Source organism: Halichoeres trimaculatus, unplaced genomic scaffold, assembly GCF_033239565.1.
Source record: "Halichoeres trimaculatus isolate MK-OKI-2021-1 unplaced genomic scaffold, fHalTri1.1 fHalTri1_scaffold_1, whole genome shotgun sequence".
NCBI lineage: Eukaryota > Metazoa > Chordata > Actinopteri > Labriformes > Labridae > Halichoeres > Halichoeres trimaculatus.
This window is the reverse complement of record NW_027437179.1, coordinates 39,646,268-39,934,625: the sequence shown is the minus strand read 5'-3', so window position 1 is coordinate 39,934,625 and position 288,358 is coordinate 39,646,268. Positions and strand designations below refer to the sequence as shown.

Below are 288,358 nucleotides of genomic sequence, written 5' to 3'. Positions count from 1 at the left end.
TAATGTCAAAAATCATGCTTCCATTTACTTTCCTCCAGTCTAACCCCACTATTCCTTTTTTCCATTGGCCTTAATCCTCTTCTGTAAAGTTGTCTTAGCTAAAAACAGAAAAATGATCAGTGTCAGACTTTGTGATATTATGCAATGACCTTGAGACACATCCTTGTATCCCAGACAAGAGAGACCATAGTGTTTGTCTTAATGTGGTAACAGCTGTTCGTCATCTCAGCCAGCAAACACAGTGTGTACTCCATGCAAATATTAGTATAAAAGCGTGAACTGCATTGAATAAGCATAATTAAGCCCGACTCACTGCTTCACTGCCTCATACATTGATTTGCATATTTGGGGACATAACTGAGTTGACATGTTTGTCGTCTACATTTCCAACATGGCAGAGCTTCATTTGCCTTCAGTACCTCTATTTTCACTGTCATGGGCGACATGAGTGAGACTCCATCCAGCCTCTGTACTGTAGTGAGTTTTAGCCTCACAGGATCCTGATCAGCTCTGCCCCTTTGAGAGACCCAGTGAGGATGATTTTACTATGTTTCAGCACTTTACTTTGACATGTGGGCTACTAAACTGCAAGTAAACTAAACAATATGTGATGTTGACTGTGACCGTGACACCAGAGGAAACCTTTATAAACTGATTAACAGAGGAGGAAGAGACTCAGCGAATCAAAAGGAAAAAGGGGAGAAACTCTTGAGCTGACCAGAGAGCAGGATCCTAAGTCACCTGGTGGTGCAGGTGTGTTAACTGTGAGCTCATGAACCCAGAGATTAAACTCTGGGTAAAACATCTACCTCCTCAAAGCAAGAAAAGCGAACTGTTTCTTTAATACACAGACATAAGTTTATACTGTAAGTGTCATAAATATACAAGGACTTAGGACACTGTGTTTTCTGTGTTTAATGTTCCTCCGATCCTCTGCTGAAAGGAGAGCATACACACACACTCACACATACACACACACACTCACAGATCTAGATCATGTCCCCCTCACATTTTAATAAACCAGCCTCCAGGCTTCGATACGGCAGCCATGTTTTCATACAGCCGTCTGTGAGCGTTTGATCGGGCTCCTGCTGCTCCACTGACCTGAAAGCCTTCACTGCACAGACACAAACACACACACACAAACACACACACACACACACACACACACACACAGGAGCTCACTTCAAGAGAGGAGAGAGGAGGGAAGGCGGTGATATCCTCTCAGCAGAGTGGTGAATGTTTCACAGGACTGACAATCCCCCCTCAAGGCACACACACACGCACATGCTCACACTCACGCACGTACACGGATTCCTCTGGTTGTGTGTGATTAGCTTGGGTTGCCAGAGACTCAGCAGTAGATCATAAAATTTTAAAGAGACACCTACATTTTGGGGCTGCAGAGAAAATGCTGAAGTATCCCTTTGACGGATGCTTTGAAAGGCAAATTTAACGCGCAAAGAAAACAGTTTAGCAGGCACTGATTTCCTGATTTTACTTATGTAGCTCGTTGGCTAACAACTGAAACCTCAAATCTGACATTTAGCTAGCCGTTTACTACATTCTTCATTTTTCTTTTAATCCAGAGGACACCAATATTGAAAAATAAAAATACTGGATGTCAACTTGAAGTTGCAGGCTCCACTCTGAGACCCCCTCCACTGTCAGAAGGAAGTGACGCAAGGGTGTGACGCAAGGGTGTGAAGTTAAAAAAAAAAAAAAAAAAAAAAACAAGCGCAAAAACAAACATTATTTCATTAAGCTAACAAAGAGTTTACTAACAAATAAATCTGAAATTGGTCAAAGCATCTGGATAACTCTGTACATGATTGAATAAAGATAAGTAAAGATCGCACTTCACCTGACGTTGATTTATTGTTTTGTCATACGTTATTGCAGAAGTAGGCCATCTAGTGTCTTGAAGTGGTAATAGCAATAATTTGAGCCATAGCCTACATGTAAGATTCTATAAGTATTTTGACATTTACAGTTTTGAGTATTGTTTACAGAGACTAACTGTGATAATATTTAATATATGCTAACCACTAGCATATGAATGCAATTTCCCATATACTAAAGCATCAAGCTAGCGCTATTTTTTCCACGTAGCTTCTGGTGTTTTAGTAGATAACATCTTGAATGCATCAAATTTGAATCTTATGTGACAGAGTAATGTACATTTCTTTAAGTGTTTACTACTTCAGTAAAACTTTAAGCAAAAATTCATGAATCAGGGACGCTGTTATAATCCGCTAAGCTAAGATAGCTCGGGTGTAAAAACAAATGAGGAAACACAACTGAGATTATTACACTAAATAGAGGTGCTCACTATATCATGTTGTGTTATTGAAGACATGCATTTTCTACATTTTCTTTTCTTTATGTAACACCATCGAGGAATCAGGTTAACCAAGATAAACATAAAAAATTGGAAGTACTCAACGTAACTTTGAAGGCAACTTTTATTTTGAAGTAATTTGTATGACAAAAGTTGAAATTCTGGTTTAAAACAGTGATTATATCAATATATGCTAACCGCTAGCATACAAATGCAATTTCCCATATACTTTAGCATCAAGCTAGCACTATTTTTTCCATGGAGCTTCTGGTATTTTAGTAGATAACATCTTGAATGTATCGAATAGGAATCTCGTGTGACAGAGTAATGTACATTTATTTGAGTGTTGACTACTTCAGTAAAATCTTAAACAAAAAATCAGGGTTTTCTTGGGAAGCTGTTATCGTCTGCTAAACCAAGATAGCTTGGGCGTAAAAACAAATGAGGAAATGGAACTGAGATTTTTACACCAAATATTATGTTGTGTTATTGAAGACATGCATTTTATACATTTTCTTTTCTCAATGTAACACCATCGAGGAATCAGGTTAACCAAGGTAAACAAAATGTAGAAAAATTGGATGTGTCAACCAAACGTAACTTTAAAGGCAACTTTTATTTTGAAATTTAACTTCATATCCTGATGTCACCTCCTTCTGATGGTGGAGAGTCGGCTGATAGCAGAGGTCTGCAGCTGACCTGTCTTGAAGGTTTCAACAGTGCTCTATGGGGAAATTGAATTACTTTTGGGGCAGCCTCTAGTGGCCATTTTGGGAACTGCAGTTTTTCAGGCCTGGAAATCACTTGCTGACCTTATAAAACCTTTTTATGGGTAATTGGACAAAGGCTGTGTGTGTGTTTGTGTTTTTGTGTTGTTCAAAGGTGTTTAGTCAAACTTTAATCCAGACGCACAATAAAATAACTGTTATCTTCATTCTCTCAGTTATCTGTGCCAAGGAAAGGTCAAACTGCAAGGTGTTTTAGAGACTCTCAAGTGAAGAAAACTATAATCCTGTTGTGTTAAACAACATCAAATATCAAAGTATTTGTTGAAAAACTAAATAAATAAAGAGGTGAATGAATAAAGACAATTTATTTTAGTTCCTTAAATGGCCACTTGAGTCTAATTCATACTAATCCCGGATCCCTAATGGACATACCTGCAGTGACGTTAAGTGTTTATTTCACCTCTGTGTTAGCAAACAGTTAGCACCGCGTTGGTTTTCAGTAGCTGAACTCTGAGTTATCAAAAGTTGAACAGTCACCACTCACGGCTGAGTCATTAGCTGCTGAATAAGCTGGTTTACCCTCATGTTTCCACACAGTGAGCTTCTATTTATGGTGCTGGCTTAAGAGGGTTGTTTATTCACCTCTGAATAAGCCGAGAGGGTGAAAGAGAGAGTAATGTAACAGACTCAGCGCTCATTTACATTAATCTCTGAGTGCAAGAGGTGAACAACAAAGACCAGGTTACTTAAAATAATCACTTTTCTCATTGCTATAAATCCGCAGTGATATCTGAATGGAAAAATACAAACCTGCACAATCACATTAAAAAAGCATGATAAACACTAAAAATGGTCAACTGTTAACTCATAACTGTTTAATGTAACAACATCCAGATGACGAACAGGTAGCAGCCTAAAATGTGCAAATCTTGAGGCGTCAAATTATTCAGTCAAGAGCCTTAATTAAAATTCAGCCCCTGTGCTTTTGAGATGAAGAGGAAAATCAAACAAATAGGCCAAAACAGTTTTTATCTAGACTTTAAATGCTTCAAAAATAGTGTTTCAACATGGAAGTGATAGGATTTGACTCCCTTTTGGAGCCAGCCTCTGGTGGAGAATTGAGGAACTGCAGCTCATTGGAGCCGGACATTGCAAACCCTCCAATAAATCTGTAGTGAGTTTACATGAATTAAATCTCTTTTATTCTTAACTTTTCTTAGACCAGTATCTTAAAAAAAAAATTTAATTCCCTCTCTAAACCATTTCAGCTACTGTATTTTTAAGGAATATCAAAGAACTTATGAACCAAGCTTTCTGAAGACCTTCTTATCATTTTGTTTCAGCTACTGTCTCTTTAAGAAACTTTAAAGCCCCTCAGAATCAAGCATTCCAGAACCCAGCATTCCAGAACCCAGCATTCCAGAACCCAGCATTCTAGAACCCAGCTGTCCGGAGGCCTCTTAAACTCTTCATTCCACTTACTGTCACTTTAAGGAACATCAAGGAACTTTGGAACCAGCATTCTAGAACCAGCATCTGGAACCTCCTTCACTGTTTCCATGCAAACACATGGAAATGTTTCTCCTTCTTCTATGACAAATTTGCCCTTTTAAGGACTTCCACCAACTGGTGATGTCACAATTTGAGAAGATCTTGTGCTGATCTCATCAAATTCTTGTTCGACTTTTTGAACGAGCTGTTCACAGCCACCTGAAGTCTCACCATGTCCAAAATAGGGATGGGTACCTTTCACATTTGAAACGATACGGTACCAATGCCTGGCAATCTGTATCTGGACTCAATGGTACCAATTTCCAGTACTTTTAGTGTGTGTTTATGTGGTATTAAATGTTCATCTGTTCAACAAGAAAATCTCAGAGGTTTTCAATTTAACATATTTATTTCTCAACATCTAAACTCACAGTGCTGTTTAATCGCCAACTCTTCCACTCCCTCACAGTCACAAGAATGCATTAGGTACCTCATCATGGTACTGTTTGATTGGTACTCTGTATTACAGACAGAATTAGGTCTGTACCTATAAAAATACCTCATTCAGTACCCATCCCTAGTCCAAACCAGATCATATTTATTTTGACTACAACAAACTGACTTAATGAGCAGAGACAGACCAGGAGTCGACAGGGTTCAGGTTTTACAGCCCAACATGAACCAGGAGAGGATCATCTAGGGGGAAGGGGGGAGATCCAGGGAACTCCTCGGTCTGTGACTCCAGCTGTCCAGAGATCCTGATACGTGCCAGGCTGAACACACAGCCAGTGTGAGTTGATGAGAGAGCACACAGCCAACACACAATGACACAGAGTCAGAGCAGAGACGCGTCTGGTGAAATTCCTGGTGCAACAATTCAATCCAACGAAACCACAAAGATGTTTCTCAATCCACTTCAGTCACCCAGTTTGGTGACTCTGGAGATGTTGTTTTCACAGGTTTGGTGATAGAATAGAATAGAATAGAATATATAATATAGAATAGAATAGAATAGAATAGAATAGAATAGAATAGAAAATACTTTATTTATCCCCGAGGGGAAATTCAGGAGTCACAGCAGCATTTAAGAAAACAAAAGTAAGAAAGTGTATAGAAAGTGCAAAAAGGTTCATAAGAAAATAGATGACGACATCTCGTCCACCACTCGTCCACCACTCTCCAGCCCAGCCAGCCTCCACCTCCACAGGGTCCAGGACTGAGCTTCTTCAGCAGTCTGTTCAGTCTCTGTCTCCTGGATCCTGTCTGCTCACAGCAGGTGAAGCTCTTCCAATGTGGCGCCAATGCCAGCTCCGTCAGCCATGTCCGTGAACAGCACGATGCCACTTTGCCCTCCGGCAGCCCCTCTGCCACTGGGCTAGCACAGCTAGCTCGTCCATCCCACCGGAGATAGATCTTACGTTCCCAACAACGATGGATGGAAGGACAGGTCCATGTCGTCACTTCTTAGCTCACACCAAAGAACCAGCATGTTGTCCTCACCTCCTTCTCCTCACCTCGAGGGAAATCATCAGGCCTTGCACCAGTTAGCATTGACATGCTACAGGCTGCTAACAGCTAATTTCACATGTAAACAATGCAGCCATGATTACATGTAGGATCTCTAGACAAACACAGGAGAAAAGTAGTAAAAATATCACTGAAGACACAAAAAGTTTGGTGTCCATGACCAACAATGAACCATACAAAGTAATGATCCACGCCAAATACAAAGATGACGAAAAAGAGACGAAAAAAATGACAAGAAACGGACTAAGACGAGAAAGCTGCTGCAACAACCAGCCATAGCAATGAAGAACATGTAATAAAATATAATAAAATATAATAAAATATAATAAAATATAATATAATATAATATAATATAATATTATTTTATTGATCCCCCAAAGTGGATTTTTTTTGCCACAGCAGCTCACAGAAAAGCTCACATTGCAAAAGTGCAATGAATGCAATAAAAATAAAAATAGAATAGTAATAAAATAACATGAAATTAGAAATTTGAAGAAATATATAAAAGAAAAGTATCAGTTCAGTACTAGGATGACGTGCAAGTGTGTGTGTGTGTGTGTGATAAAAGAGCACAATGTTCACGATGGTCACAATGTTCCAAATCAGCCAGAAGAAAAAAATGAATTGCAGTAGCTTGGTTTCACCTGTAGAGGGCAGTTGTTGTCAGGGATGGGTACCTTTCACGTTTGAAACGACACGGTACCAATACCCAGTACGTGGCAGTTGTAATCAGTACTCAATGGTACCAATTTCCAGTACTTTTGTTGTGTGTTAATGTGGTAAAAATAATTTGTTTTATAGTGAATTCTCAGGGTTTTTCAGTATAACATATTCACTCTTTAATAGATAAACTTGCAATCTGAATCTGTACTCGGTAAAGTGCCCAATTGGTACCCATCTCTAGCTGTTGTGCATGTTTCTGACAACCAAATGGGAATTTTTATACTTTACAATCAACTCGTCAGGACTGAGAGCTAAATGATCAACAACGCTTCTGAATTCCCTCAGATAAGTTTTCAGCTAAGACAAGAAGTTTGGAGTTCAAGCTGAGCTTTAAATAGCATAGCACTACCTCTTTACAACCATTACTCATGTAAATTTACTTCCAGACCGTGAACCACTGGTGTTGACTAAATGCAAAATTCACATCCTCAACCACAAACCTAAGGATCATTTCATTGAGGCTTTTTATACTTCTGTTAGAAGACTCTTTGTTTCTATAAGATCCAGCAGAAAGCTTTGAAATGACATGCTCTATGATAGAGTCAGTGTTGCTGTCTGTCTGTGATGGTTAGAGAGCTGTTACTAGATAACAAAGTCAGTTGACGAGTTGTAAAATAAGATTAAATTTGCATCAAACGTCCCAAACGATGTTGAAGCGCTGAAGAGAAACGGAAGCAGAAACGGAACAACTGCTCTACGTCATCTCGCTGTTTCTTCATGACGCTGCGTCAGTTGTTCTTCTGACAACACAAACAACACAACTGCTGCCGAGGGGTACACGTTGGTCACGTCTTGCATTAGTGTGTGTGTGTGTGTGTGTGTGTGTGTGTGTGTGTGTGTGTGTGTGTGTGTTTGCTCCGAGGAAGCACTTGAGGAAGTGAAACAGGAAACCTCAGCGTGTGATTGGTTGGCTGGGACACACAAAAAAACCTGCCCAGCTCCTCCACTGCACAGTGACGCTGAAAACACACACTAGATCAACACACACACACACACTAACACACACACACACGTCTTCTGTCTTCTCCTTCCTGTATTCACCCTCCAATGAGCAAATATGCAGAGGAGGGTTCGGCCTCGACATGTACCCAGAGTCAGGAAGCCGCTCACCTGACACAGACTCCGCTCAGCAACAGCATAAATCACATTTTCCAGATTATTTCCTGCTCAGACGCTCAACAACCAAACCTGACTCCATTTTAAAACCACAGATAGTCAGCTCTTAATAAATCCACCTCCTTAAGACTCTCAGCAAACAGCGTCTGACGTGGACGGCTCCAGAGTTAATGTTTAACCGAGGAGGAGCTCAGCTTTTGTTTGTGTTTGTCTGTTTGAAGGAAAGTTTCTCACTGCTGTCGATAACTCTGACCTTTGAGAGACAAACTAACCCCGGCAGGGCTTCAGCTTCAGCTTTTTTCCCTCCTTTATGTAAGGAACTTGTTTCAGAGAGCATATTTGGACTGTTTGACCTTGTGTCGAGGTGGAAAAACTCACAGAGACGCTGATAAAGACACACCTGGTTTGCACACACTGTTCAAACTCTGAGAAAGGAGAGGAGGCAGAAAGAAAAATCTTCACACTGTGAATCTAAATCTCACTTTCTGCTCGTGTCTCTGCTTTAAAACGCTATAAAAACTCCTCCTGATTTACAAAATAAAGTCTTCACTGGTCTCTGAAGGAGGGGGTTAACCCAGGGTGGTCCTCACAAAGGCAGAACAACAAACACTCAAACACTCAAACAGAGCTCTGCTTCAGTTCCTGGTTTATCTTCATCCTCCTTTAAATGTTAAACTCAACAGCTGACTTCACCATCCTCGATTCCTGTTTTTTTCATATCAAACTTTTTTATTCAGAGATTTTTCAGCCGAATTAAACTTTAACTACAAAGATTTAAAGACGACATGGTTCGTGAGTTACGGATCTAAATCTAATCTGAGTTTTTTAAAAACACGTGTCTGAGCACAAACTGTCAGAAAGTCGTGAATTTGTGGATCGTCGTCACTTTTCTTCTGTTTATTTTGAAGTGGAGGGTGAACTCATGCAGAGAAGAGGAGTGAGGCAGTTATTGGACGCTCTGTGAGGAAATATCAGAGACTGAATGCTCTGACGCCCCCTTCTGGTCAAACTGTGCTATTAAAATAACAACAGTATCTTTCACTTCAGTTTTATCTTATAAATGTACAAAAAGCTTCATCAAACTTGGTCTCTCTATGATTTAATTATTGACTAATTGATATATTTAATCACATCTTTTTTAATAAGTATCATTTTTTCACCATTATTCATCTTATTTCCACCTATTGTATTATGTAAAGAGCAATTGTAGTCCAAATTTCCCCCTGGGATAAATGAAGTATTCTTGATTCCTGATTTAACTAACTTCCGACTACATATATTTAAAGTTTATTTTATTTATTTTTTATTAATATCTTCTCTAGAGATAGATCAGCGGTTTTGTTACACTTCTGTTGCCCATGACGTTGGAATATTTTTTATTATTTTATTTATAAATTTTATTTTTAATTAATTACTATTTTGGTTTTAGTTCCTGTGTTTCCTAGTTTTAATTCAATATGGCGTTTTCTCAGTCCTTAAATTCTAACTATGTTTATTCTGTCAGAATTTCCTTCTTATGTCTTTGTGAGTTTGTATGTTGAATGTGTTTTGGGGAGGGGGGATTGCAGTGTCTTATGCTTCCAATTATGCAATTTTCTGCTTTTTATTCCAGTTCTTGTTAATTCATTGTATTTTTATTGTTATTATTTTTTTGTGATTGAATAACACATTTTTTTAATCTCATCTCATGAAAAGGTGGAGACCACGTGATTTATTCTGCAGAGATAAAGTGAAAATCTTCTTAAGAATTATCGATTAATCTCTCCCAAACAGTATATACTGAAAGTTAAAGCACAGTCAACCTTTGCAAATCAAAATCACTTAATGAGAAGAGGGAGAAACTATTTTTTCAGTATGTAAATTTACATTGTTCTCCTTTTTGTTTTGCTTATTCTCTTGTCTTGTTTTGTTTTTATTTTTTCTGATTATCATGTATTTGTATTACCAACTGTTTAAGATATCATCTACATGAACGAAATAAAGTCATTCTTTTATTCTTTAATTAAATGTTAAAACATAAAAACTGTTTGAATATTCAACTTTTATTGTAAAGCTTTTGCATTTTGAAAATGAAAAACAATCTCTAAAGTTAATATATATATATATATATATATATATATATATATATATATATATATATATATATAGTAGTTGATACTTGTAATGGAGAAGTTGGCATAAAGGTAATTTTTTTTTATTTTTTTAAAAAGGCTGTAAAATTGGTTTATTAATAAAACAAACTTATTTTCTAAAATACTGTATTTAATTTTAACCATTTTTTTTGTTTTGCCGTCATTGTTGTTTTGTTTTACTTGACAGAATAAACCCATGCGTCTCTATTCAGCTCTTCTTCTGACAAACTCTACCCCTTCTTCTTCTTCTTAGAATTAAGCTATAGAAAACTTTTTTTTAATGACATGCATGTTTGTAATTAATTAAAAAAAAAAAAAAAAACTGATAAAAAATAACACTGCAGAGTTTTCTTTGGGTAAAGCTGAAACTTGACACCACAGCAAACAGAGGACAGTAGTTCAGTGAAGTTAAGGCAGGTTCCTCATTTCCTTAAGCCTTTATTTTAATGTCAGACACTCAAAAGGACGTTTGTTTGTTTATTTGTTTTTGTGAATGTTTTGGTCATGTGACTGTATCCAAATGTTAAGGAAGGAAGTTTATTCTGCTGATTCTCATCCAAAAACAAAACCTAATGTCTCCTTAGTTTTTCCTGTTGAATCCTTCCTCAAAGTTATTTTTAAAGGTGTAAAAACACATGCACACGTTTGTACACTTCTTCACACAGGTAGGTAAGGATCGCATGATATCCCATTTTCGACGATATCTAATCTGCAGATATTTATCAACTCATTTAGCTGATCCTGATATTTTTTCTGTGCACGTAATTGCAGAGATCATCAACTCTCTTCTTCAGTGAAAGTAGCATGTTGTGTCATGGTGCATACTCTTATCACATTTGCAAATTCAGAAAAATATAAACTAGAAACTGTATTTTTATTTATGATAAATGCTTTTAAACAAAAAAAAAATCCAAAAGAGAAATCCTACATGAAAGCTGGATGAAGCTCTTCCTGAGAAAATCATAACATTACCCACAACCAGAGAAACAGGAAACATGTAAGAAATGTAACTGTACAGCATTTAATTTGATAAAATGATTTTTGCTTTGGTTTAACTTAAAACAGGAGCCAAATATGGGACGACTTATTTTACACTGAGCAAAAAAAATCACAAAAAGTGCAAAAAGTATCTCCAGCTCATTAATTTATCAGTTTATCATATCGGCAGGATTTGGTGTGTTAGTTGATATCTGATATTTTATTTTTAAGCTAATATCGCAGATAACATGCCGATAATGTCGTGTTTGTGTTTATTTTGTTTACATTCAGCACTGTGTCTGTTTTCCCAAAATGTAAAACTCAATCATAAAACTACGACAGAAACTTTTGGCTTTTTTAATCTTTCTAACTAAAACAGAAAAATGAATTGAAAGAAAGAATCAGTCACTTTGATAATCGTTATATTTCCTGGTCATGCCGACTCGTCTCCTCTCAGAAATCCTAAAGGGTTTCCTCACAGTCTGGATCAGATAAGGAAAGAAACTCTCTGCGTTGACTTTTTCTCTCAAACGTTATGAAACCAGAGTCTGAGTTCAGACAGATGATGAAACTGTTCGATGCTCTCAGACATGTTTCAGGTTTAACCGGCTGGAGGAATCAGAAAACACTCCTCTGAAATATCGACGCTCACTTTGACTCCTGTGACCCCACCGTCTCTGAAAATCTGTCCCACACACGTCTGTGACTCCTTCATCTTAACAGCCCGGTCACCTGCTCTTCCTCTGTCCCCTCTGCAGCCTTCTCCTTCTCCTCCTCCTCCTCTTTTTTCCTCCTCTCCAGCTCCTCTTGCTCTTTGATGTCTGCCTCCTTCAGTTTCTCCTCCACGTCCTCTGGGATCGTCACCTCCATCAGGTTCTCCATCCCCTGCTCTGGCTCATCCCCAATCAGCACCTGTAACGGCAGACCAGAGTCAAGTTAAACATAAACACAGAGACCTTCAGACCTGTATAGAAATAAAACTTCATGAAGCAGAGGAAAAAGTTTTCAGGAGTCTCTTACCTGGACCAGCCTCTCGCACGCCGCTCCAACATGGACGTCCTTCTCCCAGCGGTGAAACTCTCTGATGATCGGATAAACGTTCTTTTCTTTCAGCATCGTCCGGCCCGGTTTGGTCGCTGTGAGCTTCACAAGAAAGAAACAGTCGAGAGCTCAAAGAGGAAACACAGCTCTGCAGGAGTGTGTGTGTGTGTGTGTGTGTGTGTGTGTGTGTGTGTGTGTGTGTGTGTGTGTGTGTGTGTGTGTGTGTGTGTGTGCTGTGGTGTTGTACCAGCAGGAGTGTTTCCAGCAGCATCTTCCGGATGTCTGGGTCTTCTTCTCTCTTCTTGTCCTCTGGGAGGTACTGCAGGTCCACAGGCAGACCTGGGAAAAAATTAAACTTTAAACTCCAGTTCCTTTAACTCAACTCAAAAAAGTGACGTGGCTTTTTTTGCTATGCACCGCCCTGTTGGCTATTTTTTCATCTCTTTTTCGTAATCTTTGTATTTGGAGTAGATCATTACTTTGTATGGTTCATTGTTGGTCATGGACACCAAACTTTTTGTGTCTTCAGTGATATTTTTACTACTTTTCTCCTGTGTTTGTCTGGAGATCCTACATGTAACCATGGCTGCATTGTTTACATTTGAAATCAGCCGTTAGCAGCCTGTAGCATGTCAATGCTAACTGGTGCTAGGCCGGATGTTTCCCCACAAGGTGAGGAGAAGGAGGTGAGGACGACGTGCTGGTTCTCAGGTGTGAGCTAAGAAGTGACGACATGGACCTGTCCTTCCATCCATCGTTGTTGGGAACGTAAGATCTATCTCCAATAAGATGGACGAGCTAGCTGTGCTAACCCAGCAACAGAGGGAATACCAGAAGGCAGAGTAGCATCATGCTATTCACAGACATGGCTAACAGAGCTAACACCAGACACCAACGCCACATTGGAAGAGCTTCACCTGCTGTGAGCAGACAGGATCCAGGAGACAGAGACTGAACAGACTGCTGAAGAAGCTCAGTCCTGGACCCTGTGGAGGTGGAGGCTGGCTGACTGGACAATGATGGACAAGCTGTCAGCATCTATTTTCTTAAGGAGCTTTTTACACTTTCTATACACTTTTTTACTTTGTTTTCTTGATTGCTGCTGTGACTTCAATTTTGTTGTACTTGAAACAATGACAATAAAGTTCTATTCTATTCTATTTTAAGATCCCTTAGAAAGTCCTCATAGGGACTTATCGATCCTGCTTATGGATCTGATTCTTTAGCGATTCCCTTATCAATTCCTGTTGTGGATTTTCTTGGTACAAAAAGTAGCTTTACAAGTTTTCTGTGTCAGCAACATTTAATTGAGTTTATACTGTAAGTGAATAAAATGTGATTGGTCCCTGAGTCTGGATATTTCTGGGTATAATTAAACAGAAACAGGTAAAAATTTCACACAATGTGACGTTGATGTACTGTGTTGTAATAAATTAATAATTCAAGGAGGCCATCTAGTGTCTCAAAGTGGTTATAGCAATAGTTTAAGTTGTTAGGAACCTTTTCGTAGTTATGAAGTCAGCCATGAGCCTTTCATTAGCCTGTTAGCATTTGACATTTGAAATTCTCAGTATTTTTTTACAAAGTATTGATGTGATATGTTTCTGTGATGAAAGATAAAATTCTGCTCTGAAGCTGAAGTTTGACTGATATATGCTAACTGCTAGCATACCAATGCAGTTTTCCATGTATGTTAGCATCAAGCTTGCGCTATCTTGTTGTTTTGCTAAATAAGGTGATTTATACCATTTCTAATGTACTGAATATGAATCCTGAGAGAGAGTGATGTACATTTCTTTATGAAGTCAGTTCTTCAGGAAAACTTCAAGCTCAAAATCCTGAACCAGGGTTTTCTTGGGAAACGTTAGCTAATTGCTAAGCTAAGATAGCTCCAGCACAATGTAAAGAATTGATAAGAGAATCGTTAAGCACAAAGGCTAACGATATCGATGGATTGAAACATTTCTAATCTGAAATCAGATTGTCTTTACGAAGAATGAGACGTACCTGTGTTAAAACCAAACACACACTCCCATGAATGCAAAGATGCTGGTTTAATGACAAATTTGAAGAAGTCTATTTATTTTTTGAATTTGTCTGTATAAGAGGAGACTTTCTAATAAGATTATTCATCTCAGCAGTTCCTCCTCTTTGGAAACACGAGCAGAACTTTGTTTTCAGAGGAATCTGAGTAAACCAGCCGTGTGTGTCTGTCTCAACACTCTCTAACCTCCCCGCCCTCTCAGCCCTGAGCTCCGGCATAAATCTTCATTAACTCTTCACAAATATGTTGTGTCAAATCTAAAAGATGAGCTACAGCTTTGTGGTTTAAAGCCTCCACCCATTGCTTCGAATCCATCTGTGTTTTTTTCCACAGAGTGACGAAAACTGTTGCTGCAACGGGAGATAAATTAAACATTAGTGTGAAAACAACGACAACACCACGGCGCTGAAGGTGGGCTGAATGTGACAGGAGAGGCTGAACCAGAACAAATTCATTTCTATCTTAGAGGAATGTCTCTGTTTGTCTGCAGGCCGTCCGGAGGTCAGGGGAAAAATCAGGCCATGGAGAAAAGCAAAGACATTCCTTCAAAGTAAGACTTCCTGTTCACTGTGAAGGTCAGAAACAGGCTCGTCCAGGATTTCCTGACCCCGACATCAACAGTGGAAAGTCTGATTACTGAAGTGCTTGGTCATGGATGAATAATTATTTAATTCTAGTGTTACTGGAGTTAAATGATGAGACTGGATCACAAACATCCTGAAGCAGCAAAAATGAACAACTGTGTGTGAGTGTGTGTGACTTTAATGAAGAAGCATCTCTCCCCGTGCTCCAGCGTGACTCATGGTGTATTTTTGGACGGCAGCAGAGCTCAGACGTAGAAGAATAAGTCACGGTCAGGCTCAGAGGAATCATAAATTCCTGCTTGGTCAGTCATTGGAGGGTTGTTTTTGTTTACGTCTCTTCATGGAGTTTGTTTACAAAAGTGAAAATCTTCTTACGGACGTAAGACTCACCTAAAAAAACAGTGTTTCCCACAGAATGACACTTTACCTTATCATGGTTTCCTGTGTCTATAGAGAAGTAAATGATGTTTTCAGCAGAGGGAGGCGGGGTCTGGTGGAGCTTGTCAATCAAAATCCTGCTCGTAAACTACTGTGAGTGAGAGCGGTGTGCTCTTTGGACGAGAGCTCAACATGGATATGAGGAGAAGATGTGAGATGACAGAGACATAGTGAGATGCTGCAAATCACAAAAGTTCAGACAGCCCAGGCTCCAACTGAGGATGTGTCGCGGTAGCTCAGAGAGAAAGAGCGGCAGGATTGTTAGAAAAGACGACGGAGATCAGGGAAAGGATCAAAGGATGGAGCTCCCGAGATGAACGCGATCAAAACAAAGTATGTTTTGTCTGAGAGACATAAAAGAAGAGAGTCCACTCTTCTTAGGTAGTTTTGGTGTTTACATAGTCAGAGAAAACAAGATTATTTGGGTCTTGAGGTATCCTTCAAGATGCTCTGAAAATGGTGGCAGCCAATGAGTAAATATCTGGGCTTGGGACCAGCAAAAATGACCCAAAAGAGACACGAGACAAGACAAAGACTGCAACTCTTTGGAATGCAGTCGTCTGCTCTGGCTGCAGCTGGGAGAGACTGCTGTAAGTAAAAGAGGAGTTGTCGTCTTCTTGTGAGTGTTTTGGATAGGGGAGGGGCTCAGCACCCTCTGCTGGTTGAGAAGCAGTGGGTGTTTCACGTCAGTCTCCAAACTCCAAAAAATTAGCAAGATATGTCACTACTTACTTTTTTGAAAAATGCCACTAGAGGGGTCTGAAAAGTCGCTAAATGTAGCGATAAAGCCGCAGACACCTCCCTCAGCATCTGTTCTGCTGTACTCCAAACTGAACAGATTGTTTCATAAATCTTTTCATTCCTAATTAAGACTAAGGTTTAATTCAAGTTAACTTATTAATTACTTTATTCTGACGCTTTTCTTTCTTTAATGAGAGAATTAGACAGTAAGTTGAGCAGGACTTTAATCTGGTATTATTCTTATTTCAAGAAACTAAAAGGGTATATTTCTCCTACCATGTTTGCAGATTTAATGTGCACAACCCCATTTTTCCTTTTTAATATCTTGACATTTTTATGAACTGATCAGGTGATTGTGGATTATAATAACTCTAGTTAGACAGTTGCTTGCTAGACATAAACTGTTCAATAAGAACAAGTTAAGATTTGTCACTTCTTTAATCACTGATGGAAATCTTACACACGTCAAAAAAAGGTCGGTGGACTAGGCAACAGAAAATATGCTCAGGTATCATCCACAGAGAAACTCTGAAACAGAGATTTTATTTGCAGTTAAAGGTCCCATATTATGCAAAAATCACTTTATTAAGTCTTTTAGTGAAATTTGTGGGTCTTTGTCTTTGCTCCCAGTCCACAAAATGTGATATTTAATGACAAAACCTGTACTTAGTAGAGCTTGTGAATGTAAGATCCTGACCTAAAATGAGCTGTTTGGATTTTGGGGTTTTGCCGACGTCAGCGATTCCCTTTTTTGACCAATCAGGAGCAAGTCTGACCTGATTGGTCCACCTCCAAACCCCCTCCCCGCCCACTCCTGAATCCAGGCGCATTACCAACCATCCTCCAACAAACCTGGGACCCTGGAAATGTGAGTATTTTAAATGCTGTGTGCTGTGGAGCAGATGGAAGAGCTTTTCCTCAGTGTCCCTCCTGTCTCTGTGTTAGCTTCAGGATGCTAACTTTAGCTGCAGTTAGCCTGTTGTTTTAGCCTGTAATGTTACGGTAAACGAGCTTCGCTGTTTTCTAAACATTGTGCACTCGGAGCTCGTGGCACCGCTCTCAGTGACGTGGAAGAGCGGGGCGGTATCAGTGGTGGCTCATTTACATATGAAGGCCACGCCCACTAAATCAGAGCGTTCTGAACAGAGGGGCTATGAGAGCCTGGAAACAATGCTGCTGTGCTTGATTTATTGGCTTTTTGGACCAAAACATGTTACTACCATTTCATGAAGACATCAATGATCCAGATTAAACTGCAGAAAAGGAGCAGGATATGGGACCTTTAATGATTTTACCTTCATTTTCTTCGTCCGTCAGCTCCTCTGGACCGGCCAGCGGCAGCAGGAGGAAGGGCAGGATGTCCACAGCGTCACTCAGTAACCAGTCGTGATGAGCTGGAGAAAAAATGACCAGATGTTTCAATCCAGAGAACGTGGAGTAGTATCTAGATCACGTCTAGACATTTCCATCAGATTATGGGAATTATGGCAACAATCGGAGGATATCAGATCCAATCATTCATCCATTTCTCACAGTTTATCCCAGATCAGGTCCCGGGGACAGGGGTCTAAGCAGGTTGATAGGTATGCAGTTAGATTTTGTCTGTTTGAAAAAAATGCAGCAAAAGTAGTCCTCTGAATGGGTGCTGATGGGATTTCTTTTGTTTTTGGGGGCAGCCTCTAGTGGACACTTGAGGAACTGCCTTTAAGTTCAGTTTTACATGCTTCATTTTTCAACTCTGGAAGTTGCTGCTTGATTAAACAACACATAAATGTAAAATGTTGGAGTGACTGGATCCCAGTGCATCTTGTAACAAGTTAATATTTTATTTTGCACGGTCTGTGTATCAGTAAACACAGTGTGTGTGTGTGTGTGTGTGTGTGTCCTACTGTGGTCAAAGCAGCAGTTGCGCAGGGTGCCAATGACTCCGCCTCTCCTCACCACTGACGCCTGGAACTGAGTGAAGGGCAGTAACCTCTGGACGACACATCTGAGACACAGAAACGATGAGGAGACCGTGGATTTATTTAGATATATTAATATCAACCTGATGTTTGGTTCAGTGTGTCACAGCAGCGTATCCTCAGTCACCTGTCTCTGTCCAGGATGTAGTTTCTGGCCTCAGGCAGCTGTGTCAGGTTGGACAGAAGAGGAGCGAGATAGTGGAGTTTGGCCTTTTTGTTGTAACCTTCAGTACAGAAGATCTCCACCAGCTGAGCCAGACCGAACTCCTCCTGAAGGACCTGAAGCAGCAGAGAAACACCTCTTCACATCTGATCCCCCAAAGGACCTGCCAGCTCTGTCTCTCTGACCCACCTTGAAAACCGTCTTGCAGGTCTTTTCATGGCGGCTCAGGTTGGATAAGATGGTGCAGATCTGATCAGAGAACGGGAACTCTGGATCCTGGAGGTTCTTCAGCAAAACTGGAAGAACGCTGACATCTGACACCAAAACCTGAGAGAGACCAAAACAAGAAAACTTACTCACTACTAAAGCTTTATTTGTTCATTTAGGTCTAACTTTTATGATCAAAGCCCACTGATCACCTGGTGCAGAGTCTCGTCAGCCGACAGGTTGATAAAGATGTGGTAACAGTCCTTCACGATAGCGATGGAGGGGTCAGAGATCAAAGCAAACAGGGCTTTGAGTAAGTCAGGTTTAGAGCGGAAGAACCGACAGCCGTCACTGAAAAGACACAAACATAGAGCATAGAGATCATGTGCCAACTGTAAAGAAATGAAACGGGACAAGATTTAGAAAAAAATGTATAAGGTGCCACCTCGCCAACTGGGTGTCGAAATCAACATAAAACAAAAATCCTTTACAGAAGTCTTTTAACAAACTCTTGTTAAGATTCCACATTACAAGTGTGACATTTCATTTGTCTAAATATGCGTTTGGTCTTGATACGGTAAAACTATGAACTGCATCCCGGTCATAGTTCAGATATAAAAACCTAAACTCAGAGAGAACGAAACAAAACCACAATCTGGTCGTGTTTAGTACAACTTTTCCCTTTTATCAGAGCTGAGATCAGAAACAAGGCAGATACATTATGACAAAAACACAGATTATTTACTGTCTCATCATCATCATTAACCGGTATTAACCAGCGAGCTCTTTTCCGCCTGCAGTTAGTCCAGAACGCCGCGGCACGACTTTTAACAGGGGCCAGAAAACATGAGCATATTGGTCCAGTTCTTGCGTCTTTGCACTGGCTCCCTGTTAATTTTAGGATTGATTTTAAAATTGTATTGTTTGTTTTTAAAGCTTTGAATGGACTGGCCCCTCAGTACATTATGGACCTTCTCCAAATCTACATTCCAGCGCTTTGAGGTCCGAGGACCAGTCCCAGCTTGTGGTGCCTAAGACGAGACTTAAAACAAAGGGGGACAGGGCCTTCTCTGTGGTTGGCCCTAAGTTGTGGAACGCTCTGCCCCCCCCACATCCGATCTGCCCCCACAGTGGACTGTTTTAAGTCTCGTCTTAAGGCCCACTTTTATTCTCTGGCTTTTAACACTGCGTGAGTTGTGTGGTCCTCTGTGTCTTTTATTTTTTTTAAGTTATATTATAGTTTTAAGTTTATAGTTGTTCTCCTGGTTTTATTGTTTTAATTGCTTTTATTTTATGGTATTTATTATTTTATGTACTATTTATTGTTTTAATGTATTCTTGTTTACTGTTACTTGTTTTTATTACCTTAATGAGAACAGGTGGAGGTGTTTTTATTGTTTTTATTATTATGTTTTTCACGTGCAGCACTTTGGTAACGCTCTGTAAAATGTGCTTTATAAATAAAGTGGATTGGATTGGATTGGATCAACCTGAGCTCTTACCTGTTTGCGGACACTCCCAGGAAGTACCCCGTGGCCTGACCTTTGACATCAGGACGCGTATGGGGGCTCAGGAAGGAGAGCAGCTCTGCAGCCTCAGAATCACTCAACATCATCAAACACGGTCTGAAAAAAACTAACAAGAAGACAACAACCATCAGCTGGGATAGAGGGGCAGGGTCCTACTGATAAACTACATCAATCTGCACTGAGTGATCTGAAACCTGTTTATCACACATTATCATCGCCATACAAAGGGCAAATAACATGATAAGTATGGAATGATAAGAAATAAAGTTGGTGGATCATTTGAAAACATTACAACTGTTTAAAAACAGAAAATCTTATTTTAGAGTGCTAAAAGGACAGAAAACCGCTTTTTTTCTGATAATATTAAGGAGCTCAACATGAATATGCAACATGAATAGTGCTGTAGTTGCAACTATGCTGAACAATTTTATTTACATTACATTATTTTTTATCATTTTTTTTACTTAAATCAAATCTTTATCCAAAAAAATAAAAGGAAAAATATTTAATTGTTTAATTTTAACAAATCAGTTCAAATTTTCAAAGCGTATCAGTCATTATAGCAATAAATTTCAATAGCTTGAAGAATGTTCTGGTAAACAAACTGGTTTGAGGCATTATTAAAGACAATCATAGGACAAATATTTTACGGTGTTTTGCTGCTGTGATATAACATTACATTTTTATTACTAAGTACTGAAGTGATTTTTCATAAATAATACCTTCATTTCCAGCCCATTTATGCCCATACAGCCTATGTTTTTACCATTATTGCGGTCGTTCTCTGTAATCTTATAGCATAAAAATGGCGTAAAAGTAGTTACCTACCGTGTTATAGCTGTATATCATATGAATTTATTTAAAATTGCTACAATTTTAGTTTTTATCAATGATCTCTGGTTGTGTTGAGTCTGTTGTTCGCTCAAAGGTTCAGTTTCATGCAGCTGAATAACAAACCGGATGCTATCGATGTCAGCTAAAGCAGATAAACAACAAATAAAATAAAAAATATTCACCTTCTTTTCAAACATGAAGTTGTCAGTTTGTTGAGGCTTGTCTTGTATCTTTAGTTGAGTTTTCCTCTGATATTTAACAACATGTGTCCAGCTTCAGTCACATGTGGACGCTTCGTGCTGCCACATCCAAGCTCCGCCCACTTCCGGGTTAGTGTGACGGTCTTCTTCTTCGTTTTCAGCAACTTCGAATGCAGCGCGTGAGTATTACTGCCACCAAGTGCCACATACGGAATAATCATAAAAAAAACATTTATTGAAGAGATTTGTTTTTTTTTTTTTAATTTATTTATGGTTGGACATAATTATCTGTTAGAGCTAAATTTAATTTAAATCAAATGTTAATTTTTTAATTTGATTTTAATTTTAATCTTTAGTTTTTTGATGCCAGAAGGAGAAAGGAGCTCTGAGTTCACTTTGACATGCACACATCATGTTTCGGTCTTTTTGCAGACATAAGGACATGTATGAACGTTCATAATACATCACCCACATATCCTGTTTATATCATATTTCCTTGATATTTCTATTCAAATTGTACTTACTCGCACTGATTTTTTTGTTTTGTTTCTATTTTATTTTATTTTGTTTTATTTTTTTTTTTAGAAAACTTTGACTTTGGTTTCTGTTTAAATTGTAACTTGTTTATAAATTTTGTACATGAATTATGTGAATTTTAAAACATGTTTATCCCCATTTTCTTCCTGCAAATGATAGCTTAATATCTATACAACTTTGACCTAATTTCCCAACTTTCTATTATTATTATTTTTTTACTTTCTTTACAGGAAAATCAATAGAAAGTAAATCAAAACTGTGGGCAACCTTCAATTCGACCCTTTGTAGCTCATAATATTTAGTTATCTGGCACATAAATATACAATTTTACCATAATCTATCTGTTTTAGACGTTTCTTTGACTACTGGTGCAATAGAAAATGTGTAAACAAATTCCAGGACAACAACAACAACAACAACAACAAATAATAATAATAATAATAATAATAATAATAATAATAATAATAATAATAATAAATAAATAACAGGATATGGGTATCTGATTTGTTTTATGTTGTTTACTCGAGTGTCTGTTTAAAATTCAGAAAGTATATATATTATTTCTAAATGGTGTTTGTTTCTTTTTTCACTTTGTTAATACAATTATGTTTGTTTTGCTATTTTTTTTCATCTTTTATACCATCTACTACTTTTTACTATTTCACAACTGACTCAAAAAGCAATGCTTAAAAAAATAGTGGGCCATGGTTAATCTACTCTATTCTCTAACTGTTGAGGTTTAATTTCTAGATTTTTCTTTAAATCTTCTGGATTTACTTGAGTGGTGGCAGTGGCCCAGTCTGTGGAGTCTTGGCTTGAGGGTTTGTACCACCTCTGACATTCCCTTCTGCAAGGCTTCAAACTCCCAGCTGCTCAGGTTGCCAGTCTGTGTACAGCTCCATTAAATGTGTGTGTGTATCTGGTCTGTATTAGTGTGTTGCATGTTCAATAACAGAGTGTAAAAACGGTTTCCCCCTCAGGGCTCCATGTTTTCCGACACGTCTTCTTCTTCTAAAGGCTCGATAATGAAAAGCTCTTCAGTATTCACTCTGCCTGTAAACCTGGGTGACATCAGCAGCAGAAACACAAAGTAGCATTCATGCACTAAGTTAGCTTACCATCTGCAGCTTATTTACGCTTCATGAGAGTGAAGTCTTCTCATCCAACTCCAGGAGAAAACACACCCAGGAATGCTGCGACGAGCAAAACAAGCAGAGAGAAGAGGACGGAAACTGTTGTGCATTGATTAAAAAGTTGATTCCAGCTCTTTAATGAGGAGAAAACTGACTTTAACTTTTCAAACTACTTTATTGATATACTGAAAATAATAAAACACAAACAAAACATTCACATAGTTTAGTCCAAACAGCAACAGCTCCCACTCTCCAAATGTTGCATTGAAATGCTGGTATTGCATCCAAACGTTGCCTCCTCCACAGCTCAGCGTTCACCTTTGATTTAAAGGCACACTCCGACATTTTCCTCAGGATCAGTTCAGACAACAACGGGCTCTTTTCTCTTTCTGAAACCTCGGTCAAATGCAGCATTTTAACATTTCACACACACTGAAAACTTGAGATTGAAACAACAGTTTCTGTCAAAGGCCTGAGCCCAGGGTTTGCTGAACTTGTGATTGCGTTTTCAGTCTTCAGTTTCAGAGAAGTGTTCGTACACGCAGCTCCGAGGCTGCGGGGTAGAAACTCCGCCTCGGGCTCTTCCCAGGGATGAAAGGAGGTCAGACGTAGACTGAAGTGTGTGTCTGATCCTCTGTTTCCAGCGCTGAAATCTTTGATTTTTTAACAACAAACACTTTTCTCGTTACATAGACTTTAACAGAACTTCAATACGAGATTAAAAACCAGCATCTTTATTCAGAAACGTTTCACCAACATGTAGTTTGTAAAGAGTGAGGAGGAAAACCAGGACTGGAGCGGCCTCAGTCTGGATTGTAAACAGATAAAATATTCATAAAGTGGTCCACAGAGTCCTGAAGTGGATTCCAGTCTGCGTAACGTGCCTGAAGCCAGAGATTCACTTCCAGGAACTCCAAGAACGACGAGGAACTTTGTAATGAAACGTGGAAGTGACTGAAAGTTTCTGTGAAGGATTTTCAGTGAGTGAAGCGTCGAAGCATCAACGTGCAGATCTCTGCATGAATCAGAAGGCACTGTGGAGGTTGATTGACAGCTGGCAGTCTCTTTCTGGTGGCTCAGGGCGGGGCAAGTCCATCATCATCATCATCATCATCATCATCCAAACCATCGTCTTTACCATCATCCTCCTCTTCGCCTTTACTCAGCCTTGTCTTTCCTCTTGGCTGTAAACGGGACTTTGCTGGCTACCGTTGACCCCACCGTGGAGACGCCGCCGGCCACGGCAGACACTCCTCCCTTCACGAGCCCCACCCCCATCGAGGGCACCGTGGTCACAGCAGATTTGGTGATCTCCAGGCTTTTGCCGCCAACCCAGGCCACTCCACCCACAGCGGCGCCCACGACCCCCTTGGTGACGTTGAAGAGGCCGCCGGTCACCCGCCACATCATGCCAGGAGGTGGCGCCTCGTGGTCTTTACCCGGCTCTGAAATACAGACGAAACAAACAGGAAGTGACACAATATTCGGTTTCTATTATGGACAAGTTGAGCACATAAAACTGCAGTACCACAAGCGTCCACTAGAGACTTGCTCAGAAATCGAGAAATCCCCATTAGGTCTCATGTTAAAGTTTACATTTTTGCACAATTTTTCTTAATACTTCAGTTGATGACGTCATATTTTTTTTAACCCATCCTTTTTTTAATTATTTGGGTAATTATGGGTAATAATTTTTGTGTCGTCAGGCATAATAACAGATGTGGATGATGCAGGGTTTCTCCGAAGCTATTTTTGAATAAGTACAATTAATTATCTGTGTTGTTTCTTTGCTTTCTAGAGGTTGGTAGTAGAGATTGACTGATATGGATTTTTTGGGGCTGATACTGATACCGATTATTAGTAGGCAAGGAGGCCGATAACCGATGTTTGGAGCCGATATTAATTTGAAGTCAAAGTGAAAATATTGGCGTAAAACTTTTGAACAATACAAACTTAACTTCACTCAAAAGACATATCAACAGGATAACACAAAAAAGCCCTGACAATACCAAACTGAAGCACAGAAAGGATCTCGGAGTAAGGTTGGCTGGTTGTAAAACACAAAATAATAACTTCCAAACTTAATTTTAAAGGTCCCATATTAAGCAAAAACCACTTTATTAAGTCTTTCAGTGAAATTTGTGGGTCTTTGTCTTTCCTCCCAGCCCAGAAAATGTGATATTTAATGACCAAACCTGTACTTAGTAGAGCTTGTGAATGTAAAATCCTGACCTAAAACGAGCTGTTTGGATTTTAGGGATTTGCCGACGTCAGTGATTCCTCTTTTTTGACCAATCAGGAGCAAGTCTGACCCGATTGGTCCACTGGAGCGGATACCCCCAAACCCCCTCCTCGCCCACCCCTCTCCCTGCTGCTGCTTCAGCAGCCATCACTGCTCTGTTTTTGGCTGTTAACAGCCACATAGTTCCATGCTCAAGCTTCCCATCTCTGAAGAAGACAGACTAAGTGTCTAGAGTTCATTTATCAGGAAATGTTCCAGCTACACTCAGTAAAACTGTGCATGTGTGTGCTAGTCACTTCACGGCCGACTGCTTTTCCAACTTTGGACAGTCCAACAGAGGGCTAGCCAATAGACTGGTCCTGAATCCAGGCGCATTACCAACCATCCTCCAACAAACCTGGGACCCTGGAAATGTGAGTATTTTAAATGCTGTGTGCTGTGGAGCAGATGGAAGAGCTTTTCCTCAGTGTCCCCCCTGTCTCTGTGTTAGCTTCAGGATGCTAGCTTTAGCTGCGGTTAGCCTGTTTTTTTTAGCCTGTAATGTTACGGTAAACGAGCTTCACTGTTTTCTAAACATTGTGCACTCGGAGCTCGTGGTGCCGCTCTCAGTGACGCTGAAGAGCGGGGCGGTATCAGCGGTGGCTCATTTACATATGAAGGCCACGCCCACTAAATCAGAGCGTTCTGAACAGAGGGGCTATGAGAGCCTGGGAACAATGCTGCTGTGCTTGATTTATTGGCTTTTTGGACCAAAACATGTTACTACCATTTCATGAAGACATTAATGATCCAGATTAAACTGCAGAAAAGGAGCAGGATATGGGATCTTTAGACGGCTCAAAGAAAAGTTGTATTTTTTCAAGAGAGGAGAAGAAATTTGGGATTATTTTGTACTTCTTTACTATTTTGGCCGTAACGCAACAGATCGACAGAAGAGAGACAGGAAACATGAATAAGAAAGTGGGGCACACTCCGACAGATGTCTACAAACTTTAAGGTAACACACTTAGCACTGGTATGTTGTGACTGTCAAATAGAGCTCCTAAAGTGATGAACAGAATCATTGAAACATTAAATTGAAGGAAAACTCTAGTTTTGTCGTACCTCTCACAGAGCTTAAAGGGTATCACTTTGGTTTCTGGTATTTCCTGTTCTCAAACTTCCCCTGAAATGACCCACTTTAGCAGAGGTTTGTTCATCTCCCTAAACTTTCTGACCCCTCTTTGTTTTTGTCTCTTCAGATCCTCCACGAGGATAGAAAATAAGAGGTGTGTTTGTTCTGTGTGCGTCTCCAGCGGGTGGTTAATACACTCTTTGGTACAGTGAGTGTTTCCTGCAGGAGGACAGACTGATTCAACATGAACTGCAGAGTGTTTGTCTGTGTGTGTGTGTGTGTGTGTGTGTGTGTGTGTGTTCACAGTAATGAAGGAAGTCCACAGCAAACACTAGCAGCTCTGTGAGGCTGTAAAGAGCTGCTTTGTGTTAAATGCTAACACTAACATGCTAAAAACCTAATGTTTACCATGTTGAGCTCTTTAACTTTGAAACTATCTTTCAAAAGCCCCGTTCCCACCAACCGTTTCAGTTTGGTTCATTTCAGTACGGCACGCATTTTTGGCGTTTCCTTTGACTAAAACCAGAATGGTCTCTGAATTACCGCCCCGTACCGTCCCACTTTTTGGTACTCTTCTGTTGGGGTGCCAGATATAAACCCCCGTTTTCACCAAGTGGTCCGGGACAGATCAGTACAGTTTGGTATGGGTTGGATCGGTTAAGCCTGATCCTTTTTGAGTTTCCACAGCCAACCGTATTCTTTCTTGGTAGGCGGTGTGTAAGCCAGGTGTCGATAGCTGCATCAGTTACATACTAGCGTGACTAGCATGAATAGCTTTGTTTCAGAGAAGACTGTGAATACAGCAGCCGCTGTCGCATGGGAAGTGACTATTCTTTCGACCAATCAATGGACTGCAGTGTTTCTAGCTCCACCTTCTGGGGTCGAATCGATTTAGTCTTCCACGCTAACGAAAGGGTCCCGAAAACTGGGACGGCTCGTCTCAGTTATTTGAGGATCTGTCCCTGGATTAGTCAGTGGAAACTAGGGGTGGGTGAAAAACATCCACGTATTGACATATTGCAATATTTTTTTGTTCAAAAACTTTTTATTTCCAAATTTAAATCCTTCATTTTAGTTTTTGTTAATGAGCTGGGTAGGAAAAAAAGTCGAGATGTTGGATCCCCAGAACAAATCCTAAAATCTGACTCACATGTGATGTGAGTTTTTCGGGAAAAACACAGCTCCAGGTATAATCTGTAGACACCATCATCTTTATCATTCACCTTTTTTCACATGGACTGGTGTTAAAAAAGCAAACTAAATATCGGAAAAATTGGAAATATTGAAGAATCACAATTTAAATTGGATCGGTAACCAAAAAAAATCGTAAAAGGAGAAAAGTGTATCGTCTCAGTCCTAGTGAAAACGCCACAAAATGTGTGCCAAACTGAGATGAACCAAACTGAACCGCTTTGTTGAAACAGGGCTGAACAGTTCTGACCCTAAAAGGTGGAGCTAGAAAACACAGCAGTCTGTTGATTGGTCGAAAAAATCGTTACGTCCTGTGTGACAGCGGTAATAAAGAACACACAACTCCACCATGTTTAAATTTCCAGCCAACTTCTTGGCGATAACTTCAGCCACATTTCCACCAAGCAGTCCGATTTGGTTCAGTACAGTTTGGCACTGTTTGGTACAGTTAAGCCTGATCTCGTTTGTGTTTCCACAGCAAACTGTGCCGTCTCGTGGTAGGCGGTGTGTAAGCTGAATGCCGAAAGCCAGCAATAGCGTGACGCCATAGCAGTGTGACACAGTTTACCCCGCTAATAAATCCAACGAAGAAGAAAAACACGACACAGTAAACAAAGAGTATAGATGAAGACATGCAGAATTTCGTCCTCTCTGTGATTGACATGTAGCTCTTTGATACAAAGAACAATCAAGCTTCGTTTCAGAGAAGTCTGTGTGCCGCCAGGAGAAATGCAGCCGCTGTCGGGGTACGTGACGATTCTTTTGACCAATCAACGGTTTGCAGTGTTGTAGCTCCACCTTCAGAGAGCGGATCGGTTCAGTCTGGCACCCATACGAAAGGGTCCCAAAAAGTGGGACGGCTCGTCTCGGTTTTTAGGGATCTGTCCCAAGATAAGTCAGTGGAAACGCCACAAAATGCGCGCCATACCGAGACAAACCAAACCGGTCTGATTGGTGGAAATGTGGCTTTTCTCTTTGTTTGGCAAATGGTGTCAAGTAACAGTGCTCCATGGTCGCATTTTTCTTCTTTTTTGGATTTATTAGCGGGGTCCACTGTGTCGCATTGCACCGTCACACTATCACGTAGCTCACGCAGCCATCGGCATCTGACTTACACACCATCTACCAAGAGGGACACGGTTGACAGTGGCAACACAAACTGGATCAGCCCTAACCAATCCAACCCGTACCAAACTGTACTGATCCGTACTGGACCACTTGGTAGAAACGGGGCTTAACAATGCTTGAAATGGTATCCCCTCAGTTCATGGTTTACTACATTTAATTTGACCAAATATTTCCAGCTGCGTCCTGGTTAGATTATAGCGCCCTCTTTTGGGTGAATTGGCATAACACAGTGAAATACTAGCTGAAAAAAAACAGCTTTCTACAATGGGTCTTTGACACTTGGTTTCACAGGGAAAGCTTTTTATTAGCTCATGTGCAAAAACACTTCATGCCACTCTTGCATAAGTCAACACCACTGGGCCATCCCACCCCAATAAAGTCCGGACACGCCTCTGATAGTGTTTACTAGTTGGCGTGACTTTTTTGTCAACTTATTTACTGATGTTTAAACATTTCACCAGATCACTCTCTTCTTTTCAGGTGATCCAGGTGATGTTTCAGGGTGTTATTGGTAAGATAACACAACAATGTGTGTATCTTTCAGCTTGAGCTTTAATAATGATCCTGATGGTGTGATCTCACCGCCTCACCAGGTGAGAAAACGCTCATCACAGCTGACAGGTTTGCTAAAAACAGATTCATGCTTCATCCAATAACATAAGTGATGTTTACAGTGAACAGCGGGGCGGGATTAAACGGCTGCGGAGCGTCTCCGTGCGAGGACACAAATAGCACGTTTGAGCTGTTGCACAAACACACATTCCCCCGACAAACCGACCGTTTCTGAAATAGCAGCAGGCAACATGTGAGCGCAGATTGCAGCATATTCCCCCGCTGATGTTTCAGTGTTTAGCCGCAGCCTGGGGAGCGCTCTGCTTACCCTCTGTGGGCTCCACGGGGGCCGGTTCAGCTTCGTCCGTGGCCAGGCTGGTCCCTGGCTGGGGCTCTGCGTTAACGCTGTTCACATTCTGGAGAAAGACAGAAAAACCCAAACTTTGAGTGAATATTTTCAACCTTAAACTTTGAGGTTTGTAGGATAACTTGATCAACTGTCAAATACAGAAACTTGGCTCTGCTTCTTTCATCAGCTCCAGATTAAAACTCATGATTTTGACAAGAATTATTTGGAAAAAGGTTAAATATCTGAGTCTCATTATGAGAAATTAAGGCTGGACTCAAAACTTTAAACTACACATCAGGCCTCAGCTGAACAGATTTTGTCCTTTTGGCATCTCTTCAGGTCGCTCTGCTGGTCCACGACGAGTATTTCTGAGGTCAAAGTTTCACCTCAGAAGCTCTAATCAGGTAAACGGGTCAGGTTTGTGTTTGTTTCAGCCAAAATTGCACGGCATTAGGAGCGGCCTATAATAAGAACAGGCTCAACTTCCCGACCTGTTGAAGTGCTAAATTTCTTAAAGGTATGCACAAACCGCCCAGACTTGTACCTGGATGAAAACAACCTCATCTCACCTGTGTGCTCTCATAACTCTCACCGAGACCTGATCTCCAGAGGAAAGTCTGCGCTCAGAGATAGAGCCACACTAAGGTGCACATGCAGTCAAACAAAACCCAAATCTCCAATAGTCAAGTCTGCGAAGTTCTGTATTTGTATATTTACCACTAAGATGGACAACATGCCAGCTCCACAAAAATGAGACCAAAACCTTCAGAGTGTCCCCAACTGACCTATTTTAATGCCCAACTCCCTCAAGCCAAAAGTTGGGACATCAGACAAAACCCAAGCTGCTGATAATAAAGCTAATATGGAAGTGCAAAAACATTGCAGTACCTCGAGTGACCACTTGGACTCCAAAAGCCAAGAAATTCCCATTAGGTGCCATGTTAAGTGTCTATTTCAGGGGTGGCCAACCTACGGCTTGCAAGCCACATGCGGCTCTTTGATCCATTCATTATTGTTATTATGAGTAGTGGCGTACCAATCAATCTTAATTATTGATATATCGATGTTGTGATCAGTATTGATCAATACTTGGGCGATGAGATTGATACTTAAGTTTCAGTTTCTTTTCTCAACATCGCACATGTGCTCATAGCTATCCAGCTAGATAGATGGATGAAACTTTGTCTCTTCTGCAGTAAAAACAGAAATTTGTCTTCGACACGGCTCCAAGTATGAATTGAAACACACTTACAAACGCAATAAATGCCGTTTCAAAATTTAGAAGTGTATTGATTTTCATCTTATGTCCTTTCATTTATGTGTATTGGCCACCGTAGCAACATTGAATAGGGGCGATATAATAGGTATAAGTGAGACATCAATTTAATATAAAGCCAAGCTGAGTTTATATACAAGTTGATATGTTACAACTGTTTGTCTGGAGGCTTATGATCTATCTAACTGACAAAAAGCTGCTCGTAAAAAGAAATCAAAATCAAATTTTCCACTTCCTACATGAGTATTTCAGCTAATCACAATGCATTTCATTAGTCATGGCTATGGAAAATTCCAGACTAAATTTGTTGATGCATCTCTCAGCTCTGTTTCTGCCTAAGTCTGGGTGGATTGGGCCTCCAGTGTCTCTGGAAACCATTGGGTAACATCCATAGACTGTATATTATTTTTACCCAGTGTCTATGATGTCACACATTTGTTTCTAATATAGAGTTTTGAAGCCTGTCGTCGGCTGCACCATTTTGGAAATGCTAGGTGGGCTTATAGTAGTCCTGCACTATTATCACAATCGCAATCGCAATCGCAATCGCAATCGCAATCGCAATCGCAATCGCAATCGCAATCGCAATCGCAATGTCAGCACATGCAATTACGTAATCGCAAAAGAGGTGCGATTGTGCAATTATTTAATTATTTCAAGTGAGGCGCTCAAGGCGAAAAGAAACTCTACCTCTGTTATTTGGTATTTTGGTTACCGGTTGAATGACACAGCAAAAAGATGTAATTTTCAAAACATGCAAAGCAAAAGTGGCATAAATGTGCTACTTTGAATAGAAACAAAACAGTACTGTTGTGCTGTACATTGTTGTTTGTATACAGTAAGTTTGGATATTTTGAGAATTATTACACAATTAAAATCCTCAGTAATCCATCTCTGCTTTTTTCTTGATTTTTCTCCATGATAACCAAGCAAGTCTGTAGACTCTTGACACAACTTTTTTTTTATTAAATTGCAAGCACAACTGCAATCGCAATATTGTCCACCTAATCGCCAATCGCACCTTTTCCCCAAATCGTGCAGCACTAGCTTATAGCCTCTTCTAGTCTGGGCTGGATCCCATTCACACGTGTGCCTGTTTCCTTAAACACTGTTTCACACTCTGAGATCCCAAGATAAGTTGATCCCTTTGGTTTATAGCTAGACATAGCAATCCCAAATCTTAGGAATGATAAATACTGAGCACACGGACTGGTCTGTTAGAATTGACTCTGCATTACACTGGGCTAATGTGTACTGTGCCATTTTCTCCTTAATCAAGAGATATAAACTATTTCAACTTAAGCCATCTGAGTCTCTTGAGTCTTCTTCATCAAGTGTCAAAATTCCTGTAATTTCCTTAACACCTTATATGGGAACAACTGTAATCATAATAAAAAATAAGCTTTCCTAGCTTGGTGTGTATGTGGTTTCTGGCTTTTAGCATCTCAACATATGCTTCATATTTTTAGATGGGGATTGCCATTTGGTGACATCACAGAAAGTAAGTAATATGTTATTTCATTGTTCTTGCCTTAAAGCTCCTCTGAGAAACTCTTAATTTGTATTGATTCTGGCGCCCCCTATGGACAAAGCTGCACCTCTAATCTCTTAGCTAGTAGCTTTTTTCAAACAAAAATTATCATCCATCCTCCTTTCTAAAGTCAAACATATTACTCATTACAAGTCTCTGTGGTAAAGAAATGTTAAAAAGGCAACTTCTCCTTGCACCTACCCCCACCAGTGGATTCAAACGTTTATAATAATGATACAGAAATAAACAGTCTTTTAGTTAAAGAGTTATTTTTTGTTTAAATAAGTCATAAAGAAAAATCAATTTTATTTTTAAGCTGTTTCACAACCATAAAAATTTCTCACAGGAGCTTTAAAATCAGACATTTCTTAAATTAAGGGTTTTCAACTTTAAACTTTCTTAAATACCTCTCTTTTTTTACCTGTTGCTCAGTTTTATTTGCCCTAAAAACAAACTAAATAAACCCATTTTTAAACCCTGTTATCTTACATAACTTACAGATATGAGTTGCTGTGTCATCAGCTTTGCCGACGCTGTGAAAACATGTAATTATCTGACACACTTGCCACGTAAAGATGACCTATATTCCTGAACTCAGGGCCCCTGTGTTTACTTTTAGAGGCAGGTTTGCTGTAACTTTACTGAAAAACATGGAGGCTGAGTTATCCCTCGTCTTTGTCTGTGTTAAATACCTGATGGTGAAAGAATAAGAGGTGTTAAACAGGTGGCGAGTATGCTGACAGATGTCTGTTGTCTCAACCTCTTTAACTTCTGACCTTTCAAATTAAAAGCCCCCTCCCCCTCACTTCAACCAATTAGCTGCAACTCCACCATGATTACATGCTTTTAGAATAACATGGGCTTTAATTTGGTGCAGTTTTCACATTCCTGCTGCAAAAATAGAAACGCAATTTCCTATAATATGAATCATCTTTGGAGAACAATCACTCCACCCCCTGCTTTTTTTTTTCTCGCTGTGACCCTCAAACAGGGCCTGTAACCCTGGGTAGAAGTCAGTCTTGCATGGTATTTAAAATTTTGTTACAAGTTGATGCAGTTAAAACCTAATAAGATGTGTAAACAATGAGGATTGTGCAATGCTGTGTGAGTTTGAGTTACATTTGCAGGAACATGTGAAGCCTCAGTTTGATGCAACAGGACAGAAAAATAACATTTTTTCTAAATAAGGAGAAGAAGAAGTTACATATTCAGGGATGAAAGTGCAAAAATTGAGTGTTATCAGATTAACATCCAGCATCATCCCTTTAAGTTGTTTATGCATCTAAATGACATGGAAACAGTTGGAAAATCACCACTTAGATGCAGTTTTTGATCCACATTTCTGTGTTAATAAGGATGCTGCTTGCTCCTTACCTTCACCATTGTTCCCAGTGTTTCTCCCACAAACACACCTGGCAGCAGAGAAACTTGAGACAGGAGCAGCTTCTTGTTTCAGCCTCAGGACTAAACTCAGCTTTCAAACTTCACCGTCTCTGTCTGTGAGTGTGTGTAAAACCTGCAGCAGTCTCCGTCTCTCCTCTCTCCGTGTCTTTATCGCTTTAATCTGCTGCTCTCCAACTTCTGCCCTCACACACTTACAGCCTCAGCTACGCACCTCTCTTTTCTGCCTGCTGCTTCTGCCGACGTGGCGCCCTGAACCGCCACACACACACACACGTACACGAACACGCACACACAGGCAGGCTTAATGCACACATAGGAACGCACTAAACTTCCGCTTGGGACCTTCAAAGTAAAACTCTTTAAAGTGCTGAGGTGGATTTCTTCTGGGATGATGAGTGCCAAAAGAAATAGATCAGTAGGAATAAAAAAATACTAAAAAGACATGATGAAAATAATTATAACAAGGTTATAAAATACTCTGTAATTTTAAACATTATTAAGAAAAAAGTTGCACATTTCATTGTTAAAGTTATAAGAAATATTGATTACACTTGCATTTTTCATTAGATAACTCTTTCAGCAGTGAGAATTCTAACTCTAATTACTGTTTTTATCCATTCATTTTTTTTTTGCTTATTACCTTTTTTTTAAAAAAAAAAATTCATTCAATTTCTTATTTTTTATTGTTTTGATTTTTTATTTAAGACACTGTAACATTACAATTTCCCACCAAATATGGTTGAATAAGAGTAAATTCTAATCTTTATTTTTGTAGGCTTGTCAGATGTTTCTACTATTTTATTTGTTATATACAAATACTTTTATTGCTTTATCGTATCTTTCTTCTGCATTATCGGACTATTTTGACTATTATCTACATTTCTGCCCCTTTAATCCTGTGTTTTACCCCAAGGTTTTGCTAATTAATTGTGTGACTGTGTTGAGATATTTGTCTTTTCCTTGACCAATTAGGTTTACTGTATGTATTTTGAGAGTGCTGAATTTTTTTTTAATTTTATTTTTATTTTTTTATATTGTCAAATTTTATCCAAAATATATTTACCACTTATGACTTTAACCTGTGATCTGTTGATGCATAGCACTGATGTGTCATTATTGGTGCTCTAACTTTGATTATTACGTTTTTTTTTTTAAGTTTTTATTTCCCTGTTTTGTCATTTATATTTATTTTTTTAAATGAAACACAATAGTTCTTTATATTAATTGCATATATGCATATTTGAACACCAGAAGCACACTTTTCTGAAGTTTTGGTTCTGATTTTGGAGATTCCTCTTGTAAAACCTTGTCATGCTTTTTTTTTCTGTGATAGCATGTTGATGCATCCATCTTTTATCTGGAACCACTTTTCTTAGATATTATTTGAAACAATTATGTTGGGGTGCCTTGTGAGGTAAAAAGTACATGAAAATAATGAACAATTCAATTTTTTTTATATCAAACAGTAAAATCAGTTCTGGCAGGATACTATTGATTTCATCCACAGGAGGAAGCCAAAGAGAGGAGATGATGAGCCTCCAACAGTGATTCTAACCTCTAATGAAGGAGGGAGATTTAAAAAAAAAAATAAACAAAAACAAAAAAGGCTAGTTCAATTTTTGAAGCCATTTTTTAAAAAGATTTTTATATTCACATAAAATCAAAATAACCTAAATTATTTCTTTGCAGATATATTCCGGGCTTTTATTTTGAAGAGAGGAAATTCGAAGGGGGCGGGTTTGATCTGTCTCGAGCTCCGGATCCAGCTCCGGATCTTGCTTCATGAGACATATGCAGTAAAAACACTGAAGGTGTTGAGGACTGAGCGTCCTGTGTTGTGACTGTAAACGCTCCTGATAAACCTTCATTGTTCAAAGGGAGACTCACACTCAGGTCTCTATAGAGCAACATATGGACTGAAGCCATAAAGACAAAGATAGTCTGTAGATAACAGTCAAGGGTCATGTGCTGCATGGTGATGTTGGCAGCAAGCTTCATTCATCTCAGAGGACCTCAAAGATCCATTCGGATCCCTCCAGATATCTCTAAACACCATGACCTGATGAACCTGACAGAGGGTTCTCCTGCTGACCCCCCATAGGGAGGCTGAACTACTCACAACAGCTTTTCTCATGCATCTTCTCTTTGTTATTGGCTTTAAAACGTTTTTAAACTTTTTGCCATATCTGGACAAATGATTCAAAGAAAAAATCCCTGACTTTATGAAATAATAAGACTTTAAGATATCCAATTTTAGGCAGGATAAATGCAATTTAAAGTTGCCAAACATTTACCAGCTGCAATTTGAAAGTGGTACAAACATTTACCTGTTAATATTTGCCTTTTGTGGTAATATTCAAAATCTTTAAGAATAGAATACTATGTTTAATTTGACTTTTACTGATGCTAATACTTATTTGATGTTGTAGGCCAGTGGCACTCCAGGGGGTACGCAAGATTCAAAAATGTCTTTTTGTCAAAAAGTAGCAACCAAGCAAAATCCCTTTAACACCATTTATTCAGTCAATGTTTGAATCCAATACAAGTTTAAGTTCATAAACTGAATATTAATCCAGTAGACACTAACAGTACAGCACTGTGTTTTAAGTCTTCTTTTCCAACCAAAATTTCTTTGCGCTTGTTCAGGGGTACCTGGCAGAAAAAAACCCATTTCATTTGGGTTACATCACTAAAGAAAGTTTGAGAACCAATGTTGTAGGCTGTACAGAGGCATCAGTATTCTCAGCTCAACTCAGCTCAGCTTAATTTATAAAGCACTTTAAAACAACCACAGATGAAACAGAGTGCTGTACATAAAAGTAGTATTGACTTCAATCTGCTCAGTAATACTGTACAGGAGCTTTGATAAGGTTATCTTCAAAGCTCAAGAGAGAAACTTTATGTTTGAGCAAATTCCAATGTGACCTGAGGACAAAGATTCAAAAGTTTTTTATTGTTAAATTACAAGATATTCAAGGACATGCAGAAAAATTGAAATGTTGTTCGTCGCTTCTGACAATATGAATAACATTAAAGTAAGAATATTGAAAATGTAAACATTTGAATGTGAAATTATTGTGAAATACTGTAAAAAAAGTGAACAATAAAACAACCTGTGTACACAGTGCAGGTAGTGCCATTACAGCCACAAGATGTCAATGTACATGAACAGAAGTGCTATGATGGTAAAAGTCAAACAGATAAAAGGGAATTATTTTTGTGCCAAAAATATTTAATCTGTTGCTGTTTTTAAACCGTTAATTACACTACTCACTGTGAGGATTTGGTCTGAAAGGTCTTTTTCATTAATATGCAGAAATTATATTGTAGTTATGATAGGAACTGTGCACAAATAAGTAGGTTATAGTAGGAAAAGTTTTTTTTTTTTTGATGTTGTGAAAGATGTATAAATGTTATTCTATATGGGGAAAATTATCAGAGTAAAACACAAAATAAAAAAACTACAGGGAGGTTCCTATCTGGACCAAAACAACAATAACAAAACGTTATGTTCAGGCGGTAAACAACTCTTTGGTTTGTATTGTCGGATTGCCATTACATTAAGAAATTAATTCAAGTAATACGTCATAAATATGAATTTACTTAAAAAAAAGATTGGTAAAATCGTCTATAAATTCATAATACGATCCTCCATGAATCGCTGGCTTTTCATTCTGTTCAGGCACATTCCGGGTCGCATTGTTTGGGGTCCTCGGCCTGAAGGCTCGGCGCCAGTCTCCCCGGTTGCTAACAGTTGGAGAGAAAACGAGTGAAGTTTAGAGAAATAATCATTGAAACCAATCCGTTAAGGACATCTGGGTCCTAATTCTTCCAGCAATGAATCTAGAGCTGCTCGGTGAGTTATAAAACTATTTTCTCCCGCAGTTTAAAACCTCGTTTTTCCTTGTTTTATGCGTTCTTGTTATGGTTAGCATTGTATTAGCCTAGCATGCTAACATCTAACGCTTACTATCGGAATGAATATCTCCAGTTTGGTTAAAGATTTCACTGAAAATGAAACACAGCAGCTTCAAAATTAACCTCTTATCAATATTCAAAGACTGTGTGTGAATAATTTTATTTAAAATATTTATATTTAACCTGTAGTGCCTGATATATCTTATTAGCCTCGATATATTGTCTCATTTTAACGTGAAATAACGGTTTCTATTTGGGAATTCGAAGATGTGTATATGTAAAAATCATAATCCGTTCCTTTTTAAACATACAAACTATCTTTGATCTTAATTTTAAGTACATTGGCGTAATTAACAAAATACACCTGTTATTAAGGAATGGGCTTTGTGAGATTATAGAGAGAAGACCCAAATAAATACAAAAGCATGTGTCATAATCTATGGTCATGATGGAGTAATACGGTCTGTATTATCAGGCTGGGAGTTTTTAGAAATTGAGAAAAGATGTACATGTTATTTCTGAGTCAGCTGCAATTTAAAGGTCCTGTGAGGAATTTTTAAGTGATCCTGTAAAAGTCTTGTTTTTGTTAATTTGAGTGCTGGTAGGATATAACCAGGATTCACTAACTTTTTCTATTTCTCTCCTAGAATCGTTCGGGCAGAACTATCCAGAGGTAAGTTCCTGCTCTCAACTTACACATGAGCTTTGGAAGAATTTTTGCTAAATGTTTCTTTGTTGAGATTCACAAAAAAACATTTGAACCACTATCTTTTGATTCAGGCCATGTTTGTGGAGCTACTCCTGGACTGCTTTAGTGCTGATACAGACTCCTCAGTGTTTTTGTGTTTTTTGTGTTTGTGGTGTTATCAGGAGGCAGATGGCACTCTGGATTGTATCAGCATGGCTCTCACCTGCACCTTCAACCGTTGGGGCACCCTGCTGGCTGTGGGCTGCAACGACGGCCGTATCGTCATCTGGGACTTTCTCACACGGGGCATCGCCAAAATCATCAGCGCACACATACACCCGGTCTGCTCGTTATGGTGAGACTCATCATGCACTGTGTGAAATCATGTTTCCAACAGTTGTCATCTTCATATGTTTTAGTACTTAGTGCTCCACCAGGACTGCAGTTTAATGATGTATAAAAACATGTAAGACACCTGTGTGTTTCTCCTCAGCTGGAGTCGAGATGGCCACAAACTGGTGAGTGCTTCCACAGACAACATCGTCTCACAGTGGGACGTCCTCACTGGAGACTGTGACCAGAGGTTTCGCTTCCCATCACCCATCCTGAAACTTCAGTGTCACCCCAGAGACATGTGAGTGACCTGAGTGTTTCTTGTGTTTTGATTTGTAACACACATTATTTTTGCATGTTTTGACCACTGTTGCAGAGAAATCAACAGACTTTCTATTCTGAGCTGACAACAAACTGTGCTATTTTTAGGGACAAGGTGCTGGTGTGTCCCATGAAGTCTGCTCCCGTCCTCTTGACTCTGTCAGACTCCAAACACGTCGTTTTACCCGTGGACGACGACTCAGACCTGAATGTGGTGGCAGCGTTTGACAGGCGAGGGGAGTACATCTACACCGGCAACGCCAAAGGAAAGGTCAGGCTCTCATGGTTTATCTTTCATTCATCACAGTGCACTTCTAGAAAGCAAATATGAACTTCAGAAACTTCAGAGCTTGAAGTGAAAGTAGAATTCAGTTACTTAAGTTTGAGAGTTTTTCTCTACTTATATTTTAAAGCTGTTTAGTAAATCTGCTGTTTAACTTTGTGTCTGCTTTTTGTTTCAGATCCTCGTGTTGAAGACGAACACTCAGGAACTGGTGGCTTCCTTCAGAGTAACAACTGGCACCAGCAACACCACAGCCATCAAATCCATCGAATTTGCACGCAAGGGCAGGTGAGAGGCGTCAAAAGCAAGGAGTTAACTTCAAAAAGATTAAGCTGAGGCATTTCCTCCTGTCTTTAACTCAACTCTTTCTTTCTCCTGTTTTCTGCAGCTGCTTCCTCATAAACACGGCGGACCGGATCATCAGGGTGTACGACGGTAGGGAGATACTAACCTGTGGCAGAGATGGTGAGCCTGAACCCATGCAGAAGCTCCAGGACTTGGTCAACAGGTAGAAGATGCATTAGTCTGTTTTATTTGAGTTGTTTTTTTCTGATAGGAATATTATAAGTGTTGGCTGAATTTTGGGTCAAACACACACTTGAAGATGTTTTGTTTAAGAGTGATGCGTCCCTTTCTTCCTCTGACCTCAGCTTCCTTTCATCCTTGTCTACTTCCTGCATTCAGGACTCCCTGGAAGCGCTGCTGTTTCTCCGGGGATGGAGAGTACATCGTGGCCGGCTCGGCTCGCCAACACGCTCTCTACATCTGGGAGAAGAGCATCGGGAACCTGGTGAAGATCCTTCATGGAACCAGAGGAGAGCTGCTGCTGGACGTCGCTGTAAGGATCCCAGTTCTTTCAGTCTTTGAACATTGTGATGATTTGAAAAGTGACAAACGTTTACCTGACTCCCCTTCATCTCTGTTTAGTGGCATCCTGTCCGTCCAATTATTGCCTCCATCTCCAGCGGAGTCGTGTCCATCTGGGCTCAGAATCAAGTGGTGAGTAGACGTGACAGTAAAGGCTGAGTCGCTGTAATCTTTGTTGACCGCGCGCTTTTTTTTAGGGCTGCAACTAACGATTATTTTTAAAGTCGACTAATCTATCAATTGTTTTTTTGATTAGTCGATTAATCACAGTTATTTTGTGTTTCAACCTAATTTGGCCTTTAAAATGTGCAGACCTTTATAATTCAACCTGTGTGTTTTATTTTCACTGCATTTACCCAGAGTTAGGTTCTCTCCTCTGATTGGTCAGCCCTGTGTCATGTTTGTTTGTTTGTCTTTATTTCATTCATGATCACATAAAAATAAAAGTACAATACAAATAAAAAAATAAATCTCATCCTGAATGAAACAGGTAACAGGGAAATGAAGTTGTTGTACGCAGTGTTGGACAGACCGCTTATTAGTGACTTTGGGCTTGTTTTCTAATGTTTATTGTTTATTGGGGCTTTGCTCTCTGTATGATCCCGCCTGACTCTCTCCCAGCTCTCCATGACAATGCGTTTAGTTTCGTTTTTATTACATGCGTCACTTCCACTTCGCTCATGCGCACTCCCCCTCCTCCTCCCGCTGAGTGTTAGCGGTGCAGTGTGAGCTTGAGAGCGAGAGCTCCATCAGATAAATGTCCTCTCTTTTCAAAAGTTAGAGGAGTTTTGACACTAGTTTGTGACTCAGATCCTGAAAAACTGTCTGTAACAGAGAGTGAAGGAGACTCTAAATCACGTTATCAGACGCTAAACTCCAGGAGCTGTCAGGCTGTCCAAGCCGGAGATGCAGAGCCTCCGTCAGCGCACAGCGCTCTCTGGGAGTGGAGATTTTTCCTCATCAATATTCCTCACGTATGAACTTGGTGATCTTTTCCCATAAAAGTATCCAATAACACAGCACCTCATGCTGTGAACTGAAGTTACAGATGAGTATTACCCCCTGGTATTTGATTTCACCATGTGACAACCACAATAAAAACAATAATACGACGATTGGTCTATTGAAAATGACGTTGATTAATTTTTTATAGTCGACGAGTTGATTATGTTGACTCATTGTTGCAGCCCTACTTTTGTTTGCTTTGAGTTACATTCGGCACAGGTGTACACAAAAAAAGTCATATGTGCAAGTTTTAAAGCACAGCTGAACCAGAAAAAATTAATGCAGCTTCTCTGAACTCTGGGTGCTTTTGTGGAAACAGCAGCTAGTCCCACAAATACAGGATCTGTCACTGCCTCCCGTGGCTTTTAAGGCACCGGAAAGCTGCAACAGTCACAATCAGAGTTTAATTCCTGCAAAAAAAACGTTTAATTATTGAGTGTAAAATAAAATCCACATTACAGGGATTTTTCCTGTTTTTAAAATGTGCATGATTGATGTGTGTCCGCAGGAAAACTGGAGCGCCTTTGCCCCGGACTTTAAAGAACTGGACGAAAATGTGGAGTATGAAGAGAGAGAATCAGAGTTTGACATCGAGGATGAAGACAAGAGTGAACCCGAGCAGACAGGTAGCAAAAAACACACACACACATCACACCACACTTTGGCTAACTGATGTTTTTAGATCACAAGACACAACTGTGTAAAAGTAACTTTCTGTTTCTGAAACATGCAAATTAAACTATGACCACAGATACTTAAACAAAATTTAAAGTTGATCTGAATGGGGGGAAAAAGGTTTGGAAAAAAGGAGTCACTGCTCTGTATCGGATCAGAAAAACCACATTGAGGATTTTATAAACTGTGCACTAAAAACTGTTAGTGGAAACAAAACTCTCAACGAAACGTCTCCATAAAACAAAAGGCTGAAAAACCCTCAGCAGAAGTCATCCTCTCTTCTTTTTATGCTCAGTTTTTCCTGTGACACTGGTACAGTGTAGACTCACACGGTCATCCTGGATTCACACTTTCTCACACATCAATCCCCACTCTTTGTTTCCTGCTCTGTTCACCGCCCTGTCCACTCTGAATAAAATCAGAAAAAGCCTGAAAAATTAACAATAACGAGGATAAACGACTTGATTTTTGTTGTTTCTTATATTTTGTGTTTGCTGTGACTCAGCATCCTCCATATCTCACAAACACTAGCTGCTGTTCTGCTGTTTTACACACTTGTACACCACGATCTCTCTGATTAAATCCTGCTCATGTTTCAGGAGCCGACGCTGCCGAGGATGAAGAGGTGGACGTCACTACTGTGGACCCCATCGTCGCTTTTTGCAGCAGGTGAGAAACAACAGCTTCATCTGTGCACAAACAGCTGATCTCTAAAAACCCCAGATATCGGTACCTCTTCATCCATCCTTTATCAAACCATTTGATCTCTGCTTGTGTCTCTTAGTGATGAGGAGCTTGAGGACTACAAGGCCCTGCTGTACCTGCCCATTGCCCCTGAGGTCGAGGATCCAGAAGAAAACCCCTTCGGCCCCCCTCCTGAAGCCTCGGTCCAGACCGCAGGGACCGAAGATGCTCCTGGTGGTGGAGACAAGAAGCAGAGACAGCCGTCGTCTGATGGAGGCCCAGCCAAGAAGAAGGCTCGCACCACGACTGTGGAGCTGCCGGGGGTGCCCAGTGACGGTAAACACATTCAGGATGACTCCTGGTTTATCCTCTGAGAGTTTGTTTAATTGTGTAGTGTTTTATTTTGAAAATCTGCCCTCTGATCCTGACTTCCTCCTCTCTCTGCTCAGAGGTGCACCCTCTGCTGGGCGTGAAAGGTGATGGGAAGTCCAAGAAGAAAGCAGCAGGCCGGCCCAAAGGCTCCAAAGGTAAAGACAAAGACTTCCCCTTCAGGCCCAAGCCCTACAGGGGCGAGCGGCCCTCCTTCCCCATGGAGGCCCTGGGCAGCTCGGGCCCAGGAGGAGGAGGAGGAGGAGGTGGAGGAGGGATGAAGGGGAGAGCAGAGGGGGGCCTGGCCACAGGTAAGCATGCCACAGCCACCTGCCCTGCTGCTGCTGGGGGCTCCTGCTAGTCTGACTGACACCTCACCAACCCGGCCGGTCTCAGAGGTTCTGTTTACACCTCGTGTTAACGTCTGCTGAGGGATCACATCACGTTTTGACTACAGGTGTTTGGGAAATGTAGTTTTCTATCCATTCTGGGTTGCAAATCTATCCTGGACCATGCAGCTGATCCACAGCTCGCTCCTTCTCAACCTAACACCGCTGCACCACCTCATTTAGTCTTTTAAAGGCGCTCAGGTTGCTCCAGACACCTGACAGCTGATCGTTCTCAGAGAGATGACGGGACAAAAATGACGAATCAAACCTCAAGTTGTCAGAGAAAGTCAGGGAGGAGTTAGGTGCAGAGATGAGAGATGTGACCTTTGAGCTTTAATCTTAGATGTAAGTAAAACAGCAAATAAAGCTTTAAAGTGTGCTGTGGAGGAGTTAATCACGTTTGACAGATTTGTGTTATGACTGACAAACCACAAGAGCTGAAAGATCCACGACTACAGGCGTTTGTACTGGTGATGAGAAGTTTAGCTCTTTTCAGAGAGACGGTTCTTTTAGCTCAACTCCCAAAGAGGAGCCTGCTCTTTAGACTCCTTATTTAGTATGACAAAAAATGATGATCTAGATCAGGGGTCTACAACCTTTACTTTGATAAAAGCCAGTTTGCCTCAGCTCACCTGGACTGAAGTCATTCTGGAGCCACAAAATCTACTTTACCTTCACAATAAAAACTATTAAGTGTATAGATCATATAAAAAGTTAAAATGTAGTGAATAATTAATAAACAGGAAGTTATTTTGGAATTCATGAAATTGATAATGTGATGTCTTGGATTTTTAGTTTTCAATGAATTTGCTAAAATTAAAAAAAAATTCCCAAAATTTGAAACAATCTTGAAGTTTTTAAAAAATTACAAAAAAAAAAAAGTTCTGGCAAAAATTCAGAGAAAAATCAAAAATGCAAAATTTTGAGAAATTTCAAAAATTAGCAAAACATTTGAAATTTAAATATATATATATATATATATATATATATATATATATATATATATATATATATATATATATATATATATATATATATATATATATATATATATCTGGGGTAGGGTTGCGGGGGCAGCAGCCTAAGCAGGGAAGCCCAGACTTCCCTCTCCCTAGCCACTTCATCCAGCTCTTCCCGGGGGATCCCAAGACGTTCCCAGGCCAGCCGAGAGATGTAGTCTCCCCAGCGTGTCCTGGGTCTGCCCCGGGGTCTCCTTCCAGTGGGACGTGCCCTGAACACCTCACCAGGGAGGCGTCTGGGAGGCATCCTTATCAGATGCCCAGGACACCTTATCTGGCTCCTCTCAACGCGGAGGAGCAGCGGCTCTACTCCGAGCTCTTCCCGGATAGCTGAGCTTCTCACCCTAATATTTAAATTTTTAAAATTTTGAGAGCTAAAAGCAGCCATTGCAAAGGAGTCAAAGAGCCGCATGAGACTCCAGATCCACAGGTTGAAGACCCTCGATTTAGATGCTGCTGCATTTGCAAGTGTCACTCATATTGACGAGTTTTCGCAACGCTCATCACTGCTGTCTGCTGACTTACTCACTGAGCAGGACAAGACACCTAACTGAACCCCCCCCCCCGCTATCACATAATTGTATGATCCTGTATTCTCACATGTGATTAGTTGCATGGCTGCCATGCTGTCAGTCAAACAAAAGTCTGCAGAGATGAGCAACAGAAGAAAAAAAAAAGTTAGGGGTCGACTCCTCTGATTCACTACAAAGTATCGGCTCTTGTCATGTACACAAAGCTGCAGCTTTGATCCTGACTCATCACTTATTGTTGCCCCTTCTTCACCAAACCAGGAAAGAGTAGCACCAAAACTACAGGAAAAAAGTGCTTACGGGGGCTGGAGACCAAAATTACACCTTTAAAACTTTATGACAAAGTTAAAGTAACACTGATTCTTGATGCATTCAAGATGTAAAAAAACAACTTGAGAGGGACAGGGGTATGTGAGGAGGTTCAAAGTGATCTTGAAATAGTATAACTCTTAAACAGGTGCCTCTTTAGGACCTACAGAGTAAAACGAGATCAGATGACTGAAGGTAAGTGGAGCGGCTGTTTTATTTCCAGGTGTGCTCAGCTACACGCTCAGGTGTCCGCCTGTGATCAGACAAACCAGGATGTGTTTTAATACGAGGTGTAAACACGACCAGAGACATCCCTCTCCCTGTACTGCTTCAACCCAACACCAACCCTCTCACCCCCTCTCAACCCCACCCAACTACACCCAACAACAGCTTCACACCCTGCTGCTGCTGGGAAGCCACAGTCTGGAGGAGAGGATCAAATCTGACCTCTGAGGAGAACGTAAAGACGGGGAACAAAATGTTGTTTTTACATTTCCTTTAGGAAATAAGAGGAGGAGAAGGAGGAGAGCATTCCTCTGAGATCCCTTTATAATAAACACAAACCCTGGTTTATATCGGTACGTAGAAGATTCTGTGGAGCAGTATATGCTGATATACGGTCTCCTCATGGCTCCCTAGCCTCAGAAGAAGCATTATGAAACATGTCTGCCTGACCTGCTGCAGTTTTTAGTCATTGTCTCCTTCAGCTTTGGATTGTTTTACTTATACCTCCTGAGTTGTAACAGGGGCCTCACAACAAACAAAAAAAACCTGCTCTGTCGTTTTGTAACCCAAGGATAAAACTCAGCTCCACTTGAAGCTGTCTGCAGCTCTTTCTGCTAAAACTGGGGCCAAAGAATCTGCTTCCTGTTAAGTGTTTTTAAAGTATGTGAAATATGTGGAGAACAAAACCTGCTGAAGTGGAAAATCTGAACTTTCTTGACCAAGGAGGCAAACGTTCGGTGAAACTAGAGAGTTTAGACGTGAGCCTGGATTCTGTCAGACATAATAAACTGATCCTGGAGTCGTAGATTCTCTACTTTAAAGACGGTTGTTGACCAAATCATATCCACAGGTTCATATTGATGTATTGACTTCCTGTGAGTCCAGAGCCTGGTAATCACGGGTCAGATATTTATTGAGCTCCATTGTTGGTTTAGAGTTGTGGCAATAAGTTGCATAAGCCAAATTGTGCTTTGTTTTTAAGCTGGCCAAAAATCTGAATCCTGCTGCTTTCAGCATCTAATATAGACGGAAATGGTCCCTTACAAATTCATTTTTAGTGAGTGAAATCCATCATGCTAGGAGCTGAAATAAAAGGGAAATCAAAAGGTATTTTAAGGTAGAATTAAGTCATACTATGTCAAAAATAAATAAATTTTAACACCAGGGAAAGCGTATGTTAAATCTGTTGGCACAGATTCAACAAATTTAGATAAGAAAAGTGACATTAAAGGCGACATATCATGCTGATCCCTGATTTAATACTTACATATAATATAATACATTTTAAAACAAGACCTTTCACCCCCTGAATTTTCAAAAAGTGTGATATTGTATTTTTTCTGATATCCTAGAACGAGATTTGATGCCTCTGAAAATAGGTCATTGACATCTGGCCGCGAGATTTCGACCTTCATGATGACACGAGGATCCTTTCTTTTTATTGGAGTAATCTGATAAAGCAGCTCCTCCTCTGTGATGTCAGTTAGTCACACAACCGCCACCGAGGGATACACCCACCAAGAGCCGACTGACTGAGTGCTGGATGCAGGGACTCTGCTCTGCTGAGCAGCTCGGCTTTACATGGTGAATTAGCAGTTAAAACCCTGTAGTTTTAGCAGACGTGGTAATACTTGTGAGACTGTGATATTTGCATGCTTGTTCTGACATGCACTGTGAACCTGGACCACAATAACGCTGCGGTAATAACATAGTGAGGAACTGACGGTAGAGGCGATCTTTAGACGACACTTTCAGCATGATGGATAAAACAGACAGAGAAAAGTGAAGGAGCAGGATGGAGCCCTGTTATAGAAATAGTTTATTGGTGAAGTCTGCCTATATTTCCACGTATAAACTATACATGTTACAGTACCGCTTTGACTCACCACACTGAAGCGTCCTGAGATGATCTGTGTCCAGGTGGATTTTCTTCCTCCTGAGCTGCAGAACCGTCCGCGTCTGACTCGGGGTCCAATACAAAAGGACGTATCCTACACTCTGCCATTTTATTAGTGCTATCAATGCCTTACGGTGAAGTTTTGGCAAACAGCAAACTCGCTCAGTCTGCTCCATTCAATATGGCGATTTTGTAAATACTGCCATGCAGCAAAAACTGCCCCCTGGCTCTACCCCCTCCGCCCCTCTGATAGAACTGACCAATCAGAGCACAAAGGGCTGTGACGTTGCGAGGTTACTGGAGGTCATTCTCCAAACGGAGCATTTCAACGAGATCTTCAGAATGGCCTAAAATGAGGATATTGAGAACGCTATTGTGGGGCAATGAAGGAACTAAATGACTTGTACTGAGGGCAGAAATGCTTTACAGGCATCCTAGTCTGGCATAGTGAAAAGGAGAAACAAGCAAGATATGTCCCCTTTAAATCAAAAACAGTGAGTTCCCCTTCAGACTGTGTCTTCCTGACTAACTTCATCCTCCCTCTGACTAATTTGCTGTCGTTTTGAACCCCGGTGAAGTTGGTTTGTAGTTGGCAGATGGGTGTTGACGTGGCTGAACGGTGGGACGGTGCGGCTTGTTTCCCTGCAGGCTAGCTGGCTAGTCTACGTCTACTTCCTGCTTGGCCTCTGACCCTCCTGCTCCCGCTCCCACCTCGCTCCTTTTGGGCTTTTCATGTGACATGAACGTGTGTCTGTCGCCGCGCTGCTCAGGTCCTGTCTTCTCTGTTTTTCTATGTGTCTGAGAGATGGTTGAAGTCTGCTTTTGTTTCTGTTTTATGTCTTTATTTGTCTCACTGTGAACATCCAATCAGAGGAATTAAAGTCTTCATGCAGATTCCACCTTAAACTTTTACTTTTCCACTATTATCAACAAACATTTCCTGATTTATTAATTTATATAGCTACATATAAAACCTTTCTTTTTTGGGAAAAGATTTTGAAGTTATTTTGATGTTTTTATTTCTTTAAATATTGTTTTTCTTTCTTTGCTTTTTCTCATAATTTTATGGTTTCAATCAATTCAAAGTTTTATTTTAGTCTAAGGATATTGTAATCTAAGGCTTGTCTAGTCAGTGTGAATTTCTGTCGTCTGTGATGTGATGATGTGTGTGTTTCTCTGCAGGGAGTCTGGTCTCACAGTCGTACAAACAACACGACATCGGAGGGATGGACTGATGGCCGCTGCGTGCAGTCGTGGCGTAGAACCAGCGGGCTGAAGCAAACAGACACAGAGCCTGGTGTCATGTACAGACTGTGTGAGTGAGCGGTCTGTTTAACGTGCAGACTGTTTGTCCTCTTCAAACCAGAGCACAGAATCACGGGGAAACTCCTCTCCTCTGCTGAGGAAGAGCGAAGCAGCCGAGGCGTCCCAGTAGAGATCACGCCCTCCGTCTCTGTAGGATCCGACATGTATAGTTACATCTGTGTCCTGATAGTGTGTGCGTGTGTGTGCGTCTGTCGTCTTTCTTGTTGTTTTTATACGTATTAAAACATTTTGATTTATAAATTCAAGTGTCTGTGTGGTGCTAAACTCATCAGGATGAAAACAAATGGGCTGTTTTTAGGGTATGACAAAAAAAACATGATCCCTTATATTTTAGAATATGTGGTTACCCAGATGTTCACCTGAAAATAAAACCTGGGTTATTTCCTAATTTGCTGCTCTATCCATGACCATTTTTATTTTGTTAAAGGCATAAAAATGCCAACAGTGTAGTTTAAATAAATAAAAACATATTGTTAATTGCTCCGAATAAAACATGAATGTGCTACAGCAACTGAAAACAACAAAATTAAGAGTCATCCAGCACAAAACAAAGCTTTTTTACTCAAGTTGTACTATAGATTCATATGGACTCAGCTTAACTGCAGCAAATATTGGTTAAAACTATTTTTTTTTAACTTAACAGTATTTTCTTTAGCTGTACTTCCCCTCAGCTCTGTCTTTGCTCTTCATTCATCACCTGATCTACTGTAAATTTCCGCTTCTGATCTCCTGCCCTCTTTTGTCACATTGTCTAAACTTTATTTTCCCCCACCCAGCTTCCATCCATCCGTCCAACGGACTTTAGCTCGTTTCGACCAATCACAGAGGAGGAGGCGGGACTACTACCGGTAGTTGTCAGGGATTGGTTCGTGCCGTGCCAATCAAACTCGCTCGTCAAGGTGGAGAAAGTTAAGCAGCGGAAAACGGAAATAAATTCAAATTAACAGCAAAACGTTTATCGTGGGTAACGAAAAAAAAAAAAAAACTTGTGAGATTTTATTTAATGATTTCAAATATGGCTGTTTTTCTAAAAATAAATTTAGTTGCGAGTTATTTTGATTCTTGAATGTTTTTAGAGGGCAGCAAATACTTTTTATTACTCATTGCTTATAATTATCTTTTAATTTTCGATTTATTTAGGTACATTTGCAACTTCACATAATTTTTTCCATTGTTTATGAAATACTGTATATGACAGTGAAGAGGAACAAGTGAGTATTTATGTGTTGCCTTTTAATATTGTCTTGTTTGTAACAGATGTCTTTCATATGTATAGCCTAAGACATTTTCCACATTATGGACAAATAAAGTTTTTTCTATTCTTTTCTTTTCTATCAAAACTTTGCTCATAGTGTAGCATATTCTTTCTTTCTTTTTTTTTCAATTATTTTCATTTTTTATTTTTCAAATCGCTAAGATAGGATAGCATCTGCTCCTCCTAAATACAGTCATTCTCCCCTAAATGTTCTATGTTTTATCGTATTTTATTTTCCAAAATTATTATTATTATTATTATTATTATTTTTATTTATTGAAAAATAAAGAAAGTAGGTTGATAACTTCCTCTGTCCATCTCGTAGTTTAATGGTAAACAATTGTCATTGATGGGACATCTCCACTAACACCTGATGACTCCATTTTATGGGACAGTTTTTTTTTTTTTTTATAAGAACTTCTCATTTAAATATGGTCCATTAATGTGTCATTATTAAGAAATTGACATGAACACTGTTTTCTTTCTTTTTTCTTATAATTCTATTTTAAAGATAACATTATTGTTGTGTCATGGAGTCTCCTGGTCAAATATAACTATAGAGCAAGCACATTATTTTGTTTTTAAGCTACATTTTGAGTTAAAAAATAATTATAGCATATATCTCCAAAAAATTGAATAGAAAAAAAAGTCTGAATAAATAAAATTAATAGAAATTTGTGGGAGATGTGAGACAAAAAAACTGAATAATAATCAGAAAAATAGTAAAAGCTTAATGAGCTAATAACAATTCCTCGTGAATTAAAATAAAGTAATGATGAAACAATAATAATGCTCTTATTTTGAAGTGACCCGGATGTTGAGTAACGTTCGGCAGCTTGGCTCGCAGGGGCCGGGCAGCAGTCAGTCTGTCGGTCTGTAGTTCTTATAAATTAGTGCTAACAGTCAGTTACAGTCAGAGTTCTTGTATGTGGCAGTGCTGTCTGTGTGACTCTTAACGGGAGCTCGGTTTGAAGCCTTCGGTGTGATGGAACTGGACAAAATGGACGAGAACGAGTGGCGGTATCACGGAGAGGGAAACAAGAGCTTGGTGGTTTCACACGTTCAGGTGAGGAGGCTAGGCTAACACGGAGCTAATTCAACTTAAATCAGGGTTTAAATTTAGCTTTGGGAGGACACTTACCTCCTGTTTAACTCTTCATTACCGTTAATTAAGGTGTCCGCTTGTGTTAATGCCGGTGGAAGATTCTAGAGTCTCTTTAGAAAGTATGTTAACGACTTTAAAGGTGAAATGTCAAAGATTTTATTTATCACCTCTACACTTAGCCTGTGTGGGCTAGCATTGCTAACCAGCAGCTCAGAGTTAAGCCATGTCTTATCAATAATCAAAGTGTCACAAAGAGACAACAACACTTCAGATAATTAGATATTTATTATACGTTTATGTCCAGATAAAATGACGAGCTGACTCTGGTTTTAAAATGCTTCATCCTAACCGGCTGTTTGTGACATAGCCTAGCCGTTAGCTCCTCATCCAGCTGCTGGTTGGATGGGGAGCATATTGAAAAAAAAAGGAAGAAGGAATGAAATGTTGTTTTGAGTCTTTTTTTAAACAAATGGACTGACAAAAGCAACATGCCCAAAAGGGAGAAACTGTGTGTTCTTTAAAATGTGAATATCAGCATCAATATGAGTTTAACATCAGAAACAGGAATACTTTAATCACCACAGAGGGGAGTTAGGTGACATTACCTGCTTTTATAAACAATACAGTCAGAATGTTGAAATATTCTTACTTACTAATATAATCAGAATACACAAATAAGAAAAGAATTAGAAGTATGACAGAATTTGGTGACAGAGATGACAGTTGCAAAATATGCGACACCTTTTGCAATAATCTCAATCAGGATCAAACAACACACATTTTAAAATTATTAGAACTTTGCAGACATTTAAAGTGCCAGCATATTAAAAAGGCTTTAAAACTTGTTCGTATTGTGCAATAATCTGTGAGAAACCCTCAGTATTCTTCCAGCTGGGGCTTATAATATGCCAGGGGCGTAGCTACAATTAGGCAAACACAGGCAGTTGCCTGGGGCCCCAAGATTCCCAGGGGCCCCCAAAGCATCTCTTAAAAACTGATATATGAAGTTCTCTTCAATTGAAAGCATTTCTTTTTTTCTAAATCTTACTTCACATGCGTCAAAATACATCAAAAGGCTTAATCTTTAATGATGGTTTTGGGTACAATGTTGCTCTGAGATCTGAGATAAACATTTAAGACTTTTAGAATTTTAAGGACTTTATCTAGCCCAGAAAATAGGATAATTTTCTCAAAATGAAACTTTTTGAGTTGGTGATAAACATTATTGTACAAAATCTCTTTTTTGGATACATAACTCACTGGACAGGGGGTTAAATAAAAACACATTAACTTTAAAATAATAGTACCAAAAAGTATGGTAACTGTAAATATCACCTCTTTCAGTAGATTTTTTTCCAGTTTCATGTTGTGCTTGATATTTACATATTTTTTCTTTACTAAATTATTTTTTCAATATTTACCTATTGTAATGTTTTTCACTTCATACTTTCTTGTTTGTTACTGTTACTCTGTAAATTCCCCACTGTGGGACAAATAAGTTGTCAATTGACCATAAAAGATTTCAAATCCAGGACAAAGTGGACTAAATTATGTATTCACTCTTTTCTAAATCAAACTAAAGTACAGAACTTGAGGAAATGCATTTAGTTGCGTTAAGTTACCATGTACAAGATTAGCACTGTCTCATGCCTTGATTCTGGGAAAGAGACAGTGGACCCAGGGAAGGCCAGTCTAGCTCTGAGGAAGATGAGTTACAAGGACACGGAGGGCCCCATTGACTGGGTTTGCCTTGGGCCCCCAAACCACTAAATACGCCCCTGATAATATGTATTAGTTGCAGTTTACAGGACTTCTGTCCACTAATTCTTAACTAGACTGCACTTTTGTACTTGTTTATTGGTTTTAATCTTATTTATATGCTTTATTTATGTCTTGTTTTCTTGAATTTTAGAGCAGAAAAGACTCTGTGCTTTTTAAAATGAAACCAGAAAACATGTCCTGGAAAAGCGTGTTGATAAAAGTGTTTTTAAAAGATGATACAAAGAGTTCGTTCCTCTTCTGACAGAGGTGGTTATTATTATTACTTGATTTTATTTTGATATTAAAACTTTAAGAACTTAAGCTGATGTTTTTGTGAAGGAGTTAATGTTGAAGCGACACGGGTCAGAAACACTTCACCGCCTCTTATCTGAACACGAGACAGACGGTTCGGCTTGTGATGTTCTTTCCATGCAGGTTAATCCCTGCTGACAGACGCTGGACTGACCTGAGCGACGTGATGCGTTCACTGACCGGCTGTGGGAAAGCCTTGCTCACTGTACCGTTCTTATTATGTTGTTATTACACAATTATTGACATGTTATGTGGGCTTCACATCACATCATCAGGGTTTTAATCAAGTTAGAAGCTGTCAACAAACTTTTGACAGACCAAAGCAGCTCACAGAGGTGTTTTGGTAAAGCTGAGTAAAAGTGGCTTTTAGTCGTATGATGATAAATCTAGCTTTTTTTTAAAAAAATTGACAAGATTTAGTCTCGGAGTGAAAGATGTGCACTAACTTCTTTACATTAAATTTGAGGCAAACTGTGATTTAGGTCTTGTGTTGTAGTTTTTCTTTACAAAGCTAAGTTTTGAGTTGATTTTGAAATGAGTAAAGTAAATCAAAGCTCAGAGTTAGGTTGATATTATCAAAGCTCTGTTGTACTTCTGTGCAGCATCCTGTAACTTCTGTTTTAATCTCAGAAGTCTGACCAGGGAATGCAAATGAGCCACACCTAGACGCCTGCATGCATGTCACCTGCTTTGTTTATCTAAGGAAGCAGTGCTTCACGCATTTGTCTCTGTCGAAAAACAAGTAGATTAAAAAAAAGTTTTGATTCGATTTCAATTCAGCGTGGCACGACAATTACGTCATCAACGCTGGCTAGGAAACGTAATCGAGCCCAGATTCACAAAAACTCTCTTCAGTAATCAGATTTTCTTGAAACATAAGGTCATTTGTATGAATATCTTTATGTTCAAGAAATAAACAAATATGAAGGGAGGTGTGTTGTCATGACAACGTGGCATGCTTTTGCAAAAAAGGTGTTTCCACTGCACTTTTTCATAAACGTCATTATCGTAACTTCTCAAAAACCACCTCATGAGAGTTAAAAAAAAAATCATCAAATTTTGAGTTTTTTTTTTAATTTTGTTTTTTCTCCATAGTGTTATTTTTAATTGTGAGACTTCGTTTTTGTGTAATTTTAGATGTAATTGAAATGCAGCTTATGTTGGAAATACATAAAAACAATTAATTTGATATTTTTTTTTTTATATAATGCAAATACATTAAACCAGCATCTACTCATTATCTATAAACAGGGTGTCCGTGGGCTCTTAAAAAGTATTAAAAAGTCTTAATTGTGGTTTTATGAGGTATTAACTTTCATAGGTATTCAAACTTTGACTCCAAAAAATATCCATGAATATTTATTTTCCTCCTTGCAACTGTCCCCTGATTGGGACGTTAAACATTCAGCCGATAAAGTTCTAAAATAGAATAGAATAGAAAAGAATAGAGTTACTTTATTGATCCCAAACTGGAAAATTGTTGTGTTAACAGCAGAAATCGATGGAGTCAATAGAAAAATACAAAAAGAAAAAAGAATAGAATAAAAAAAATACACAAAGACTCTAGTTACAGTAAAATACAACAATAAGGATTGTGAGTGGTATAAACACCATCTATAAATTAACGTCATTTCTAGTTTCATAAAGAGAAATTAAAAACAACATTAAAGCAAATCACACAGTCTCCGGCACATGTCCTAAATTTTAAAAATGATTAAATAATTTCTCATTTTCTTCAGCAAGTTGGCCTCGAATAACTGCTGTTTCTTGTTGTGGGAATGTTGATAAACCTGCCTTTAGTTTCATTTGTTTTTTTTCAAGCTTTATTCCTCCTTAGCTTACATCAATTCTGAAAAAATGTAAACTACAACTGTTAAAAAGTGGATGCCAACAACAACTGAAAGTTGCGATAAAGTCTCAAAACTTTTTCAAAGGTTTTTGGAAAAGTCTTAAAAAGGTATTGAAATCAACCTCAGGATTTTAGCATTTACCCTGATATATTATTCTGTACTATTTATATATTGTTATTCTTTTTTATTGTATTTATGTCTCAATTTATTCCTACTTTCTAATAATATTCCCATTTTCTCACTTTTATTATAAGAGCAGTTATAGTCTTCAAACTCCTTCCTGGAAAAATAAAATATGTGAAACTCTTACAGAAGCTGAAAACACATTTTTTGTTTTTAAAGAACACATTTGCCTCCAAGTCTTACTGTGACAGTCCATTTGTTAAAAAAAGAAATGAAGAAATGTACATATCTGTCGAAACTGGTGATCAACTCCTAAGGGTAATACTGATACTATGCCGGTGGTGATGACTTTAATTGATCCTGAAAGCACTGAGGTAACTCCAGAAGGAGGTGCAGACACCAGAAAACACACAGACACATGTTATGATCGAGTGAAATATCAATATCTGTTTAAAAAAATCAATTTTATATCCGCCTGCAGCTTGGAAACCCAAACAGAATTGTCCTCCTCAATGAAATATCAAACACCTCAATAATTTCTGCTGAAGTGAATTATTATATAAATGCTTCAGCTATTTTCTGTACGCAGCATTTGTCATGTGCTCTAACCTCATGAGCCGGTGAACAGGCGTCAAACAATCGTTTGTTTGTATGTGTTGTTCTTATTACTCAACCCCGACTCAACAGGTGTGGTTACGTAAGCGGGGAATGTGACAGAGTGTAAAACCTGTGAAAGATGAACGATGGGGGTATGACGAAGAGATTTGCATGTTCAAAGAAGCAGACGGCCATCTGTGCCGCTGCTTTGTGCAGAAATTAAACGTGTTTGTAGATATTTCCTGTCAGCGTCTCTCCTGGAAACTGATTTACAACAAAGACGACCGTCAATCTGCAGCTTCCTGAACCCTGCAGAGCGTTTACTCCCCCCTAAACTTCTGCTGTCTGCTTTAAAATGAGAGAAAAAAAACAAGAGTTTGATTTTCTGTCATTTTCGGAGTCGCAGGGTGTTTGCAGAGATAATTTCATGAACTGACAGTGATTTAATTAAAAGGCCGACTATAAGTGACACTAAGAATAGAAGGTGGGTTTTTAATCCTGTCCTGTTCAAATCCTGAATGAATTAATCCAGATCAATCCTGTTATCGTGTCAGCCAGCTGCCGGAGCAAACAGCGAAGAATAAAAACAGACGACACTCCAACAAGCACTCAGAGCGAATGAAGAAAAACAGCATCTCTGTGCAGAAAAAGTAAAGTTTTATCACTTTTTCCACCTTAAAGCGTCTGATAATCTCCTTCAACACATGGTGACGTGTGTGGATTTCTGCTCTCACACCCACACACACCGACTGGGAGCTGGTTGGTGTGTTGTCACAGTTAATATCCAGTGATTTGTGTTGGAATGTGCTTCAGACAATCACACACTCTTGTCCGAACTCGCACCGTGACGCAAGCGCTGGGAGGCTAACGGTGCTAGCGAGAGAGGATAACCCATAAATTCTTTCCCCTGATCCACCCTAACGGACTCTCTGCTCCTGATGGATGATGGGAAAGCTGTGTCAGTGCACACAGACACCTCAGGAATCTCTTAGAGATGCTTTGGAGTTGAGGGTTGGGGTTGGAGTGTTTTTATTGCTTTTCCTTTAGCTCTGGTGGATTTACACTGTGAGGCAAGTCCTTTATTGTTTCTGTTGACATCAAAAGAAGAATCTGAGACAAGAGATCAACATTCAAGCTTTTATTTCCACCTGTTTACGTCTGACTTTACTCTAAGTTTTAGAGCTTGGAGAAGATTGAAGTGAAAAAGACTTAATTTTCACTTTTTAAATCCTTTGTTTGCGATGACTGCATCCATCCTGAGACCCATAGAGGTCATCAAACCAGGATATATCGGTATCAATATTAGTATCAGCCGATATTAGCTGCCAGCCATTTCCAGATCTTGAACGATCTTTCAAGACCCAAATAATCTTGTTTTCTCTGACTGTATAAACACCAAAACTACCTAAGAAGAGTGGACACTCTTCTTTTATGCTCTTTCTCTCTGAAAAACCTCGACACATCATCTCAGATTGTTTTTTTTTTTTAAACCAATGTTGATACCGGGAAATATCGGTTATCGCACATATCATCAATATTAATATTGGATATTGGTATCGGCCGTTTTCATACTGGTGCATCCCTACTCTTGAGCAGCGAAAATGCACAAACTACAGGGTCTATGTTTGGAGGTTTGGGGTTTTTATCTCGCTGCATGATGAAGGATCTCTCTGAACTGGCAGAAAAAATGTTTCTGTAGTCTTCTGAGCTCAGATCATCAGGTTGTAACATCGTCACTGAAGACAAGTGAGCATTTCCGACAAGAAATTATGCACGGCCATAAAACTCATTCCTCTTGCTAACGAGTGGTTTCAGCTCCTGGTGTAGCCTCTTTACTTCTGTTCATGAAGTCTTCTGTAAACAGTAGTAGAAAAAGTACATAATAAACAGGAGGGGACCAAGCAGTGAACCCTGGGGGACACCATGAGCTAGAGAAACAGTGTTAAGTCCTCTGCACACTTGTGTGTTTTTCGTCAGAATATTTCGCACATTGAGGAAGGGCTGGACAATTAATTGGATTTTAATCAGGATTTCAATTTTGCCATCTGACAATCATAAAAACAATATAATCGAAGAAAAACAATTAATATGCCACACAGTGTAGATGTATGCAAGTTCCTGTGCTTCATAGCTCTTCTGTGTTCCATGTGCAGCCACAGCGAGTGTGTGTGACTTATGTGTATCAATAATACTGTATGTGCCACTTGCTGGTTCTTTAAAGTTGTGTTTAAATCAGTACTGAAGTTTTTGAATAAATGAATAATTGTGTGTATTAATTGTGATTTCAATATCACTTAAAATAATCGGGATTCTTATTTTTACCATAATTGCCCAGCGCTACGTTGAGGCGGTTCTCGAGTTACGAACAAGTTCTGTTTCTATGACATCTCGAAACCTGAAAATTTCGGGCAAGTTGGATTTTTATCGTAGACTGTATAAAACATGGACGTAGTCTCGCTGACGTCACCCGACTGTTTCTGAAATGGAAAATGAAGCACATTGGCTATAGCGGCCATATTGGTAGTGGCAAGGGCTTCGCCTACAGCCATAGGGGGCCTGTCGGTCACATGACCCTCAGCTGTGCCTCTTATTGGGGGAGCTCACGATCTTAATATCCTCCGAACGGCTGAGTTAGAAAAAAATTCACCCCCGTACAGTGGGAGCTGGTAGTAAAATTAGCGACTCAGACAGGAGACGTTTTTTGAACCAGGCTGTAAATAGGTTAATTTCTGCTTTGAAAACTGCTTTTTTTTGCTTGGTGTGTTTGTGACTTCCTGTACTTTAGGAGCCAGCCTCAAGCAAACACTCGAGAAACAGCAGATTTTAGCGCTTCAGCATTGTCTCATATTCTCAGACCGGAGGTTGCCGCTTGTTTTTTTTACCCTAAATACTCCCTAAATCTCTAAATAACTATCCAAATACATGTATTATACTTCATATTCTTGGGAAAGCAGTACAGACAATTAAAACAGACATTTAATTAAAATAAAATAAATATATAATGTAATAAAATACATAAAAATTCCAGACAAAGTGGATGATGCTGATGACCGCGTAGCACTACGTAGCTGTGTATTCACACGCACTCTGAATAGCAGCTTACGGACAGAGCGGTATAACTTTGAAACATTCTCTTACAAAACCTTTTCCTACATACATATATTTATTGGCGTCCTAAAGTCAAGAACCATGTAAGTCAAGGTCCTCCTTTATTTATTTATTTTTTTTCAAACCCACTGTTTTTTCACACCAGAAACGTTTTTTCTGCTGAGTGAAATTGCAGCTTTTATTTTTCAAAACAGAGGTCGATTTTTCCAAAGTTTTGCTTGTGACGAGTTCACATCTGACGAATTAAAACGCTCATTGTTGACAAGTCACACACCAAAGCATTCAACATTGATTGTGTTGGTGTCCCAGCACTCGCTTCTTTACAACAAAATAAATAAAAAATACAAAGACAGCGTTTATAGAGATTGGAGGAGAATAGTTGCAGAGATTGAAAAGGGCGCCTCCATTTTTTTGCATTTTCGTGCCGTTTATTTGCGTCGCTTTTGGTGTGCAAAAGCTTTAAAAGGTCCAGTTATTTTTTCAAATAAAGCAGTTAAATTCAGGAGGAGGAGGAGGTTAAGGTGGCCACGAGAGAAGACCATTAGACATTTTGTGGAGCGCTGTTCCTGTGCTGTGTTAAGCAACGTAGGATGTTGTATGATTCCATATCATCCCCAGTCTTTGCAACAGCTGGGTATGCAACACATCAGTCTGACTCCAGACTTTGTGAAAACGAGTCATAAGCTGTTTCCATTACACCTGGAATTGCGCAAAACATAGATAGAGTGATAAAAAAATGGAGATTGAAACACCCAAATTTTGAGAAACCTCAAACTTTGATAAAACATTTTTACGCTCTCATGAGGTGGTTTTTTTCAGAAGTTTGGATATTAAAGTTTATTGTAAAAGTGCAATGAAAACACACTTTTTTTCTTTGAAAACACCAGCAAAGCGAAATTGTTCTTTATTGAAATAAAAAAAAAAACACTTTTATTTTGTGAAACGCTAATTTCAGCACTGAGCTCCACTGATTTTAACTGAGCTTCTCCTTCTTTGTTTCTGCAGCTTTCCAGAGTGTTACGCCTGCTGAAGTACCCTGCAGAGGACTCTGAAAACCCCCCTCAGGTAAATATGTGTTTGCATGTGGCACAGGTATGTCAGCAGCTGAAGTTTGGGCTGAAAACCTTCTCAGAGGAATGTGCACGCCTGTTCCCCCTCCTCAAAGAATCCTCAAAACCAGCTCAAAGCGGCGGCTCAGGAACCTCAGAGTCAGTGCTTTAGTCGGGCAGATAACGCCCCGATGCTGCAGCAGCCCAGCTGCTTTTATTCTTCTGCTCAGGAAGAAAGTGCACCATCATATCAGAGTCCTGCTGTGATTTCTGCTGCAGCGTGGAGCCGCAGAGGCAAGCACGCTGTAATTACACACAGTTACACACAGCGCTGTTCCAGCCTGGCTTTCGCTGCTGTCACACCTCCGTTTGAGTCCTTCTGTCACCTGAGAGACGTTCACTTTCACCTCACCTGACGCGTTTTTAACAGGCTGAGTTCAAGACTCACAGATTCAACAAACACTTAAAGGCTCCTTCATGATGTTTCTGGAGGAGACTACAGTCAAACATAAACAAACCATTAAATATTTAGAGATGAGGAAATAATTCTCTCTTGCTCAGAGCTGCAGCTCTTTAAGGGTTGAGTCTAAACTGACAGACGCACAAATCATCTTCAAGTTTGAGAGTTCAGACTCAAAGTGTGTCAGGAAACTGATGCAGGATGACGTCTCTGTACAAGCCACACATTGAGGAGTGTGAGCTGTTTAAAGAGACTTAAACTAAAGTCACTGTGAAGACTGTATCAGTGATCCTGAAAAAGACACTTTTATATATTTGCCTGCTCATAATCCAAGATTAAATGAGGTTAACTGCATTAAAATCTGTTATTTAGAGTTGAAAAGATGCAAAACACCAAAATTTGATTTTCGCAAATAGTGTTAATTTCGTCGAAAAACCTTTTTCACTAGGGCTGGGACGATATACTATTCTCACAATTCATTTCTGTTACCATTTTTGGGGGACCGATTCCATTGAAATCGTGATTCTTCGATATTTACAATTTTTATTTTTAGTTTGCTTTTCAACACCAGACCAAATAAAAAAGTTAAATGATGTTGATTATGTCTACAGACTTTGGGAGCCATATTTTCCCATAAAATGCACATCACGTGAGTCAGAGAGAAACATTTCGCCCCCTGCTGGAGAAAAGTGGTAATGTTCTTCCAATCCAGTTTATAAACAAAGACTGAAATGAAAAATTTGAATTTGAAAAAAAACAAACAATTTTTTGACTAAAAATCCCAATTTTAATATCATCAAACAAAAAATCCCAATATATCGATTTTCAATTTTTTCTCCCAACCCTACTTTTTATAGACAAAAAAATAAAGATGAAACAAAAAGTCAGGGATGATGACAAAGACTGTGATGAAATATAACTGTAATTTTTCTGAAAAAAAAAGACAAGACAAAGTGTTTGCAAGGGACGAAGGCCTGAAGTGGCACCGGGTTGAAATGTATCACAGAAGATGATAACATATTTCCTCATAAAAAGGCGCCTGTTACCTTGACAACACGTCCGAGCACGTGCAGCAGCGCTTGTCAGAGGACCATGAGACTGAGTACAAATCTTTATTATAACACAGTCTATGGCACAAACTAGGGATGTTTGATACCACTTTTTTTTTAGACCAATACCAGTATGAGTACTCCCTCTTGGGTACTCACCGATCCCAAATACAAATACATAAAATTTGAATTAAGAGTGACAGATCATTATGATCGAAGACAACACAGTCACTCTGACATTAAGTCCAAAATAAAACACAGACAACTCTCTCTCAGTTTAGCACTTTTTTAATAAATATTAAAAAAATATATTAAAAGTGCACAATAAAACTAACAACTGTCAGAGTTTGAATTTATTTTAAAGTAAACTAAAGTGCAAAATAAAAAAGTTTAACTGTTAACTCTTCTTGGTTCATTCATATCGTCTGAACAGGACCTAGCGCACATTTGCTGTGGTGTTAAACCGCAGCAACTAGCAGCAACTAGTGGTGAGGAGGACTTGCTTGACGTTAGCTTTTCTTGCCTCTGGTATCTGCTGCTGGTTTCCGAAGTCTTCACGAGTTTTGATACCTTGGAAAAGGCTGGTATCGGGCCGATACCACTACCTGGTATACCAATACTTGTACAACCCTAATGCAAACACAAGAATATAGACAGTAAGAAGAGCAAGGGTGGAGATGAAAAGGCGAGAAATAACAGAAGAAAAGCATCAGGCGTCTGATGGCTACATGGGCCAAACTTAGGAACTTTTTCATCAAGACGAGCAGCAAGGCAACAACAAGATGTTAGAGAAAATATAACACTGGCTGCAAACCACAGTCTAAGTTTATGTATCGTTAAAACATAACGCTAAATTATCCAAAAATGGTATCATAACGTCCGTCCTGATGCTGAAAGGATGACACCATTTGTGAAACAACCCTTTGTATAACTGGTCTCTGTCGGCCGTGACCACATTAACTAACATATTGGAGAAAAAGAGAAGAAATGAAAATGAATAGCAGAGCTGTTACAGTACAATGTGGCGCCACATACCTGAAGAGGTAAACGTCTTCGTCTAAAGCCCCTCAGCAGCAGCAGTTACACAGGAGGAGAACTGGGACCAGTTTGCAGAACTTTACACAGTTTTCAAACGTTTTCGCAACAGTTGGCTTGTTCACATCTGACTAAAATCTTAATATTTGGACGACTAAAACTAGACTAAGAGTAAAAGGTTTTAGATGACTAAAATAAGACTGAAACTTGAAACTGTGTGATTCAAAAGACTGAATCAGAAATTGCTGTAAAGATTAACACTGTCACAAACCCAGAAAAAACACTTTAAAAACAAACAGGCTGAAGTAAAAAAACTGTCTTCACAGGAAGATCTCACACACACAGGTTTGGTTTATCGTAACTGGGTCGTCTGCGTGGTTCTGAGGTTGGAGCGTTCACACCGGGGGTTGGGGGTGGTGGTGGTGGGAGTGGGGGATTCACTGTGAACGGTTTGTGGCTGCGAACAGGTCACACAGCGAACTCCTCTAGGTGCAGAAACAGTCACAAAGTTTGCAGCTCTGCACAGTTTGCTCCACTTTTGCTCCTGATACTGACTCAGATAAGCCGCCACAGCTCCACACAGCAACAACAGCAACGCCAGAGAGGTGTTAGCAGACTTTATGTGCAGATATGCTCAATTTTAGGTCAACCAGAGGTGAAACTGATGTTTCCATGCTCCTCTCGAGCGCGTGATCCTGTTCACAGTTTGTTAACATTAAAATAAACACACGGGGCTTGAATTTCCTGTATTTAACCTGAGCCTCTTTATTAATTTATTTTGACATAAAACTTCCATCATGGCGTCCTCTTAAAAATGCATGTGTTAATTGATTATGTTCACATTTTACTAAAAGAAAAATAATCTTCAAGACATAAATTTATCTTAAAACATCATCAGCACCATGAACTCAGCTCAGTCTGTGTTAAACAGGAGCTGAAGCACAGCGGTAAGAGCGCTCACTCTGTCGCTACTTCTGAAAACCAAACAAGAACACAGAGCGCTCACTCTGACCCTGTTTTTAAAAACCGAAACAAACTAAATTTCCTTTTAATCCCTTTTTAACTGATTTATTCAAAGTGTTTGCTTAATTTAAAAGACGACACAGTTTCAATCACTGAATTTGAGCGTTGAATATTTCACACTGCAGTCTGAGTCAGCTGATGTTTGTAAAGAGGCTCATTTGAATAGAAAAAGGTCTGTTTTGCTCCGTGCTAATGAATAATAAACCATTTAAATGTATGCAAACGACACTGAAGCACAGAGACGCTGTTTGCTCTGCAGCGCCAGGAGACTTAACCCTTTGTGCGCCCTTTGAAAACCAGAGTTTAGTGTTTTTAGGTCTTCAGACTGATGCTGAGGAGAAACCAGAGTCACAAACAGAAGGTGTCAGCTGTTTAAAGACACTCTAAAGACTGAATACACCCTTCAGGTGCAGCTCACCTGGAGGCACCAACATCAGTTTTTAGCTTTATTTAACAAAGAACTGGACTTCCTGTGGCCGTGTGTTCAGGAGATGCAGGATTCATGGCCTCTGAGGAAAGGTCAGGTGTTAGTTTTGATACCTCACTCAGTTTTTTGCGTTATTTATTTTTTCAATTTATTTATTTTTTTCTATTTTGTTTTTTTTTAAATTAATTCATCAATTATTTTTTCTATTTTGTTATTTAATTTTTAATTAATTAATTATTTATTTTTTGCATTTTTTTAATTGATTAATTATATAGTTTCCATTTTGTTTATTTATTTATTTATTTTCAATTTTATTTATTTTTTAATTAATTCATTAATTCATTATTTTTTCTATTTTGTAAATTATTTTTTAAATTAATTTAATTTTTTTTTCTATTTATTTATTTATTTTTTGATTATTTCATTCATTAATTTCTTCTATTTTTTATTTTTTTAATTAATTTATTAATTTAGTTTTTCTGTTTGGTTATTTATTCCATTTATTAATTCATTAGTTAATTAATTTTTTTCTATTTTGTTAATTTTTTTTAATTACTATTTTTTTTCTATTTTGTTATTTATCTTTGTAATTAATTATTTATTTTTTTCTATTTTGTTACCATTTCTCACTCCTGTTTTTAAACGCAGCACGGAGCAGCTGATCGCACATCCTGGTCAGACTAAACACCCGCAGCCTCTGTCTCTGATCCATATGTAAACACAATATGTAAAACTTCCCACAGCCCCATCCCTGAATTCAAATTTACCGAAGCGCCTGATTCGACGCAGACTCCAGGATGTGTGGAGGGTTGTTTACAGAGGTGTTGTTTGCAGACGCAGCAGGATTAACAGAGAAGTCTAAACACAAACGTGTGAAGGAATGAAAAACAGGTTTGGTGTTTGGATAGTTTAAGCTTCAGAACAAAAACTCTTAGTCCAGACACAGACTTTTAGATCCTCAGCGACTTACAGATCTCACTGAATCGATCAAACGAGGGGATGAGAGTCATTAAGCCGCAACAACAACAAAAACAACACCACACGCTGCTCCTTAAGTAAAGTTTAGTTTATGATTCCTGAGGCCCACCAATCAGGAATCATAAATATTAGGTAGCGGGACTAAAAATAGAGCCCTAAATCTGATTTTAGTGCTATTTAAAATATCATAACTCCTCAACTATTAGGGCCTTTGAGAAACTTTAAATGGCTTTTTGAAGAAGAAAAAACAGGCTTTACTGTGATTTAGTACTGGTATTTAGATTTGGACGCCAGATATTATGTTGCCAGATTTTAAAAGCTGAGGATATTCTCAAGAAAAAGCAAAAGTAAACTCTGAGAGCAGGATTTCTGACTCTTTAAAGGCAAAAAGACAGAAAAAAGAAGTCCAGGTGGACTGTGTAATACTCGGGTGATAAAGTGTTAAACCATTGTTACACCACAACTTCCTCTGTCTGAGATCATCTGTAAAGTCTGTGTCAGAGTGGCTTTACAAGTCCAACAACAGATTAACTAATCCAAAAACATTCGTAAGTCTGAGACGAGAAAGTAGAAACAAAACAACTCCTCTTGAACACTGAAGCAGCGTTTAGCTCCGTTCATTCAGACAAGTTAGCGTTTTTTAAACACTGAATTCAACCTGTTATCAGCATAAAAATGTTCGATTGTTCTGTGGTCAGTTTTTAGAAATGATTTTATACAACAGAGACAATGTCTATCAAGTTTTTGCGTCACAGAGCAACCGGTGTTTTGGAGTTAATAGCGACCATGCTAACTGGTGACTCTCAGCCGACAGTATCGGTGATTAACCATAGACTGTAAAAAAAATGGACGTCATCTTGCTCGGCCTGAAATGAGGTCTCCACAAAAACTGCTCCCCCTGGTGGCTGGCTGCAGTATAGGTCAAAAAATCCATCTCCCCAATCATTCCAGATGAGCTGTGGTCAAACTTTAAAAAATTATTACACCTTGTAGAAATGTTCCTTACGTCTGATTGTTGTGATGATTTGAAAATATCATTTGGCTGTCTTGTATTCAAGTCCTCTTTTTTCTGAAAAGTTTCGTTTTCATTAATTATAAGAGGTTAAAAATGAGGCTTTATGTAACGTGATTGACAACTGCCATTCTCATGTATTTTTTCGGGGATGGTAAAATATGTCAAGAGGCGGAGTCAAGAAGTGATTAGACTCTACAAAGAAAGAAATATATGTTATATTTTGTATATTTTTTTTACAACGGCTGCACCCGTGACGGGGAATTTTGGCTTCAAAACCGTACAATGGTCAATGGCGGAGCCACGCTGTTCACTCTATATACAGGCTATGCGATTAACGGCCGAGAGTCACCAGTTAACAGGGTCACACTTTACTCTGAAACACCAGCGACGTCTGCAGGTAAATAATTAACTCTGGATGTAGTTTTCTGGTTCTTTTATTTGAGCTCAGTCATAGTGATGATATTCATTTACAAAATGTGTTTTTTGGTGGTTAACTCCTCCACGTTGTTGACAAACCATTATACTCCGCAGTGCTTCTGCACCCAAGTTGCACACGCTTCCACCGTTGTTAATAAACAAATAATCTCTTGACTCGTCAGCTCAGACAGAAATGAAATAACTTCAGTTAATTACAAAGAGACTTGTAGGTGTCTCTTTGGGCTCTGTTACCACGGTAACCAGGTTTACCTGTGTGGTCTCCCTGCAGAGCCGTGTCTTTAACCGTCTGTGTCTCTGTCCCTCAGACCGTGGAGCAGGCCTTCAGGCAGATCCAGAACATCGTCGACTTCAGCTCCAACGTGATGAGCAGCCTGCTGGGAGAAAACTTCATCCACAGCGGGGTGAGTTCACCTTTTTCACGTCTTAGAGAAATCCACGATAACACACCCTCAAATAACATCAACAAGAGCACAGTGGATGTTTTCTTTTTTCCTTCCTTCCGTCAAAGCCATGAAAAGATGAAATGTGAGATTTTTTTCTGATCTTTTTCTGAATGAGGAGTGTTTTGGATTTTACAGAAGATTCAGAGTGAAGACGTCAGTGAGTTATGGCTTCTTTTAGACTTCCAAACAGTTTAAAGCTTATTGAAAGTAAAAAAAAATCTGCAAATAGCCATAAAAATCAAACCTCTCTTTGATTTCTCCCCCTGGTTGAACGATGGTGAAGCTGCAGGAACTGAGTGAAATCTGAGCACAGGAAACAGTAAAGAGGAAACCCTCTCATGTTTAATCCCACACCATCTGAACCGACCCGTAATCTGTCACTTCATCTGTTCCTCCTTCGGCGAGCAGGGGAGGAGGACCTCATTCAGAAAACACAGAAGTTGCGACACGCGAACATATGACACAGAAATGATCTGGGAGTCTGTTTTAGGCGTGTCACCTTATGAAGAAACACAGCAACACACACTGTTGTCTGTTTCACAACACGTATGGGAAAATAACATTCAGTCTGAGTCACACGTGATGTCAGAGACCTGCACGGTGACATGGCCTAAACTTTCAGCCCATGACTCCCAGAATAATTGTGCAGGAGACCAGTGACCCCCTGCAGTGTGAGTTCACCAACAGGCCAGTCCAGAAACAGACCAGAAGGCCTGAGATACTTCATTTATTTGCCACTATGGTCTCTTTTTTCTGTTTCCTAAAGGAGTCCTCCTCCTTTCTGTTTACATGGGTTCATCCTAAGTTTAACCTCTAATTTTGCTTTCGTTGTATGGTTTTGAAGCCAAAATACCCCATCACAGGCGTCGCCATTGGCAGCCACAGAATCTGAGTGAAGCCGGTGACAAAAATAAGTTTTATTTTTCTCTAAAGTCTAATCTCTTCCTGGCTCTCCGTCCTGACTCGGGCCAAGACGATACGCTGTTCTCCCGATTCGATTCTATTGCGATTTTTGGTTTGCCGATTCAATTTTAAGAGCAAGTCTTTGATATTTCTGATTTTTGTGGTTTTCAGTTTGATTTTTTTACATCACGTCGATCCATGTGGAAAAAGTTGAATGATAACCAGGGTTGCACCGATCACAATTTTCTGGCCTTTTTTGATCTTTAAAAAGCCTGACCTGCTAATACCAGTTTTTATTTTTTATTTTTTATAACTGACAGCATAAACCTTCAATGTTCCAATCTTAATATATTAAAAATCATTGAACAACACCTGTGAAAAAAATAAATCTTCATGTTTTAACCTAAACAAAGTGTCATGAGTTTTAGGTCTCAGAGCAAAAAGCAACAATGGCTGGCAATGGCCAGTCACTGATCACCCACAATTAAGGAAATCGAACGATTGGTGTATGTCTAATGATTTCTACAGACTAAATCAGGAGCCATATATTCCCATAAAATGCACATCACACTTGCGTCAGAGAAAAATATTTCGCCCTCTGCTGGAGAAAAGTGGTCACTTTTTCCCCAATCCAGTTTACAAACAAAGACTGAAATAAAGGAATTGATATTAGAGGGAAAAAATAGATTTTTTAAACAAAGAATCCCAACTTTAATATTGTAAAACAAAAAAAATTAGGTACATATGTTAATCGATTTTTTTCTCCCACCTTTAATTCTGACGTATCTCTCTTTTCCTGAATAAACAGGAAGCAAAACCTCATTTAACTTCTAATAACCAGAGCTGTTAGAAGTATTCACATTCATTATTTAAGTAGAAGTATAGATACCAGGGTTTAAAAAGACTTTTATAGAAGTTGAAGTTTCAACTCAAGCTTTTTACTTCAGTAGAAGTGTAAAAGTACCGGTTTCAAAACTACTTCAAGTATAAAAGTAAAAGTAACTTTAAGGGGGAAAAATGCCATTAAGGTCAAAAGCTTCGGCAGTGCCACAGGGGCCTGAGTCTCTGCCACAGACATCTTCATACTTTGCTACATACGTGAAGCTGAAGTGTGGCTAAAAAATAATTACTCAAGTAAAGTATGGATACCTAAAATTTTTAGTTAAGTAAGGTAACAAAGTATTTTTACTTAATTACTTGACACCTCTGCTAATAACCAATGTTTTTATCAGGTGAATTTATTTTTTAACTGGCTGGCTGAGTGACTGGGCAGACAGAGTTTTTGACCTATACTGCAGCCAGCCACTAGGGGGAGCAGCTTTTGTGGCAACATCACTTCAAGCCGAGCAACATGACATCCTTTTTTTTCTTTCTTTTTTTTTTTTTAACAGTTTATGCTCTGGACAATAAGAGCAAAAAAATATTAGAAAAGTATTTCCAGTTTCTTTGAAGTAATATTTATGTCTAACTGTGACTGTGTGAATAAACCCTGCAAAAACAGCAATGTCAGCGAGTGTCGGTGTCTAATTTTTAGTAAAAAGTATCTTTGGATGAAATACGAACCAGATTGAGCTGACAGATCCAGAAAAACATCTTTTTTCAAGACATTCAAAGACAAAAACGACGCCTGAATTAGCTTGTCAAGTTTCCAGAAATGTGAAAAGTACATTTTTCTTCCTCCATCAGCAGATTTTTAACTCTTTTCAAGCAACTCAGGCGTCTTTCTTTGTTTTTGGATATCTTATACACTTGCTTTGATTTTTCTGCAGTGAATATTTATGATAAATGTTTTTTTAGTGCCACATTGAAGCTTTGAGTCAAGAAAGATCGTTCACTGTTAATGATTTCTGGAAGGTTGAAAAATTATACTTAAAGCTTTGACTTTCACTTTCTCTTTAAGGCAGTGAAACGTTGGATGAGTCTGGATGATCCGGTGTAAGATAAGATAAGATATGACTCCGTTAATTACAGATGAGGTGTAAATACTTCACACCTTGAAGTTTCAGTGTGTAACCACCTCCAGATCTCACAGTATCATTGCTAACTCTGGACCACAGTGAGCCCGAGGGAAAAATAATCTGTTTAGTAATTTAGAAACTGTTTCCCAATGTTTGATTGTTGGATCAAAGCTCAGATCAGAGCCGGGCGTTGAAACAAACGTTTTCCTGCAGCAGACTTTCCCTGAAACAAAGAGCTGCTGTGTTTGGAGTCTGGAGGGTGTGAGCACATGAACGGCAAACCTCTGATCAGATGGTTCCTAAATTTAGATCCAAGCTGCAGGTCATAAACCGGATCCTCACATTAAAGTTGATTTATGATTGGTGTTAAAAGATGGATGACTGTCAGCTTTGTCGCAGAGCTTCACATACAGGAGGTCACGCTCCGATCAGCAGGAAAAAGTCACCGCGGCTTGTTCTGTTTTTAAAACACGCTCAATGATCGTTTTGATTCTCTCTGCAGGAAGTGGTCAAACTGCCGCTGGAGTTCGTCCGACAGCTGTCCATCAGGGTTCAGCATCAGAGACCCGGTGAGTTTTCACACAGCTTCACAGGCTCATGTTTACATTTCTGAATAGTTAAATCACTTTCATGTGAAGATGGTTAAATAAAACGAGTTATGGGTGAATGAAGAGAGCGGCCTGTAGCTGGACATGTGAGGGTGGTATCACTTGGTCCTCCAACACGACGCCCGCCGCGCTTCCTCCTCCTCTTTTTCTGCTCAGTTTCATTTTGAGAAAGCAGCTGAACTTTACACTGTGGGGAAGGTCACAGGAAGACAGAGATTTAAGACTTTGGAAACTCTCAGCTTCAGCTTTTCAACAACATGCAGCTATGGTTTATTTTCCCCTGATACCATTAAAAATCCAATGTTCACTGATTTTTGTCTTTTAATGTTGAAAGTCACATGGACACTAAGGGTTTACACTGTTTAAAACCACAAGTGTTTTTGTCTTATTTTAAGTAAAATTGTCTTTTTGTACTTAATATGAGGGACATTCACTTGACCAGTCCAGAAAAATGTCTTATTTTAAGTTGTTTAAAGAGTGCCCCAAATTTTCCCAAAGCTAGAATAATGTCTAAATACAAGTAACTTTTGTCTTGTTCTACTGGCAGATTTTTTTTCTTGTTACAAGAAATTCAGACCTCATTTTCATCTTTAAATAACTTGAAACAAGACATTTTTCTGGACTGGTCAAGTGAATGTGGCTCAGATTAAGTCTAAAAAGACATTTAGAAAGAAAGAAAATAAGAGAAAAACACCTGATAAGGTTTCAGTTTTTTGCAGTGAAAATTAAAAGAAAAAACTCTTAAAGAACAAATTCTGTCTAAAAAATTTAGACTTAAGCTCTGCCATTAAGTTGATTATCTAGAACAGTGGTATTCAAAGTGTGAGGCACGCCTCCCCTGGGGGGCACCAAAGTAAAAATTTTAATGATTAAAAAATATCTGAATTAACACTGAGTGCAAAAAAGTATGGAAACAAGCGCGCTGTGGTTTCATGATTATTTTCCTTGATGCTGTCCGCCATACGGAGCGCTCGTCTCTGTGTTTGTGCGCAAACGTGTGTGTGTCTGTGTGTGCATCGGGGTGGAGCTTTGACATACACTATGTAGAGAGCGGAGGAGATTTGCGAGCGCAACTATGCGCACAGCTACAGGAAAACGACACAACAACACGCAACAACTGCTCTGCAACCAAACAGGACGCTCATGGATCCCTCAGGGGCATGTGCCCTCAAACACACATGTATGTGAACACATGAACTTAGCTAAACGATGTATGGCAAAATGTACTTCTTAAGAGACCTCTGGAAACGTTCCCATTGACCCCTTTAGCGGGTCTCACATATCAATTTATGGGTCTCAGACCCCGCTAGACCACACACATTTTGCACAGTGATAACGACTAGAGCCTGACCGATATGGGATTTTTGGGGCCAATGCCGATACCGATACTGGGGGCAAAAAATGCTGATATCCGCTTTAGATAATGGTGGACGGAGGGGGCGGGCACTCGGGCAGCGTGCAGCCCAACACACAGACACAGGAACAGGAGCGACAGAATCTCCACGGAGCAAAATTTTTTATAATCGGCTACATTTGGCCAATGTTGATTAATTGGTGACAGGCATAATCAGCACGATTAATCGGTCGGCTCTAATAACGACGGACATTTAAAGTTGGGTCTTTCTTAGACCAGGTTCTCCAAGGCCACAGTGTGTTCCTTGTTTAATGTGAATTTGTAAGCTATTTGCGTTTGAAAAGCTGCTCTAAACGGTCTCCTTAAACAAGAGTTTTGTAGATGCTAAAAGCAGCTCTGTGTATCATTGATCTGTGATTAAACGACATTTTAATTACTGCATTTTGATTGATCTTTTATTCTTTGCTGCCACAGTGGCCATGCTTTCTCTCTTGGCTCGAGAGCTGTCATCTCATTTCATTTTGATGTTTGAAGTTCATGTAGTCATTATAAATAATAATAATAATAATAATGAATTCATCCAATTCTTTCCCATTTCAACTTAAATTTGGGAGACCGTATTAAGACAGAATGTTTAAAATAAAAATTCATTTGTTTTATGGTTAAAACCAGAGTGGACTATTAAGTTATTAGAAGTAGTATTTGTTTTATTAAAATAGGGGAGGCCCCGATGACTTCATGTTCTCTGAAGGGAGGCTCACTGTCTTACACTTTGAAAACTCCTGATCTAAAGCTTTTCCAAAAATAAACGTTGGTCCAAAGATCTGAGAGGATGAAGATTTTCTTGTTTCCACATGATCCAAGATTTTATAGTTTTTTCCCCTGCACAGAAAAAAAAATTAGGGATGCACCGGTATGAAAATTTTGGCCAATGCCTATATTTGATATTGATATTCCTGTTATGGACCATAACCGATATTTAATGTTATTGATATTGGTTTAAAAAAAACAACAACAACCTGAAATGATGTGTCAAGGTAGTTTAGAGAGAAAGAGCGGTGCAACTGTGAGAAAAGTGATCAAAAAAAGTTTGTTTTTGTCTGTTTTTTGGATCTAAAACAGGAAGAGACATAAAAGAAGAGAGTCCATTCTTCTTAGGTAGTTTTGGTGTTTACATAGGCATAGAAAATAAGGTTATTTGGGTCTTGAAAGATCGTTCAAAATGCTCTGAAAATAGGCGGCAGCTAATAAAATATTGGCTGATACCAATATTGGTACTGATTTATTGTGCGACTAGAAAAAATTAAATTCATTGAAATCTAGAAAAACAAAAAGAGATTTTAGGGCACAGAGTTTTTACACAGCGCCCCCTGGAGGTTAGCCTTTGGTCTCTGAATAAAGTCAGAAAAAAGGAGTTTGAAAAAGCTTTTTGAGATTTTAACCGACCTGTTTTCCTGTTTTACAAACATCATCATGAAATCCCCCCAAAAATATCTAAAAACAAACAAGTTAAAGAGAAAAAAGTGTTCACCAGAGATTATATGACACTTATCTATGAATGTAGACATGTTATGGTATTTAAACACACACACACTCACACACACACACTCTGACTGAAGCTGTGTGTGTTTCCAGCGTGGCGCTGTGATAAGGTGATGGACATCTACAGCGGCTGTGCTCTCTGTCTGCCCAACCTGACGTCTCCAGTCCTCCACCAGCCCACACACACTCCTCCACTCTGCATTGAGATCAAGGTACACACACTCACAGTCACACACTCACACGTCTGACTCTTCCCGTCTGTTTTAATAACTGTTTTTGGATATTTTCCTTTTTTAGTTTCACTTTGTTCAGTCATGAGAATCAACGTCAGCTCAGAAATGTTTCCCTCTGAGTCACTCTCATCCAAACTGAGCCCAGCAGCCAATCACATGAGTGTGACTGAGTGTGTGTGTGTGTGTGTGTGTCTGAATGACTGTGAGTGTGTGTTTTACCCAGCTGTTGTTTCTGTTTGTGTTTCAGCCTAAATGTGGTTTCCTGCCGTCCTCTAAACATGTCAGTAAAGACATCAAGACCAAAGTGTGTCGCTTCTGCATGCACCAACACTACAAGGTGAATACACCAGCCACACACACACACACACACACACACACACACACACACTCACACACTCACACACCTACAAAACGACTACAAAAACACATCAGTAAGCTAACCTGTCCCCCTCACACTCTCAACACAGATTTATTGGGAAAGTTTGTAGATGTGATGTTTTCCCTCTGTATAAATAAAAACGTGAGCTCTTCTCCTTCTACGACTTTAATGAGCTGAAGACCTGAAAGAAATCTGTCGCTGTTAGGAACTGAAAAGTGAAACTGAGATGCATGTGCCTCATTGAATCCACAAATCTCAGAAATCAGTTCTCACCTCCCCGAGTTTATAACGAACAGCTACAACAGCTGCTAAAAAACTAACGACAGTAAAACACCAACTACAGCAAAGTTCTCCTGGAAACACAGACAGAAAATTTCTCAGTATGCAACAGACCAGTCTATCTGGCATACTGTTTCCCACAATGCACAGCACTAACACTATTTGTCTATGTGGGTAGCAGGTTTCTGTGAATTACTGCCATCTAGTGGAATGAGTCAGCATTACAACTACAATACAACAACACTAATGTTAGATGGTCTGTAAGATAGAAGTGAAGTGATTAGAAAGAAACACTAGTAAAACTTGTCACTTCCAGTCGTACAAGAGGAGTTTACTTTTACAAATTCATTAAAGCCCATATAAACCAATATTTCACTTTTTAAACCATATGTGGATTATATAGAAGTGTTTTTTTCATCAGTTGTAAAAATAAAAATCCCTTTCAGTTTTAGCTTCAGTAAATGATATAACTTTGGTGTAATATTAGAAATCAAGAATGATGATTCTGTGTGATATGATTAACAAAATAACAAAAAAGCCGAGATCTGCCCATAGATTGTTTTATATATTAATAATAAATGGAAAAAAAACATAATCTGTAGCTTTGCTTCTGAAACCAGAAACCAGAGTAGTATACTACAAAACAGACCCAACAGAACAGTCATACTACATACTACATGCAATAGCAGTAGGTAGTATGTAGTGCCTGCTACATACTACATTCACATTAGGTATGTAGTATGACATGTATATTTTAAGTTTTGGAAGGCGGAGCTTTTTTTACCTTTATTAAAAAAATGTACAAAACAAACCCTGGGTAGATTCTGACATTTTAGTTATTTTATTAATCATAACACAGCAGAAACATCATATTTGATTTTTAATCTTAAACCAGAAGTTATATCCTTTATTTAAATAAATCAGGAAGGGACTGACTTTTTATTTTTACAGCTGATGGAAAAACCACTTCTATATTATCCAAATATAATTAAAAAGTGAATTAGTGGTTTATATGGGCTGATGAATTTGTAGAAATGAACAACTCTTTTATAACTGGAAGTGACAAGATTTACTGATGTTTCTTTCTCATCACTTCACTTCTATCTCACAGACTAATATTAGTGTTGTTGTATTGTAGTTGTAATGCTGTCTCATTCCAGTGGGTAGCAGTAATTCACCAAAACCTTCCACCAGCACAGACACACAGTGTTAGTGCCGTGCATTGTGGGAAACAGTATGCCAGGTAGTCTGGTCTGTTGCACACTGAGAAATTTTCCTGAATCAGGACATCCGAGGATTTTAGTAAACTGCAGATTTTGCAAGTTTTCACATAATACCTACTACAGACTGAATTTCGGCCAAAATAGTAGGAACTGCTAGTGTTGTAGGCGGTTTGGAAAACAGCCTCAGAGAGGCGCTGATTGTCTGGAGCAAAGTGGACCAAAAGTGCAAGCTAACAGAAACTGAGGTGGAGTTATGATGCTGATGTTCAGATATACGGCAGCAGAGACATTAAACAACTGTCAGGCAGATTAAAATATGGAGTTATGGGGCGTAATGTCTGAAGATTACTCATTCAAAAAGAGAGTGATAAATGTGAACTTTAAAAGAAAAGTTTATCGTCTGTCCTCAAATCAGCTGTTTCCAAGAGACTGAGAGGAGTGTGTGTAAGTTTTTTTTTTATTGAGAAACGTAAAAAAGGCTTGTTAACAGAGCTGTAATCAGGATTACGTTTGAAACACAGATATTAGTGACTGGATTAAGAGACAAAAATAAAAACAGTCTGCAATTATTATTTCAGTGATTCTCTTAGCATGTCCAGAAAATATTTGTTTCTTCAAACAAAGTCGATTTTGTTATCAGAGCCTTTTTCTAGAAATTGGTCTCGAAAAGAGGGGGGTCATCTTATACTCGATATTCAATAAGAGTGGGAAAAAAAGTTTTGTTTTTTATTTTCTTATTTTTTTCTCAGATGTAAATCTTTCATCTTAGTCTTTGTTTTTAAGCTGGGTTGGAAAAAAGTTGAGATGACAGGAATAAATCCTAAAAACTGACTCATGTGACGGGCATTTTTGGGGAAAATACGTCCTCTGATTTAATCTGTAGACTAGAGCCCGACCGATACCAATACTGGGGGCAAAAAAAAAGCTGATATCCGATATATGGGCGGATATATATAATAAATTCATTGATATAGACGGGATATATACTGTATATAATCACAAATCATTATAATACCCATATGATTCAAGACAGAGACAGAACACTATGAAATAAAAAAAAAAAAGCAACTAACACAACGTTAAAACGCCGTTCTATAGTCTTCTATACAACATTACAACTGCAACACACAGACACACAGGAACAGGAGTGACAGAATCTCCGCGGAGCAAAATTTTTTATAACCGGCAACATTTTGGCCGGTGTTGATTAATCGGTGACAGGCATAATCCGCCCGAGTAATTGGTCGGGCCGATTAATCGGTCGGGCTCTACTGTAGACGTCACTATCATTCAACTTTTTATATGGTCTGGTGTTACAAAAATAAAACTGAAATTCACAACTACTTAACATTCAAGAATCATAATTTAAATCAAATTGGCACCGAAAATATTGAAAAAAAAAAAATCAAATCGTGAGAAAAAAACATCATCCCAGTCATTCTGTACAGTAACCTCTGCTGTGTAATTTAATAACTCAAACCTCTGTGTGTGTGTCTCTGTTCCTGTCTGCAGGTGGCCAACGGGAAGTGGAAGAGACGCAGTCTGTACTGTCCTCTGGACCTGTTCTCAGGGTGAGTTCAACCATCGCTGTTTCTGCTTTTATAAAATCAACGCTCTGCAGCAGAACTGTTTATACATGTAACACAGACCTAAGAGGACGTATAAACTTTAAATCACAGTTTATGTTTGATTTCTGTGCTCTTTTTTTTTTGCACGGTAGTGTGATTGCAGCAGGTTTATCCTGAATCTAAAAATAAAAATCTGATCACTGAGTTTGCACAGATTAATCTGAGGGTTTCTGATCATTTCAGCTCCATTAAACCATGTAAAGAGATTATACTCTGACCTCCATCCAGCAGATTAAATCATCACATATTTACTTTAACCTTTTTTTCGCTGTGCATTGTAAAACACTTTCCTGCTCAGCTTCAGTGATGATGTAACTGAACGTGAAGACACACAGTCAGAGCGCCGAAATGTTTCCTGTTGGTGTCTAAAGATCAGATCCTTTGTTGATTGACCAAACATCTTTCTGTCTTTGACACAATCACCTCTTTCCTCTGTGCTCGTCCTCGTCCTCGTCTCTGCGTCTTCAGGAACAGACAGAGGATGAACTTCGCCATCAGACACCTGATAGAGGAACCTCAGAACAACTTCAAAATCTTTAAGGTGAGAGGAAATTTGAGACATTTGACCTCTTATAATCAATTTTTGGAGGAGTTTAGGAAGGATGATGAGGTTTTTATTTTCACTCCACCAAACTCGGACCTCTCTCCAAGTTTCCGTTCTTCAGCAGAGATTTAAAGGTTTCCAAATCTTTGAGTGTGTTTGTAAACTCCTCCACAGAAATACTCTGAGTCTTATTTAAATCCAGGCCTCTCGGGATTGTGTGTGTGTGTGTTTCTTTCCTCTCTGGGGAGCTCTGAAAAACTAAACAGGATGCAGATTTACATTTAGGTAAAACCTTCGTTCCCCCATGAGAGAGCAGGAGTTTCAAAATAAAAGCCTTAGCTTCAGGTGATCTTCACAGAAACAAACTAAAGCTCTTCTCACGTCACCGTCACACGACTTCATCGCGTCGAGGAGGAACACAGGCTCCTCTGTGTGTGTGAAATGTTAAAGTTCAGCTGGAAGAAACTCAGAGATTTAATCTGAGGAGATCAAATCCATCAGATATCCTCCAAAGATAGGGTTATTTCAGCACAACCTCTCACTTTGTGTTTTTATTGAGGAATGCAGAACTTGACTAACTTTGCAGAAGCTGAATAAAACTTTTCTACATATTTAAGACAGGAATTAAGGGCCAATATGTTCTCTGCAAAATCTGTTAATCTTCATATTACGTCAGTGATTCAAGATTTTAAAGAAAGTTTCAGCCCAGTTTAACATCAGTCTCCCTCAGTCCTGAAACCGCTCCAGCTCAGCAGCCGGTCTGTTGGAGATCATGTTACGGGTATTTCTGCAGCTTTGAAGGTGGAGTTACGTAACGTGAAATAACTCTGCAGCTCAACACAGAGACACACACACACACACACACACACACACACACACACACACACACACACACACACACACACACACACACACACACACACACCTGCCCATGGACTCAGGGAAAATGAGTTCAGAGACTAAAATCAATCAGGATCTGAGCTTTTATGTTTTTGTCTTAAAACACTTTTATTATTAGTTTAGAAAAAAATGCACAGATGCTAAGATTTTATTCTAAAATCCATCAAGAAAAGTTTTAATAAGCATTTAGAAACTCACAGCGGTGAAAAATTAGGTCTCCCTTTTTCCCTTTGTAACTACTTATCGGTGTATTTATTTAAGTATTGATTTGTCTGGTATTTAAGTACTATTATTATTATTATTATTTATTATTTTTATTATTATTTACTATCATTATTATTTTTAATTGTTATTATTTTATCATTATTATAATTTTAAGATGTAATTATTATTATAATTATTTAAATGATTATTTTTTATTATAATTATAATAATTATTATGATTATAATAATAATAATTATTATTATTATTACTATTATTGATATTATTATTATTATTTTTTAATTAGAAACTCACAGCAGTGAAAAGTTAGGTCTCCTTTTTTCCCTTTGTATCTTCTTATCCATGTATTTATATATGTATTGGTTTGTTTGGTATTTAAGTACTATTATTATTTTTATTATTATTATTATTATTATTGTTTATTACTATTATTGTTATTATTATTATTATTATTTAAATTACAGTTATTTAAAAACTCACAGCAGTGATAATTAGGTCTCCTTTTTTCCTTTTGTATCTACTTATCTGTGTATTTATATATGTATTGATGTTTTTGGTATTTAAGTACTATTATTATTATTATTATTATAAATTATTTTTATTATTATTATTATTATTAAAAAAAATATTTGATTTTTAATTTTCACCATTTAACTATTTATTTGTTTTTGTTATTGCAAGTAGTGGGACCTTAAAATAACAATTTTTACATATATTTTTTCTTCAAGTGATTCTCTAGTTAGGGGTACATTTCAGGTTTACAAAAACATGAAAAAATTATGTGTGATATTTGTTTCATATTCTATTTGACAGCAAATGATACAGCTGGAATGTACTTAAATCATTAGTTGGCGAGCTTAAGCTCAAATGAATTTGTACAAAATTAATTGTTACAAAAAAATTTGGAGCATCATTTTGTCCACCATGTTGTGGACAAAAGTTTTGACTATTTTTTCAACATAAATCCATATTATACTGAATTTAGAGTTATCCAACATTTCCATGTCAGACTATGCTCCCTAGAAATGTCCCTCATCATTTATATCACAGTTTAGACAAAATATAAAAGGATTATGGCTCAAAAATCACAGTAACACAGCTACAACATTAAATTTTGTGATGCTAACACAGTCGACATTTTCTCAATTTTTTGTCCCTTGTGCTAACTGCAGTCCTTGAACATGGCACCACCTGACCTCCATCAGCTCATATTTCTGTTCATTTTCCTCACAGTTTAGTTTTTATAACATCTATAGTAAGAAGAGCAGAAAATGTTGGTAACACAGTTGATGAACAGTTAATGCGCCCCATGTACAGACAATCACTCTGATGAAATATTGATGAGGAGGAGCTGTAACATGACACACTTTCTTCAAGGTTCACACCAAAAAGGATGTGGCCTCAGCTGATTTAAGTCATGTGACTTTAGAGCAAACCATTGATGATTTATAGGGTTTTTTCAATGGGTAACACGGTTCACGCTGATTTCTCGGACACACATAAAGTGAATGATTTTATCCATATAAATTATTATTATTGTCATCTTTTAATGATTATTTTTAACAAAAACATTTATTTAGTAAAATTGATGAGTATATTCCATGGACATGAAATTTACCCCTTATTACAGAATCACTCCTTCCTCTGTGTTAAAACTGCTGCTGTCTGCTGGGAATTCACAGTTTGTGCATATATATATATATATATATATATATGTTTATGAATACATGTAAAAACATTTTTATAATTATATATCAGTTGACTGTAAATGCATATTTGTATATAAGTTTTAATTTTTCCTTTTGCTGAGGCTGCTGGGGATTAATTTTGGAGTGTGTGTGTGTGTGTGTGTGTGTGTGTGTGTGTTTCAGGGCGGTCAGTGTATCTACAGCAGTAAGGAGGGCAGCGACGACTCCATGGACCTGAACTCTCTGCTGCATCACCTCAGACCGTATTTCCAGTACGGGAACAACAGAATCAACTGTCACATGACCAGTAAAGCCGTCCTCAATGACTTCATCCAGGTGAGGACACACAACACACAACACACACAACACACACTACACACACAACACACACAACACACACCACAGGTGGTGTTTCTGAGAAAACTGAAGCTACATTTGGAGGCTTTCAGGGAAACAGACAGCAGCTTAGAAACAGAGTCCGTCTAACGCATTCAGGTGTTAAACTGTGTGTGTGTGTGTGTGTGTGTGTGTGTGTGTGTGTGTGTGTGTGTGTGTGTGTGTGTGTGTGTGTGTGTGTGTGTGTGTGTGTGTGTGTGTGTGTGTGTGTGTGTGTGTGCAGGTCCTGGTGAACGCCCTGCTGAGCGCTGGAGGAGGAGACGGAGGAGGAGTGGTGACAGACAGACGAGGAGAGGGGCGCAGCTTCTGTGAAGCAAGTCTGTTCAACAAGGAGAGGATTCGCCACGGTGAGAAGCTGCTCGTCCACCGGTCTCTTTCCCCGACCGTATCGCCTTTTTACTTTTTCTGTCAGGGCACAAAACAAACCAAAGTCCATCCACTAAAGTCAGACTGGACTCCACCTGGACCCTGCACTGGCTGCTAGTTTGAAGCTAAAGACCTGAAAATTCTGCAGAAACTCAACAACTCGCTCAGCTGACATCTTTGAATGAGTGTTTTTTTATGTGAGAGTTCAAAAAACACATCAGAGGACACAAAACCAGAGGAGAAGAAGGGACAAAAATCACGGCTTAAGAAAGAAGAAATCGAGTCAAATCAGTCTTAAAAATTAAATTCTGATCCCGATCCTGCCAAAAAACTTTAGGGCTGGGACGATCTGCTTTTCTCATGATTGAATTATTTTTTTATTTTTGGGGTGCTGAATTGGTTTAAATTGCGACTGTTCGATATTTACAATTTTTGTGAATTTTAGTTTTCTATTTTTAACACCAAACATAGTGAAAAGGCTGAGTGATGACAGTGATGTCTACAGACTATATCAGGAAAATATTTTCCCCAAAAAATGCTCATCACATGAGTCAGTTTTTAGTATAGTTCAATTTTTGTTTGACAGTATCAAAAACGGGATTCTTTGTCAAAACATCTTTTTTTTAACGTCTTCATTTCAGTCTTTGTTTATAAACTGGATTGTAAAAAAGTTTCCGCTTTTCTCCAGCAGAGGGCGAAATGTTACACTCTGACTTACATGATGTGCATCCAACATCTAAAATATGGCTCCTGATATAGTCTGTAGACTTTATTATCATTTAACTTTTTCACACAGTCTAGGGTTAAAAAAACAACTAAAAATTGTAAATATTGTAGAATCGCAATTTAAATTGATTCGTAATAGAATCAAATCACAAGAATAGCAAATTGTCCTGGCCCTATTTTTTAGGATTTATTCAGGGATCTGACATCTCAACGTACTTTTCAGCCCAGCTCATAAACAAAGTCTAAAATGAAGGATATAAATCTGAAAATAGATTTTTTTAACAAAGAAAAATTACCGATTTCAAATCGTTAAACAAAATATCTTTCTGCTACAATACATGGATTTTTCTCCCCACCCCTAAAAACATCCTGACATATTTTTAGATTTTTATTTCCAATAAAATGAAATACAAGACAACAGAAATTTCTATCCTGATACAATATCAATGATATGACTTGTACAGTTTTCCTTTTTAACCCACATCATGCCCCCCCCCCCCCCCCCCCCCATCCCTCCAAAAATAAAAAAAAAATGATATAAAAATAGAAATAAAAAAAGGGAAGAAAAAAAAGAGAAAAGATAGAATAGGAAAAGGAAAAAAAGGACAAAATGCAAACAAGAAATGCGAAAAAAAAAAAAAAAAAGAAAACCAAGAGGATTAAAAGGAATTAAAAGAAAAAAAAATTGAATCATAATAAAACTGTGTCACGAGAATCGCATATTGTCCCAGCCCTATTTTTCAGGATTTATTCAGGGGATCTGACATCTGGACTTTTTTTCAGCCCAGCTTATAAACAAAGACTAATATGAAGGACTTAAATTTGAAAAAAAAAAATATTTTTTTAACAATAAAAATCACAATTTAAAATCGTTAAACAAAAATCTTGAAACTAAAAAGATCCTGACATATTTTCTCCATATCGCCCCCTAATGGAGAACATGTTCCTTGGTCTGAAGCAGAGTTTGCTGATGTTTATACAGCACATAACGCTGCAGAAAACTGACCACTGATCATCTAGGATCAGAGACACCTGAGGGACAGGTGAGCTGTGATGTCATCAGTCTATGACGATAGAAGGAGGAGGGTTGAGCAACTGAGAGACGAGAAATCACTCAAAGAGATAAAAGAAAGTGTTTCTCTCACAGTTAATAAAGATGTCAGAGCTGCTGGTGCTTGGTCTTTTTCACTAAATGGGACGTGGCCTTCTTTGGTCTCTCTTTGAGGAGGTCTGACCCTGACCTGTCTCCTGACCCTGGTCCTGTCTCTGTCCCTGCTCAGGCTCTCAGGGTTTACCCAGCGACAGCGTCTTGTTCCGGATCCTTCAGACCCAGATGTTGGACACGCTGGACATCGAGGGTCTCCACCCTCTGTACCGCCGCGTGGAGCAGCACCTGCAGGAGTTCCCTAAGGAGAGGTAAAACGGCGTCTGAGCAGATCTCCATCTCGCTCATTGATCTCTTCTGTGTGACATCACTTCCTGTCTGTGTCTGTGTCTGTCAGAACCCGGCTGCAGATCGACGGGCCGTACAACGAGGCGTTCTTGGAGAAGCTGCAGAAGTGTCCGAACGAGGACGACGGCTCCGTGGAGTACGCCGTTGCTAAGGTACAAAGTTTTCCCGTTAAAAACAGGAACGTGGCGAGCTCTCAGCAGGCCGTGTGACGCCTCAGTGTCCCTTCAGGAACATTTCTCTCACAGTCAGCTGAGCGTCTGCTGGAAAAGTACAAAAGCATGAATCACTGAGCATGAGCACACGCCGCGGCGCCGTGAGAACAGAGCAGTTATGAAAGCTGACGAGTGATCAGAGCGTGAGGGGAAACGTCTCAGAGATCACAGCGAGGATAACCTCTGTTTCTCCTGACTGCAGGTCCATCAGTACCGCGTCTCCATGACAGCCAAGGACTGCTCCATCATGGTTGCCTTGGTGCCCAGCTGTGAGGAAGAGGAGGATGATGAAGGGTGAGTGTTGAGCTCTCAGGAGAGTGAAGGGAAGTCACAAAGCGAGAAGCTGAGGCTCAGTCTTTAGAAACATACAGAACATCAACGAATCCTCTCTGCCAATGCCAAACAGCTGGTTCAACAGTCAGAGACAGACGGTTACCATGGAGACCAGAGAGCCAGGGAAGATGATGGTGTCTACAGATTATACCTGGAGCCATATTTTCCCAAAAATGTTCATCAGTGAGTCAGATTTTAGATTTATTCAGGGGATCTGACATCTTGATTTTTTTCAAACCAGCCTCTAAACTAAGACTAAATGAAGGATTTAAATATATTTATGTATTAACATTATGATTCAAATCATTAAACAGAAAATTCAGATACTACCATACAATGATTTTTCTCCTACCCCTAAAACACTCAGTCACCGCTGTGCCATAAAAAATACACACCAACTTGTTTCAGGATACCCTGCAACAACAATTGTCCTTGTCTGGAACTGGTAGATCTAAAGTTCAGTTTAGGATATGGGTCAATTTTTTTTTTTTTTAAATTGAGATTTTCAAGATGAAAAATAGTAACAGAAATTGTGCTTGTGAATTTTTATATAGGAAAAATGATAAAAACAAATTTAAAAAAAAGATTAAAAAAAGGAAAAAAGACAAAAAAGGAAGAAATACAATAAAGTGAAATTAATACATAAATGATTAAAAAAAAATAAAAATAATAAAAAACTATACATATGGCTTTTTTTTAAATTGAGATTTTCATAATGACAGAAAACATAATGAAAACAACAACAAAAAAAGGAAAAAATACCATAAAGGTGCAATTAATAAATAAATGAATAAATAAATAAATTCAAAAAAAGCAATTATAAATAACTAAATAACTGAATACATATGGATCAATTATTTTTAATTGAGATTTTCAAGATGCAAAATAATAACAGTAATTGTGCTTGTGAATTTCCATAAAGAAAACATGACAAAAACAAAAAAAAAGAAAGAAAAAAAAAAAAGAAAAGAAAAAGATACAATAGAGAGAAATTAAATAAATTTTAAAAATAATTTATTTATTTTTTTAAAAAAATTTGTAAATAACTAATCTACTGACTACACATGGGTCAATTTTTTTTTCATTGAGATTTTCAAGATGCATAATAACAGTAATTGTGCTTGTGAATTTTCATATAGAAAACATAATAAGAAAAACTAAAAACAAAAAACAGAAAAAAAACAGAAAAAAAGACAAAAAAAGGAAAAAAATACAATAAAGTGAAACCAGGAAATAAATGAATAAATAAATAAATTAAAATTTTATACATCCGGGTATAATTAATATATATGGGTCTTTTTTTTAAGTGAGATTTTCAAAATGCATAATAACAGTAATTGTGCTTGTGAATTTTCATATAGAAAACTTGGTAAAAGCTCTAAATAAAACAATAAAAAAGACAAAAAAGGAAAAAAATACAACAGAGTTAAATAAATAAATAATTTAATAAATTAAAATAAATAACTAAATAACTGAATACATATGGTTCAAACCTCAAACTGTTGGTAATGGTTAATATAAAACCTTTAAAGCACATGAACACACAGCCCAAAGTGCTCCACATAGAACAAACAACTTGTTTTTTCTAAAACTGACGTTTTCTAGAAAAAAACCCCAAACCATAGAAAATAAAAGCTACTCTGTTAGCTGATACTGAAAATAATCTTCAGAAGACTTAGAGAGTTCAGACCTCCTCCTAGCATATTGTGATTGTCGCCAACACTTCAGTCCTACTTTAATGTTATACTCCCTTTCAGCAGACTGTCTGCTACAATTTGGTGTTAGCTGCAGGTTTGTACCATAATTTGTTTCCTGACAGTGTTGAAAATTATGAAGACCCAGTACATATTTCATATTCCAGATCTTAGTATCCAGAATATTGCCAGGATCTGGATCGTACTTTAACATCTGTCAGAAATTATGGTGACCTTGTCTTGTATTGTTTTGCAAAGCAACCTGCCCGTTTCTGGTGGAGTTATAAACACATATGGTGAAAACAGCCCTATCTCACAGTGGTTTAAAAAAATCCAAGATCCAGACGGTGATCCAGATCACCTCCAAGATTTAATCACTTCTTCCTTATCCCATTTTGAACATTTCCTGAAAATTTCATCAAGATCTGTTTGTTAGTTTTTGAGTGGTGTTTGTAATACCTGATTTAGTCCACAGGGAGGAGCCAGAGCTCCACTTAGCAGGTTTAAACTGAGCAGAGTCAGGTCTTTATTGAGAGAGCTGCGTTTACCATCCTCTTGTTTTTTTAACCCTCTTCATCTTCTTCTCTGTTTCCAGTCAGAGACGTCTCAGAGACTTCCTCTCCCCCAGACCTCCGGCCTTCTCCTACTCCGTCTCCATCCTGGATCTGGACCCCAAACCGTTCGACAGCATCCCTCGCCAGCTGCGCCTGGACCAGAAGATCGTCTCGTGCTACCTGAGGACTGGAGGCTCCTTACAGCGAGGCTCTCTGCCGCCGCTCCCCGCCATCTTCACGCCTGCAGAGAGGGAGGAGTGCACGCTGCTGTTCCATCCTGTGTGACGGAGAGACGCCGCGCCGCAGCCTCCAGCGTAGAGAGAAGAGGGACGCCATGTTTGACAGAGAGGTTTAAATCATGAGGAACTAGAGCTGTTAATCCAAAACTTTACCGCTGCACTTTGTCTTCACTCCACTCACGCCGACGGCTTCCAGCTCGGCCCGGTCGGCTCATTAAATATCTCCAGGAAGTCGCTCCAGACTTCCAGATTCTTCTGTTACTGATTCTTTAGTTTTCGTGTCAACATGGCGATCGACCTCTCGCTCCCGTCAGGACGTGAATCCCAACGCCGCCGCTCAGCTCTGACTCGTATTTATTAGAAATCTCTTCGTTCTCACCGGGTGGTGAGCGCAGGGATTCACCTCCTGACGGGACTCAGAGGTCGTTTCACAGCTGCTGATGGAGGCACAGGAAGAGGAGGGGTGTGATGTACGTATGATGTCATTTCCTGTAGGTCTGCGGGGCCTCAGGGACAGAAGGGTTGTCTGTGGTACCCAGAATCCTTTGCAGACACTTAGGAGCAAAGTAGGAAGTCTCTGAAGGTCACATGTCTGCAACTTCCTTTTTCTTTGAAATCAGGGAGGAGCTTAACGTCAGTAAAGGGTCAGTTCACTCAAATTTAAAGGGTTTTTGAACAAGTTACAGACCAGAAAACGAGGCTGGATTAAGAAAATCTGCATTTTTAGACTTTGAACTGCAACAATCCACATCTCGTGTTGGTTTAAAAGTTTATTGGTTTAAAGATTTTCACCAAAATTTGACGGGAGGATGCATGGGTTGAGAAATTCAGGCCCAAAAAAGTTTGAAAACTAAATTTTGTTGCAGATTGTTTTGTTTTTAAGCAGGAAATCAAGATTAATCTTCAAAAAAATAAAGACAGTGAGACCTTTGTTACTCTTTGACGCCAATAAATTCACAAAATATCAGTTAAAAAAAAATTTTTTATGCCAAAACAACAAATGCTGAATGTTTTGCTTCTGTTCAATCAAAGCACAGAATGTCAGAAAAGCAGTAAATGAAATAAATATTTTACAGATAATTCTAGCGTGTCTAAAGGTGTCATCGCTAAGCTAACGTGAAAGCTAATCCATCAATATTTCCGAACCTGATTTGAATAAACTGACCCTTCGCCATCCAGCCAGATTCTCTGACCGTTGCAGCTCGGAGACGTTTCCTCGTCGTTTCCTGACCTAAAAACCAGTTTTTAAGTTCTCGTCAGATCTAGATTCTCCGGGTTTTGCTGGAGGAAAGAAGTCGTTTTTAGGATTCGTCTAACCGTCTAACCCGGTAACTCAAAGCTTTGTGAACGTTCGGTGATGTTACACGTCTTTACTGCAATAACTCGTTCCCGATCAAACCACAGGTTCGTGTTTGTGAGCGCACAGAGCAGGAGGAAGTGAAATCTCGAGGAGATGATGATGATGATGATGATGATGGAGTAACAGGAAGCTCGCCCTGCTGGGTCTTTGTGCCAAAAGTGGCTTGGTGTGTGTAGGTGGTGTGTGTTTGTCCATGTGCCTAAATGTTCTGGTAGGACTGGAGGATGAAGTGTGTGTGTTTTGTTACAGGCTGCGTTTCACAGCACAGACGAACGTCGGAGCCGCTGTGGGCGCAGCCGTCGACTCTAACGTCCCTCAAACGTCAGACGACCTGACGCCGAGTCGTCCGGTGTTTGAGGAACGATGCGTTCAGGAGCGCTGGGAGTTTTTCAGAAGACGGTGAGACTGGAGGAAGACCGTCTCATCGTCGTCTGAACCCCGCAGCGCTCACACAAACTGGTTACACTTGACTTCTGTTTCTGTTCGCAGCGTCCGCTCTCCAACTTCACCGACCAATCACACGCCTGGAAAAAAACACACTACAAGACTGAAGCCTGAGGCGGCAGAAAACGCTCCGGACAGATCAGATTAAAGCGACCAAACCTAGCATAGTGGCTAACCCAAAAGGAAAAATACTGAAAGAAATAATTCAGGATTATTCTGATCACAGCAGAAACTTTGAATCAGAAAGAATATCTCATCAATTTTTCTTAAAAAATAAACTATAAAAAAAAATTTGAGCTGACAAAAGTTCAGAGCTTTAATTCCGAGTGGAATCTGGCGCCCCCTTCTGGAAAAAAGTGAAAATCCCATAACCTTAAAAATCTGTATTTGAATCGGGTCGATCCAGTTTTCGATCCTGGAGAAAAATCTGAACGAGAAACCTTTTTTTGTCCCGTCTGTGAGCCACCAGGCGATGGCGCTGTGGTCACTTCAAGGTCAAACACTAAAATAAAAAACTTTTCTTCAGTCGTATTTTTCTCAGAGACGGAGAAAGTGAAGAGTTGGAGAGTGGATGGCGGCGAACTGAACCAAACACTGTTTGTTTTGATGAATCAAGGATGAAACGGGCAGCAGAATGAGAGACGAGGCAGTCGACCCTTTTCTGAAACTTTCTGATAGACCGACTCCTTAAATATTATTCCAACACCAAAGCATCAGCTCCACATTTTCATCCTGGATTAAAACTTCACTCACAAAATATTTAATTTTCTCTTTAGACTTTACTAAGTCCAGGAAAAGAAAAAGGAGTTTAACTGTCATGTTTTAACTTCAGCTTAAAGTCGACTCTCGTTTTTGCAGAAATCTCCTAAAAAATTTGAGTTCAGTGACAGATTTCAGAGTGAATCACATGAAACAAACGTGTGGAGCTGATGAAACCTCAAACTCCATCCTGACCTCTCTGCCTCGACTGATAGAAGCCGGCCTCTGATTGGTCGACTGCCTCCTCCTCCTCCTCCTCCTGCTGCCCGAGCGTCGTCCTGCAGAAACATCACAGCACTGTGACCCCTTCAGAAAACTGCGTGTGTGTAAATATCTGGGAGAAGAAAATATTTGAGAATACAAAGGCGACACTGCTGTCTGGCATTTTGTATTTAAATTATTTATTTTTGTAGATTTTGACCAATGAGCTCTGCTGTCACAGACCGAGCAGTCAGGCTCTTTATATTGAATAAACATTTCTAAGCGACTAAATCACCCCAGTGTGTGTGTGTGTGTTTATTTTAACATCAGATTTAAGGTTTAAAAACAAAAACAAAGACTCATGGTTCTTCTGACAGGCAGATGGATCTGATCACAGACTCCAGGGCGGCTTCAGGTCCCAGAATCCTCAGCAGGCTCTGAAAGGCCTCAGGAGCGCCCTCTAGAGTGTTGGAGGGAAACAGCTGCAGGGCTGTAGAGACGGTGAGACACAAATGTGATCTTTAAAACCAATTAATTCTGAAAATAATCAACAGATTTATTCTCAGTTGGAACAATTGTTAATCCCCTTTTATAAGTTTTTATAAAGTGATTCATCAGAGGAAAAAAATCTTCTTTGTCTATTTAAAAAAAAAAAAACACTGATTTTTTTTTTTTTTTTGAGGAATAACATTTTCTTTCAGTAAAGCAGAAAACAAAAAATGAAAAATCAAACGGCCTCCAATTGCCAGTTAATCCACTACACAGGCTCAATAGTTTCTACTATCTCTGAAAAATGCACACTCTAGGTTTTCTGTTTCTTGACCACAGGGAAACCTTCAAGGTATTCAGTGAAGGCCTAATAAAAAATATTGAAAGAATTTTTGTACTTATAAATAATTATTTTATTTCCTTATTTTGTTTTATTTATTTATTTTACTCACTGAAATCATAGCAACGAGTTTTATATTATTTTTATAAACTTGTCCTGGCAAACAGTGGGTTGATATAACTAAATGGAAAATGGACCAATCACAATTTTCCTTTTGATGGTATCTGGGTAAATCAGCGACACCTTCTGGCAGGCAGGGCCTTCAGTAACTGCAACGGATGCCTGTGTAACTCAAGCGAATGTGGACACAATTTGACAATGACAGCTGTCTTAGCCAATCATATTTTGTTAAGTTGTGGGCGGGATCATTTCCTGTCATCTTCCGGGGATTCGCGAATACTTAATGGAAAGTTAACCTGACGGCAGCTGGAAGTTTGATGCACATCTTACAATTAAACAATAAACAGCCTTAACATCTGATACTGAGTATATATCTGGCTTCTCTCATTTCATTTAATTCAAAGAAAAAAAGTAGAGAAAAGACGAAGAAAAAAGAGACAAAATAAATGTTTGTCACTCAGGATTTACCTGTGATTTCTCATATTTCTCTGTTTTAGTTTTTATTTTTAAAGTGATCTAAAAAGATGGAGTACATTATTGTAAGGAGGATGAGGCGGAGACACCAGGAGAGTATACAGTATATCACTAAAGGTTTGCACGATTTAAACACAAATTTGTGCGTACGCGCTGTTCGTGAATGAGGCCCGTTGTGAGCATAGTGATTGATTTTAAGTTGATTTTTTTCAATTTTATATCTTAATTTTTTAATATTTTGAAGTTGTGTTAGGTGTTGCAGTGTTCAGGCACATGATAAATTTGTAATCTCGCAAAACTATCAACATACTGAACTTCCATGTCACATGATTCTGGCTATTGTTTTTATTTCTTGGTTTGATTGTTTATTGCCATGTGTGGTCCCATGGTCCTACTGACGGCCCAGTGGCTGGGGCCACGGTTCCCACTGAGTAGTGAGACATCTCACCTTCCTCTGGGATCTTTGTCAGCAGCTCGATCTTTGGAGTCACTTCTCCCTCGGTGGAAACGTTGACGGACCAGTGAACAAACAGGACTAATCTACAAACAAACAAACAGAAACACTCGGTCAGAGTCAGGGGGAGAGGAATGACGGTGACACTGATCTGACTCAGAATAAAAACGTGTTTATTTACCCAGGAAGCTCTGGGTGATTCAGGGCCATGACCTCTGAGCTGCTGCCCCCAGGGAAGGAGACCACTGCTGGGTACTTGTTCTGCAAACACACAAAGAAAGAGAAGAGTTAGTTATGTTTTCTCAGTCACTGAAGGCAGTGTCGGTCTGAGCCATAGACTGTAAATTTAAAAAAAAAAAAGGACGTCATCTTGCTCGCCTCATAGTGAGAGCCACTAAAACTGCTCCCCCTGGTGGCTGGCTGCAGTATAGGTAAAAAAAAATCCATCTCCTCAGTCATTCCAGATGGGCTGTGGTCAAACTTTAAAAAATTAATACACCTCATAGAAATGTTTCTCACGTCTGATTGTTGTGGTGAGTTTAAGATATCATTTGGCTGCTTTATATTCACGTCCCTTTTTTTTCTGAAGTTTAGCTTTCATTAGTTATGAGAGGTTAAAAACTAGGTTTTACGTAATGTTATGGGATTTTTGGCTTCAAAACAGTACAATGGTTAAAGGCGGAGCCATGTTGTCCACACTATATACAGTCTATGGTCTGAGCATGCTCAGTGTGGATCTGAGGCCATTGAGCCACGTTCATTGCTATAATACAGGGGTTCCCAAACTTTTCCCAAACTCAACCTTTCTCTGTACTTGACCAATCATGGTCCTCCAATCACGACTGTTATTCTCCTTGGACAAACTTCATCAGCTGTGATCAAATGATCAACAAATTTAGACAAGCTTTGTTAAGAGCTTTTTTGTTGAATGCTCATTCTTCAATATAGTTTTTAAAAGTTTCAGTTTTAATTTGAGCCTCTTTTTTTTTTTTTGCAATATTCAGTTTGAAATAATGTTGGTTTTACGTAACTATTGATCTTATTCTACTTTTTTTTACAGGTTGGTTTTTAATTCAAATTATTTGACAAATTCCTCGGCCTTGTTCAAGCTTTGTAGAAATGTTTTCCAGTTCATAATCTGAGAATTTAAAATTTATTTTACAGCGAAGGACAGAAGGAGACAGACCATCACATTTAACACACTGTGGTCTGTCACTCAAATAATTCGAGTAGTTTGTTTGACAGAAAATTATTAACATGACAAAAATCCTGAACATGATACTTCAAACTTCTTTAAATCATATTTCTCGGAGATTTAACTGAAATTAATTCACAGACACCTGGGGAAGAAATAAGGGACAAGTCAGACCTGAAAAGTAAATCTAAACTTGGTCTTTGTACGATACAGGAAGTTTGGTTATTTATGAGTTTACTATTATTTGTTATGAGTGTTTCTGTGTTTAATTTGATGTAGTGCTGAGATATAACCAAAAACTGACACAGAAACCCTAAATGAGGCTTAAAGTTTTAAATAATAAAGGTGCTCAAAGTACCAATCCCTTTTAATTTTGAAACCCTCTATCTAGGTCTACACCCAGACAACATCAAGGGCTCTTCCCAAAGATATATATTGGATATTCTGTTAATATCAAGTAAAAAAGCGGTCACTAGAAAATGGTTGTCAACACACACTCCCACAGTAGGAGACTGGATTGAGGTAATCCACAATATTTACACCATGGAGAAACTCACTTTTACTTTAAGGCTTGAGCAACAGAAGTTTAAACATTATTGGAAATCTTGGACTACTTGTGCATCTTCATTAAACTGTACTACATCCAAAATATGGACATGGTGACCCTCTCCCCCTTGAGAGTTTGCTAGTGTTTGTTTTTGTTGTTAACTTTTGAGCTACTCAATTGTAAATAGTTCATTCTTGTTAATCTAAGTTTTTCTGATCAAAGAACATATGCAAGCAGCTGGGCTTAAACACTGAACCCTCCATTCTTTTCTGTTAAGAACTTTCTAATTTCTTTATGGTCCAAAGTACAATGAGGTGTTTTTTTTTTTTTAATGTATTATTTATTATTTATTATTATTTTTTATTATTATTTTTTTTTTATTATTTATTTATTTATTTATTTATTTATTTATGTTGTGGTTGTTTTACTTATATCATTATCTTATTTCATTTAATTATATTTAATCTAATTCAATTTTATCTTATTTTATTTATTTATTTTTACTTTTTATTCATTTTCCCAACCAAAATTACACTTTAGTTTCTCAGTTTTCAGTATAATTGTTTATAACCACAAACTTGGATATATGTCTACACAGAAACATATTTGGTTTGGACTTGTTTGCACTCTTTCATTCTTTCATTTTGTGTGGGAAGGGCCTTAGACATGCCAGAAAGTGTAAATGCACATTTTTTTATTACGTTACTGCCCCTGACTTTTTAATTTTTGATACAAAATTTGCTTTATTTATCTTCTTTATTTCATTTTTCTTTTAAATTGCTTTAAAAAAAAGTTTTTTTTTCTTTTTTTTTTAAAATTTATTTATTTATATATATATATATATATATATATATATATATATATATATATATATATATATATATATATATATATATATATATATATTATTTCTACCACATTGTATAACAATGGTCTGAAAATAACAGTTTATATCTATTTTTTTTTTTTACTGTTTTTCCTTATTTCTGAAAAATGAATGTAACTTTGTCGAGCTGCGAAACATATTTTAATTTTGCATTGAATAAAAAATTAAATATTAAAAAGTTTTAAATAATGGAGTTTTCTGGGTCTGAGAGGCAGAAATATAATGTTCACATATGTGGACACAGTCTTTAGAGGATAAAAGATGTATCTTTTGGCCTCTGGGGGGCACTGTGATATCTGTTTCTGAACCAAACCACTGAGACTCACTCATCTGACGACAGGTTTGTACATGAAAGCAGCACGAGACGGTACTAACGAGCTGAGAGGAAACGAGAGGAGTGAGTATTTTGAGGGTGAAGTGAGTTTAAAGCTGAAGTGTTGATAAATGAAAGAAAGCTGCTTCAGAGTCCGGTGGAAACTCTCGTCTCAGGGACAAAACAGGAAACACACGTGAACTTTAAAGCTCCTGAGCGACGTGATCCATCTGTGCTCGGTGTCATTAAGTCTGAAGGTTTGATAAATGAGGAGGTTTATCTGATGGTTTATCTGATATGACGTCGTTTTCTAAACTGAAAACTTTATGCTGTGACCCAAAAATCATCTGTGAAGAAAGTCAGAAACACACACTCTGCTTTTTCTTTCTGGTGTGTTTTAGTCGTCGGGGGTGTGTCGACAGGTGAGGGGTGTCTCTCCAGCTGATTCAACTTGGAGGTATTTGCAGTTTTGGGTGTGTGTCTGTCGGTCGTCTGTAATCAAAAGTTTTTTTTCTTCTACAAAGTGAACTTCAAACAAACTGGAGGAGTTTCCTGTTTCCAGACTTTCTGGAAGGTTTTTTTTAACAGACGCACAAATCCTGAGATTTATATCGACCCAGCTCATTATTCTTCAGTTTCTATTGGTTCTTTATTTTTTGAAAATCATTGCTTCTTTCTTTTCTTTTTTGAGATTTTTTTAATTAAATCCTGATCCCACAACTTTTTTTAAAAATTTAATCTGAACTAAACTTGAAGCTCCTGGGAGAAACTCTCTGTTTGTGTAGATTTTGGCGCCTCCTGTGGACAAAGCAGTATCTCTTTAATGATTTTATCCAATGCATAACCGTTTGTTTTTGTTTGTTTCTGTAAATACAAACCTCATGCTGCTTTCTTTGGACAGTTAAATAGGTTGAAATGGTAAATGTCAAAGCAAAAAGCATGATCAGCAGTTTCACACATTGAAATAACTCAAAATACTGAAATAAGCCCTGTTTCCACCAAGCAGTTCGGTTTGGATCGGTACGGTTTGGTACGGGTTGGCTCGGTTAAGCCAGGTCCTGTTTGCGTTCATGTAGGGAAGTCTAAGCTACTACAAGCTGCTGCAGCGTCCAATCAGAGAGTGATATCTCATATGGGGGCGTGTCTGTCAGAGAAAAGACTTCCGCAAACCCAGCTCTCAGGTTTTCTCGATGAACTCCTCCGAGCACAATTATCACTTTAGGACATTCTTCAAAAGCCGCGTTTCCACCAAGCAGTCCGGTTCAGTTCAGTACGGTTTGGCACGATTTGGTACAGTTAAACCTGATCCCGTTTGCGTTTTTACAGCAAACTGTGCCCTCTTGTGGTAGGCGGCGTGTAAGCTGGATGCTGGAAGCCGCAGCTGTTAAACAATAGCGTGACGCTGTAGCAGCACGACACAGTGTACCCCACTATTAAATCCAACGAAGAAGAAAAACGCAACACAGTAAACAAAGAGCATAGATGAAGACGTGCAGCATTTCGTCCTCTCTGTGATTGACATGTAGCTCTTTGATACAAAGAACAATCAATTTTAGTGTCAGAGAAGACTGTGTGCCGCCAGGAGAAATGCAGCAGCTGTTACACAGGAAGTGATGATTCTTTTGACCAATCAACAGTCTGCAGTGTTGTAGCTCCACCTTCCGAGAGTGGATCGGTTCAGTCTGGCACCCTTACAAAAGGGTCTCAAAAAGTGGGACGGCTCGTCTCGATTATTTTGGGATCTGTCCTGGGATACGTTGGTGGAAACGCTGCAAAATGCACGCCATACCGAAATGAACCGAAACGAACTGAGGTTAACCGAACTGGTCTGCTTGGTGGAAACGCGGCTAAAAAATGTGACTCAGAAAATCTTTCCGGTGCCACAGAGGACAGAGGAGAGAGGAGGCCTGAAATTGTCGCTTTGAGACGCATTCACAGTTTACCCCGCTAATAAATCCAACGAAGAAGAAAAATGCGACACAGTAAACAAAGAGCAACAATGGAAGTCATACAGCAAGTCGTCTTCTTTGTGATTGGCATGTGGCCAATAAAACTTTGTTTCAGCAAAGGTTGTGCGTCACCAGGAGAACTACGGCAGCTGCTGTCACACAGGAAGTGACCATTCTTTCGACCAATCAGCAGTCTGCAGTGTTGTAGCTCCACCAGTCTAGCACCCCTATGGAGGGATGGTCTAGACCACCCGTAAATGTTAATAAAATTTTATAAGCAGAAACCCAACATCAAGACAAGATAAGGAGTCTTATCTTATCTTAATCCACCATGAGTACAGGACTTCGCAGCATTTGGACAGTTACAATGGAGAGGAAAAACTTCCCTTTAACGGGCAGAAACCTCGGACAGGACCAGACTCATGTTAGACAGACATCTGCCTCGCTTATCTCGGTTATTTGAGGGTCTGTCCTGGGATTTGTCAGTGGAAACGCCGTAAAATGTGTGCCGTACCGCTGAACTGCTTGGTGGAAACAGGGCTGTAGTCAACTTTGTCTTTGTGGTCGTTTTTGCTTTCTATGTTACAGAGAGACACCAGCACTGGAAAAAATCTGTTTTATAATCAGCCAAAAACTTCTCACAGGAGCTTTAAAGTTTTACAAATTAAGACAGCTAAAAAAAACAAGATAAGAACTTTATAGAAGCATTGAAACAAAACTCTACCACGTAAGAAACTAGTTAAAATCTCTCAAATTTCGGTTGTTTCAACATTTCTGCAAGTAAACAAACTTGAATACAGTCTCTTGTGTGTAGTGTTTCATCGTTTTCATCTATGTCTGACTGTAGCTGGAGTCAATTGTAAATTCACTGGAAATATGTTTTATAGTCAAACTATAAGTGTGTGACAGCCAGGTTTTCTCCATTTGAGTCTTTATGCCATCATGACTTCAACACGTTTGTGCAAAATGTTGAGAAACTCTTTATGAATCTGGGATAAAGTATCAGATTCATCAAACAAACCACAGATAAAGACAAGTCAGGACAGACTGAGCTGAAACATTAACTCTGTCAGTCTAATGAGCCTGCAGAGTCTTGCTCTGGTTGTTTTTCTTTCTCTAAGCCGGAGTCACAGTCGACATCTCTCCACATTAAAGAAAACGAAGCTCTTTCTGATTTCTACTGTAAACCCCAAAGAGACTCACAGCAACTTTATACACAACAGTTTTCATCCTGATTAAAATCATCACAGTGGAAGATTTCAGCTCCACTGTTTACATCAGACGGTTGTTTGTATGGTCTGATGTTTACATTCACTGACACAGCTGATCAGACTCAGTGAGCTCAGTGAAACTCAGAAAAGAGACTCCATGTGGATCGTTCTCTTTTAGCAGAGAAGGATCAGAGTCAGAGAAAACTTTTTAAGTTTCTAAGGTCGTAGAGTTTCCCTCCTGATCAGGTAATGAAAATGCACTCTGGGAAATGTTTGAGTTTAAATGTTTGGCTTCATTTGAACTTGAGCATTTTGTAAACTAAACATTGAACAGGCTTATCAGAAGTTTATCAGGGTCAAGGGTTTTTGTATCTGCCAGAAAACTGAAGCATGTTGATTTTCACATCCAGTGATGGGGAACAAAATGCTTTATGACTGGTGCCAGTTCCTTAAAGATGGTGAAACAGGAAGAAGCAACAGCTGGTCACCAGGTACCTCAATGTCAGAGGGTCAAATCACATTATTAATATAACCAGAGTGGATTGTTGCTGCTCTGTCTTTTTTCCCATCACTCATTTCTGAGTTAGTTTATGTTCCTCATGGTTATTGGGTACAATTACACAAAGGATGCCCTTCCTGACACAAACAAATCAAGTATATTTGTATATATACTTATATTTATATATGTATAGAAATCTATTTGTAAAAAGAAACTTATTATTGTACAGATGGGTCATTTTGTGTGTGGAGTAACAACTAGGAATGGACAGTACCGATATCAGATATCGGTATTGGGCCGATACCAGCCTTTTTCAGCAGATCCTCCTCACCACTAGTTGCTGCTGTTTAACACCACAGCAAATGTGCGTCAGGTCCTGTTCAGACAATATGAACTAACTAGGGAGAGTTAACAGTTAAACTGTTTTATTTTTCACTTTAGTTTACTTTAAAAAATACTATATATATATATATATATATATATATATATATATATATATATATATATATATATATATATATATATATATATATATATATATATATTCAAGATTTATACAAAAAATCATCGGTACTCGGTATCAGTGAGTACTCAAGAGGGAGTACTCCTTGTGGCATCAGTCTGCACAAAAAGTGGTATTGAACATCACTAATAAGAAGCTATATGTATGGAAATATATATGCAAAAAAAAAATATCTGAAACATAGGTGAATTTATGTAAACTGGCAACTGTGTATAAATGTATAAACATGTATGAATGCGAAAAAATATATACATGCAATATTAATATAAAATTTGTTTTAAATTTTATTTAATTTTTAAAACATAAATTTAGATTTTTATTGGCAATTTTGTTGCGCTTGTTGCAATGACAAATATAGTTCTACTATAAATATATATGTTTTTTAAGTTACTTTGTTTTGAATATGCAATATTACATAACTTCCCATTTATAAATAATAATAAGTAAATAAAAATTTAAGGAAACCAAATTTTAATGAAACAAAGGAAAAAAACAAAAAAAGTTAATGTAATATTTGAAAAGGAGTCAGCAGAAGCACAGAAGCATAGCTTGTTAACCCTCACACTTTTATCTAAAAATGTTATCAATTATAACAGTCTTTACTTTTGTATATAAGCACACTATCACATTTTAGATTTTATCTGTTAAGAGCAGCACTGAAGAAGTAGGTTTAAATAAATAAGTTTCTACTTCTTCCTGCTCCTTTTCAAGCATTGAGCACGTTTTTTCTGTGGATACACTTTTGTCTGACAACTTTTCCTGTTTGTTCATTTCTTTTCTGGTCTTAAGAAATTAAGTTTTCAATTCAATTCAATTCAATTAAACCTCCTCTTTTATCTGAGCTAGGGACCAACACAAGTGACTAACGACTCTGAGAGGCTGAATCAATGCGGCTGAGCCTTCTGAGGTTCAGCGTCGAGCTTGGTTTGAATTCCCAACTTTTCGATTGCAAGATGACGACTCTACCACCAAGTCACAGCGCCCCCTGGAGTTATGATGCTGTGTGATAAAGTTAAAACAAAAAGGGAAAGTACGTATAATTCTTGTAAGCAGTTTGATCAGGGGTGGAGAGTTTTTGAATTTATCTTTAATAAATGTGACCTTAAAGATTTGTGACTTCAAGGTTCTGGGTTTGATACGGACAGTGTTCCCAGACACCAAAGTGGGATGTTTGGTTTTTCTGTGACCTCTGACCTCTCCTCCCCTGAGCCTCCTCCTCCTCCCTCTGAAGCTCCTCTCTCAGTCTCACTCAGAAATCATCGTTCTTCATATTTTACTCTCATCTCATTAAACTGTCAGCTGTGCTTTCACTTCCCAGCGCTCATCTTGTGATTTCCCTTTGTCGGCGTGCTTTGACTGTCGTTCAGAGATATCCTGCAGCACATTGGCGTTGTCCTCGCTCAGACGGGGAGACAGATGTCAGACCTGTCTCACTCTCTGTCTCTGTGCTCTCGCGCTCTCTCAGTCCCAGTACAAATCCTGGCTTTCCTCATCGCTCCATGAGCCTGCTCTGCTCGCTCCACACTCCCAGACACACCGAGAACACGACACACACGCACACACACACATCACTGGATCATCACAAAGGGACACACACCTTTCCTGGAGCTCCAGCAGAACCAGAGGAGGAGGAAAGAGGGAGGAAGAAGTTGGCCTCGAGTCCTGCAAACGCCTCAAAGTGCTGGTAAAGTAGAGTTAATGTTTGTCCGTCTGTCTGTCTGTTAGCTCCGCCCCCTCTGTCTGTCTGTCTGTCTGTCTGTGTGCGCTGAAGGAATCTGTAAACAGCTGATTGAGTTTCCACAGACAGTCTTCTCCACAGGCCGAAACAGAGCATCAAAAACCAGAGATGGTTTCATCGTTACTTGAAACCCGATAAGGATCATTCTGGATCTGGAGTCCAGTCCGGACTTAAAGAAAACAAGATTCTAAAACCTCTCATATTCAAGGACATGACTTTTTACTGTAATGGTTTTTATTCAGCGTTCAACATCTGTTCCCTGATGATTTTCTGATGTGTTTAAGAAAATCTGAGGAAGAGATGACGATGCTTAAACTGGACCCAGACGAGTCTCCTTAAAGAGGGTTTAAGCTTTTTATATGACATGCCATGGGTTCTGGTTGTTTCTACGTAGTATTCAAACTATAAACAGAATATTTCAGGTTTAAGTTTTAATAATATGAAGAACAGACTGTGTCTCCAGTAGGATTTGATGGTGTGAACATGAAGCAAATCTGAGCTTTACTGAGTCAGCTGAGTTTGGTTTATGGATGTTCGACACCACTTTTTTCAAACTAATATAAGCTGTACTTTTGCTACATACAGTTTTGATAAGTGACAGATAATTTTGAACAAAGGCAGCACAAACACAAACAACTCTGAGTTTATGATTAAAAAAAAGATAGATAAACAAAAGTGCAAAAAAACTCTTAACAACTTGTCAAACTTTTAGTAATTTTTTAAAAATAAACTGAAGTTCAATATAAAATAGTTTAACTGTAAACTCTTCAAGGACCTGATGCACATTTGCTGGTGTCAAACTGCTGCAATGTAGTGCCAACTACTGGGGAGGAGGACTTAAGTATCGCCATCACGAGTACCGAAACCTTAAATTAAGGCCGTTCTTGGCCTGATACCGATCCCTGGGACTCGCCCGTTCCTAGTTTTGCCAGTTTTTTCAGTTTGTATCTTAAAGGGGCTGTGAGGAGTTTGAAAGTGATCTTGTAAAAAGTCTCCTTTCTAGATACATGCCTGACTGTAATCTCACACTTTTTATTAGCACCAATATTGCTGGTTACAGGTTACTTTAAATTGCTGCTTAGCTCCTCGATCGACCAGGGCCAGATTGATTTACGGCACGTCTAGCCGTGTTTCCACCAAGCAGACCAGTTCGGTTCGTCTCGGTACGGCGTGCATTTTGTGGCGTTTCCACTGACTTATCCTGCAACAGATCCCCAAATAACTGAGACGAGCCGTCACACTATTTGGGATCCTGTCGTATGGGTGCCAGCTTTCAGAAGGCGAATGGGTGCCAGACTGAACCGATCCGCTCTCAGAAGGTGGAGCTACAACACTGCAGACCGTTGATTGGTCAAAAGAATCGTCACTTCCTGTGCGACAGCGGCTGCATTTCTCCTGTTGCACACAGACTTCTCTGAAACAAAGTTTGATTGTTCTTTGTATCAAAGAGCTACATGCCAATCACAGAGAGGACGAAATGCTGCATGTCTTCATCTCTGCTCTTTGTTTGTCGGGCTGCTACGGTGTCACGCTATTGTTTAACAGCTGCGGCTTTCAGCATCCGGCTTACACGCCGCCTACCATGAGAGGGCACAGTTTGCTGTGGAAACACAAACGGGATCAGGCTTAACTGTACCAAACCGAGCCAAACCGTACTGTACCGAACTGAACTGGACTGCTTGGTGGAAACATGGCTTTAGATTAAGGCTGTTACCAATACCTGGAGCCAGTACTCACCCATTCCTAGTTTTGTTTTTCTGGTCTTTACCTCTTTGTACGACTGGCCAAAAGCCCCGTTTCTACCAAGCGGTCCAGTTTGGTTCGTTGAGATACATTTTACGGTGTTTCCACTGACCAATCGCAGGACAGATCCCCAAATACTGAGACGAGCTGTCCCACTTTTTGGGACCCTTTCGTAGGGGTGGAGACTAAACCGATGCGATAACAAAGAGCCACACCCCAATCACAAAGAAGACAAATTGCTGGATGTCTTCCGTGCCAGAGGGCATGGTTGGCTGTGGAAAGACTAAGCTTAACGGAGCCAACCTGAACCGAACCGTACTGATCTAAAGCGGGCTGCTTGGTGGAAATGGGGATTTAGATGCCAAACAAAGAGGAACGATGATCAATGATGAAAGACTACAAAACTTTCTGGACGGACTTCAAGGAAACAATATAAATTTGATATTCTGATGGGGACAAAGAGGTTAAACTGTGGGTTAGTGAAGGTGAAAAAGACACCTCCAAGTTATCACAGATGCCAGGATAGAGAGGATCTTGAAGATTTCTACATGAAACTCAAAGTTTTGAAGAAGATCACTGAAAAAAAAGGAAGCTAGCCTCAAAGGAGCGAGGGAAATGTATAAAAACTGATGATCTGAACTTTAAACTCTGTTGAAACTATTTCTGAATGTGCTCCAAAACTCACTCTAAGTGAAAGACGTTGATGTGGAAATTGCTGCCTTTGATCCTAAAGAAATTCTTTGAACTTTCAACAATCCTTGGAAACCCATCGTTGTGTTTGACACCCCAAAACCTGAAGTGAACTAGAATCTAACAGGAACCAGTTTTGGAGAGTCTTTACTGTGACTGTCACTGACTTCATACACACATGTAGAGTCAAACTCCAGTCGTGTTTTGTTGTGAGAAATCTAATTATTTAGTCTGATACTGACAGAAACAAACAGACATGAAGGCAGAGGAAGAGCTCAGTCTAAACACAGTCTTAGTTTCATTAAAGCACAGATAAACACAGCCTCCAGGTTATTTTTATCCTCTGCTGCTGCTGCTGGAAGTCTCTCCGTCTGAGCCTGCTCATCCAGAAACTAAGCTGCTGAATATTTTCCATTTCTCTCCCCTCCCTCCTGTTTTCTTTCCCCTGTCTCACACACATGGATCTCTCTCTCTCCCCGTTTTGTCTCATGGACAGCTCTGCTTGCAGCTGATTGGCTGGTTTGGGGTTTAGGTGGGCGGGTCTCTGGGCTGGCTGAGTGTTTTCAGACCTCCAGTCAGGGGAGCTGCAGACTTAAGTTTTGTTTTATCCCAATGAAAATGTGAAATCATCAGTGTGATTAATGTGAGGAGGAAGAAAATCCTTCAGACAGACTCGTAATCGATACAAACGCTGCCTCTGCTGCTGCTTCTGTAAAACTTTATGGGGCAGCAGCTTTTGAAACAAATCATTAATTTTAGTTGTAGACCTGTGTGAGATTTTATGGTGTCTATAAAATCTGGATTCTTAAAACTCCCCTTTACACCAAGGCTCAGTTACCCAGTTTATTACTGCTTTTAAATGTCTTAAAGATACAGTCACCTCTCTGCTGGGGCAGAGAAAAAACTGGAAACAAAACAATTTATCCAAATGTCAGATACTTAAATAATTTGTGCAAACATTTTAAGGAATGGTTGTTTTTTCATTAACATTACAGTAGAGTCGTTTTCAGCTGCGTTTTCTCCCAGAGGCCAAGGGAAGCCATGCTTCCTCTCTTTTTTCAGACTGTAGCTGTGATTTAATGAAAATACTCCTTTTAACAGTTTCGATACTTCTTCTGTGTTTCGTCTCTGTCATCTCTTCTTTATTTCTCTCCTCTAATTATTGAGCATTTTACGATGTGTAAAACAGCGCCCTCATAAAGGTTCTGTGGCGAATGAGTGGTGAAAATATGATATTGGACACTGTTGTCTGCAAGGAAGCCAAGCAGAGTTGGCATCTCTTGGTGAATAAAAACAAGAATGATGAACCAATCAGATGAGGCTGTGGTCATGACACTGCTCACCTGTGATTGGCCAAGACTGTGTCAAGGGAAGCCACCCCGTCTTTGGCCTCAAACCAATCAAATCACAGTATCATCATCATCATCAAGCCACTGAATGAAATCAGGGAGGTTAGCACATTAGCAGTGTGCACGAAGCGTCCAGTTGTGTGTTTGTGTGGGCGGTTGAGTAAATTAATAAGATGTTTAAGCTAAATCAAGAGGCCAATGTACGTGTGTGAGTGAGTGACTGAGGGTGGGAGAGTGAAAGGGTGTGTGTGGGTGTTCAAAGCGTTGGTCACATAACAAGTGTGTTTACGCAAAATGAGTGCTCTCTGGGCGCTCTAACAGGTCGTTACGTTAGCGATAGCGATATGCAAGCTGCAACATAGTCTTTTATGTACCACACTCCCTAAAAAACATACAGATTAGAGGCTTTGTCTCACTTGGTTTCCTGTGTCTAAATCACTTTTCTACCAGCTCTTATTTTGTCTCCGCCAAGTATAATTTTTTTTTCATTCATATTAAAAATGAAATGAAAATAACACAAAAGAGTCAATTACATGTCAATTAGCAGGAACTTTCCCTGGGAACATTTTGAGGAACTCTGTTTTTTGGTGCCAGGAACCAGAGTCTATATTTAATACCAGGGTAGTTGATGTATCCCTTGAAATAGCCTATGCTTGAGGGACGGTACTTTCTGGGAGTGAATCTCTTATTATTTAATAAAACCTTCCCCACCCTAAGAGGAAAACTGTAAGTCTTACATGACAATGCCAGCCAAGGCGTTGTTTTGATTGTCTTCAGTGATGGGTACCTTTCACATTTGAAACAATATGATACTGCTGCTTGGTACCTGGCAATCAGTATCAGTACTCAACAGTACTAATTTTCGGTACTTTGGTGTGTGTTAATGGGGTAATAAAAATTATTTTGTTCACGAACAAAATCTTAAAGTTTTCAATTTAACATATTTATTCTTGAGAATATAAACTTACAATGCTGTGTTCATGTCCAGCATGGAAAAACGCCTACTCTTCCACTCTCTCACAGTCATAAGGCTGCGTTTAGGTACCTAAACATGGTACCGTTTGATTTTACCTGAATTTGTACCTGGTACTACTGACAGAATTCAGTTGGTACCAATGAAAGTACCTAATGTAGCAGCCATTTACACAACAGGTTTGGGGTGAAACGCAAAAGTTTTATTGCATTTCAGCCTCCGTTTACAAGGTAACGGCCTTTTTAATTGATCTAAAATGCAAACTTTTGAAAACGGCCTCCAGAGTAGGATTTTCTGAAAATCTGCCAACACCCGTTTCTGTGTAAACGGCGTTTTCAGTGGAAACGCTGACGTCAGGGACGTCACACTCCACTTCACGCAAGCGCATACAACAGGACAACAAGTACCGTTGTTACGATCGTTGCAAACTACCGTGTTGAGCTTGTGCTGCTGAATCTGTGACTGTCTTTAACAAAATCTGCATCTGTTGCTCCACTTTTTAACTTAGCATTCACCAATACACCAGATGATCGGCTCAACTCTACTTCAGTGGAGATCTACCAAAAGTGGCGTCTGGACAAGACAGTTATAGCGCCGACTGCTTTATTTATTCATTTTTTTTTTTTTTATTTCGAACATGAGGTCAAAGTGAAATCTGTGTCAAAGACAGAAAAAAATACAAAACGAAACAAACAGACATTATCTAATCACATATTCGAAAAGAAGTGGGATGAAGTATAAACTCATCAATTGGTTCTGCCTACAACTGGGCAGTGCGAGCAATTACTGCCTCTCCAAACATCACTGGCCCGATTTAACCTTCATGGACTTCAGGCCATCCAAAAAATACAGAGGAAGTCCTCGGACTAAAAAGTTCCAGGTACTTCTGGTCAAAAAGTAACTTTATAACTTTTGTATCAACATCAAAACTTGTCCCAGGCACCATTCCAACAAATCTATTCTCCCTCACTCCCATAATGCACCAGGGCACAGCTACAGCTCCTATTATTACTGAGGCTGATACAGACAAAACTTGTTCTCCATCCAGAGGGAATCAGACAGAAGGAAAACAAACTATCAGGTGTGTGAAGGCGTGTGCTGGTTTCAGATCCCTGCTTTAATAATGACAGGACGACTGTGGATAGACTAGTCATTACACAGACACACACGCACAAAAGCAACCAGCCATTAAGACCCCACTACAGGGCTATATGAGGGCTAGCAGCACGCCTTGCTGCTCTTTATGTCCGGGAGTCTGCTGCAGGTAAAGACTTTTGTCTCTTTTATTCTGTTTTGGGCAGAGATTTGTGGATATTTGTGCCATTTTTGGGGGTAAGAAAGTCAGAGATGGAGAGGCAGGACATCAAAAGTCCTTGGTTGGACTCAAACTCTGGACAAAATACTTAAATCTGGTGTGTTGTGCTCTGTAGGGATGAGGTGGTGGCTGGTGGTGGCCAGTCTTTGGCTGCTCGTGGTGCTGACCACTGTTGATGCTCAGACCAGATCTCGGACCCAGAACGGAGGGACCCGTCGGATGAAGAAGAAGAGGGATGGACAAGGTAGGACTCAACTTTTTCAGAGAGAAAGTTGAAAGTTTGAAAGAAGAACTTTATCATGACGTTTCGGACCGAAACGTCGTAATAAAGTTCTTCTTTCTGGAAGTTGGCCAGTTAGTGGGAACTTTCCTCTATTAATTTGGACTTTATCGTCTATGTCCAACGCCCCTGCTCCAGGAATGGATGTACGAATCTACGTGTCACTTCCCACTCTGTCTCTCCCCCAGCTTCCTGCTCAACCTACTGTCCTTTCTACTCCAAATAAAGTCAAAGAAGCTAAAGATATCACCTGAGAAAAGTAAACGATTAAACTTGTGTCTTAGGTCATAGGCAGGCCAGAACAGGACGCTTAAGACCCATGAAGATCAGACTGATACCTGGTCCTGGGATCCCAGTGGAGCCTGAAGAAAACCAAGGAAACAATCTGTTCCTGAGTTCTTACAAAAACGTACAAGAACAGCACTCAACCTACAACGTTATCCCAGGTCAGTGAGACTTTTTATGAGATATCCTTCACCCCTTTCTCATCCCTGTTTGACCAGTATGTCAGCTTTACACAAGGTTGTTGAGAACAGGAACTAATCTTTAACCCAAGTGCTGCCCAAGTCATTTTCTACTAGCAATAACATATCTCAGCGTTACTAATGCAACTTTTTCCACTCATATTCTTGTAGACAACTTAAACAAAGATTTTGGTTTATAAAAAGTAGTTTTTAAGTGGTTCCTGTCACATGACAGCATCTGCTTCCTGTTCCTTCTGGTGGAAGACATGGTTGATGCAAATTAGGGCTGAACAATTTTGGAAAATAATCTTATTTTTTTGGGAGGACGTTAATCTTCTGCGTTGTTCACTTAACACAAGTTTTAAGTCATTTTATAGTATGACTAACCAACAAAATATACCGTTAGTATTTAAACAAGTCTTTTTTGCATTTCATAATTGAAAAAGAAAAAGGAACACTGAAATTTTACTGACCCCCAGTTGTCAGTAAGAGTAACAAACCATACAGAAAAAAGTGACCAAGGGGCTCTACGATCTACTGGATGGATCTTTGCAGCTCACAGGGTTTATTTTTCTAATTTCAGCCTTTGTGATTTGAAAATTGAATTCTATTACATTGCGATGTCGGTTTAAAATCGATTAATTGTTCAGCTCTAATGCAAATTGTCCTGGAAAGACTCAATTTTCATACTTTTCTTATGATTTTCCCCCCAAACATATTTATAATTATCTAATCATTCATGTCTCTTGTAGAGATAGACTGATATGGATTTTTCCTGGCTGATACCAATACTGATTATTTGTAGTCAAGGAGGTCGATAACCGATATTTGAAGCCAATATTAATTTGCAGTCAAAGTGAAAATATTGGTGTCAAAATTTTGAACAATACAAACTCCAACACTTAACTTCATTCAAATACCTTTAAGCATGAGTTTATTAAACAGCTCCTAGGCTCAGCAGCATGTTTCATAAAGTTAAGTGAAAACTGAAAAAAATAAATAGCAAAAGTTTTCTACAGTAAATAAAGTTTTCCAAAATATCTGTAATAACTGCACTGCTGATTGGCTGTTACCCAAGCCATGGCTCTGTTTGTAACCAATCAGATGGTATTGTGGATGGGACAGTGCTGGGGACTGAGTAGTGACTGCAGACAGTGAAGCGGCTGCATCAGAGCTGCAAGAACAAAGTTTTAAATTTGTTTCTTCACAGCCGTCGGATTAAAAAAAGGCTGATGCCAATCTGCTTCAAATGCCAAATATCGGCCCCGATATCTATCCCTAGTCTCTAGAGCAGGAATCACCAACCTTTTTCAGACCAAGGGCTACCTCATGGGAAATGAGTGGCACGAAGGGGGCTACTTGTCTGATAAAAAACTTTTTGAACAAAATTGCACCGACCACTTTTTGATAACATTAATCATAGAAGAGGTGGAAATACAATGTAAAGATACTGCTCACTGGGCAATTTTCATTATTTCACAATTATTATTAATGATGTACAGAACAATGATGTTAGGAAGGCGCTCCATTGTGGCCAGTGCTGTTTTTTTGGAACATGCCTCGCGGGGACCTTAAAGTGATACTCCGGGATGGAACAAGTTGGGTCCTATCACAAGGTTTAGGGCAGAAATTACCCCTACAGCAGTGATTTTGTGCAGCAGAAGCCCAGAGCGCTCACACCAAACACCCCCTCCCTGCCCGTCTGCCGGTTTCCTCTGCACTCAGACGGAGCCATATTTTACTTGACGAAAAACACAAATAAACGGACTCCCACCAAAGAAATCTGATATGGGTCTGCTTTCACGCTTTATTTAGAGAATTTTCAGCGCGTTGCTTTCACACAAAAACACCGCTAAATAAGGCTCTAGTTCTCATCGTAACTCTTGGTCCTGGCAGACTACCTGCATTTGTTTATATCTGGCATGCCGCGCGCGGACTGATACACTAAGCGGCAAGCGCCTCGTAGCCAGCTGTGGCTTTGCAGCGGAGGTAGCGCCGTTTTACGACACGATGAGAACTAGAGCCTTATTTAGCTGTGTTTTTGTGTGAAAGTAACGCGCTGAAAATTCTCTAAATAAAGCATGAATTCAGACCAATATCAGATTTTTTCAGTGGGAGTCCGTTTATTTGTGTTTTTGGTCAAGTAAAATATGGCCCCGTCTGAGTGCAGAGGAAACCAGCAGAGGAGCAGGGAGGGGGTGTTTGGTGCGTGCGCTCTGGGCTTCTGCTGCACAAAATCACTGCTGTAGGGGTAATTTCTGCCCTAAACCTTGAGATAGGACCCAACTTGTTCCATCCCAGAGTTTCACTTTAAGTGGGTCTTGCAGGCACCACGTTGGTGACCCCTGCTCTAGGGTAACCCTCCCCCAACAAATTGTATCTGGGATAAATATTTTTTGTTCATGGGCTTATTTCTGTAAGTGGCAACAAAAGTTGCCGGTGGGCACACAGTTAGTCAAAATCTACAGGAAAACACTGCCAGCAGGATTGCTCATTATTTACTTATTTGGGACAATTTTCTTGACACACAGGTACTTACTATAGCCAAAGCCTTCTAATATATGACTAACATATGAATATATTATTATTTTTTCATATCTTTATTAGTATTATAATCATTATTATTTCTATATACTTATTAGGTGACCTAGTGACAAGCTGTGTGACCACCGGCAACAAATGTTGCCAGTCATAAAAATCTTATTTCCTCAAAACAAAGTACAAAATGGAAAAAATAAATACACAACATGATTCAAAGGGACTCAACTGATAAAACTATATGCCTTACAACTCTGAAAAAAATGTGGGCATAAATGGGTTAAAGACATTATATTATTTATTTCCCCACCGCTGCCATATCTCAGAGGTAGATTATGTTAAATCAAAGGCATTAGAGGAAATAAAGACATGTAAGTGTAGTGACATACTCCAGGCTTTACTCTGCTGCATCCAAAACTTGTTCACTGCAGCCATGTTATGATTTACAACATAAACTATGGAGGTCTGGACTTAAACTTGAAAGTGTTTTTAGAGTGGTCCCAATGTTTGTGCCATAAGTTCGTCCAATTTCCAAAACAACTCAACTATCCCATCAGTCTCAGCGTAGGCAGTTTAATGTGTAAACCAACATGGAAAAAGTCAGAGTATCTCTGCATTTCAAACTTTTAAGCCTGACTTTATAACACTTTCCCAGTCAATAAAATTAAATAAAGTCTTAAACCAAGTGGAAACTAAACAATGAAACAGGGTGAAGAGCCGAATCTGAGAACAGCACCGAGGCTTCGTCTTCCTCTTGTAATGAAGCTGCTTATTATTACAGCTCAGTAATTTAATGACAAGTCATCAAATTCCATCATGAACAGAAGGAAAAAGCATCTGTGGGAGAGGAGCTTGTCAGAAAATAAGTCCAGAAAATCCCACATAGGGTTGAGGAAAGAGTCCACAGAGGAACCTCAAAGCCACGTGGAGCCCCGAAGCCTCAAACAATGAAGTCAGCGTTATGTAATTAGAAAGGATGGTAGAGTTGGTGGCAGGCGCTTGTTCTGTACGGAGAATCAAACTGCCAGGCTCTGTTTTTAATTGTTGTTTGGGATATAAGAGCTTGACAGATCAGTCGACAGTTTACAGAAACAGAAAGTCAGAGATGTCAGGCCAGCTCGTCTGTTGATTCACAGCTTGTTTCGGTCTGATGTACGCGTGGCTGCTTTTGGAGATAAAGTGAATCCATTTGGAGCTCGTTGGATCCTCCACTGCCTCAAAGCCTAAAGTAAGATATGCAAAGATTCAACAAAGATATGTAAAAGTACTTCAAATGGTCAAAAAACACTACTTTCATTTCATAAGACTTCTAAAGCTCTACGCAGCAGCTTTCAATCACCACTTAGGAAATGACAATCTTATACAACAGTCTTTCATCACTCTCCCTTACATCTCTGTTTCCCCTAAATCAATATTTACTAAAAGCCTCGTTTCCACCAAGTGGTTCAGTTCGATTCGTCTCAGTACCGCAAGCATTTTGTGGCGTTTCCACTGACTAATCCTGGGACAGATCCCCAAATAACCAAGACGAGCCGTCCCACTTTTTGGGACCCTTCTGTTAGACTAAGCCGATCTGACCTGAGAAGGTGGGGTTACAACCTTAGACTGTATATAGAGTGGACAGCGTGGCTCCGCCATTTACCATTGTATAATTTTGAAGCCAGCGTCTGCGCGGTATAGACAGTGAGGGACTCTGGGAGAATCGGAGTGGAGCTGGGAGACAAAAACAATATATATTTTTTTCTTTGGAGAGTCTAATCACTTCTTGACTCTACCTCCTGACGTATTTTAAAATCCCCCCAAAAAATACACAAGAACGTCAGCTGTCAATCATCGTTGAACGTGACGTAAAACCTTGTTTTTAACCTCATATAACTAATGAAAACAAAACTTTCCAGGAAAAAGAGGACTTAAATACAAGACAGCCAAATGATATCTTCAAATCACCACAACAATCAGACGTGAGAAACATTTCTACCAGGTGTATCAATTTTTGAAAGTTTGACCACAGCCCATCTGGAATGACTGGGGAGATGGATTTTTTGACCTATATTACAGCCAGCCACCAGGGGGAGCAGTTTTTGCGGCGACCTCACTTCAAGCCAAGCAAGATGACATCCATTTTTTTACAGTCTATGGTTGTGACACTGCAGTCCGTTGATTAGTCGTTGGTTTTAAACAACACTTTTTATCAGAGCAACGGTTTTAGCAATCGGACGCAGATTTTAATAGTTTTCCACCTTGTTTGCTGGACTGCTCCTCACCGGTAGCTATGCTACTTAGCTCACTCCGCTAAGCTAGGAGCTACACCCATGACTGCCTCCACTGCAACTCCACCTACTCCTCCACACAGTTGTTACTTCTCTGGAATAAAATCACAAAGAAGACTAATTGCTGGATGTCTTCCATAGTTGCTCTTTGTTTACTGTGTCCCGTTTTTCTTTGTTGGATTTACTAGTGGGGTACACTGTGTCACACTGCTATGACGTGGCTATTGACATCCGGCTTACACACCACCTACTACAAGAGGGCATGGTTGGCTGTGGAGACGCAAACAGGACCAGGCTTAACCCGTACCAAAAGCTTGGTTTGGCACGGTTTGGTTCAGTTGAGCCTGATCCTGTTTGCGTTTCCACAGCAAATTTTGCCCTCTTGTGTAAGCCAGATGCCGAAAGCTGCAGCTGTTAAATAATAGCGTGACGCCGCAGCAGCTCGACACAGTTTACCCCGCTAATAAATCCAACAAAGAAGAAAAACACGACACAGTAAACAAAGAGCACAGATGGAAGACATGCAGCATTTCGTCCTCTTTGTGATTGTCATGTAGCTCTTTGATACAAAGAACAATCAAGCTTCGTTTCAGAGAAGTCCGTGTGCAACAGGAGAAATGCAGCCGCTGTCGCACAGGAAGTGACGATTCTTTTGACCAATCAATGGTCTGCAGTGTTGTAGCTCCACCTTCCGAGAGCAGATCAGTTCAGTGTGGCACCCATACGAAAGGGTCCCAAAAAGTGGGACGGCTCGTCTCGGTTATTCTGGGATCTGTCCCGGGATAAGTCAATGGAAACGCCACAAAATGCGTGCCGTACCGAGACGAACCAAACCGGTCTGCTTGGTGGAAAAGGGACTTCACTGATTTTTGCAGTCTTTTGAACTACAACAAACTTGAAAACCTAAGCTAGCCACAAAATGTTATTTCCAAATTCTGGCGTTCATTTCTTAACTCAACTAAAGTTATGGACACTGAACTAGAGTTTGACATGATCCTGTCAACATTGATCTTTCCAGTCGTATTACTGGTTTACGTAGGAATGACACAAACATGTTTCTGCAATAAACAGTGCAGTTTGTCCTAGAACTAAAAGACTTGAACAACAGCAGATGAAGAGAAGATACTCTCTACATGACTAATATAAATATTTCCAAAAACTGCATCAATCAAACAAGGAAGTTTTAAAAATGAGCTGGAATAGCTGTGACTTTTAGGTAAAACAGGGCAGCTCTAGGCTGAGTAGGAAGCTACGTCAACTTTCTTTCCAAACAGTGGGAATAAAAATGAGTTGAAATAGCTCAAACTTTTCCAAAGTAAAGTCATCCCATCAAAATTCTGAGTAGGTCTTCGTGAAAAGTTGCTAAGACGTTCATCTAACATAAGCAGTCAACCGTACAGAAGGAAGACATTGGACCTTCAGGGAGTCCCAGGAAACAGAGTCTCTATTTTTGGTTCAACCAGAGTCCTCAACAAAGTGTTTTCTGCTTTAATGACACAAGAAAGAGAAAGGAAATCTTCAAATTAGAGAAGCTGCTAACAAAAAATAACCATGGACTAATTTTCAAAACTGTTGTCAGCTCATTGTTTATCAACCAAGGGAACTGTTCATTGTTTCACCACAAGCTGAAACAGATGAATCACCTCAGAGTAAAGGTGCCACAGCAGAGACCCATCGCTACTGTCTCATTTAGAAACAAAAAATTCACTGCAATTTACAAGACAATAAAGATATTGTTTGACAGCCAGAAAAAAAGAAAATCTCTAAAGTATGAGTGCTCGAGCAGAGATGACAGGGTGACAGTCTCTCTCAGACAGAGGAGAGACCATATTTAAGAGCAATAACCTGAGCCTCTTAACTACCTGTGCTTCTATGGACGTAACAAAGAGCATACCATTAGAAAGGATAGATGACAGACAGAAAAGACCTAAAATAGACACAAAGAGCCCCTTCCTGCCGTATCATAGTGGTTGACAGTGTTTTCTACTGAATCACTGCCAGTCAAAGCCTCGTCCTGCCCCATTTCTAATTTTTAAAGGTGGAGTAAGTGTCGAGGGAGGAGCTGAAATGCTACAAAACACTGCTTTGTGTGTTTCTGATAGTAAAGTACAGGCTTCAGATCTGACTACATACACAGCAATTACTGCAGCTGGGGGAATAACAATGCGTGTCAGCATCTTAGGCTGAAGGTGTGCCCGCCAGGATGTTGGTTTTGCTCAGGACCTCTGAATCACAACCCATTTATCCAGCTTGTTTTGTCAGCTGAGGTGCTCGCTGACAGCTGTTTCCTCAAACCGACAAAGTCAATCAGAGCTTTGCACGTCTCACACACCAAGAGGTGACATTGTGATGAGTTCTTCACCTCACCTGGAAGTAGTCATAATTACATGGCTAAACAGCGTCTGTACAACCAGGAACGACTGATCTGACTGTGATGTGTCTGTGTTGTTTCAGGTAAGCAGGGCCACTGTGTCTACCAGGGTCTGACCATGTTCGACCAGGCCGTCTGGTCTCCAAAGCCCTGCGTGACGTGTCAGTGTAGCGCAGGACGGGTGGTTTGTGACGAGATCACCTGTCCGATCGTACGCTGCCATTTCCCTTTCACTCCTGCCGGGCAGTGCTGCCCTGTCTGCACGGAGCCAGGTAGAAACACAACATGTGGCAAAGCCATGATGCAACATCCAGAGGCAACAGAGAGGAGCAATATGTTTCTAACAGTCAGGGCAAAAACACTTCCTGTTGTTGCAGTTTTTCTCCATTGGTTTGGCTCATTTCTTGAAACAGACTGAACATTCTCAACACTCCTGGTGCTTTTGCTCAAAATAACCTGAACTTGATTAGTATAACACCATGGATCATCTGCAAAAAGCTCATATCGCTCAAAAAACAGTGCAGTTAGGTGTCAAAACCAAATTCTGTCTCAATTAAATAGTCAGTGCTTCCAAAATGCATCGCCCCTTTGGCTTTGTGTGAGTGCTGCAAGTCAAAACATTTCAATGTTTTGTCAGTAAAATATCCCTAATGTTTACCTCTCAACCTGAGCCCAGTCCTTTATTGACAAAGGTTACTGTATTCATTTTTTGTCCAGCTAACACAATACGATATAAAAAGCTGGCCACAGTCCTTGCTCTTCTGACCGACCGATTCTTATTCACATCACAGCATATTTTCACAATCATAGACAAAACCTGTCATCTGGACTTCTGGGATAAATAAAACTTCTTTAAAGTGATACTCCGGGATGGAACAAGTTGGGTCCTATCACAAGGTTTAGGGCAGAAATTACCCCTACAGCAGTGATTTTGTGCAGCAGAAGCTCAGGGCGCACACACCAAACACCCCCTCCCTGCTCCTCTGCCAGTTTCCTCTGCACTCAGACGGGGCCACATTTTACTTGACCAAAATCACAAATAAACGGATTCCCACCGAAAAAATCTGATATCGGTCTGCATTCACGCTTTATTTAGAGAATTTTCAGCGTGTTACTTTCACACAAAAACACCGCTAAATAAGGCTCGAGTTCTCATCGTGTCTCTTCGTCCTGGCAGACTACCTGCGTTTATTAATATCTGGCACGCCCACGCACGGACTGATACACTAAGCGACGAGCGCCTCGTAGCCACCTGTGGCTCTGCAGAGGAGGTAGCGCCGTTTTATGACACAATGAGAACTAGAGCCTTATCTAGCGGTAAAATGTGGCCCAGTCTGAGTGCAGAGGAAACCGGCAGAGGAGCAGGGAGGGGGTGTTTGGTGCGAGCGCTCTGGGCTTCTGCTGCACAAAAACACTGCTGTAGGGGTAATTTCTGCCCTAAACCTTGTGATAGCACCCAACTTGCTCCATCCCGGAGTATCACTTTAAGTTGTAGTTTCACCTGACTTTTGACTTATCAATTTATTAAATGTTCCAAGAGATTTATGGCAGTGTTCCTCTTTTTTTTTCACACCAAGGACCACTTAGGCCCCCAGAAAAATCTTGCGGACCACCAGGCTAAATAGCCCCAGAACAACACCCCAGAGTAAACAGTGCTATGACAGTTGATACCATGAATTATTTCCTCTGCTGAGTCACATGACCAGCAGCACGGAACTCCCAATCAGTGTGTGACATCATCACGGAACTGATGCACCAGAGGGAGGATTCAAAGTCACAAATTCACACAAGTTTTAACAAATAACTCATCATAAAGGCTAAAATGTTGACCTAATCTGTGTAAAAATATGATATTTCTGTAGGAAACTTTGCCAGGAATCCATCCATGTAATTTTCAAAGCTGTACGACTTTTGCTTTTTTGTCTAGAGGCCCAAATCTACAGCCTTTGTGGTCAGGAATGAAAAATGCCATGTGTTTACATGGAGGGAGCTAAGAGCGTTCACTGACTTTGAGGGCTCGCCATTCAAAAACAGGGTCCAAAATAACAACTTCCTTCTGAATTTTTGTAAAAGTTTGGCAAATGCCGACGAAAGTATTTGCAATTTGATGAAGTTGATGAGAAATTCAATTATGTTGTGAACAATAGCCAAGTAGTTTGGAGGTTTGTCTGTGTTATTTTGAGAATGTAATTTCTGTTTCAAGAAATGAGCCAACCATATGATTTGGTCAACGCTTTGTTTACCAGTTTACCTACTGAGATAAAGTCTACTGAGGCGGTGCTATCTTCAGCTTCCCAGACTGGGTTAGTTCCTGAGTTACCAGAATGATTTGGGACTCATTTAAGAAATCACCCAAACCATTTGGCGTTACGGTTTAGCCGACATTTATATCATTATGGGTGTATTTCCATGAAGTTCCTGGCATAAACATAAAACTCTCAAAAACTGGCAATAAGCAATTACTCTTCAATCTTGCTCCACATCTCAGAAAATTAACTGGGGAGTGATTATGTGGCTTTGACTGGTTTGAAGGAGAAAAAGTTCACCCTGCAGTAAGACTTCACATGAGTTTTTAATCAAATATAAAAAGTTAAGCATCATCATGGTTACTCAAAATCCTCAGAGGCCTCTGTATGTTGATATCTGTCTCCATCATGGCTTTAAAAATGTGCTCTGAACATTTTGGTTGGTCCATCACACATGTTGGGGGATGTTTGATGTGTTTTTGTGTTGGGGGATGTCTCAGGTTGTTTTCGGCATGTTCATGATTGGTTTCAAATTACTGTCAATTTATTTACCCCAGGATAAGGATGAAGATATGTGTGCAGATGTTTACAACGATAAAAGTATGGGGTGAAAGTTGAAAAGTATCACAAGAAGGAAACAGTCAAACAATATTTAAGCATTTGATGATTAGGTCAGGATTTTGGACTCAAAAACAGCTGAGACGTGAGCGTTTAGTCAGACTCTGTCATCAATAGTTTGCTGATCAGTTTCTTCTAGGTTTAATGTTACAGTTTGAGACTTGGCGACGGCTAATAAAGGTTACAGATTAATATCTTTGAATGGGAATATACAGTTTGCTCTGCCAAACATTGTAACAGGTGTGCAAAGTTTTCTTCCATGACCTTAGTGTAGCCACAGCTCCAACTACAGCTTCAGGCAGCTGTTTTCCCTGGAGCTTCTTGCGTCATTGGTTTGTTTTGGCTAAAGCTAACAGATCTCTATCAAGATGAGGTGCTTTGTTGCAAAGTTGTTGAAATATCAGAAAAAGTTTCTTAGACAGGAACAATTTTGAAAGAAACTGAAGTGTTTTCATACAGAAACTTTCTTTTTAACCAAGAGTACCAGTGTTAAGACCAGGGCTATTCAGTAAAAAATTTGACCGGGCTGGATTTTCAGAGTTATGAGTTTTGCAAGTCTGCTTCATTGCAGAACAGCTCCGATTGTAAGGAGCAGTCAAACTCAGAGTTTTAGCCTCCCCCTCGTGAGGTCTCTCGAGAAAGTTTGTCCCAAATGTGACTTTTTTTAAGTGTAGTGTCCTCCGACAATGCACTGGTTGCAGAGCAAACACATTGGTTAGTTTTTAGACTTTGTGATAAAATAAATACTTTTCAGGCCTTGCAGGATTAAACAGACAATTTTCTTTGCTGATTTTTTATTTTAGGGTAGAGAGAGTCGTGCTATTTTCACCTGAGTAGGCTTGCTAATGTTTAAACGCACATGCTTAATGACACAATACACTGTGGGCTAGTTGCTAGGTTAAAATAAGTGCTGCAGTTAATATTTGTAATAATATTGAAATTTTTGTAAGAACTTGTCAGTGTGAGTAGAGATGTTTTTCCCAATCACTCAGCAGCTGCTTTAGAGCCACATGAGGCCTGTGGGCCACTAATTGAACAGAGCTGGTATAGACAGTAAATACATTAGACTACACTGTAAAAAAGTTTCTGGCTCTTCAGTAAGTACATCATAGGGGCATCAATCTGTGCAGGTATTAAGATGAGGTGACAGCAGTAAAGTAAAAGCATCTCTATAGCATTGAGTTTCATAAATGTAAAACGCATTGACTGCTATACGAGTGGTTGGGACAGTGTTATATAGAGTTGTTAATTATCCTTTGTCGGTTAAAGGGGCTGTGAGGTGCCAGATATTTGCCTGATCACATCCCACTCTTTAAAATGAGATTATCAGCGCCAGTGAAGGTTATTTTGAAATGCTACTTTGTAGCTTCTTCGTAACCTCCCGTTCAGAGCAAGACATGATTGCTTTGCTGCACATCTATGTCTCTATGATAACACCGGCTGAAGAAGTTTAGTAGTGAGAAGAGAGATCTGTGTTTTTCTCTGCTGAAAATTTCTGTGAGTAATTTTGTAGTGATGGAGGACACTGGAGCCTAACTGTCAGACAGAAAAAGGACAGAAGAGCAGAAGAAAGAAAAACAGGAGAGAGATAGAGCATGAGCTAAAGGCTAATACAGAGGCTAATCTGTTTGTGCTAATGTTCATTCCAACCCACAGTCAGCAGTTATTCTGCAGTGGTCTGTTCAAACTTGAGAGTCTATCAATAAAATGAAGAGTGAGGTTACGTTAGCTCTGATTGGTAGATGACTGGTAGGACATAACCAGGATTCACTAACGTTACACATTACGTACTTGTCTAAGAGCACTGGGCTGTTAGTAGAGCTAAATATAGACAGTTACTAAACTACGGTACAAACTAACAAGGTTGTTGTCATGTTAGCCTACAGATACGTCGGAGCACCAGGCTGATGATGTTGCTGACATATAGCCTGGGTGCAACAACATTTGCTCTATGTCACGTTTCAAAGCGTAGCGCTACATAACTGTACTGACAAATACCCTACCTCAGCGCATTGTATCAAGTAAAAAGTTGTCTTAAACAACAAAAATTTGTTTCGATTTGATCTGCATTTAATTCCAAAACAAACACATGCCTCTCTAAAAGTAATTTACGACAGTGTGTGGAGACTCCGGGCCACAAGGGGGCGAGGGAGTGCAATTAAAACAGATCCTCCTCATAGCACCTTTAATAAAGGATGTTGCTGCCTGAAAGCAAACCATTTTGCAAACAATCTTTAAAAAAGTCTGTCCAGGAAAAAGTCCATCAAACGAATTCTTTGTTTGTTCGAATTTACCGTCAGAAATGATGACATGAAACAACCAACTCTAACTCCTATTGAAGGACGCTTCAATAAGATCTGTGTGTGACTGGTCTACAGCAGCAGTCTGCTCTGTAGCTACAACAAGCTGGGCTTGTAACAGTCAGTCTGGAAAATGTGGGTGTCTGTTTGTCTACAGCACTAACACAAGGTCGTCTGTCTGTCTGTCTGTCTGTCTGTCTGTCTCTGTCCAACTATCCTCCTGTCACTTCATCTCTTTCCTTTATCCTTCCTTTTTAGTTTCCTTTATCTTTCCAACTTGTTTCTTCTTCTTTTCATACCATCTCTCTCCTGTCTTTCCTACTTTCCTCCTCTGTCTACCCTTTATTTCCTGCTTTCCGTTCCTTTCCACCGAATGGCTCCCCACACCACCCAACACCCGCCCCAGACCCTGATCTCAGCCTTGACCTCTCTGGTGACTCCCCAGTTCCCAACGACCCAGAAGATGACATGATCCCGCTGACCCAGCAGGAGATCCAGGAACTACTCCGCAGAGAGGAAGAGGAGCATCGTGAGGAGGAAGAACGCATAAGGAAAAAGGACGAGGCCAGGAAAAAGAAGAGGAAGCAGAGGAAGGAGCAGGAGGAGAGACAGAGGAAGATAGTGGAGGAGAAGAGGAGGGAAGAGGAGGAAGCTTTGAGGCTGCAGGTGGAGAAAGAAGAGGAGGAGTGGAGGAGGCAGGAGGAGAGAAGGAGGGAGGAGGAAGAGAGGAGGAGAGAGGAAGAGGAAGACAGGAGGAAGAGGGAGGAAGCGCAGAGAGAGGCGAGGGAGAAGGAAAGGAAGCTAGAGGAGGAAAGGAGGAGACAGGAGCAGATCCTGAGGGAAGAAATACAGGCCTTGCTGGAGGAGGAAGAGACAGGGAAAGGATGGAGGACGCAGGAGGAGGAAATAAGGGAGCGGGAGGAAGTAGAGAGGGAGCTTTGGGAGAAAGAAAGGAAGCTAGAAGACGACAGGAGGGAGGACGGGGCGAGGCTGAGGGAGGAGTTCATGGAGCTGCTGGAAAAAGAGGAAGAGAAGCGTCAGGAAGCAGGAGAGGAGGAGGAGGAGGTGTGGCTGAGGGGAGACGTGTTTCAGATGCCTCCAAAAGAACCTGAAGAACCCGAGGAACCAGATCTCCTCCCAACTCCCATCCCAAGGCCTGCTACGCCAGACGAGCTGGAGGGGCTGGAGGAGCTGGAGGAGCTGGAGGAGCTGGAGGAGCTAGAGGAGCTGGAGGAACTGGAGGAGATTGAATCAGAGGTGGAGGATGGAGAGAGGGAAGTCGTAGTGTTGAACCGAGGAAGCCTCCCTCCAGGCTGTGATTTCTCAGACGTGACAGTGACGTGTGATAACGCCAAACTCATCTACTTCCCTGCTCTGGCCATACCAGAGCTGAAATCTCTCAGTCTGGAGGGTAAGTCAACAACACAACCTCATATAATGTAAAGAAACCCTACATCCTTAGTGCACACTGCCCCCGTGAAGGTGGTCTTACTCTTCAGTGGATATAACAGACTTGCTCTAAGTCAAGGGTCTGCAACCTGCAGCTCTTTGACTCCTTTGCAGTGGCTCCTTGTAGCTTTAAAAATAATATTGAAATAATGAATTTTGATTTTTCTTACAGAGGGTGTTGATGATTAAAGACACTGACACTAAACAAAATCATGCGTTAACATTTTGTCAAACTAAATATACATCACATGTTGCAATAAAGCCTGCCACCGCTCTACTTCACCTCCTACAACATCAACAGCCCACCAACTTTCCATGCACCTAAGTCTAACCTCAAGTTTCACAGCTCTGGGAAGATAACTACATCTACAAAAAGACTAATCTGGAAGAAAATACAGATTTTAACTCTGTGTTGATGGATTCATCTAACAAAGAACATAATGGCTTCATATAAATACTTGATATTGGCAAAAGCATAAACAAAAAAAATTAAAGGTTGACATATATTATCAATTATTTCGAAAATTATTGAAATTTCCTTTTTTAATATTAATGTACATTTTTTAAAATTCATTTTTGTGAAATTTTAGCACATTTTGTGATTGTTTTTGCAAATTTTGGAAGATTTCTGAGAATCTCTAAAATTTCAAATTGTATGGTTTTTTTTGCAGTTTTTTAAATTAAAAGAAATGATTTTATTTACATTTTTTGATTTTTTTGCACTTAATTAATTATTTTTTAAATTATGCAATTTTCTAAAATTACGATTTTTTTATTTGAAACTTTTTTTTCAGTATTTTTGGCAAACTTCCAATATTTTTGCAAATCAAACAAATATCTTTTTTTTTTTGCAAATTTTGGGAACAATTTAAAAATAAAAAATATTTTCAAATTTAACTAAAGTTAAAAAAAAGTTATACATTACATTACACTTTACATGTACAATTTGTCAATTTTTAAAATTGAAATATTTGTGAAATTTTTGCAAATTATGTGATTTTTTTTTCCCAAATTTGTAAGTTTCCTGAAACTATCTAAAAATTCAAATTGTAATTTTAATGCCATATTTGAAAATTTGTAGAAATGAACTTTTTTTTTTAATTCTTGAAACCTTTTATTGCACTCATTACACTTATTTATTTTATTTTATTTTTTTGAAAAAATTTTAAATTCAATTTTTTTTCATTTAAAATTTATTTTTTCAGAATTTTTGTAAATTTAATAAAAATCTTTTTTGGCAAATTTTGGAAATTACTGTTTTTAAAAAATGTTTTCAATTTTATTAAAAGTTTAAAAAGTCATACATTACATGTATAATTTGTTAATTCAAAAAACTTGTTGTTTAGATAGTTATTTACTTGATTTTAACCAAGTTTTGAATTTTACACACTATATTGTCTTTATTGTGAAGATAATGTCGATTTTGTGGCTTCTGACTGACTTTAATCCAGGTGAGCTGAGGCAAAATGGCTCCTATTAAAGTAAAGGTTGCAAGTCAACAGAAATAAAACTACTTTTATACTACACACTTAGTCTGTTCTACAGCTACTTAATGCTGCCTTTAACTTAAAGTTTAAAGGTTAATAAATTTCCCTCCAGCAGCTGCTCACAGTAGTTCTCAGCAAACATCACTCAAAGAGAAGGATATCTAATTTGGAGGCTATCTTTAACGGCACATTAATCAACATTTGACATCTGCAGAGTGCTTCCAGCAGGAGGACAACACGTGATGTTGAGCCTAAATAAACTGCAGTGTGGTAATGAAGAAACGTGTCTCCCAGTGTAACAGAGTGACTCACTGATGGGTTTTTAATCGTTTTTGGACAACAACTGAGCTCCACAGCACGCCTCAGAGGAGGACGATATAATCAGGCTCTGGATACATGAGCGATATTTGTTGGTAGATCAATTAATTATTGGTTTGAGTTTGTATCTGGATTGTAAACCGTCACCTGTCAACATTATGTTCTGTCTTCATTACATCTGGTCATCATTACCAGATCTGTATGTTCACAGCTGAGTTAGTTTATTCCCAGTGCATTCAAATGATCTTTTTCCTCCTTTTTGTGTTGGCACTTCATAAACTGAAAGGTTTATAGTTTTTAAAAAATACTCTTTTCAGGGACAGTTTAATCTCCTTAATCACAGAGTGTGCTCTCTTTGCATTTGGCAAAACTTAGGTGAAGTAAAAAACGGGAAAATGTATCACCCAAATAACAAGTTGAGAAAAACTGTCCACATTTCTGACACATAAACAAGGTTTACAGAAAGTGTGCCAGGACAGAAAGCCAGCCAATTTTCTGCTCTCATTCTTCACTGACTGAAACTTTTCCAACCAACAGGCAACAACATAAACAGCATCCCAGCGGGAGCTTTTAATGGGATCCCAAACCTGGAGTGGATCAACCTGAAGAAAAACAAACTCACCTCTGATGGCATTGATGCTAAAGTCTTTAAAGTAAGACACAGTGACTAACTAACACAATATGGCATTGATAGACTCAAGAAAATAGATCTTTGAATCACTGAATGAGAGTAAACGGACATATTAAAACACCAGCCAGAAGGAGATATGTGAGATTTTCTACTGGTTTTGTGTTTGTATGTTTAACACTTGCACTATAAAAGGGAGCAACCTTATTGGCATGTTTCAATATCTGTGGGTGTTTTTGTGTTTGTGTCAGGGTCTAAAGAACTTAAAGCGCCTGTACTTGGATGGAAACCTTCTGGAAACTGTGCCCCTCGACCTTCCTCCCACTCTGCAGGAGCTGAAGATTAATGAAAACAAACTCAAAGCAATCAGTGAAAACAGCCTCAAAGGTACTGACACGTGATAACGCATCACAACACTCATGTGTGGTTTCTGACTTTCCAGGAGAGGCTTGTTGGCTGAGTTTAGTTCACACACCAGCATGGAAAGCTATTAACGCCACAACTCTGAGACACTGCGTTCTGTGTTTTGGCCAGATCACCAAGGTACCTTTAATTAGCTTAAGGGGGAATAAGGCAGAGACAGTCGTCATTTGTTCAGGGACAGCCACCAATTTAGACCTGTAGTGACACCTAATACATACATCCATTACAGGGAACTGTGAGGACTTTCCAAGTGATCTTGAAAAAGTCTCACTTCTAGATATATGCCAGATCGTAATTCACAACTCAAAACCAGATTCTCAGCACCAAAAGATCATTTATAAATGCTATTTCTCAGTCAACAAGAGAGTGATAGAGCATGGGCTAAAGTCTAAAACATGGGCTAAATGTGTCACGGCCAACACAACCCAGGGTTCATGATGTTAGTCCAGGGCAGAGGTTGCCAACCCAGTGATCGCGATCGACTGGTCAATCTTTAGAGCTTCCCAGGTAGATCTTAGAAATAATAGACAAATGAATCACTCCTCATCACGCATGATGGAGTTCTGCCCCGAAGCACACGTTATAGACAAATGTGGACAATGGCTGGAAAAATAGCTTGAGGAAGTCAAATACACACTGAGCTGTAATGATTCACGTCATATCCTGAGTAGCCCGTGAGTCACAGAGAAAACTTACATTTTACGCTATGCCCAGATTTATAAGATTTAGCAGCAGAAGTTCCCCCTGTCACTCTGTGTGGGCTATATTTAATTTAACCTTCATCTTAATCAGTCTTTGGGTACAGTAATGATGAGTGCTGTACTCATGCACTCACGTGTATTTCGCATCAGCTGATTGTTAATGCATCTTGCACTCATACAGGAGTAACCTTTCTGCTCCATGACGAACGAAACTTTCCAGAAAAAAGAGGACTTGAATACAAGGCAGCCAAATGATATCGTCAAATCACCACAGCAATCAGGCGTGAGAAACATTTCTACGAGGAGTAATAATTTTTTAAAGTTTGACCACAGCCCATCTGGAATGACTGGGGAGATGGATTTTTTTGACAGTCTATGGTCACGACCAACACAACCCTGGGTTTTTGATTCCAGTGATTCCAGGGCTTCAAGGCGTATGCTGCCTGTGGCATTATGGCTGTGGCTGCCAACTTAAGTGGAGGAGACGGACGGGTTGGCATTGCGTCAAACTCTTGACCAGCTGACTCTGCTCAGTTCCCGTGAATATGTTGCTCCGTTGGATGACAATTCATGATTTTTAACATGTAACGCGCAAAAATAACTTAACTAAGATAGAAACAGGAAGGCAAAACAGTCTCAGTCTTAACTAGCTAAACCGCCATGCCACACAACCCAACAGGGATTGTTTTGCTGTAACAAAAACTATAACACAGGCTAAAGGCTAAAACACCAGTTAAACTGTTTGTGATGATGTTGATTCCAACCCACAGTCAGCAGTAATTCTGCAGTGGGCTGTTCAAACTTGAGAGTCTATCAATAAAATGAAGAGTGAGGTTACATTAGCTCTGATTGGTAGATGACTGTCAAGACATAATGAGCATTCACTAACGTATGTTACGGATACATCTCAGAGCACCGGGCTGTGAGGAACACCAAATATATCCAACTACTAAACCACTGTACAAACTAACAAGGCACCAATTTACTTCAAACTGATAGCTTTCACAGTCCCTTTAAATATTGACTTCTAGCTATGAGTTTGGTCAGCGAAATTATGGTCAACAAGTGTCTTTACAGTATCTGAGGTTATTTGAAGCTGGTGAGATACTGAACAAACTTTCCGGGACTCTTATCCTATTGATACAGATTGTCAAGTTTAGTGTAAAGTAACTCACAGGGGCACTATTTTGTCCATCTCCCGGAACCTCAAATCTGTTTTTCACTGAAGAAAACAAGAATCTACTGTTTATTTCCTGCAGAATTACTTTGTGATATATATTTTTTTAACATTATAGTGTGTTGTTTCTTCTCTACACTGATCTAGAGGACACTTTCCAGTCACAGGACTTTTATCTGTTTCTATCCGAGCAGGTCTGAGCAGCCTGGTGATTCTGGAGTTGGAGGGAAATCTGCTGAGTGAGGGGAATGTTGCGCCTCTGGCATTTTCTCCCCTGAGCCAGCTCTCCTACCTCAGAATGGGCAAAAACCACTTCCGTACCATACCACAGGGCCTCCCCTCATCATTACTGGTATGAAGTAACATCTGGTCACATTGCTGCTGTATCTCTGTACCTTTGACTCTTGTGGTTATATCCCGTAACATATTTGTGTTGAAATTCAGTCATTAAGCCATATTAATAGTGAACTTTTGAGCAGCTGTTTGCAGTCACTACTTTATGTCTACTGATGCACCAACATTTTCATTTTTGCTCCAAAGCTTCAGACTCCTCCACAGAGTAAACTTTGCCTCTACCTGTGGGAAACCAATCCACCCAACCTGTAATTATGGGCTCTGGTTCGCCACAAACACTACAGTACACCAGCCACATGCTGCTGTTGATTATACACCTTTAGCCCAACTTCATGCTTTGATCCTGAAGAGTTTCTGTAAATTTTTGACAAATCCTAACCCGAACCCCCCTTTTCAACATTATTCCTTTGATTGAACTGGACCCGATGCAGTTTGCCTACAGGCCCAACAGAGGAGTGGAGAACGCCACACTGACTCTTTTAAACATGATTTTTACACATGGGGAAAGGGTCATCTGCAAGGATTTTATTTATAGACTTCTCCTCTGCTTTTAACACAATCCAGCCACATATTTAAACCAAAAGACTTTCAGAACAGTTTAAAGTCAGTAAAAACCTGACGGACTGGATCTTAGACTTCTTACGCAACAGGATAAATGGGGTTATGTCTGACCCAGTGTTCTCCTCCACTGGTTATCAACAAGGCTGTGTCCTGACGCCACTACTTTTCATTCTCTACACAAACATGTGTCAGAGCAAGTATGAAAATGGGGCCATCATTAAGTATGCAGATGATTCGGTTATCGTCAGCCTGCTTCAAGAGGGTGAGATCAGTCATGGCCCTGTCATTGATGACTTTGTTGAGTGGTGTAGAAGTCCTACCTTCACCTCAATGTATCCAAAACAACAGATATGGTAATCAATTTTAGGAAAAAACAGGACGGGCACGGAATCACTTTAATTTAAGGTCAGACAATAGAGCAAGTGCAATCATACAAACACCTTGGGACTGAAATAGATGAAAAATAGAGTTTTAATGAGAACTGCAGATCTGTCAGCAAAAAAGGGCCATCAGCGTCTTCACTGCCTTAGGAAACTGGCACACTTCCATATTTACCGAACCATTTCAACTTTGTTTTATCGTTCTTTTATTGAGTCTGTCTTATCCAAGCGACAACCTCCGGTCTGGAAATAAGAGACAATCCTGAAGTGCTAAAATCTGCTGTTTCTCGAGTGTTCGCTTGAGGCTGGCTCCGGAAGTACTGGAAGTCACAAACACACCAAGCCAAAAAAACGTTTTCAAATCAGAAATTAACCTATTTACAACCTGGTTCAAAAAACGTCTCCTGTCTGAGTCGCCTACCAGCACCCACTGTATGGGGGGTCAATTTTTTTCTAACACGGCTATTCAGAGGATATTAAGCTCCCCCAATAAGAGGCACAGCTGAGGGTCACGTGACTGACAGGCGCCCAATGGCTGTAGGCGAAGCCCTTGCCACTACCAATATAGCTGCTAGAGCTAATGTGCTTCATTTTCTGTTTCAGAAACAGACGGGTCGGCAAGACTACGTCCATGTTTTATACAGTCTATGGTCTTATCTTTTTGCCTGGTGGCATGGTTCGGTCAGACTTCTGTGGCAGAGAAAAACTTATTAAATTAAATAGTCAGATGGTCCAGTCGCCTGATAGGTGAACCCCAGTCTTGTCCCTCCTTCCTGTATACTAAACAGGTACAGATGATGGCTTTGGCAATCCTTAATAATGATTCCTGTTGCTATCACTGAGCTCTCTCTTTTATCATGACTTGTATTACTTTTATGCTTTTATAGTTATCTTCTTGAGGTTTTAACTGTGTTTTACTGTGTGTTGTTTTATTTATCTGATTTATTTTATTTTACTAACCCATGCTGATATATATATATACATGGTGAAACACTGAGCACTTTATGTGTCTTGTCACTCTGACCAATGTTTGATGCATTTGTTTGTGTCGTGAAATGTGATCACTCTGTCTGCAAGACAAATCTACCCTCGGGTGTAAATAAAGTAAAGTTGAGTTGAGTTCAGTTGAGTTTAAGCTTTTAACTTTCTGTATCTAAAGTTTTAAATCTCACACTTTCAGATTTGTACGGTCAATTGGGTGATTCTGAATGTGACTTAAGGATAATGTGAAATTATCATGCACACGTGGGATGGTTTTTGCGCCTATAGAGCAATCCTGGGAAAACACAAAACTTAACTGCCAACCTCAAATTACTCCACCAACATAACTGCTTATTGTCAAAAACCCCAATCTTGCTTCAATAAAAGCAAAAAATGCACAACTTTATGGGAACCTATTGTGACCCTGACAACAAACTGCCAAAGAGTTTCCACCAATTAAGACATTCTTGTGTCTAACCTTCATGATACCTAACATTTGGTTTATTTGACTCACTTCTATTGTTCAGGAGCTGTACTTGGAAAACAACCTGATTGAGGAAATCTCAGAGACGGTTTTTAATCAGACCCACAATCTGAATGTTATTTCTCTGAGACACAACAGGCTGGATGAGAGCCGGATTGCCCCGTTGGCTTGGATCAACCACAGGTCAGATTATAGACAGCTTTCCTCATCAACCACATTTTTCTAGGCTCACAATTATCTACTAACACTGTATGTCAAATCTGCATTTGATCAAATCTAGCATTTTTCCCCATCTTTTTGCTCCTCTTTAGGAATCTGGAGTCCATTGACCTGTCATATAACGACCTCTACCTGGTGCCTTCCTACCTTCCGAGATCTCTGATTCATTTAGTGCTGGTGGGAAACAACATTGAAAGGATACCAGGTACGCGAATGTTGATGCAACACCTGGATGACAATTATGACACCTTGAAGATTTGCAGATTCAACTGTTGACGGATTGCCATGCTACCTTGGTGGCTTATCCATCCCCCAGTTTTAAACAACTGCATTTTTTCTAAAGTAATACAGTGGGGGAAATAAGAATTGAACGCGTCAACTTTTTCGACATTACATTTATTTCCAAAGCTGCAATTCAGACAAAATTTCTACCAGACATTGGTATTAAGTGAAATAATCCACATATGAAAAGAAATCACAACGTTCAGGTCCATAAATAATGATTATGTGGAATTAAGTACGATAACACAGGAAAAAAGTATTGAACACACCGTGGAAAGGCTGTATACTTTGGCAAGGAAATGCACCATACCACCTGAAATCTGTCAGTAATTATTACTTGAACTTCCAATTAGTGCAAACCAACATCAGCTGGGCTAGAGCAAATTGATGGTCCTATAAAAAAGGTGTTTTTTCACCTAGCAGTTAAATACCACACACCTCATGATGGGTAAAGGCAAAGAGCTCTCTGAAGACATTCACAACCTGATTGTTGCTCAGCATCAGAATGGAACTGGTTACAGACTTATATCAAAGCACCTGAATATTCCAGTCAGCACCGTTGGGGCCATTATTCACAAGTGGAAGAAGCACCACCTTACCATCAACAGGCCACGCACAGGAGCTCCTTGAGGATTTCTGACCAGGGAGTCAGAAAGATAGTCAGAAGAGGACTCAACCAGCCAAGGACCACCCTGAAAGTGCTCCAGAAAGACTTGGAGGCAGCAGGTACAACTGTTACAGAGAAAACAATTGGCAATATTGGCCTTATGGACGCTCAGCCCGCAAGACTCCATTCCTCAAGAAAAGGCATGTTGAAGCTGGTTTAAAGTTTGCTAAACAGCATCTTGACAAGCCTGTAGAATACTGGGAGAATGTTGTCTGGTCAGATGAGACCAAAACTGAACTTTTGGGCTGTCATACTACAGACCATGTTTGGAGGAGAAATGGCACTGCACATCAGCCAAAAACACTACACCAACAGTGAAGTTTGGAGGTGGAAGCATCATGGCATGGGGTTGTTTCTCATCTCATGGTGTTGGCAAACTTCATATAACTGACGGAGCAATGAATGGAGCCATGTATGGGGAAATTCTTGATCTGAATCTGCTGCCATCCACCAGGATGATGAAGATGAGACGTGACTGGACCTTCCAGCAGGACAACCATCCAAAGCACACGGCAAAGTTGACTCTCAAATGGTTTCAAAAAAAGAAAATCAATCTGTTAGAACGGCCTAGTCAATCACCTGACTTCAATCCAGTTGAACATTTGTGGAAAGAAGTAAAGAAAAGGGTTCACCAGAGGACACCAAAGAATATTCCAGATTTAAAGACAATCTGTGCAGAGGAATGGGCCAAAATCACACCTGAGCAGTTGATGCATTCAATACTTATTTCCCCCACTGAAGAAGTCAAACATTCAGGCACTCTAAGGAAACTCACTGCAGTAATAGTGACAATATGAGTGTATAATAATAGAAATTGTAGAAAAAAGTTCACTGTGTGCACAGTAAAGGAAACCAAAGAGTGTTGCCATGGTGGATGTTATTTTTTTTTGAGAAACAACAGAGCTTCTACTTGACCACAGGTTTCCATTTGCCTTCACTCCTGTTATATATGTGAATGTAAAGAAAAACCAATACCACAATGAGGTTCATCGTCTTTCCAAAGATCTGGTAGTCTCATCACCTATGACAGAGACTATTTATTTGACATTTTATGGACTTTTTGATGAATTGAGTAATAAATAATATTTGCAGTCCTCATACATAGATGTAGGTTGTATTGGCTGCCATAGTAACTTTGTTTTTGCATATCCCTCTGCAGGTTATGTCTTCGCTCACATGGACCCAGGCATTGAGTACCTCTACCTCTCCTTCAACAAAATTGATGGGGAGGGAGTCGAACCAGAGTCTTTCTTTGGCTCGTACAACTCAATGGTCGAACTGTGTCTGGATCACAATCAGCTGGTCGGCGTGCCCTCTGGCATCAACGAGATGACAAATATACACTTCCTGAGGCTCAACAATAACAATATCAGGTATCGTACTAAAGTCCATGGATATCCAGTGCCGAAAATGAGAAGTTTTAAAGCATTTCCCTGAATTTTTTTGCCTTTTTCAGTATGAATCATGTTTGATTACAAAGCTGTACGACTGAGAATAAACCACTTCAGGTTTTTGTTACTCAGACACAAATTACATTTTGTAGTAGACTTCTTGTTCTTTCAAGACTTTAGTTTCAGTCCATCAGACAACAATAGAACCAGATGATCACAGAAAGAGAGGTCTAAATTTAGTACAAGTCTTTAAGACTAATGACAAAAGGTCCCACAAGAGACAAGAGTCTTACCAGACTCCTGACTCATTCTGCACATGAGACACTAACAGCAGAATGTCAAATGAATGGAGAGTTGTCATGACCACAAGGAACAACACAGGTCTCTTCATATTTCCACCTGAGAGTCACTCTGAATCACCTCATTACTCACTCACAGGTCCAAGCACAACTCACACACTCAAGGTATTTGCACAGGTTTATATAACATTTACATTGTTCTGCTGTTTTATGACGGCCAAGATGGCTGACCGTGCATGGGAGGAATTGCAACCAGCTTCCTGGCAAATCCTGAGGATTACCAAATTTAGAGGAGAAGAGAACAAAACAACAAAACAAGCTATGACCTGAAGTAAACTGAATCAGGAAATAAAATTGGTTTTGAGGAAAATTTTATGTTCTTGCAATCAAATAATTAATATTTTAAGGTCCCATATTCTGCTCCTTTTCTGCAGTTTAATATGGATCATTGATGTCTTCATGAAATGGTAGTAACATGTTTTGGTCCAAAAAGCCAATAAATCAAGCACAGCAGCATTGTTTCCAAGCTCTCATAGCCCCTGCGAGCGGCGCCATGAGCTCCGAGTGCACAATGTTTAGAAAACAGAAAAGCTCGTTTACCGTAACATTACAGGCTAAAACAACAGGCTAACCGCAGCTAAAGTTAGCATCCTGAAGCTAACACAGAGACAGGGGGGGACACTGAGGAAAAGCTCTTCCATCTGCTCCACAGCACACAGCATTTAAAATACTCACATTTCCAGGGTCCCAGGTTTGTTGGAGGATGGTTGGTAATGCTCCTGGATTCAGGACCAGTCTATTGGCTAGCCCTCTGTTGGACTGTCCAAAGTTGGAAAAGCAGTCGGCCGTGAAGTGACTAGCACACACATGCACACACTGAGTGTAGCTGGAACATTTCCTGATAAATGAACTCTAGACACTTAGTCTTGTCTTCTTCCGAGATGGGAAGATTGAGCATGGAACTATGTGGCTGTTTACAGCCAAAAACAGAGCAGTGATGGCTCTTCAACATTGGCATTCTCCTCCCCACTGCCGGAGAGATTTCTCATCAGCAGCAGGAAGGGGAGTAGGTGGGGAGGGGGTTCAGGGGTATTTGCTCCTGTGGGCCAATCAGGTCAGACTTGCTCCTGATTGGTCAAAAAAGGGAATTGCTGACGTCGGCAAATCCCCAAAATCCAAACAGCTCGTTTTAGGTCAGGATTTTACATTCACAAGCACAACTAAATACAAGTTTTGTCATTAAATATCACATTTTGTGGGCTGGGAGGAAAGACAAAGACCCACAAATTTCACTAAAAGATTTAATAAAGTGATTTTTGCATAATATGGGACCTTTAAGTCTTAGAGATTCCTTTTTGTTCTTTTCAAATGTAATGGTGCACTAACAATATTTAGAATAGAAGATTTGTAAAGTCGTAGGTTCAAAATCCAAAGACTTATAAACTGGCGTCATGATAATGATTGCAATCTGTGCCGACATGTTCAGAGCAAATGATTAACTGTGATTTGAGTAGATAATCACAGTATTTACCCATAATGACACTAATCATACATTATAGCCTAAGCCCTAGTTTTATGAGAAGTTTATTTAACTACGCTGTTATGCTTTGTCTTCCAGGAGTATCCCTGAAGATAGCATCTGCGACCCCGACCAAAGTGGAGAGTCAACTCTGGTGGCCTTAAGGCTGGAAAACAACTACATAGATCCCAAGAAGATCTCTCGATCAGCCTTTTCCTGTGTGCGCTCCTCCTCTAGCGTGGTCCTAAAACCCCAGAAAATCAAGTGACGAGACTTCACATGAATCAGAAAATCTGAAAGACACTTGCTGAAAGCCCAAAAAAGAAAAGAATGTTTTTTATTGTGCTCTTCACTGGTTCTCATGCTGTTTTTTTTACTGCTATTACACCCTCATGATTTAGAAAAATGATGTTCAGATGCCTGATGTGCAGGTTGAACATGGAAAAAAAGGAATTTAACTGTCAAAAGTTACTGCTGATATAATTCACTGTTTGGGAATCTACTGTCCTGTCACATCCTTGGACTGAACTCTTCAGTCTAAGTTGTTTTGCAGTGTTTCCTGGCCCACCTTGAACTTGTATGATGGAAAAAGAACACCTTCACACATCAAACCCAAACACACTGCCATTACGGTAAAACTCTCTACAATGGAAAGAATTTCTGCCCCATGCTCAGTAAAATCACAATAAAGAAATGGAAAGATTTGTGTGAAGTCAGACTTCAAACCCAACACATTACATTTAACAACCTCTCCACCTTCATGTTCCATTTCTCAGCCCTGTTTCCTCCGATTCCCCTCCTTCATAAAAAACATCTTACAAGGAGTGTTAAAGGTGAGATCCCATGTGTTACACAACTCTTTAAACACCTTCTGAAAGAGATCAAGCTGAAAAACGAATCCCTCTGACAGATCAAAAGTCAAAGGATGTGTGTTCATTTCTTAAACCACACACACACATCTCATTAACTAACCTGTTATGGGGCTTCCTACAAAATTATTTTCATAAGACTTTCATGTTAAGTAAAGCTGTTTTTACACTGAAGTTACAAATTACACTGAAGGTCTGTAATTATGCATCAACTATCAACCTGTGTAGCTGAGTAACATACGTCAACACCATCTCCAACTGTTCCTACCATCTGTGACAGACTCCTTTGGGTTAGCGTAGAGATGTTTATACACTTATAAACTGTTGTTTCACTAAATTGACCTTTCCAGAGAACTGTTGTTTTTTAATTAAAACATTTGTATTTTAATAAACTTGCTCTGTAGTTTGCTTTTGGCTGGCCAATATGCATAAATTATGTCAAAATGTTTGTTTGTTTCGCTTCACATAACATTGCAACACAAGTTTTAAATAAACTTCACCAACATTACCATTACTTCCTTGTAATGCAATTCACATCAACCACTACTTTAAATAGAAAAAATAATTTTTTTGAATTGAAATATTATTTTTAATACACAACTACTGAGATAAAACAGTGTAATTATAAGTCACAGAATACCAAAATGTAATGCAAAAAAAACTCCAATATAAAGCAACCGCACGTTGTCCGGCTGAGACTCTGATAGGATGGTCTCTGAATGCCTTCTAATATCAAAACTAGGGATGGGTACCTTTCACATTGGAGAATATATGGTACCGATGCCCAGTACCTGGCTATCTGGTACTCAACAGTACCAATTTTCAGTGATTACGCGGGAAAAAGTATCAATTTGTTTAATAATAAAATATGCTTTTTTCAATTTAACGTTTTTATTCCTCAGTATGTAACCCTGCAATGCTGTGTTCGTGTCCAGCATGGAAAATCGTCTACTCTTCCACTTTCTCACAGGCACAAAGACGCATTTAGGTACCTTAACATGGTACCTTTTGATTCCACAAGAATCAGAACCCAGTAGTTTGGAAAAATTTTTTGTGATATTTTTCATTTTATATATTTTTTTATTTTTATGTATTTTTTAATTGCATTTTTTCTGAAACTTGCAATATATATATATATATATATATATAAAAAATGCAACTTTTTTAAAAAAATTTCTTTTTCAAATATTTTTAATTTTGTAAAATTTTTGTTTTTAAACTTTTGCATTTTTTTATTTAATTTTTTTACAACTTGCAATATTTACATTTTAAAAATTTTTTTAACTTTTGCATTTTCTATGACATTTTCTGGAAACTTTTGTAATATTTTTATTTATTTATTTATTTATTTATTTTAATTTTGGTTATTTTTTGCAATTTTTTGCATATTTTTTTTAAATAAAACAAGCCGGGACATCACGTGTACTATTTTATATATTCAAAAAACTTTTTGTTTGGATAATTACTCACTGGATGTAACTATTTATAGAATTTTATGCACTGTACGGTCTTCCTTGTGAAGGTAAAGTAGAGTTTGTGGCGCTGGATTGACTTTAATCCAAGTTAGCTGAGGCAAAATGGCTCCTATGTAAGTAAAGGTTGGAGACCCCTGGTCGAGAATCAAGTGTTCCTCTTTACAACAAGTGTTACTGGAGTTTTGACCTTCAAAGACCTATTTTCCCTTTCTGTGCAACTTTGAAGTAGGTGCTTCTACTGGATTGTTTTTTCCTAGATATTTTTTTGCTTTTTATTCCTTGAATCAGAGGAGATGACAGTGGATAGAGCAGGAAACCAGGCGGGGAACATGCGGGGTAAGAATCTGGCTGGACTCAAACCCAGGTAACCCAGGAAGACATTGTTGGTGACTGCTTTGCAAGCCTAACTCCCTTTCAGCAAAATGTAGCTCTTTGTAAAAGTGTACTACGAATGTGAAGATGCAGGGATTTTTAAGCTTAACTATACAATGTCGGGAGCAACAGTAGCTCAGTGCATATTAGTGCATACATCTGTGCAAAGTGCAGAGAGTCCTGTTGGTGCATGTGTGTGTGTAGAACATAGCACGGTTCAGAGTGAAATAAAAGAATTTCCCCCAGGGGCTTAATAACGTAAATCTTCACCTTCTTTGTCAAAACTTCCACCAACTGGAAACAAGCAAGACCTGTTTGAATTGATGCAAAAATCATGGTTTCATGTTCAGATCTGGCTTCAGGTTTTCATCTGGAGTCCTGCTGAAAACTTTGAGGTTGAGTAGGATCCCTTCCATGTTGGTACTGAATGCAAATACTCAACCTGTGAGATGAACAGAGTGATTCATATATACAGAAAGAGGTAGATTTATACTCTCCATGATCCCTCAGTCTCCTTTGTTGTCGCTTCATTGGAAACCATATTAGTGATGAAGTTACCAAACTCTCGAGTAGATCGAGAATGAAACATGATAAATCAAAATGATCTTTGCATCACGTGTCTGTTAACCTCAAAAAAGTACGTATCTGAAGCTGTATTTTATGAGCTGCTGGCCAAGTTTATCATAATATTTTCCCCAGTAAGCTTGAGGTTTGGGATCATTTACTTTGGCAGCAGACTGATCAAAAGACAAATGGAAACCTCAGCTACTTTAGACTGATGAATTGGAAATATACGGGTTGTTTATAAGCACCCAAAAGCAAATCTGAAAGAAGAAAAGCAATAAAATCAACAACTAGTAAAGTCTTGTCAGTTTTAAAGAGCTAGAAGTCGTCATGTCAGGGATGGAAAAGGGTTTTCAATGAGCTGGAGGCTCAAAGATTAAAGGTTTTCCTGTAGAAAAGAGAAGTCTTTCTGACTGCCAACATGAACAGCTGCTGTGTTCATCAGGCTCCCAAATCAGCACATGGAGGAACAATCTAATGGTCATTATTCACATGACCCCTTCAATGTTTTCAGGATTAGAACATCCCGGTTCGCTGAAAAGTCACCCCTTTGTACTCAGCAGATATTTTATCATGGACAAATAATCAAGGATGAACTTTTATTCAGTGAGTCAGTCTCATGTTTCCAAAGTGAAGTCACGTGTTAGGGTGGCAGGTACAAGACAAAATGTAGTGCTACTAACTAATGATGAGTGAGCAGATCATAGGTGCTATCTTTACACATGTATGTTCAGGAACATGAAAGTAGAATGGTAAAATTGGTAACCTGCATTGGTGTTAGTATTATTTAATGCTATGCTAGCTGCACTGAAACACTAAGGACAAAGTTTTCGACTTTGTTGTGAGACAATAACTATTGATTTCATGAGGATTATTGAAGAGATACAAAAATACATTCTAAGGTAAAGTTTTGACAGTGATAATTCTTCTGATTAGCAGTTGGGCTGTGTTTGTAACATGTTGTTCATTGACTTCATAAAAAATGTGAATGTAAACATTTATTGAATACATAGAAGTTTTTATAGATGTATTTATTTATTGATATTTTAAATTAAATTAAAATAAAACAATATTGTATTCATTTATTTATACCAGAACCCAGATGAAAAATATTCATCAAATAATATAAACATGTTCTCAATATTGGAAATATTTTTTTGCAAGTTTTAGATGTTGGCCAGATCAGCTGTGAGCTGACTTAATAAGAAGATATAATTTAGACCCCCCCAAAAAAAAGAATTTAGCACAAAAGTTAAGGCAAATTTGCATTTTGGTAAGATATCTAAGGAAGAGGATTTGGGTCACTGGGAAAAATAAATGCAGCAATTTTCTTAATTATATTTTTTTTTTTCTGAGAAAAAAATAGAAATAATAATTATTTTAAAAATTATTTTTTCCCCAGTGCCCATAAACCTCTTCTTTAGATATTTTAGATATCTATCTTTAGATGCTGTTTATTGATTTCTTAAAAAACAATTGTTTTGGTAATACAAAGATTTTTTTAAAGACTTACTTATTTGTTTATTATTATTATTATCATTGTTATTATTATTATTATTATTATTATTATTATTATTCATTGCTTTAATAAAAAAAATATTATTTTTTATTTATTCATTTATTTATTAATTTATATTAAAAGCAATTACATTTTTACCCAGATTGAAAAATATTTATCAAATAAAATAAACATGTTCTCAATATTGGAAATGTTTTTTTTATATATAAGTTTTAGATGTTGGCAAAATTAGCTCTGAGCTGACATAATAGGAAAATATAATTTAGACAAAAAATTAATAAATTCTTAGATAGCACAAAATATTACGTCCAATTTGCTTTTTCAGTAAGAATTCTAAGGAAGAGGATAAGGGCCACTGGAAAAAAAAAATTCCTTTCTTTTTTTTAAATTACTATCTTTTTGTCTGAGAAAAAAAGTCAGAATTCTGATTTTGTAATTTTAAGAAATAAAAAAATTGGACGTCTTTTTTTTAGCTGTGAAAAAATACATTCTTTTCTGTAATACTATTTTTTTGAGAAAAAAGGCTGAATTTTGACCTTTTTTTTCTAAGAAAAAAATAGTAATTTAAAAAAATTAAACTTTTTTTTTTTTTTTCCAGTGACCCTAATCCTTTTCTGAAGATATCTTACACTACTGGAAGTAGTACTGCAGTTGTAGGATGAGCAGCAGAGCTGACTATTTGGGTTGCACCCGCAAAAAAAATGCCAAATCTTCTCACTGGCAATGCCAACCAGCTCATTCTGCCTTTGACTTTTGTTTGGTGATGTTTGGATGATTGAAGTCTGAAGAAACACGACATTGGCAGTTTAACAGCTGACTCATTCAACAAACAGGAGCCTCAATAGCGTGTGAAGGAACCATGCACAGCCACAACAGCCTGGCACCTCCTCCTCCTCATGCCAGTCACCAGCCTGATCACACACTGTTGTGGGATGGCATCCCATTCCCCAACCACGGGCTTTGAAGCATTGTTACAACAAAGATTTGATCCATCAGACACAAACTGTCTAATGTTTCAGGCTGAATTTATATCCATACAAAGGAATCAAGTTAAAAACTTTGCCAGTCCTCTTAATGACGACGTCAGATGTAATAATAATAATAATAAAAATACTTTGCTGGTGATGTTTGTAACAGCTTCAAAAGCGTCTGCAGCAGGTGAAGTCATGGGGAAGTCTGGAGCTGGTAAACAGTGGACTCTTGTGTCGTCTGGCTGGGTACCACTCCCAGCTGCAGGTAACATGCTGAGTTCTGACCCTGCCACGGTTTTATTACACTGTTTCCTGGCAATACGACACTCCTGTGGCACTACAGCAACATCGACACTGAGGCAACTCCCTGGCAAAATTGCCCAGCAAGTAGCCCCAGTGACTCATTGCTTTTAAGGCCCAGCTGGAGGAAATTCTTGACAACACGAGCACACAACAAGTTCCATCGCCGTCATAGACGTTTGATAGGTTGGAAAGTATGACATCCTGGAAGAGAAGAGACATCCTGACTGCCTCCCATCAGCAACGCAGACCGACTCCCATTAGGAAATAATCTCTAACATTTAATTTGCAGTTTGACTACTGTAATTCAAACAATTACGCCATAGATTTTTTAAAACCGCAAACCAGTTTCCCTCTTCTATGTATCAAATCCTTCTGTGGCAGACCAGTCAGCTGAGGAGTATCAAGTTTTCTTACACAAGCTCCCCCTTCAGAGAGGACGATGGCAGACATCCTGCTTTAAACACAACTTCAATACCAACAGACTACACTAATATTTTAACTCCAAGGCTTTTTGTCCTTGCAGTGTAAAAGTTACTTCCAACAGAAAAACTCTCAGGTTCACATCAGGGTCCAATCAGATCCTTGAGCTGTTTGGGATAATGGTATCCTTTAATCTGAAACTTGGCTCCTGTGGGAGTATTGTTTTAGAAAAGCTACGAAGCTGTGATTACGAGGCACTGGAAACTAAGCACGAGGTTTAACACAGGAACTGTAAATGTGGACTTGCTTACATATCAGATAATTGAAGCTTTCCCCAGACTTGGTCCTACAAGACTTTTTAAAGAGCAAGGTAGAGGGATCACGCTCATGTTTCCCCCACTCAGTTCACAACCCACAGACAGCAAAGAGGCTTGTCAGTCATACGGTTTGGGACTGGAAAGACGCCTGAATTCTTAGATAATCCACTGAAGTTATGCCTTTAACTTTTAATATGTCTACTGTCATGACCTCTGCTGAGTCAATAAAAGAAATTATTGTCTGGGATAAGTTTCTGTCTCAGGATGGCTGAGCTCAGTCTGAGAGATGGGGTGAGGAGCTGAGACATGCAAAGGAGGCCTGAAGCAGGGCTGCTGTTCCCTTGTACCAAAAGAGTTTGTAGAAGAGGTGAAGGCACCTGATCACAAGGTCTCTGAGAGTCCTCTTTTGATGTGTTTTGAGTATGTCCAGCTGCCTAACAGGTCCAGAAAGATGACTATCTTATTCAGCAAAGTAATGCCCTGAGATAGAAAAAGAGGAAGCTGAAAACCTGCTCAGGAGGCATCTGTATCAACTATGTTGGCCTATAGATAGATAGATAGATAGATAGATAGATAGATAGATAGATGGATAAATAGAAGATAGATAGATAGATAGATAGATAGATAGATAGATAGATAGATAGATAGATAGATAGATAGATAGATAGATAGATAGATAGAATTTATTTGTCATTGCAACAAGTACAACAAAATTGCACTTACATCCCTTCCAAGACAAATAAGAACAAACTTAGATAAGGGAAGACCAGAATGGGATAAACCTAGGAGCTAGCTGCCTAGCGCTCCTTTGACTAGATAAGAAATAACAAAATTGTTGCAAAATTAGTTCATAAGTTTAGGGTCCTTCTTGACATGAATAAAATAAGATATCGTTTTAAAGATGCTGTGAGGAGGCTCTGTTTTAATTGGACAGCCTCGCCACCTTCTGGCCCGGAGTCTCCGCACACTGTCGTATACGACTGTGAGTGAGGCATGTGTTTGTTTTGGAATTATATGGAGATCGGAAAAAAAATTTCTTTGTTCAAGACAACTTTTTACTGGATTCAACCCGCCGAGGTAAGGTAGGCGCAGCCATTGGCAGCAATTGCAGCCAGAGTCTGCGCAGTGGAGACGATGAGGGATTCTAGGAGAATCTCAGTGGAGCTGGGTGACAAAAATAATGATACTTTTTTTTCTTTCGAGAGTCTAATCACTTCTTGACTCTACCTCCCAACATATTTTGGGAGGTAGAGGTAAAAAATACACGAAAACGGCAGCTGTTAACCATTATTAAACGATACGTAAAGCCTTGTTTTTAACCTTGTATCACTAATGAAAACAAAACTTTTCAGAAAAAAAAGAAGACCTGAATACAAAACAGCCAAATGATATCTTCAAATCACCACAACAATCAGACGTGAGAAACATTTCTACAAGGAGTAATAATTTTTTAAAGTTTGACCAAAGCCCATCTGGAATGACTGGAGAGATGGATTTTTTAACCTATACTGCAGCCAGCCACCAGGGGGAGCAGTTTTTGTGGAGACCTCACTTCGAGCCGAGCAAGCAGATGTCCATTTTTTTTACAGTCTGGTACTTATCAGTACATTTACGTAGCACTACGGTTTGAAACGTGACATCAAGCAAATGTTGTAGTAGCCGGCTATATGTAGTGCTATCTGCAGCCCTGTGATCCGACGTACCAGTAGGCTAACAGGCTAACAGGCTAACTCTCCTGTTTGGCTATCTTCTGCTCTTCTGTCCTTTTTCTGTCTGACAGTTAGGCTCCAGTGTCCCAACCTTGCAGAGCAGTTGGACCTTCCATTGACCAACAAAGTCATCCGGCTTAATTCTTAACGGCCCAATCAGGGAAGAGAGGCGGGAGCTGCAGAAGTGACGAGCAGAAGTGATGTCAGCAGACTTTCGTACTTGTCAGCGTTCCTTTGATTCTTAAGTTAACTTTACAAAAAACGGCAGCAGTCGTCTAACACCATTATCACAGCTGGTTCTCGTGTTCCTGTAGTTGTTCGTCTATTGTTTCTTAGCAGCGACGCACTTAAGCTACGTCACGCCGTGGCTTGATGTGGATTGGTCTATGGTGAGTATGTCAATCAGAATGGTCGTCCAATCACCAGCTGCTGATTTTTCTGAAGGTCCAGCCTCTAAAACAAATCTGCTACAAAATATTTCCGTGGTGGTTACACGAAACTGTCCATCTGGGGTGTCAGGTTACCAGTGTCCGCCATCTCTAAAAATTAGTCATAGAAATCGTTTTTATTCCTCCAATTATCAATCTTAAGTGGGTCTTTTGGGTATTTTGTGTTGCGTTTTTTTACACGCTGCTGAAAGTATAGCCAATAAGAGACACAGACATCTAATACTTCCTGATAATGTGACTAAACATACACACTAGCTTTGCTGCAGTATGGAATAGTCAGTAGAAGACAGTGACAGATCTTAACATCATTATTTCTGTCACTTTATGAAGTAAATCAAAGTCTATGAATGTAATTATATTTGATATCTGGATTTTTCAAGACAAACTTGTTTATTAAAGTTTTATGGAAGATCTGGAAATGCCCTGAAATGATCATAATCACGTCTTAAGTGCTTCCTTCTCAAAAGCTTGTTGAACATGGAAAAGGCTCCGCAGGCTCCTCGCTGCTGAGATGATCACTTAACAAGATCATTAATGGTTTGGAAAATATGAAATCCCCATAGAATAAATGCAATGAAACCAGAACATAGACATCAGGCATCAGTTTGGTTGATGTCTCTGCCAAACCAGGGCATATTTGGACGGTCGATCTCTGCCATAAGTTGTCCCTCAGAGAGCTGTTCCAGCTCAGCTCAGCAGAAAATACCAGCGCTGAATGGAAAAAGACGTGGTGTAACACGTGAATTCACCAGGGAGCAGACTTCGCTTAGCTTTTCCATTCTTGGGAGGTATTTCTCATTTCTGCCTTAGGTGTAAAGCTATGGACTTTCCTGTTGTGCCTCATCAAGATGTGCCTCGTCAGGATACACATCATGTAAAAGGCGAGAGGGAAGAAAACTGGGAGGGGGGTGGGTAGACGCTGCAAAGCACTGATGTAGCCTCTCTTCTTACTACTTTTTTGTTTCTTTTTGTTTTGTTTTTGTTTTAACAATTAGAGGAAATCTCTCACAAAATAGACAACCTCCAGTTTTCAGTGACTCTGGTTTAACCCTGCAACTTTACAACACTCCCTTTGGAGTGAGATGATGATATTCATCTCATGTTGAAATGAAACAGGGAAGTTTTTGGTTTCCTTTTTTCCTCTGTTGCATGGGTTTTATTTTTCCTTTCAGAAATTGGTTCCTATTATGTAAAAGTACTTCATTCTGTATTCAAACCTGATAAGATTACAGATCAACAGTGTGAGTATTACTTTATTTGGTGACTGCAGAAGTAAATCAACATTGATGGAGTAAAAAATCAAAGGAGAAAGAGAAAAACATTTATTCTCTTATTATTTTGGTATTCTTTATTACATTTGGATTCCTCAAACAATTATTTAGGAACCCACATCAAATTCATATTCCTAAGTGACAATAAGCAAGATGTAATCAACACTTAAAACATCAATCATGCAGTTGCAATGACAAAATAGTGAAAATGAAAGGAAGATTAGATCACAAAGTTTTTTTTCAATATTATTATTATTGTTTTTTTGTTTTTTTTTGCAAATTAAGCTCTATTTTGTAATATTTTGTGTTTATTCACAATAATTTAAGGAGACAGTGCAGTTCTTGCAAATACTTGGCAAATAATGGCTATTCTGATAATTTAGCTAATCAACATAAGACCTCAGCAAGTGTGAAACTCCATTTAGAAATAACAGGATTTATGCTGTCAAAACCTTTTTAAGGCTTTTTTAAAAACCTTTCAAAAAGTCTCAAGACCTTATTGCGAGTTTGAGCTGTTCTCAGCAACCGATCTTTGACAGTTGTAGTTTGCATTTTAACATAAATTAGGTAAGCTGAGAAGAAAAACAGCTTGAGAGTTAAATGAAACTAAAGGCAGGTTAACCGACATTCCCATTACCACAACAAGTAACAGCTGTTATTTAAGGCCAACTTGAAGGAAAAAAACAAGAATTTATTTCATCATTGTCAAAATTTAGGACATGTGCTTAAGATTGTGTTATTTGCTTTCCATCAGCGCGAGCTACATACGGATGGTTACTAAACTCCTGTACGAACTGAGTTTGTTGTCACATTAGCCTACGAGTATGTTGGGCTGCTAACACTACGTATAAAATTACAACTTTGCTTGTTGTCACGTTTTCGAACAACACCGCTACTGAACTGTATTGATAAATACCTAATCTCATCGCGTTGTATCCAGTAAAAAGTTGATTTGATCAAAGAAAATTTGTTCCAAAACAAACACACGCTGGTCTGTGATGAGTGTGACGTGCAGAATGATCGTCCAATCACCAGGTGTGGTTATTTTTGAAGGTTCAGACCCTGAAAACATTTTCCAACCAGATGAACTATTTCTGAGGCAGATATGTGGAACTGCCCGTCTGGCGTGTCAGGTTAGTTTTTGAAAATTTAATACCTTATGACATTACGATTAAAACTTTTTAATACTTTTTAAAGTGATACTCCGGGATGGAACAAGTTGGGTCCTATCACAAGGTTTAGGGCAGAAATTACCCCTACAGCAGTGATTTTGTGCAGCAGAAGCCCAGAGTGCTCGCACCAAACACCCCCTCCCTGCTCCTCTGCTGGTTTCCTCTGCACTCAGACGGGGCCATATTTTACTTGACCAAAAACACAAATAAATGGACTCCCACTGAAAAAATCTGATATCGGTCTGCATTCATGCTTTATTTAGAGAATTTTCAGTGTGTTACTTTCGCACAAAAACACCGCTAAATAAGGCTCTAGTTCTCATTGTGTTCTAAAACGGCGCTACCTCCACTGCAGAGCCACAGCTGGCTACGAGGCGCTCGCCGCTTAGTGTATCAGTCCGCGTGCCAGATATAAACAAACGCAGGTAGTCTGCCAGGACGAAGAGACACAATGAGATCAGATTTTTTCGACGGGAGTCCGTTTATTTGTGTTTTTGGTCAAGTAAAATATGGCTCCGTCTGAGTGCAGAGGAAACCTGCAGAGGAGCAGGGAGGGGGTGTTTGGTGCGAGCGCTCTGGGCTTCTGCTGCACAAAAACACTGCTGTAGGGGTAATTTCTGCCCTAAACCTTGTGATAGGACCCAACTTGTTCCATCCCGGAGTATCACTTTAAGGGCCTTAATTTTCCCACAGCTGATTTATCAACTTTTAATACTTTTTAAGACCCCGGGAACACCCTGAGTAACCTACCACTTGTGACTTCGGACAATAAAATTGAGCATTATTTCAAATAAATAAGAAAAAACTTTGTCTAATTATTACCCAAGTGTGATGACCTCTAAAGTTGATTGTTACCAAATACTGGAAATGAAACAGCTCCTAACTGATGGAAAGACCTTCAGCATCTCTAATATCTTTTGTTTCACCAATTGCTTCAGTTTCTGTACATGTAATGTTTCAGTTTATGCAACAACTCCACAGTTGGCTTAGCTCCATCACTAACGGTGATGTTTTTACAGAAGATCCTGAACAGCCAAACAGCTGCACAGTACCATCATCATCCACGTGCAGCCAATGCCTACAGAGCTGAGTGTTAGGAGCCTTCACGCTGAAGTAAAATATTTAACATGGCACCCACTTGGTGAAGAAAGGGGAGGCGACAGACCCACCAGTTTGTTCTATTAAAAGACTTGAGCATCCAGGAGTCTGAAGCTAACGATCCTGGCGTTACCTCAAAGCTCCTGATGAAAAGCAGATGACTAAAGTCCACTGAGCGCTACAGATGGTGTGATGAGAGGGAGAGTCAAGAGCTCTTAACTGAAACTGAACCTCTCACCCTCGCAGCCGAGGTTTTCCGTCAGTGGGGGGGTTCAGGGGGCTGTTTTTTTTTTTTCCTAGAGAGAAAGAGGCTGATGCTGTTCTCCTTTCACTGGGAATGTATTGACTGAGGATCCAACTCTCAGCCTTCCAGCTGGACCCTGCTGTCGCACATCTCACTGCGTGGGGTTTAAACAAGGACACAAAACACACCTGACGGCTGAGGTAGGACACACCCTGGGTTTATTTACAAAACAGCGACCTCTTCTCTAGCTAGACAAGGTTACATGTTCTGTTCTGGAGAGTGAAACATCTCTAAGAGTTTACTAGACTTCTGCTGGATGCATTATAGGTGGAGGAGTTGTTTAAGGACAGACATTCACCAGCTGAGTTAGAGCGATGACTTTTCAGGAAGATTCTTTTATAATCAATCGTTTTTAGAGAGTAAGATTTTTGTGTCAGTTTTCTGAGCATTTAAAAATCATTTTTCTGTCGTGGTTTATGTTTTTGAGCTAAATTAATGAAAGAAATCAAAGGGGATATGATTGGTATTTCAGCTTTATATTGTGGTCTTTTGTGGTCGTTACTTTTCTGGAGTCTCAGCTGTTCTCATCTCAGAAAAATGCAAAGTAATTTTCCATCGGCATCGCAGAGTCGTAAATACAAACATATGAGGGAAAGTGTTTGAACCACCTCAAATTTCCATAATTACTTCAAGTAGAGTGTATACAGACTTTAAATCCCTGACTGCCAAATCCATTAAATACTTCTTAACTCAGAATTTGTCAGAAAATGTTGACACGAAAAAATAAAAATCAATTATGAAGCTCACACTGTGCTCCGATGTTTTGGTCTGCTAAGGACTTAATCCCCTGTGCTTTTAACATCTTAACGACTTATCCCACGGATCATGTCAGATATTTTTTAATGAGCAGCATAAACATTAATTGCTGTCATGAGTAGTGTTGACATACTGTGTGTGAGTCATCGTGGTTAGATGGAGATGAGAGCAGATGACATCCCTCTTGAGTGTATGTTGAATGAAATCTTCCAGTACGTCATGCTGTAACTTACTTGATCAACTCTGAACGCTTGTTTGATTAAATAACAGAAATATATTTATCTGCATCCTACTCAAAGTTGTAAAGCAATGCCTGCAAAGTTCCCAGATGCTCTTCAAGAAAACAGCCTCCTTTCCAGCCAAACGCGCCCATGTGGAACAAAGACAGCCTGGGTGCAGAAGGGGTCTTTGCTGAGCAGTATTTGCTGTCGCAGCAGGATGCTAGACCACCATCACATAGTTGTGGGTGGATTGAATCCATCAAGATTACCATAAGCACGCAACCAGACAATCTCACCCCCTTTCTACTGGCTGTGTGAGTGTGTAATGGAGGAAGATATATAAATCACTGAGTGAATCACCACAGATGCTGAATAGGTGAGAGAAGGAGAAACATTTATGTTGGCGACAGGAACTCATTTCCAGTCGAGGTTTTCTTAGCTTCATGGAAAAACTGGGAGAAAAAAGAGGAGCACTTACTGAAACCGATCACCCCAGGAACTCAGCGTGCCATTTCCCCTTGCTCTGTTTTAGCTAAACATTCCTAGATCTGGCTGTTTGGAGACTTTCGCATAATTTATTTTCCTGTTGCTATAGCACTACACTGCTTCAGGACATTAATTTTGTGCTGAAAATCAGCTACTATGATGTCACGATTTCCCAGTGTGGGAGTCCATCCATCCACCCATCCATCCATGGATGCGTGCATGTGCCATCCAGACATGCTTTCATCAATCATCCATCTTTCCTTCAAACCATCACGTTTCAGGAGGAGGGGGAAATTTTATGACATTTACAGTTGGAATACAACTCCTCATCTGAACACAGCAGAAATGAATTTGTTAGCATCAAATCCACCTCCAAGACTTTAATATTGGAATTAGGCTCAACTTCTGTATTTTTCTTTTAAATGTAACATATTTATTCTTCAATATATAACCTTGCAATGCTGCGTTCATGTCCAGCATGGAAAATCACCTACTCTTCCACTCCCTCACAGTCACAAGGATGCATTTAGGTACCTAAACATGGTACCTAAATGTAAGTACCTTTTGGTTTTTAGTGACTCGGTACTCTGAACTTTTGACAGAATTCGGCCAGTACCTATAAAAGTACCTATTTCCGTACCCATCCCTATCTGTATTACAAAAACATTAAACATTTTAGCATTTGTTGGATTAAGGTATTAAATTAAAAGGTTGAATGTAGTGGAAGCAAAGAAAGGTGTTCAGAACCAAACTTTTCAAGGCATCTTTTAAGTGTTGTAATTATTGTGATTTTAAAAGCCAGCCTTGTTAATTGTTTAAACTCATTTGCACGAATGTGTTTTATTCCTTTTAGGAGCTAACTACCTTGGCTGTCACTTATTTATTTGGTTTCATAGAAGTGGAAACTTCCAGTCCTAGAATATGAGACAATGCTGAAGTGCTGCTGTTTCTCGAGTGTCTGCTTGAGGCTGGCTCTGGAAGTACTCGAAGTTTCACACACTCGAAGCCAAAAAAGCCGTTTTTACACCAGATATTAACATATTTACAGCATGATTCAAGAAACGTTAATTTTTTTGTAGGACACCACTTTTTTGCAGACCAATACCAGTAAGAGTACTCCCTCTTGAGTACTCACCGATACTAAGTACCAGTGACACATCATTTTGATCAAAAACAGCACAATCACTCTAACGTTAAGTCCAAAATAAAACACAAATAAATCTCTTTGAGTTAATGATTTGTATTTTTTTAATATTAAAAAAATATTATTAAAAGTAGGGGTGTAATGGTACATGTATCTGTACCGAACCGCTCCATAAGGCCGTTCGGTTCAGTACAGTGCTGTATTCAAACGAGTACAGTAAGTTTACGTTAGCCGCTGCACATGGCTCTTTAATATTCACATGAGTATTCGTCTATGATTGGCTGAGCAGGGAAGGCGTTTTAATATTCATGAGGAAAGTGGTCTGTGACTCGTGCTTTGCGATTATGTGCATATCATGTGGACGTGACGTCTCACAGTGAGCCAATCAGAAGATGAATATCAAAGAGCTTCCGTAGCCACAGGAGCTTGTGTCTGAATTGTGCATCATGGCTGCTGCTAACGACCAACCGGAGCTTGAAGAGCCTCCCCCCTCGCTGTATAATGGAAAGTTTTTGGTTTAATAAACATGCTAAACAAGCAAATGGTTTTGCGTTGTTCCATACTGTACTGAAAATGTACCGAACCGTGACCCTAAAACCACGGTACGTACCGAACCGTGATTTCTGTGTACCATTACACCCCTAATTAAAAGTGTACAAAAAAACTAGCAACTGCCAGAGTTTAGTTATTTTTTTAAGTAAACTGAAGTGCAAAATAAAACAGTTTAACTGCTAACCCTCCCTTGTTCATTCACGTTGTCTGAACAGGACCTGTGGTGTTTAACTGTCGCAATAAGTGGCAACTAGTGGTGAGGAGGACTTGCTTCACGTAAGATTTTCTTGCCTTAACTATCTGCTGCTGGTATCTGCAGCCTTCACGAGTACTGATACCTTGAAAAAAGTCTGGTATCGGCCCGATACCGATACCTGGTATCAGTACTTGCCCATCCCTGATTCTTTTTGAACTCGGCAGTTCAGAGGATATTAAGATCATGAACTCGCCCAATCAGAGGCACAGCTCAGGTCCCGTGACTTACAGGTGCCCTATAGCTGTAAGCCCTAGCCATTTCCAATATGGCGGTGAGGGTGGATTTGCTTCATTTTCTATTTCAGAAACAGACGGATGATATTGGGCAGACTACGTCCCTTAATTATACAGTCTCTGGTTCCATAATTGACACTATAGCTTTCCCACTGAGCAAAGAGACGTTCAAAAGATGTCCTTGCACCGTCATTTTTGGATGTCTAATTTTAGTCTCCTTTCTCTGGCATTTGCTGAAGTCAATTTATGATGCCGCAAAACATGATCTGCACATCCATCAGACGTCTAACATTATGTGGATCCTATTCTATTAATTACTTCCTGTTTTTGTTTTCCACAGCTCTCCTCATTGCTGTTTTCACCACCAGCCCATCCTTCACATAAAACCATGAGGGTCTTCCTCCTGCTTTGCCTGCTGGTGTTAGGCAATGCCAAACCCTACCAGCCAATTAACGTCATGGACTTCATGAAAAACTATGACATCATGATGGCAGACTCAAGTGATGATGATGACGACGATGATGATGATGATGACGACGATGATGATTATGAAGATGAGAACTGTCCAGCTGGTTGTCACTGCACACCCAGAGTGGTGCAGTGCTCTGACCAGGGTTAGCACATACACGTGTTACTGTATTCAACAGGTCTACAGGGATGTACAACACAAGCAAGAATTTAGACAAAAGGAAAAACTTTAGATAGTGGGACAAAAGTAATATAAGTTATTTGGCTTAAATTAGAAAAGGACTCTGTGGATTGTATAGAGTTAGGTAATTTATTCCACCATTTGGGCACAACAGAGGAGAAGAGTCTGGCTAGAGATTCGGAGCCATGCTAGGCTGGTAGCTGTCTCAGACAGTTGGAAGATAGACAAAGCTACACTTGATGAAAACTCACTTTCATTGTACATTAGTTTGGGTCACTACAGACTTAGATAAATATACACAGCTGCTAACTAAAGCTGAGAGTTTGTTGCTTTTACTTGGCAGCCCTTTCTTCTACTACTTTCATGATTGCGTTGTTTTTCGTTGATAGCTTGAACGTTGATCTAATGCTGCCACCATGTGAAATGATATGCAAAATGTGGTGAGTCGCTTCAATTGTAGAGACATGGTTAGTTTAAGAACAACCAGATCAGCCCAGATTTGATGAGATAAGGACGTCTATTGTAATAAAAAATCTCTCTATCTGGTAATAACCTGGCGTTGTTTCTATCCTTAGGTCAGATCTCCGTTCCAGAGAAGATTCCTGAGGACACTGTGATGCTCGACCTGCAGAACAATGATATCACTGAGATCAAGGAAGATGACTTCAAAGGCCTCCACAACCTTTACGTAAGCTATATGTGCAAACCTCACACACATCAGTGAACATAAAACAGACATCTGGTGCATCTGTCGTTAAAAATGATGCAAAGATTGAAACAAAGCAGGAGGGTAAATGAATTCCATTCACATCATCAGGAGCGCCACTCTCTCCTCTCCTAATTAAAACTACCCGAAGGATAAACAGATGGCGTCCATATATCACTACAGTTCACTTCAGCTGCATTCGCTGGGGCTTGACTAGAAATTCCTATGAGTAACATCACAAAGCCTTACTCTGTCACATACAGTTTGACAGAAAGTGGCGAGTTGAAAGGGATCTTTGATGTTGTTGTCAACAAGACTCACACAGAGAGTATACAGCTTACGTAGTGAAGCAGAAACACAGCAGAGTGGTAGTGGCAGCTTTAGTCCTGTATCTGTCAGCAAAGGATGTTCTCTAACAGTACTGAGTGAAACACTTTCAAGCTTGTTCAAAATGGAAAATGAGATGTACTTTAGGTTGTTTTTACCTGATTCAGTGTAACAAAAGCAATTACAAAGCCTGTTTTGACATCTGGATTGTTTAAATAGCACATAGTGCTTTAAGACAAACATTGCTGAAATGGCCTCACGTTGCCTTGATATCTACCATTTTCTGTGATGCACGGGCCAATCAACCAAGGTATTTGTAAGCTCTTACAAACCAACCTAACCAACCCAAACTCTTCTCCAGTCAGTCCTGAAATATTTTTTCACTTTTACCAGTCTTTTATTGAGAGTTTCCTTTTTTTTTAATCTGTTGGTTTTACAAGCTCTGTGTTAAAGGGGCTGTGAGGAGCTTGATCTCCTCTAGATATGTGCCTGATTGTAATCCACACTTTAAAATGAGATTACCAGCACAAATATTGCTGGTTACATATTATAAATTGCTACTTCTTTGCTTTCCGATTGGGTCAGGACAGGACTGATTTAAGGCACATCTAGGTCTCTACGACAACACCACACCAGCTGACAAAGTTTAGTAGTGAGAAGCCTTGCACTTCATATATAAACGGCTGTTAAACTCCATACAAACTAGCGGTGTTTACTTCTTGTCACGTTAGCCTACAGATCTGTGGCGATTGCTCTAAGACTGCAAGGGAAGCTCAGCTCCCCCTAAAATGTCTGTCTGAGGTCGAATCCCTTTTTGATTGACAGTGAAATGAGCCAGTCAGAGATCTTGAAGTATAACCCTCCACTGGAGCATCTTCTCAGTTCTACATTTACTTGTTTTGGACTGATCAGGAGGCTTTATCGATCCCCAGCGAGTTTATTTTTCTTAAAAACGACGAGCGTTGTGTTTAAAGATTCTCTCTCTTTTCACCAATAAGCAGCTACAGCTACAGCTGTGGAGCTTCTCCCCCTGTCACTCACACTTACAGCCTGTCGTAGTCTCATGTAGCAGCTCCAGCTGCTAACAAGCTGACACAGAGGGTAGACTTTACGTTTAAATAAATAAACAAATTTATGATGTAGGCTGAAAAAAAATGAGCTTCCCCTCCTTGACTGACCAGCAACCGCCACTGCTACAGATATGTTGGAGCGCTGGGCTGCCGATAGCGCTACATATAACCAGCTACTACAACGTTTGCTTGATGTCACATTTTACATAACTGTACTTATTAATACCTTACCTCAGCGAGTTGTATCCACTAAAAAGTTAACTTGAACAAAGGAAATTTGTTCTGATCCAATCTCCATTTAATACCAAAACAAACACAAGCCTCGACAAAAGTAATTTACCACAGTGTGAGAGATTCCAGGCCACAAGGTGGCGAGGGAGTGCAATTAAAATACATCCTTCTCACAGCATCTTTAAAGACAGAAACATTCTGACAAGTATTGTTAAAATCTGTTCAAAAGTAACTGGTGGAAAACAGAAAGGCTTAAACTCACTTTGCAACCAGCAGACACTCAGAAAGGCTGAGAATATTTTAGCCTCTTTGGGTCATGAACTATTCGACGAATTCTGCTTGTTGCCTTCACAGCGCCAGTATGTTTTACCTGCTTGCGTCTTAAAGATCTTTTATCATGGCACTGCATATCTTTTATCTCTATCCTTTAACCGTGCCCAGTGTCATCATCTCCTTTAGTCTTATTTATGTTTTTAACTTTTAACTCCTTTTTACTTTCACATCTAGTTTTTATTGCTGCTTGCAAATCGTCTTGGTTTCTGTTTGTATTTGTCTTGTACGAGCTGCTCCACACAAAATGCCCCATATGGGATTGGTAAAGTTGTCTAAATCTGAATCTAAAGAAGACCTTAAATCCTGTGTTTCACTCCTACTACTCCAACATAAAGTCTTAATCTCATCCAAGAAATCTAAAGGACTCTCATTCGGAATCAAAATATACTTACATTATGATGATGTGTTAACTTTCATACAGATCATAGGAAGAGGAACAGCACACTAACTTTGTAGTTTTCAATCCAAGGACATCACTGCCTACGTATGAAACCCTTGGTTTTGGAGTAGGGGTTCGACAGCTGGTCTGTCTTTGATCTAGATTATGTTTTCACAGCAAAGAACAAACCACATCAACACTGGGTGATACAGCTTTTACTGTAGCAAGGCACACTGTGAAAACAATCAGCAAGCTCTACTTCGTTGGATGGTGCAGCTTTTATGACCTTGCACCTGTTGTTAGTAATGAGCCATGTTGTTTGTATCAATCAACTTTTATTTGGATTTCTCAATCCCATAACAGGGCCTGTTTCTGATCAACAACAAGATATCCAAGATTCACCCCAAGGCCTTCAAAAACATGGACAAACTCAGACTGCTGTACCTCTCCTACAACCTACTGACGCAAATCCCTGAAAACCTGCCTCCCAATGTGGTCGAGCTTCGTTTTCATGAAAACAAGATCACCAGAATCCAGAAGGATGCGTTTAAGGGCCTGAGGAAACTTCATGTGCTGGGTTCGATTTGCCATTGACCTCTATCCAGTTCATGTTTAATAGTAGTTATACAAAGTTATCTTTTTCAAATAATCTATTGTTGATTTTTTCTCTTTTCCAAACAGAGCTGGGTGCAAACCCTCTGGCCAACAGTGGGATTGAGCTTGGAGCGTTTAATGGTTTGTCGTCTCTGTATGTTGGTATAGCAGAGGCAAAACTAACCGCCGTACCAAAAGGTAAACCATCACCTCAAGTTATTCTGATTCAAAAAATTTGATGTTGCAAAGTAGAAACCCTAATTAAAGAGTCTGTTTAAAGCTATTGTTAAAAAACAACCCTATGATATTTAAGGTCCACTATCGTTTTTGTTCATTTCTTTCTTATTATTCCCTCCTCCAGTAAATTGCTTATTAGACCCCCTGAAAGTGCTCGAAAACTCACTAAAATTGGCACACACATTACAAGCGCCAACAATTTTAATTTGATACCAAACATGACCCCCCAACATCCCATAATATGCTCTTTAGCTCCACCTAGGCACTCTAAAACAACGCCAAAATGTTCATCTCATCAAGATGCACAAAAATGGTTGAGGTGTTTTCCGTGTGTCTCACAAAGGAAGCCGACAATTTGCCTTTCAAAATAAAATTTCAGTTTACAGCTTTGTGCAGGCTGACGCATTTGGGCATCTAGACAAAAAAGTAAAGGTAGTACAGCTTTAAAAATGTCATTGATGGAATCCTGACAGCATTTCCTACAAACATCTCATGTTTTTACACAGATTTGGGAAAATTTGCAGCCTCTGTGAGGAGTTGTTTCCAAAATTTTGGTGAATAAATTTTACCCCCACTCTGCTGCAGTTCCGTGATAATGTCACACTGATTAGGAGTTCCGTGCAGCTGGTCATGTGACTCAGCAGAGGAAATAATACATGGTATCAACTGTTATAGCACTAACTGTGCGTTCACACCAAAAGAGGCAAAAGAGGCAAAAGCAGCGAGCACGCCCAAGAAAGCGGACAGCGGACAAAGTGGCAATATATATTATAGCTGCTTTGGCCGCTCGTCACGTGACTGACATCAAAGTAAACTCTCGCTTGTCATTTAAAGAAGCCGCACAGCGGACTTCACAGCGGCAGCTGCTTGCAGTTGTTCAACTTCAGTTTAAAGTGTAGCATGAACATAATGTAAAATCACCATCTAATCAGTTACAGGCGGAGCAAGTGAAAACCAGGTCACCGGCGTCCAAACAGTCCGGTTCGAAGCCATCCACAGAAGGATCCAGAAGGTTCCAGTGGGACACTGTTTGATAATAAAAGTAACCTGCGCCCCCGGCGTAAACCTTAGATCGTTGCTGAAAAAAATTAGTCTGGAGCCCTGGTGTCATCTCTTTCAGATGAAGCAAGAAATGCTAGCATGCTAGGCTAGGCTACGTCTTTGCCACAGACTACACTTCACTTCGCTATTTTCTTTTATTACTGCATTTTTTTTTAACTCACTAGAACAACCTACCACCTCCACGACATGATCCCAATTTATGAGCTTTTTCTGTATCCAAGACGGAACTAGGAACCAAAGTTACATGTGTAGTTCTTTAGGGCCTGCTCAGTCGAAGGACATCTCTACTCTGATTGGCTGCCACTGTTTGCAGCTGAACTGTGTCATAGCTAATTACCATAAAGTTGACTGAGGCTCAACTTCTCATCTGGTGCCGCTCAAGACGCCGGGCTCTCATTGAAAATGGATTAACGTCTGGTGTGCTTGCCACTTTTGCCTCTTTTGGTGTGAACGCACAGTAAGAGGGCCAGAAAGGGATGAAAACCTGACATTGGAGGTGAAATCAGCAGAAGGGACCAACAGGAGCCCTGAGGACCCGTCTAACGCTTGCAGCTTTAATTCATGACTAGCATGAAATTGCGAAAAATTTGGAGGCATCATATTCAATCTCCGTAGCTTTTCTCCTCTCTGTCTTCATAATTGTAGTCTTTGCCGGACACAATCACAACCAATGGTCGGCCATGTTGAATGTTTTGGAATGTGACGTGTCATTAACGAGTGTTTTAATAGGTTGGATGTATACTTGTTGCAAGCGAAACTTAGGAAAAATCAACCTTGGTCTGAAAAAATAAAAGCCACAATTTTACTCGCCGAAAGAACATTGTTGATGTGAAAGCTTGCATTGAAAAACAGTAGGTTGGAAAAAAATAAATAACGTGTGAAATATTATGTCTGGAGTGCAAAGGGCTTGGTGCTAATATTTGGTTTGTTTTTTGTCTCCAAGACCTTCCAAAGTCCATCACACAGCTGAGCCTTGACTACAACAAGATCACCAAGGTGGAAGTAGAAGACTTCATCAGATACAAAAACCTTCAATGGTGATTACTTCAACATTTCCTCCAGAAGACTCCAAACATTTTGAAATTCACAGCAAGAGATGGTTAAGAAAGTGAATTTTCCAAACTGAGTTTATGTTTTATATTCGTTATGTATTTTGCCACAGAGGAGATTTAAACCACAGTCCACATCAACAAGTTTGTCTTATCTTCAGATTTGAATTAACTTGTGGCTTGACAAAATGATAAACTGCTGTTTTTTCGTCTTGTAGGCTTGGACTTGGTTTTAACCAAATAAAATTTGTAGAAAACGGCAGCTTAGCTAGCATCCCAACCATCCGTGAAATCCATCTGGACAACAACCGTTTGAGAAAGATCCCACCTGGCCTCAACTCCCTCCGCTACCTCCAGGTGAGCTACAGGATCCAACACTTAGGCCATGTTTACACAGAGACCCCCGCAAAGATTCTTCCTTTGCGTTTCCAAAAACCACCTGCGTTTACATGAGGACGGCGTGAAAACGATCCACGTTCATACGATCCACGTTCATACAACTCCAAGAGGACAGGTCACAATGATGTAGTGGCCATGCCAGGCCAGTAGTTGACGATGTGGATATATACTACTCAGAAATCAGCCATCATTGTTGTGGTTGTTCTTTCTTTTTCTGTCGTTTTATTGTGTGAGACAGTTGGCAATCCAATCTTGAGGCACATTACCGCCACCAACTCTGGAGAGAGTTTTCAAAAGTTTCTGTTTTTCGGACAAAATGCAATGCAGTCTCATCTAAACGCAAGGCCAAAACATATGAAATGTTATCAGATTTGACCGTTTTTGGCGTCGTCTAAACGCGGCCTTAAGCTGGTGACATCAGAGTAACTTCTATGAAAATTGAGGGTCAAGTCAGGTCAAAGCATCGACTGTATAAAACATGGACGTACAGCCATAGGGCGCCTGTCGGTCACGTTACCCTCAGCTGTGCCTATTATATGCCTAATATCTTCTGAACGGTCGAGTTAGAAAAAAATTCACCCCCCCGTACGGTGGGTGCTGATGGTAAAATTAGTGATTCAGACAGGAGACGTTTTTTGAACCAGGCTGTAAATTGGTTAATTTCTGCTTTAAAAAACAGCTTTTTTTGGCTTGGTGTGTTTGTGACTTCCAGTACTTCCTGGGCCAGCCTCAAGCAGACACTGGAGAAACAGCAGATTTTAGCACTTCAGCATTGTCTCATATTCTTAGACTGGAGGTCGCCGCTTGGGTCAAAGCTGATGAGCCCACTGTGAGATCAGGGCTCCTCAGAAACCACAAGCATTCAACAGAATCAGAAGTTACTTTGATTATTCTGTGGTTTCGTGTTATTCTACTTCAAACCTCAAGGGGCACCAGTGATTTCCCTTTGATTCAACTTCTTATGACTGCAAGTAGCTGTTTTATACTCCAAGACCAATCCAGATGTCTGGGCTTTCTCCCTTGTGTCTGTCTCAGCCCAGAAAAAGGAAACTCATTGTGACTAATTGTATCCATCAGTTAAGTCTTGTTGCCACTATACTTCACAACTCATTTGGTTTATTGCTGTTGATGGGTGTTGGAAGCTAAACTGATCCATCTGTCCACCCAGTGCTCCACATTACCCACACAGGACATCAAAACTTCAAAGTGAAGCTTTAAAGTTCAGATACTTTTCTTTTAAATCCATGGTGTGCAAATTATAACTGTGTTGCAATAACTTTAAACTTTATCATACATCTTTTCTTTTAGGTGATCTACCTCCATGGAAACAAAATCAGCAGCGTAGGAGTCAACGACTTCTGTCCTGTTATCGCCAGCGTCAAGAAAAACCTCTACACAGGCATCAGTCTGTTCGCCAACCCAGTTAAATACTGGGACATCCAGCCTGCGACCTTTCGCTGCGTGACTGGGAGGAGAGGGGTTCAGCTGGGAAACTTTAGAAAGTAGAAGTAGAGAGTTGAAATTAAGTTTTTCTAACAGCTTTGGAGATCCGCCAGTAGCTGTTGAGGTAGAGGAAGAAGCTGGAAACAATTCAGACTGATTAAACAAGATAAAACTGTCCTTAAAAAAATAAGCTGTTTCAGAAATGAATGAAAAGATTCCAGATTTTGATGCATATGGTTAAACGCTGGTATAATAAACAGAAAAGTTTTTAGCCATAAGAAAAAATAAATGCTTCAGGGGTGGAGGAAACGACATAAACAGCTGTACAAAAACCAACACTAGACCCCTGCCTACCTTTGTGAGGAACATGCTACTAAAGGAACCAGCAGTCAGTTTGCTATGTGAACATTCCCAGGAATGAAGCGCCCCCCTATGGCCTTTTTTGAGCAGTACCACCCTGACTCGCATAGCATTTAATGACACACAGAATATTTTAGGTTTAATCTTTTTCTAGGATTTTTGTTTAGGGGAGAATTGAAACTAAAAGAACACCATTCAGATAAATTAGCAGGGTTAAAATGTATTTATGCTGGCATTATTTAGTGCAATAAATCACTTTGAAGTTTGTCTTTAAGTAGCTGTATTACGTATTCTAACTGCATGTCTGTAATGTTGTTATTTAGAGGCTTAGAGCTTCATATAAGACTGGATTGTACATTGGCCTTGATTGAAACCCAAAGACTTTGCTCTATTTAAATGAACTGGGCGACATTTGTTATTGTTAAAACTGTAAGATAGGGTTGTAAATCTCAGTGTGGATTGTCGGAGAGTATCTTTCTAACATGTTTCCTCCAGAGATCTCTCCTCTGAATGGTGCTATATTTATTTAGTGTGTCTTAAATAAAAACTGGAACACCTCCCTGTGTGACTCGATGTCATGTCAAATTGAAATAAATGGAAATTCTTTTATTTTATTTTGCTTTTTGACTTACATGTAAAACTTTTTAAAAGTTTAATAGTTGACTTTAGGTATTGTGAAAAGTTGTTCCATTTCTGTCGCTAAGATAAAGCCGTTTCTGAAACATGAAAAAGGTAAGAGTCACCTTTTACAGGATGCAGAGTAATAATGTAATGTACTGACTTGTAGATACAAAAAAATATGAACATTACATTATGATTTTTATGCTGTTGAACTGACATTCTAGTTGAACAAATAAAAAAGTCCTCAAAGAGCAGGGGATCATGCACACACTGGCATAAACACCAGGTTTGTTTAGAGCCATTTTGCTCTTGAAGATATCAAATCCTGGCAGTATTATTTGACTATCAATACCTCAACAAAAAATGTACTTAATTTTTTTTTTTTGTTAATCTTTGTAAGAGACGAATGCTAACTTAGCTTCTTTTGCAGAAAACCTGCCTGAACACAGGCACATTAATTTGGCATTAAAATGTCTAATCTTGTTGCTCATAATCTTATTTTACTTGACAAAGGTCATTAGGAGGTGTCTTGCATAGTAGTGATAGCATTTCAAAATCAGTTTTGAAGTCTTCTCAGTGTCTTTAACATATCAAAGAAAGCCTGTCAAAGTATCTAAAAACATTAATTTGAATGGTTCCAGTTGGAGGGAATAACAACAAAAAGTTGAGAAGTGACAAAACAAAAGAGTATGATTGATTAAAAAGTATGGATTTGTAAGCCAAAGAGAAAGATGATTTAAGAAGAAAATACAATATATGTGAAGACTGTCATATATCAAACTATTTCTCCTTTCCCGTTAAAGATTATTATTGTTATTGGTGTTTGGTGGGAGTAGGGGTCTTAAACCTGCAGCTCTGGGGCCACAAGCGGCTCTTTAGCCTCCTTGTAATAGCTCCCTCTGGCCGTCACAAAAAAGTCATTAAGATAAATGAAAGTTATTTCTTAATGAAATAATTTCTTAATTTCTTACGATATGTGGAGAGAAATTAGCAAACAACAAAAAATGTAGCATTGAAAGACATACTGAAAAGTACAAAACTAGAGAGGAATTAAAAAGATCAATTTTGGAAATGCTACGGAACATTAAGATCAACAGATCTTACAACCCTTACATAGAGAAGATCACACATTTACTATTTTATTAACCCTATAATACCAAACATATATTGATACATGACTCTTTTAGTCCTCCACATAAGCAGTGTGGTATTTTTTATCCTGAAAAACCTGATGTGTACAATCAGATACATGCAGTGCACAGATAAACCAACACTGGGTGGTAAGTCACTCATGAGCCGCCGTTCCAGTGACACTCTAAGACTGCCATGACTCAGGAAGTGGACACAGGTGGTTTTTCAAGTAGAACTTTGCCAAGTTTAAAAAGGGTAAGGTAAGAAAAACATTACAATTTTTACTGCCACATCAATAGGAACAGTAATCGCGTTCATGCAAAGTGAAAAAATTAAAAAATTCATAATATATGTTTTTGTAAAATGTGTTGAAGATGGCGTATCAAATTTGATACAGCGGGTATATAAGGTCATGTAACTCTAAAACAGTCAATCGCCATTTACTTGTATTTCATGCATTATATCTAACATCAAGCATCAACAGGCTTTTTTATTTTTAAATTGCATAATTTGGTAAATTTAGAGTTAAAAACTAGGCATGAAACTTGCTGTACTGCTGTATGAAAGGATGGCCTGGATCATTTCCCAACATGGGAAACCTGACAGAGATGCAAGCAGTGCACAGGCCACAATTTCTGTCAATTACTTCAAGTTTGGGCTTTACAGGGTGAAGATTCTAAGCTGTGGCTGTATGTTTTTTATATATTACAGTGGGCTAGTTTTTATTTCATTAATTTTACACAAATATTAAAAGGACTTAAAAAGGCCTGTTAGAGCCCCAAACGTAACAACTACCCAAAATGTAATAAAAAAATAATGAAATGAAACCCTAATTGTAACAACTGGTTGATAATCTAACAAAGCGCTGATCTCATAGTGTAATAATCATTTTTTTAAATAAAACCCCAAATGTAATAACTGACCCAAAATGTAACAAGTTGTTCAATTTTGGAAAAAAAATCTTTTTGGGTTTTATAACATTTTCTTTTCATTATATTTAATGTCTTCACGTTTTGGGGCTCTAACAGGGCCTGCATATTTACTTCAATGTTGAATTCATTGCAAACTAGTCTTCTGCTTGGAGTTTCCTTTTGTTATAACAGGTAAAAACAAAGAATAAAACTTCTATAACTTTGCAAGCCGGACTACTTTGGTGGAAGAGGTGGCAAAATGTCTCTCTTGATAGTAAAAGTTGCAGATCCCTGAGTGGGAGGCTGGAAATGAACAGTTGGGATGTTGCACCAGCAGATGTCACTGCGGACCTTACAGCTGCAGGCAGTTATCTTTGTTTCAAAGGAAGTCTGAAAATCAATACAGAAAAGTGACAACACCCAGTGAGAGTCTGATTCAGATTTCAGGTCTATGGAGTTTGTCTCCTGACCTTTGTCCCACTTATCTGAAGCGACCTGGACGAGAGAAGAGATCCTTTTTCCCCTTGAGTTTGCCTTCAGTTGCATATTTTGTCAACTTCACCTCCCACTCCAAATAAAGGTTTTATAAATTAAGCAGACTGATTTCAAATTATTCAAACCATGAGAGATTCTGTAAATTAAAAAGATACAAGAAATAGTGGATAACTAGCAGACACAGTTTATAGACATAATCCAGCTCTAAAGATTTGGTAGCACAGGGTCTTTAGGGAAATTTCACTCATATATAAAAGATTATCTTGGATTAAACAAAATTTCTCCTAAAATATCAAGTTAATTAGACAAAAAATGGGCAAACCTAACAAATCAGTTCAGTAACTCAATCCTATAAGGCCTTACAGTAATATCACCATCTTCCCCAGAGAATGGTATTCACTCGACTTTTTCACAATCATATTTTCTGCACCTGGATCAAAGCTCAGGTTTATATGGAGAGCTTTTGTTATCTTTATTCAGTAGTGCAGCCTTTCTTCAATTTCAGAGCATGACTTTTTGATTTCATGCTCAGATTTTGTTATGCTTTCCCTAAAATATCTGCCCCGTTAGAGAAGCTGTACAAAAACTGGACATGAAATCAATATGCCATGCTCTTATATTGACAGACCGAACCTTCGAATGGAGATAAAGTCGATAAAAACACCCATAACTTTAAAATCGTGGCCGACAGATTTTTTTTATTTATTTTCTCTACCAGGACTTCACCATGACCCTGACTATGAAAAAAAAGAAAAAGGAAAAAATAACAGAAAAAAAAGAAAAAAGAGGAAAAAAAGATTAAAGAAATAAGGGAAAAATGGAAAAAAAGGAAAGGAAGGAAGGAAAGGAAGAAAGGAAGAAAAAGGGAACAAAAAAAACAAGAAAAAAGAAAAAGAGGTAAAAAGGAAGAAAAAGGGAAAAAAAGGAAAAAACAGAAAAAAGAAAAAAGAGGAAAAAAGAGGAAAAAAATCAGAAAAAAATGAAAAAAGAAAAAATAAGGGAAAGAGGAAAAAAGGAAGAAAAAAAACAAGAAAAAAGAAAAAAAAGGAAAAAAAGGAAAAAAGGGAGAAAAGGGAAAAAAAGGAGAAAAAGGAAAAAAAGGGAAAAAAGAAACAAGGAAAAAGAGGGAAAAAAGAGGAAAGAAAGGAAGAAAAAAAAATGATCCAACTCTGTTGCTCCCCAAGACAATCTCAGTTTGATAGCACAAATCAAAAGTGGTGCCCATCTCAGTGAAATGTAAGAAATAAAACTCCGGGTCATTACGGGAAACAGTCACCAGCTGCTCTTCATCCAACCAGGGAACATCTGTCAAAACTTTGCCTCCCCTAACATTTCAAACTGATTCTGTCACACAATAAAAGTGTAGACCAATTATTAAAAACAAACAAGCCATAACAGCCAGCTCAACAACATCCAAAACATCAATTAAAACAGAAAAACCTCAGTGTCATCAGCACGGCCTACAAAGGGTTTTAATTCAAAATGTTTTAGACTTAAATTCTTGCTTGTTTATAATGTGCTGATTAATGAGGCCATGTCTTCTGTACACCCATCCCTTTGGTTCCTGAGCATGCTGGTATTTAAAAAAGGTTTTAAGCTGTCAACACTCGGGCTGTAATGACTTATATGTTGGTGACAGAATCTGTTCATTAACAAAAACCAAAAACTCTAAATGCCATTTGTTTCGGTGATTAATCTCTATTGCAGCATTGAGTAATTCACTGTACACCCCCAGTCTAATTTGGTAGACCGTAATGCTGTCCTGTCCGTCCTAACCTGTGCTTCTAACATGACTCTGTCTGCCTGGCTTTAGCAGGGCTGTTACACAATCTCAAAGCATTTCAGAGTCCAGAGTTTGTTTGGAAAGCCCAGTAATTGATTTGATTTACAAGCAAAGTAAAAGTAAAATGATTCATGAGCTGGAGTATGTAGGATGAGTAAGCAAAACTGATTACGTTTATCAGTTTAAGGCGGCTAACGAGGCTGAGTAAGCAAGAAAATCTCACTTGTGAAATGAAATCTTAGATGTGTTGAGAGCTGATTTTGATGCAGGGTTAATGTATTTGATAAAACCAGGTAAACACAACAGTCTGTATGTTGTCTTGGCTCTCTCAGTCTCTTGGTGAGGCCCCTGTCAAACAGCAGTCATGACTCCAAGAAATCCTACACCTGCCAGCTGCATTCGTCAGATTGATCTCTGCCTGAAACTGATATCAACAATGTGCAGAAAACGAGACCGAGCTGCAGTAAAAACCACGCAGTGCAGCGAAAGGTTTGATTCTCAACTGTTTTGTCTTTTGAAATGAAGATTTGTTGTGCTGTGGGTAGGGTGGAAGGGAGCTGCCTCTTTCTCTTTCTCCAGGAAACATATGGAACAGATCTGCCGGTTGGCCAGGCCTCGTTCTGCCACGTCTCACAGCCTCACGCACACACAGGCACACACAGAAAGTGGTCCTAACTTCAGTGTTTTTTGCTCTTTTTGATACGCTTTTTCTGAACTCTTCTTACTCTCATTATGGTCTTCTCTACACTTGTCATCTCCTCTCCTGTCATTCACTTTCTCACAACCAGCCTTCTTTCCTGCACAGCTCAGTCTTTAAACACACAAAGTCACCTAAAAGACGACTGGTGTTGGAGTGAATGCAACATTTCTGATCCAGTTGCTGCCTTCTGTAGGTGTGGACAAGAAGATAGAAAAAGCTTGTCATGGCAAACCCTCAGTCCAAAAGTTTAGAGAAGTTCAGGCATGCTGCTTTCCTTAAAGTTTGGTCCAATCAGCCAATCACATGGTAGCAGCTCAATGCATTTCAAACTGAGCATCAGAATGGGGAAGAAAGGTGATTTAAGGGACTTTGAACGTGGCATGGTTGTTGGTCTGAGTATTTCAGAAACTGCTGATCTACTGGGATTTTAACCCACAACCATCTCTAGGGTTTACAGAGAATGGTCCCAAAAAGAGAAAATATCCAGTGAGCAGCAGTTCTGTGGGACAAAATGCCTTGTTGATGCCAGAGGTCAGAGGAGAATGGACAGACTGGTTGGAGCTGATAGAAAGGCAACAGTAACTCAAATAACCACTGGTTACAACCGAGGTCTGCAGAAGAGCATCTCTGAACACACAACACGTCCAACCTTGAGGCAGATGGGCTACAGCAGCAGAAGACCACACCGGGTGACCCTCCTGTCAGCTAAGAACAGGAAACTGAGGCTACAATTCACACAGCAACACCAAAACTGGACAATAGAAGATTGGGAAAACGTTGCCTGGTCTGATGAGTCTGGATTTCTGCTCCACATTCAGATGGTAGGGTCAGAATTTGGCCTCATCAACATGAAAGCATGGATCCATCCTGCCTTGTATCAACGGTTCAGGCTGCTGCTGCTGGTGTAATGGTGTGGGGGAGATTTTCTTGGCTCACTTTGGGCCCCTTAGTACCAACTGAGCATGGTTTAAAGTCCACAGCCTACCTGAGTATTGTTGCTGACCATGTCCATCCCTTTATGAGCACAGTGTACCCATCTTCTGATGCTACTTCCAGCAGGATAACGCTCCATGTCATAAAGCTGGAATAATCTCAGACTGCTTTCTTCAACATGACAATGAGTTCCCTGTACTCAAATGTCCTCCACAGTCCCCAGATCTCAATCCAATAGAGCACCTTTGGGATGTGGTGGAACGGGAGATTCTCATCATGGATGTTCAGCCGACAAATCTGCAGCAACTGTGTGATGCTATCATGTCAATATGGACCAAACTCTCTGAGGAATGTTTCCAGGACCTTGTTGAATCTATGCCACCAAAGATTAATGCAGTTCTGAAGGCTAAAGGGGGTTCAACCCGGTACGAGCAATAATATTCCCTGAAATTATTCATTATTTACCCTCTACATTTTTTTAAGCAGGCACTACAGCTCTTTCTCTGGCGTACTTATAGCTTTGCTTTTCTCCGCCATCGTCCATGGAGTTGGGAGGATGCAGTTCTGACAGAAAGCTTTAGATAATCTCATCTTTGAGTCTTTCTTTTTTTTGCGTTCAACTTCTCAACAGGACCTGAAATATTTTTGAGCTTTTTTCCAGCTGGACTCTGCTTTGCTTTTTGTCCTTTTTTGGTAAAAACTCAAAATCTATGATGTGTGCTGGATTTATTGTGCTAACCAAGGAACGTGTCCACTTTAAAGGTTGTTTAACTGCCTGGGAAGATAAATCAATGGTCGCTCCATGCAGTTCAAGTATTTCAAGACTAGAAAGTAGGCATTCAGATCCCATCTCAGAGCTTCAGCATTCCTCCTTCCTCCTCTTCAGCCTAAAATAACGATACAATGCTTTCTTAAAAGTTAATAAATTATTGTACAATCAAGAATCAACTTATCTCAAAACTTTTATAATTTCACAGCATATCATTTTTAAAGAGGAAATAAACTCTAGATGCCCACATAAGTTGCAGGTCTGCTCTTTAAACGAATTATCCAATCTGACATGTCACAATGAATCTACTTTAACTGTTAAACTGGACATTTTAAGGCGTGTAAAATGAGGCCCAATTTGTGAAACTTGGTATTAAATGCCACAGTGTCAGAAACATTTCACATCAAATAACTTCTTTGACATGTTTTTCATGAGTTCGCAGTGAGTTACATTGGTTATGTCTTGATCCTGGAAGAAGCTGGTTAGGGTCCAGTGAAAGAAGTAGACAAGGCGCAGAGGGAGCTCAGATTTCAGGAGTATAAACTAAGGACAGAGTGGTCAGTGGTAGAGCCATTAAGCTCTGCTGCTGCTTACAGACACTCTTATGACGAGAGATCTGAGAACCTCATCCATCACTTCACAACTAACTAATGAATTCAAGGCTACTAAAACATCATTCGTCCATAACACCTCCTTATCGCCGTTAACTTTCCAGTAAGTGTAATGTCAGCATTTGGTTTTCATATCTAGTACGTTCCGTCCTCCCCAAGCAAACATATGAAGAAAGTCACTTTGTTTCGGCTAATTCCTTTGGACATCTATGGATTAGTTTTAAATCGTCTCTTTTGTCTGAGTGCTTTTTCCTTGTGAAGTACTAAGATCCCTGGTTAGCTGTGCCATTGTGTGACATGGATAAGTGACAGAAAAAATTACTATTGATCTTTTAATGTGATGAGAAACTTGTGTGCACAAAATTTTGGTTGAGAAAGCAAGTTGAACATTAAACAGGAAGTGTGTATAACAGCTGCAAATCATTTGTCTTTTAAATGTTTGTCTAATGCTGATGTGTTATCTGACTGTTAATGTTTCCTGACCTGTCAGACCTCGATAATGACATCACTTGTCTTCTCATCACAGAAAAACTGATATATCCTCTATATATATGACAGAGAGATCAACAAAGTTATAACAATGAAAAGAAAACTGCTAAATTGAAGAGGAACAATGCACACGTCTTAGAATTTTGGCAGCCTGTTCGAGTTCACTTTCCAGCTGAGATTTTAGACCTATTGAAGCGGGGAGGCTTAACTTTTGGTGGATATCCTTGTCCCTAAATGTTTTCATTGAACAGAGAAAAAATGAAGCAAAATATGTGAACTTACCATTTAACTTTCCTATGTACTATTTTTATGTTTTCATTTTCTTTTTTCCTTTTCTGGCACACATTTGGTCAAACCTATTACTATTTACTCCTCTTAGAAAAAATTATGACAAAGCAGTACGTTTCAATTCGGCAGATTTTTTGGGGGGCAAAGTGGGTGTGTTATACTATTTAACAACATGTGATGCTCCATGGCTGAGTATCAACTTTGGTGCTGTCTACCTGTTATACTTTTTCATTTGTTTCATTGTTTTCTTTTTTTTGTATTTGTCATGTGTCATATTTTGAAAATCGTCTTAAAACCCATTTTTATTTTTTGGCTATTAACCTTGGCGAGACTTAGTTTCTTTGCTCGATCTATTCTCTTTTATTTTCCTTTATTCCCTTTGATTTGTTTTTATTTGCTTTTAGGTGTTTACTATGTTTTTCGTTAATGTGTCTGTTTTTCCCTTATCTGTTTTTATCCTTTCAATTCAATCTACCTGTACAGCACTTTGTTTACAGCTGTGGTTGTTTTTATAAGTGCTTTACAAATAAAGTTCATATGGTTTGGTTTATGTTGTGATTGTATTGATGTGTACTTGTCTTATGTTGTTTAGTTGTCTCCTGCTGCTGTTATTGTTTTTGAAAATTAATTGAAAAAAAAAACAATATTTCATTATTACCACTAAGATATGATATTAAAGATATTAGGTAGGTATTAAAAACTACCGTTTCTCCTTGCAATAATATCACTGAAGACCTGGATCACCAATAATAGTATTTAAAGTAATGAGAATTCCTTTCGGTACAATGTGATATCCATGGTAGAGCTGAATGATTTTTGGGGTGATGGGGGGTGTATGTCTTCTGCTTTATTCACCAAACACGAGCAATGAATTATTCTTAAGTATGACCAACACAACACAATAAAGGATACTGTCACCATGTAAACAGTTCTTTCCTGTAGGCCGGGTCTACATGTTAGGATGAAATGAGATAAATTGATGCATGAATTGGTACAAATAACATATCTTTATTTAACAATTAAAATCACAGTAGAATATTTACTGATTGATTTTACTTCAACTCTTGTAGACATGTAATATTTTTGCAAGAAAAATCAGCATATTGACTTTTGCTGGGTTTGAGGAAGAACGAGTAGAAGGTACTACATTCCCTCAAGGTCTTCATACATTAAACTTTTTAATTAACTAATTGATGTTTTTAATTGCAGCCTTCGGGATTTGAAAATGGCACTCTTATTACTTAGAGATGGATCCATTTGTTGAAAAATCTTTTAACAGGACTTTACCATTGGCTTGAATATCATCTAAATATTTAAATAGAAACTTGTTTTTGTTGCTCATTTTTTCAGGACAAGCATTGGTATAGTACCCTTGGCAATAACAAAAAAACGAGTTAAAATTGTAGCTGATTTTTAGCCATACAACAAAGACGAGAAATTAAATATGAGAGGAAACAGTCCAAGTGAAAATCCAGTGAAAATGGCTAAACCATGTCTTCCAACTTGAAGACTTTGGTCTTTCAGCCAGGCTTATTATCGGCGCCAATGTTTGGCATTTTGAAGCATATTGGCATTTGCATTTATTTTAACCCAACGGCTGATAAGAAACAAATTAAAACTGGGTTATTTCCGCTCTGACACAGCTGCGCCTCTCTGTCTGCAGTCACTACTCTGTCGCCAGCATTGCTGCACCCACAGTATCACCTGATTGGTTACACACAGCCAACCAGTAGTGAAAGCTGTGCATTCTTGTTCAAAAGTGAGTTTTGGAAGCAGACTCTCCTGAAGTTGAGATAAACATCCCAGACCCAGTTTTTAAAGTTTCATTAAACTTCATATGGGATTTAAACAAGTTCAGTGTTGGGGTTTGATTCAAAATTTTGATGCAAATATTTTCACTTTTGTAGCAAATGAACATCATCTCCAAATATCAGTTATTGGCCTCCTTGACTACTGATAATCTGTATCTGTATTGGCCCTGAAAAGACACATCATCTATCTCTTGTTCATACCCAAAAAAGGTCTGCTGATGTGCACCTGTGGCTGGGATTGCTACCATCAGTTTGTTGAAAGTGCTCTTTTTGCTAGCTGTGGTTTAACAGTTCTTGAGTTTTGCCATAGTAGTGATGAGAACTGCCAGTTGGTCATGAAATGATGTGATACAACCAGGAAGGTGAAACTTAGAAAAAAAAAACCAGTCAATTTTGCTCATCAAGACGTTAATAAATAGGCTATGGTAAAGAGAAAACTCACTCAGTGTTTTTCTCTTTGTTCTGCAAAGTCAAAAGCCACAAGCCAGTACATCAAAACACAATTATCAGAGCTCCTCAAAAGCCTTCTGCAGGATGCCCAACCCTAATCAGAGCCATTTACAACCAGCTCATCATCAGAATTTTTAGTGCTTGACAAATCATATGAGGCGACCGCCAACAAACCAAAACTAATGTGGCACAAAGTCTTCCCAGACTGTGGCATACACTCAGAGACGAATCAAACACTACAGGTTGCCAAATCGCAGTAAAAATAAGAAAAACTCTCAATGCTGGAGAAAATTGGACATTTAGTCTGTCAGCGCTCATTCAACACATAATCCACCGTCCAGGAACGCACACAGCCACATGCACACACACACACAAAGCTAAAACAAACACCACCAGCTCATCCAGCGCAGAGCCAAAGCTAAATGAAGCCAATTGAAATTAAAATGTTTAGAGGAAGAACTGAAAGGCCTGTTTGTTAATGTGAGAGAATCCCAGCAGTGATGCGTTCTGCAGGGAACAGACTGACATGAAAAATGAGCAAGACGGCCAACGAGCCAATTGCTGTCTGGCTCTGGGGTGGAAAACTCTGACATATGATGAATGTGTATGAAAGAGGTTGTGTAAATCTGTGTGAGCGAAAGAGAAAAAGTGTGTGAACAAGGTAGAAGGAGAAGAGCCGTAGATGCAACTAGGAGCATCAAAAAAAACTAAAAGAAGCTGAAAGTAGAAGCTGCTAAACTGATACTCATATACAGTGGGGAAAGTAAGTATTGAACGTGTCAACTTTTTTCTCATTACATTTATTTCCAAAGCTGCAATTCAAACAAAATTTCTACCAGACATTGGTATTAACTCAAATAATCCACACATGAAAAGAAATCACAACGTTCAGGTCCATAAATAATGATTATGTGGAATTAAGTACGATAACACAGGAAAAAAGTATTGAACACACCATGGAAAGGCTGAATACTTTGGACAGGAAATGCACCATACCACCTGAAATCTGTCAGTAATTATTACTTGAACTTCCAATTAGTGCAAACCAACATCAGCTGGGCTAGAGCAAATTGATGGTCCTATAAAAAAGGTGTTTTTTTCACCAAGCAGTTAAATATGACACACCTCATGATGGGTAAAGGCAAAGAGCTCTCTGAAGACATTCATAACCTGATTGTTGCTCAGCATCAGAATGGAACTGGTTACAGACTTATATCAAAGCACCTGAATATTCCAGTCAGCACCGTTGGGGCCATTATTCACAAGTGGAAGAAGCACCACCTTACCATCAACAGGCCACGCACAGGAGCTCCTTGAAGATTTCTGACCAGGGAGTCAGAAAGATACTCAGAGGAGTACTCAACAAGCCAAGGACCACCCTGAAAGTGCTCCAGAAAGACTTGGAGGCAGCAGGTACAATTGTTACAGAGAAAACAATAGGCAATGCACTCCACCGCCATGGCCTCTATGGACGCTCAACCCGCAAGACTCCATTCCTCAAGAAAAGGCATGTTGAAGCTGGGTTATAGTTTGCTAAACAGCATCTTGACAAGCCTGTAGAATACTGGGAGAATGTTGTCTGGTCAGATGAGACCAAAACTGAACTTTTGGGCTGTCATACTACAGACCATGTTTGGAGGAGAAATGGCACTGCACATCAGCCAAAAAACACTACACCAACAGTGAAGTTTGGAGGTGGAAGCATCACGGCATGGGGTTGTTTCTCATCTCATGGTGTTGGCAAACTTCATATAACTGACGGAGCAATGAATGGAGCCATGTATGGGGAAATTCTTGATCTGAATCTGCTGCCATCCACCAGGATGATGAAGATGAGACGTGGCTGGACCTTCCAGCAGGACAACCATCCAAAGCACACGGCAAAGTTGACTCTCAAATGGTTTCAAAAAAAGAAAATCAATCTGTTAGAATGGCCAAGTCAATCACCTGACTTCAATCCAGTTGAACATTTATGGAAAGACCTAAAGAAAAGGGTTCACCAGAGGGCACCAAAGAATATTCCAGATTTAAAGACAATATGTGCAGAGGAATGGGAAAAAATCACACCTGAGCAGTGTGGGCCATTAGTTCAAACATACAAGAAGCTTCTGGAAGCTGTCATTGCAAACAAAGGCTTCTCCACTAAGTATTAGACGAGTCTCAGCGTGTTCAATACTTTTTTCCTGTGTTATTGTACTTAATTCACCATAATCATTATTTATGGACCTGAATGTTGTGATTTCTTTTCATGTGTGGATTATTTGAATGTCTGGTAGAAATTTTGTTTGAATTGCATCTTTAGAAATAAATGTGATAAGAAAAAGTTGACACATTCAATACTTATTTCACCCACTGTAATACCTACATGATATTTGCCTTTCCTTACAATCTATTCAAAAATAATCTGAAGCTTCTGATGTAAAATCTATGATCTTACTGTAGTATAAATTCAGTTAAGAGTTGAATTTTTTGCTTTATTTATGGTACCAAAACAGATCCAAAAGGGAACTCAAGAGATATGCAATTACAGAGACAGACAGACAAAGCAGGAATCACAGACACTGTTATTCTAACCAATTGGGACCTTAAAGAACAAGCTATTGAACAGCAGTCCAATAAAAAAAGATTTTATCCAGATGGAGTCTACTGCTGAGCAGGCAGCCATGTTCTTCTCATCACAATTAGCGCAGAGGGAAACCTTCAAGACCGCAATGTCTTACTAAACACACATAATTACATTAACATGGGAACTCTCAAGAATTCCCCAGACTCCACAAACACATGAAGAAAGCATCGACTTCAGCCACAAACAAAAGTAGATGAACTGTAACTGTTGTTGGAAAAAGAGAGTGAGCTACTGTACCTCTGGAGAGGTATGATTCATCCACTGAAAAAAGGGTTACATATAATTTGAAAAAGCTGTAACTGATTGAATATCAATTTTCCTCAATCACTTAGAGTAGAAATAATTAGCAGAGTAGAAATATTGTCATAACAAAAAAAAAAGTTTGCCAATAACTCAGTAAGTTCATTTTAACTGCCTGTTCTTATATTAGGGAGTTATAAAAGTAACAACGGCCACAAACTCAACAACTGCTTCATTGTAGAAAACAGGTAGCATAGGAGCCAGCACATTGATAAGTGCCGTCACTTGTTCTGCTGTATGGTTATAACCATAGACTGTAAAAAAAAAAAAAATGGACGCCATCTTGCTCGGCTCTAAGTGAGGTCGCCACAAAAACTACTCCCCCTGGTGGCTGGCTGCAGTATGGGTCGAAAAATCCAGATAGGCTGTGGTCAAACTTGAAATGTTTCTCACATCCGATTGGTGTGGTGATTCGAAGATATTATTTGGCTGCCTTGTATTCAGGTCCAGTTCTTGTGTATTTTGTATTTTTTTCAGGGATTGTAAAATATATCAAGAGGTAGAGTCAAGTGATTAGACTCTCGAAAGAAAAAAAAATATTATTTTTGTCACCTGGCTCTACTCAGACTCTCCCAGAATCCCTCACAGTCTTTACTGCATAGATTCTGGCTGCACAACTACTTCAATGGCTGTGCCTGTGACGGGGGAGTTTTGGCTTCAAAACTGTACAATGGTTAACAGCGGAGCCACGCTGTCCACTCTATATACAGTCTATGGTTGTAACCCACTTCCGCTACTTCTTGTGGAGTAAATCCAATATACAAAAGAGATGATCACGGTTCAAATATGGATAACAGTATGCTGCACAGAATTCGTCAACAACAGTCACTCATCTGGCACCTACATCTAGTTGATAAGGTGTATCTTTCGACATCCAGAGGAGGACAGGCAAACATTGTGACATTTCGTGCAAAAGGTCTATATCATTTTGTCATATTGCATTATCTAAGCTCAAACCTTTTTGAGGATTTGCTTCTAATGGCCTCCTTTTTTGTAGGAATTACAAAATAAATAAATAAATAAAAAATTAATTGCATTTTCAACCAGAATCAAGCAGACTTACTTGAATCAAACTTGTACTGTGGTAATATTTCCCCATGGTGACTATACCATATTAGTATTAGCCCGCATGAGTAAAAAACAATTTCCTTATTTAAAAATCATTCTACCAGCTTGAGGATTTCGGCATCTAAGCCACGTTTCAACCAAGAGCTTCAGTTCAGTTTGTCTCTGCACATATTTTGTGGCGTTTCCACTGACTAATCCCAGGAAAGATCCCCAAATAACCATGACAAGCTAACACACCTTTTGGAACCCTTCCGTAGGGGTGCCGATCCTGGAAGGTGGAGCTACAACACTGCAGTCCGTTGATTGGTTGAATGAATTGCCACTTACCCCACAACAGCTGTAACAAAGAGTCACATTGAAATCACAAAGAAGACAAATTGCCGGATGTCTCCCATCATTGCTCTTTGTTTACTGTGTCACGTTTTTCTTCTTCGTTGGATTTATTAGCGTACACTGTGTTGTGCTGCTACGGCGTCACACTAATATTTAACTGATGCAGCTATCGGCACCTGGCTCACACGCCAACTACCACAAGGGGGCACGGTTGGCTGTGGAAACGCAAACAAGACTTGACCAAGCCGTACTGATCTAAACCGGACTGCTCAGTGGACTAGGACTATAGAGTGAATACCTGAACAACAAATTCAGCAGTTACTTAAGGGGAGAGGATGGTCCAATACCAAACTCTTGTCCTCAATCAGTAGTTAAAAAGTGAACATCTGTGCTCAGGAGTGGTTTAAGATAACAACTTGAAGAGGAAAGGTTGGCATTTTTCATCTGCACAAAAATGTCAAAGAAAGCTAACTGGATAAGCTAGAAATTGTATCTAATCAACATCAGCACTTGAGATAATTTCATGAACAATATCCTTTTCAGTATGTCCAGAAAAATGAAATTTGGTACCTTGGAAACACACAAACTCTCTAAGTTCCTAATGTTTTTTATCTCGCTGCAGGGTCCAAGTTATACAAAGGATTTAACTAGGTGTTAGTAAGCCTTTACTTTCAGATTGACAAATATGATACATGCATAGCTGTGGCAGATGACCTAAAGACTGAAGAATCACAGAGAGCGCTAAAAATGCCAAGAATAACAATAATAGATCATAACCGTGTAACACCGACATTAAGCATGAATCACCTTTGAGCCGATGCTTAACTGTACCTCAGTTTCTGTCTGGGAAAAGAAAAATCCTTGGAATGCTTGGATAACAAATCTAGTAGTAATCAGAGAACAGAGAAGAACTGTTCAACATAACTGCACACCAGAGCCCAGTCAGTAATACTCTCCATATGTCCTAAACTGGTTTACTCCAGGCCATCATGTCTCATTTGACAGTGTAATCAGAGTCCATCTCTAGTCTAGTATCAACAGGGGCCATCATCAATAAGAAATGCGGCACAACACAACAAGGCTCCAGGACAGTGCAATCAAAGCTTTGATAAGAAGAAACACAAGTTCTCAGTTTCTTTTTCTACACTGAGGCTTCAAAACGGGGTCTAAACTTGTGCATTACCATATTTTTAGCACCATGTCCTTCACATGAGTCATAGAAGTTAAGCAGGCTGTTCACCTTGGTGAGCCTGAAGTGAGAGTCCCGCGATATGCTTTAAAGGGAATGTACAATGACAGCATCCCTTGACCATGAATGCCAGACTATTCACAATCCACATCTATTGATTAGACGTCTGCTATGGAAGCGTATTGCTGCCAAAACTGAAATGACATTGCAATCATGAAAATGAAAATGCAATACACTAAATGCATTTTCAATTCAAGATTAAAGGTGCATTGTTTTAATCTCTAGTTTTGGCAGCAATACGCTTCCATAGTCTGCTACTTGTGCAATTTAATGAGCAAAAGGAGACGCAAAGTGCATATGAGTGATGCAGTATGAGGAAACGGCGGGCCATTATAATTAAACTGAGAGTATATTGCCTTTTTGGATTGGACACACCCATTGTCAAAGAGAGAAACTACCCAAACAGAGTAGATGGCCCAAATTTTAATTGAAGGGGTTGTGACATTGGGCGGTACCAGTGACAGTGATAGAATGGAACTATCACTACTTCAACTCCCACCTTAGAGAAAAACCCTTAGGCCCCACTTAGCCCAAACAACCTTGATTCCAACAAATCAGATGAAGAAAGCGATGCTAGACAGTTAACCAGTAAACAACACTGAGTTTGTCGGCAATGGCAACTCCCCTCGCAGTCCCTTATGGCAGCTAAAAGAAGGTTGGAGGACTTGGAAGTACAACTGCAAAGGGCTGCAGAATAACAGAGCTGTCAAAGGGATCTACCCCTGTCTGTACCAAAGCAAGAACTATTGGGGCGCAGTACCAATATCTTGCAAAAGTGTACCCTAATGTACGTCTGGGAAATGCCATATGTAAGCCTCAGAGCAAATGGTTGAATTAAACTGTCTCTCCTTACCCCTGGTCCAGAGAGTAGTGTGTTTTTACATCCTTTTGAAAGGTTTTTAAGGGTTGCTCCAGCCTTTTATATTAAAAAGTATCCCTGAGACTTAGGGTGTATTCACACCTGGATTGTTTGGGGCAGTTGTTCCGAAACAGTGAGCAGCGCCCCCTGAAACCCCGGTTCGTTCGGGCATATGTGAACACAGCAATCTCTTTCAGATGCGGGACAAAGCAAGTGGGTCAAGATTGATTAAAAAAAAGGTGGTCTCGGCTCGCCTCCATTTGCGGTGTCTTTGCAGTGAGAACACAAACGCCCCAGCAACCGGCACAACTTACTCACAACTGTGGCTCACACTGTAGTGATGGGGGCAGTAATGAGCCCGGTTGACAAATGTACAGTCAAAACAGTAGAAGAAGAATGAGTAGAAGAATCAACCACAGCAGCAGAAGAAGAGAAGACCGAAGAACTAAGGAAAATGAGTCATGGGCTCACGCAGCGCAGTAAAGAAATAAAGTGCCTTCATGCAGTCGGGGCTCTTAAAAACTTCATATGTTGACCATATAGCGCACACTGGTACATGAGCCATAAACGCTATAACGCTAATTAGCCACACATGTTGTTAATGCACCATGAAGATGGAAGGAGGAAACTCCCAGCCTTCCAGGTATGATTTCTGACCAATGAGAGAAAAAAATCGACCACACGTTGCATTTGTCTACAACTTTGGACAGCAACAGACTTTTGCCTTGTAAACACAAACGAACCAAGTGACAACCATTATAATTGTATCATTTTTGCCCCTGAATCGGAACACAGCAAACGAGCCACAGGTGTGAATACACCCTTACATTATCCAAGTTACTCAAGTAAACCGAGCCAATACCAAGCGCACAGATCAACAAGAGGAGAGGAGAACAGATGTAGCCGATACTAGTCATTAATACGTGGGCTTTTCTATCATTTGCCAGTATTCAACTGAATGAAGACAATTTGAAGCTGGCCATGTCTCCTCACCCCCAACTTAATCAACTTAATCTCCAACTTAATCTCCAACTTAATCAACTTAATAAATGAGATCCTTTAAATTGAGAGCTGGACCAGTTACTCCAGTACAGGCATAACTTGGGATCTTACAACCAATAAAGCCGAATTATTCAATATAATGAGCCAGATAACTCCCTGGTAAACAATAAAAAAATACCTCAACACAAGACAGTACATTTCTTTAATCATGGTTCCACGTTCCAGTCTGATTCCAGTCTTTAGGTTTGACTTGGGTTGGGCAAGACAGGCCACGATCACCATTCCTGGTCTATATTGATCTTAACTGTTTTTATCATGTGTATCCCACCTTTTTAACCTGTGTATCCCCCTTTTTGTGTTTTTAACTTGATTGTTTGTAAGAGCAATAATGGGATATCTTGAATTTCCCTTTGGGGATCAATAAAGTATCTGTCTATCTACCTATCTGGATCACTTGTACATAAATCTAATCAACAACTTGGTGACAAAACTGGCCATATGTTACTCAAAAGTTGCACAGATGGTCATTTATGTGTGGTCTCTGCTGTCTGTGTGCTTGTTGTTTTGTTGTATGGATAGTTAACTTCATGCAGCGATAAAAGCTTAGGGGCTTGAATGACGTGAGGGGCTCTGGACAGTTAACAGCAAGGACACAAAGCAGAACCTAAGATGTCTGCAACGAAATCTACAGTGGTGCCTAATGGAGGTAAGAGGCAAATTAAACAAGAATAAATCAAAGGTGAATAGAATCTCTGCTTTGCTAGACTGCTGGACCTCCCTGGCTTAGCTAAAGTACAAAACGTATCAAGGAATGGATAAATGTATAAATAACAGTAGATTGATTTTGAAGATATCTTGAAGAGTATTAAAGAGGAAAAAATAAACCAACTCAGCAAAATGAAAAATGGAAAATGTTATGGCATGAGATTGCTGGGATATCAGAATTACAGGGAGGTAATTGAAAACATGCTGCATTTAAGGCCTGACATCAATTTCTGCACCTGCGCTCATGTCAACCTTACAGCAATTTATCAGATGTCTTATGCAGAGAACTTGTGTTGCATGGCAAAGCCGTATGCACAACATTAAACTTTAAATCCTGGCCTTCCTCCCTGTGCATCCTCAACATCTGTTCTGCACGTGTTTCAGAAAAACAGGACGCATACATAGACAGTGCAGCTTGCAGCATCAGTTTTACAACACTCTTAAACAGACTCTGGAGTGGTGCAATATACATCAAACAAACCAACTGTTCAAAGCAATGAGGCACAACAGCCACCTGTGTTTTTTTAATTTAATATTCTAAATAATCTGATAAGAAAAACTGCTTTTACATTAACAAAGTCTTCTTTTTAAGTGGTTACAGTATGATAGGGTTCATGATTTTGATGATATTTAATAAACAGTATAACCAAGCTTCAGTGTAGAAGAGGCCACTCAAAACCCAAAGTCCTGGGAAAAAGAGTTTTAATGTTGTTGAAATTAGAAGCTAAAGTGGTGGTCCTCTTGTGAAGGCTGCAGTGTCTCTGGTTTAACTATTAGGTTGTTCTCAGATCCTCTGGGACTAAATTCCAAGGCTGAATGCCAGTAAATGAACCAAAACTCTGCATGAGGAAAAACACTCACTTCTACAGACAAATACTTCTTCTGCAAAGGGGTTACTTCCAAGAGATTAAAAGAAAAAAAAAGGTACAGACCTACAGTAAGAACTAATTCAATTTAACCTTGTAACTAAATTATTGGAACAGCTTGTACAAATGCTTCACTCCTGAAGTATTTGAGGGAATGGCTGTTACACTAATTAAAGAAACCAAACATTATAAACTTCAAAAGTTGAGACCAATAACTACTAAGCAAGACAGTTGAAAAGAGTAAAAAATGTGAAACAATCTCAACACTATGAGAGAATACGTCAAAGAGAAACTGCTCCATAGGCCTGTTAGTCCACACTCGAGTTCAAGAAGTCACTTGACCTCATCTAAGGGTTAATTTGAACCTTTGGGAAAGTAAACACCTGATTTACAAGTGTTTAATGTTAGCGGACATTTAGCAGTGGCTCAAATACTGTTATTGTATCAACCCAATACTGCCTGAATTTGCAGTTGTATAAAACATGTTTTTGTGTGTTTCTACAATCTTGCAGATGCTAAGTTGAGTAGAGATTGTACATTCAAAGATGCCCTGCCACCTTCTGGCGCCTTTTGGTACTTCTACCGAATACCAAATTCTATCTGTAGTATCGGTTCACATGAAATCTAATGGTACCATGTTTCAGTACCTTAACATATCCTTGTGACTGTTAGATGGTGGAAGAGTAGGCAGTTTTCCATACTGGACTTGAACACAGCATTGCAAGTTTATATCTTGAGAAATAGATATATGAAAATGCAGAGTACCAGTGCAGATTCCCTGGTACTGGGTATCGGTACTGTATCGTTTCAAATGTAAAAGGTACCCATCCCTATCTAAAACCGCATTTTCACCAAGCAGTCCGGTTTGGTCCAGTACAGTTTGACACATTTTGGTACAGTTAGGTCTGATTCTGTTTGCGTCTCCACAGCAAATGGTGCTCTCTAGTGGTAGGCGGCGTGTACGCCAGATGCCGAAAGCCGCAGCTGTTAAACAATAGAGTGACACCGTAGCAGCGCAACACAGTTTACCCCGCTAATAAATGCAACAAAGAAGAAAAACACGACACAGTAAACAAAGAGCATAGATAGAAGACATGCAGCATTTCGTCCTCTCTGTCATTGGCATGTAGCTCTTTGATACAAAGAACAATCAAGCTTTGTTTCAGAGAAGATTGTGTGCTGCCAGGAGAAATGCAGCCGCTGTCGGGGTAAGTGATGATTCTTTTGACCAATCAACGGTCTGCAGTGTTGTAGCTCCACCCTCCGAGAGCGGATCGGTTCAGTCTGACATCCATACGGAAGGGTCCCAAAAAGTGGGACAGACCGTCTCTGTTATTTGGGGATCTGTCCCGGGATAAGTCAGTGGAAACGCCACAAAATGCGCGCCGTACCGAGACAAACCGAACCAGTCTGCTTGGTGGAAAGGCGGCTTAAGACATGTCTGTAATGTGTAACGTTAGTAAATCCTGGTTATGTCCTGCCAGTCATCTACCAAGCAGAGCTAATGTAACCTCACTCTTCATTTTATTGATAGACTCTCAAGTTTGAACAGACCACTGCAGAATAACTGCTGACTGTGGGTTGGGATGAACATTAGCCAAACAATTTAGCCCCTGTGTTAGCTTTTAGCTTGTGCTCTATCTCTCTGCTGTTTCTCTTTCTTCTGCTCTTCTGTCCTTTTTCTGTCTGACAGTTAGGCTCCAGTGTCCACCACCACTACAAAATTAATCACAGAAATCTTTTCAGCAGAGAAAAACACAGATCTCTCTTCTTACTGCTAAACTTCGTCGGCCGGCGTGGTGTTGTCATAGAGACCTAGACGTGCCATAAATCCTTGTATAGGATATGAGTTAATAGGCAGTAGTGGGATAAGAAGGTCATCTCAGCTGCATCAAGACGTGACAGAGTATGTTGCAAATTCACAACAACAAGCATCAGGGGGTTGACATAAATTAGTACAGGTATTGTAGAAAACAGGTTGACATCCATCTTTCAAGTAAAAAAAGCAACTATCATTTTATCAACCTGATTCTTGGACAATGTCTCCTGTTTATTGGAGCATATTCAAAAAACTGCTGTATGCAGAGTGTATGAAACTCATAAAGGTAGAGTAAAGTTGTATCTACAGTATACAGTTAATTACTCACATCTACCCCCACATCAAATAGTTTCTAGTATTAAAATATATATATATGTATAAATTTATCAATATTTGTTGATGGCCATCTTTACTTTTTGGAGGGGTCGTAAAGAGGCATCAACACAGCATTTAGTCTGCTTTATAATCAGTTTGAAACTTCTCACAGGAGCTTTCAGGGTGTAGAGTAAGTTGGTAATTTTCTGTAATCAGTTTGATTTCTCTCCCCAGGTTTCACATGGAGCCTTACAAGGGGTATTGGTTTTGTGTCAACAGTTTAATTTGAAAAACATGTAACAATCATTGCATAACAAGTCTCTGAGCTAAAATAAAAAAACCCAACCGTCAGCTTAACAGCTGCTGGCGGCAGCAAGGAGCTAGTGGGCGGCTATGTCATGACCAAAACACACAGCTCTTCACGGTGGGTTAATACATCATGTCACTTGTCAGCCAGACCCATGCAGACCCAGCCTGTTTAATGCCTGGCCAGGTGGTCCTAAGTGTTGAAAGCTACTTTCCAGTCAAATGGATGTCTGTGTGAAGTTAAGTCGCTGACGTATGTTGTTTTGTCTGCACTAGCTGTGGTTTGTTACACCTGACTCTGTAAAACCAAACTCACTGTCAATTTGATCAAAGCTGTCAGGAAAAACAGTCAAATCTATGGATGTGTTTTTGAAGAAGACAACCTCATGAAACTTCCCTGGTTTAACCCGTATTCTGAAAAAAACAGCTGCCGAGTCAGACTCAAGAAATTGCTAAATGTGTAGTTTTCAGATAGTTTTTTTATGTGCAACCTGAGCGCAGTGTGGTCACTAACTTCTCAAGGAAGCAACAAATTTTCAACATACGCTGCTTAGACATTTTCACATCAAAACACAGACTAGCTGTTAAGAAGTAATGGTCAAGAAAACTGAAATTAAGATGTATTTATCTAAAGCCATTGAAACACTTCTGATTCAACCCTCAACAAATCTGGCATCTAGCATCTTTTCAAAATAAAAATAAGAGCCAATGATAAACTTTTCTTTTTCTTTTTGGCATAAAAGAAGGTGGTTGAGATCCAAATTTGAAAAAAGGGCACGTGTGCTCCCAAGAATACTGAGTCAGTCAACATGATGGGAAAAATATGCATTTAGTGGGTTGTTGTGGGTGGTTTTCCCATTGACTGGCTTATTGTGCACTGGAATGTCCCTGAAACCACCCTGACAGCTCAAACTCTGGTATAGAAAATTAGTGAGAGTAAAAACATTCTCCAGTTGCTGGCACTCTTCCCAGAGTCGTAAAAGTTTAAAGGTGTCCGTAATTGCTAACACACCTGTAACAGTCTGGGCTCATGTTCCTTGGATGTTTATATCTGGGCCCCATTCGTTTTCCTCTTCTTGAATGCTGAAGGAGTCACATGTTTTCTATTTAACTGTTTTGCTTTTAAACTTCGCCTTTGCCCTTCCACCATACTTGATTTTAGAGAAGCTCTGTCGTTTGTCATTTTCTTTTCTCTGTTTGGTATTTCAAGGGACATCACTTAAAGAACAGCAGATTCTTAAAAACTGCTCGGGGAAGCCCAATATCTCTCTGATTTGACAACCAAGGCTGAACTCGCTCCAAACGCAGCTGGGTTGAAACAGCTGTGGAGTACACTGAGTGAACAGAGACTCTTCAGTTTATTACTGAGAATCTCTTGGCCTTTCTAGTTTGGAAACTTCTTGCATGCCATTTCCCAGTAAGTCTGTTTTCTATCTATTACTGGCAGCTGTTGGATTTATCATATTAGCAGTTGGTTGTATGTGTTTTGGCCGCAACTCAGAACACTTTCAAGAAGTACACCTGAAGGTCTAATACTAGTGAAACTACACAGAGATGGATCGATTAAAAACATGTTAAGCTGATTATGATTCCTGCTGAATAACTCCAGACCACTGCACTTATATCAAACGGGAAGTCTTAAAGCAAAAAATAGTTTATGGTGTAAAGTCATCAAGAATTAGATATATAAGGAGGTTTCATCTGAGTATTCATCTTACCCCTGTCTTCAGAAACCTTTACTTACATAGGAACTAATTTTTCTTTCTAACCTGGACTGAAGTTATTCCAGAGCCACAAAATCTACTTTATCTTCGCAGAAAAGACTATAATTTCCTCCAAGTGACCACATTTCCCCCTAGGATTAATAAAGTATTCCTCATATAAATTGTATGAAATCCTATACATTTTGAAAATCTAGTGAAAAACTTAACAAGAAGGTTTTTAAATTCGTAAAACTGCACGTAATGTCTTGGTTTATTATTTTGAAAAAAACTTTCAAATTTTCAAATATTTGCAAAAAACTGAAACAAATTTTAAATCTTAAAAAATTTGCTAAAATTTGCCAGAAATTTCAAAAAAAAAAATTGAAATGCCACAGCTTTGCCCAAGTTTTGACAAAATTTCAAAAGTTTTTGTTGTTGAAAACTTTTTGAAAAACTTGAAAAAATGTTTTGATTCAAAGAGTTTGCCAAAATTTTACGAACTGTTTGAAATGTTAAAAAATTGCAAAAAATCTAAAAATGTGTACATTTCGAAAATCCCAAATTTTATTTTCATTTTATTAAAAAAATATTTAGATACCAAAATATTTGCAAAAAAAAAAAGAAAAAAAAGAAAAATTGAAAATATAAAATTTTTAAATTTCAAAATTCTGTAAAAAATTCCAAAATTAGTATCTATCAAAAGTTTGCAAAATATATATTTTTTTGTTTTAAGAATACTTGAATTTGATAACATATATCGATAATAATGCTTAAGTTATCATTATTTTTGTACGCTGCTGTCCTGCCACATATCAAACCTGTATGTTCAATGGGCATGTTGGAAGTTAAATGAGTCCATCCACACAAAATTAAAATCTTTTGCTTTTTTTTTCGGATTAGTCTTTTTGTAGATGTAGTTATCTTCCCAGGGCTGTAAAACTTGAGGTTAGCCACAGGTGCATGGAAAGTTGTTGGGCTGTTGATGTTGCAGGAAGTGAAACAGCGAGGCTGCAGGCTGTATTGACAGATGTAATGCATAGTTAGTTCAACAAAATGTTAGCGCATGATTTTCTTTAGGATCGATGTCAATACCTTGAAAGAAAAATAATAAAAATATTTATTTCAATGATATTTTTTGAAGCTACAAGGAGCCACTGGAAAGGGGTCAAAGAGTCGCAGGTTGCCGACCCTTGTTCTAGACATTATGTTTAAAGGCCAAAAAATGTCTTGTAAAGTCATCAAATCAGTGACATTCAAAGTGTAGAGAAATAAATAAAAATTTCAAATGGAGTAGTTAAAATTGTTATAAGATGAACAACAACACAAACTTCAGGAGAAATTCATTTGAATTGTTTACAGATTAACAGTTAGTGGGAAACCCTGCAGCAGAAAGCAGATGCTCTGTCATGTCATTTTAATGTGTTTGGCTTTCAGGCATCAGATAATGCATCCAACACAGATGTTCCCATAAACTTTAAAAGCCCGAAGACAATCAGATACAAACAAGGCTGAAAAAGGTGCAGGTGCAAGATATTAGCACAGCTAATGTACTTTTACATCTGGCATGGCAGGGGACTCTTGATTATTATATCATCTATACTTATAATGTTGCTACTGCTTCTTTTAAAACTTCTTTTGAAATGATAGATTAACTTTTGTAATATTATTGTCTCATCATTAACATATATCCAGATAGTGTTATCATCAAGGTTGCAGTGGATTTTTTTAAAAACAGAACTAAATGCAAAGACTGAAAAAGTTATGACTCCGTTTTAGGTTTGTTCACAAGTGTTCATTCTCATTCAAGACACCTCATCACCAGGAAGGAAGTAATAAGGAAATCAAAGGCTACGGCCAGAGGGACTGTCCTGGCAATAATCTCCAAAGAGTCCTCATTTGGTTTGGATAAAGCAACCAAAACGTACAGATTTAGGCTCTTTCTCAAGCAATTCTTTTATAAACAGGATGTACGGTCATATAAAGTGTTGGCCCACGGCGAAAATCCAAATCTGAAAAGTTTTCCTGGGTCTCAACAATGTTATTTTGCACCCAGATTGGGACAAACCAAAAAGAAAGAAGTAGCCATAAAGAAAAGCAGAATTAGCCATGAAAATAAGACATTTTAGCTCCTAATCAATGTATGTTTTATGGTTGCTAAACTGGCTGTCTAACCAGCCACTGACAGAAAGAAAAAAACAACCTTTGAGGCTAATGAAAGATAGGTTGGTTATTACAAGTCATTATTATGTGGTCAGGCAGAGACCACAGACATTCCTCCTAACTAAACAACTCACTCAGTGGGTTGTCAACTTTACCTTTTTCTGCTTTCTCTGCAGTTTCTGCTGTGCATTTTTCCACTACACATATGTGACATTCTTGAAAACGGGACACCTTAATCTCTCTTTGTCTACTTCCATATGTGCCTCATTTTTTACACCCTGTCTGTGTCTTTGTCTCTGCCTCCCTCTGTGATGGGTGGCCAGGGAAGGGTTAAGTGCTCTGCTCTATAAATTCTGCTTTAACAGTCTGCTGGAAGCTACTGGTTCAGCCTTTAAATACAGTCATTTGACACATCCCAACAGGGGCTCGTAGCAAGGCGCAGCTTCTGACCCAAACCCAAGCAGAGAGCAAACTGGTGTGTCGGCATCACACTGCTTCGAACAGCATGAAGGCTCTCTTGTTCACCTGTACGCTGGTGCTGTGGCTGATGGCAGCCTCGGTCAGGAGCTTTGACCAGGACTCACAGCTGATACCTGGATCTCTACCAGGCAGGGAGCTGAATGGATACTCAAGTGACTATTTGATATCAAGGAGAGCTAGGGTAAGACATTCAGCTCTTATATCATAAAGTTTCATTAATCTGCAAATGCATTTTAATAAAATATGCTGCAATTTTACTGCAATTTTACTGCAATTTGGTTCAGTCTAACAGAGACAATCCTTAAGAGAATTAGTTGATGAAAATCAGTAAATGAAATGAAATACTGTTTGACTTTTTAAATGTGAAACTTTTGGGGGTTTGTTGTTACAAAAATGTTCTTGATAAGAAAACAATCCTATTTTAAGGGAAATCTAAAGGATACAAATGGGAATAATTTTATTTGAGAGTTTTATTTTATTTTAACTCCTCACCATCTACCCATAATGCACACACAAACTCCTACACCAATCTCTTCTTCCTTCAGACAAACCAAACCCCAAATCCGCCACACCTCAGCCCTCTACAAACCACACTAACCTCCTAAAGAAATATTTGGACAAACTCAAACCAAAGTCTGGTGTAGTGGAAACCTTTGGGAAGCACTTGCGAGAAGTTAAAACCCACAAACAATCCTAAGAATAAGAGGAAAAGAAATAAATGTCAGTGAGTAGACAGCTATTAAATGTAACTTCAGTTTTATTGAGTAAAGACTTGAGTGTGGACCAGCTTTTTTTTAACAACAGCAGCAGATCCTTCAGACTCTTTAAAGACAGGCCTTTGACTTCATGCTGCTACAGTAAAACACAAGCTTTAATCAGGAAAACCAACCTTCAAAAGTCTAACAGTTTCTTGGGTCTAAAGCTCCAATCCAGGTAAATTGTTCACATAGAAAAAAAGAGCTTGGATATGATCTCCAGAGACACATCTGAAAGGTGTATTGCAAGAACAAGTTGAACCAAACTATTCTCTCATGAAATAGTTTCAGAAACATCATCCAAAAACAAAAAGCACTGACCCAACTGAACACATCAGCTGGGCCAGTGCTGGGTTTCATTCAAGCACAAACTTCTTGCAGATGACTGATTACCAAAATTCTGTGGAAATGTTTCATGATAATTACAATACTCACATACCAGAGTTGAGAAACTCTCGCCAAAAGCAAAATAAACAGAAAATGTTGAGCTGATGCACATTTTTTTCTGAATTGAATAATCTGTTCACTTGTACTTGAGCTTGAAACTCGAACATGCCAACAAAAGATCTTTTTTATTAATACCAAGAGGCGTTTTCACAAGTCCCCACTTGGTCTTTATTAACAGAGTCCAAGACACTAATCTTTCCCAAAATGACCATTTCATCGACTACTTTCAATGGATGATATCTTTGTCATCCTGACTAAACAGTACAAAGTTAATCTAGCATCATTTTCACATCTTGTTTTATGCTTCTATCTGTCTTAATCAGTTTACAGTTTACAGTTTCATTTAGCAGATGCTTTTGTTCAAAGCGATGTACAACACAAGCAAGAATTTAGACAGAAGGAAAACCTAGTTAGTGTGACAACAGTGCTATAAGTTATTCAGCTGCAGGTGCTGCCATTAAGCGCAAGTTTTTTTTTGTTTTTTTTGTTTTTTTGGGGGGGGTACAATAATCAACAAGCCAACAAACCACAATTAATTGCTGCAACAGTATACCTCAATCTTAAACAAAATTCAGTAGTAATGCTGAAAAATCATAAGAGCTGAGTCTTAGACCTTCAGATTTATTCTACCCCTGAGGACAAAGAGGAGAAGGCTCAGATTAAGTGCACAAGTGTTCCCTGAACAGATGAGTTTTCAGACATCTCTTAAAAGTAGAAAAGGACTCAGCGGATCGTATAGAGTTAGGTAATTCATTCCACCATTTCAGCACAACAGAGGAGAAGAGTCTGGCTAGTGATTTGGAGCCGCGTTGGACTGGGAGCACCAGGCGTCTTTCACAAGCAGAGCGGAGTGGATAATCGGTGCAGAACCAACAGTAACACAACTTTTTCGATCAACACAGCAGAAGCTTTTTAAGGACTGACATCTTATATCATTAATTAATTGGCAAAACTGAACGAGAGCCAATGTATCAGCTCAGATATACCACTGACATTATTATTATTCAACTGCTTATGAAGGGGCAAAAAGACAACATGCTAACCAAGAGACTAAGAGTGTTTACCTCATCTCAGAGTTGGCATTTTTCCATTGTTTCACCTTAGTATAATCATCTGATCTATAAATTTCAAAATCCTCATTGTTGAGCTTGTTGGTATATAAACATATTGTGTTTCCTCTCACAGAGAGCCCTGCCTCCTGCTGATGAACCCGACGACAGCCCTGTTACAACAGAAGGAGATGCCTCTGGTAAGAGAAAGACGTGTAAACTATGAGACTACCTGCCTGTGCATACATGAGAAATAATATCATGAGGTTTAAAACTGCTTTCCAATTGTTTAAGCTGATCACAGTTTAACGGCCTGGAAAAGCCATAGTCAGACAAACTCCATAATTCCTAAAATTGAATTAGAGCTGCTGCCAGATTGTCCTGGGAGCATGGAGTGGAAAACAGCTGGAATAATAGTTCAGATCATTTATTTTTATTTGCGTATCAAAGCTATCGCAGAAAGCATCTTTTTCAGGCTCTAGGATTTCATGCCCATCAGACAAGCACTGGTGGGTTGTGCAGGGTTACAGCATCAGATCTGAGGTGTCAGAGAAAGGAGTATTAAGTTAAGACAAACAAGAAAAGAACTAACGTGTTATCACTTCTATTGTCTCTGTTTAAATCTATTGAAATACAGCTGTTTTACTTGGGCTATGAAGGTCTGTTTGTTGGTCGCGCTTTTACCCAAATCCAGCTGGTCCGTGGTCAACAAAAAGTCACCTAAATACCTGTAAACATCTCCTTACAGTGTTTTTTTGTGACTACTCTGTTGCAGACCTGCCTACATGTCTGCTTTGTGTGTGTCTGACGGGCTCTGTGTACTGTGAGGAGGTCAGCCCAGACATGACCTCTGTCCCAACCCTGCCTAAAGAGACGGCCTACCTGTATGCACGCTTCAACAAGATCAACAAGATCAGCAACAAAGACTTTGCTGACACTGGTACGTTTGGGAAAAGAAAGTCTTCATTACAACCGTCTGTTATCTCTTCCAAGGGAAGTCATGACGGTATCAAACTATCTTTGCTGTTTTTTGGGGGGGTTATTGTTGAGTGTTTTGGAACTTCAACCATAATTTTAAACTAAAAACTAGGATTTTTCAAAATTTCATCCAGCCAACTTAATCCCACGAACATCAGAGGTCTCTTTTCCAAGGTAGATCTGGGCAAATGCAGCAACAACACAAAGTTTCACTAAAACAATGCAAGACTCATGTAACAGAACAACAAAGGAGTCTATAAAAGAAGTCAGCTAAATCCAGACTAGAGATAGACTGGTATGGATTTTTTAAGGCCGATAACAATGCTGATTATTGGTAATCAAGGAGGCCAATAACCAATATTAGAAGCCGATATTAATTTGCAGTCAAAGTGATAATATTGGCGTAAAAATTTTGTACAATACAAACTCAAACACTTAACTTCATTCAAATAACTTAAAGCATGAGTTTATTACACAGCTCTCAGGCTCAGCAGTATGTTTTATAAAGTTAAATGAAAACTTATTGGCTGTTTCCCAAGCCATGGCTCTGCTTGTAACTAATCAGATGGTACTGTGGGACTGAGTAGTGACAGCAGCGCGGCTGCATCAGAGCCACAACAACACAGTTTTAAATTGGTTTCACATCGGCCGTCGGGTTAAAAAAAAGCCGATGCCGATATGCCTCAAAATGCCAAATATTGGCCCCATAATCGGTCTATTACTAATCTAGGCAAGACAGCCCAGATTCAAGACTTTTCACAAAGGATTTCAACAGATTCAAAATAACTGATTGCATGTCACCCAACAAACCAAAGTTGTGAATTCTATCCTCCGAGATCAAATATAGACCTACATAGATCTGATTTTTTCAGCCTGTGAACCAAATGGTAAAAACAGGGTCATTATGACGCCTAAACCCTACAGAATATTCGATGTTAGCTTATAGCTGTTCATTTCATCATGTCTAATGTTCATTAGCACTTTTTGTCTTTAGCAAGGGGCAATATTTAGCCTGTCAAAAATCATACCCAGGTTGTGCAATTAACTGTAATTTAAACAATCTTTAAGGCAAAAATAACAGTATGAAGTCCAGCATTTTTCTGGAGGAATGATATCAGTGAAGATGCCACTCAAAACTTAGTCCAGTTCTTTAATCCACGGGGAGGGCAACCCACCAATGGCAAAAAAAGATGTGTTTCAATGCCTGGGGGGAAGGAGTCACTAAAGCTGTGTTTTATTGTGGAAATGGTATGGGATGTATAAAACAGTAAAGCTAAAAAAAAAGCACAGTATCTATTAATAAGGAACTGCTGTTAGCTTGTTGCACACACGATATGTGTTTTATCTCTTCTATCAACAGTCACTCTCAAGAGGATTGACCTGACGGGGAACGTGATCTCAGAGATTGATGATGGAGCATTCGCAAAACTATCCCTACTGGAGGAACTGTCCCTAGCCGAGAACAGACTGGTCAAACTCCCTATGCTGCCTGCCAAACTAACAGTATTCAACGCCAACCACAACCGCCTAAAAACAAAGGGCGTCAAGGCTAACGCTTTCAAGGTACACAACATCACCTCAACGAACCTTTGACAGTAGGGATTCTGTAAATGATGCCTGTTAGAAGTCTAGCTTGAAGGTATCGTAACTGTGTGAAGATTTTTGTTTTACAAAGGTTGTAAGATATGGTTTTTGCATTAGGTGCTAACAGTTTGGATCTGATTGGTCACCACATGTGAATTAATTTTCCTCCAACAGAAAATGACAAAGCTGCTCACTCTGTTCCTGGCTGACAATGAGCTAGAGGCTGTTCCTCACATACCCCACAGTGTCCGCACCTTACATCTACAGGTTTGTACCTCTTACTGCAGAAAAAAGGTAGATTTCTAATTCTGGATTTAACAATGTTACCATATTTTTCCTTTCCTCTAGAACAACAACATCACAGACGTCAATGTTGACACCTTCTGCCGTTCAAATGACACCTATTACCTGCGACCAAGCCTCAATGAGGTTCGTATGGACGGAAATCCTGTAATACTGTCAAAGTACCCTGATAGCTTTACCTGCATGAAGGTTCTGCCTATCGGGCGGTACCGCTGAGCGAGCCAAAACTCAACTGTATCCCTTTATGATGCTGATGGAGACGTTTTTCCACAAAAAGAGATCTGAGAGGTTCTGGATTTTTGGGCACTGGTCCCATCGAGGGTTTAAAGGTGTCAATGATTTAACTTCAGCAAACCTAAAAACAGATTGTAACTTTGTCAGGTCAAATTGAAATGGCTCACTGGACTGAGCAAAGGTATTTCTCCACTCTAGCAACATCCAGGCCAGCTGATGTTGGGAAGTACCAGAAACTCACTGATTGTACGAGTCCTGCGGGAGTCATAGTGCATCAAATTTAATCCAAAATATGAGTGGAGAGCATCAAGATCTCTACAATATCAGTCCAATCTATTGTTTCAGTTAGACCTGTCACTTGGCCGCCTACTACATTGACGGTATTGGGGTATTGGATCAGCCATAATCCATACCACTGGCTCCAATCTGATTTCATGTGTTCACCTTTTTGTGAATCATTTTGTTACTGTATGAAGCAGTCTGACCAGCAGACGTCAAAAATTACAATCTTTTACTCAGAGTTTCACTTTTATAAAACATAACAACTTAATTTTTGAACAAGACTCTGACTGATGTAGACCACAGTTTTCATTGTGCCAGGAATTAATTTTGAAGGACGCCCCTGCAAGAAAGCACGACTCGAGTGCAGTTTTTCATTTTGTGTATAACGTATAATTCTGTTGCATGCTTCATTTTAGAATCTCAACACCAAGGCCTATTATAAAAAAGAGTGTAAATTTAAGAATTTGAGGGTAACACATGGAAGAAATAATCAAAGATTGGGAAATAGTTTTGTCTGACAAATTTCCACCACTAAATAAAAAAAGAAACCAACATTTTTTAGATGTTTCCTGGTAAAAATTCCACCCAAGTAATTTTTGCAGCTGAGACTTTGTGTCCAAGAGTATATATCCTGGATATCCAACTTTCTAGTAATTGGAAGAGGCTGGAAACTGTACAGCAATTCATCTTCTGAACAAGAACCAGACTGAGTCACACAATAGGAGCAATTAATCTCAGTGTGTTGATTTAAATTTTCTCAAATTGGCAGTTAAGAAACGTTTTTGAAATTACACTGAAAGGGAAATATCCGGTTAAACATTTTTCATAACAATATTTGTGTTTTCTCTTGAGATTTAGTGCATGTCAGAAAATCAACCCCAGCTGACTCGGGCAGCTGATAACCATTAGATTGTCTCATAACGCCAGCAGGAAGAGTCTGTAAATACTTTCCTCATTGAATGTTCTTTCAAAAATGACAAGACGTGAACACAACACTGCGGGTTTTTGCCATTTTGTGAATTAATGTCTTCCCTTTAATTGTGCTGTTTAAGATGCCTTTCAAAGAAAACATCAACCCTTGAGCTGTGTCTAAATAAAGCTTCCTCCAGCATCACATTTTTTATTTATAATGTGTAGTTGAGGCTAAGTGGGGAGAGATGTATCTATGAAGTATAGTAATGTGAAAGTTACTCCTTGTTATTTTTCTTGCTTGTGTCCCTCATACTTCCCTTTAAGAACTACTTCAGAAATGATAACTGATGTGAATAAGAGTGGTACACAGGAAGATGTGTGACATGGCTGTTCTTTTTTTAAGGTATTTAAATAAAACTTCTTTTTTTTAATTACAATGTGTTTTGAATCATTGTTTTGGTCAGCTTTGTATGGTTTGGCAGCAGTGGCTTGTGACTGTAATAATGAGCAGAAATGTTTGTATTGGCAATAAAAATACAAAGATTAGTCTTCAAGAGGGAGTTTTAGCAGAAGTTACAACAGCTGCTCTTTTTATTTACATTCAGATATTGCACCATAACAAATGGAAGATGTTTCAAGTACAGGTCGACCAATATTGTTTTTTTGGGGGCCGATGCCGATGCCGATGCTTTCCAAATTTGGGCAGCCGATGCCGATATGCATAGCCGATTTTTCCAATTTGATATTCAGGCCGATTGTTAAATCAATATATATTTATCACATTTTTGTGAAACGCAGCAATTTCTGAGCAACTAAAAGAAATCTATTACAACAAGTCGTGTCCAGTCCTCTGAACATTTATTCAGCTTTCAAAACAATGAAATATTTTGTCTGAGTAAACACACAATGTAACAAGCAGTAGTAAACATTCACACTCTTCTTAAAATGTCAAAAAAGAAATTTAAACTTATTAATATAATTTGAACAAAAGTATGTAATGTATCCAAGTGGTTCCACAAGTTTGAGGTGCTCATCTTTTTTGTGCCTGATCAAAAATTGCGTCATTTTATACAACGGATCAAAAATCGGCTTTTTGAAAGAAAATACGGCCGATGGCCGATAGAGACAAATGTCCAAATATCGGCCCAATATATCACCCGGCCAATATATCGGTCTACCTCTAGTTTCAAGTGTAACTACAGCGTATTGTCATTTTTTTAAACATCCCCAAAGTTGATGTATGTCATCCCTTACTTGACTTCGATGTCCACCAAAAAGAAAAAAAAGACAGACTCCTAAATATCAGACTTGCCAGCCACAACCCTACCAGAGAATAATTTCTTTTGCTGTCAAAAACTTTAAATTTAGGGTAAATTTAACAGATCATCTTAGGGGTGGGTGGTATACCAGTTTCATCACCGTCACCTGTATCGTAAGTTGCCATGAAATCAATTTTGCTATACCATCATTACCGCGGTAAAACATTGTTACACATAATTTAATCTACGTAGTGGTTAATCTATGTGGGAGATTTATTTCTCCTGACGTGAGAAGACACTTTTCTGTAAAAATACACCTTTAGGCCAGTAGCACCAAGTCAGTGTCGTGACGAAGTAAACATTTACCGCGTGCAGAAAGCGAAACAGCTAGTGTGCATAATGACGGTTACCCTGTTTTGGACACAAGCCGTACATCACTATAGGTAAGAGTCTGTGGTCAAACCTTAAAACCTAAAATGTGATACAACCATTTTTTAACAAAGTAGTGGCATCAAAATAAACATTTTGAGGCAAACTGAAACAGTAGTCTGCGGACTGTGAGCCGCTACATTTTTTGTTGCACGGCTTTGGCGCGGCTAAATTATAGATTTTTACGGTCTAACGAGCTTCATAGCCTCGTAGCATTAAAACCAAGAAATTTCTTGATAATATTCGTTATTAATGAAATACAGGCCAATGAAAAACATGAATTTTGCTGAGCTTTGGCGTTGAGTCACAAATAGCCAGCCTGCTCCTGTGCGTCCGGACGGAGTGTCCGCTGTCATGTCAGCAGGTGTTTCTGCTGATGGGAAAGGGACAACAAGCGTTGTGCTGGTTTGCTAAAAGTTTGTTTTCACTTTTTTTGTCTAATAAACATGTAGCAACAAAGTGCCTTTGATAGACTCTTGTTCTGAGGATGAAGCCTGAGCGCTATCCAGGGCCATATCATGTTGTTCTGGGGGCAGGTTAATGTGAGTGATGATGATTAAAAACAGCAGATCATTCAGGAATCCTACCTTGGATTGATAAAGCTGTAGACTGAGCAACTGCCTCAAAAGCTTTTGTTTTTTTGGTCAAGTCAAGTCAAGTCAAAGTTTATTTATAGAGCACGTTTAAAAACAACCTCGGTTGACCAAAGTGCTGTACAGGGGTGCAAAACAATCTCTCATACACTTTATATCAAGGAGTCAAACATTTAAATATGCATAAAAAACAGAAATAAAATAAGATAAGGATAAAAACAATAAAAGTAGAGTAAAAGATAGAAAAGGGAATAAAATGTAAGGGATAAAAGATACAAAGATAAAAAGGTAATGGTTCAGGCTCTGAGTCTGAACTGTCGCCATCTGCTCTTCAGTCAAAACCACTGCTACCGATCTCAGTTTAAGTTTGTTTGTTGTCCGAAAAACACGATAGCGGTGAAAAAAAAACACGTCAACTAAATGTTCTGTTTCATGCCACAGCCGTCTGTTTTACAGCAACAGTGTTTAGAGAAATAAAAGCTCAGAAATCTTTAGCGCTTCATTAGACAACCTTACGGACTTCAGAAAACATACAGAAAGTACACTTAAGAAAACTCATGGAAGGAAAAACTAGTAATGTTAATTTTACAAATTTATTGGCATCCAAAATGTTATTAGTTAATTGCTCACCCTTTTTAAGTAAAATGCAAAAATGTTTTTTTTTTTCTGTAAGTATTCTTCATTCCTCAGACTCAGTTTGCTCACCAGTTCAGTCACTTCAAGCTTGAAATGGGACAAACTTCTCTTCTTAAAGCACATTGTGGGCAAAAGTCTTTTTCTATTACAGTATTAGACAATTTCCACGTGCGAGGTAGGATGTGTTCACTTATAACACAGAACAGAGTCAGAATCAGGTTTTGACAGGACGTCACTTTTTTACATGTTGGAAAACCGCGATATAATATGTTATCGCAATATGAAGGAAAAATACCCTGATATAAATTTAGGACCATATCGCCCACCCCTAGATCATCCATGTTAATAAATGTTCAAGATAGAAACACTAAAGGTTATCTGAGTACAAACCCAAACATAAATTGCAATCCTAAATTCTCCTTTTGATTTTCTGATCACCAAGCATTGAAAAAGTTAGGATTCCTGGCCTATATCTGAAGTCTTTGTATTTTTGTTTTTATTTATCTTTCCCTGTCAGCACGTGTTTATGTCTGTGTGTAATTCAAGTATGGGATCCAGCACACAAGGCTTTACCCACGTTACATCAGAGCTCTCACAAAGGAAATTATATTTTTTCCATGATGAACCCAGTAGAAAATTAAACGAAAGCTAAATAAGAGTTCAGAGCACACGGACTACTATGGAAAATGTGGGTTAAACCTTGTTTAGCTGAGCCAACTTGGCAGACCTTTAGACTCTCAGAGTAAACAGCAGAATAGGTTCCATATTGCTTCTCGGCTTGATTTACAATTTGACATTTAACTGCTACAACTTCAACCAAGTAACACCCTGACATTTTCCATTCCCACAGTGCTTCTCACCCACTGCAATAACTTCCATTTTCTACTCTTTATTAAGAGAGTTACAACTTTGTGGACCTTGATTTTGAGACATTAATGATTTGCTAAGCATAAACCAAAGTAAGATAGGTTTTCTAGCATCTCCTTGCATGTGCACAGGTAAAACCATGTGCATTTACTCATGTGTTCTTGGACTTACCTGCTACACAGCTGGAGAAATAAGGGACACTTACCTGCTGCACAACCTGAGAAAAACAGAAACTTACCTGAAGCATGCAGGAGTGAATTAATAACCTTATCTTCTTAAGTTCCTGAAAGCAATCTGAAACTTACCTGCCGCACAACCAGAGAGAGCTGTTTAATAAAACTCACACTAAGGCCTAAAATATGCTCAATATGAGCAAACTGTCATATTTTACAAAAATACCTCCAGATATAAGAATTAAAATGCCTTTTTTCAGCTCTACTGACTCATCTTTTAGGTAGGTGGTAAAGAGATGCAGAGCAAAGCTGCGAGACAATTTTCACCATCATGTGGAAACAAAAAACCAGAAGCTAGAGCCTTGGGACAAGGTAACAAGGCATCTCTGTTGGCTGATGATGGTGACACCCAGCAGAGGTTAAAAATTAATCCAACGAAGGCCCCAACAACATTTCACCCCAAAACGCAGAGAAAAATATCTTTAAGGGATTGAATACGCTGTAGTAAGCATGCCAGGCCTGTAGTTGGCGCTATAACTGTCTTGCCCAGAAGCAGCTTTTGGTAGATTTCCACCGAAGTAGAATTGAGCCGATCATCTGGTGTATTGGTGAATGCTCAGAGCAGAAGTGGAGCAACAGATGCTCATTTGTTGAAAAACAGTCACAGATTCAGCAGATAGAGCAGCACAAGCTCAACACGGTAGTTTCTGACGGTGGTCACAACTGTACTGTTTTATGTGCTTGTGTAAAGAGGAGTGTGACGTCAGCGTTTCCAATGAAAACGAAGGCTAACTGTTTAACAGCAACATTGGCTGCAGTGTTTTAGGTCAGCTAAAATGCTATTTCCATGTAAACAAGCGGCTTAAACACAACAATACTTGGTGTTTTATCCTAAAACCATTGTCGTGTAAACGGCCCCTACGTGGCAAGCTCTGGTATTGACAAATGAAGCGAATGTGGAAGTACATTTCAACTTAAGCCTGGCTTCAAACGTCAGAAACCCTGTTGGACCCTACATGACAAAAGTCAGTGAAGATATAACCTCAATCTTGTTTCATAATTCATAATTACTGTGCTTTTAACTCATCTGTTTTGTTTGGGAGTTAAACATGATACGTATTGAGTATGGATGGGCAAGTACTGGTATCGGTATCAGGCTGATACCAGCTTTATCTCAAGGTATCGGTAGTCCCGAAGGCTGCCGATACCAGCAGCTGATAGTCAAGGCAAAAGAATCCTGTGTTGAGTAAGTCCTCCTCGCCAGTAGTTGGCGCTATAATGCTGTGGTTTAACACCACGGCAAATATGCGTCAGGTTCTGTTCAGACAATATGAATGCACCAGGGAGAGTTAGACAGTTAAATGTTTTCTTTGTACTTAAAATACTTAAACTCTGACAGTTGTTAAGTTTTATTTTGCACTTTTGTTTATTTATTAAAAAATCATAAACTCAGAGAGTTGTTCGTGTTTCATTTTAGACTTAGTGGCAAAGTGACTGTGCTGTCTTTACTCAAAATGAATGAATGATCGGTGATTACTCAAAACGGAGTACTCGTACTGGTATCAGCCTGACAAAAAGTGGTGTCAAACATCCCTAATATCGAGTATAGATGATATGACAGAAAGGTGGACGTATTGTAGTTATTTGCCAGGCGACTTGACAATAAATTCATTAGATTTTAAAGAAGTTAAGAACCAACCTGTTCAAAGCACGAGTCAATACAACTGAAACTCCCATGTTGCAGCCACACACAAAGGTAGAAACCATGGATCTCCTCCACCTTGAATCTTGGTGGATGACGGAGAGTTCAGTTACAGGTATGTCCTCACTTACCTGGAAGTGCTCGAAGGTTCTGCTTCGGTCGTCACATCTGGCTGAGAAGCTCCTGAGGGTCCTGAAGAAGAGCTGAAGATCATTTCTTTCCTCCACCCTGAAACGACAGAGAAAAAAATCATTGGTAGGCTTTGAAATGAACTACGAACTCTCATATCACAAACTGTTCAAAGGTTTGTTCAAAGAGCAGAGTAAAGTTTCATTTCCTGCCCTAAGACTGAAAAATAAAGGGTAAAAATGTGCTTCCTTGTGTACCATAGATGTATATCACAATGTTGATATTAAAAAAAAAAGTCTGTGTCGTGGTCTGGTTCCCTCAGTCTGAGAGAGCCTGGGACATTCTTTGAAGGACTTTCCAGAGTTTTCCGTGGGGGCCCGGGGCTAGACGGCAGCCGGGTGAAGTTTCCAGACGACTGTTATTCCACACAGAGCTGATGGAAACATGGCAGCACCCGCTCATTTACTGGAGCACCACCAAAATTAAAAGAGCAAGAGAAGCGTGTCCCGGGTCTGATATTGGTTTATTGGACTGACTTGGTCACGACTGGATGAATGATGAAGTTAGATTATATCATCAGTGTCGAGCTATTCAAAACACACGGCTCGTAAATGCAGAAATCTGTCATGTAGTAACTCTAATGAAGATTGTTGGTGCGGAAAGTTTAGTGGCTTTCATTCATCGTCCCAAATAAGAGTGAAATTTGTTTATAGAAAACAGCGGAAAAAGATCGCCACTTTGTGAGGGATCCAAACCTAAAAGTCCTGTGAGAAGTTTTGAGCTGCTTATAAAAGAGACGGGAATTAAAACTGACTGTATAAACTACAGCAGCACAAATGACCATCAGCAGGAAGAATTTATCTATTTTTATATTGTTTGTTCTCGCTGCCATTGGGTTGGTGGTTTGTAGTCTGCTTGTGAAACTTCCTTTTTTCACGGCACAGATTCACAGTGAGAGAAACAGAGGGATACTTTCTCTGTCTAAAAATATAACTAATGCGTCAAGATTTCTAAGGTTTGCGAATGATCTAAACCAAAACAACAGCATGGCTCTATGTCTTTGCACTAGTATCAATTAATTATTGGATTTAAATTACTTCAAAACCATCAAATCTGAGCTATTGCTTCCCCAAGTTGATGATGGTTGTTTAAGACACTGTTTTAATTAGTTTGCCTTGACACCTATTGGCCTGGAGTCGTACGCCCATTGTCGTGATGGCGTCACATGACTCTTAACAAGGCGTATGTTTGTTTTGGAAAGGAACGTAGATCAGATCTTCTTATTAACTCTTCTCTAAGACAACTTTTTAGTTTTTAACAAATACAGCCACTGGAGGTAAGGTATCTAACAACTGCTACATGACAACCAGCTAGGGATGCACCGATCAAACTTTTCTGGTCCAATATTGACCAATACTGACACCTGGACTTTGGGTACCAACCAATACCGATAGTAATCCGATACCAGTGTTAAATAATGACCTGCATGCACTGGGATAAAACTGGTAACAAATAACTGGTAATAAAACTGTTTTGAGTAAAAGACAAAAATGAGTATATATGAAATGACTGAGATTGATGTTTATTTAAGCTATAAGTGATTGATATGTTTTAAAAGCAGTTTGATTAAAAAATGCTTCAGAACTTACAATTGACCATTGAATTATGAAATTTTATACCCTGTAGCCCTAGTGTCAAGTTCCAACAGGGCCTTTCCTACCAATCCAGCTTTAAGGGGCTTTATTGGAGCCGATACCTGATATCAAAATCGTATCGGTGTATTCCTACAACAAGCAAACTTTGTCGGTTTGTACCGTGGTTTAGTAGCCAGCTTTATGTAGCCTTTAGAACGTGTTTTTAGCTAGGGATGGGAATCCAAAACCGGTTCCTGTTGAGAATCGACAAGAAATGTTTCAATCCATCAACATCGTTAGCCTTTGTGCTTAACGATTCCCTTATCAATTCTTTACCTTGTGTCAGAGCCGCCGGGCCTTACGTCGACTAGCCTGCTGCAGCTATCTTAGCTTAGCAGTTAGATAACATTTACCAAGAAAACTCTGAGTCAGGATTTTCAGCTTGAAGTTTTACTGAAGAACTGACTCCATAAAGAAATGTACATTACTCTCTCTCAGGAGATTCATATTCAGTCCATTTGAAATGATAAAAATATCAAAATCGTGCAAGCTTGATGCTAACGTATATGGGAAACTGCATTATATGCTAGCAGTTAGCATACATCAGTCAAACTTCAGCTTCAGCGTAGAATTTTAACTTTAATCACAGAAACATATCACATCAACTCTTTGTAAAAAAATACTGAGAATTTCAAATGTCAAAAGCTAACAGGCTAATGAAAGGCTCATGGTTGACGGAAAGGTTCCAAACAACTTAAACAATTGCTATAACCACTTTGAGACACTAAATGGCCTACTTGAATTATTAATATATTACAACACAGCACATCAATGTCACATTGTGGTAATTTTTACCTGTTTCTGTTTAATTATGCCCAGAAATTTCCAGACTCAGGGACCAATTACATTTTATTCACTTACAGTATAAACTCAATTAAATGTTGTTGACACAGAAAACCTGTAAAGCTACTTTTTGTACCCAGAAAATTCACAACAGGAATTGATAAGGGAATCGATAAAGAATCAGATCAATCAGGGCATCCGTATTGACAAAATCTTACCAATTACCATCCCTTGTTTTAACCCTTGGCCCATGGTTTAGCTTTTAGCTTGTATTTTAGCCTCTAACTCGTGTTTTGGCCCTTAGCTCTTGCTCTATCTCTCGTCTATTCATCTTTCTTCTGCTCTTCTATTCTTTTTCTGTCTGACAGTTAGGCTCCAGTGTCCACCATCACTACAAAATTAATCACAGAAATCATTTTCAGCAGAGAAAAATACAGATCTCTCTTCATTCTACTGAACTTCATCAGCCGGCGAGCATTTAGGAATAACCTATATTTGATAATAATAATTTTTAAGTGTGGATTACGATCAGGCAGATATCTATAAGGGAGACTTTTTTAAGATCACTTGGAAACTCCTGACAGGGACTTTAAGTCTGGAGAAAAGTACAGCAGACTGGGTGACAAGAGGGATGGGAGGACTCTGGGGTCTGTGCTGGATTTGAAATGTGGATTGAAACAACAACGAAGACAAATGCTCATCATCATAACAACAAATAAAACATACAGTGAAATGCTTAGATGGCTCCAAAGCACTAATAAATGATTGTACCCTCAGAGGTCTCCATCTTCACCTTTTTCTTAGTGTAGGACGTTGGCACACACAGTGCATGTTCTCATTAATGACTAAATTAACAAATCTAAATAACTGGGTTGATGTTGGGGTGAGTGTTTTGGGTTTTAGTGCTGGTAAATGTGGGTTATTCAACATAAACTGCTCCTAGATTTGTCTGTTTCATCTGTAGGACATTAATACTGCCCACGTAATACCAAGCAGTCATTCTGGATGTAACACTGACAAATTCTTCTTTTTTAGATAAATATCCTTTAAAACATTAACCTTAATCTAGCCTCCCACAACAAGAACAAGGCCTCTGAATTCAAGTATGTGCTGCTAAGGGAAACTGTCTTTTCTCCTGTGAGTGCACACTCTTTAGGAAACACTGAGGACAGAAGCTGCTCTGCTGCTTTCACTTTGCAGCTCGGGTCGTCACAGTTTTACTCTGAATACTAACAAAGTTAAGAAAGCACTCGAGGGGAACAGGAGGACAGATGTGGAAAAAACATGATGTGTCTGCTGGATGAAAACAACCAATAAAAGTCACTGTGTCAGTTATTATCTTTAACAGTTACCACCAGCTTGATTTAACAAAGATTATCAGTCTGAATTTGGCTGTAAAAGCAGGGCTGTCTCTGTCTCTCTGTAAAACACACACTCACACACACACACACTCACACACACACACACACGCAGACTTGGAGAAGGCTGCAGTGTGTCAGAATCATTATCTTCAGTATTTTTCCATCTGTTGTTTGCCAGATCCTGCAGACTGGACCATACAATCCAGATGCGGTTGGGCCTCAGATATAGAGCAAATCAGACTCCTGCTTTATGGTGCTGATGTACAGACAGAACAAACGCCGTCTGGAGCACTGTGGATGGAAAAGCTTCAGAGCACACAAACACAACAACTGCAACACCTTCAAAAGATCATTGTGAAGGTTTTATGGTGTTTGTTGGCACAGTGGGAGTATAAAATTCACAACTATGTTGTTTTTTGTGGTATAATCAGCTAAAAATATGAACTCTTGTGTTTTCATTACTTTAGAAAGAGGCTTTTGTATCCACTGAGGCAGCCGATCCTTTTCCACTGATCCCGCCACGTTTTTACCGCTGCCAAGAGCTAACAAACCAACACTGGCTCCAGAGCCGGACTTTCATCAGAATCAGAGATTAAATAATACGCTCCATTGTACTTTTCTCCACTTCTCAGTAAGTCTGGTGTCTGGTTATTCACTGACTGGTTTTCAACACAAAGAAAAACAAAGTTTACAAAGAGGTCAACAGCTCACGCAGTGAACCGTAGAATCTTAAATCTTTTCTTTCTTTGGAATCGTCTTTCAAACAAAAATTGACCAAATGACAAAACTACACATAGTGGAAATCAAAGCTCCTGTGGGAAACTTTCATTTTGTGCTGATTTGGGCGCCACCTATGGGTAGATTAACCCTCATTTGGGGTGAGAGCAAAAGTTGATTTGCACGAGTACGCTTTTTTTTTTTTTTTAATCTTTTTTTCCTTATTTCAAGTTCTACTTTGTGATTTTAAAGTCATATTTTTTTGTTCAACAAACATTTTTTCTTTTAAATCCTTCATTTTAGTGTTTTATTTTTTTAATAGCTGAGCTGTCACAAGTGATGTGCATTTTTAGGGAAATTATGGCTTCTGCTGTAGTTTGTAGATATCATCATCTATAATCTTTTGTTTTTTCCCTGTGGTCTGATCGCAAAAATCAGAAACACTAAAGAATTGCTTTTCAAATCAAACCAGCACCCCAAATAGGGATGGGACTGGTTCCTGTTTTTTTTTTTAATATATATATATATATATATATATATATATATATATATATATATATATATATATATATATATATATATATATATATACATATATTAAAAAAAGTAAATTGGTTACTGCTGATAATAAGAACAATAAGAAATGTTTCATCTAGAGATAGACCAATATGGATTTTTCAGGGCTGATACCGATTATTTGTAGTCAAGGAGGCCAATATCCGATATTTGAAGCCAATATTATTCTTCAGTCAAAGTGAAAATATTGGTGTCAAAATTTTAAACAATACAAACTCGAACACTTAACTTCATTCAAATACCTTTAAGCATGAGTTTATTAAACAGCTCCCAGGCTCAGTAGCATGTTTTATAAAGTTATATAGAAACATTAAAAAACAAATAGCTAAAGTTTTCCAAAATTTCAATGCAACTGCAATAACTGTAATTACTGCACTGCTGATTGGCTGTTTCCCAAGCCATGGCTCTGCTTGTAACCAATCAGATGGTACTGTGGGTGGGACAGTGCTGGGGACTGAGTGGTGACTGCAGACAGCAGAGCAGCTGCATCAGAGACAACACAGTTTTAAATTTATTTCTCATTGACTGTTCGATTTAAAAAAAGGCAGATGCCGATATGCTTCGAAATGCCAAATATCAGCCCGGATGAAAATTGGTCTATCCTTAGTTTCAACCCATTGATATCGTTAGCCTTTATGCTTAACAATGCCCTTATTGATTCTTTACACTAAGCCAAAGCTGCCGGACCTTATGTTCACTATTCTGCTGCAGCTATCCTAGCTTAGCAGTTAGGATAACAGTTTCCCGAGAAAACTCTGATTCAGGATTTTCAGCTTGAAGATTTAGTGAAGAACTGAACACACAAATAAATGTACATTACTCTCTCACAGGAGATTCCTACTCAGTACATTCAGCATGGTATAAATCTCCTGATTTACCAGAAACTAAATAAAGAAAATAGCACTAGCTTGATGCTAGCGTATATGTGGGAAATTGCACTGATATGCTAGCGATTAGTAACGTCAGTATAGCTTTGGCTTCAGAATAGAACTTCTGCTTTTATCACAGAAACATATCACAGTTACTCTTTGTAAAAAAAAAACTTAGAACTCCAAATTTTTTCCAAAAACTCCAAAATACTCACAAGCAAATGATAGAAAAGTTACGTGCAGGCTCATGGCTGGCTTAATAACTAAGGCAAGGTTCCAAACAACTTAAACAACTGCTATAACCACTTCCAGACTCTAGATGACCTATTTCAGCTAATAGCATAAAACAAGATAATGCATTAACGTCACGTGACATGCTTTTTTTTTTTTTTTACATATTTCTATATATTTAGGTCCACAGATGTTGTGATCCAGTGACCAATTTCATGTTTATTCACTTACAAACTCAATAAAATATTGTTCACACAGAAAACCTTTAAAGCTACTTTTTGTACAGAAAAAATTCATAGGAAGACATGATAAGAAAATCAACAAAGAATCAGATCAATAAGCAGAATCTACAAGGGCATTAGTATCAATAAATTCTTATCAAAACCCATGCCTAGCCACAAAACAGCCGTAAAAGAATCAAATTAGAAGAAGAGCACATTATCCCTGCCCTACCTCTCATGTCTTTGCTTATTCTGTCCTGCACATGTCAAAGCTCAACCTGCTTTATTCTAAAACTCAAATTTCACAACTCGTCAGAAATATTTGCTGGAAAAATGTAAAAAATCAGGTTGTTTAGGTCGTGTGCAGTAGGATGATTTTGCTGACAGGTTTTTGACTTTCTTCTGAAGGTTACAGAGAGCGATGTCTATCAGGATTTTGATCTGTTTCGTAACTCCTCACAGGAGCTTTAACTTCAAACAGATGATTTCAGGCTGGATAATTATTTGCTTTTATTCAATTTCAGTTGAACTGGCGTAAGAAGTCAACTCTGCTTGAAGTGATACGGCGAGCTCAGGACAAAAGAAAAAGCCTGTTCTTTAACATTCACAGCTGTTCATTGAAACAGAAACTACTCTTTGTAAATAAAAGCAGAACCAATAAAACTTGTGGACACATGAGACTTAAAAGATTATGTGTTGAAAATGTCATTCACCAAACACTCACGTTGTTTTTCCTGGAGTGCGAGGAGACACAGGTAGGAACGAAGCAGCTCCAGACGTTACTGACCAGATTTAGAGCAGATATTTGAGCCCCGCAGGAAAAGAACAGGTGTATCTAATAAACGCCATGGCTGAGCTCCATATACAGGTAGGTCTTTCCAGTAAGCCAGCACACCTAAATGGCATGCAGACTCCATGAATGTAATGAGATACACCTGTGGTTGAAATGTCAAGGTCTTGTTCAGACTACCTGCCCAAATCCACTTCTGTTACACACATATGGTTTCCCAATCCGTTTAATAAAGTGTGGACAGCAATAAACCCAAAGTAATGCTGTCTTTAGTGGAACAAAGCCACATTTGGAGGTGATTTAAAATGCCATTCTTTAAAAAGTGAGTCACAGTCAGGATGCTAAAATTAAACTATCGCTTTCAGCTTCTTTGTCTCTAATTTGGCACCAAAACTTGACTTTGAGACCAGGGAGATGATGGATTGTGTTTTCCATGCATCTCTGTTGTAAAGCAGAATCACCAGCTGAACACGTACACTACAGCAAACCGTAAGGATAGATCGGTGATGTCTGGAGGACTTGCAAACAGCGCTGCAGACATGTTTTAATAAAGCTCTGATTTGAAAAACAAACCTGATTTGCCTGCAGTCTAAACAAGGCTGGGATGTTTGTCGTGAGAAAGGCTCGTTAAACCAGAGTAAAGAGCAGGCAGAGATGTGTGAGTGAGGACGTTCAGCTGGATGACAGCCGCTAACAGTTTGACATCTTCTTCTGCTTTAATAAACACTCCCGCTGAACTAAACAGACAGCTGACAGGAGTAATATCCAGAATCAAATATGGAGCAGGAACTGGACGGAGCAGACTGACAGAGTAAATAAATGACAAACTGATTAGCTACTGGGCTTCAGTCCAAACACACAGAGTCATCTGATGGACTTCTGTTTGACAAACCAACCCCCTGTCTGCAGACCAATGTAAATACACCACCATGTCTGAAGCATGTGGACAAATAAACATCAGAGCAACAGTTCATGTCATGGCTGAATATTTGGCTTCAGTAGATGATTCGATTAGCAGACCACAAACGAGAGCATCACAGCTCCATCTCAGGCAGCGGATTGACCAAACGCTCTGTTTTCGTTTATTAAAGGTCCCATATTATGCAGAAATCACTTTATTAAGTCTTTTAGTGAAATTTATGGGTCTTTGGCTTTCCTCCCAGCCCACAAAATGTGATATTTAATGACAAAACCTGCACTTAGTAGTGCTTGTTAATGTAAAATCCTGACCTAAAACGAGCTGTTTGGATTTCGGGGATTTTCTGACGTCAGCAATTCCCTTTTTTGACCAATCAGGAGCAAGTCTGACCTGATTGGTCCACCGGAGCAGATACCCCCAAACCCCTGCCCACTTCCCTCCCTGGAGAATGCCAAAGTTGAAGAGCCATCACTGCTCTGTTTTTGGCTGTAAACAGCCACATAGTTCCATGCACAAGCTTCCCATCTCAGAAGAAGACAGACTAAGTGTCTAGAGTTCATTTATCAAGGAAATGTTCCAGCTACACTCAGTAAAACTGTGCATGTGTGTGCTAGTCACTTCACTGCCGACTGCTTTTCCAACTTTGGACAGTCCAACAGAGGGCTAGCCAATAGACTGGTCCTGAATCCAGGCGCATTACCAACCATCTACCAACAAACCTGGGACCCTGGAAATGTGAGTATTTTAAATGCTGTGTGCTGTGGAGCAGATGGAAGAGCTTTTCCTCAGTGCCCCCCCTGTCTCTGTGTTAGCTTCAGGATGCTAACTTAAGCTGCGGTTAGCCTGTTGTTTTACCCTATAATGTTACGGTAAACGAGCTTCTCTGTTTTCTAAACATTGTGCACTCGGAGCTCGTGGCCCAGAGGAGCAGTATCAGCGGTGGCTCATTTACATATGAAGGCCACGCCCACTAAATCAGAGCGTTCTGAACAGAGGGGCTATGAGAGCCTGGAAACAATGCTGCTGTGCTTGATTTATTGGCTTTTTGGACAAAACATGTTACTACCATTTCATGAAGACATCAATGATCCATATTAAACTGCAGAAAAGGAGCAGGATATGGGACCTTTAACAGCACTGACTCATGACACTACATCAGCTTCAAAGACTTTCCTTTGATTGATTTATCTACAGAATTGACAAATAAACACTGAGGTTAATTCTGATAACTGTGACCCGGAGGTGGATCAGTGGGACATAAATCTGCAGAGTGCGTTCTTACCCAGACAGGAAGCTGCTGAATTCCTGCAGGTCATTGACGTCCATCACCACGTTGAGTTCTGTGATTGCTCGAGTCGACTTCTGATCCTCCTGCAGGATGAACACACAGTCAATGACCACTGATACACACAAAAGTTAAGGACAAAGTCACTTCATACGGGCAATGACAAATAATAATCGAACATATTTGTATGAATATATTCAAACAAAACAATGAAGATATATATCGCACAATAACTTTTCCTCGATACAAATATGAGACATGGTTGATAGAATTTTGATGGAATTCATTCATTCACATTTTGGAAGACGTATGATTAGCCAATCATATCTGGGAGGAGATGCAAATACAATCGTTTAGCGCTCGCAGAGTGATTTTTCAAACCTGAAACCGTCACTAGGGATGGTTACCTTTCCAAATTTGAAACGATGCGGTACAATAATCAACAAGCCAACAAACCACAATAAATTGCTGCAACAGTTTACTTCAAACTTCAACAACATTCAGTAGTAGTGCTAAAAAATCATGAGAGCTGAGTCTTAGATCTACTGACCCATTCAACCCCTGAGGACAAAGAGGAGAAGGGTCAGACTGAAGGTCTAAGTGTTCCCTGAACAGATGAGTCTTCAGACATCTCTTAAAGTAGAAAGAGACTCTGTGGATCGTATAGAGTTAGATAATTCATTCACCATTTGGTAACAACAGAGGAGAAGAGTCTGGCTAGAGATTTGGAGCCGCGCTGGGCTGGGAGCACCAGGCGTCTTTCACAAGCAGAGTGTAGAAGACCAGAAGGAGTGCAGACCTGGATGAGGGACCCCAGGTAGGAAGGAGCTGTTCTTGTTTCTGTTTTGTAAGCCAGAAGAAGAGCTTTGGGTTTGATTGGAGCAGCTACTGGAAGCCAGTGAAGAGAGATTAACAGCTGGGTGACGTGCTGTTTTGGGCTGGTTAAAGACCAGACGTGCTGTTGCATTCTGGGTAACCCACAGAGGTTTTAAATGTCCACACAGGGAGGCCTGCTAGGAGGGAATTGCAGTAGTCGATGTGTTGCATGTTATAGATGTTATATTTACAATCATACTAACGTGTTGAAACATTTTAAGACTTTTAAAGATTGATTTTAAGGCCACCTAAGCCCTTGTTTTTAGATTCATGAATTTAATGCTTTGAAAGACTTTTTAAGGATCCTTGGGAACCCTGAACACACACGGCTGAGGTCGTTGTGGCGTGGAGGTGTTGGACTGTCAGAAATAAAAAAATGGAGACATATCATCTATCCAACAACGCCATTCTTGAACTTTGATTTTTTAACTGGGGCTCTGTGTTTTCACCAGCTGTGCTGGTCTCCACCCGTGCGTAATGAGTGCTTATCTCCTGCAATCTCCAGAAAGCACAGGAGATGAACCTCCTTCCTCTTTCGTTGGTTCAGTTGAAGGACCACTACGTCTGATTCTCCATGGCTTCAAATTTCATTTTTTATTTACAGCCACTCTGCTCTCCCAAACTCACTATGGTGACAGCGGGTAGCATGTGCTAAATCATCATTTTAAGATGGTGGTTTGCTCACAGTCTTAGTAGATCACCTGCAACATGCCCACTAATAAAGTAAAGTAGATGTTCCTGTTTTATTTCTCTAAAGTAGTACTATAATGTTCTTCAGTACATCTGACATGCTCAACCTCTGGAAAAAAATATTCTAGGATTTTTTTTTCATATATTTCAGCCCTAGTATATAAATATTTATTAAGATATATGTGTGTGTGTGTGTGTGTGTGTTGCGACATGCGGTCAGTGCTTAACCCAGAGAAATGAGGCCACAACATGAGTCCATATGAATTTCTTTAGAGGGAAAGAAAATGAGCTTGTTTTACAAACTTTTCTTGGAGACATCCATCACACTCCAGAGGAAGACAGATTTCTGAATCACATCTGTGAACGGTTTCAAATGGGGAACATCTCTGACCAAACACTGCTGTAATAACTGCTCTCAACATGTCGCAATATTAAGGAAACATTATTCAACCTTGAATTAAAGGGTGATGTTTACAAAATGACTGCTTTCAAATGACACAGACAAATAATTAATGTTTTTAAAAACTGTATTTATACTAGAATTTTAATGAGACAGACCAGGCGAGGGGCGTTCAATGAAACCAGCTGCTCTCGTGGTTACTTCAGAATTAAAGCCAGAGGACCTACACGAAGCATGATTACAGATCACAGTTTTACTCAATCTCACTCATAAAATCACAAATACTGCTGACTTTATACATTCAGGCTTCAGTCAAGGGTCAGTCATTATTTTTGTTGAGCTCTTTTGGTTCATGTGGTCCCTCTGAAAGGCCTGGAGGTAGAGCTGAGCGCTGAACCTCAAAACAGACAAAAACACGCCAGAGAATTCAAAACTGACAAGTAATAAATACAAGCAACAGATATTCTGCCAAGCTCATCATCCTGGGAGGCCGATCGTTTGATCATGTTTTTCTGTTTTGTCTGATTCGAATCAGAAAGTTGCATGTTGGCTTAAAATGAACGTCCTTAAGAGGTTAATTACAGCTGCTTGAATCTATACATGTTTAACACAAAGGGTTTATACGAAAATTGTTTTTGTTTTTTTACTTTTTAATATGGCTGGTCACAAGTAATCACTGCTTTGATGCCACTTTGGATTTGTGAAAGATTTTTCTTAAACCCCTTACTGCCTAAATTAATAAACAACTATAAAAAATGGGTATTCCTTTACTTTAGAGGTCCGCTAATTTCATCACACTTAGATAGTAATAAGACAAAGTGTTTCTTATTTCTTTGAAATTAGCACATAAATATTTTTTAAATTAGCACTTGACTTCTTTAAAATAATTCCTTAATTTATTGTAACAACTGGTAGGTTACTGTTTTTGAAAAAAAATTTACTCCAAAATGCAAGGTAAGAAGGTGACGATTAGCAAATAATTAAATTTGAAATTAAATCACAACCTACCACAAAACGTTTTTAGAAGTATCCCAACGTTTCTGCTATTTCCAGAGAAGCAGGTGACAAACAGCTGCTTAGTTACTGAACACAGAGGTTAGCTTCATTGTTTCCTCTGATAATTACCTTTGAAATGTTCAGTAAATAATTCAGTTTCCCAACAAGCAGTTGATAGTTTGCTATTTGTTATCTGATGTCCCCAAGTTCTTTAATACCCAGTTTGTTGATATGCATAATTGAGAGGCCTATAATGTTTTATATGATACAACTGAAGGCTTCAGATGTGATATTCACCAAGAGTGGTGTTGGAAATTGGTCTTACCTGACTGTGATAGAGACAGTGAGTACAGACGCACTGCAAAACAGAATCTGTGCTACTTTTCACCAAATTTTCATGAAATTTCAGGTGTAATTTCAAAGAAATAAACAAAAAAATGTTGTCTAATTATTACCTAAGTGTGATGAAATTTGCGAACCTCCAAAGTAAAGTGTTATCCAAAAATGTTTTGTGTGTTTTTTCATTCTTACAGATGCTAAATTGGGTGGAGATTGTAAATGTAAGTATAGCACACTGGCACACACAATATATATGGTTGCTAGGCGCCGCCCTGTTGGTTGTGGCTGCCTTTTGCAGCAGCTCCCTCTTCTTTGTCCGTCTTGTAATTTTTTCGTCACTTTTTTGTAATCTTTGTATTTGGAGTGGATCATTACTTTGTTTGGTTCATTTGTTGGTCATGGACACCAAACTTTTTGTGGCTTCAGCGAATTTTTTACCACTTTTTCTCCTGTGTTTGTCTGGAGATCCTACATGTAACCATGGCTGCATTGCTTACATGTGAACTCAGCTGTTAGCAGCCTGTAGCATGTCAATGCTAACTGGTGTAAGGCCGGATGTCTTCCAACAAGGTGAGGAGAAGGAGGTGAGGACGACGTGCTGGTTCTCAGGTGTGAGCTCAGAAGTGACGACATGGACCTGTCCTTCCATCCATCGTTATTGGGAACGTAAGATCTATCTCCAATAAGATGGACGAGCTAGCTGTGCTAACCCAGCACCAGAGGGAAATACCAGAGGGCAGAGTAGCATCATGCTACACACAGACATGGCTAACAGAGCTAACATCAGACACCAACGCCACATTGGAGGAGCTTCACCTGCTGTGAGCAGACAGGATCCAGGAGACAGAGACTGAACAGACTGCTGACGAAGCTCAGTCCTGGACCCTGTGGAGGTGGAGGCTGGCTGACTGGACAATGATGGACAAGCTGTCACCATCTATTTTCTTATGGAGCTTTTTGCACTTTCTATACACTTTCTTACTTTTGTTTTCTGGATTGCTGCTGCGACTTCAAATTTGTTGTAACTGTTACAATGACAAAAAAGTTCTATTCTATTCTATTGTTCATATATATATATATATATATATATATATATATATATATATATATATATATATATAAAATGTAAAAAGGGACTTTGCACATTTTTTGTTCTAACATATTTTTAAGTCAGTATGACGAAGAAGTACTTAAGTTGTTGCGATAACACACAATTATAAGTTGGCATCATCTCAACTACAAAATATGCTTCAGCTTGAAAATCTGTGTCCACATTAATCAGACATGCATGTCAACCTGACAATGAAGGTATTTGGGTGGGGGTGGGAATTTAAACACGCCTTACTCATCACGTTTCTGTTTTGTTTAAATACAGCACTGTAAAAAATAAGACTGTAAAATAACAGTGAAATACTGGCAAACCTGCTGCCAGTACTTTGGCTTTTAACTCAGCATGAGAGTAGTGTGAACTCTGTCCTTTTATTAACTAAACCCCTGTGTTTTTATGGCTCTTAATTGTTTCTATCATTTATTTGAATTTATTTTGTTTTTTTTGATCGATTTTCTTATTTGATTTTTACTCTGCAGCACTTTGGTAAACTTTATTGTTTTTAAAATGTGCTATATAAATAAAGTGGATTGGATTGGATTAGATTCAAAACAGACAGCCTGTATCCTCTGTGCAACATCTAAATGCACTGCAGGGTCTAATATCTACTGTGTTCCCTCCTCACTCACGGTTACAAAATGCCACCACAACAAAAATTACCGAGCTGTAAAAACTTGTTGACTTAAGTTCAACCAACATCTTGTGTTCTCAGTCAAAGCAACAAGATGACTTAATAAAGTTGAATTAGTTAAATCATTTTTACAGTGGATAGATATTAGAAGTTTACCCTTTAACCATCATATTGTGACTAGTGCACTTGATGCAATCCTTGGTATGTTTAGGCATTAGTGGGATACAAAGGTCATTTCATTTGCATCAAGACCTCATGAGATATGTTGCAAAGTCATGACAACAGGCATCAAGGGTTTAATATTCTTTCTTTATGCTTGAAAGTTGCTGAAGATCTGCTTTAAACCTGTTGCCTCCTTAACAGACCGCTCAGAATGGCCCTGTGTCGCCCTCTGCTGGCTGAACACAGTTTCAGCATCCCCTCGCTCCATAACACAATCAACTAAGGTGGGTTTTTGTCTCTGATATTTTTTTTTTCATGTGAAGGGCTCTTCTACACAGCTGAACCCTTTAACAAACAGTATTTTAAGACAGATGAAGTCAGTGTTATATCTTTATTCAGGCTCTAGTGGGACCAGAGGTGGAGCAGGCCTTTAAACCCCTTCAAAAGCTACAGCCAAGTCAACCATGACCCTAATTATGCAAATGTGTGTGTCAAAAAGGCTGAAAGCTAAAACCCATCAGAGGGAGCGTGGGTCGTCATACGGAAAAGCAATTACTCACCTTCACCTCAGAGAGCAGGAACTCCACCTGGAAGGCCAGTTCAGAGCACTGACCCGAAACACAGAGCTTCTGAACCAACTTGTTGTCACCTAGAAGACACAGCACAAATCATTCTATGTTAGATAACACGATTCAGAAAGTTATAAAAGTTTGAAATAAGGCATCTCATGTTGAATGCATCTCTTCTCTCATCAAACGTTCCCAATCTATGATTGCTTAAAGCTATGGTGTACGATTTGGAAGCTTTGTACATTTTAATAACATGGTTAATAGGGCTGTTATGGTCCTATGGTCCAATCTACACCATATAATAACCAAAAAGAAAAAAAATCCATTCAGTATATCTGCTGCAAAGCTGCATACTAGTTGACCAATCCATGCATGGCATGCAATCCCCTGTCTCCCTCGCTTCACACCGTCATGCCCATGGCTCCACCTCGTCCTTCCCCACTACCCCTCTCACATCAGCTAGCTGCTCAGCTACCAAAGCGTCATGGAGCCAGAGAAGACCGAAACCAGGAAGCTGTTACTGTTACCCTCCACAGGGAAGGGAAGAAAAAGAAAAAGTTTCAAGGAAAAGGCTGAAGCAAGGAAGAATTATGAGCGATACAGGTGCTACAGAGACTGAATATTGGAGAAATGTACGACCAGTGGAAAAAGCTGCAGAGGGATTTGGGACTGTAGACTGACGCAGAGACAGCTGAGTTTCTTCTGAACAGGTAATGACTTTGTTTACCACAGTGGGAGATGTCAGCTGAATAACTCTGGTTAGTCTGAGCCTGTACTGGCTAATGACTGAACGCTGCTGGTCGGAACGGGTCGGCTCTGTCAATAGATTTTAGCATAAGTTAGCCACACATCTTTAGCATTGTAAACTGAGCTGGTGAAGACACGCAGAGAAAGGTAAAGCCCCGCCCACAGTCGGCTCTGCTCTGATCAGCTGGCAGTGGCAACGCCAGACCTGCTTCACCAGCTAACTCATGGTTTTTATCGCGCCGGTCTAATTGAAGAAGCTACCACTGTGTGTTACAAGGAGGATGACTGTCTTGTTTGTTATATTTCCGTCGCCCGGCTTCTTGCTCTTTCGAAGGGGGCGTGTTGTTAGGAGGTGAAGAAGGGCGATACAAGCTGGGGGGTGGGATCTTGGAACACGGAGGGACAGTTGCTTTAATAATGCTGTTTTGGGATGTCAACCAGTGAAAATTCTTATAGATAAATCATACACAAATTATCCAAAGATATTTATCTATCTATTTAAAAGAAGAAATGAAAATGAGTGCTTGGGAACGTGCTGTGCTCTTACCCCTCAGCAGAGTCTTTATGGTGCAGCTTGTCAGACAGATGCGATTTATCTGTGTCTGCAGCTTCAGGTCCTCCTTCATCTCCTCCACCTCCTCCTTTATCCTCAACGCCAACTTCTTTAGCTCTTCTCCTTGTGTTTGTCCACACAGAAATGACCTGTAAGACAGATTAAGTTATCTTCTTCTTATATTGCCCAAGTTTTTGTGCTTGCGTTCTCGATGTTTGAGCTCTTTTAGTGTTGGGTTCATTTGCTTTGTTTTTTTTTTTGTTTGCATTCAACTTACATGGCATCCTGTACTTTCCCACTGTACTGGAGTGCTAGTTCTTCCTGGTACTCTTCCTGGTTCTCGTCCTGCTGCTTGTGCAGCAATGCGTTCATTTCAGCCCTAAGACTCTTGACCTCAGCCTCCAGCATCTCCAACTCCTTAGTATAATCCCTGCTCATCTCCTCCATCCTGCCGGCTGGTTCAAATGGTTTTACTGTCAGACAAACAGAACAATGAAACAAATCACTACTGTTACATCAAAAGGTAAATACATGATACAAATGTTCTGAATTTATTCTTTTAATCTGGGATTGAACGCTCTTTGTGTTTGTATTAGACCCTGTAGAACAAATTGTGTGGCGAGCAGTAAAACTGTAAAGGATGTCACACTGTTTTTTTATTGGAGACTGTCATGTCCCAAAGTAAGAAATGAATGTTTGTCGCATTGTTGTTGTAGTTCCTTAATAAATGGACGCCTAAATAAAAAAAAATCTGTAAATTTGACTATTTATTTAGCGTTCAATGTGTGTTTTATTAATTTGGTAGACTGTCATTAAAAGAGGATGACGACGACGACTTTGGGTGAAGTATTGACGTACATTGCATACGTGAAGAAAGACGTGTTTAGACATAGCCTAACGACTTTTGCTCGACTTTCTCTGATTAAATTTGATCGGAAGTATTAAATATATGAAAATAAACGAGTGTTATTCGGTTATTTTACCAGAAAATCACTTGTATAGTCACCACGCTGGGCTGTCTGGTTCTCGTTTCTTCAACCTGAAAACCCAAACAATTCGGAGCCTCGCGCGCTCCGGACTGTACCATTTTACACCTTTTACACGGGGGGAGAACTAGTTCTTTCAAGAACGGTTAGATAATTTACATTGCTAAAGAAGTGAAAATCACAAATAATTTTATATTTATGTTAAAATATACATGCAATAGTTTTGGTTTTTGAGAAGAAAAGCCTTGTTGATCAAACCTTATCAGAGCTAAGAATCTCAAGACCCCCCTTGCAGTCCAGAAATCTGCATGTGCCGAGGAATAAATGAATGTAAAAAGATATTAAAGGATTACGTGTGCATTTTTGACAAAAATAAGAAGAAAAATAACATTCAGTCATACATACACGCCGGGTAAGAATTACAAGAGAAAAAAAATCTTATAAGATGGCTTTTAGATGTTTCCGACCCGCAGCGGAACCGTTTGGTCTCACGGAAACAATTTCCGGAAAGGAGTTGAGACGGTCACAGCCCCGGACGGAATTAAAGGTAACACCGGCTGGATACATGTGAGGTAAACATTTGTTGGTTCTTTGGGTTGTTTCAATCGGGATTAATAGCTCCTGTTATTCAAACGCGATTGTACCACCAGTACATTTTTAAAGTAATTACTCTGGATGAAGTGTTTGGTCTTTGTTTACCGCTGAATTGTTCATCAAAAGATAAATAGAGGATCTTCAGGCTGTGTGGCAGTGAACATGTACATCTCATACTGACTTCTTTCAAATCTATGAATTGATCCCTGCTATAAACTCTATTCTTGTGAGGTTACTGTTACTGCTCATTTTAGTCACACTGTCAAAGAGAGATAATGTCGTTTGGGGATTTTGCAGACATTGGGATGCTTTTGCACTTATTTACAGGAACTTTATACGTAATTAGGAAGCAGATTTCTTGTTGCTGAATCTCATGTGAAAGTCACATTAATATAAATCCAAACACTTCTGAAATTTGCTTTCAAGTGAAGATGCATTAATTTTGAGCCGGTGATTTTGTGCATCAAGAGCAAAGGGAAAACAAAAACACTGAGGAGGGAAGATTAATTCATCAAAAATCTGAATAATTATAAAAATGAAATAGTGGAAAAACAAAAGGGGAACTAACAGATGCTTATTCTGTTGTTTGCTCTCCCTGTAGTTACTGTGTTGTTTTGGAAACGGAGCAATGCGGCGGCTCTATGTAGGAGGGTTGAGCCACACAGTCACCCAGAAGGATCTGAAGGATCGATTTGGAAAATTTGGAGATGTGGGAGACGTGGAGGTCCGGACCAGGAGAGACGATGAAGGTAAGGAATCTGTCATTCATCTGTAAAATGTCAAATTTTATTGGTTTTGAGTTTTCCTTCATATACTGCAAATGTTCTGATCCTTATCATTCCTCCTTCAGGTGTTCCTTACAAAACCTTTGGCTACATTAACATCGAGATTTCTGATGCTGATCTAAAGAAATGTGAGTGAATCAAGCTTCTGCTTCAATTCAACTGCTTTATATGTTTACTTGTGATTTTTTGTTCAACACTGTGGTGTGTGTGTGTGTTTCCTCTATAGGTATGACAGTGCTGAACAAATCCAAATGGAAAGGAGGAACTCTGCAGATTGAAACAGCCAAGGAGAGTTTCCTTCACAGGTACAATATACAGCCTCATTCTCCTTGACAAAAAAAACAGCTCTTTGTGAGATATAAAAAAAACTGATCCCACTTTGTGGGTTTTGTGTCTCAGACTGGCTGAGGAGAGACAGGAGGCAGAGGAACAGCGGCAGCAGCCTCGTGAAGCTGAGGACAAGAGACAGAAGATGTTGGTCTCTTTGAGTAAAGCTGGTGTTGAAAACTTCACCATGAAGGCTGCCGTACCAGGGACTGAAATACCGGGACACAAGGTCCAGATTTCTGTGATTCAGTCCTTTGAAAATCAGTGTCAGTGTGTGAAAGAAAAACCATGATGATGGAGATGTTGACAGTCTTCTGGGCGTTTTTTTTTTTTCAGGACTGGGTCGTCAGTAAATTCGGTCGAGTCCTCCCCGTCCTGCAGCTCCGGTGCCAGAAAGGCAGCAAAGCCCGAACCCAGAAGTACGACCCCTCCAAGTACAGCCACAACATCCGCAGGCTGGACAAGACCGCCGAAGACCCGTGCACACCTGTCACTCAGCTCACCTGGGAGATACAGGGAGGGGACGATGACATCAGCAAGAAGAGGCGGGGAGAGTTCCCTCCATTTGAGCCTTCAAGACCCAAAAAGAGTCGGACTGATGCGGTCAACTCCCACAATGCAGTGGGCAGAACCAGGTAACAATGTGGTATTTTACTTTATTTCTTTGGGATTCTTTAAGGCTTTTTATGGTTTCTTTCATGGTCTTTTGGTTCTGGGTGAATAATTCTGAATCTTCTACATCTCAAGGGCTCAGTTCTTAAGTTTTACATGGATTTGATTCAGTGCACATCATTTCTCTGATCTTCTGCTCTCAGATTAAAGCCCGCTATTGACCCCAACAATCACACTGAGCCTCATCGATGCGCCAACAGTTATGAACCAACGAACTACAAACCAGCTCAGAGGAAAGAGGTTTATCTTCCTGACAGTGATGCTGATTCAGATGAGGAAATCCGCAGAATGGTGGCAGCTCAAAGCTCCTCCCATGTTGCACTGGGGCAGGAGGTGGATGAAGACAACCTGGAAGTGGTTGGACTTGACTACTTGGCAAAAACTGGACGATCCCATCAGCTACGAAGAGGTGAGACTTCTTTAGCCGCTTTTCCACCAAGCAGACCGGTTTGGTTCATCTTGGTATGGCGCAAATTTTGTGGTGTTTCCTTTGACTTATCCGGGGTCAGATCCCCAAAAACTGAGACGAGCCGTCCCACTTTTTGGGACCCTTTCGTATGGGTGCCAGACTGAACCAATCCACTCTCAGAAGGTGGAGCTTTAACAGACTGTTTAGCAGACCGTTGATTGGTCAAAAGAATCGTCACTTACCCTGACAGGGCTGCATTTCTCCTGTTGTACACAGACTTCTCTGAAACAAAGCTTGATTGTTCTTTGTGTCAAAGAGCTACATGCCAATCACAGAGAGGACGAAATGCTGCATGTCTTCATCTGTGCTCTTTGATTACTGTGTCGCGTTTTTCTTCTTTGTTGGATTTATTAGCGGGGTAAACTGTGTCACGCTGCTACAGCGTCGTGCTATTGTTTAACAGCTGCGGCTTTTGGCATCCAGCTTACACGCCTACCACAAGAGGGCACAGTTTGCTGGGGAAACGCATACGGGATCAGGCTTAACTGTACCAAACCGTACTGAACCGGACTGCTTGGTGGAAACGCAGCTTTTGATATGGGTTGGCTTGGTCAAACCTGGTCCTGTTTGTGCAGCTTTATGTCACTAAAACCACGTTTTCTGAAAACTCCGGCCAAAGTTAAGATTTTGGAAAACTCCAGTTTCATGGTTTCGTGTAGACGCCGGGAAGCAGAGTTTTTGCTTCTCAAACTTCACATTCTGAATGATGGAGGTCCATCCTGATTGGCTGGCACGGGTTTCACGTCTGAAAAACTCTGCCAAATGTAAGTTTTACATGCTTTGAGCCGCACTTGTCAGAGGATTTTTACATTGTGGACAAAAGTAATTTTAAAAATGAATGAAGGGGGATATTTATTGTTGAAAATACAGAGTACCCACAACTGCTGTCACATGAGATGTGACGATTCTTTCGACCAATCCATGTTCTAGTGCCACCTTCTGGGGTTGGATCAGTACGTCAAGCACCCCATCAGAAGGGTATCAAAAAGTGGAATGGTACGGGGCGTTAATTTTGGGACCTCTTCTGGTTTTAGTCAAAGAAAACAAAACAAAATGCATGCCATACAAAGTGGAACTGAACTGAACCGCCTGGTGGAAACGGGGTTTTTGTCTGAGGATACTTCTAGAGGATCATCTTTTTGTGCTTTTTGGTCAAAATTTCAGACGCAGGTTTGTAAAAACTGTTGACAAATAAAACCACAACTGTCTCAGATTAAGGGTTGGTACAAAACTAAAAACAAAGGATGTGTTTTTTTTCTGATTTTGGTGACTAAAGCCTTCAAATCATGATACCTTCTCTCCCTGAGGAAGCAAGATTCTTGTTTAACTATCTGTGGTTATGTCTTGGAGTTTTGTCCTTATTACAGGAGCTTTTAAAGTAAACAAAGAAACACTTCTTACAATCAAAATACTCTTAAACACTCCTTTCTTTTCCCAGATGATGAAGAGAACGACTACGACTCTGCAGACACAGACGAACTCCTCGCCTCCAAGAAACCTTTATCTACAAAGGAGACTCCGCTTTCTGAAAACCACCTCTCAGGAAACAACACAGGCAAGAAGAGAAAGACGAAGGAGAAGACGAAAAACGCAAACGAGGAAGAAGAGGCTTCATCAGATGATGAAGATCTTGTGAAGTCCAGGAAGCTACAAACAAAGTCGACACAGGAGAGGAAGAGTTCTCAGAGCCAGAGTACGAAGGTGTCAGCTGTGCCTGTTGTCGAGTCCTCCCAGTCTGAATCAGACAGTGATGAAGAGGAGGATGAGAGTGATGAAGATGAGGAAGAGTTGGAATCTGTAGATGACTCTGATTCTGATTATGAAGCCATGTTTTCCAACGTCACCCATCTGGAGATCTCTCTCGCTGATCTTCAGAGGATAGCTGAAGAATCTGAACAGACCTCCGAGACTACAACTCCCAGCATCCTCGGCTCCTCCTCAAAACAAGGAACTACACCCAAATCTGCTCCGAAGAAAGGTACGACACCTGACGAAATCCTGGCCTCCATCATGGCCGATGACAGCAGCGATGAGGAGCAGGAGAAGAGGAAAAAGAAGAAGAAGAGGAAAGCGCTCGTGTCAACGTCGCTGCTGCCGGCCTTTCAGGGGACGAGAGCGATGAAGGAGGGGTCAGAAACGGAGACAGAGGCCAAAAAACTGAAGCTGGACTCTGAAGCTCCTGAAGTGAACATCAAAGAAACGGAGAAAGAGACTTCAGAGAGCAGCGAGGAAGAAGAAGACAGTGAGGAAGAAGATGAAGAGGAGGAGGAGGTGATTACAAATAAGGCTGCTGAAGGAAACTCTGAGAAAACTGAGACGAGTTCTTCCTCCAGTGATGATGAAGAAGAAGAGGAGGAGGAGGAGGAGGAAACAAAATCTGGTCCCACTGTTCTTACAAAAGCAGCAGCAAAGGCCTCACCTTCATCCTCCAGCTCTTCCAGCGAAGAAGACGAGGATGAGCAAGAGATCGTTTCTGCCGTGAAAGCTGCTCCTGCTCATCAAAGTGAGCCCTCCTCTTCGTCCTCCAGCGAAGAGGAGGACGAGAAAGAAGAAGAAGAGAAGCCCGCTCCTCCTCAGAGGGTGCCGTTGGGATCGAAGGAGGAGGAGGAGCGGCAGAGGGAGGCGAACGTTCGGAGGCTGGCTGCCCTCCAGCAGAGACAGAAAGAGACTGAAGAACATAAGAAGCTGATTCAGGGAGCTCTGGCCAACCTGGTGAGTTCACGCCACACACAGCTGAGTTCAGAGCAATCGCTGAGTCAGAGCGTTTCTATTTAAAGACAGAACGTTTCTCAGGTCGTCTCCTCTAAAACGAGATGTTTGACCACGAGTTTCATGTCAAAGAAAAAACGCTGTGAGTTTTCTCATGCTGTGGATACAGTTTTCGTTGCTGTTTACCACCGTTGAAATACAGATAAATGAAGAAAAAGGAAACCGATTTTAAGATACTTTTTAAATTCTTCTCAGGCAAGTTTTAAACCCTTTTTGTGGCATTTACTTTTGACTAAAAGTGGGACAGGTCCCCTAATTACTTACCTATACTGTCCCACGTTTTGGTACCTTTCTGCTGGGGTGCCAGCCATACTGATCTGACCCTAGAAGGTGGAGTTAGAGACACTGCATTTGTTTGGTGAAAACAATCATCACGTCCTGTGTGACAGCAGTAACAAAGAACAACACATAACACTGCCATGTTTAAATCTCTAGCCGACCTTTCAACAAATTTCTAGATGTCTGCCATTGTTGCTCTTTGTTTACTGTGTTGCACCGCTATGGCATCACGCTCTTAGATTGCTGACGCGGCTAACCACATCCAGCTTACAATCCCCCTATACCTGACCTGCTTTGTGAAAATGAGGCTTTCGATTCCATTCTGACAAGATTTTTGGTTCCATTCTAATCTGCTTCGATTTTTGGTTCCATTCCATTCTGCCTATATTTTTCTGGTTCCATTCCATTCTGCCTAGATTTTGGTTCCATTCCATTCTGCCTAGATTTTGGTTCCATTCCATTCTGCCTAGATTTTGGTTCCATTCCATTCTGCCTAGATTTTTGGTTCCGTTCAATTCTGCCTAGATTTTTTTGTTCCATTCCATTCTGCCTAGATTTTTGGTTCCATTCAGTTTGGTGTAGATTTCTGGTTCCTTTCCATTCTACTTAGATTTTGCTTTCATTCTGTTCTACTTAAATTTTTGGTTTCTATTCCATTTTATATATAATTTTGGTTCCATTCCATTCTGCTTAGATTTTGCTTCCATTCCGTTCTGCTTAAATTTTTGGTTCCACTCCATTCTTCTTAGATTTTTTTGTACCATTCCAGTCTGCATAGATTGTTGGTTCCATTCCATCCTGCTTAGATTTTTGGTTCCATTCAATTTTGTGTAGATTCTGGTTTTATTCCATTTTGTTGAGAATTTTTGGTTCCATACTGCTTTAAGTTTTCTTTTTTGCTCTATCTTTTTGTTTTCTACTATTCTGCCTAGCTCCATTCCATTTCTTTTGGTTCTCTTCTGTTCTTTTGATTCTATCCAATTTTTTTTAACCTTTTTGGTACAGTTATGTTTTAATTCTAATCTATAAAGTCCTGACATAATGTGTATACTGCAGCCATCAGTCGTCCCTGGTCTTGTTTTTGCTGTTATAGCTTTTTTGGGGTGGGGTTTACCAACAGGAATTCCATATCTTAAAAACAGGAAATCAGTTATTCAAACATTATGTCGCTAAATTTTGAAGTTCCACTTCCCATATTGAAAAGTTTTACAAAAAAGCTTTTCCTGGCAAAGTGATTACTTAAGAAATATGGCTCTCTATACTGCCGTCATTTAACTATCCTTAACTGAAACAGATATTGGTCGTTTGAACAAAAATGATTTTACTTGTACCTTTTAAGAATCACCAGTGGTCTTTGAAGTTGTTTCTAACACACATCATTACTCACCGTCAGGATGGACCTGCCAAAGGAGGAGCAGGGAAACATATCGTCTTTGGCTCAGATGATGATGATGATGATGATGATGATGACGACAATGATGATGGTGGAAAAAAGGAGCAGGTGACCTCTGAGAACACAACGTCAAAGAAGACACTGTTCCAGGACAGCCAATCAGAGGATGAGGCCACAGATGATGAGGCAGCCAATAAGAAGGATGCAGTTAAAGAGAAGGTGAGTGAGAAATTAAAAACCTGCTTTGATAAGAGGAAGAATTAATTAACTACCTGTATGCTAATTTAAATGTCAACTTTATTCATTGTTATTCATGTGGCAGGAAATTAAACCCTTAATCAGCTGTTGTTTAACTCTGTGTGTGTGTCTACAGGTACATCTGAAGTCATCTGCTCCTCATCTGTTCAGCAGCAGTGAGGATGAGGAGGAAGGTGATGAAGAGGACAGCAGCAGGTTTGACATCCGGCCTCAGTTTGAAGGTGAAGCAGGACAGAAGGTGAGAGAACGATGTGTTGCTGCTCCTTTCATATCCTTACCTGTTCCTGTAAAATCATACTGTTTACAGGAGTCAGTTGCCCTCATGTTGTTTTTTGTTGTTGTTGTTGTTGTTGTCCAGCTGATGGAGCTGCAATCTCGCTTTGGGGCAGATGAGCGTTTCAGGATGGACTCACGTTTCTTAGAGGAGGAGAAGGACAAAGAGGAGGAGTCAGGTGAGATTAACAGGATGGGATCAATCTGACTTAAAGATTCACATCAGGGACATCACTCATTTTTTGATTTGTAGGAAAAATTGTTTTAAGTTTTATGTTCCAACTGTCTAAAGTTCGCGGGTGGCTGGAGCCTATCCCAGCAATCATTGGGCGAGAGGCAGGGTACACCCTGGACTGGCCGCCAGTCAATCGCAGGGCTGACACATAGACAGACAACCATGCACGCACACACGCACACCTAGGGACAATTTGGTGTGACCAATTAACCTAGTAAGCATGTTTTTGGACTGTGGGAGGAAGCCGGAGAGAACCCACGCATGCACGGGGAGAACATGCAAACTCCACACAGAAAGACCCACCGGTCGAGGTGGGGATTTGAACCGGTGACCTTCTTGCTGTGAGGCTGCAGCGCTAACCGTTGCACCACCGTGCAGCCCGCGACCCTAAACAGGATAAGCGGTATAGAAAATGGATGGATGGATGTCTAAAGTTCTTTTTTTTTTTTTTTTACTTTTTGCTAATTCTTTTCTTTTACATTTTTCAAAATAAACATTTACTTACAATCAATCAATCAAGCCAATGCAATAGCTTTAAAGGAAGGGGTGTTGTGTTTTTCTTTTTTTTAACCTTAACCTTTTTACTGGATTGAAAGCTGAAAAAAAATCTCTAATTTAGGTCTTTGTCTTTGAAAACCTTCATTTCAGTTACTGTTTCTTTAAGAAACTTCAAAGCACTCTAGAACTCAGCATTCTGGAACCTTACTCATCACATCAACTCAGCTTCTGTTCCTTTAAGGAACATTAAGAGATTCCGGAACCCAGCATTCCGGAACCCTCCTTTCATTAATGACACACTTGTTCTTTCTAAAAATAGACTTAAATTTGCCAAAAGGTCTAAAACATGCTAGCGGTTTTTTTAGTGCATCTCTTGCTTGATCCGGTTTTGAATTAATCACCTATTTGTGATTCAGAGATTAAGAGGAGTGTCACAGTAGACGACGAGGCTCTGGAGGAGGAGAGGAAGAAGAACTTGTCCATCCTGCAGAGCGTTCTCGGCAGCAGCCAACAAACCAGCAGCAGCAAAACAGCCGGCAAGGCCAAAACCTTCAGGTCAGCAGCAGCAAACAAACTTTACCAGTCTGCTTCAGACGTAACGAGGAATCTATGATATTTAATGAGTTTGAAATCCTGAAATTTGAGTATGTGTGTTTGCAGAGATGTCTCAGCGTTACATTACGACCCCAGCAAAGAGGAACACGCTGCGTTCGAGACCAAAACAGAGGAAACTAAAGAAAGGTAGGAACTCTGCAATCAATTACTACTACTCCTTCTTTTTATTATTTAATAATTATCGGGGAGATACAGATTCTTCTTTCAGTGACACTTGATTCAAGACTTCGTGTTTGGGGTACCATGTTTTTGACAACAAAAATCTGATCCAGCTATTCAAAAACATCACAATTTAGCAAAAATCAAAGGCGCCACAGGATGTGCTAATCAGTTAAATTACAAAAGCTTCTCACAGGAGCTTTAAATCATTAAATGCTCTCTTATAATCTGGTGATGTTTGACGCTTCCACGTCTTATGCACTACATACTCAGTGTTGTATATTCATAGTAGATAGAAAATATTAGGGGACCCAGGAATGAGCCATGTGGCACACCACAAAACAATAGCAGTGATATTTAAACCACTTTTTAGTGAAACTTCCTTGTGATCTGATGTTTTTACAGCAAAGCAGCCAGGAGGAAGAAAAGAGAGGAGGCACAGAAGCTTCCGGAGGTTTCAAAGGAGATTTATTTTGACGTGTCTGGTGACCTGAAGGCCGTGTTTGGTGCGTCAAAGCCTGAGGTCCCTGAAAAAGAAGAGAAGCCGAACTGGGACCAAGAGGAAGAAGAAGAGGAGGAAGAAAAGAAGGATGAACAGTTGACCCTGCTGTCATCTCTCCTCTCAGCTGATGGAAGCGCAGAGAAAGAGGAGTCGTCTGGGTTCAAGTTCTCTTTCTTTGGGGGCGACGCAGAGACAGAAAGTAAACAAACAGGTAGGTTCAATCTTTGTTTTTTCAGACCGTCAGAGGGAAGATTGGTTTTCACAAGCTATGAATTTCTCTTTTTCTTTCTCTTTCAGAGGAGTACAAAGTAGAGAGCATTCAGGGACCAAAGGTGTCCTGGCAACAAGACCCACGTTTCCATGACAGCAGCTCAGAGGAGGATGAAGACGAGCAGGAAGAAGATGAGGAGAAGACCAGCATCGCTGCTAAAACCACAGAGTGAGAAAAAGAGAATATGGCTTCAGATTCATTCAAAAACTGAAAGTAGATGTAGAAATGACAACACGTGTCACCTCTAAGTCACATGCTGCTGTTTCAGAGTGAACTGAGGCCTTCAAAGAGGATAAAGTTGGTTCAGAAACACATTTCAGTTCGAATAAAACTCATTGGATCGTGCTTTTTTCTGTGATTCTATCCCCAGAGAGGAGACTCCTTCAATCTTTGATCGATTCTTCTTCTTCCCTGAAGACAGCAGACTGACAGGTGAGATGAAAGCTGCAGAAAAGGATGTTTTATTGTCTCCTTGCTCCACTCTCATCCTCATCACCTGAATTTTTTTTCTGTCACTTTGTTGCACATTGGAGGCTGCAGGTTCAATATTTCATTAAAAAAGATTACAGGAAATATTTTCCTCAGAGTTAGTTCATCTGTCTCCTTCCTCCATCAGAGGGGCCCAGGTTGTTCTGTCGTCCCGCTCACCTGGAGGAGCAGAGGGAGCAGTGGGAGGAGACGAGGACTGCGCTCAGACAGGTACACGGGAACTGTACTAAAGATATTAATCACAATAAATCATTTTTTTCAAGCTTTCAACCAGACTTAAAGTCTTTTTAGGCTGTTTGTTTGCAAGTTATTGTTGCAAAAGGTACTTTTCAACCAGAAGTACCAGGAACTTTTATATCCAGGACTCCAATCAGGGGATATATGAGATATATAAGTAATTGCGCTATGCTGCCAGACCATTAGAGGGCAGCAAGAAGGAGACAAAGCTCACACAATACCGATTAGAAACATCCAGCATTTAGATACTGGTTCCTGCTGTCTTAACTTTAGTTGCTCAAACGGTTCCTGGTTCCTGGGAAATGCTTTTACTGTTGAAAAATGCTTTAATATGTTACTTTATGTCATCAAGTGAAATGGAAAGAACTTTTTTCTGAGACAGTTTTCTGTGCCATAGTTCGTTGATCCAGGTCCCAGTTTCATGGTTGCTACAGTTCAGTTTCTTCATTCAAAAAAATAGTGACTCTTAGTTCTTGGCCAGATTGAACAGTACCCCATAACAACTTTATACTACTTTACATGACTTGCAAACTCTAAAAATGTACACTCACACATCTTGCAATGCACTTCGAGCCAACATCAGGGGTTTTATTTTTGAAAAACAGTTCCTCACTTTGATGGAAACAAATAATTTAGCTACAATTTTGACCTCATTAGGCTTTTTTTTTTTTCGATTTCGTGCTACCAGAAGCCCACAATATTGTAGCAAAAAAATGGCATGTATGCATGAATATAATGAGCAAAATAATGAGGTTTAGTTCAGATTTTTGCAACGATACTGATATTTCTGTCCTGTCAACAGGAGTACCGCAAGAAGCACAAGGACGCCCGCAGGAAACTAAAGTCCTCTCAGAAAAGTTGAAGAGTGTGGGAGTTAAGAACTGGAAGATGGCATATTTTTTCCATCTTGGTGCCATGTTTTCTACCCCAGACTGAATCCACTCATCAGCAGGACGGACCCTTGATATCTGCCAAAGACAGACTTTCAGCAGAATTCAACATCATCAGTGTTTGATTTCTTTTCAGTTTAAATACAGACATATTTTGTGTTATGAGCTTCATATTGAAATAGAATATGGTTTCTGCCAGAATTGTTAAAAATAAAAGAATTAATTAATTGTTCAGGGTCACTTTCATTACACAGTGTGATGTTCATCAGTTTCTAGAAATATAACTTTAATTAACTTAAAATAATACAGACAGTTTTTTTGTTCTCTTATGTTTTGTACATTCATAAGTGGTTTCAAACCAGTTTTGGAAACAAAAAAACGAAAGTAGTCCAGATTTCTGGGATTTAAGTCCAACTATTCCGTGTTCCGCTTTCTATTTTATTTTGAAATTATGACCGGAAGTCACCCTCTATTGTATTCCCTCCATTGAAAGTGATGAATAGACTTTGGGTGAACAACAAGTGCGGACTCCAAACTTCTCCATCAGGACCAGACGGCGGTGGGACCTGCCGATGAAGTAGTTTATGGACGGTTTTGGATCAGGAGTCGGATGTTTGTGTCGGCACATGTCGGTGATAGAGACAGATAACACGGAACAGCTCGTTCAGCGGTAAAAATGAGTCCGGTTTTGTGTCTTTTGCTTCTCTTTCTGCGGACTGTGGAGCTCCGTCACCTCCAGGCAGCCTCGGAGCTATCAGGGTCTGATCGGGCGGGGGATGCTGGGTCACTGGGGACAAAGGAAAGGACTTCTCTGGACCGGGTCGAAAGTTTTAAAGTTCTTAACCTGAAGAGAGTGGCCCGGGGAGCCAAGGATGGAAGAGATCCACACCCACCGGGCAGCCACGGGCACCCGCGGCGGTTAGACGATCCGAGCGGGTACTTCACTACACCCCGGGTCGATCGGCACGCCTCCACCCGGCAGGGTAACTCCTCGTCGGGGCTTCTGAACCCACTGTTCCCGGTGACCGACGGGTCCTACTGGGCGTACGCAGTCATGCTCCTCGCGCTCGTGCTTTTCGCCGCAGGTATCGTTGGAAACCTCGCGCTCATGTGTATAGTGTGGCATAACTTCTACCTGAAGAGCGCGTGGAACTGCATCCTGGCCGGCCTGGCTTTCTGGGACTTCCTCGTGCTCTTCTTCTGCCTTCCCGTGGTCGTCTTCCACGAGCTCACCTTGAAGAGGTTGCTAGGAGACCTGTCATGTAGGCTCGTGCCTTATCTGGAGGTAAGGCGGGAAAGTTGAAATCCTGGGCAAAGTTTTTAAACGGTTATTTTTCTTTTGTTTCCTTTTTTTTGTATTTATTTATACTTTTATTTTTCTTTTTTTGTTTTCCTTTTCACCCTTATCGAAATAGCTTGTTTAAAAAAAGTTTAAAGGGTATGCAAATGTTTAAGTATTTGTTTTGAATGTATATTCATACTCTTGTTTCTTGAAAAATACCTTAGAAATCTACAACTTTAGTGTCAAAAAAAAGAAAAAGGCTGGTTAAGAACAGTAAATACCCAAAAAGGAGGTATAAAAGTCATATTAGATTATGTTAAATAAATCCAGACTTTAAATTTAGCTTTAATTTGATACTGGTTCAAGTTCTGGTCAACACCCAATACAACATTTAACATTTCGGTCAGTTCATTTTCATTTACCCAAGGACTTTTATTTAAGTTGGTGTAATTAATTATTTATTAACCTTTTTTCAGGTAATGTGGGGTCTCCTGGATTTTATTTTGACTACAAAGCTAAAACTTAGTATGAATCAAACTAAAACTACAAACAAACAAAAACAAAAAGATATTTCACTGTTTCCATCTAATAAATATCAAACATGATGTTTTTAAATGTCTTGTTTTGTTCAGTGGCGACTAATTTCTAGTAATAAAAGAGAAATAGACTTTAATTCCCTTTCACTCAAGATGCTTCAACCAAAGAATGATTTATTGATTGATATTGGTTAAATAACACTTAATCAGTTTAATTTGGTTAGTGTAATGCACTGTAGAAAAAAAGGAGGAGAAAAGAGGACCAACCACTGAGCTGAAACGCCTGAAGTGTTTCTATTTATCATCTCAAACATCTTGCAGACAGAGAAGTCAAACAGTTACAACAAACCACTTAATGTGTTGATGAATTATCGGTCACCAGAGTTTACGCTCATGTTAAACTCACTGTTGACGTTTTCCAGTTTGATACAGACACATTCAGCTCTGTGATGAATGGACTGCTTGTGTCTTGGTTTCTGTTCGGCTTCAGACTCAGAGCAGTCTTTACTCTCAACAAACGTGCTGTTATGGTCTGTTTGGCCTCTTCAGCTGTCTGTTCTGAACCACAGGGGAGGCTGGCTGGGCCCCACATGAAGGGACAGTTCTTCAGCCTTCAAGACTGAACAATGACGCACAGAGGGGACGATATGAGGGACTGAGATGTTGAGTTACAAATGCAGAGTGAAGAAAACTAAAGCTTAGTGTCAGCAATGAAAGATACATTAATTTCCTGAGAAAACTGGAGATAATTCTGGCATGGGGCGCATCTTAACAACAATAACATTGATAAGTTCCTCATTTCCTATCGGATACTTAAAAATGTGATTATGTTGTCCAAGTATTAAGTGATTATACTTTTCACAAGTTTAACATTAGTGTATTTTTAAGTCCTTTTTAAATTGATCTTGGGGAATATTCTAATAATATTGAGACACTGGATATCTGATCTTTACGAGCTGTTATACGTTAATATCACAACAAATATGGTCTAAATATTCCATGTCTTATGTAATAAATGTAGGAAATGCAATACTTTACCTTTTGTAAATGCTCAAGGTCCCTCTCCAGTCTTCAGAGGAAACTAATGTATTGGTTAAATTATCATCCCTGGATAGATCAGTTCAATATGCATGCACGGGAGTCAAGAAATTCACTTGCAGTGCTCAATTAATTGATGAAAAACTATTCAAACATTTAGCACCCATGCTAAACATCTATTTTCAAAACAAACTGATTAAGCACCAAAGGCAAGATTTTAGATTCCAACCTTGTTTTTTTCTTTCTTAAATTTTCTTTTTTAAAATTTCTATTAATGATTCAAAATGTCTCTATAAAATGACATTGTTGTACATCCTAAAAAAGTAGCAACACAAAATGAAGCAAATAAACAAACAGCTAAGAGCAATATATAAAAATGTTGAATATTAGGGAAGTATGAACATAATTCTGACTGTAGTACCCAGTACCGATTTATATAAAGTCAAAGGGTACCATGTTTTGGTACCTAAACACATCCTTGTGACTGCGAGAGTAGAAGAGTAGGCAATTTTCCATGCTGGACATGAACACATCATTTTAAGTTTATTCAATGCGAAAAAAATGTGTTCAAGTGAAAAACTCTGATATATATATAGGAATGGGTACTGAATTAGGTACTTTTATAGATACCGCCCGAATTCTATCAAAAGTACCGGGTACCGATTCATGAAAATTCAAAAGGTACCATGTTTAGGTACCTAAATACATCCTTGTGACTGTGAGGGAGTGGAAGAGTAGGCGATTTTCCATGCTGGACATGAACACAGCATTATAAGGTTATGTATTGAAGAATAAATATGTTAAATTGAAGAAAATATATATCATCAAACAAATGGATATTTTTTACCACAAAAACACAAAAAAATACAGAAATTTGGTACCGTTGAGTACCAGTACTGATTGCCAGGTACCGGGCATCGGTACTGTATCGTTTCAAATGTAAAAGGTACCAATCCCTACTTGAGGGGACAGTTATCATACGTTAAAATATTATCTCTGGATGGAAAGTTCAGTTCAATTGCAATTCTCAATTAATTAATAAATAAACAACTATTGAAATATTTACGACCCATGCTAAACAGCCATTTTCAAAACAAACTGATCAGCTTCAAATACAAGTTTTTCCATTCCAGCTTCCTTAAACTTTTTATCATCTGTTCCAATTTCCTCTTTGACAGCGAACAACTCGGTAGTGTTCAAAGCAAAACGTCCCTTCTTGGCTTCTGAGAACTGATTGGAAACAAACTGACGTTATTCACCATTTTCTGAAATTTTGACCAAATTGATAACGGATTCAGAAGACAATCCAGAAATTAGAATTTTTTATGTCAATTTTAATCCCCAAACCTTTGCTCTATAAAAAGTTAGTTAATGTGATATTTGCATGAAACTTAGCCTGAAGCCATTTATAACTCACTTTTTGTCTGTTTTTGTAAACACGTTGGCTTTTCAGTTAGAAGTAATACTGAATAAGGTTGTTGTGTTCTTGATTTGTCTCATAAATCTGACTAACTCACACAAAGATGCTCCAACCTGTCACCATGTTAGTTAAAGTCTTGTGCAGTCTTCAGCTTCATTTGAGGGTTAATTACCCTCACAGAGCGATGGTGTGGAGCTCTCTCAGCCTTTTGGTTTCTCATTGTTGTTTTCTCAGAGGCTCCATCAGTCTCTTCTTTCATTATGGACTCTGCTGGCCTGTTGAAACCTTGTTTTTTGTCTCTAAACCCGCTCAGTCCGCCCACAGAGCTTTTAGTCCCTGAAGTAGAGTTTGAGTCTTTGGTAATAACAGCTTGTATGAATCCGTCTTTAACAGGGTCAGCCCGCTGGCCTCCTTCTTTCTGCGCTGCTCACCTTTTTTCATGCTAATCAATGAATTAATTTCTTGCTAATTACTTAACGTTTTCTAAAGTGCTTTTTAGCAGATTCTGTGTGTGTGGTGTTGAAAGCAGGTCAGGCTGCCAGCTGCCCCTCTGCTCTGTTAGTTCAACTATTTTCATGCTAATCAGACCCCTCTGTTAATTATCTTGAGTTGTGTCTTTGCTTTTTGAGGTCATTAAGAGCCCTCAGAGGGAGGACACGTCTCTGTGATGATCGTCCGTGTTTCTGGCCCAAAATAAAGACGTTAATGTGCACGAGGCACCAATAACTGTCCCCGCTCTGCAGACTTAAAGCTGTTAAACAACATAATGGCTTTCTTTTTCCCTCTGGGGCTCCTTTTATTTCCCGTTTCTGTATTCTAAAGATGTTACAACCGTGGCCTTATTACTGTAGTTTTGGCTAATTTCCCTACAGGCCAGCGTAACAAGGCAAAGAAAAGCAGTAAATCTGTTCTTTAACAACAAAACACCTTCCTGTGCTCATTGGAGACCGTCTGCAGGAAGTCTGGGCCTGTCGGAGGTCTCACTTGTGCTAACAGGTCACGTCAGGAAAGAAACACCGGTGAGGAATAATAAAAGGAAGAAAGTACGAAGGACAAACTGCAGGGTAATCCTGGATGGAGATCTGTTATCTCAGTAAATAGTCATGTTTAATTAGATTAAGCTGTGTCGGAGGGTTTGAATTAAAGTCACTCAAGAGCAAACAGTGAGCGGGGTGTAAAGAAAATAAGCGATGAAGCGGGTAGCAAACATAGGAATAGATAAAGGTTTTGCAAACTGTATCCTGATTATTTTTCAGTCATTATAAATTTCAACGATGTTGTTAAAGGGACTAGATAGATAGATTTATGCCTGATTGTAATCCACAATTTGAAATGATATAGGTTATTTCTCAACACTATTTCTTAGTTGTAGTAATGCTGGACACTGGAGCAGGACTGTCAAAAATAAAAAGGATGTCAGAGCAGAAGAAAGTTAAACAGGAGCACGGGCTACAACACAAGTTAAGCTTTTTATGACAAAAGTCTTGGACAAAGAAAAGTAGTGAAAAAAAGAAGATCTGCTCTCCAAAACAAATGCACGCCTCTGCAAGAGTCACGTCTGTATGACAGTGGGTGATGGTGCTCATGGGAAAAGTCCTCACAGCATCTTTAAAGCAATGTTTTTACTTTTGTTGGCATCATGAATTGAGCCTGAATCAGGAGTCTGCAGCCTGAACTGAAAACGCTGTAGTAAGCATGCCAGGCCTGTAGTTGGCGCTTCATCTGTCTTGTCCAGAAGCAGCTTTTGGCAGATCTCCACTAGACATGCACCGATCGATCGGCCAGCCTTTGGTGCTTTTATTTTATTGTTTCAAAGGTAATGTTCCATGGTTTTCAATACAATAAGATTGGAACATGCTGTCAGTTATAATAAAATAAAAAATAAAAATCGATAACAGCCAAAATTGGATTTGGCAGGTCAGGCTTTTAAAACATTGGTGATCGGCCAGAAAATTGTGATCGGTGCACCCCTAATCTCCACTGAAGTAGAGTTGAGATAATAATCTGGTGTATTGGTGAATGCTAAGAGCAGAAGTAGAGTAAGAGATGCGCATTTTGTTCGAGACAGTCACAGATTGAGCAGCACAAGAACAACATGGTAGATCACGACGATCATAACAACAGTACTGTTGGACTGTTGTATGTGCAAAATGGAGCATGACGTCAGCGTTCCCACTGAAAACGTCAGCTTACTGTTTACATGGCAATGGTGTCGGCAGCGTTACAGAAAAATCCCACTCTGGAGGCTGTTTTCAAAAGTTTGCATTTTAGGTCGACTGAAATGCTGTTTCCATGTGGACACGAGGCTGAAACGCAACAACACTTTTGCATTTCACCCTAAAACCGTTGTCGTGTAAACTGCTTCTGAGGGTATAGGCTGTAAAAAAACGGACGTCATCTTGCTCGGCTCGAAGTGAGGTCGCCACAAAAACTGCTCCCCCTGGTGGCTGGCTGCAGTATAGGTTAAAAAATCCATCTCCCCAGTCATTCCAGATGGGCTGTGGTCAAACTTTAAAAAATTAACACACCTGGTAGAAATGTTTTTCACGTCTGACTGTTGTGGTGATTTGAAGATATCATTTGGCTGCCTTGTATTCAAGTCCTCTTTGTTCTGAAAAGTTTTGTTTTCATTAGTTATACAAGGTTAAAAACGAGGCTTTACGTCACGTTTAACGATGATTGACAGCTGCCGTTCTTGTGCATTTTTTTCGTGGATGGTGAAATATGCGGGTAGGTAGAGTCAAGAAGTGATTAGACTCTCAAAACTGAAGAAAAGAAGTGACGAAAAGAATAAAAATTAATTGATAAAACAAGCACTGTTTTCATTCATTCCTCCAATGATGGGACAAGATAAAGACATTTGTGGTAGTTTTTGCAACCAACAACAGCATCTAACCTTTGACGCCTTGACGCCAACACAGCAGGAGAATTCAGAAAAATGTCTTCATATTGCATTGTCAGATTTTTATCAACTCATAAGAAATTCAGACCTTATCTTTGGCTTGTAAAATCTTAAAATACAACATCTTTTTGGTGATTTTTCAGTTAAATGTGACTTGATCCTTGCTCTATTTCTGAGTTTTCCTTCCTGTTGTCTTCCTCCCAGGTGACCTCTCTCGGCGTGGCCACGTTCAGCCTCTGTGCTCTCAGTATCGATCGCTTCCACGCAGCCACCGGCCCCGCGCCCCTCCAGACGCCCAAAGTGGAGCCCTGCCAGTCCATCCTCTCCAAGCTCTCTGTGATCTGGGTGGGCTCCCTGGTGCTGGCGGCTCCTGAGCTCCTCCTGTGGCAGCTGGTTCAGGAGCCCGTCAATCTGAAGTCGCTCTCCTCCGGCCTGCACCAGAGTCAGCCGGCGGGATCTCTAATGGCCGCCTTAAGAGCACGGACTGAGTCATTTAAGGTGGACGTGTGTGTGCGGGAGCCGTCTGTGGAGCTCCCAGAGAGCATCTACTCCCTGGTGCTGACCTACCACGAGGCGCGCATGTGGTGGATCTTCGGCTGCTACCTGTGTCTGCCTCTGCTCTTCACTCTGGCCTGCGACCTGGTGACGCGGCAGGTGTTAGCCCAACGTGTGCCACAGAAACCTGCCGCTGAAAAAGTGACCAGCAGATGCTCCTCCTCCTCTTCTTCTTCTGCTTCCTCCACAAAGAAAAAGCAGCACGTGAGGGAGCAGCGTCTGCGCTCCACTGTCATGGCGCTCACCATCCTGTACGTCACGTGCAACCTCCCAGAGAGCATCTGCAACATCACGCTGGCGTACATCTCCGCCCACGTGTCCGCGGCGCTCCCGGCTCTGGTTCTGCCAGCGCTGAGTCTGATTGGTCAGTTCCTGCTGTTCATGCGGTGCTCGTTGACGCCGGTGTTGCTGCTGTTCCTGTGCCGCTCGCTGGGCCAGGCCTTCATGGACTGCTGCTGCTGCTGCTGTGAAGAGTGCCTCCCCGACGGAAACTCCTCCTCATCCTCGTCTGCGTCAACCACAGCCACCTCCAACCCTTCCTCACCCACATCCCCCACCCCGTCCTCCCTGACTCCCTCCAGCAAAGAGGAGGTGAAGAGCGTGTTGGCGACAGAACCAGCGGTTTGTCTGGAGAGAGCGAAAGACTCGACAGCAGCTCTCGGGACGCCGTGCTGAGGAGCAGAACTGCGTTTTTCACAATGACTGTTTCAGATTTTTACAACGTGGGTCTTGTTTTTGTAGTTTGATCATTTTTTCTGTCAGTTATAACAATGAAACTACGACAGGTTTGCTTCGACCAATCAGATCTCTTCTAGGACATGTGACCTCTTATTCCACTTGATGAAAACATTATAACTGATGAAATTATGAAAAACTACCAAAACAAAACCCAAGTTGTCACAAGTTAAAGTAATATCCTTTAAAGCTCCTGTGAGGAACTTGCCCCAGTTTGGCGCCCCCTGTGGACAAAGTTGTAACTCAGATTTCTTTGCTGATTTTTTTCTAAAAGTTTCTTTCTGTTAAGAAATATCAACCTGTGGTTTTAAATAGTAAAACATAGGGTTGATATATATATATATATTTTTTTAACAACCTAGTTATCACTGGGGGTGGGTATCGAAAACCAGTTCCTGTTAAGAATCAATAAGAAATGTTGCGATCCATCGATATCGTTAGCAGGGATGTCCCGATTCAATAAATGGATCAATATCGGTGCTATTTTTTACTATTTTTGGAGGATCATAGGATTTCTCTAGGTGAGCCAGTCCGATCCATTTTCACGTGTTTTCAGCACCGTCTCGCTTTACAGCTGCTGTAAATCAAGCCGTGCTGCGAACATGTCCGCTGTGTGGGACTACTTCTCTTTGGAAAGCAATGATAGTAAAATATCGGTATCAGCAAAACATATCATGAAAAAATCAGATCGGATCTGACGTCAAAAAATCTGTATCGGGACATCCCTAGTAGTTAGCCTTTGTGCTTAATGATTACCTTATGGATTCTTTGCATTACACCGGAGCTATTGGACCTTACATCGACTAACTATCTTAGCTTAGCAGTTAGTTAACATTTTCCAAGAAAAATGATTCAGGATTTTCTGCTTGAAGGTTTACTGAAGAACTGAGGAAACAAAGAAAAGTACATTACTATTTAACACCAGATTCCTATTCATTACATTCAACACGGTATAAATCTCCTCATTTACCAAAAACGATATATGCCAGCGGTTAGCATACATCGGTAAAACTTAAGTTTACAACAGAATATCAACTTTCATCACAGAAACATTTCACAATTAGTCTTTGTAGACCATACTGAGACTCTAAATCTCAAATGAAAGAAAAGGCTCATGGCTGGCTTCATAACTACAGCAAGGTTCCAAACAACTTAAACGATTGCTAGAACCACTCAAAGACACTAGATGGCCTTCTTCAGTCAATAACATACAACAAAACTGAGCACTAATGTCACATGACGTGCAACTTTTACTTATTTTTATATATTTACGTCCAGAGATATCCAAATCCAGTTACTAATTTAATATTAATTCACTCACAGTGTAACTTCAATCAAATGCTGTTGACATAGAAAACCTGTAAAGCTACTTTTTATACAGACAAAATTCACAGGAGGAAATTATGAGAGAATTGATAAAGAATTGGATCAATAAGCATAATCAATGATAGCATTTGGATGAATTGAGTCTTATCAATACTCTTCCCTCAGTTACCAGCCTGTTCTGATAACTAGCTAACAGGTTAGCCAATGACCGACATGTAATACAGATATTAATTTAACGTTGCTGACATTTCTAAACTGACTCGTAAGTAAAAATTCCAACAATCAGCTCAATTCATGAGCAAACCGGTGAATCGTCTGCATCGTGTTTGAGTTTTCAGACTTTAGAAATGACTGCCTGAGAATTCTGTTTCCTGTATGATGATCATTTTTTTTGTTTGTATGTCACAAAGCATAACCAACTTCAATATCCATCAGTTTCAGAACAAGCTAAAAACTCCTCACAGGAGCTTTAAATCCAGGACTTTACAAACCATCAGTAACAGAGTTACACCAGCGTTAGATGTTTGTAAAAAGTTTAGAGTTTGTCAGTTTGGTGGATTTAATCCTGATCTTGTAGAAGTTTTCTGTTTTTTTTAGAGAAACTTTTTACATTTTTATAGACATTAACATTTAAAATGTTCATTCAGGATATTTGTATTGCCTACTCTGAGTACTGTACTTGAGAGAAACACTGCATATCTGAGTTTAGGAGACGTTGAAGTGAATGTGTAGGTGTTATGAGACTTTTGTTGCAGCCTGCTGGGAACTCTGTGAGCTGTTTGTTTTTCTTTGTATGTTATCTCGTTTTGCTGTTCATACGTCTGACAGCAGGTTAAAAATAAGAGACACGATCATATCAGAAATCAGTCAATCCCAATTTGAAGCAGCCGACAATTCTCTGCAAGGTTTGGTTATTTTTTTACTTGTTTATGACTTTTTGTTTAGTAAAGTTTGGATTTCTTTAAATTTTTTTCTCATTGTGTTTATTCGATGCCTGGGTTTGAGTTCATTAAGGGCTTGTTTGTAGATGCACAACCTCATCTAAGTCAAAGTTTGGTTTATGTGAGTAAAACACAATTGGCGATAATTTTACACAGTTATTGACACTTTAGCCATATTTATGTTGATTTCCTTACCTCATTCAGCTCTCCTTTGTCTCAACTCATCTTTAAACATAAATCAGCCAAATGTCACAGCTTTGAACACTGTTGCTGTTCCCACATCCTCTTCAGGTGGAAGTGACTTTGCAGAGATCAGGAGCTTAGAAATGCTCTCTACAGCTCTGCTGGTGTGTCTGGATTGCAGGACAGGGATGTTGCTCCACTTCTCTGTCAGAGCTGGTTGGGGTCCAGCAGCCCCTCAGGCTAACTGTCATTATTTCCTGACTCTAAGGCCCTGTTTATACGACCACATTTAATCTGAAAACGCTAAAATGCAGCGAAAAATATCTGACTATATAACACCGAAACGTAGAGGGACTGAAAAAAGCTGTAGTAAGCATGCCAGGCCTGTAGGTGGTGCTATAACTGTCTTGTCTAGAAGCAGCTTCTGGTAGATCTCCACCGAAGTAGAGTTGAGCCGATCATCTGGTGTATTGGGGAATATTTAGTTAAAAGGTGGAGCAACAGATGCACATTTTGTGTTTCCACTGAAAACGCCGGCTTACTGTTTACACGTCAACGGTGTCGGGGCGTTTGCAGAAAAATCCCACTCTTGAGGCCGTTTCCAAAAGTTGCCGTTTTAGGTCGGCTGAAACGTCGTTTCCGTGTAAACATGAGGCTGAAATGCAAAAAACTAAAATCCCAAAAATCGTTGAGGTGTAAATGGCCTCTGAGACCAGCCTGAGATGGATATCAACCCTTATCTCACAGTGTCAACAGGCAGAGGGGAACATAAACTATAAAAACATGAAATTTTATCAAGTGTTTTTGTCTCATATTCAGTAGAAATTTCTTCTCAGACTTGATATGAGCCAGAGTCACCTGACCAGTGCAGAAAAATGTCTTATTTCAAGTTATGTGAAGACCAAAATGAGGTCTGAATCACTTTTACCAAGTGAAAAAAATCTGCCAATGAAACAATATAAAAGCTACTTAAGACAATTATACAAGTTTCAAGCAAAATTTCGGGCACATTTCTCTTGTTCCATTGGCAGATTTTTTGTTACAAGCAATTCAGACTCATTTTTGTCTTTAGGAAAACTGGAATCTCATCAAGTGTTTTTGTCTTATTTTCAGTAAAAATGTCTCTTTAGGCTTAATATGAGCCACATTCATCTGACCAATCCAGAAGAATGTCTTGTTTTAAGTTTTTTCAAGACAAAATGAGGTTTGAATTGCTTGTAACAAGTTAAAAAAATCTGCCAATGGACCAAGAGAAAATTGCTCAAAAATTGTTATTCCATTAGCAGATTTTTTTACTTGTTACAAACAATTCAGACCTCATTTTTGTCTTTAAGTAACTTGAAACGACATTTTTCTGGACTGGTCAGCTGAATGTAGCTCATATTAAGTCTAAAAAGACATTTTCTACTGAAAATAAGACAAAAACACTTGATAAGATTTCAGTTTTTTGCAGTGAAAAGGTAAAGAGGCTGGCCTTTTACCTCTTTGCAGACAGCTACAGGATGCCCACCTGTTGGTCAAGTCAGTCATGACCTTGTATGCGTAAAACTCATAAATGAAATAACTCTGAAAATGATGAGTTACGGCCAAATCCCACCAGATCCGTCTCTGCCCCGGCAGATCAGATACCAGAGCAGTGACGTGACGAATGCAGAGAGACAACAAGCCGTGCAGGGAAACCACCTAAAAACAACCAGTGACTTTCAAAACAGACCGTGTCAAAACCGACTCAGCGTAGAGTCCGTGTAAAGTCACTCATTAAACCCAGTGGCAGCATCATCTATCATCTCTTATACTGTCATAAAGAAATGGATTGCAGAGGTCTGTTTCAGGGTTTTATTAAATGTCAAGCTGTCACTCATGAGGCTGCAGAAAGTCAGACAAAAAGACGACACAATACGAGGGAAACAACAGAAACAAAGAGAGGAGGGGGGAAGGTTTTCGTCCACAGAAAAAGGAGGAATAATATTTTTTCCCAAATGATGTTTGTGAATGAACTCTGCAGACTCTCAGAGAGTCCTCGTCTGGGCTGATGTGATTGGTAGACGGGATGATGATGATGATGATGGACTCTGATCCTCTCTGGAAGGAATGTCTCTGCACAGCTCCTCACACCCACCGCTGGAGAAGCTGTTCATGCCTGACTGTGAGCTCCTCTCTGTCATTATTCAATTATTGAAGGTCACAGCCTCACAATCACAGTTGGCCTTTGAGTTTCTGCAGACATAATAACCACAGTCACTCTGGGACCAGTTGCTGAGGAGAGCAGACAGGAATTCCTCGCTTTGCTGAGTGTTTTCAAGTGTTTCTCAGCTTTCCTTTTTTTTTTTTATTGGAAAGAGAGAAAATGAAGAATTTCTGTCAGGGGAAAATGTCAACAACTTTGGGAAAACCCTCAGAGGCACAAAGAATTATGTCGCTCGGGTAAAGAGAAAAGAGGTTTTCTTCAACCTCCAAAATCCAAACGATAAGCAGCTTGAATATCAAATTCTGGTATATTTCATGTAAATCTTGAACAACAAATAATAAACAATCTACTTTTTCTGATTCAAGAATCCTGTAAGAACAAGATTTTGTCCATTACAGCTTCACGTTAAAACAGACTCTCAGGTCTTCACTGCTTCTAAATCTGACTTCTAAAATTGCTTTGTGACCATTTTGGAAGCACTCTTTTACACCAGCAACTTCTTGGTCTTAATAGTTATACTTCTTACTAAGCCTGGTGCTCCCAGCCCAGCGCGGCTCCAAATCTCTAGCCAGACTCTTCTCCTCTGTTGTTCCCAAATAGTGGAATGAATTACCGAACTCTATACGATCCACAAAGTCCCTTTCTACTTTAAGAGATGTCTGAAGTTCGGTTTGTCTTGGTACAGTACGCATTGTGTGGCGTTTCCCACTGACTAATCCCAGGACAGATCCCCAAATAACCAAGACGAGCCGTCCCACTTTTTGGTACCCTTCTGTTGAGGAGATTCCCAGACTAAGGGTGCGTTCGAAAACTCCTTCCCTTTCGACTTTACCTTAACCCCGATGGAAAACGTCACAGGGTCAAGGAAAGGAGGGAGTAAGAAGAAAGGAAAGAGGAATTCGACTGCACTTTCACTTTGATGTCACATTTATGCGACGACGGCTTCTTGTGACATTGTAAGCCATGACGAACTACAATGTTCCGAAAAAGAGATCTACAACAACGGCCCTTGAGATCTGCTTTACCTCACTGCGATGTTTTGTGACCTGTTAACATCAACAATAGGTGTTTTTTCTATGACCATGCATTGTCTTTTCTGCTCACAGCTGTAAGGTTCGGGTAAATTATGTAAAATGTTTACATATTAAAACCTTAAGCTTGCTAAAACATGTTTATCTTTTTTTATTTACACATTATCATTGAGAACGATTGTAAAATACCAAATATGTCTTTCTTTTATTGATTGTTTCATAGTAAACTTTACTGGTATTAAGACAGATAAAATATGGTAACTAGTATATAATATTAATAAAGGAAACAAAAGCACAATTGTTGGAATTTCATCAACATTATGGGTAATTATGGAGAAAAGTAAATGCTTGAAAGTAACTGCTTTATAAATAATAACATGCAATTATTTGTCAGTCCACCAATAAATTAAATGTTAAAGATATGAACAGAGGGTTATCTTTGAAGCATATATTTTTCTTTATGCCTTCCCAAATGTTTACTCTGTATTGTCTACATGTCTTCATTGTCCCTCAAAACTAAAACATAAACACACAAAGTAAAATGTTATGTCTTATCAAGCTGTTCTACACAGAGCTCAATGTTTCCGTAAATCTTCGGCAGGTGACGTTTTTATATACGTCAGCTGCCGCAATGCATCATGGGGCGTCCTTTCTCCTTTCCTATCATAAAGGATGGTCCAGTGTTTCCTAAGCTAAAGGAGCTAATAAAGGAAGCAACAACCTTCCTTTCCTTAACGTTTGGAGAATTCGAACAGCCTTTATCACGGCCGATGCTGAAATACTTCCGGGTCATCCCTTCAGTAAGGAGGGTTCCTTACCAAAAAGGAGTTTTCGAACGCACCCTAAACCAACCTGATCTCGGAGGGTGGCGCTACAACACTGCAGACCATTGATTGGTCGAAAGAATCGTCACTTTCTGTGTGACAGCAGCTGCTGTATTTCTCCTGGCGACGAACAGTTTTCTCTGAAACAAAACTTGATTGTTTGAAAAGCCACATGCCAATCACAAAAAAGACAAATTTCTGGATGTTTTCCATCATAACTCTTTGTTTACCGTGTCACTCAGTGGCGTTTTCTCCCGGAGGCCAAGGGAAGCCATGCTTCCTCTCTTTTTTCAGACTGCAGCTGTGTTTTAATGAAAATACTCCTTTTTAACAGTTTCGATAAGTCTTCTGTGTTTGGTCACTGTCATCTCTTCCTTATTCCTCTCCTCTACTTATTGAGCATTTTACGATGTGTAAAACAGCGCCCTCGTAAATGTTCTGTGGCGAATGCGTGGTGAAAATACGATATTGCACACTGTTGTCCGCAAGGAAGCCAAGCTGAGTTGGCGTCCCTTGGTTAAAAAAACCCAGAATGATTAACCAATCAGATGAAACTGGGGTCATGACACTGCTCACCTGTGATTGGCCAAGACTGTGTCAAGGGAAGCCACCCCGTCTTTGGCCTCAAACCAATCAAATCACAGTATCGTCATCATCATCAAGCCGCTGAATGAAATCAGGGAGGTTAGCACATTAGCAGTGCGCATGAAGCGGCCGGTTGTGTGTTTGAGCGGGCGGTTGAGTAAATTAAAACAATGTTTAAGCTAAGTCAAGAGGACAATGTACGTGTGTGAACGAGTGAGTGAGGGTGGGAGAGTGAAAGGGTGTGTGTCGGTGTCCAAAGTAAGTAAAACGAGCGCTCTCTGGGCGCTCTAACAGGTCGTACCGTTACATGAAATAGCGATACGAACTGCAACATAGCCTTTTATGTACCCCACTCCCTAAAAATCATACAGATTAGAGGCTTTGTCTCACTCGGCTTCCTCAAAAAAAATCCCTACGCCACTGGTGTCACTTTTGTTCTTCTTCGTTGGATTTATTAGCAGGGTCCACTGTGTCGCTTACACGCCACCTTAACCGAGCCAACCCGTATCAAACCGTACTGATCTAAACCAGACTGCTTGGAGGAAACGGGGCTTTAGGCCCTTAATCTGAGCCTTCTCCTCTTTGTCCTCAAGGGTAGAATGAGCCAGAAGGTCTCAGACCCAACTCTTATGGTGCGGCCACACCAAACGCGAATTTGCGGCGCGATTACATACAAAGTCAATGCAAAGACGCGTTTAGCCGCCGATTCGCCTCGGGCGGCGCGATTCGCGCGTTTGGCGCAGCGAGTTTGGAGCGTTCACGCGTTTGGGCGGTAGACGCGAATTCGCTCGAGTTCAAAATATTCCCCCACGACGTCATTGTTTTGACGACGTTTGGGGGCAACTGCCGCCTGCTCCGGCTCCAACTCCGCCGGAGGATGGAGGAGAAAACAATCTGTGTGGTGTGCCATCATCCAGAGTTATACAATACGACGTGTGTACTCTACAGAGACCGGAAAAACAGGAGCAGGCTTGGTTGAAAGTCTCTGAGGAGACAGGTTTTGAATGTAAGTTCTGAAAACATTCGTTCCCAGCTGGATCTGCCTGCACGGGCTATCACTGAGTCCGACTGTGTTTTCCTCAGTGGAGTTTTGAGCCTGATAGAGAGGAGGAAAGAGTGGAGCAGGGGCAGAGCCAGGGAAAAGATGGAAGTTCTCTGTGCTCCTCTCTTTCCTCCACCCCTTCATTATCCCCAGGGAGACCTCCGGGAACATGGGTCGGGGGTTCGGGGGGTCGGAGGTTCGGGGGATCGGGGATGAGATCGCAGGGAACAGCCAAGCAGGGCTGGTGGATTACCAGGGAGAGGCAGAGGCATTGATTGTGATCTCCAAAGCTTTCACACACTCTCCTGTCATGCTTTGGAAACCACAGCTCATTGTTTTTCAGCTGCTCTTTTGGACTTTCGGTCTTTAAATGAACAGGCTCTCTACTCCGCATGCGCAGTACCGCGCATTCGCGTGTTCGCGTGTTCGCGCCTCAGCTTGTCAAAAAAGTCCAGCGACGAGACTCGGGCGTTCACGCGGCGCGTGACAGGCCATTCGCACGAGTAAATTCGCGTGTTCGCGTTTGGTGTGGCCGCTGCATTAGTCAACATTTAGCATGGATCACTGAATGTTGTTTAAGGTTGAATAGATAGTTTCAGCAATAATTTGTGGTTGGAACAACAACAACAAAAAATCTTCTTGCACTTAATGGCAGCACCTGCAGCCAATAACTTGTTGCACTTTGTCGCACTAAGGTTTTCCATTTTGTCTGAACAAAGGACGTTTTTTTAGCTGCTGTCTCTTTAAGGCTCCCCACTCTACAAACCCCCTTCTCTCTGATTGGCCAGCCCTCTAGAGACCTTGGTGTTTGAGGCCTGCCCCTTAAAACATGTCATGAAACAGATTCTTGTGTGATGATGTTATCATTTCTGCAAGTCTCATGAAAATCTCTTGAAGAGGAATTTCTCTAACATATGAAGATGTAGAGGTTTGAGGATCTGCACACGTTTGGTGTAAACATCCAGCATCGTTAATTTAAACCCATGATTGAAATATTGTAAAGCAGAATACCCCCTTTTTAACTAAAGCCACAGCTCTGGATGTTTGATGTTCAGTCGACCAAACCCACACACTCTTTGTCACAATTTATGCTCCGTTCAGGACTCTTAACTTCCATGGACACTTTTAAGAGTGTCCACAAATCAAAGAGAGTTTCATTGGTCTCTGGCCTTTTATTCATTTTCTCTGACTCACATCGGTGTAAACACACAACAGACTGGATGTTTTTTATTACCTCTGTACAGCTGCACAGTATGAGAGTCCACTGTTGGTGACAACAATAAACAAAACTCAGAGATAAAAGGAACAAAACACTAAAAGAGGTCAGGCTGAGGCAAGATCCAAATACAGACATTATCTAATTCTCTTTGGAAACACACGGGGCTAATCTGGTGAAGAAGTGGTGAAAATGGCACATCAAAGGAAGCAAGAGGCAATAATTTCTATTTCTATTATTCTAATAAAACCACAATATACGCTTTCCTCTTCTTTCCTTAACCATTTAAAAAAAAAGAAAAATATTTTGATTTTTTTTTTGCATTTAAGAAGTAATTTAATTTGGTATGAGTACCTTCCACATTTAAAGCAATACGGTACCGATGCTGGTTCCTGTCAACTGGTATCGGTACTCAACGGTACCATCGGTACTTTTGTGTGTTTTACGTGGTAAAAAGATATTAATTTGTTTAATGATAAAATCTTACGTTTTTTTATTTTAACATATTTATTTCTCAATATATAACCTTGCAGTGCTGCGTTCATGTCCAGCATGGAAAATCTCCTACTCTTCCACTCCATCAGTCACAAGGCTGCGTTTAAGTAACGAAACATGGTACCGTTTGATTTGATGTGAATTGGTACTTGGTAATACAGACAGAATTAGGTCAGTACCTAGAAAAAAAAAACTCATCCCAAAGTTTGATATGTAAAATTTAAATCTATAGCAAAATAAAAGGAAAAAAGCAAATACAGCAAAAAAATAATTCATTTTATTTGGTTTTCACGCCATGCAAAGAGAAAAGTCCAAAATAAATTTACAAAGCAAGCCAAACAAAGTGACTGAAAAACTAAAGAAGACTCTTAAATTTGATTATTGCATCAACTTTTTATCATTGTACGTCTTTGAAGCCAAAATTCCCCATCACAGGCGCAGCCAGAGTCTGCGCAGTAGAGACTGTGAAGGATTCTGGGAGAATCTAAGTGGAGCTGGGTGACAAAAATAATATAAATTTTTTTTCTTTCCAGAGTCTAATCACTTCTAGACTCTACCTCCTGAAATATTTTACAATCAAAAAAAAAAATGCAAGAATTAGCTGTCAATCATCATTAAACATGATGTGAAACCTCGCTTTAACCCCCTTAACTAATGAAAATGAAACTTTTCAGAAAAAAGAGGACTTGGATACAAGACAGCCAAATGATATCTTCAAATCACCACAACAATCAGACGTGAGAAACATTTCTACCAGGTGTATTAATTTTTTAAAGTTTGACCACAGCCCATCTGGAATGACTGGAGAGATGGATTTTTTGACCTATACTGCAGCCAGCCACCAGGGGGAGCAGTTTTTGTGGCGACCTCACTTTGACCTGTGCAAGATGCCGTCCATTTTCAACCTCATTACTTCCATATGTACCCATTTTATACCCATTTCTGTCTTTTACTCAAAACATTTTAAGTCTTATCCCACAGTAGAGCATGCAGGTTATTCTTTAACACTTGTATCGAATCAGGATCGGTATCTACCCAAAGCCCAGGTATTGGTATCTGTATCAGGACCAGAAAAGTTGGATTGTTGTATCTCTACTTATAAACGTTCAAGTTAAACAACTATCCTTCTGGCTTTCATCAGTACACAAATATTTGATGGTTTAATGTGAGAAATGTCCTTGTTTTTAGATCCAATGCCATGGTCTTGTTAATAAAACAAACAGCAAACTTTGCTCAGGTTGAACTCTGACCTACAGATGTTTGGACACATTAACAGGAAGAGAAGAAAGGCAGGTTTCTACGCATCTTGAGTTTAAAATCTGGTTTAAGATGCTCCTTTTATTAGACAAAGCCCCATGATGTAACAAAGTGATTTGGTTCCTGGTCTGAGGTTGGAGTTTGTGCTACAATTCTCAATTTTTTTTATTGGGGGACACCTGCAGGCCCTCCTCAGAAGTTTGAGGCCCCTCAGTTCCACTTTGAGGACGGCTGTTTGGAGTCTGAGTCTCCTTCCTTTGAGCTGAAATATTTGTCCTCCCACGTCGCCGAGCCGGGGCACAGAGGAGGAGGAGGGGAAGCTTCAATAAGGCCGGCTTTGTTCAGGCGTCCCCTTCTCTGGCTCGCAGAGAGACACACTCGAACAAAGCTGCATATCAATCGGCCGAGCAGTGAGGGAGTTGCTAAGCTACAGGACACCCACCACCTCCCACCAGCTGCCCCGTCACCCAACACAGAGAAGGAGAAGAAGAAGAGAGGGATGCAGGGGAGGGGAGGCTGCTGCCGTCCTCTCAGATAAACCCAAAGCTGCTCGGTTGCCTGAACGACCAGCAGAGACACAGCAGCACGGAGGGATTCAGTCAGCGAAACGTCTTAAACCAACAAGGTCCTGAGTTTGAACCTGACCGAGGCCTGGGTTTGGTTCACGTCCAAGAGTTTCTGTGGCAGGAGGCCGGGCCAACCGAAGGGGAGCAGGCAGAGAGGGCAGGACGTCACAGGACGTTTGGAAAAAGATGAAACAAGTCGTCAAAAACTTAACATGCCTCTGAGAGACGTCATGGTGATTCAGTTAAATCAATAAGTAGATGTGTTAACCTCAGTGTCACTGAGTGTCACAGCTGGAGGGAAACTTACTTTCACTTCCTACACTTTCTGTTGCCATGAAAGAATCCATTATCAAACAAAAAGGTATGCTAGCTTGTATGCTAGCTGGTCGTCAGCATAAGTAAATGAAAAACTATAACAGCAATCACTTTCTGTACATAAAGATGGACAGGGAACCTCCATCTCCTTCTATTGTAAAACAAATGGTGTAAAAATACCACAGGGGGGTGCTTTATCATGGTGAGACTTCTGTGAGATCTCATAGTAGCTTCCAGATCAGGTCAAGCAGGACTGGATTGATTTATGGCAGTCTCTATGGCAACTGACAAAGTTTAGTAGTGACAGGAGAGATCTGTGTTTTTGTAGTGATGGTGGACACTGGAGTCTAACTGTCAGACAGAAAAAGGACAGAAGAGCAGAAGAAAGACAAACAGGAGAGAGATAGAGCACGAGCTAAAGGCTAACACAGGGGCTAAACTGTTTGTGCTAATGTTGATTCCAACCCACAGTCAGCAGTTATTCTGCAGTGGTCTGTTCAAACTTGAGAGTCTATCAATAAAATGAAGAGTGAGGTTACGTTAGCTCTGATTGGTAGATGACTGGCAGGACATAACCAGGATTTACTGACATTACACATCACAGACATGTCCGAAAGTATTCTTCTGTCTCCTTACTGGCTCTTTTACCCTGCATGAAGAAAAGAAAGTTTCCAAAGATATTTGTTTTTTTTTCCATTTTGCTAGCTTTAGGGGTTTGGTGTTAAGAATGAGTCATAGACGGGTAGGACAGAGAAAATCCAGTCATTTTTCAAAATAAAACATTGTTTAGAATCAGACAATAAATCAAAATGAAATAATGTAAGTTGAGTATTTTTTATGTGGGGCCTGGTATCAATTGACCCATGGACCAGAACCGGTCCACAGCCTGGGGGTTGGGGACCACTGTCTTATAGCACCTGGCTGCCAGCTGTGCTAAATACAGACAGATACTAAACTACTTACAAAATGACAGTGTTTACCTGTTGTTACATTAGCCTAGACAGAGCACTGAGCTAACGATAGCGCTACATATAGCCGGCTGCTACAACGTTTGCTTGTTGTCAGGTTTTAAACAGTAGAGCAATGTAACTGTACTGATAAATACCTTACCTCAGCGCGTTATATCCAGTAAAAAGTTGTTTTAAACAAAGAAAATTTGTTTTGATCCAATCTCTACGGTGGGCGAGACCCGACCCACCGATGCAAACAGAAGTACCTGCAAACAATAAAGAAACACTGCAAACAGAAAAAACGAAGTTACAAATAAAAAAGAAACGCTGTTACAAAAAAAAAAAAAAAACGAAGTTACAAATAAAAAAAAAACACAGTTACAAATAAAAAAGAAACGCTGTTACAAAAAAAAAAAACAAGTTACAAATAAAAAAAAAAAACACTGTTATAAATAAAAAAGAAACGTTGTTAAAAATAAAAAAAGAAACGCCACTGCAAATAAAAGAAACACCACAGCAAATTAAAAAGTTAATGCTGCAAATAAACAAGCACGCTGCAACTGAAGTGGATAACCAGGGACTATATTTGCTGATGCACCGGCATTTCCTGAAGAGACGAAGAAGAAGAAGTCAGAGAAGTTGGCGAAGAAAAAATGACAGTGGAGTGGAAATTGTTTAACGAAAGAGAAAGTAAGTGAGAATGCTAGGCCTAACCAAACAACACAGTAGAAAGTACACACAGTGACATTAAACACTAGCTTTCTCACTTACTTTCTCTTTGGTTAAACAATTTCCACTCCACTATTGTTGTTTCTTCGCCATCTTCTCTGTCTTCTTCTTCGTCTGTTCTCAGGAAACGCCGGTGCAAATATAGTCCCTGGTTATCCACTTCCGTTACAGCGTGCTTTTTTTATTTGCAGCGTTAACTTTTTAATTTGCTGCGGTGTTTCATTTATTTGCAGTTTTATTTGTTAGTGTTTTTTTTTTTTTGCAGCGGCGTTTTTTTTTTGTTTGTTTGCAGTGTTTCTTTATTGTCTGCAGGTACTTTTGTTTGCATCAGTGGCGGGCCTCAGCCACCGTTAATCTCCATTTAATTAAAAATCAAAGACACACCTTACTAAAAGTAATTTACAACAGTGTGAAGATACTCCAGGTCACTAGGTGGCGAGGCTGTCCGATTAAAACAGATCCTCCTCATAGCATCTTTAAAGAGGGGAGTATGGTGCTTTTTTTTTTTTTAATTAAGTCTTTTTATTGTCCTTCTGTGCCCTGTAAGGTCATAACAATTATTTCGATTATAACAAAAATCCCATTTTTATCTCACTAGTGTTTTAGAAAACGTGTCAGCTGCTGTCTATTAGCCCCTCTAGAGGTCTGTTGAGGGTGGAGGTATGGGCAGACCTTGGTGTTTGAGGCCCTGACTCTAACAGTTAAGAGATCCTTAAGTGATGACATTATCAATTTAGCAAGCCTTGTGCTATTTTTGTCCATCCATCCATTTTCTTAACCCCTCATCCTGTTCAGGGTTGCAGGTGGCTGGAGCCTATCCCAGCTGTCATTGGGCGAGAAGCGGGGTACACCCTGGACTGGTCAGCCAATCACAGGGCTTGATCAGTTTACAGATTCAGGGATTTCTGCAAAATACGAACACGCAGAGGTTTGAAAATGTGCACACGTCAAGTCTGAACATCCAGTATTGTTGCTTTATAGCAGTGTTTAAAATAAAGGGAAGCTAAATACCCCCTCTTTAATCCTGTGTCGTAGCAGCCTTTTGGAGTCGTTCAGTGTGTCGATTCAGAGGATTATCATGTCACAAATCTAAAATTCACTCAGTGTGTGTTGGGATTTATATTCATGTGTTTTTTAGCATATACTTCATGTAACAAATTTTAAAAAATAAAAACCTTAACCTTATAAAACCTCTAAAAGTTCCTCCCTTCCTTGTTCCAGGCCTCTTTGTATTGACGTCCTCCTCTGCGCTCTGACGGTTATATTTTTACACTCGTATTGTTCTGCCTCCAGCCTCAGCAGGATCAGGAAACGCACAGAGAAATATCTGTCAGCAGCAACCATTACCAAGACGACAGATCAGCGCCGAGCAGCAATCCTGACCGGGCTCAGAGTCGAGCTCTGTGTTGACTTGAAGTGGAGCCAGCACGAGGCATCGGCACACTCAGCGGTTGCTTGGGACCCTCTGATGGCCGAGGGCTTCAGTTCATTTACAGTCAGTGTTTAAAGAAGTGGAGGTGAACTCACTGATCACAGTCATTAAGATGTTTAATATACATTTAAGTCATTCAAAAAAGTCGATCATCACTTTCTTTAGACACACTGCCTCCTCTTCTTTCACTGTGTGGTCAGACTTCCTCTGCTTGTCACCAGCATCCTTCTCATCAGGTCAAGAGTTTCCGGATGTTTCTTTCCTCCTCGTCACTGGAGGACAGAGGAGCTCCAGTTTGCTCTGAGGTCACGTCACTGTGAGACGGCGAGCGGAGGAAGCAGCCTGAAGCGGGACCAGCAGGCCGAGGACGGACCGCCCGCATCACTTCCTCATTGAGCTCTGAGGGGGAACATGGGAAACGTCAGTTAATCCCACAAACAAACTCTGGGGGTCCTTTGAGTCCAGAGCAAACACAGCTTTCATTAAGTTGGCTCAGGAGGAAGGCGAAGTTTACTGGCGGTCCCTGAAGATCAACAACCAGTTTAACCCACATGAAATGTTTGCTCTGAAGTTTGTTCAGATTTATCCAATATCATCTCTACTCAGGCTGAAATCCTCAAAACAACACAGAATTTTTTATTTTCAAAAGCAACTTACAGAGTCTAAAGTTTTATAAGGTGAAAACATCTAAATGTGAAGATAACTACAAAGTATCAAAATATAAAGTCATCAAAATGCTCTGTTCGATTCTTTGCTTTGCTCTCAACTGGTCCATGACACGCTGATGGGTGGTCCCATAGACTTTTTAAAAAATGTGCAACATCTCAGGCCTCGTTTACACTACGTTTCATCCAAAAACGCAAAAATGTAGCGGAAAAAGTTTGTTTACACAGAAGGAACTGATAATGCTGTAGTAAGCATGCCAGGCCTGTAGGTGGTGCTATAACTGTCTTGTCCAGAAGCAGCTTTTGGGAGATCTCCACCAGAGTAGAGTCGAGCCGATCATCTGTTGTATTGGGGAATACTAAGTGCAAAAGATGCAGCAGATTGAGTAGCACAAGCACAACACGGTAGTTCATGACGATCGTAACAACGGTACTGTTGGACTGTTGGATGCACTCACGCAAGAGTGTGACGTCAGCGTTTCCACTGAAAATGCCGGCTTACTGTTTACACAGCAACAGTGTCAGCATGTCAGAAAAATTCCACTCTGGAGGCTGTTTTCAAAAGTTTGGGTATTAAGTCAGCTAAAACACTGTTTCCGTGTAAATGCAAAGCCTCAACGCAACAAAAACGTTTGCATTTTTCCCAAAAACCGTTGTCGTGTAAACGGCCCCTCACTCTGTTCAGAGAGATGTCTCCACTAAACCAACCAAAGACTGTTAAAAAAAAAAGGACATCCATTTGTGGGGTCACCACAAGAACTGCTCCCCCTGGTGGCTGGCTGCAGTATAGTTCAAAAAATCCATCTCCCCAGTCATTCCAGATGGGCTGTGGTCAAACTTTAAAAAATAAAAACACCTGGTAGAAATGTTTCTTACGTCCATAAACTGTGGTGATATAGATATAATCTTGGGCTGCGTTGTGTTGAAGTCCTCTTTTTTCTGAAAATTTTCTTTTTTGTTTGCTATTGGAGGTTAAAAATAAGGTTCGATGTCACGTTTAACAATGACTGATAGCTGCTGTTCTTGTTCAGTTTTTTGGGGGAATTGTAAGATAAGTCAGAAAGGAGAGCAAAGAAGAGATTACACTATTGAAAAAACAGGGGTATTTTGGCTTCAAAAGGCAGAGCCACAGTGTCTGTTCTATACACAGGCTGTTTTCCAAACCGCCTACTGCACACTACACGTGAATGTAGTATGTAATAGGTACTACATACTACCTACTGCTTTTGCTTGTAGTATGTAGTCTGACTGTTCTGTTGGGTCTGTTTTGTAATATACTACTCTGGTTTCCGGTTTCAGAAGTGGCGCTACAGTTTATTTGTTTTTTTTTGCCTTTATCATAAATGTACAAAACAATCTATGGGCAGATCTCATCATTTTAGTTATTTTGTTAATCATATCAAACAGAATCATCATTCTTGATTTCTAATCTTGCACCAAAAGTCACCTCAAAATTAAATCTAAAAGGGGTTTTTATTTATTTATTTATTTTCAGCTGATTGGAAAACACGTCTATATAATCCTTGTATGGTTTAAAAAGGTAATTATTGGTTAATCCGGGCTTTAATTAATTTGTAGAAGTGAACACCTCTTTTATGACTGGAAGTGACAAGATTTACGGGTGTTTCTTTTCCATCACTTCTGTCTCACTGACCGTCTAATGTTAGTGTTGTTGTATTGTAGTTGTAATGCCAACTCATTCCAGTAGATGGCGGTTATTCACCAAAACCTGCATAAACAAACAGAAATTTTCCTGGATCAGTGTGACATCCGGGGATTTTTAGCATACTGCAGATTTTGCAAGTTTTCGCATACTGTGTGGTCCTTAAACACTAAGGTTCCTCCATAGCTCCTCCTCCAACAGGCCTCTAGAGGGCTGGCCAATCAGAGGGAATGGAGTTTAAGGAGCAGTCGCTAAAATGAAGAAGAAATAAAAGTTTTCTAAAACACCACAATACTTTCAGTGCTCCTTCCATCCTCGGTAATACTGCTCCCTGTTTATAAACCTGGCAAAAAAACAAAAGCATTAACAAGATGAACGACCCAGTTTAGTTATTCTTCATGTCTGGAGCCACTGGAAGGCGTCAGGTGTCAGACACAAGGAGTAACAGACTCAGTTTACAAGCTCAATAAGGGAGTCTCTGTAAATAATGCTTCAGACTGTTTACAGAGAGGAGACATCACAAAACTCCAGGTACATGCATATAAATATATAAAAAAGACAATATCTAAGAAAGTCAACATTTTGATCTCATATTATAGTGACATTTTTCTGTTTTAGTTTTGAAGTTGTGACCTTCAGCCTGAAAACGGAGACAGATGATCTCAACGTATTCAAACATTTCATTCTGAGTTTGACGAAACTACTCTTCAAGTGAGATTAAACATCATATATCTCTCGTCAGAACATGCAGACACACATTTTATTCCTCCTTTATTTATCCACTCCTCACTTTACAGGCATGTGTTTGCTCATATCTGCTGCTGTCAGGGCTTTAAATGTGATGTGTTTACTGCTGTGGCCACAGGGGGGCAGTGTGGCTGCACGTCAGAGGACCTGACGCCTCTCTGGGACCTTTAATGTGTGTCATGAAGAAGTGAACAATTATCATTTCAGCTGAGGCAATTATAAAATCAGAATGATGTAAGAATTAAAATGTTTGAAGAGATTTTTTAATAATTTTTTACCAAATGTGTGAAAAATCTGAAAGAAGTTTCAATGTGTGAAACTTTGCAAACTGTGCTGCTGTCAGCGTCTGTCTGGAAGCGGGTTTTTGACCACGATGAGCTTTTTCTCCTGGTTAAAATAAGGTCATACAGCTCAAACAGGTCTCTGGTGTTTCTGAGCTGCAGCTCTGCACCTCCTCCCAGCATCCACCTGCTGCTCCAGCTCCTGATGGAAAAACCGTCCCCCTCCCTTTGGTGATCCAGATCATTTGGCTGAGCTCAGCAGTGACAGCCGGCTCGTTCAGCTCCCAGACGGCTCCTCATAGCACCATTTTGGTTTATCAAATCAGACAATTGTGGCAATGTTTTCACCAACAATCGAAATGTGTGCATGAATTTTACTTTATTTGGTAACTGTGATTATCAAAAAGCCCTAAAGCTCTTTGTTCACATCATGTCTGGAATAAAACTGTTCACATTAAACCATCGAGCACCAGTCAGTGAGTGGTGTCCTGTAATAACTCTACCTTCTGCTTTGGTAGAAACTGTCAGAGAAAGTTTACTTTACTTAAAAAAAAAAAAAAATCCTCCTATGAAGCGTGGTTGTTTGAGGTACCTGGCGTTAGTAAAAGTGTTAGTCATAGTCACACAAGTTCAATAAAAAATGCTGAATGTAAGTGTGTCTGAAGTAATATCTTCTTTTATTTATTTATTTATTTATTTATTCATTTACTTATTATTTTTTTTATTGCACATTGAAAAACAGTTTTATATAAAGCACAGGTACAGCATTTCTAAAAGTTGGCAACATAAAAATGAATGAATAAATAAATAAATAAATAAATAAATAAAAATGATATTGATAAATAAATAAATAAAATATTAAATAAATAAAACTAATAATAAAATAAATTGATAAAATCTTTAAATAAAAAAATGATATAAATAAATAAATAAATAAATAAATAAATAAATAAATAAATAAATAAATAAATAAATAAATTCAAATAAGAATAAAACAATAAATAAATAAATGTATTTCAGTCCATTCTTTATGAAAGTTTTTTCTGCATTAACTGTCTTCTTCAGGCTCTTTGAGAGAGAGATTTTTTTTAATTTTCATCAAAAAGTCTTTCTCCTGACTGTGATCTACACAACCCTACTACAGTGATGCTGATGGACCGCTTGACAGCAACACAAAAATGAAACCTGAAATTTTACTGCTGTCCCCTAGTGGCTAACTGCAGTACAGGTAACATGAGTCTGTTAACACCGACAAAAACTAAACAACAGCATCAACTTCTGCTTTATTGATGCGTCTGCTGCACTCTGTAGTACTCCTCCAGAACACATGGGGGCAGTGTGGTCTGTGTGATCACCAGATTACCTGTTTCCAGTCCTGCTGGTTTTCTGTGAGCAATTTTTGAGTGTTGATAGAAGCTGAAACATGTCATCATTTATCACATAGCAACTACCCAAAGAAAAGGAAGAGAGGAGACAATAAAGGAGACAATGGTTGGGATGAAGTGGATGTTAGAGGAGACAAAGGAAGACACATTAGAGGAGACAATGAAGGCGTCATTGGAGGGCGCATTAAGGGAGATCTTTATGGAGATCTTGAAGGAGACGTTGGAGAAGACATTGGGGGAGATCATAGAGGAGACGTTAAAGGAGATGTTGGAGTAGAAGTGGCAGGAGACATTGAAAAAATCACTAAAGGAGATCTTAGACAAGAAATTTGAGGATGCAATGGAGGAATCATCGAAGGAGATATTGGAGGAGACACTGAAGGAGATCTTCAAGGAGATGTTGGAGGAGACACTGAAGGAGATCTTCAAGGAGATGTTGGAGGAGACACTGAAGGAGATCTTCAAGGAGATGTTAGAGGAGACGTTAGTGGAGATGTTGGAGTAGACATAAGAGGAGACCTTGGAGGAGATCTTCGAGGGAATGTTGGTAGAGACACCGAAGTACATGTTGGAGGGGACATTGGTGGAGACATTGGAGGAGACATTAAAGGAAATCTTAGAGAAGATGTTGGGGGAGACATTTGAGGAGAGCTAAGAGGAGACATTGGAGGATACGTTGGTGGAGACATTGAAGGAGACCTTGGAGGTAATAATGGAAGAAACAGAGGAAATGCTGGAGGAGACACTTAAGGAGATCTTAGAGGAGACATTTGAGGATATGTCGGAGGAGACATTAGAGGAGACACTGCAGGAGATCTTGGAGGAGACATTGGAGGAGATGTTAGAGGAGACATTGAAGGAGATCTTTGAGGAGACATTGAAGGAGACGTTGGGGTAGACATTAGAGGAGATCTTAGAGGAGATCTTAGAGGGAATGTTGGAGAGACATTGATGGAGACATTGCACAAGACATTGAAGGAGACATTAAAGGAAATCTTAAAGAAGATGTTGGAAGAGACATTCAAGGAAAGCTAAGAGGAGACATTGGAGGATACGTTGGGGGAAATAATGGAAGAAACATTAGAGGAGATGCTGGAGGAGACACAGAAGGAGATCTTAGAGGAGACATTTGAGGGTATGTTGGAGGAGACATTAAAGGAGATGTTGGGGTAGACACTGAAGGAGACATCACAGGAGCTTTTAGAGGAGACATTGGAGGAGACACTGAAGAAGACTTCGAAGGAAACATTGAAGGAGATGTTAGAGGAGACTTTAGTGGAAATGCTGGGGTAGACATTAGAGGAGATCTTAGAGGGAATGTTGGAGAGACATTGATGGAGACATTGCGCGGGTCATTGGATGAGACTTTAAAGGAGATCTTAGAGAAGATGTTTGAAGGGACATTCGAGGAAAGCTAAGAGGAGACATTGGAGGATACGTTGGTGGAGACATTGAAGGAGACCTTGGAGGTAATAAATGGAAGAAACATTTGAGGATATGTTTGAGGAGACATTGAAGGAGATCTTTTAGGAGATGTTGGAGAAACTGACCAACGTGCACAAATTAACATGTCGTGAACACAAGAAGCATAATCATGCTCCGAGGACTCGACACGGCGCTAGCGTCATTTCTCTGCATAACTTTAAATTCTAGAGGAGGTGCACATCAGGCTTTGTGTGTCGGCTCCTGCATTGGAGGAAAACAAAGCTAACATAGCGCATAGGGTGTACCTATTGCTGTTGGTTTGCTAACCCTAAGCTAACAGTGAGGACATCGTTGAAGCTGACGGACTTCATGATATACCCAGGTCTTTTTTTATTCATTTTTATTTTTACCAACATTCATTTGCAGTAGAAGGGAAAAAATAGATACTTTCTGAAAGTTTTCTCCAAAAAAAAAAAAAAAAGTAAAAGACTGAACTGTCCCTTTAACGGTCACTCTGAGGCTGTTATACATGATGCTCTCGAGCTGTGTTGCTCTGTAGACGTTCACAGTGTTTTATCATCATTTTCTTCACTCCACTCAAACAGAGAAACTTCCTCTCAGTTTAACCAGATAAAAACAAACTGCCGCCTCCCTAACCGTGATGAAGTTCTGCCCCGGAGCCAAAGTATTCTTTCTGACACCAGAGTCGCTGTGTTTTCATTCCCGCCACATTCAGGCGTCTGAGCCGTAAATTCAGGAGACGTTTAAAGATGTTTTATTAAGACTCCCTTCACTCTGTGGGAGCAACAAACTGTAAGAAAGCTGCAGTTTGCTGTCAGGTTTCAGGAAGTGAGGATCCATTTATACCTCAGAACATGACTGCGGAGGATTTTCCATCTGCAGTGAAGTCTTGAAACTGAGCAGTACCTCTGTGTGTGTGTATGTGTGTGTGTGAGAGTGTGTGTGTTGGATCTGAAGGCTGGATGTTTGTACAGGAGGCCTGCAGCTTCATAACAGAGACCAGCAGCTCACGACGTCCTTATTTAGACTCTGAGCAGCTCCAACAGCTCGGCTTGTTTATGACAGAGAGACAGACACAAGCCAGCATTTCATACCCGCATATGGTGTGTGTTTTCATGTCTGTGTGAGCGTGTGTGTGTGTGTGTGTGTGTGTGTGTGCATTGACACAGTAAATTGTGGAGAACAAGCAGATCTTATCAAGGTGAAGTGTTTCTCTTTGGGTTTCAGATTACAGGATTTGTTTACAGGTTGAGATTAAACTCTTTTTCTCTGCGTCTTCAGAGCAGCTGGACGACTTCGTCTCTGTTTGTTGTCTTTAAACTTCAAGAACTCAGAGCTCGGCTTGTTTGGACATTAGACGGAGGAAATAAGGTTAAAGTTTGAAGTGGTTCTGGTCCCACATTTATCACAGTGACAGTAAAATAAGAGCAACAGAGCCGAGCTTCAAAAACAGGGGAAATATGGTGATAAATAGTAAAATCTAAGCAAGTGTTTATGTCGTATTTTTTTTTAACTTAATATGAGAAACATTCATCTACAAGTCCAGAAAAAAGTCACGATATTAAAAGACAAAAGAAATCTAACAATGGGAAAGAAACATGTGCTTGTTCAGTTTTAGTTTCCTGCCTTAATGATTGTGGCCAACGCCCTCATTGTTTCCAGCTGTGCATCAGTACCTTAAATATAAATATCGTCTCTTTTCCAGAGTTTTTCTGAAAGTCAGAGATTTTAATTTAAAGCCTTTTTTTTTCAGAGTTATTTTGCTTTGTGTTTCTGAAAGACGGTTTTCATTGAGACGTTTTGTTTTTACTTCGTTTGCCCAGTGTTTCCCAGCATCGCACAGATTTTGTTTTGTACTTTTACCTCAAATTAAGTTTAAAACAAATCTCACTAAGCAGTAAAAGCCCCATCCAGAATATATCATTGACCCAACAATGACCCAAAATTTAATGAAATCGTTAATGAAGCCTGAAACTTAACATGTTGTTACATTTTGGGCAAAATAAAAATTACATTTTGGGCTCAGCCCTGTTATGCTTTGGGGTTTTATTATGTTTATTTAAAAGTAGAGTCATCAGGATTTTACTTAAAAAATAAAATGTCTCTCTTATTTTTGCTTTATTTTTTATTGCATTATATTTTTATTAATTTATTAATTTATTTTATTATTATTATTATCAATTTTATTATTATTATTATCAATTTTATTATTATTATTATCAATTTTATTATTATCAATTTTATTATTATTATTATCATTATTATTATTATTATTATTATTATTTTATTATTATTATTATTATTATTATTATTATTATTAATTTTATTATTATCATTATTATTATTATTATTATTATTATTATTATTATTATTATTATTATTATTAATTTTTTTTTAATAATTATTATCATTATTTTTTAATCTTATCATTATTATTATATTCTTTATGTTCATGCATGTGTGTATGTACAGTTGTGTTGTGTGTGTACTGGTGTATCCATATGTAAATACATGTATATATGTGAGCAGATTTATGTGTGTATGTGGATGTGCATATATATCATAATATGAATGTGCGAGCAGATGCATATATTTCTTTTATTTATTTTTGTATTTGTATGCAACAAAGGAAAAAACCTCAATAAAAAGAAGTCCAAAAAAAAAATAAAATAATAAAATGTCAATTGGAATAATCCTCCACAATCATCCCCTAAATGTGTGTCAGTGTCTGTGTCTGTGTCTCCCCCCTTCTCTGCCTGGATGTTGATGTTTTGTTTGTTTTTTTAGGACGTTTCTGTGCAGTAGACATGGTTTAATCAGCCAATCACAGGGCGTCCAGTGTGAAAGTGACTTTGCGTGTTGATAATAGCGAGTGGAAGAAGCTAATCAGAGCAGCTACGATTGTAGCAAGGAGAAAGAAAAACAAGCAAATTGAAACAAAATGCCAAACACATTAAATTTTTCCTAAACTAGGGTGAAGTGTGTCTCCACTTTGTTTGGAAGCAGTGGGTGTGTGCTGCAGCTGGCACTGAGCCAAGGTGGAGCAGCCAAGTTTGAATGATGTGTTTACTAACAAGTAACAAAAATGCCAGCAGACCATATTTCAGGCTGAGCACTTTTGTATCAACCAGTTACAACATTTCAAGGTTTATTACATTTTAATTTTTTAAATACATTTTGTGTAGTTGTTGCATTTCAGGTCATTATTACTTATCGATCTCTAACAAACCTCATATACTTCAGTCTACACTCGCATGCCACGTCTTTAACAGTCACTTCTCAGTCAAACTGGTGTGTAAATTTTGTAGATTCAGCCTAACCCATTTTTTTTTAATCACATTTTATTTTTACTTTATTTTGTGAAGTTACTGTACTCTAATAGCGTTTCCCTTGCCCGGACGTGGGTCACCGGGGCCCCCTCCTGGAGCCAGGCCTGGGGGTGGGGCTCGATGGCGAGCGCCTGGTGGCCGGGCCTGTTCCCATGGGGCCCGGCCGGGCACAGCCCGAAGAGGCAACGTGGGACCCCCTTCCCGTGGACTCACCACCCGCAGGAGGGGCCATAGGGGTCGGGTGCAGTGTGAGTTGGGCGACAGCCGAAGGCAGGGACCTTGGCGGTCTGATCCTCGGCTGCAGAAGCTAGCTCTAGGGACGTGGAACGTCACCTCTCTGGCGGGGAAGGAGCCTGAGCTGGTGCGCGAGGTTGAGAAGTTCCGGCTAGACATAGTCGGCCTCACCTCAACGCACAGCAAGGGCTCTGGATCCAGCCTTCTCGAGAGGGGTTGGACTCTCTTCTACTCTGGAGTTGCCGATGGTGAGAGGCGGCGGGCTGGGGTGGCGATACTCGTTGCCCCCAGGCTCGGTGCCTGTACGTTGGAGTTCACCCCGGTGGACGAGAGGGTAGCCTCCCTCCGCCTTCGGGTGGGGGGACGGATCCTGACTGTTGTTTGTGGCTATGGTCCAAATAGCAGTTCAGAGTATCCACCCTTTCTGGAGTCCTTGGAGGGAGTGCTTGAGAGTGCTCCGTCTGGGGATTCCATCGTGCTGCTGGGGGACTTCAACGCTCACGTCGGCAATGACAGTGAGACCTGGAGGGGTGTGATTGGAAGGAACGGCCCCCCCGATCTGAACCCGAGTGGTGTTTTGTTGTTGGATTTCTGTGCTCGTCACAGGTTGTCCATAACGAACACCATGTTCAAGCATAAGGGTGTCCATATGTGCACCTGGCACCAGGACACCCTAGGTCGCAGTTCGATGATCGACTTTGTAGTCGTGTCATCGGACTTGCGGCCGCATGTCTTGGACACTCGGGTAAAGAGAGGGGCGGAGCTGTCAACCGATCACCACCTGGTGGTGAGTTGGCTCCGATGGTGGGGGAAGATGCCGGTCAGACCTGGTAGACCCAAACGTATCGTGAGGGTCTGCTGGGAACGTCTGGCGGAATCTCCCGTCAGAGAGAGCTTTAACTCCCACCTCCGGGAGAGCTTCAACTGTGTTCCGGGGGATGTAGGGGACATTGAGTCTGAATGGACTTTGTTCCGTGCATCCATTGTTGAGGCGGCTGATCGGAGCTGTGGCCGTAAGGTGGTTGGTGCCTGTCGGGGCGGCAACACCCGAACCCGCTGGTGGACACCAGTGGTGAGGGATGCCGTCCAGCTGAAGAAGGAGTCCTATCGCGCCTTTTTGGCGTGTGGGACTCCTGAGGCAGCAGACAGGTATCGACAGGCCAAGCGGAATGCAGCTTCGGCGGTCACTGAGGCAAAAACCCGGACATGGGAGGAGTTCGGTGAGGCCATGGAGAACGACTTCCGGACAGCTTCGAAGAGGTTCTGGACCACCATCCGGCATCACAGGAGGGGGAAGCAGTGCACTGTAAACACTGTGCTCAGTGGAGACGGTGCGCTGCTGACCTCGACTCGGGATGTTGTGGATCGGTGGAAGGAATACTTCGAAGACCTCCTCAATCCCACCGGCACGTCTTCCTTGGAGGAAGCAGGGTCTGGGAATGATGGGGTGGGCTCGTCCATCTCTGGGGTCGAAGTCGCCGAGGTGGTTAAAAAGCTCCTCGGTGGCAGGGCCCCGGGGGTGGATGAGATCCGCCCAGAGTTCCTTAAGGCCCTGGATGTTGTGGGTCTGTCGTGGCTGACACGACTTTGCAACATCGCGTGGACATCGGGGGTAGTGCCTCTGGATTGGCAGACTGGGGTGGTGGTCCCCCTTTTTAAGAAGGGGGACCGGAGGGTGTGTTCCAACTACAGGGGGATCACACTCCTCAGCCTCCCTGGTAAGGTCTATTCGGGGGTACTGGAGAGGAGGGTCCGTAAGATCGTAGAACCTCGGATTCAGGAGGAGCAATGTGGTTTTCGTCCTGGCCGTGGAACTGTGGACCAGCTCTATACCCTCAGCAGGGTTCTTGAGGGTGCATGGGAGTTTGCCCAACCTGTCCACATGTGTTTTGTGGACTTGGAGAAGGCATTCGACCGTGTCCCTCGGGGAGTCCTGTGGGGGGTTCTCCGGGAGTATGGGGTGTCGGGCTGCTTGTTACGAGCCGTCCGTTCCCTGTACGACCGGTGCCAGAGCTTGGTCCGCATTGCTGGCAGTAAGTCGGACTCGTTTCCAGTGAGGGTTGGACTCCGCCAGGGCTGCCCTTTGTCACCGATTCTGTTCATAACTTTTATGGACAGAATTTCTAGGCGCAGCCAGGGTGTCGAGGGGGTCCAGTTCGGTGACCTCAGGATTGGATCACTGCTTTTTGCAGATGATGTGGTCCTGTTGGCTTCATCAAGCTGTGACCTTCAACTCTCTCTGGAGCGGTTCGCAGCCCAGTGTGAAGCGGCTGGGATGAGAATCAGCACCTCCAAATCTGAGTCCATGGTCCTCAGCCGGAAAAGGGTGGACTGCCCTCTCCGGGTCGGGGATGAGATCCTGCCCCAAGTGGAGGAGTTTAAGTATCTCGGGGTCTTGTTCACGAGTGAGGGAAGGATGGAGCGAGAGATCGGCAGGCGGATCGGTGCGGCGTCCGCAGTAATGCGGACTCTGCACAGGTCTGTCGTGGTGAAGAGAGAGCTGAGCCGGAAGGCGAAGCTCTCTGTTTACCGGTCGATCTTCGTTCCCACCCTCACCTATGGTCATGAGCTTTGGGTAGTGACCGAAAGAACAAGATCGCGGGTACAAGCGGCCGAAATGAGCTTCCTCCGTAGGGTGGCCGGGCTCTCCCTTAGAGATAGGGTGAGAAGCTCGGCTATCCGGGAGGAGCTCGGAGTAGAGCCGCTACTCCTCCGCGTTGAGAGGAGCCAGATGAGGTGGCTCGGGCATCTGATGAGGATGCCTCCCGGACGCCTCCCTGGTGAGGTGTTCAGGGCACGTCCCACCGGGAGGAGACCCCGGGGCAGACCCAGGACACGCTGGAGAGACTACATCTCTCGGCTGGCCTGGGAACGTCTTGGGATCCCCCCGGAAGAGCTGGCCGAAGTGGCTAGGGAGAGGGAAGTCTGGGCTTCCCTGCTTAGGCTGCTGCCCCCGCGACCCGACCCCGGATAAGCGGAAGAAGATGGATGGATGGATGGACTGTACTCTAATTTAGTATATTATATTAAATTTAATTTATTTTTATTTTATTGCACTTATTTTTTTACTGTGTTCTTTCTGTAAATACCCAATGATGCTGCATCAAAATTAATCCCCCATGAGGATCTCTTTTTTTTTTTTTTTTTTTTTTTTTTAATTTTTTAATCTTTTTTAATCATATCTTATCTTACACATGTTATACAGGGTACATTTCACAAGGAATTAAATGTTGCAACAAGACAAAAAGCAGCCAATAATGTGAAATGTTACACAGGACATTATTAGACCCATAATATTTCAGGTTTTATTAATAATAAGGCATTTGACAGAAAATAAAACATTATTTTTTACATGTTTTTTTTGTAAGGTAAACATAATTTTGCATTAAATGAGAAATATTGCAAATGCCATGTGTAAGTTGCATATGACCAGAAAAAGGGAAACATATGATCTGGAACATTCTGTTTCTTAATACTGAAACTAATAATTCACATGATCTCAGACGTCTGCACGTGTTGGTGCTTCTGCTTTTCCTGCAGCAGAATGAGATGTTATAAAGATCAACGTGACAGAAACTAAAAACCTCCTCCAGTCGTCTCAGTTCAAGGCTAAAGGTGCTCTGACAGGAAGTTCCCTACTGCATCACTTCCTGTTGCTGAGGACACAAGTTCATGTGTGCCTTTTAAATGCGAATGTGTGAAATCTCTGTTCATGTTTTTGGTTTGCAGGAATCAAACCGAGCAGCTGCAGTAAATCAGAGTCCTCTACCTTTCTGTTTGAAGCCAAGCTGCATTTAATTCCCAGTTTCCCTCCCCCTCAGAGACGCAGCGCTCCATCCCAGCCTGTCCTTCCCTTTGTTACTCTCTCTTCCTCCCACACCTTCTCCCCCTCTTTCATTCCATCTCTCATCATCCGCCGCCTTCAGCCAACCAGCCTCCCAGCAGAGAATTATGAATAGAATTCAAATCAGTCGAGCTTCACCGTCTCCCACCGCCCTCCACCTGCCCCCCCACCGCCCGCCCGCCCGCCGCTCCGTGTCTGCCTCTACTTTCTAACTTTCTCCAACTGTTTGGTATTGATTATATCTGTGACCTCCCGCCCACTCCGTGCAGCCTCCTATGCATTAACCCTTCGCTTCTCGCTGCGTCCTCTCTGCAGCAGATCCTCTCGCAGCTCGGCGCTCAGCCAGTGATTCAGCCAGTGTGAGCAAAATAAATAAAACACATTTAAAACACCTCCAGGACGCAGAGCTGAGGCTGGTCGGAGTCTTCCTGAGACAGATCACAACTTTTCACTCAGGAGACCAGGATGCTGAATCCAGTGACCACCCAAAAACCACATCCTGGCCTGGGTCCCAGCTGGACTTGGATTCTCTCCAGTCCTTGTCAGCTTCATTTAAACATATTATGAGTTTTGACATCCTGCCTCCAAACTCTGTCGCCACAGGCCGACTGGAGTCCGCTCGCACACAAACTGTCGCCAGAATCAGCGTGTCAGCGTTTCAGTCTGCAGGGGTTTGTTTTGGATCCAGAGGGAGGACAGCTGAAGTCCAGCTCTGATCTGAGTGTGAGGTGAGGAGGAGGGAGAACTGGAGGGAGGCTCACCTGACAAGGTGTCCTTGTTAGAGGGACGCTGAACTTACAACCCCCTCGGGAGAGACGTGTCTGGGTTTGACAGCGGGTTAAAGAGCTTCCTGAAAAGTTGTAGGAAATGTCCCGACAGGGCTGCTGTTTCACACACGTCACTTACAGCGTGAAGTTTTTCAGGTCAGAGGAGGAGGATGGGGTCTAACGAGGCAGGAAGTGACCTAAAAAGGATGCTGTGGCGACGATGGCGTTGAAAGACTTTGGCACGGGCCCACTACAAATTTTTCAGACCGTGACCGATTTTTAAAAAAGTAGTGAGTAATGTACACAAAAAGTACATTTCAACATTTTATTTGGTGTATGATACATAAATTGTATAAAATATTGTTGATGTTGATTTTCAGTCGTGGTTAGTTCTGGCTACAAACACTTCTTCTGACACTAGATGGCAGCACTAACTTGAAGCACTAATTCAAGTTTTCCCTCTTGTCTAAATTATTGCTCTGCAAAAAAAAGCGTCTGCTAATTGTAAAATTGTAGGAATGAATAAAAATGCACAAAAACTCAACAATAGCAAAATTGAGAGATGATAACACTTGGTGGTTCAACCACAGAGTGTTAAAAAAAAATGGACATCAATTTGTGAGGTTACTACAAAAACTGCTCCCCCTGGTGGCTGGCTGCAGTAAAGGTAAAAAAAATCCATCTCCCCAGTCATTCCAGATGGGCTGTGGTCAAACCTTTAAAGAATAAAAACACCTGGTAGAAATGTTTCTCATCCTTCTGTGGTTATACAAAGATATTATTTGTTTGCCTTGTGCTCAAGTCTTCTTTTTCTGAAAAGTTTCTTTTTCATTTGTTTTTAGAGGTTAAAAACGGGCTTTTACATCACGTTAAATGATGATTGACAGCTGACATTCTTAGGCTTTTTTGGGGGATTTGTAAGCTATGTCAGAAAGGAGAGCCAAGAAAAGATCAGACTTTCAAAAGCCACAAAAAATCACTTGAATTTTTTTTAATAAAATAAAGATTTTTTAAATTTTTCTTAAAGAGGATATTGATGATTAAAACGCTGACTGTAAATAGAATAAACAGCTCACCAATTTCCATGGACCTGTTGCTAACCTGAAGTTTTATAGCCCAGGTAAAAAACTAAATCGACAACAACAAAGACAACATGCTGGCTTATTATACATAACTGATATGTGGCAAGATATTAGCAAACAACAAATGATGAGTTAGGCAGTTTTATTAATACATGTTATCAAATTCAAGTGCTTGTTGCTTGAAAATTTTTAAACATTAACATTTTTTTGTAATTTAAATGTTTTGTTTTTTAATTTTTTTTTTTAATTACTATTATTTAAAATCTTTTCATCTTAAAAATTGATTTAATTTTTTTTTGGTAATTTTAGATTTTTTTGTTTGGATTTTTTTTATTTTACTATTATTTTTTAATTTTTTAAATTTCTTTTATTTTTAATGTTGCAAACTTTGGGAATTTCAATTTTTTTTTACATTTATGCAGATATCTGAAAATCTTATTTTTTTTAAAAAGAAAATCTGCAAATTTAGCAAAAGTAAAAAAAACTAAGAGAACGCATCTACAATTTCATAAATTAAAAAACATTTATGTTTAGATAATTATTTACCAGATTTTAACAATGAATTGAATTATATACACTTTTTTAGTCTTTATTGGGAAGATGAGTGGATTTTGTGGCTCTGGATTGACTTTTATCCAGGTGAGCTGAGGTAAAGTCTAGATACTAGAGGGTATCCTGAATCAAACTCTTTGTAAACACCAAACCCTTAGATCAAGAGGGGTACATCCTGGTCTGGAGGGGGATGGTAAAATCTGGCCTTGTCTGTTTTATATTTTGGACCAAACCACTTTACACCCCAGGTTTAGTTGGGATGGGAGTATATTTTGGCCTGTTACGCTGGTTAAGTGCTTAAAACACATCATATCTAAGGTCTCTGCAGGTTGTGTGTCACAGGGGGACATTTTGCTGAGATATGATCCACACAGAGAGCTTATAAAACCTAAAGTTGTAAAACAGCAGCAGTAACCTGAAGAGAGCACGCTGAATGAGATGCATGAAACGCAGAGCGACGCACATAAAACTAAGTAAAATGGCGCTCGGCTGTCATGATGATTCCTGGTCCCGTGAACATCTCAGCGACGGAGGAGGCAGAGCATTATCATACATCACCATGAACAACAAGAAGAGCGTTAGCAGGAAGTTCACCTCAGGGACGCCACAGAGCGCTTCAAGCAAATTAAAATATGTTAAATGTTTCCTGAAGACGCCTGAAGCAGAAGTGTTTGAATATCCACAGGGATGGGCGGCCGAGGGGGGAGGGGTCATAAACGGTGTAAATTTATTAGATGGTTGATGCTAACAGAAAGAAACATGCAGGTGTTGTGATTAAAGAAACTACAGGAAAAGCTTTTGTCAGGATGAGTGAAGACAGAGACTATGAAGAGAGCTCACGTCTTCTGTTTGTCTTCCACCAGGTCTGTGTGCGGTACGTCTCCACTCTGTGTTTCTTTTTTCCCATCTGTTAATTCTCATGCTTTTATTCTGAAAAGAGTGACATTTGCATTCAGTGTTTCCCCTAAGGAGGGTGTCAGCGCTGGTGTGGGTGCAAGTGTTGCATCATCACAAAGATGGCGCTGAGAGCTGCTCTTTCTGCATTTCCTGTGGTTTTCAATTCCAGATCCTCCATCACTGGCAATCACCTCTTAGCTACCCATAGCCATCTCAGAAATTCATTTTTTCAAAGTTAGAATGAATCAAAATTTTTTGTAGATTTTGCAAATTTTTAAAAAATTTTGCAAATTTTAATTCGTTTTTTTTAATTCAGCAATTTTTTTTGCAATTATTTATATTTTGTTTAAAAGTATAACAATTTTTTAAAATGTTCACATTTTTTTAAATTCTGAAAATGTTAAAAATCACATTTTTTTAATTTTTGATATTTTTTATTTTATTTTTATTTTTTGCAAATTTCTGAAATTTCTGAAATTTTACAATTTTTGAAATATTTGCTAATTTAAATTCGTTTTTTAATTTCAGCAATTTTTTTGCAATTATTAACATTTTGTTTAAAAGTATAACATTTTTTTAAAATGTTCACATTTTTTTAAATTCTGAAAATGTTAAAAAATCACATTTTTTAAAATTTTTGATATCTTTATTTTATTTTTATTATTTGCAAATTTCTGAAAATTCAGAAATTTTAAATTTTTTGGAATATTTGCAAATTTTAGGTCTTTTTTAATTTCAGCAAATTTTTGCAAGTTATTTACATTTTTTTTAAATATAACACCTTTTTTAAAATGTTCACATTTTTTAAAACTTAGAAAATATTTGTAATCACAAGTTTTTATTTTTTGATATATTTTATTTTATTTTATTTTATTTTATTTTATTTTTTGCAAATTTCTGAAGTTTCAAAAATTTAAAATTTTTTGGACTTTTTGCAAATTTATTTAAAATAAAAAACTAAAACATCACTTGTGCAATATATAAAAAAATACAAAAAAACCCACTTCTAGTTAAGCTTATTATTCATTAGATATTTTAGTACATTTAGAATTTTTACACTATTTTTTCTTTATTGTGAAGATAAATTAGAATTTGTGGCTCCAGAACAACTTCAATCCAGGTGAGCTGAGGCAAAATGACTCTTATAAAAGTAAAGGTTGCAGACCCTGGTCTAGAGGAATTTTAACATCAGCATAGACCCTCCACCTTTTACTGTTAGATCTGCACAGGAAACATTTTGGAGCTTATAACTGGTGATGGAAATGAGCTGCAGATGAACTTTTAGAGGCCTTGAAGTTGATCTTCTTCTACGCCTCTCCTCACCTGGCGTTTATTTATTGACTGATGTCTTCGCGACAAGCTCAAAGGACACTTTGGCAAAATTGGGTTCTTTAACCTAATCAGAAAGTAAAGCTTTAAGTGGATGGAAAAATGATGAATTTCTGCATGTGGAGGCTGATCTGCTCGATTTAGAAGAACAGCCACCAGTTAATCAGTGTCACAGCTTGAGCACCATGACTGCAGCACAGAGCGGTTATATAATGGATGACTGTGGGATTCCCAGCAGCTCTGCCTCCTCCACGCAGCAGTCTAAGGAGAGGCAGGCAGGCAGGCGGGGGGGCTGCAGGATGGATGGCAGCAGAGGGAGGAGGCTATCGAGATTGTGATCATGAGTGTGAAAGGCTCAGGTTGGCCTCCAGCTCCTCAACCCTTCAATAATCCAATAATTACAGTCAGATCCTCGCCGAGGATCTCGGTGCTGCTGCAGCCTGAGAGAAACCACATCGGTGGAGTACGGCTATTAAAAAGGGGGAGGGAGTCTGGAGGGGGTTGGCTCAGGAACAGGGGGGATGCTGGTCCAAGTCCAGGATGGATCTCAGTTTGGAGACGTCCCGGTTTGTTGGGGACGTCCTTGACCACAGCACGAAACTCCTCACGGCTGCAGGGACGCGTTAATCAGCCCATCACTCAAACATCTCCTCCATGAATGCATCCTGAGTGTGCTCCCTGTGTGTGTGTGTGTGTGTGTGTGTGTGTGTGTGTGTGTGTGTGTGTGTGTGTGTGTAACTGTATAATGGAGTTGAAATATCGAGTTCCCCCCAAAGGGATTGCTAAGGTCATTCTTCTTCTTATATTGAGTCTGGATGCACAGCGCGAGGGGAGATTATGCTAACTGTATTAAACATGGACGCCTCTTTCTGTCCCTGTGACTCCAGATGATCCACAGAGCGTCTTCAAACGTGACTTTTTCCACCATAAACTACATGAAACGTGAGCGTAAAGAGTCTTAGACTTGCATTAATAAGACGCGTTTGATCGCCAACAGGGGGACGACTGCAGCGGTCAGAAAATTAATGAGAAGGTCCAGGATCAGACCAGAGGAAACAACCTGCTTCTCACTTGATTTACCTGCAGAGAGGAAAAAACATCCCCCTTGGTTTGTGGAAAGTGCTGCCAATTTAAAACCTACATTTATTTTCATACACACCTCTATGAATGTTGGACAGTTTTTCAGATATTTCCACACAGTCACCACTCACTATTTATGGTCCAATCAGCAGTTTGAGATGTGTTTTCTTCTTCTTATGGAGAGTCTCAGCTTCACTGTTAATATCAAGTCACACAGAGGCTTCACTGGCTTCATTTACGCCTCAACTACACCAGATCCCATTTCCTTTCTGTTGTATTTGATTGCGTTTGTCGACTTACACCAGTTACGTGTTCAGTCTGACCCCTGGTCTGGCTCCACTCATTATGTCAGTTTGTTGTTGTAGTCAAGCTAAAAACGAACTGATTTTGACACAGTTTGTTTTATTTTGAAAGTCACTGGGCGCTTTTAGGTTGTTTTCCAGCACTACTTCCTGTCCTGCTCCATCTCCCCTGTGATGAATTTAAAAGTCAAAGCTCTGGCATTCGGCAGAATACGATGGTTGTGTATTAGCTGCAATCTGACAGACTGCAATGAAGTGGATCCAGTGTGAGTTGACACGTTGACTTTTTTCTTTCTCCAACAATATATTTGTTGTTTTATATTAATAAGCAAATAGAAATACAATTTACATAAAGCTTATATTTAATCTGACAACAAAACTCCCCAAATAAAGTACAATAACATAAATAAAATGACCAATACAGTAGGCCTAATAAAATAAAATGAATAAATTCAAAACTAATAACTCAGCACTATTTTCAAATTGATTGGCTTTTGCAAAGTCAGAGGAACTCAATTAAAAGTGACCTTATTGTCATTAAATCCAGGGAAACAAAAGGAGGAGGACCCAAATGCAGATGAAACTGAAAATGTTTTATTTAACCAAACTTAAAAAACCAAAGTTCCAACTACTGGAAAACTCACAAGGAACCAAGAAGCACAGGAAGCAGCAATGAACTGACAGTGAGCACAAGGAGCACAGAGACTATATAGACAGGGGAGTGATCAACACAGGTGTAAAACAAGACACAGGTGAAAGACATGAGGAGCAATCAGCTAGCAGGGAACCACAAGGAGAACCCAGGAGTGTGTGTTAAACCGGCCTGTTCAGTATTCTCTTCATTTATTGTGTGCGTCCATGAGGATTGAGTGAGTACACATTATTCTGACAGTTGACTGTGTGTATATTGTGTGTGCCTTACGCTATTTAGAAGGTTCTGGTGCGTTTAAACTGATCAAACTGATCATTAGCGGTTAGCGCGCTAGCGATTAGCAATTAGCGCTAGCGGTTAGCGATTAGCGCTAACGATTAGCATGCTAGCTCTTGTTCTGTCTGTGGACTTCTTATCTGTTGTCTAAACCTTTTATGCTCACTGCTGATGTCTTTGTTTGCTTTTCCTGGTTTTATAAGCATCTGAGTGATGCTAATTTACTGGAAATGCTGCAGTGTGATAGATATGTATGTAGTAATGATTTATAGTGACACTGTGTTGATTGTGTCCTTATTCTTTGTTTCAGACCATACACACACACACACACACACACACACACACAAACACACACACACACACACACACACACACACACACAGTCTTGTATAAAGTACTTGAAAGCAGTACTTGAGTAAAAGTACAAGTGTGTTACCATAAAACTACTTTGGTTGAAGTTAAAGTCACCTTTTACCAGTGGTGTGCAGTCAGGGGAAGCTAACAAGAAAAAAAAAAATATATATTTTTATTAAAAAAAAAAAATTCAGTTGTTCGCATACATTTTTTCATAATTAAAAAATAAAAAAGGAAATTGCTGATTTGTCAATAAGAGGGAGGCTAACAGAGGGGACGGACAGCGTTTCACGCTGGCTTAACGCTTGTAACGTGCGTCGGAGGCAGAGACTCCGAGAGAGAGAGAGACAGTTTACCTGAAATCACAACGTTTTGCAGGTTCGCGCATGCGTACTAAGGTCTCACGCTGATTAACGTAGGCATCGATGAGGCACAGCGCTTCTCTGCCTCCGCAGGTTGTAATACCGCACCCTCTTTGAGGTCTCGCGATAGTTTGTTAGTGCAGATGTTTGATAGAGTATACTGGAGGTATCTGGCCTGTGATCTTGTGTTGTTGAGATACGGGTTATTTTTGTTTGTATTTTGCTCTTGCTCCTTTGATGTAAATCCTGTAGAAATGCAGGTGAACGTATGTTTCAGGTTTTAATTGGCATTTCGTCATGTTAACTCCGGGACTTCAGCCTGTCACCGAACCGTAGATGGGAAAGTTGATTAACATTTATTTACTTGGCTCGTTGCTGGTAACCGGTGTCTAGGAGCCAAAGTGAGGGAAAAGACTAAAGAGGAGGAAAAAAAGGTGCACCTTGTGCACAACCGCACATTTATTTAGGAAACAAAGACCAAAATAATGTACTCCCGCCCCACACACACACACTATGCATGCACTCAGACCGTCTCTCCTTCTGCTATGTCACACGCGCTAAAGGGGCAGGGCTGGCCACTAACAGTTTGTATTAGCAAATGTGAGCAGTGCACCGTGTATATAACACACACATATAGAAATTTCAACTTTAGCTGGCTGCCTGCCTCCCTCGTCATGGACCTCACCGCACGTTACTGCCTTTTACAATATTGCTTAAATAAAAGTCTTGAAGTAGGCTACCTGATTTTTATTGTACATAATTATCAAAAGTAATTTCCTGATATAAAATCTACTTAAGTATTAAAAGTATAAGTAAAAGTTTTTTTGTTTTTTTTTAAATTTACAGTTAGAATTTTGATCTTGAAATTTATTGTGGCTTTCTTACAGTAAAAGGACAATATCCAGGCACGGGAGAAAGAGGATTGAACTTCTTCAAGAAAGCTTGCACACCGCTGTTTCGGTGACTCTGGGCATTTCATCCGGTAGGAAGAATCTTTCACTCTAACATAAGAAACCATTTCATGCAAATACAGCCACAGTTGTGCAATGTTTTCTGCGGCAGCACCAGAGAGTTCACGTAGTTTGTCACTGTGGTCGACATGCCCAACAGACGCTACTTAAGTATCATTAGCATCAGTAGCCACATATACAAGGACCCAAATATTCCGCTTGCATTCGGTTAATTTGCTTAAACGGAAAGAATTTAACCTTTGTATACACCTCATTCTGAAAGAAAAGAGCCAATCCGAACGGACATTTAATCGGTGTCACAAGGGTGGAATATTCCTTTCCCCAAACCGATTGAGGTATCATGTATCCGCTCAAATGGAAAGTTGTCAGGGTGCGTTCTTTCAGCACATGCTCAGATATGACGTAAGACGCAACTAGAGACGTTCCTCAATTTGTTTGTTGACGTTTGTTTGCACATGCACTATTGACTATTCTGTTTGCTTATAGCTGTGCATGTAGACCAGAGATTGCAATATTCCTTTCCATGTATACTATTGTTTTCGGAAAAGTCATTCAGAAAGATTCCTTCGGAAAGACGAAAAACTCCTCATGTAACCGTGGCTAGTGCCTGCCGCAGGTGCTTCCATGATGGCTTCAATAATGTGACATGCCCAGACATGCTGAAGTTCTTCGTCCCACTTGGTAGTTCGGTTGACATGACAAACAAGCATTATGTCACTATCTCAAATTTCTTCTAATTTTATTTTGTAGTAAGAAGTAACGAAAATGACTAGAGGAAATGTATCAGAGTAAAAGTACACATTTTATCAAGGAAATTCAGTGGAGTGAAAGCAAAAGTTGTCAGACATAAAAGTAACAAAGTAAAGTACAGATATGTAAAATATTTACTTAAAGGGCAACTCCGGTTTTTTGACACCTGGACCTTATTTATAGGTGTGTGCATGCTCATATACTCACTCAGACAAACATCGTGCAGCTCGGAGTCCTTCAGAAGTTATTTAGATCCAGCTGATTTTAGCCGCACTTAGCGGGGGCCACGGCAAGGGAGCTTCAGCGCGGGACATAATCTCTGCAAAATCGCTCATTTCGGCTATATTTTTTCATCCATCGCTATCCATCGTTATCACAAACACACTCCTCTTCTGTTGCCATAGGCGAACACTGTCCACAAGCGCACCACCAGTTTGCATTGAGTCGTGCTCCTGTTTGTTGTTCTCGAGCCAGCTCTTCGTCTCTCTCCCTCTGCATCCTTCTTTCATGGAGCTCCTCGTCCGTGTACTCAGGCTCAAACCGGTAAGAACAACCGTCAAACTCGAAGTCGTAGTCTGAAGACGGTAGACGAGCTGACTTTATGATAACACCAGCGATGGATGAAAAAATATAGCTGAAATGAGTGATTTTGCAGAGATTATGTCCCGTGCTGAAGCTCCCTTGCCGTGGCCCCCGCTAAGTGCGGCAATCAGTTGGATCTAAATAACTTCTGAAGGACTCCGAGCTGCACGATGTTTGTCTCAGTGAGTATATGAGCATGCACACACCTATGAATAAGGTCCAGGTGTCAAAAAACCGGAGTTGCCCTTTAATGTACAGTAACAAAATATTTGTGCTTTGTTACATTACAACACTGCACACACCTTTATAAAGAAACTCTGTATTATCACTATGACTCGCCCAGTGAGGTTAAAATGAAGAAGTTAAAGATTACAAGACCGACTGCTTTGGTGTTCTGACGACACCCCTGAACATCACTTCTCATCCCTGTATAAGAGTAACGGGTTCCCAATAAAAAAAAACACAAATATTAATCTAAAGCCTCAAATCCAAAACCCAGAAAAACACAAAATCCAACTGAAAACTCAAACCATGACACATATTGCTTGAAGGTCTTCCCTCTTTCTCCTGACACATATCAGTAAGTCGTTCCAACACGATACATGATGCCATCTCCTTCGCCCCAATAAGTATTGAGGGGACATCTTTTTTCATTCAATACAAAGATATCAAACTCCTTGCCTGCAGAAGTCAAGGAGCTTCAGCTGTCTTGAGGTAAATGTACAGTTTTCTTGGTATATGACACATTGACTTTAATGGAAACCTTTCTGATCCGGTAGCAGGAGCAGAGACGGACGGACCGTGGATCTTGTGTAATTGAGCTCTTAGTTTCATGGACCTAAACCTGATGTCAGATTCAGATTCTTTAGTCAAAAACTTTAAAAAATTGAATTCAAAAACTTCTCCAAAGCTAAGAATTAGCATCTCCAGAACATGCTAACACTGCAGCTACATCAGGTCCAAACTTTACAGATGTGATCAGAGCTGAGTTGGTTTTAGTCTTCCAATATGACGTACTGAATAAAAACATCCTGTGGCGTAATAATGGGGTTAGAGTGACGCCGTAGGATGTAGTTTTGTTAAAAGTAGTACCAACATAAGCATGCGTGTGTATTTGGACATATATACTGCATGTTGAGTGCTGCGTGCTCTTTCCTCCTCTCAGAGAAAACAGCAGGTTTGGTCAAATATGCATCGCTATAAGAGCTTAACCATATATGACTTATACATTATTCACACCCTGACATTCAGTTCTCACAGCAGCCTGCAGAACTTTCTAGATGTCCCCTCCTCCTCCTCCTTTTTCTTCACACACACTGCAGCTCATCCTCACAGGGCACACACACACACTCAAACACACACACATATCTCTAAATTTAGTCACAAAGTTTTACTTTATTTTCTTCTGAAGTCAACACAAACTACTGTCTGGAAATGAAACAAACTACAGATGAACTCAGTTCCTCTTCAAACAAAAGTCTTTGTATTTTAAAGTCTTTTTTTTAAAAAGTGATTTTTTAAAGAAAAGTCTAAAATGCCAAACAGCTGTCAGTAATTATTACTAGCAAATTGATGGTCCTATAAAAAAGGTCGTTTTTTTCACCAAGCAGTTAAATACCACACACCTCATGATGGGTAAAGGCAAAGAGCTCTCTGAAGACATTCACAACCTGATTGTTGCTCAGCATCAGAATGGAACTGGTTACAGACTTATATCAAAGCACCTGAATATTCCAGTCAGCACCGTTGGGGCCATTATTCACAAGTGGAAGAAGCACCACCTTACCATCAACAGGCCACGCACAGGAGCTCCTTGAAGATTTCTGACCAGGGAGTCAGAAAGATAGTCAGAAGAGTACTCAACGAGCCAAGGACCACCCTGAAAGTGCTCCAGAAAGACTTGGAGGCAGCAGGTACAATTGTTACAGAGAAAACAATAGGCAATGCACTCCACTGCCACGGCCTCTATGGACGCTCAGCCCGCAAGACTCCATTCCTCAAGAAAAGGCATGTTGAAGCTGGTTTAAAGTTTGCTAAACAGCATCTTGCCAAGCCTGTAGAATACTGGGAGAATGTTGTCTGGTCAGATGAGACCAAAACTGAACTTTTGGGCTGTCATACTACAGACCATGTTTGGAGGAGAAATGGCTCTGCACATCAGCCAAAAAACACTACACCAACAGTGAAGTTTGGAGGTGGAAGCATCATGGCGTGGGGTTGTTTCTCATCTCATGGTGTTGGCAAACTTCATATAACTGACGGAGCAATGAATGGAGCCATGTATGGGGAAATTCTTGATCTGAATCTGCTGCCATCCACCAGGATGATGAAGATGAGACGTGGCTGGACCTTCCAGCAGGACAACGATCCAAAGCACACGGCAAAGTTGACTCTCAAATGGTTTCAGAAACAGAAAATAAATCTGTTAGAATGGCCTAGTCCATGACCTGACTTCAATCCAATTGAACATTTGTGGAAAGAGCTAAAGAAAAGGGTTCACCAGAGGGCACCAAAGAATATTCCAGATTTAGAGACAATCTGTGCAGAGGAATGGGCCAAAATCACACCTGAGCAGTGTGGGCCATTAGTTCAAACATACAAGAAACTTCTGGAAGCTGTCATTGCAAACAAAGGCTTCTCCACTAGTCTTGAAAGATGGGTCTTGAACATGTTTTACATTAAAACTGTGATTTAAACTGTTAAATGTCTGAGCAGGAAGTGGTCACACGTCTTGGTCCGACTGAAGCTTCAAAGCTACACCTGAATGAATCATCTCCACAGATCATATCTCATTGTTTCATGCCTGAAGGATATGACATCCATCTTCAATAATCGTCCTCTGCCTTTATTTGAAGGTTGAGCCAAAAGAAACTTAAATACCCTCACACATTTGGTCATTTAAATCAGAGGTTTTGTCTGAGCTGTGAGTTAAACCGTTTCTCTCCGGCGTTCCTCAGGGCTCAGATCCAGGAAACCAAACTCTCCTCCCTTTTCCAAACAGTCCTGGACCTAAACTGGATTTCTCACAGACAGATATACAACCACACACAGGAAGAGCTATAAGATTCCAGATAAGAGGAGGATATTACCACAAAGCTCCTCCTCCCCCTCTTTCCATCAGTTTGACCTCCTTTCTCCCCTTTCATCTCCATCCCTCTCTGCGTCCCTCTTTCCCTGATGACCCGTTTCCCTCCCCGCCTGCCTCCGTCTCTCTGACCTGCTGACTGATACTGCTGCTCTGGGTGTTTCACTCGTCCATGGGCAGACCATAAACTCTGGATTTATAGCCCCCTCTCCCCGTCCTCTCCCCTTGTCCTCCCCCCTCGCTGTTTGTCTCTGAGTGAATGGGCGTCAGGAGCGACGGAGGATATTTACGGTCCCATTTAGAGTCTCTGCTGGCAGAAAAACAAACCCAGAGGAGCTGGACTCTGGACAACGGACACGTCTGACTCAGAAAATACCCGTTATCATCTTTATTTTGACGTTAGCCTGACAGGAAACTCATCCATCCAGCTTTTATTCAGCAACCCATCCATCCTCCCACTGTGTGCTCATCCAACCGTCTGTGTATCTGCCCGTCCAGCCAAACATATGTACATACATCCTCCAATTCATTTAACAATCACACCTTCTTCATTCTCTCCAACCATTTATGTTCCCATTAACAGACGTTTATCTGCGTCTTTCCATATTTATATTATCCATCCACTCACTCAAACCTTTCAGTGTTCACCTCTTTTACAGCTCATGCGTCCATTTTCTGGTCCATCCGTTCAACCATCCATTGATTTTTAAACCTGCCAATCTCTCCATCTATATGCAAACAAAATCCATACAACGACTCTTCAGCACACCTCCAATCATCGATACATTCAACCGACAAGGCATCCATGTTTTTCTTCATTTATCAAGTCATCATGTTATGAAATCTTCCATGCAAACATCCATCCATCTTTTCAGTAATCCATAAATTTATCTTTCCATTCATCTATCCATTCATCCATCCATTCAACCATCTTTTCATTAATCCATCCATCCATTTATCCATCCATCCATTTATCCATCCATCCATTCATTTATCCATCCATTCATTCATCCATGCAACCATCAATCCATATATCTATCCATCCATTTATTAACCAATGATTCATCTTTTCATTCATGCATCCATCCATTACCCATCAATTATCCATCCATCCATCCATCCATCCATCCATCCATCCATCCATCCATCCATCCATCCATCCATCCATCAGGCATCTATTATCCATCCATTATCCATCCATCAGGCATTCATTATCCATCCATCCATCCATCCATCCATCCATCCATCCATCCATCCATCCATCCATCCATCCATCAGGCATCTATTATCCATCCATTATCCATCCATCAGGCATTCATTATCCATCCATCCATCCATCCATCCATCCATCCATCCATCCATCCATCCATCCATCCATCCACCAGGCATCCATGTTTTACTACATCCTTGAATTCATCAGGTTATCAAATCATCCATCCATCCATCCATCCATCAGGCATTCATTATCCATCCATCCATCCATCTGGTCCATGCAACCATCAATCCATATATCTATCCATCCATTTATTAACCATTGATTCATCTTTTCATTCATCCATCCATCCATCCATCCATCCATCCATTATCCATCAATTATCCATCCATCCATCCATCCATCCACCCATCAGGCATCCATTATCCATCCATTATCCATCCATCAGGCATTCATTATCCATCCATCCATCCATCCATCCATCCATTATCCATCCATCAGGCATCCATGTTTTACTACATCCTTGAATTCATCAGGTTATCAAATCATCCATCCATCCATCCATCCATCCATCCATCCATCCATCCATCCATCCATCCATCCATCAGGCATTCATTATCCATCCATCCATCCATCCATCCTTCCATCCATTATCCATCCATCAGGCATCCATGTTTTACTACATCCTTGAATTCATCAGGTTATCAAATCATCCATCCATCCATCCATCCATCCATCCATCCATCCATCCATCCATCCATCCATCCATCCATCCATCCATCAGGCATTCATTATCCATCCATCCATCCATCCATCCATCCATCCATCCATCCATCCATCCCTCCAACCCTCAGGCATCCTTTAGGAATCCATCCATCCATCCATCCCTCCATTATCCATCCATCCATCCATCCATCCATCAGGCATTCATTATCCATCCATCCATCCATCCATCCATCCATCCATCCATCCATCCATCCATCCATCCATTATCCATCCATCAGGCATCCATGTTTTACTACATCCTTGAATTCATCAGGTTATCAAATCATCCATCCATCCATCCATCCATCCATCCATCCATCCATCCATCCATCCATCCATCCATCCATCCATCAGGCATTCATTATCCATCCATCCATCCATCCTTCCATCCATTATCCATCCATCAGGCATCCATGTTTTACTACATCCTTGAATTCATCAGGTTATCAAATCATCCATCCATCCATCCATCCATCCATCCATCCATCCATCCATCCATCCATCCATCCATCAGGCATTCATTATCCATCCATCCATCCATCCATCCATCCATCCATCCATCCATCCATCCATCCATCCATCCATCCATCCCTCAGGCATCCTTTAGGAATCCATCCATCCATCCATCCCTCCATTATCCATCCATCCATCCACCCATCCATCCATCCATTCATCCATACAGTCTTTTGTTTTATTTTGACATTATCTAGAAGTCTGTATACTCATAAAATAAATCAACTGTTCCAATTTTTTCATAAGGCTGTGTTTTGCTTTTGGCCCAAACGTGATGCACGAACTCTGATGCAAATGGAGTTGCGCGAGAGAATGCATGAGGCTTTTATGCTTTTAACACCCCGTGAGACGTCGGTTGGTGTCCATTTACAAACTGCAGGGGGCGGCTTATCACAAACGTAAGCCAGAGTACTCAACAAGAGTCAAAGAAGTTTGGCTTTGTTTACAACACATTAACATATCTGTCCCAGAGATTTTTCCCAGATTCTCTAAACCAGTTTCTCTTCTCTGCTGAGAGTGTCTGCAATTACATGCCATGAAATATTTACCACTGTGTTATTACAGCGATGTCTCTGTGAGAGATGTATTCTGCACTTTGACCACTAGGAGATCCTGTTCTTCTGCCATGTTGTCTGCGTGTCTCTGTCCAGCAGGTTAGAAATTTTCGTGTGTGCGTTGCGCGGACATTTTCAGCGTGAAAGGGACCACGCCAGGAGTCATAGGTGTGAAAATGATGTTGTGAATGGCTTGATGCATCAAGCATAAATTAGCCTTTAGTGTTCATTAGTCCACCAAACCTTCCATCATTCATCCCTCCATTGGACTGTTTATCCAGCATCTGTTTATTCAAACATCCATTCATCTAAAATTCAATCAATGAAAACATTCGCCATTTTATCATTTTTAAATTTTTCTGTTTTATTTTAATTTACTATTCTCCCACTCTTCTGCCAATCAGCAGGATTTTCATTATTTTATCAATTTCCCAATCCATCAGACTACTGACCCGTCTATCTATTCTATAATCTATTACTCTGTTTTAATCCAACCTCAGAGTATTCATCTTCTCATCAACAGACTTCACTTTCTTCTTCTGCCAATCAACCAACTCTCAGCCTTTCCATTAACCCCTTCCTCCACCCATCACTCATCCTATTATCCATCAATACATCGTCCTCTCTCTGAACCCTCCCTGAATAAACATAGATATAGATCCATTAGAGAAGACACAGCCAGACTATTACAGAGATGAATCTGTAATATGACACTGTTTAGACCTCCTCCATTTACTTATCATCTATCAATTCATCAGTTTGTTCTAATTTATACATTTATCCATCAGTCTGAAGAATCTCTCCATCCATTTAACATCCATCCATTTACTGGACGACCAATTCACCCATCCATCATCCATCCATTTCTCCATTTCTCCCTGAAACCACCACTTCATTTCCCGCCATCCATGTATTGTTTATCTCTCTGCCCATTCATCATCTACCAGTCGATGATTTATTAACAGCAGATCAAACACAGAGGTACATCATCTGAAAAAAGACGGTTTTTGTATGTTTATATTTTTATTTAAAAGGACTCTAAGAGGAGGAAGTTTGGGTATGGAGGTTTGTTTTCAGTGTTTTGGATCCAGAGGTCAGGCTTAGTTCAACGGTGAGTCCCTCTGAAGGTGTTCAGGGCTCGTCCAACTGTAAGAAAGCCCCGGGGTAGACCATGAACCTGCTGCAGGGGATTCCCACATGGCCAAGATCGCCTCAGGTTTCCCCAGGAGGGTCTGGAAAGGAGAGGGATGTCTGGGCCGGTTTCCGTGGACTGCTGACTCTGCAAACGGACCCTGGATATTCTGAGAGGAAACGGATGGATGGATTTTAATGAGTGACTTCATTGTTAAAGGCTCTGTGAGAAAAACCTGTTTGGCTTTGACTGTAGCGACACTTTTAGCTGGAATCTGTTGTTAAGACATAAGACTTCATTTCCCATGAGCACAATCACCAACTGTCGCTAAGACTTTGTTTGGGGAGCAGATCTTCTTTTAAACACAACTTGTCTTTGTTCTGGCCTGGAGCCACAAAATTTTCTTTACCTTCAACATAAAGACTGTAAAGTGTATTAAATTCTATACAAAGTTAAAATCGAGTGAATAATTTTCTTTAAAGAAAAGAAGTTTTTTTTTAAAATTTATTAAACTGACATATTGTCTTGATTTTTTTATTTTGAATAAATTTGCAAATATTTCAAAATAGTTGAAACATTTAAAAAAAAGAAATTAAAAGAGTTTGCAAAGTAAAAAAATAAATTAATAAAATGCATTTTTAAAAGAAATTTAGACTTTATTAATTTGCAAAATTTCATTAAAAAATGTAACTGCAAAAATTGAAAAATAAAAATAAAAAAAAGGCAAACATTAAAAATGTAAAAAAATATGCAAAAAATTAGAAATTTAAAAAATAAAAAAAAATCAAAATTTTAAATTTTGGGGGAAATACCTGAATTTGATAATTCAAGTAATATATTATAAATAATGTCGTTTAACTCATCATTTTTTGATGTATGCTAATGTCTTAAGCTGGCATGTTGTCAGTTACATGAAACCATTTACACAGAATTAAAATCTGTATTTTCTTCCAGATTAGTCTTTTTGTAGATGTAGTTATCTTCCCAGGGCTGTAAAACTTGAGGTTAGCCACAGGTGCATGGAAAGTTGGTGGGCTGTTGATGTTGTAGGAGGTGACGGGCTTTATTGATGGATGAAATGAAAATTTAGTTCAACAAAATGTCAAATCATTTTATTTAATGTAAGAAAAAATAAAAATTCTTCAGTCCAGCTCCAATTTTCATATTTGTTGACAGAATTTTGTTGCTGATAATCTCATTTTAAATTGTGGATTATGAACTGACACAGAAAAGTGAGATTATTTCAAGATCTCCTTTTTCTATAAGGGCCTTTAAATGATGTTTAAACTTCAGAGACAAAAAAGTTCAACCCATCACTAAATTTTAGATCCTCACACTAAAACACTGTGTGTATGAGTGTGTTTGAACACACACATACACACACACTCTCTGTGGCACGCTCCACTGGTACTCTCCTCCTCACACACACACACACACACACACACACACACACACACACACACACACACACACACACACACACACACCATGGGGTGGACAGCCCAATTGGAAATCCATGCAGCCGAAGCCTCTTCCACCATGGCTGCCTGCTCATTGATTTCCTGTCAGAGAGAGGCAGAGGAGGAGGAAGAGCAGGCCAGGCCGAGAGACACTGAGAAACAATGAAACATGAGGGAGAGAGAGGAGCGGAGGCAGAATGAGAATGAGGAAGAGTTCGTCAAAGTGAAACCAGGAGACGCCGTGAATGACAAGACAAGGAGAGAGGAGGACGAAACCCAGCAGAGGAGACCAGAGCCCGTATGAACATTCAGTCACTGAACAAACGGGAACATTAGCAGACAACTGGACCGGAGTCACAGAAACCCAACTCGAGTCGAATGCCGAGTTGCAAATTTATTTATTGATTGATTGGAGAAAGGTGTGTAGTGAGATCACAAGCACACAAGCAGCCAATGTGTACACACAGCAAAGTGCGTTTGTTAGCTAATAATGGCGACGCCCCCCGAGCCTGAAGCCAGTTCTGCTGCTCCAACAGTCGAGCAGTTAACGTTTAAAAACTTCAACTGGAATGGAAAAAGGAGCAACACGCAATGCAAGATATGCAAAACTAAAATAAACAAAAAAGAGGGAACAACGTCCAACTTTATCTGCCATTTAAAAACTGCACACAAAGCCAAGGAAGGAACCAACCTAATGCTGTTAGAAGAGTGTGAGCACCAGTGGCGATTGCTCTAAGACTGCAAGGGAAGCTCAGCTTCCCCTAAAATGTCCTCCTAAAAGTGGTGATATGTTCTGCTGTGTGAACATTTCATTGATAAAATCTGAGCTAGAATTCCTTCATCTTTAGTTCAGAATCAGCTCCTATCACAGGTAACTGGCTCCACCTCCTTCTCATTCATCCCCGCAGCGTCTCAGCGCTTTAACACAGTCGGACGCTGAGCATCTTCTGACTTCAGCGGGGAAGCGTAGAGTGGGTTGTTCCACTGTGGAAACTGGACGGTCATTGGATAAACGCTGGGCTTTGTCCCGCCCATCGGACGCTCAGCGTCTCTGGGGGTCTATGAGGCAGTGGGCTGGCCTGGACGCTGGGCTTCTGCATGATGAATGGATGATCTGTCTGAGGCCGAATCCCTTTTTGATTGACAGTGAAATGAGCCAGTCAGAGATCTTGAAGTATAACCCTCCACCGGAGCATCTTCTGAGTTTTACAGTCGTTCTGGACTGATCCGGAGGTTTTATCGATCCCCAGCGACCTTTCTTAAAAAACGACGAGCGTTGTGTTTAAAGATTCTCTCTCTTTTCACCAATAAGCAGCTACAGCTACAGCTGTGGAGCTTCTCCCCCTGTCACTCACACTTACAGCCTGTCGTAGTCTCGCGTAGCAGCTCCAGCTGCTAACAAGCTGACACGGAGGGTAGAAGTTACCTTTAAATAAAATAAACTAATTTATGATGTAGGCCAGAAAAAAAAAAAGAGCGTCCCCTCCTTGACTGACCAGCAGCCGCCACTGGTGAGCATGTGTGTGTGTGTGTGTGTGTGTGTGTTGGTGATATGTTTGTTGATCGTGTTTTGAACATTGTCGCTAATGATAAGACGAACTGTTTCACTCACCACTGTCACAAACGTTGATATGAGCGAACACCCGTCAGAGGTGTTTAACCAGATTAAAATCATTAATCTTAATCTGATTATACAGTGTGACGTCCTTTAAGCAGCAGAGTTTCAGAGTCTCAGAGTTTATTCTCCACCTGCTTGGAGCCAAACACCAGAATCAAAGCCGAGCAAAACTTCAGCCGCCTCAAAAAGTTTCTCTGGCTTTTTGTCGGATTCGAGGACCTCCGCTCAAATCTGCAGGAGGTGAGGCGGGACGGCGCCGAGCGAGAGCGATGAGGAGGATGAAGAGGGAATGTAAATGTCAAATGTTAATGAGATTAGAAAAGGAAGAGGAGAAGTTGAAAAGAGGAGGTGAGGAAGCAGAACGGGAGGCTACAGCTTCCCTCTGATGTTCCCCAACTATCATATCTGAGCTTTAATGATTCTCTGTGGAAGACGGAAAAGGAGACTAAAGAGAGATCAAGGCGCTGAGGGGGAGGAAGGAAAGAAAGACTGAAAGAAAAGGAAGAGAAACAGCATAAAGAAGAGACACAAGTGCTCTGAACAGAATCCTGAGGATGTAATCTAATCCCACCGTGTTTCCACTTTATGGAGAGTGATGTGAGGTGAGAATAAACTCTACATCATCAAATTAAAGTTTCAATTTTGAATTATTCCTATTTTATTTACATTTTTTAGCCTTTCCATTTCCCTATGAACCGGACGTGCCGGGAGCAGACCATCGAGTGTTTTCCTCAGTGAATTCTCTGCTCTTTCCTCTCACATCCCCCCTCGCCTGTGGTTACGATGGTTACATAAATTAAAATGTAAATGACACCTGTTTCAGGCGGGTAATTGCAGAGATTGGTTTTTAGGCGACATATGGTTCCAAGCGTCAGATTAACAAGCTAACAATGACTGACAGACACTCCAATTAACCAGAGGAGACCTGGTTTACACCATTAGAGTAGCTTCATGTGGCTGCTCCTCCAAAGACCTTTACGTTAACATTAAACTGCAGTTCCTCCAGTGTCCACTAGAGGCTTGCTCAATAAGCACTGAAACACATACACACTCATTCAGAGAAGTTTGTCTTCACACTGAAAATAAAAATATTTTCAACCTGGTTCATAGATGGTTTCAATCATAGTGGTTCATTTTTCTATCAACACACTTTACTGGTGTGATTTCTTTCTTTCTTCTTCTTCTTTTTTTTTTCTTTCCAAATTTGTGACTTAAAGAGGGGGTATTCTGCTTTCCAATTTTTGGAACATGGAAAACATAATTATCTTCTAATTGGTTCAAGACATGTGGGAGGGGCGGGGCCACAAAAAATACAATATTTGCCTCTGACAGGCCTCCAGAGGGCTGACCAATCAAAGAGATGGGGGTTTGAGAAGGGGGAAGTCTTAAAGAGACAGAAGCTACAACAGAGGGTTGAAATGAGAGTTTTCTGAAACACCATACAGCATAAAAACAGAAATCTTATTAAGTGTTTTTGTCTTATTTTAGGTAAAAAATGTGTTATTTTACTTGATATGAGCTACATTCAATAGGTCAGTCAAGAAAAATGTCTTGTTTCAAGTTGTTTAGGACAGAAATGAGGTCTAACTTTTCTCTTGTTCCATTGGCACATTTACTTGTTTCATGCATTTGAGATAACTTGAAACAAGACAGTTTTCTGGACTGCTTAGGTGAATGTGGCTCATATTTAGTCTAATAAGACATTTTCTTCTGAAAATAAGGAAAAAACACTTAACAAGATAACAGTTTTTTGCAGAGCATGGACAGAATAATAGGGATTTTGAGCTGTAAATCATTTCAAGATACCACAGGGTCATCAGTAGGACTGAATAAAGGCTAAAAAAAGACAACACCCCCTCTTTAAGATGTGAATTTTACCAGTACTGCATCACTTATTGTTACTTAATGGTTGGGCCTGCAGGAATTTTTGTTACTTGTTAGTAAACACCACATTCAAACTGGGCTCCTCCTCCTTGGCTCAGTGCCAGCGGCAGCACACACCCACAGCCTCATACTGTGAATATGTTAACACTACGTAGCATCACGATTGAGCGCTGTGAACCTGGCTTGGCATGTTAGCACAAGCTAATCACAATTATTTGACACATACCTGGTTAGCAGAAAGCTAACTAGCATCGCTATTAGGAAATAGTTTTATCTGTTTGGTGTTTTCTTTTACGTCCACTATCATAGCTGCTCTGATTAGCTTCTCCCACTCGCTGATCAACACACATAGTCACTAGTGCTCTGGGGGCGCTGTGATTGGCTCAGAAACGTCCTGATACAACCAAAACATCAACATCCAGGCAGAGGAAAGGGTTCGAGGCAGACGCAGACACTGACACACATATATAGCAGCCCGGAAAAGGAAAGTTGGCGAGTTCTTTTTTTTTTTTTTTTACCACATAGGCAGATTTTTGAGCTTTTTACAAACAATTCAGGTATCATTTTTTTTGTTTTATGTCTTTAAATTAGATATTTTCTGGATTTGTCAGGTTAATGCTGCTCATATTGAGTCTTAAAGGATAATTTCACTCAAAATTTGGGAAGTCAGAAAACACGTCCAGGGATTACACTGACATTTGTATCATTATAATGAAAAATACTGAGATTTGAGTCAGACATCTGTCTTTATAACAATAAATTTGTGTTTGTGTTTGGCTGTGGATTGGAGTAACAGGGTCTCCATAGGGTCTATGTAGGGCCAATCTTGCCCCTTTTACCTGAACCACGAACACAAAACTATCTAGACAACAAGTTGCTGCTGCCATGTTCCTGTTTGTTCGTGTCGTCTGTAATTGCAGCACTTTCTCTAAAAGCTTGTGTTTGTGTCTTCAAAGTGAGAAAGATTTTCCTTTTCCTGTTAATTATCTTGTTTTCCTCTTAAATCACGGCCTATTGAGCTCTCAGGGCCACCGTACTTTACTCTTTCAAAATGACGAAGCACCTCAGTCCTCAATACGTCTTCAGCAGGCTTTTAAAGCACATATCGACAAAACCACTTCCTCTGCGTGTAAAGTATTGGCTCTAATTCATCACACTGACCACGCAGAGTCCAGAGAATACGCCGCTTCGATCCGTTTTGTGTCTTTTTTGTGGAGATGAAAAATCAGAGATGGCTCTGTTCCTCTCTCCTCTGATGGGCGGGCTCTGGCTTTGAGTGGCGGGAAGACGGAGGCAGCCGGTGGGAATATGCTGTGAGAAGAGCTTCATTAGCGCTCTCAAAGGGACACAGTCATTTATAATTAAATGCCGAGGCGCTTCAATAATGGATGACCAGGGATGAGTGTTTTCCTGTGACGGAGTGTGTTTGACAAAATGTAGAGAGAAAGGGAGCAGCAGAGGGAACAAGGAGAGGAGATGAGGAGAGGAGGAACCTGAGAGCGATCGTTCTGTTTCAGCCGCGAACGTCAGGATTAGACTTAATCTCTTTAAATCGTCCTGAGAACAGGAAATGATTTATTCAGAGGAAGCAGTTAACATCTTTTCTCTCTTATCCTTTCTGCTCTTTGACCTCAAACAGTAAAACATCATGTCTGAAGGCCTCGCGTGACCAAACGTGACTTTAGAAGATCAACACAGAGGATGATAAACACAGTCCTGGCACGAATTCAGTCAAACAGGAACAGAATAACAAAAAGACTAAAAAACAATATGAGCTGTTCTTGTGAATCAGAGATGTTCACATTTTACTCCTTCCTTCAGAGGACAGGGCAGCTGATGGAGCAGGAAACTAGGTGAAAGAGGAGATGACAGGAAGGAAAGAGCATTTTGGATAGGAACCCCAGATCCACTCAAGATCTGACCCCATTTGGCGCGGGTACATCAGGAATACACCTGATCCATTTCTGGTCCGGCTCCTCTCCACTGGGTGTTGATTGTATGCTCTCTCAACCTGTGGACTCCTGGTCTGGCTCTGCTCATTATGTCAGTTTGTTGTTGTAGCCAAGATAAATTCCATCTGGTTTTGAAAAACTTTGTTTTATTTTGAAAGTCACTGGGTGTTTTATGTAATTTCTGCTCAACAACTTCCTGTAATCAACAATGGAGTGATCCAGTGTAGGCATGGGTACTTTTCACATTCGAAAGATACAGTACCAATGCCCTGCAATTGGTTTTCTGTACTCAACAGTACAGAAGATCCTCAACTTATGTGGTTCCCAACTTACGCCGTTTCAACTTTACGATGCCAGTAAATACATGCATGTAAAAAAATAGAGGTTATTTTTTATTTTCATTTATTTAAGGGTTATTAATTACATTATATATTTATGTTATTTTAATTAGAATATCTATATTAATTATCTGTACGGTTTTCCCATAAATAGGAAGTATAATACATGTACTTGGATAGTTATTTAGAGATTTAGGGGGTATTTAGGGTAAAAATTCGACTTGCGCAGAATTTCTGGTTACGAAGCAGCGTAGGAACGGAACTTGTTCGTAACTCGAGAACCACCTGTACCAATTGTCAATATTTTTGTGTGTTTATGTGGTAATATATTTGATTTTTTTAATGATATATTATCATTTTTTAATTAACATATTTGTTTCTCAATATATAAACTTGCAATGCTGTGTTAATGTCCAGCATGGAAAATGGCCTTCTCTTTTACTCCCTCACAGTCACAAGGATGTGTTTAGGTAAAGAACCTAGTTTGACACCCATCCCTAATCCAGTGTCACATGTTAATTTTGAGAGAAACTTTTCAGATTCAGTGCTGGACGGAGAAGAGCCACATCTGGTATATTTTGGCTGTTACGACCCCAGAATTGGTTGAGGAAACGAGATGCCTAGAATCAGCACGAGGGGATGCTTGTCTTTTATATATTTTAATACTCCCAAACGGCAGGGGGCAGTGTATCACAAATATACGGCTATCACATTACTAAACTAGAATAGAGGAAGTTGTTTACACTGTTTACAACATTTTTTTCACCAACCCCTCTTCTCTGCTGAGTTTGGACGCATTTTAGCACCAGGAATTATTCATCACATGGTTATTACAGTGATCTCTGTGTGATGAATAATGCAACGAATAATATAAATGCCAGGATTTTTGTACTTCGGACACAAGGAGCACCTGTTCGTCCAGGCATCTCAGAGCGAAGTTAGACATTTTCATGGATGCGGTACGAGGAAATTTTCAACTTGAAAAGGACCATGCAAAGGGGTGAATCTGCTAAAATGATGTCTCAAATGCGGCTTGAAGCATGCCAAACCCATAGGTGGCAGTGTTTTTCTGTCGTGAAACCTCCATGACCAACAAAAATGTTGGATTATCTACTGGTGTCAGGAAGCTGAGCTGCAACTACAGACCATATAAAAAGATAAATGACATAACAGCTCCTATAAAGTGAAGCCAGTGCTTTTGAAGCTCCCCCTACTGACTGGCAGAGGTCATACAGCTGCCTCCTTCATGTTAAATGGACGGGACATGAGTCAGACTTTGAAATAAACTTCCTGAAACATTTTACCAGGTAACCTTCTGAACACAGTCAGGATCGTCATGTCATGTTGACAGATCTCATCAGTCTGAATGTTTGACTCTTGGGAACAGAGTTAATGTCTACTAAAGTCAGATTATCCTGACTCCTGAGGTAGAAACAATCAGCAGAATCAGAAGCTCTGTATCAGAGCAGCAGTCGAAGAAGAAGAAGAAGAAGTCGTTATGTCGTGGTTTGATTTGACCACAGTGAGACGGATGA

General features: G+C 39.7%; 10 protein-coding genes across 17 annotated transcripts; 7 read left to right on the top strand and 3 right to left on the bottom strand.

The window, feature by feature from the left end:
* Window positions 1-10,472: 10,472 nt before the first annotated feature.
* Window positions 10,473-20,903, bottom strand: hgh1 (HGH1 homolog (S. cerevisiae)). Its single transcript, XM_074671348.1, has 10 exons — window positions 20,764-20,903; window positions 19,721-19,853; window positions 18,431-18,569; window positions 18,201-18,338; window positions 17,976-18,127; window positions 17,774-17,874; window positions 17,180-17,278; window positions 12,325-12,416; window positions 12,057-12,179; window positions 10,473-11,948 (listed from the first exon to the last, which is right to left on the bottom strand). Exons 2-10 carry the CDS (start codon window positions 19,831-19,833, stop codon window positions 11,748-11,750), a joined length of 1,158 nt encoding a protein of 385 aa, XP_074527449.1. The 5' UTR covers window positions 19,834-19,853; window positions 20,764-20,903; the 3' UTR covers window positions 10,473-11,747.
* Window positions 20,904-22,654: 1,751 nt separating this feature from the next.
* Window positions 22,655-33,557, bottom strand: LOC141792353 (transmembrane protein 263). The gene is made up of 3 exons (XM_074673199.1): window positions 33,209-33,557; window positions 29,007-29,094; window positions 22,655-23,896 (listed from the first exon to the last, which is right to left on the bottom strand). Exons 1-3 carry the CDS (start codon window positions 33,215-33,217, stop codon window positions 23,610-23,612), a joined length of 384 nt encoding a protein of 127 aa, XP_074529300.1. The 5' UTR covers window positions 33,218-33,557; the 3' UTR covers window positions 22,655-23,609.
* A 3,354-nt stretch (window positions 33,558-36,911) lies between these two features.
* Window positions 36,912-48,288, top strand: rbbp5 (retinoblastoma binding protein 5). Of its 2 annotated transcripts, none has more exons than XM_074680497.1 (14): window positions 36,912-37,094; window positions 37,804-37,829; window positions 38,027-38,199; window positions 38,338-38,478; window positions 38,607-38,769; window positions 38,960-39,069; window positions 39,170-39,289; window positions 39,466-39,619; window positions 39,709-39,780; window positions 41,162-41,279; window positions 41,928-41,997; window positions 42,113-42,348; window positions 42,462-42,692; window positions 47,933-48,288. In XM_074680497.1, the coding sequence occupies exons 1-14, from the start codon at window positions 37,076-37,078 to the stop codon at window positions 47,983-47,985; spliced, it is 1,686 nt and encodes a 561-aa protein (XP_074536598.1). In that variant the 5' UTR covers window positions 36,912-37,075; the 3' UTR covers window positions 47,986-48,288. The 2 variants fall into 2 exon arrangements, with proteins under 2 accessions (XP_074536598.1, XP_074536603.1); XM_074680502.1 differs by having other exon boundaries at window positions 42,462-42,539; window positions 47,933-48,286.
* A 1,871-nt stretch (window positions 48,289-50,159) lies between these two features.
* On the top strand, window positions 50,160-87,585 carry ippk (inositol 1,3,4,5,6-pentakisphosphate 2-kinase). The gene is made up of 14 exons (XM_074673780.1): window positions 50,160-50,397; window positions 59,193-59,252; window positions 65,967-66,062; window positions 69,468-69,534; window positions 72,563-72,681; window positions 72,950-73,039; window positions 76,096-76,154; window positions 76,680-76,752; window positions 79,750-79,902; window positions 80,186-80,309; window positions 82,335-82,470; window positions 82,557-82,659; window positions 82,922-83,013; window positions 85,342-87,585. Exons 1-14 carry the CDS (start codon window positions 50,317-50,319, stop codon window positions 85,583-85,585), a joined length of 1,497 nt encoding a protein of 498 aa, XP_074529881.1. The 5' UTR covers window positions 50,160-50,316; the 3' UTR covers window positions 85,586-87,585.
* An 861-nt stretch (window positions 87,586-88,446) lies between these two features.
* cenpp (centromere protein P) lies at window positions 88,447-221,403 on the bottom strand. 4 transcript variants are annotated; one of them, XM_074673792.1, is made up of 9 exons: window positions 221,321-221,403; window positions 212,788-212,983; window positions 212,505-212,659; window positions 211,202-211,290; window positions 205,437-205,525; window positions 195,996-196,092; window positions 90,362-90,441; window positions 90,175-90,266; window positions 88,447-88,793 (listed from the first exon to the last, which is right to left on the bottom strand). In XM_074673792.1, exons 1-9 carry the CDS (start codon window positions 221,364-221,366, stop codon window positions 88,663-88,665), a joined length of 975 nt encoding a protein of 324 aa, XP_074529893.1. In that variant the 5' UTR covers window positions 221,367-221,403; the 3' UTR covers window positions 88,447-88,662. The 4 variants fall into 4 exon arrangements, with proteins under 4 accessions (XP_074529893.1, XP_074529919.1, XP_074529910.1 ...); XM_074673818.1 differs by lacking the exon at window positions 221,321-221,403 and adding an exon at window positions 213,902-213,949; XM_074673809.1 differs by lacking the exon at window positions 221,321-221,403 and adding an exon at window positions 213,755-213,881.
* On the top strand, window positions 98,572-132,765 carry ecm2 (extracellular matrix protein 2, female organ and adipocyte specific). Of its 3 annotated transcripts, XM_074673738.1 has the most exons (12): window positions 98,574-98,987; window positions 105,227-105,355; window positions 105,676-105,837; window positions 113,118-113,306; window positions 118,605-119,609; window positions 121,990-122,105; window positions 122,332-122,467; window positions 124,576-124,733; window positions 127,185-127,324; window positions 127,453-127,565; window positions 129,469-129,682; window positions 131,618-132,765. In XM_074673738.1, the coding sequence occupies exons 2-12, from the start codon at window positions 105,229-105,231 to the stop codon at window positions 131,784-131,786; spliced, it is 2,529 nt and encodes an 842-aa protein (XP_074529839.1). In that variant the 5' UTR covers window positions 98,574-98,987; window positions 105,227-105,228; the 3' UTR covers window positions 131,787-132,765. The 3 variants fall into 3 exon arrangements, with proteins under 3 accessions (XP_074529858.1, XP_074529849.1, XP_074529839.1); XM_074673757.1 differs by lacking the exon at window positions 113,118-113,306 and having other exon boundaries at window positions 98,572-98,987; window positions 118,644-119,609; XM_074673748.1 differs by lacking the exon at window positions 113,118-113,306 and having other exon boundaries at window positions 98,573-98,987.
* aspn (asporin (LRR class 1)) lies at window positions 144,359-157,304 on the top strand. Its single transcript, XM_074674962.1, has 8 exons — window positions 144,359-144,471; window positions 148,320-148,593; window positions 149,204-149,316; window positions 152,038-152,251; window positions 152,356-152,466; window positions 154,511-154,604; window positions 154,835-154,973; window positions 156,324-157,304. Exons 2-8 carry the CDS (start codon window positions 148,368-148,370, stop codon window positions 156,519-156,521), a joined length of 1,095 nt encoding a protein of 364 aa, XP_074531063.1. The 5' UTR covers window positions 144,359-144,471; window positions 148,320-148,367; the 3' UTR covers window positions 156,522-157,304.
* Window positions 183,687-189,302, top strand: ogna (osteoglycin, paralog a). The gene is made up of 6 exons (XM_074677123.1): window positions 183,687-183,842; window positions 186,049-186,112; window positions 186,688-186,852; window positions 188,251-188,453; window positions 188,649-188,741; window positions 188,823-189,302. Exons 1-6 carry the CDS (start codon window positions 183,687-183,689, stop codon window positions 188,991-188,993), a joined length of 852 nt encoding a protein of 283 aa, XP_074533224.1. The 3' UTR covers window positions 188,994-189,302.
* Window positions 213,908-225,440, top strand: nol8 (nucleolar protein 8). Of its 2 annotated transcripts, none has more exons than XM_074673716.1 (18): window positions 213,908-214,043; window positions 214,692-214,839; window positions 214,941-215,003; window positions 215,102-215,180; window positions 215,275-215,431; window positions 215,539-215,837; window positions 216,018-216,283; window positions 217,782-219,055; window positions 220,785-221,003; window positions 221,158-221,280; window positions 221,401-221,494; window positions 222,465-222,603; window positions 222,709-222,789; window positions 223,228-223,535; window positions 223,622-223,763; window positions 223,966-224,027; window positions 224,212-224,294; window positions 225,124-225,440. In XM_074673716.1, exons 1-18 carry the CDS (start codon window positions 213,942-213,944, stop codon window positions 225,181-225,183), a joined length of 3,699 nt encoding a protein of 1,232 aa, XP_074529817.1. In that variant the 5' UTR covers window positions 213,908-213,941; the 3' UTR covers window positions 225,184-225,440. The 2 variants fall into 2 exon arrangements, with proteins under 2 accessions (XP_074529817.1, XP_074529826.1); XM_074673725.1 differs by having other exon boundaries at window positions 213,997-214,068.
* Window positions 225,441-225,691: 251 nt separating this feature from the next.
* On the top strand, window positions 225,692-235,971 carry gpr37l1a (G protein-coupled receptor 37 like 1a). The gene is made up of 2 exons (XM_074673769.1): window positions 225,692-226,496; window positions 232,594-235,971. The coding sequence occupies exons 1-2, from the start codon at window positions 225,888-225,890 to the stop codon at window positions 233,617-233,619; spliced, it is 1,635 nt and encodes a 544-aa protein (XP_074529870.1). The 5' UTR covers window positions 225,692-225,887; the 3' UTR covers window positions 233,620-235,971.
* The last annotated feature ends 52,387 nt before the right edge of the window (window positions 235,972-288,358 follow it).

Excerpts from the sequence above, each read along its gene's own strand:
- hgh1 (XM_074671348.1), bottom strand. The coding sequence starts at position 19,833 with ATGATGTTGAGTGATTCTGAGGCTGCAGAGCTGCTCTCCTTCCTGAGC. Across the intron at positions 18,128-18,200 it reads CCTGCAAGACGGTTTTCAAG|GTCCTTCAGGAGGAGTTCGG; the intron begins GTGGGTCAGAGA and ends CTGCTGCTTCAG. Across the intron at positions 17,279-17,773 it reads CAACTGCTGCTTTGACCACA|CTCATCACGACTGGTTACTG; the intron begins GTAGGACACACA and ends TTTTTTCTCCAG.
- LOC141792353 (XM_074673199.1), bottom strand. Across the intron at positions 23,897-29,006 it reads CCCCGTGGAGCCCACAGAGG|AGCCGGGTAAAGACCACGAG; the intron begins GTAAGCAGAGCG and ends TCTGTATTTCAG.
- rbbp5 (XM_074680497.1), top strand. Across the intron at positions 37,830-38,026 it reads TCGGGCAGAACTATCCAGAG|GAGGCAGATGGCACTCTGGA; the intron begins GTAAGTTCCTGC and ends TGGTGTTATCAG. Across the intron at positions 38,479-38,606 it reads CAGTGTCACCCCAGAGACAT|GGACAAGGTGCTGGTGTGTC; the intron begins GTGAGTGACCTG and ends TGCTATTTTTAG.
- ippk (XM_074673780.1), top strand. The coding sequence starts at position 50,317 with ATGGAACTGGACAAAATGGACGAGAACGAGTGGCGGTATCACGGAGAG. Across the intron at positions 50,398-59,192 it reads TGGTGGTTTCACACGTTCAG|CTTTCCAGAGTGTTACGCCT; the intron begins GTGAGGAGGCTA and ends TTGTTTCTGCAG. Across the intron at positions 82,660-82,921 it reads TGGAGTACGCCGTTGCTAAG|GTCCATCAGTACCGCGTCTC; the intron begins GTACAAAGTTTT and ends TCCTGACTGCAG.
- ecm2 (XM_074673738.1), top strand. The coding sequence starts at position 105,229 with ATGAGGTGGTGGCTGGTGGTGGCCAGTCTTTGGCTGCTCGTGGTGCTG. Across the intron at positions 113,307-118,604 it reads CCCTGTCTGCACGGAGCCAG|ACCCTGATCTCAGCCTTGAC; the intron begins GTAGAAACACAA and ends CACCCGCCCCAG. Across the intron at positions 129,683-131,617 it reads CTCAACAATAACAATATCAG|GAGTATCCCTGAAGATAGCA; the intron begins GTATCGTACTAA and ends TTTGTCTTCCAG.
- aspn (XM_074674962.1), top strand. The coding sequence starts at position 148,368 with ATGAGGGTCTTCCTCCTGCTTTGCCTGCTGGTGTTAGGCAATGCCAAA. Across the intron at positions 148,594-149,203 it reads GGTGCAGTGCTCTGACCAGG|GTCAGATCTCCGTTCCAGAG; the intron begins GTTAGCACATAC and ends TTCTATCCTTAG. Across the intron at positions 152,252-152,355 it reads GAGGAAACTTCATGTGCTGG|AGCTGGGTGCAAACCCTCTG; the intron begins GTTCGATTTGCC and ends TTTTCCAAACAG.
- ogna (XM_074677123.1), top strand. The coding sequence starts at position 183,687 with ATGAAGGCTCTCTTGTTCACCTGTACGCTGGTGCTGTGGCTGATGGCA. Across the intron at positions 186,113-186,687 it reads AACAGAAGGAGATGCCTCTG|ACCTGCCTACATGTCTGCTT; the intron begins GTAAGAGAAAGA and ends ACTCTGTTGCAG. Across the intron at positions 188,742-188,822 it reads TCCGCACCTTACATCTACAG|AACAACAACATCACAGACGT; the intron begins GTTTGTACCTCT and ends CCTTTCCTCTAG.
- nol8 (XM_074673716.1), top strand. The coding sequence starts at position 213,942 with ATGGCTTTTAGATGTTTCCGACCCGCAGCGGAACCGTTTGGTCTCACG. Across the intron at positions 215,181-215,274 it reads AAGGAGAGTTTCCTTCACAG|ACTGGCTGAGGAGAGACAGG; the intron begins GTACAATATACA and ends TTTGTGTCTCAG. Across the intron at positions 219,056-220,784 it reads AGGGAGCTCTGGCCAACCTG|GATGGACCTGCCAAAGGAGG; the intron begins GTGAGTTCACGC and ends ACTCACCGTCAG.
- cenpp (XM_074673792.1), bottom strand. The coding sequence starts at position 221,366 with ATGAGGGCAACTGACTCCTGTAAACAGTATGATTTTACAGGAACAG. Across the intron at positions 212,660-212,787 it reads GGGAAAGTACAGGATGCCAT|GTCATTTCTGTGTGGACAAA; the intron begins GTAAGTTGAATG and ends TCTGTCTTACAG. Across the intron at positions 88,794-90,174 it reads GACAAAGATCCCAGAGGAAG|CCCTGCAGCTGTTTCCCTCC; the intron begins GTGAGATGTCTC and ends CCGTCTCTACAG.
- gpr37l1a (XM_074673769.1), top strand. The coding sequence starts at position 225,888 with ATGAGTCCGGTTTTGTGTCTTTTGCTTCTCTTTCTGCGGACTGTGGAG. Across the intron at positions 226,497-232,593 it reads GGCTCGTGCCTTATCTGGAG|GTGACCTCTCTCGGCGTGGC; the intron begins GTAAGGCGGGAA and ends TCTTCCTCCCAG.